Source organism: Malaya genurostris, chromosome 1 (genome assembly GCF_030247185.1).
Source record: "Malaya genurostris strain Urasoe2022 chromosome 1, Malgen_1.1, whole genome shotgun sequence".
In the NCBI taxonomy this organism is placed as follows: domain Eukaryota; kingdom Metazoa; phylum Arthropoda; class Insecta; order Diptera; family Culicidae; genus Malaya; species Malaya genurostris.
Genome location: NC_080570.1, coordinates 103513414 through 103801771, shown reverse-complemented (window position 1 = coordinate 103801771; position 288358 = coordinate 103513414). Strand labels below are relative to the sequence as shown.

At 36.5% G+C, this 288358-nt stretch overlaps 9 protein-coding genes and 1 non-coding gene across 27 annotated transcripts in view; 6 read left to right on the top strand and 4 right to left on the bottom strand.

The window, feature by feature from the left end:
• Positions 1 to 4049, bottom strand: part of LOC131425302 (uncharacterized) — a 4083-nt gene extending 34 nt beyond the window's left edge. The window contains exons 1-2 of the mRNA XM_058587089.1: positions 3033 to 4049; positions 1 to 94 (exon numbers count right to left, since the gene is read on the bottom strand). The exon at positions 1 to 94 is cut by the window's left edge and continues 34 nt beyond it. Coding sequence (XP_058443072.1) covers positions 48 to 94; positions 3033 to 4026 — 1041 coding nt within the window. The 5' untranslated portion in view covers positions 4027 to 4049 and the 3' untranslated portion in view covers positions 1 to 47. The remainder of the gene's footprint in view (positions 95 to 3032) is intronic.
• Positions 4050 to 5728: 1679 nt separating this feature from the next.
• LOC131425300 (putative uncharacterized protein DDB_G0286901) lies at positions 5729 to 83650 on the bottom strand. Of its 11 annotated transcripts, none has more exons than XM_058587077.1 (9): positions 82824 to 83650; positions 82373 to 82575; positions 67500 to 67717; positions 58116 to 58429; positions 34177 to 34466; positions 33812 to 33961; positions 33028 to 33682; positions 32428 to 32817; positions 7450 to 7582 (listed from the first exon to the last, which is right to left on the bottom strand). In XM_058587077.1, the coding sequence occupies exons 1-8, from the start codon at positions 82832 to 82834 to the stop codon at positions 32445 to 32447; spliced, it is 2214 nt and encodes a 737-aa protein (XP_058443060.1). In that variant the 5' UTR covers positions 82835 to 83650; the 3' UTR covers positions 7450 to 7582; positions 32428 to 32444. The 11 variants fall into 11 exon arrangements, with proteins under 11 accessions (XP_058443064.1, XP_058443060.1, XP_058443061.1 ...); XM_058587078.1 differs by having other exon boundaries at positions 82379 to 82575; XM_058587079.1 differs by lacking the exons at positions 82373 to 82575; positions 82824 to 83650 and adding exons at positions 78625 to 78821; positions 79071 to 79967.
• A 7318-nt stretch (positions 83651 to 90968) lies between these two features.
• Positions 90969 to 125893, top strand: LOC131425299 (transient receptor potential protein). Its single transcript, XM_058587075.1, has 16 exons — positions 90969 to 91030; positions 91335 to 91637; positions 111032 to 111176; positions 111308 to 111403; positions 111457 to 111599; positions 111914 to 112115; positions 115479 to 115652; positions 115711 to 115945; positions 116012 to 116164; positions 116220 to 116365; positions 116428 to 116988; positions 117053 to 117220; positions 117303 to 117528; positions 124292 to 124463; positions 124530 to 124881; positions 125065 to 125893. Exons 2-16 carry the CDS (start codon positions 91441 to 91443, stop codon positions 125665 to 125667), a joined length of 3573 nt encoding a protein of 1190 aa, XP_058443058.1. The 5' UTR covers positions 90969 to 91030; positions 91335 to 91440; the 3' UTR covers positions 125668 to 125893.
• Positions 98533 to 98604, top strand: Trnah-gug (transfer RNA histidin (anticodon GUG)). The gene has a single exon. It is a non-coding gene; the product is annotated as a tRNA-His (tRNA).
• A 5418-nt stretch (positions 125894 to 131311) lies between the features above and the next one.
• Positions 131312 to 153170, top strand: LOC131425298 (cardio acceleratory peptide 2b). 3 transcript variants are annotated; one of them, XM_058587072.1, is made up of 4 exons: positions 131312 to 131538; positions 151976 to 152119; positions 152193 to 152387; positions 152642 to 153170. In XM_058587072.1, exons 1-4 carry the CDS (start codon positions 131451 to 131453, stop codon positions 152752 to 152754), a joined length of 540 nt encoding a protein of 179 aa, XP_058443055.1. In that variant the 5' UTR covers positions 131312 to 131450; the 3' UTR covers positions 152755 to 153170. The 3 variants fall into 3 exon arrangements, with proteins under 3 accessions (XP_058443055.1, XP_058443054.1, XP_058443056.1); XM_058587071.1 differs by having other exon boundaries at positions 152190 to 152387; XM_058587073.1 differs by having other exon boundaries at positions 152190 to 152407.
• A 6984-nt stretch (positions 153171 to 160154) lies between these two features.
• On the top strand, positions 160155 to 236702 carry LOC131425295 (guanylate cyclase soluble subunit beta-1). 2 transcript variants are annotated; one of them, XM_058587068.1, is made up of 11 exons: positions 160155 to 161426; positions 162027 to 162100; positions 219109 to 219209; positions 219266 to 219758; positions 220065 to 220225; positions 232136 to 232247; positions 232317 to 232476; positions 232538 to 232620; positions 232683 to 233229; positions 233310 to 233467; positions 235722 to 236702. In XM_058587068.1, the coding sequence occupies exons 1-11, from the start codon at positions 161424 to 161426 to the stop codon at positions 235885 to 235887; spliced, it is 2058 nt and encodes a 685-aa protein (XP_058443051.1). In that variant the 5' UTR covers positions 160155 to 161423; the 3' UTR covers positions 235888 to 236702. The 2 variants fall into 2 exon arrangements, with proteins under 2 accessions (XP_058443051.1, XP_058443050.1); XM_058587067.1 differs by having other exon boundaries at positions 219266 to 219793; positions 219896 to 220225.
• Positions 233473 to 235234, bottom strand: LOC131425296 (uncharacterized). Of its 2 annotated transcripts, XM_058587070.1 has the most exons (5): positions 235080 to 235234; positions 234664 to 235002; positions 234386 to 234599; positions 233943 to 234038; positions 233473 to 233876 (listed from the first exon to the last, which is right to left on the bottom strand). In XM_058587070.1, the coding sequence occupies exons 2-5, from the start codon at positions 234983 to 234985 to the stop codon at positions 233492 to 233494; spliced, it is 1017 nt and encodes a 338-aa protein (XP_058443053.1). In that variant the 5' UTR covers positions 234986 to 235002; positions 235080 to 235234; the 3' UTR covers positions 233473 to 233491. The 2 variants fall into 2 exon arrangements, with proteins under 2 accessions (XP_058443053.1, XP_058443052.1); XM_058587069.1 differs by having other exon boundaries at positions 234664 to 235179.
• Positions 236703 to 255210: 18508 nt separating the features above from the next.
• LOC131425294 (protein mesh) lies at positions 255211 to 263930 on the top strand. Of its 2 annotated transcripts, XM_058587066.1 has the most exons (11): positions 255211 to 255730; positions 259306 to 259913; positions 259971 to 260108; positions 260165 to 260754; positions 260819 to 260995; positions 261057 to 262083; positions 262144 to 262273; positions 262334 to 262622; positions 262680 to 262867; positions 262941 to 263288; positions 263355 to 263930. In XM_058587066.1, the coding sequence occupies exons 1-11, from the start codon at positions 255376 to 255378 to the stop codon at positions 263681 to 263683; spliced, it is 4179 nt and encodes a 1392-aa protein (XP_058443049.1). In that variant the 5' UTR covers positions 255211 to 255375; the 3' UTR covers positions 263684 to 263930. The 2 variants fall into 2 exon arrangements, with proteins under 2 accessions (XP_058443049.1, XP_058443048.1); XM_058587065.1 differs by having other exon boundaries at positions 262941 to 263930.
• An 11471-nt stretch (positions 263931 to 275401) lies between these two features.
• LOC131425293 (probable 2-oxoglutarate dehydrogenase E1 component DHKTD1 homolog, mitochondrial) lies at positions 275402 to 278700 on the top strand. Of its 3 annotated transcripts, none has more exons than XM_058587063.1 (5): positions 275402 to 275655; positions 275886 to 276509; positions 276566 to 277816; positions 277882 to 278483; positions 278543 to 278700. In XM_058587063.1, exons 1-5 carry the CDS (start codon positions 275574 to 275576, stop codon positions 278642 to 278644), a joined length of 2661 nt encoding a protein of 886 aa, XP_058443046.1. In that variant the 5' UTR covers positions 275402 to 275573; the 3' UTR covers positions 278645 to 278700. The 3 variants fall into 3 exon arrangements, with proteins under 3 accessions (XP_058443046.1, XP_058443045.1, XP_058443047.1); XM_058587062.1 differs by having other exon boundaries at positions 275829 to 276509; XM_058587064.1 differs by having other exon boundaries at positions 275641 to 275761; positions 275829 to 276509.
• Positions 278701 to 285243: 6543 nt separating this feature from the next.
• LOC131425292 (protein zwilch) lies at positions 285244 to 287721 on the bottom strand. The gene is made up of 3 exons (XM_058587061.1): positions 286623 to 287721; positions 286491 to 286564; positions 285244 to 286434 (listed from the first exon to the last, which is right to left on the bottom strand). Exons 1-3 carry the CDS (start codon positions 287653 to 287655, stop codon positions 285643 to 285645), a joined length of 1899 nt encoding a protein of 632 aa, XP_058443044.1. The 5' UTR covers positions 287656 to 287721; the 3' UTR covers positions 285244 to 285642.
• Positions 287722 to 288358: the final 637 nt, after the last annotated feature.

The window sequence follows — 288358 nt, the reverse complement described above, 5'->3', positions numbered from 1 at the left end:
CAGGACAAAATATGTTCGGCCGGACCATTGAGTCCGAATTAGTCACTCTAAGCTGACTTCTGTGTGCGTTGACCCTTACGTTTCCAATTTCCACCTGTGAAATAGTTTTAGAAACTTGTCTTAGAAATGTTGCCTTAATCCATCGGGCGTGGTTATGAGGATTGTGGTTTTTGTACCACACCTCATCTCCAGCCATCAGATTATCCAAAGGACTTGCTACATGAATAGCAGAATTTTCCTTTGACATAACCACATCATTTGGTTTTTCCTGTGGTACATGCGATGTTAGTGTTGTTAAAAAGTTTTTATATGTTTTTCTCGGATGGATTAGATCAATTAGAGTTTTAGGCGTGAAAGAGAAAATTTTCTCTGATGGGAATCGCCCATCACTAGTCATGCAGTTACGAAAGTTAAATAGAAATAAATTTATCTGGTCTTCCAGATCCAACTCACTTATATCTGGTTCAAGCAAAAACTTTTTCAACACCTCTTTAACCGTCCTTACAAGTCTCTCGGCTCGACCATTACTTGCCGGGTTATACGGAGGACTCTTATATACTTTGATACCCTGCTTCTCAAGAAATTTTGTAAAAACTTGTGAGTTGAATGGAGGACCACCGTCTGAAACTAGAACATCAGGCAATCCATAGCGAGCAAAATATGCTACTATCTTTTTCAAAACCTGGCCTGTATCTGTGCCTCTCTTCATCCACTCAATTTCCACCCACTTTGAGAAACTATCCACCAAAAGTAGAAAGGTGTGATGTTGAAAATGAAAGAAATCTATGTGTATACGACTAAAAGGTCTAGTTGTAGGAATCCATTTGGATTGTATCTTTTGTTTTGGTATTATCGCCATGCCGTTGCATGCATCACAATTTGAGACAAACTTTTCAATGTCTCCATTTATACCAACCCAATAAATAAATCGTTTTGCAAGTTGCTTCATTTTAACTACACCCCCGTGGTTAGCATGTAATAGTTTTAAAAGCTCGCTTTGCAGCGATTGTGGCACCATTACCCTGTCTTGATAAAATAAGCACTCGTCAAACAATTCTAAATCATGCTGATTTGAAAATATGTTTGCAAAGCGCTTGTCAATTCGTTTTGGCCAACCACGTTTCATATAATCAATAATTTGTTGCAGAAATTTATCGTTCTTTGTCTGAGAAGCAATCTTGCTATGATCAATTGGCAATTCTTGCCCAAAATTAATACTTTTGATAATTTCTTTATCATAATCACTTGGAACCAATTGCTCTAATGGGAATCTGGAGCAAAAATCCGCGTTTCCCATTTGGGCAGAGGGTCTATATTTAATTTCAAAGTTATAAATGGAAAGTTCTAAAATGTATCTCTGTAATCTAGTAACATAAATTGAATGTTTACCTTCCTTCCCAAATATTCCTACTAAAGGCTTATGATCAGTATAAACATAAAAAAATTTCCCATAAAGGTATTTATGAAACTTTTTAATTGTGGACACCAAAGCTAAAGCTTCTAAATGTAAAATTGGATAGTTCTTTTGTGCTGAATTTAAAGAAAATGAAGTGAAACAAATCGGTTTCTCAACTTCGTCAATAATATGAGCAATTACTCCTCCTAAACCATACCCTGAAGCATCAGAAACTTCTGCTATGGGCTTCAAAGGGTCATAAAACTCCAAAATATTAGCCCTTAATAAAGACTGTTTACTTTCCTCAAAAGCTTTGTCACAATTACTATCCCAAATATATTTAACATTATTCTTCAAAAGATTGTATGGTACAGCTTTGAACACAGATGTGGAATAAATTTATTATAATGATTTATAAGTCCTAAAAAGGACTTTAATTCTGTAACATTCTTTGGAATTTTAGCCTTCTGTATAGTAGTAATCTTTTCCGGACAAGGCATTAACCCGTCTTTACTTATTATATGGCCTAGATATTGAAGTTCTGTAACAAAAAATTTACACTTTTCAAAATTAACTTTAATATTAGCTTCAGCAAGTCTTTTTAAAACAACGAAAAGTTTTTGTTTGCAATCTTCCACACTATCTCCTGCAATAAGCACATCGTCCAAATAACAAAAAACATATTCTAAACCCTTTAATACTTGGTCCATTACTTGCTGGAAGATGGACGCACTAGATGATGCCCCTTGTGGCAGTCTATTGTAAGAAAATAAACCCTTTATAGTATTTATTACCATGAATTTTCTTGATTTCTTAGAGAGTGATAACTGGGTATATGCGCCTTCTAAATCTAATGCGCAAAAAACCTTACAACCTGCTAAACCAGCAAATAAATCTTGAGCTGTAGGCAATGGGTAAGTATTTGGAATTATAACTTTATTAACAGATACCTTGCAATCTATTACAAGTCTGATTTCATTATTTTTCTTTGCTACCACTACCACTGGAGAAGCCCATTGACTGGTTTGGATAGGAGTAATTACTTTCTCTCTCTCCAGCTTATTTAAATACTCTAAAACTTTATCCCTTAAACGATAGGGAACGTCATATGCTTTTTTAAAAATTGGTATATCTGATTTCAGCTCCAAATCAGCTTCATAACCAAGAATTGGTAAAGAAAAATCTTTTTTAAATAAATTTCCAAACTTTTGTTTTATTTCAGAGACAATTGTGTCACTGCTAATTTCAGAAAGATTATTAATTTTTGAAAAATTTGAGAAAAATGTTCTCCAGTTTGGAATGAAGGCATCCAACCATGGTCTGCCAAAAAGAGGAATGAAACAATTTTTGCAATTTAGTACTAATAGTTTCAAATTCTCATGTTTTTCCCTAAAGTCAACTTTGACTTTAACCTCTCCAGCTATTATCAGCTTCGCGCCATTGACAACAATCAATTGTTTAGAGGATTTTTGTAGAGGTTTATGAAAAAGAGAAAAATACTGTGTTTTACTAATTACAGAAACGGAGGAACCACAGTCAACCTCCATTTCCAGTTGTTTATTCTCAACTTTCACCTTTACCAAACATGGTTCATTTATTTTGTTAATCGATGTCACATTCATGCATTCCAAATTACCTTCGTCTGAATCATCGTTGTCAGACTCCTCAGTCCTCATACGGTTCATCAATTCTGAAATATTCTGCGTGCTCGTACCTGACGTTCCGGGTTTCATTTGTTCCACCAGCTTAACGGCCTCTTTCTTCATATTTTTCAACCTAAAGCATCGTTTCTTCAAATGTCCTTTTACCCCACAAAAATCGCAAATTCTAGTTTCAAAGCTCTCTCGAAAGTCTGCCGGTTTAAAATTGCTATTTGGTTTCCAAGTATTTTTCTGTTGATATCTATTATATCCAAAATGCTTTTGATATCGAGGATTTCCATATGGCCTGAACCCTAGTCTATCTTTTACAGGTAATCTGCTATTTTGTTTCTGAGGAATTGGATTATTTGCAGCATTATATGCCGCTGCCAGTTTACCCATAGCTTTTCCCATTGTATTACCATTTGAAGCCATAGAAACGACATTGTGAATAGAAAATGGTTCAGAAGATAAAGTTTTAACATTGTTTTTTGCCGCTTCCCAGGTCTGTATAATTTTCTCAGCAGACTCAAGGGTTTGATCAGCTTCGCTTAGAATTCTCTGCTTAAGCATAACGTCTTTCAAACCAGCCAGCAAACGATCTCGTATTGCCGTGTCCTTAAACGCACCATAGGCACACAGCTCAGCCTGAAGTTTCAATGCTAATAAAAAATCTTCCGCCGACTCATCAGCGTTCTGAGTACGCTGGTTAAAAGAAATTCTTTGGCAAACACCAGAGGCAGTTTTGTCTAATCTCATTTTCAATTTTTCTATCATGGTAGCTAACGGTACAGCTGCCAAACTACCAGTCGGAAACAAAAGCTTGAGTTCCGAGTACACGTACGGTCCCACCAATGTAATAAAATGGGCCTTACGGTCATCTTCTGGAATCTTATTTGCAATGAATACAAATTCTAATCGTTCCACCCAATGAGTGAACGATGTACCTTTTCTAAAAGGTTCCATTGTGGAAGCAAAACCTTGAGACATCTTTTCAAAATTGAAGCGTAAGATCAAAAATTTATCACAGAAATATCCCCAAAAATTTAAAAAAATTCAATAAAAAACAACCGCTAGAAAAAATTGTAAAAATCCACAAGAAAAAAAATATTAGAACAAATTATTTTTTTTACCAAACAATTCACTAACCTCGAAATAAACTTTAAAAAGCAATTTTTCTGTTCACGTATTAATAACTTGCACTTTAATAAAACTTATATATTTGCACTACTTTCGGATCGTTTGTTGTAAATATAATGGGCAAAAATAAATAAAATTAAAAAAAAATATGTCAGCCCGGAATTGATATATAGTTTATGTAATTTTTTTTTTCAATAAAAGAAAAACAAAACGACTCACCGATTGATTGCAATCGAACCAGTAGATCTTTTCCCTAATAACTCCTTTGCCTTGATAATTCCTTTTCCTTGGTAATTCCTTTTCCTTGGTAATTCCTTTTCCTTGGTAATTCCTTTTCTTTGGTAATTCCTTTTCACTAGAAATAATGAATTTCCACAATTTTTTTTTGCGCGTGCCAAGATATAATTGGATGGTCGAATTACTCCAACCGAAGAGAAAGAAACTCAATTTTCAATTTCCCCGTAGCCGGTAGTATTGTTGAGAACAAAAAAACACCAGAAAATCTCCGCCGGAGACGTTTTACTGCTCCCGGAAATCCGTATTACACCGTGTCTTTAGCCACGCCGGTTCCAAATTATCCCTCGTCGCCACTTGTAAAATATTATTTTATATCACTTTCCCTACTGGCTATTTCGGATTGTTCTCACTAGCGAAACACACAGGTTGAAAGTTTATTACTGAAAGAGGACCTGCCTCTGTTTATTGGTGTTTTTATATTGTGTATTGATCGACTTTTCGATCAATACACACTAATCACAATACGTGCAATTAGATTAGATTTTTTCGAACATGTAATCAACAAGGTGGACACATTTAGAGAAGTGTTACATAACAAAAATGACGATGCAAAACTAGTACGCGACGGTACGTGCGGCTTTACCTCATTCACAGCGTGCTTTGTTCAATTTCGTATAGCGTGTAGGGTTGCCACATTAAAATTGATATTTTTCAGATGAAATAAATGTACATTTCTAATTCTTTTATTCAATTTGTATCTATTTGTTAGTGTTATTACACGATCATGATAACGATGCTTTTCTATAAAAGCACACTTTTTGCCTTTCTCATATAAAAAGAGAGGGCTAAGTGCTCTATATCATTCGACACAGTTCATCGATCTGAGCAATGTATGTGTCTGTGTGTGTGTTTATGTGTGAGAATGTGTCAAATATTGTATCTCATAAAATAAAAAATAGAAGTCCCACAGGTTTCTATTTAATTTCACACCGCCATTTATATCTGACACATGTTTAATGCATTCTGACAAATTTTTAAGTGTCGGAACAGAGTTACGAACTAGGTTCTTATGAATTGAGTCATATGTGAATTAGCATAACCTGAAAGTTTCATTACTTTTTGCTGTGTAACAAATATCCTGCTCCTTATGAAGTGCACAGTATATATGGTCTCTAGTAATATCAATTATTGGATTACCAGAAGAAACATATTGAAGGATAGTTACCTATTCCAAGTCGGATCATCTAGACAAATTGTACATTTTAGGCTGATCCCGTTCGGTAACGGAGTAGCAATAGGGGATCGCTCAAGCTCAAATATTATTATTAAATGATTGCATGGTCAAATCTTATCCCGCTAACCAGGGCATGGGTGTTATGTACTTACCTGAGTCTTATGTTAATTATGAAGGATTTTTGATCAAAAAGGTTATGAGCTCTTATCGTAAAACGATTTGTTTTCAACTAAACCTCTAATCGTCCTTTCAATCTAGTACTACTTACATATACAGCTCTAGTCTTTCGGAATAAATGAAAGCATTTGTTTTTATTTAAAAGCGTATTTAAATTCATACTCAGTTTCTTTACAAATATATTATTAACGTTCTTAGCAAAATATCTCTTACGTCAATCTCTGTTATCTATCATGTTCGGTTAGAATCATTTAGTTATCATTTGCAGCAGGGTGATATCGCCATAATTCTTAGTCTATTTTACGGTGCATTTACAGAAAGTTTAAAATCGTCTTAAAATTATTTACAAGATTTCAATAACACAAAACTTTAAAAAAAATAATAAATATAATAACATTACAACTTTACTAACGAAGTCACATGACCGTAATAATACACATATTTAAAAAAATGACTGCAGAATAACACATTTCTTAAGGACTACAAATAAATTGTGATGTTTAGTATCTGTCGGAATGCAGTTTTGAACCGGTAATGAAGAACTCTTGTTTAACTTACAAGTAAGCTTTTCCTCTCACATTTCATTGTGTTATGATCTTGAATGGTTAACTAAATGTCTTTGCTTCAATTTTTCAATATAATTCTTCTACCCGTACAGTTTAGATGGAATTCGTTTTGTTTGTGTTATTATGCCTGATGTGCTCAAATTTACTCTGCATCTGTATTTATAGAAATCACGCTATATCTGCCTCCTAGTTCTAAAAATTTAAAATCGACAGCTCTTATGTCGAAAGGACAAGTACATAGATTAATACCACCCGAAAAGGCTTTCATTTTTATTCTGGATTGATTATAGTTCCATCTTGTGCCTCAATGTTGAGAGTAAATTTGAGAAAACGATGACCTTTTCTTCGTATTATCCAATCTTCAGTTCGAGCATTAAAGTAAAGCTCAGTAAAAATAGTTCTCTTCAAATAAAATTGGACAAAATATTCCCAAACGTCTCAATTGGCTAATGCGTTTTCTTGACCAGCTTACGAAAACTTGTGTGCAAACTTGAATACGACAGTGAATTGTAATATATTTGCGTTCGAAACAACGTACTATTTTTTTAAATTTACTGTGATTTTAATGTACTTACTGTTGAGAACTGCGATTGAACTGTGTTTTATTTTACTTTATCTGGAACAAAGATATTCTCTAGAGTATTATTTTTGTAGTATAGAAATCATTCAGATGCGATTGAAAAATCTAGGCTATCAATTATGAACTCAAATGAAAATACATTCCATGTCCCTAGTATTGTTTCGGTTTCGTCATAAGATTTATTATTAGATCACTTACAAAATATGTTGAAAAACTTGTCAATGGTTTTGAGAATAAGACTTGTGTGCAGTTATTGGAACAAGAACAAATTTTTGGCATTTTATTACAATGCCTGCCTTATCTTTTTTCTTACCCGCGATTAGTTCAGTACATAAAGTTATTGCTTATTTTGGTTTAAACATACTTAAGTAGTTTTTGACTACCTTCCGGCAAATGTTCGCATTGGGTTAGGAAAATATTTTTCTCGCGTTGTCAAAGGTACAACGAATGTGAATCCACGAACGTTTAAATTGATAAAATAAATCGTTTTAAATATTTTTGATAAAGAACAACTCAATCCTTACACTTCTCGATGTATATCTCAATGGATAAATGGCAATGGCACATTTGGTTACTGTTTCCGATTTGCAACGAGCACATGTTAGAGTTAATCTAAAAAAGTAAAAAGGGTTTTGATGAGTGACTTTCTTGATTACAGCACTATTTCAAAGGCTACGGGAGAAAAGTAATACATTCGTTATTTCCATCAAACCAGTCAGATATGAAGGTGAAAACTATATAACTTAACTACTTAATGAATGTTTCGTTTTTTTTCGACAGCTGAACTCGACGTGTGGAACGAATCGTATCTGTCTAACTTGAACACAAGCCTCGAGTCTACTCGGTTGTACGTTTGAGATAGATAGATCCATACATTTGTCGATCTTTATGGACAATAGTCAAAAAATAAAGGTAATCGAGTAGTAAGTTGCAAGTTGTCTCAATTTTCCGAAAGAAGTTTCAACAGCAAAGCTTAAATTGATTACCATTGCGAGAAAATGAATCCGAATGCACAAGGAAGTGAGAATCTCAAAAAATGAATTTTTGAACTGACTATTTTATTATCCATCACTGACAACCTGAAACATACCGAGGGTACGAATGAAACAGCAAAAAAGTGTAAATTTGCAAAAAATTGATGCCGAGCGGATAAACTTGAACCTACAACCTTCTCCTTACCGTGAATATTCTTTACCAAGAAGAAGATTGTAGAGTGGAATCCTTTCTCTGAGTGATTTTTTTTCCAAAATGTCTTTTCATTCGGCGATAGAAAGTAAACTAAATACTTAAAAAGGCAATTAGGGAGCATCGGTTAGCTTGTAGTTTTGCGAAGAAACAGGCCAATATTTAGATGTAGAAGTTTCTACAATTACAGAACTAAAAACGTCTCATCACTATGGCCTTGAGCCACAAGCTTCATCGTTTTTTATTTGTCGACCTTTATAGAAGATAGTTACGCTGTTAATGAATACAATTTGAGAGGGAAGAGGGAGATCAACTAGAGGAAATTATGAGTCGTAACCCCACCTCCCTCTTAAAATATCCAGATGTACCTGTGAGGTGGTCTTAGAGGCTGGGTATAAACAGTATACGGACTCAGAATTATGTTATGCCTTAGCCATATCTCCTCATGATGCATAATAAAATTAGTGACCTTATATCGGTATTACTGCTTTCCAGGGCTTGTAAATTCAAGCAACGAATATTAACAAAAGAATTTCACCATCGGTGCTATTCACACACATTCGTATGTCGGGTAAAATTCACAGCGCAACCCAAGCAAGGAGAGCTGCTTCGTTTGTTCATTAGTTCATAAATATGTGCGCCAGCTGATGACTATGCTTCGTGAGGTTAGCATTTGATGAATGATTTTCATATTGAAGATGCGTATGAGAAAACTAGATTCACAACTTTGAGTTCCGATGAATATTAATTTAAAGAACATTGCTTTTAGTGTTTCTAGGATACGTACACAGTATAAACTCACAAAAAAAAAAACAAATTAATCGTTTTGAAAATGGGTTAAAATGCAAAATTTATGCTATACAATGTTTGAAATATTTTTGAATGTGAAATTGGGTTTCAAGTCCAAACATCCAAGTCCAAATACCGCTGTCAAGTTATAGAGATATTGGTTAAAATAGTTAAAGTTTCATGAAATAGTCAAGACCTAAGAGAAAAAATTTCGTGTCGGGGAGGGACAGCAGTATTACGGGCCCCCAATCAGGAGAAATACAAAACATTGTGAGCATGGGAATATCATTGAATAAAGAAACTTTCTTCTTTTAGTTCCCTAGTGAAATATCTCCTCCCGCCGCTCAAAAGGTTTTGGCATTTGTTGGAAGCGGTGGGATGCTGTAAAAATGTATAATATACGAATAGAATGTAATTGAATGAGCAACTAGAAAAATGCTTATCATTTTCATTAAAAAGTACAATATAATGTTGAAGCAGAAGTTTCTAACGTAAAAAATGAGCTTCACGTCTTGGGTCATAAGTTTTCTCAAAAAAAACCTTTTAAAACAGAATATCACAAAAGAAATTATAACAACTATGCCACTCAACTGGAAGCGAACTATGTCTTCAAATCTAGCGTTGGTCGAAGAGGCCTGCTCTCACAGCAAGTTTACTACATTTAAATGTACCCCACATACGACTCATTTAACTTCAGGATATTTCAGTTATGGAACTAAGCAAGAGCCTTGGCTTTTTGTCGTGAATACAACTTACTTTACTATGGGGTGCCTTTTCAAAATTTACCCTCTAAGAGAGTGATAAGTTTTTGATCGTTAATATCTCTTGTTGTATCTAACGAATCAACATAATTTTTGCTACACGGCATCGGAAATATGATCACAATTTTATAATAAAATTATCAGTTGTGTGACATAATCTCAAATAATTCAAAATTAAACTTTTCTGAAATGTTGGGTATAAACGAGTCGCAAAGGGGATAATCCATAAGACGCGTTTGCCATGCTCGTATTTTTAAAGTTCATAGCTCAGTGATCTGTGGAAGGATTTATATAATCTAACTACCAATAGAATCGAAAAGAAACTTAAACGTGTATAACAAAAGCATTGAAGTATTTCAATAGTACACTATTGAAAAACCTGTCTCATTTGACCCATGTCAACACCAGCCAATCAGAACGCGTTCTGAGGAAGAGAACAAAATATCTGCTGCTGTACAACAAATCGTTCGAGAAAAATGTTCCGAAAAGTGTTGAATATCGTCAATCAATTTAGTCCTTCTGAATGTTAGAAACAAATCCCTACAGCATATTGATAGTTTCTTTCAATAAATTATGTAAATCCGATATGAAATAATCGACATTAAAATTCTGTATGCGGCTATTTTTATAGCAGTTAGGACCGCCCAGTAGTGAAAAAGCTACAAATGAAATCACGTAGAAAGAAAGCTCCTAACAAAAATTGGATCAATTTGGATTCTATCGCCACTGCGAGCAGACGTATTTTGTGTCGCTTGCAAAGCTAGTTTCGCTTCCGACAAGAGCGATTACGTCATAGCTGCCAGTCATTTGCATTGTTAAAAAAACAACGGTGGAGAGCATTACACAAAATCAGCCGCTCTAATGGCTCAAAAGTTTTCTAATGAACTATTAGGATTTGTTATTCGCAAATCGAAGGTAAAAATCCTCAGTTTAGTGCAAACTTAGAACAGTTTGGTTTGATTTGTGCACTTTTCGCTGTGTGAAATTCACAGTAATCGAGATCAAGTGATGCCTTCTTTGTTTTTGCGAAAAATGTTTCAGAGTTTAATGTCGTAGAGAATTACGCAATTTGACCCTTCTGAATGCTAGAAACGAATCCCTACAGCATATTGATAGTTTCTTTCAATAAATAAGGCCTATTGTATAATTGATCAACCCAGCGAGTTAAGGTTTTCTTTATGGGAAGATTATAATCGGTTGTAAACGCTACACCTACACCAACCATATCAGTATCGCACCCACGTACAACGTTCAGCTTGGAATTAGATGACGGAAGTCAGCGGCATCCATCGGAATTCGAATTCATCTCATCACTCTCCATCACAAACGCTTTCATAAACGGTTCTTTTCAGAGCCACCATTATTTTATAATAAAGAACTATACTGGTTATTTCATAATATTTGTGTTTCACAATGTTAAATGTAACTAATCTGTACTTTAGTTTAGGTGCATCGTTTCAAAATCTACATACAATTTTATACAATTAATCAACTAATTGATATTCGGAAGTGTTAAGAAACATGTCAGTTGTTTTCGTATTCACGACATCCAGTTATGTCTCTGACAATACCCACCCGCCTTTTTTTGTAATTTTGTAATTGATTGTTCCCACGAAACGCTAAAATAATACAACGCACCCAAATCTGAAGACTAGTCATATGGGTAACAACATGGCCACCATACCATAACAGTTCGGCTGAAAAGTTCGTATCGTTTAATAGAAACACACATTTTTTTGCTAAACTTCGTTTTTATTATTGAACATAATTGCCATCAGAGGCGATACAGCGATTATAGCAATCTTCCAACTTTTCGATACCATTTTTGTAGTACGATTTGTCCTTTGCCTCAAAATAGGCCTCAGTTTCAGCGATTACCTCTTCATTGCTTCTAAATTTTTTACCAGCGAGCATTCTCTTGAGGTCTGAGAACAGGAAAAAGTCACTGGGGGCCAAATCTGGAGAATACGGTGGATGAGCGAGCAATTCGAAGCCCAATTCGTTCAATTTCAGCATGGTTTTTCGTTGTTGTTTTTGATCGATTGTGAGCTCACGCGGCACCCATTTTGCACAAAGCTTTCTCATATCCAAATATTCGTGAATAATATGTCCAACACGTTCCTTTGATATCTTTAGGGTGTCAGCTATCTCGATCAACTTCACTTTACGGTCATTGAAAATCATTTTGTGGATTTTTTTCACGTTTTCATCGGTAACAGCCTCTTTTGGACGTCCACTGCGTTCATCGTCTTCGGTGCTCATATGACCAGTACGAAATTTTGCAAACCTCTTACGAATTGTTGCTTCGCCCGGTGCAGAGTCTGGATAATACTCATCAAACCATTTTTTGGTATCGGCGGTACTTTTTTTTATCAAAAAGTAGTGTTTCATCAACACACGAAATTCCTTTTTTCCATTTTTTTCACAATAACAAAAGTAGCTTCACTCAAAATGCAATATCTCACAAACTAATAATCAGACAGCTGTCAAATCTATACACGTATCTTTTGAAGGTTGGTACCAACTGAAAATGGTATGGATTTAATTCTAGTGGCGCCCTCTCATACAAACGATACGAACTTTTCAGCCGATCTGTTAATGTTATCTCACAATAATTTATGCTGGGAATTCAGACCCCGAGCGGAATTGAACATCAGACGAAAGTTTTCAACGTCAATAGAAGAAATTATGAAAATAAACAGATTATCACTAGGCCACCCGCAGTCCCAAACAAAGAGTCAACCGATCGTGTAGACCAAATATGCGTCGCTAGCAGAAAGGACCGGTTGAACTTCCGACAGCGGCTACAGACCAGCACCAGAGAATTCATGAAAAATAATTGTAAGTGTCATTTAGACAAACAGTCCACAGCATCATAGAGTCGAGCGCAAATCGACGAATTAATCGTAACTCATATATATATATATATATATATATATATATATATATATATATATATATATATATATATATATATATATATATATATATGTATGTATATATATATATATATATATATATATATATATATATATATATATATATATATATATATATATATATATATATATATATATATATATATATATATATATATATATATATATATATATATATATATATATATATATATATATATATATATATATATATATATATATATATATATATATATATATATATATATATATATATATATATATATATATATATATATATATATATATATATATATATATATATATATATATATATATATATATATACACGGAACGGATTGCCACCAAACTTGGCACAGGTACTTCTAGAATTTCAGAGATGGTTTATGGTGTATATTTATAGGGAAGGGAGCGTAGCAAGTGTCATTAACAAGATGGGGTCATGAAAAAATTCATATGAGTTGACAAGAATCGATACGTTTTGAAGACCATAGACATTTTGCATACCTTGGATATGACTATAAGGGGGGTGCAAGTGCCTTCAAAAAGGAGGATGTGTTGTTTAAAGCGGCATAACCACAAACGAATTGCAGACATGACAGTCACGATCTTTTTTTGGCGCACATCTACGGTCCTCCGTGAAACTGGCACCAATGGTGATAAATTGGTTGCACTGCTGAGTTCCCATCATACATCCATAATGCAAATCGATAGTCCCATGACAAAAGGGCCTAACTGCAAATGAGAGCCTCTCTTTGTTTACTTTCTCTTTTGATTATTACGGAGCCGTTATTGCAAATTCTCTAAAGTTTCCAATATAAATCGAAAGATTGTAGTGTAACCTTGAAAGTTTTGCGAAGAGTAAAGCGTCAAATATAAAATCAGTTCGGTAAATCGTGAAAGAAAAAGTAAACAAAGAGAAACTGTCATTTGCAGTTAGGCCCTTTTGTCGTGGGACGGTCGAAATGTCAAACCGTGAGAACCCTTTCGATTCGGTAGCTCATTTGTATATACTGAAATTTTATGGCACACTTTGGTTGAAATGATAACAATGCAATTAATCTCGCGCTCCACCAAGCGGTGAGTGCGGTCATTTCAGAAGGTACCGGTAACCACATTTTTTAAAAATATTCACAAGCACGTACATGTCTTTATTATTTATCTTTGTATTTACTTCGCAGCAAAAAGATTCCGCCCGTACCTCTATGGTAGGCCTTTTACAATTTATACTGATCATGAGCCGCTAACAAAGAGCTTAAACTGACAGATGCTACTGGACGGGTTACACGCCTAGAGCAGTATGATTTTAAAATTATCTAGAAAAAAGGCAAACAGAATGTAGTAGCGGATGGACTATCTAGAACTCCATCGGCAGAACTAAATTTACCAGAACTTTCTAACGAATGCTTCCGAAATGACAAAATTTACGGCCCAGAAATAGTCAATAAGTTAAACAACCAAATAATAGTAAGAATCACAAATGAGACTCGGAAAAGTCCATACATTATGTGTAAAATATTCTCGAACCTAATTCGCCATGTGTTCCATAAAGCCAGTTATAATAAAGATGACTTAAAGAAGATTTTAAAGAAATACATTGACCCTACTAAAACCAATTGTATATTTGCCCAAACTGAGATAATCTGAATATGCGACGAAATTCTTTGAATTGGTTTTTAAGAAAAACATAGAATTCCAATTTTCTAATATTCTTTTGCCAGATATAATTTCAGGAATGGATCAGAAAGAATTCATACGGAGAGTTCACAACTTCAATCATCGAAATTATAATTTAACGTATGAAGAAGTCCGAAAATCTGCCTTCTTCCCCGGAATGTTGAGTAAAATTAAAACATTTATTAGGAACTGCGAAGAATGCAGATACGTCAAGTACAAACGTAAACCCTTCAAAATTCCGATTTCAAGAAGAATCTACGAAAAACCGCTTGAAAACGTTTATATATGTTAGATGTCTACGTGAAAGACCGACATAAATTCTTGACCATTGTAGACTCCTTCTCGAAATTCGCACGAATATTTCAAATTTCAAATGAAACGACAGAAGAAATGGCAAGTACTGTCAATACAGAGTTAGGTTTTACATAGTAAAAGATTTATGTGTTCCTGGAATCATTGGAGCAGAGTTTTTAAAGATATATACAATTTATGTCACTCAGAATTTCGAGTACATATGCCTAAGTGTACCAAACGAGCACAATAATGTAGCAAATATACCAGTAACAGGAAAAGAAAAGATACACGCAACTGAGCATTATGAGATGCGTGCTGCAGATAGGAATGGGTGTAACATTGAATTAGCCACCCACATAAATAATGAAAGAAATAAAGAAGTAAATGATTATAATGAGAAGCCAAAGATGTCTTCAAACAGTGCAACTAAAGCAAACAATAATTTTGAAATAAAAAAATCTCCAAGTAGAAATAGTACAACCGAAAAACATATTAAAACTGATGCAAAGAGTAGCAAAAATGAAGTAATTATCGTCAATGCTGAAGTCTTGGAGGGCAGTTTAGCAAAGCATAGTAAATATGAAGTGAATAAAAATGATAACATTAATGCATCGTATGACGAGGAAGACAAATGTTCCCTTGATTTAGATACAAATCAAGACGTAGTTCTTACGGAAAATAAACGATGCGGTCAAATAACTGGTCGAGACCGAACGGATAAATTATTAAAATCACTAAATAAAAAACACATTTGAAAAGAGCAAATTTAATGGGTATAGAGAAAATTATGGCATCATACAGCGATGTATTCTATTTGAGGGGGATAAATTAATTATTACCGATTCAGCGGTACATGAAATTGAAACTTCTACTTCAAACGTGCCTATCGATAAATGGCAATACAGATTTCCAGAAGCCACTAAAAGTCATATTAATGAAGAAATTGAAAAAATGCGTAGGCAAGGTATCACAAGGCCTAGTAAGAGTCCGTGGGATGCACCAGTCTTATGTGTTCCTAAGAAGGAAGATGAATTTGGCAACAAGAAATACAGAATTGTGGTTGACTTTAGGGATCTAAATTTAGTAACAAAGCCATTTGTATACCCAATTCCACTAATCGACGAGATTTTAGATAATCTCGGAAATATTTTTCCACTTTGGATTTAAAATCGGGATTTTACACCCATTAACCCAAAAGATGCTGCCAAGACAGCGTTTTCAACTCCAAAAGGCCACTTCGAGTTCACAAGAATGCCTATGGGTTTACGAAATAGTCCATCCACTTTCCAGCGATTAATGAATACAGTGTTGTATGTAATAAATGACGTGAAAGCTATAGTCTACTTGGACGACATAATTGTTTTTGGTTTAACTATTGAAGAACATAATGATAACTTGTGCAAAGTTTTAAGGGCATTGCGCCGACATAATTTAAAAGTCGAGCCAAGAAAATGTCAAATCTTGAAAACAGAAATAAAATACTTAGGTCATGTAATTGACAAGGAAGGCATCCGGCCTACGGAGGAAAACTTTAAGGCAATTAAAGAAATGGTGGCGCCCAGAACGGTTAAAGGAGTCCGCTCATTTTTAGGGACAGTAAATTTTCATGGAAAATTTATACCACATATAGCAGAGAAACGTAAACCACTGAACGATCTCTTGCGAAAGAATGTGAAGTTTGTTTGGACAAACGAGTGTCAAAAAGCCTTTGAGGAACTAACTTTTTAACTTCAGATACACTGTTGGTAAGACCAAATTACAAAGACAAGTTCGTAATCACAACAGACGCTAGTGAGTACGCCCTTGGAGCAGTACTTTCTAATGAAAAATCAGTTGAGAGACCAATAGCCTACGCAAGCAGGGGCCTGGTAGGTATCGAAAGAAGGTACCACACAATCGAAAAGGAACTATTGGCGATTGTATGGGCAGTAAACCGCTTCAGACATTATATTTACAAACAGAAATTTATTGTCTATACTGATCATAGACCTCTCATTTCAATATGGCACTTAAAAGAAACTTCGCCAACCCTCACGCGACTACGTCTAAAATTACAGGGACTCGAAATAGATATTCGCTACAAACAAGGAAAAGACAATGTTGTGGCAGATTTTTTGTCGAGACTACCCGAGCAGGCCGAGTCCTTACAGCCTATATCAGTAGTCACTAGACAACAGAAACGTCAACAGCAGCAAGCGGAGAACAATGAACTTGCGAAGCGGAAAGACGCGGAAAATAAAACAACTCCCTCAAAACAACTTAAAGACGAATCAAGCAGGTTTACGTTATTTAAAAATAAACAAAAAACAGAATGGAATCCGCACATGGACGGATTAGAAAACATCGATTTTGGATGGGACGGAAAAGAAGACTTAGGAACATCTTCTTATTTCGACGATTATGAAATATACATAAACAGCAATGGTATCAAATTTGATCTGCTAAAATTTTCAAAACATAAAAATAAAAAAGCGATTTTGATGGAACTTTTGTAATAATAAACAGTAGATCAGCATACAAAGAACTGGTAGATTTACCACACGGTTTAAAAGACTATTTGAATGGAAGAATATTCGCAATTCCAGAGCATAAAATATGGGGATTAGTTTTAAATGGATCAAGTTAATCACTAACCGACACAAAAATTCTATTAGATGGGTTAGTAGATGGTTTCAGTAATTGTCCCGAAGACATAAAAAAAAAATTCAAATAATTTCCTACCGAAATATGCAGAAATTTCCCGAATCAAATGTACGGTTCATCGCAGAAAAATTTGATAAAATTTTCACCCTATACGCACCAGAAAAAGACAGAATGTGGGTGCCAGAAAAAGATCGCGAAACTTTATTGAAAGAGTTCCACGATGCTCCTCAAAGTGGACATGTTGGAAGTAAACGAATGGCAGAGCGTATGAGTCCACTATTCCAATGGACTAATATGCGAAAAGATATCGAAAATTATGTAAGACAATGTGATTCTTATCAGAAGAATAAAATTGGCCGTTCAAATAAAATTCCAATGAAAATTACTACGACATCATTGGAACCATTCGAAAAGCTGTACATGGATATAGTAGTACTCCCAGAGTCTCACTGGGGTAACAAATATGGCCTTATTATACAAGACGATCTGACCACATATTTAGTTGTAGCACCGATGGAAAATCAAGAGAGTTCCACGGTTGCTCAAACTTTTGTTAATAACTATAAATGTAGATTTGGGACACCCGCTGAATTAGTAACGGATAATGGATCCAATTTTGTTAGTTCATTAATGAAAAATATCTGTAAAATTTTAAACATTATGAAAATTACTACTAGTACATAGCATCCGCAGAAAAACCTCGTCGAAAGATATGGGACGAACTTTTACCATTTTTTACATTTGAATGTAATACTACAATTAAGGCATCAACGGATTACACTCCGTTTGAGTTACTACATGGGAAACGAGCAAATATTCCTAATTCAATGTACAAATATAACAATGATGGAATGTACTATGAAATGCGATCATCATTCAAGCGATTGCATCATCAAGCACGAGAAAATTTAATTAAGTCAAAAGAAAAACGTAAGGAGCTGTATGATAAAAACTCGAACGAATGACAACCAATGTGGGGGGACTTAGTGTTAGTCAAAGCCAATCTCACAGGCGCAGGCCAAAAATTACAATGACTTTGGAGAGGACCATATGAAGTAGTCGCTCTACCTAGTGAACAGACAACTACAATTAAAAATGGAAACAGGCTTGAGAAGATAAGAATCGATTGAAAAGATATACCGAATGATCGATGAAAAAAAAAAACTCGTAATCACTCGAAATATTTAAAAAATAAATATAAATATAATTTTAACTGAGAAGATAACCTTTAATCCAGTATAACTGTATAAGAATAGTGATTACTGTATACAAACAAAGAACAAATAAACAATAAAAATTGGCATATTATAAGACAATATATAAATGGAAGCATGAAATAATAGGATAAAGATCGAATTGAAGTTTATTAGTCATGAAAAAGTATAACAAAAGAAAGACTTTTAAACCAAGTATGAGATTTTGGAACACAAAATCAATATGAAATTCAAGTTAACAAAATATGAAAATTATTAGCGAAAAATATATTCGACAAAGCGATGTTGTTTGAATATGCAACATAAAAGTGTAGATAAGTTGATGTAAAACCGGACAAAAGTTATTTAAAGGTGTACGACTAGTGAAACGAACAAAATATTAAAGAAATCGGGGTTAAAAGTATCAAAGGAGAAATAATATGTTTTGAAAAACTAGGATACGTAAAACAATATACAGGTATTTAGAAAAGAATGGGAAAACTCAAAGCTGCATTATGGCTATGTTATGTTACAAAAACAGAAAAAAAACTAAATTAAAACAAAACAAAATCAATGTTGTCAAGATGTTAACTTAGTATGCAATATGAAAACCAAATGGGAACGAAAAATCAACTCGGATGGATCTATGGATTACAAAAGAAGTTATGTGAAAAAAGAAACAATCCATGCATGAAAATCAATGGAATAACAATAAAAAGATAACAATAAAATATCACAAAAGAGTCGAATATTTCAAGACCTTTGGTATGCCAAAAATGATCACATGCGATCAGGCATCAGGGTTTAGAAATCCTCGATTTAGGGAATTCCTAAGCAAACAGGGCGTTTCGCTGCCTTTTGCTAGTACGAGTAATAGTAACGGTATAGTGGAGAGATTCCACCCTGTTGGAAATGTACCAACTGCACGACAAACTTAAAGCCGCGAGAAATTATATTCGGCACATGCGCTTCACTGAATCCAGTCGAAATTAATCTCTCTAGGCTCAAAAACATTCAAACGGCCAAAGACAACAGTCAATATATAGCAGACAAACACAATAACAGACTACCACTAATCTACAAGAATGACTATAAAATATTGACAAACCCAATTGTGGTGAAAGGAAAGGCCAAACCAAGCCCCTATGGCCAACTATATAGACCGGTAGAATTCGTAAATCAGACCGAAAAAACCACAACTGACTCACGTGATATTAAAATACTCAAGAAAGACGTAAAAAGGATATAAAACATTACTTCATTTCAGATTATGCCTACTGATAACGACAGCAAACGCAGATGTACGAATACACGATGTGGGTCAAAACCCACTAGTAATAATTCCGATAGGCATAGCTCGGATTAGCAATAGCTACCTGAGAATTGGTCATCATGTAAACCTTAGCTTACTCGCAGATACCATTCAGAACCTAAATAGCATAACTCAGAGTAAAATTTCGAATAATTACATTCTGAGTCCGATAATAAAAATAAAATCAAGAAAACTCCACTCCATGTTTGAAAGATTGAGACCATCTTGGGAAAAACGGCGAGAAAGCTTAGGACGCGCCTGGAAATACGTATCGGGTAGTCCAGATGCAGAGGATTTGAAGATAATAAAAAGTACAATGAACTCAATTATCGTTCAGAACAGTAATCAAGTCAAAATTAACAGTGCGCTTGATGTTAGACTAAGAAATATCGCTGCAACAATTGATTCTATAATTAGTATTCAAAATGATATTCAGAATAGAACACTTGAAGGTTTTGATTCAATCAATTTAATATTCAATTTAGATGAGTTGATAGATCAGCTAGACCCGACCCGACGTAATATCCCCAGCAGGCGCATCATTTCAACAGACGAAATCATCATAGCACAGAACTTCCTCAAGGAAAACGGTTTGGAAACAAATCTACTCGATGAAATACTAGAGATTTCCGGTGCCTATGTCCCACGGAGTTCAGTATCATTTGAACTACAACTTGAACTTGAGAAAACATCATATAGAGAATAGACAACGAAAACATCATAGTCAGCGCCGAAAACGTAATTTGTCGTCAACCAGTTCGGACGCGGACTCCAAGAGCCGCGGTTCGCTAGTTTATTTAATTTGCATTTCAATCAAAACAGTATTGTTTTTGTTTATTATTTACTATGACCTGCGAAATTTGTGCTTTGGATACCATCGTCGACTCGGTTATGTGGACATGTGTTGGATGTCCACGAAAATTTCACGCCTCCTATGTTGGAGTGTCTATTCAGCGGGGTTCACTGCGGAGAAAGGATAGAAGAGCTATTGACGTATGCTCTTATATATTACCGTGCTATGAGTCCTGTCAAGAGCTTCTGCACGCAAAAATCGACTTCGATAGACTAGTTGAACAACAAAAGCTTCTTGAACGTCAACTCCATTCAAACACGGGAGTTGTGCATAAAATTTCGATGCAACAAGAGAAGTCAAGCTTAGTTCATGAAGCTATTGATGCCCAAGAAACATTGCTTACGACTATAAAAAATGAATTGATTTCAATAAACAAAAATAGCAGCTTGATCGGCAGTGTTGTTGCCATAAAAACCATGTCACCTCATTGTTCGATACAGAAATGTCAACAATGAAGGAAAACGTGTACAATGACTTAAATAGAACTGACTTCCGAATTATCATCTGAGTTACGTGACATGAATAACGAGCTAAACCATATCAACCAGTTATCTCTTGATACTGCAACCAGCTGCACCATGAACGTAAGTTCGACATTGGCAATTGACATTCTTGGCGAAATCAAATCTTTGTCAGCACATTTGGAAACCTGAGCAAATACCAGTGTCCAATGCCTCAGGCCTCAGTTTGGCGGCAGAATTATGCAAAGTAGATAATTCTGGATGGCGCTTTCTGGGCACCATAAAGGTATGGAAATCGGACTGGAGTGACTACGATGCGCGAGAATCGAGAAGACTACATCAGCAAAAACAAGCTGCAAAAGCTAAAAGTCGCAAAAAGCAAACAAAGCTATTAACAGTTAACAAAGAATTTGAAAATGAACTAAAATGTTCAGAACAGCAACAACAATTTAAGAAACCATAGAAATTACAATGAGGATTACAATATTCGTGACACTTGTTGTCCTAATATATCCTAATATAATATCTTCTAATAAGAAGACAACCCAACAGCATCCTGCCACCAGGAAGAGTGCCAACCAACCATTCAATTCCAAAGAGGTGAGATACTGAATCCATATCCACCGAACGACTCACGACGATCGCCACTAAGAAGCAACCCGATGACTCCAGTGGGTGCGTCAGCTACTTTGTATGGCGCGCTCAATTCTCCACACTCTTGTTTTCGGCATCATTGACACACCACTTAGGAGAAGAAAACGACGACAACTCTATTGCATATAATGCTTATCATCCAAATGCTGCATAATTTAATAAGTCATCATTGAAGGTCATAGTTTATGGCCAGAATTTTAATAGAATGAAAAGTGCGTTGAAAATTATTGAAATTTGTAATAAAATATCAAGTAGTTCTTATGCAATAATCTTAGCTACAGAAACAAGCTAGGATGAAAATGTTAGGAGTGAAGAAGTTTTCGGCAATAATTACAATGTGTTCAGAGATGATCGCAATTTACAAACGTCTGATAAGAGATCGGGTGGTGGAGTGCTCATTGCTATTTCTACAAAATTTAATGCTGAGATCATAACCACTAGAAAAATTGAATAATTCGAGCACGTATTGTATTTTATTACGTATTGCAGAAGTATTTTCCCCCAAACAACACCCATAAAGCAATATATGAAAAGTTTTTCCAGATTGCTGAAGAAATCATAGCTAACCTTGCTTCCGAAGTGAAAGTACACATTCACGGTGACTTTAATCAACGTGACATTGACTTTTTCCCAGACTCTGGAAATGAGAGCATCCTACTACCAGTGGGGGGGGGGGGGGGAGAGAATGAAACCCAATAATATATAATTACGTGACACTCTCGACACCAGATCAGCTCATTATTCCTCGCATTAAACATCGAAGACAGCAAACTCAATCCATGCCCGAACATTATGGCCGGGTCAGCATAATATTCCATCAAAACCACCTCGGACCCATAGACAGGCGTTCAGAATCTTTGTAACAACGACCGTGGCCTCGCGGAGTGCTAGATTAAGTAAAGTTCATGTGAATAAACCTTTTTCAAAACTCCAACTATGGGACTTAATTCAAAATTGGCGCAGCCGTTTGGTTCCAGTAAAATAGTGAAAGTAGTGAGTGTAAAAAACAGTGTAAAAGTTAGGATTTGTAAATCCAACTAAAGTGAGTCCGCGAAACACTAACTAACGAACTTCAGTGAGTGCTAGCATCTTTGGAGAGTTGAGGCTCCACCGTGCACCCTACGCTATCACTGGAAGAACCTTGAACCCCACACAACACGATTGCTAAGGTGAGTTTATTTTTCTCTTTCATGTAAGTGTATAACAAGACCCACCGCTGGAAGTAAGAAGTGTTCTAAGCGAAATTCGACTTCCTTGAAAGTTCTGAGCGAAGCACAATTTCAGTAGCCCCACGAGTTCTAAGCGAACGTGTGCGCTCGAAATATTCTTTTGCAACACATGCCAAAAGAGAAAAAAATTATAATCGAATCCATCATTTGTGGGTTCAGATTAGAGACAGTGCGTGTGTTCATCAGATTCAGAAGAAAGCAGTGCCTCTTCTGACTCAGGAGATCTAGCACATACACCAGTAAAGGAAATTTCTTCCATAGAAAATCTTTCTCTAAATAGCAATATGGAACAAATAAACGCTCAATTGCAGGCGATGATGCAGATGATGGAGTCATTCTCCACAAAACAAACAGAACATGATAACATGTTCTCTCAACTTCAAACGAGGTTGGACACGAACACATTTCCTTCCTCAACAAGCACGCAATATGTAACTACCAATATTGATACCAACCTACGACGGCAATAGGAAACAGTTGAATTCTTGGCAAGAAACAGCGGAGGAAACTTTGAATGCTTTCGAACCGCATGTGTCTCCGCAACAGTTCAAAATGTACATAACAGCTATATCAAACAAAATTCAAGGAAAAGCTAAAGACGTCCTATGCCTGGCAGGCAACCCAGACAGTTTCGAAGAAATCAAATTGATTTTAATTAATGCACTGTTCGACCGCCAGGAACTGTCAACGTACAAATTCCAATTGTGGCAATGTCGGATGACCGACGGTATGACCATAACAAGATACTACCAAAAATCTAAAACACAGCTGGGACACAATAAACGAATTTATCGAAGAGGATGCCCTGGCAGCATTTATATCCGGCTTGACAGAGCCCTATTTCGGCTATGCACAGGCCGCCAGGCCTAAAGACATGGAGGACGCATACGCGTTCCTCTGCAAATTTAAATCTAAAGAAAATACAAGTACAATACAAGTACCAAGACAACGACCAGAAACCCGGAACAAACAAATTTAACCAGAACAAAAAACAAATTAAACAAGAAATTCAAATAAATGAATCGGAACCTATGGAAACCAGTTCCACTCTGAGCCGATTAACTGTTAATAAGAGAACCTTAAATAATCACGAGACGACAAAGAGCCCCCACCTGAACCAATTTCGGAATCGAAGTCTGAAGATGAAGGAGAACTGGACCTAAATTTTCACTCGGTCAACACAAATCACGAGAGAACCTGAATTATTTATCTTATTTAAAACTAATTCATCTAACTACAAGAGAACAAATTAAAATGTTAATAGACACAGGAGCAAACAAAAACACTATCGCAAATAATATTTTTTAAAACACCTAAATTACCCCAGACACAGAAATCAAAAATGTGTGTGGAACCAGTTACGTGACCAGGAAAAGTAAGATGGATTTCTTCAATGGTAGTTTCAAACACCTTTCATTTTACGTTAAAAAATTCCACCATTTCTTCTATGGTATAATAGGTTCGGAAACACTTGCCAAATTGAAATCACACATCGATTACGAAAACGAAACCATAAAATTACTCGATAAACAACTATCTTACTCGAAGTTCTATACAGCTAGACGACTCTATAACCACTGCGTAACCATAGAAACAACAAATAATGGCGACTGGTTTGTACCAACCTACCAAAAACTTTGCTACAAAGCATTCATTCACCGCGGTTTGTACAAAGTAGAAAACAGAGAATCAGTCATACACATAATTTCCTCATCCAAACAACCTGTAAAGTTACCAAAACTTCAACTAAAAGTTAACAACTTCGAAACGATTCCTCCTAACAGCATCGACCTTTCAAAAAACAACCAAGATACCGATATAGAGACTAGAATTAGAACAAGCCATCTTTCGAAACTAGAGAAGTCCGAATTGTTAAACGGTCTGAAAAAAACATGAACGTGTAATTCAAAGAAACGAGGAAAAATTAACGTCTTCTTCCGCAACCAAACATAAAATTCATACTACGAATAACTCTCCAATTTATACAAAAAATTATCGGTACCCTCACCCATTCAAACAGGATATCCATGAACAAATCCAGGAGATGCTAGACAACGGCATCATCCGGCCATCTATAAGCCCGTACTCATCTCCCATATGGGTAGACCCAAAAAAGAAAATGGACGCCTCAGAAAAAAGAAAAGTACGAGTCGTCATCGATTATAGGAAGCTTAATGAGCATACCATCGATGACAAATACCCAATGCCCCAAATCGAACGTGACACCCTAGACACCAGATCAGCACATTATTGCTCGCATCAAACATCGAAGACAGCAAACTCAATCCATGCCAGAACATTATAGCCGGGTCAGCATAATATTCCATCAAAACCACCTCGGACCCAGAGACAGGCGTTCAGTATCTTTGTGACAACGACCGTGGCCTCGCGAAGTGCTAGATTAAGTAAAGTTCATGTGAATAAACCTTTTTTAAAACTCCAGCTACGGGACTTAATTCAAAATTATATCTTTGATCAAGTTGCATGCTTAGGACTCAACCAAATTAATTACGTTAAAAATCAGCAAAACTGTTACTTAGATTCGCAAGAAGTCTTCTGTCTCACCGAATCCATAAACTCCATGGAAAAAATGAAAGATTTCACACAGCAATTGAGTTGTTCAAGTTACTAACCGACTAGCCATGATAGAGCAGCAAACCCAACAGTTTGAAAAAGCGCTGTCGCGTCTGGAAACCGGATCTAAGTAACCGAAAACGCATGCACCAACCTTGGATCGTCAAGGGAACCGTCGCTAGAAGAACCATTGGAGACATGGAAACTGCTGAGTAGCTGAGTAGGGATTAGGTAGAAAGTTAGATCAGTTAGAACCGCAGAACAAGACAGTTGAATTTTTGTGTCGAAATTATTTTTTAAAAACTCCTAAAGTAAACGTGAAAACGTAAGTGGCGCAGTTGGCGCGGATTACGATAAAGTTTTGAGTGCTCCCGCGAAAGCCTCTTCAACGGAATATTGGAGAGTTGAGGCAGTGCGAAAAGAAATTTTATTATCCGCAGAGCCAGTCCGACGGATTATCGGACAGATAACTCCCAGGAATCTCTTCCACCTACATGTTCTACATGGAGGGCACAGACCTGAGTTTTACTAATATTATAAAACATAAGATTGAAACGCAAGATGAATCTCCCCTGTACATGAAAAGTTACCTATACCCTTACTGTCATAAAGAGGAGGTACAACGTCAAATTTCCGAAATGTTGAAGCAAGGGATTATTCAACATGACTTGGAACCCTGCTTCCGATAAAATCTCGTTCAATTCCCGACATACGCAAAGCTCTCCTAAAATATATCTCTTTGTACGGTAAACCTAAGTTAATAGTCTCCGACAACGAACCATCTTTAAAATCAATTGAGGTACGAGGAATCCTGAACGACTCAAATATACAACAATATTTCATTGCTACCAATCATAGTGAATCCAACGGAATTCAGGTGCAACCGCCACAAATTTAAGGGACTTCCCACAAAGGAGATGGTCCTAATCGCCTGCACCTTATATAATAACAGTATTCATTCCGCCGCAAACTTAAAACCTCGTAAGGTCTTCTATGGAATCAGAGACGGCGAAGAGAGGCCTTTAAGCATGGACGAAATAATGGAGCACCGCAATATAATATACGACGATACAGTCCTAAAAATAACAGACACACAACAAAAACAAAACATATCGTTATGGACAAACCTAACACACGGATCAGATAGATCAGCAACTATTAACCATAAGGCTTTCACATGTTTCACACACCAAACCATATATTACATGCCTTCAACGAACACCGACTAGCAATAGGTATGCTGACGTAGCGGCGCGCATCCGGTCAACGAGAGTCATCGCCCCAGCCAGGTTGTACCACGCTGTAACGACGACTTCAACACGAATCAACAGGATAACCGCTAAGACAGCAGTTTAAGGCTCGGTAGTTAGGGCTCAAGTACAGATAGGGAATAAAGTTAGTTCAGTTCGATTTCAGGATCGCTAGCGTTAAGAAGCAGAGTGTAAATTATTTTTAAAAACGCAAAAATAAAAGTCGACACTTAATTGGCGCAGTCGTGCGGTCCACTCAACGGTGCGGTGACTTTGTCTAGTGATCCAGCGATAAAAGTTTAAAAATCGAGTGATAAAAAAATACACTGGTATCCAGCCCGTGACAACAGACGTGCCGGTAATTGAAATCAAGTGTTCTGGACTAGAGTGCTAGTTTAAAACCAGCAATCACACATTATCAAGACCCGTTCCTCGACCTGTATCCATAATCCATAGAAATAACACAGACCTAGACAAACTCATTCGAACTCAACACCTAAATCAAGAAGAAAAGTCTGCTCTAATGAAAACTATTTCCAAGAACTCTACAATTTTTCAAAACGAATTCGAACAGTTGTCCTGCACTACTACAATTCAGCATCGGATTAAAACCGTGGACGACATCCCGGTCCACACAAAAACTTATAGATACCCCCAAATCCACAAAACCGAAATTGAAAAACAAATTAACGAAATGCTGGCGGACGGTATCATTCAAAGTTCTATATCTCCTTAGACATCTCCAATTTGGATTGTCCCCAAAAAGGCTGACACAAGCGGAAAAAAATGGCGCGTGGTCATAGACTACCGCAAATTAAATGAAAAAACCGTGGATGATAAATTTCTCATCCCACTCTTTGAAGAAATCCTTGACAGACTTGGTCGTAGGCAACTATTTCACTATATTGGATCTGAAATCGGGATTCCACCAGATTCAGGTGCATCCAAAAGACAGGCAAAAAACCGCTTTTAGCACCGACAAAGGGCACTTTGAATTTGTTCGAATGCTTTTCGGACTCAAAAACGCGCCGGCAACATTTCAGCGCGTCATGAAAAATATCCTTGGAAACTTAATCGGACATTGCTGTTTAGTTTACTTGGATGATATAATTGTATTCGGAAACTCATTGCAACAGCACCTTGATAACTTACACAAAGTTCTCCAAAGAGAAAGGTCAAGCTAACTTAAAAATTCAAATCGACAAATGCAAATTCCTGCAAAAACAATGCGAATTTCTAGGCCATATTGTAACCCAAGACGATATACAACCTAATCCCAACAGAATTGAAAAAATTCTAAATTGGCCGATCCCGAAAATAACAACTCAAATTAAAGATTTTCTAGGACTATTAGGTTATTATAGGAAATTTATACGTGATTTCACAGAACTAACAAAACCTTTGACACAAATATTGAAAAAGGATACAATAATTGTTCATTCGATACAAAAATTGTTCATTCGATACAAAAATTGTTCACCGCTCCTCTTATCTTCCTATCTCTCAATCTCCGGCGAAGACTCAGCATCAACCACACGGGCCATCTGCGGGGGCTGGCTTCCCCCGAGATGTTTTCCGCGGCCACTCCTAAAACCACCAGCAACCCTAGCGGGCCATCTGCCGGGGGCCGACGCCCCCGGAGATTACTCCCGCGGCCCTGCACATCTGAAGGATGACAACCCAAGGACCGAACAAGGAACAGCGAGAGGCCGGCCGAACACGCCAACGGGAGACGAAACACATCGTCACACAAACACACTCACGATCAACACCCAAACCGGACACTTTCAACACCCTGCCAACACAGCCCCGGACATCGATAACTGCCGTCATCTCAGCCGTGGGCCGCCCGTCAGATGGACCCCCCTGGGGACGGCGTCCGTGGCCACACTATAATGGATACCGCGAACCAGCAACCAGGACCGTCCGCAGCAGACCCACACAGCGATTCAACTCAAGTCTAAGCTTCTTCTATCTTCACCCCTTCTACATCTCTCTCTCTCTCTCTCTCTCTCTCTCTCTCTGACTCTGTCTCTGTCTCACAAGAAACTAACAGTTAAATGTAGACCCCCCCTCCCCCCCTTTTTTTTCTCGATCCATCCCACTGATATCAAAAGAAATGTAACTATCTACAAATGCAATGTAATTTGAACGACACAAATGTGAAAATCTCCCCTCCTCTTCTCCAAACAACACCAAATCCCTCTCCCCCAAATCCCCCCTCAAACGATACAAACTCAGCGAACGACCGCGACTTGGTTAAAGCCGGGTATAAATAAACGACAATCAAAAAAATCTTTAACGTTAACAGAGGTACTACTTCTCCAGATACTTTTGATACATGCACGAATATACACACCGTCAGGAGAAACAGTAAACGGGGACCGGTATTGAATGGAGAATACGCATTCAGTAAACCAGTTATCAAAAGTGTGTGAAACAGTTACAAAAACCTTGAATACAAGTTCATGTGATGTTAGGTATGCTAGACAGAAAATTACGATAAATGGCGGCTTGATTAAAACGGCATATTCGCCAAGGAATCAAAAAAGTATATGAAGCGCAATAGGACTAATAGACTCTAACGGCAGTGATCGAAAGTATATGGCTAGGTGGACATGTTTTGGATGTCCACTAAAAATTTGCCGTCCCTGTTGCACTGTATATTAAGAAACAACAAATAAACGTCAACGGAAGTAATGTACCAACTTACAATTTAACAGGAAAAGCCAAACATAGTTTATACTCAAGAAATACTGCTTACAATCCGAAAATTATGCAATACACAATAAAATTATGCAATGAAAAAAGTTCTGGATGGCCTTCTCTTGGTACTATAAATGGAAATCGGACTGAAGTGAATACGATTCGTTGGAATCGAGAAAGGTCGTATACAGCAAAAAACCGAGACATTAATAACACTAATAACAACTACAATCATTATAGTAGTTAATGAAATCACAGTAATTGCAAGAAGGATTTCGACATTCGTGACACCCGTTATCCTTTTCCTTACAATGATGATCACACCGACGGTTAGGCAGAATACTATACCATCGAGTCGGTTCACATCGTATGATCTACCGAAGTTATCCGCACATGGAGTACGTTGAGGTAAAACCCGAAAATTGTTCGGTTTTTATATATTGATTATATGTTGAGTAGAACAGAATGTTGTGGAGAATATATACATTGTTTACACTTCGATGTAAACCAAAACTGTGCAGCCTTTATACATCGATTAAACACTGATGACAGCCAAGTGATAGTTTATTAATCGGTGGACTTAAGGGTGCTATCGACAGATGTCGGTAAGATCTTAGAAGTAGTAATATTCTCAAATTCATGTAGTGCAACACTCGAGTCACTGATTGAAAGTGCGTGTGGTAAATTAAATAGAACACTACACGAGGTAGATAGAGTTATACAGGACTTTGGAAACGTACTAAGCAATTCGTCTAGAAGAAGAAGAAGACGCAGAAACGTAATAGGAATCATGGGTTCGGGAGACAAAGAAAGGCTAGACGATGATTCAGATAGAGTACGCGGGAATGAAGAAAGGTTGAAAGGATTATCACATCAACAAACAGCGGTCATCGACTATATTTATGACTTAGTGGAAAAAGGTTGGAGAGTATTGGAAGTTATAACGGAGCTGACTGGAACGAACAATGTTTTAAAACGAATGGTAGGATATAAAAAAGATACCTCACATAGCAGCGCCGCTTTTACGTATTAATGGGCACGGAGGCAAGATTTATTTATGTGTAACTAACTGAATGACCTTTTTTGCCCGTGGGCCTAGAGGCACGTGCAGCAGCCCTAATTTACTCCATAGAAATCTATATCTTAGCTAGTACAGACAGTACACCAGTAAAGTTATTGCAATGCTCACGGCTGGCTATTTTAACATATTGCATCAGCCACAAAAAACTGTATCACCGATCGAATTAATTGATTATGTACATAAGCGACGCGATCGCAGTGAGTTCACGTATACCCATAGCTGGTAGTTATAGGTTATGTTATGGTAGCTTTTTGTTAGGTACATATATTTGAGTATAAAAGGGTCGGTTTTTGATTTTATCGGGGCTTCTTGGTTCAACTGTTGGACCCAGAACACTGGATCTCGTCGTTGGTTTTTCCACTTTGCATCCGTTGGTCGATCTACTTCCTTGTTTGTAACGCAGGCGGGGAATCAGATTAACCAGACGACCAGAATTAGTATCGGCTTGTAACGCAGGACGGTACTAACTGGACGAAGGACTCAACCCCAAAGTCTATAAGCGTGTAGCATTTGTTGCGCAGGTGCTGCAAACTATAGACGCCATCTAGGCTTGTGCCGCAGGACATCTCTAACTAGAACCTTGCTCGACCGTCGGTTAACCGGTAGAAGTGATTACCGTAGAAGTTAGGGCAGAAGTTAGGTCAGGCACAAAATTATGTGCTGTAGGATAGTTAGGGCATTAAAGTGTAAAAATTATTAGAAGAATAAAAAGGAAAGAAAGAATTTAAAGTGCGGTCTATAGGTGCATTGAAAGAAATACCCCTATCGCCACTCGGGACAGCGCACACGTACCCACCTGCCCCTCCGTAATAGCGGTCCTGTCACATACTGCTGATTTTCCCAGCACACAAAATGGATACATAAGTCTAAAGTCATGCAGGCAATCAAAGATCTGGGTTTAAAAAAGCAGAACCAATCTCCGGTAACACAAACTTGGACGATAGGCCAGTTATGCTACTGGTAATAACCGTTCACCCAAACGTAACTATCAATGCCTGTTGCGCTACCAGCAGGGCCTTTGCTGAAATTACAGGAATTTATCGGATTGCATTCCATAATTGCTCCAACATAATTCATTCCATGTTGAACCCCATTTGAATTCAGTGGTTAATTTTTGAAGTCGTTTGAAAGAACCTAACTCTTAAGTAATATACTCGAATAACATCTGGTACAACGATACAGTCAGATCAATCTTACAATAATACAGTCAGTTCCAACTGAAGCCCCGGGTTGGTGGTTCAATGCATAGGGCACTGGTCTTACAAACCAGTTGTCGTATGTTCGAGCCCCAACCTGGAAGGATTCGTAGTATCAGTAGAGTCGTAGCACTAGCCATGCAATGGTTCTGTACACTCTGAATCGGCTGCGAAGTCTATTGAAATAGAAGGTCAAATTCCACTACAGGAATGTAATACCAAGGCTTTGCTTTGCTTCCAACTGAAAATTTGTTTTTTTCACTAAATCGAAAAATTTTATAAGTGTATTTTTAGTAGTAAGAAATAATCCATATCCACAAATCAATATGCAAAACTTTTCTTCAATTAATAGATAAAACCTTTACAGAACAAATAAAAATCACAATATTAAAAATTGTCAGTATCTTATATATACAGAAAAAAGTATCCTGCATTGACTGTTAGTAAAAAAGATTTTTAACTCTTTGCGTTCTGCTACTGAAAACTGAATCATTCGCGTTCGACTGCATCGATTCAAGTCAATAAATTATTATACCGTATCCCATCTTTCCGAGACATCAGTCAATGTCAAAATTCAATACGTCCTAATGTCCAGATACAAATTGATACAAATATACAAGCCCTGCGTACTAAATGCAACTCATCAAAACCCTTCAATACCTTACAAATCGTATCCATTACAGATCTGTCACCGGTCCAGAAATGCTGATTCCACCGCCGGACAAATGTAAGTACGATGTGGCGAGACTCTGTACCTGTGCCGCCTTCTGTAGTTTCGGTGACGTGGCAGCTGGTGGTGGATGCTTGGGGTTTACAGCGATCGGTGACGAATTGTTGGTACCCCGGACATAGTACGTATTGACGTGCTGCTGGTTACTGCTACTCAAACTGCCGATGTTATCACTACTGTTATTGTTAGTCACCTGGGTTCCCGCTGGACTTGTCGAGTGTGGTCGACTGTGGACGATGGTTCCGAGATGTTGGTGAACGGTGGCCATCGTTGGTTCTGACGGGACCTGTTCTTTGAGAGTGCTTACAATATTTTCCAAACTGTTCATTTGCATGGATAATAATGGAGAAATTTCGAAATGGAGAAGTGCGTACAAGAAAAATGAATAGATATGTCGTGGTTAGAGCTACGGTAGGTTCTATATACAAGCACACACAATCACGCAGGTCAACAATGCCAGTAATATACTTGTAATATGCCAATGAAACAATCATGACTGGCATTGCCGACACCGCAAAAGTTAGGCTTACGCTGTAATCCGGTTTTCCGACTCCTGCTTAGAGGCCAACGCGTCTTGTAGCTCGCGCCTCAACTTTAATGCATCCTTCTCCAACAACAACACCTGATCATTTGAGGAATCATCATGCATTTCCTCACTAAAACCGCCACCATTTAACGTCGAGCCAAAATTATTCTCACCAAATTTTCGCATATTGCTTCCGTTGCTGTATCGTATGTCATTGCTTGCGTCGCTAAAATTATTGCTGTAGAAATCATCAGCATTGCTTATTCGTCCGTAGTTTAAATGCAAACTGTTGCGCCGCAGCTTACCAGCAGCTGATCCTGCCGCTGCATTACTCGTCAAACCTTGCCCGAAAGCGTCCCGTTCCCGAAAGACAATGTTCTGTTGTTGCTGCTGATGATTTAACTGTGCTTTTAGGTTTATTACTTCGTTTTCTAACTTTAGCATTCGATCTACTATTTGATTCATTTCCGATCGCACTGAATGGATAGATTTCTTCATTTCTTCCGATTCCTTCAGCAGCCGGAAGTTAGCTTCATTCAATGCCCAGGAGCGTTCCTCGATCATCGTTTTCATACGTTCCATCAACGCTTCTTCTCGAACGCGAGATACTTCCCGAATTTCACGAATTACATCCGTTACGATTCCTGGAGTGTAATTGCCTGAAAACAATTCATTATTATCTTCGTGGGTAATCTCAAGTGATAAACTCGACGTACACAATTCTAAATTTTCCCAAAGTTACTAAGCCTCTCCTACCAATAACACTAAACAGGAAAAAACGACTGTACCTTGCGAGTGATATGTCGGTGCAGGACTCTGCAGCCCAAAGCTATTGTAACGCATTCCTACTGGTTGACTATTGGTGCTCAGGCCACTTATGCTGTCTCTACGGTGACTGAGTCCCCAGTGTGGCGTATGTTTCAAAGCTTCCATTTCCACTATTTGGTGTATTGTGATAAAAAGCACAAAGAAAAGAGCCGATTGATAAGAAAGCCAATATTGTAGAGTGCAGTTCATGAAAATTGATGAATAAGAAAACCTACACTACCTCATCGAAATTTACAAGCAAAATCTTAATTATCTACTGTTTAGAAACACTACTTAAAAAAGATATGTTCAAAATACTAAAATAAAACATACAACATCTTCGTACCTTTCGTTTCATGCAAATTCCGACAGATCTTCTTGTTGGTATCATGCAATTTGCCGATCTCTTTCAACAACACCAGTACCAAATTGTTCTGGTTATTACTAGAATTCCCAGTCGATGGCCCCGTAAAACCCCCGTTATTTGGGCTGCCATCGCTGCCACTATTGTTTGTTGCATTGGCGTTCAGCAGGTTGAGGTCCGCCAGCAAAGCATCCGCCACTTCCTGTTTTGATTTGGCACAGCTGTTCTTCGATTCGTTATCCGACGAATCGTTGATATACGAGTCCGTCATTCTGAAAAAACAAAAACATTTAATTGTGTTGAGGTACCAGTGCTCCGTTGAAAAAAATAATAACATGCTTGTTGACGTAGATCAACGTATAAATTTTCTATGTGGGTTTTTTTGGATTTTAGCATTCATTGACTAGTTTGCAAAAAACATGTATATCAGCGCACCTACAAGGTGTCTATGAAATTCAAGAATTTATACAGTGGTATTTCAGCTCTCAACGAAGCTAAGCGCAACTTAGAATACAACCAAATTGAACAGGGCTTCCGCACATGTTCAACTTTGTACGGTCATCTGTTTTTTTTCACAGTCAGTATCCCGTCAGAAAACTTATATGCTATATATGAAGTTACCGATCAAATTTACTTTCTTTCCCCAGTTGGCCTGTGAGATAACAAAGTTTGTGTACCAAAAGCAAAAAATAGAGACACAATAAAAATACCACTAGACGAGACTCAGAACTGAACTATGTAGCGGTCGTACAAAGTTGGACATAAATGCTCTGTTCTTTGAGTTGTGTTTCATATTCCGAATAGTTAATTTGGCAAAACGACTTCTCCGAATAAAACAGTTCGAGTCTCGTCTCTGTTATAAATTTTGAAAAAAATTTCTTTTTTTTTTATTTTATTCATCAATCTTTTCCCAGTATGTTGTCTTGATTGATTGAAGTTCTCAGAAGTTTTGATGGATATATTTCTACGTCTGAATTTGAATATTTAAAGCCACGTATTTTCAATTATATATGATTGAAATTTTGATTAATAGCGAGCAGTGTCATATTTTGTCTGCAAAAATCTAAGATACTATGCTGGCTTACTGGATTTCCCTAACGGAGACGATGGTTTTGAAGGAATAAACGATGTATCAATTGGAAAGCATAGCTCTGATTGGTCAATCGATGAAAACGCGAAGCTGTAGGAAGCACGCGAATCTATAAATATAAGTGAAATTATAGTTAACGTCTTAGTCTTACGTGAAACATGTCAGATTAAGGTTGCTGCTCGTGCAATTGCGCATTCAAAAGTATGATGATTTATTGAACTGTTTGATTGAAAATATCGAACATTAGAAATTTTAGTTGCCTTGTTCCACATCAATAGCTCGAACAACCCCATGGGGCTGATCCTTGTAGTTTTTGAACACGTAATACATAAATATGAGGTAAATGTATCAAACATAACGTTCATTCGTTATCAAAGCTTTAAAGTTATCACTCTACATATCAACTCTAATCAAATTATGTCTTACTTTAAAATGGAGCACCCTGATTTGCGGTTCAATGCATAGGGTGCAGATCTTACAAACCAGTTGTAGTATGTTCGATCCCTGACCTAAAGGGATTCTTAGTGTCAGTAGGATCATAACACTAGCCGTGCGATGATTTTGTACGCTATGAATTGGCAGCAAATTTCGTTGAAGAGTTTGCTTTACAATGGAGCGCCTTTTGAAAATCGAATAAAAATCGCGTAATAAGTTTCGCGAATAGCTCGAGTTTTTCCATGATATCGAAAATATACTCAGCAATTTATGATAAAATTTTCAACAATAAGGCTATCAATAATCTACAAATATTTTTCCTTTTGGAATCTGCGAACATCATTGAAGAAATCTCATCACGCATTCTTACCTGTCTCGTATACGGACGACAGTTTTGATGTAGTCAGATACATATCAGACCTGTTCAAGTGGACGGGTATGATCGAAAAATTATAGTCGAGATTCAATCACTTCTTCAAGCGCTTTAAACAGAAAAGGACAAGCGGCTTTATACTATCGCTTAATCGCTAGCAGAGGTAGCAGCATTGCTATCTACCATGGCCTCTGGTACCTTATGAAATTTGAGTAATGAATCGGTTTTGTAAGCTTAAAAAAAGTCTCATATCTATTCAACAGCGATTGTGGCATACTAATCGATCTGCTTTTAATGTCGTGTACTCCGAACTAGTGACAATTATTCACAACTACTAATTCAGCTGCAGAAGTTGGGCAGGAAAATTCCCTCAAATATGTTTAAAATGAAAGAAATTAGACAATTAGGTTCTTCCGAGAACATGGAATTGATCCCAAAAAACTATTTACTATGATTTTTTATTGAATGGAGTAGGATTTCACTTTCGTTGGTTCCACCTTTTTACTGCAAACGTGAAATGACACAATATTAAAAGGGATCTTAGGGTCAGTTTTGATTTAGTTTGCCCCGTTCGCAGATATATGACCAGACAGTTCTATTGCCTTGCGTTCGCCAGATACCGACGAGAGAACCATTTGGCAGAATTTCTTTATGTTTCATTTGTAGAGAACCAGAGGGAATTATTTTCAACAATATCTAGCCACAGAAGCTTGCACTAATACTTACTCAACATGATAGAAAATTAAACACTTGGTTTTTCTTAGAACCCAAAATCGAGCGACTGGAGCAGATTTGTTCTAATTTTGATTCATTGAAAGTCGCACCATGGGCAGTTCTGCGATCAGGCATTTTCTATACACTTTTTTTTGTCGCATCGTGTTTACTTATATATTTAATTATATAATATTATAGAATATGTTTGACGTGAATAAACCATACTTCAATATAGAAGTACCGCCAAATTCTAGAAGTGAAGAAGTGAAAGCTTGAATCACACAATAAATCTTCCAATGAGAACGATTATCGATAATTTGAAGTGCTATAGAAGCGTATCAGTTTTATTCGCTTTCATGTCACCTAGCTTTGTCGCTAACAATAACTTATACGTAGTGAGAGAAAGGTTAAAAGTCGTTTCCCGATACTTTTAAATATGTGCTCGAGTTTCAACCACAAATAAATAAAAATTCACTGCAGAATAAACATTCCTGTGTATTTTGACAGCTTTATTCGAAAGCAGCATCGATTGTAGTACAGTGCTATCTACTTGTCGAACTGTCGTTGGTAGGCGATATGGGTAGGTATGAGCAAACCAAATGAATATAAGCTATCGGGATCGCATACACCACGGCAGAATACAATTGTTGTTGGCTTTAGACAGTACTAAATTCGACCCTCGACAGGAGAACTTGAAGGTTTGCTTAAGGAAAACCGGCATCTTGATCTTAAACGAGTGCATTTGCTTCAATTTAACATGACAAATAATGTTGCTCACATCCAGTTCTATAGAGAGGTGACAGCAATTCAATTCTCTACAGATAATACTGTGCACTTTGTGGAGCTTGAAAACATCAAGTTTCACATAACAGTTTACATGGAGAATAATACGGTAGAAGTGCGTCTTTCCTCAGGCGTTATTGACCAATTTGGGCGAAAAAGTATGTTCCAGTGCGGAGAGATTCTCTATATTGCAAAGAAAGTATGGAAGAACTCATTCCCAGGAATTCTGAATGGCGTACGTTTGCTACGCATGCGTTCAAAGAAGGCTGTACCTTCGTATTTGATTTTCAGTTAGGACACAAGGATTCCGAGTAAATCATTTGTTACCTACGATAATCAGATGATTACATGTCAACATTGCCGTTATGTACACCGATCCCAAATAATCCCAGTACTTCTGTGTACTCCACAACAACGCATTTATTACCTGGATAAATAAACTAAATAACGATTTTCTTGCTAAAAACAATGACTCCGAACCAATGAACGGGAGCGATCCACTGATCCACTGCTCCCCCTTCTTTACCTCTCCTCAAAGGAAAAAGATAACAATGAGATTATGCAATAAAATAATAATTTTTATTAATGCTCAACGGACAAGTTAACATTTGCTACTTAGCCATTGTAGAATAGCTGGCGCACCTTCTTGCGAACGTTCCTCATTAAATTCCGTACAGACTTCTTGGCGACAAGTTTTGACACTTTTTTCCAATCTTTTTCGAACTGTTGAATGGTTTCGGCTGCCGAGATATGTTTCCTAAGATGTGCCTTCGTTAATGCCCAAAATTCCTCAATTGGTCGAAGTTGTGGTGGGCAATTTGGTGGATTCATGTCTTTTGGGACGAAAGTGACATTTTTAGTAGTATACCATTCTACCGTTGATTTCGAGTAGTGGCAAGAAGTAAGATCTGGCAAAAAAACAAAAGGATCCTTGTGGCTTCGAATCATGGGTAGAAGTTATTTTTGTAAACATTCCTTGATTTATATTTCGCTGTTCATTGAAGCAGTGGCGATTAAGGGTTTCGAAATTTTACCGCAGCTACAAATTGCTTGCCAGACCATAGCTTTCTTACCAAACTTTTCGACTTCAATCGAAGTCTCGGACTGGTTTAACACTTGCCCTTCTCGCACCGTATAATATTGTGGTCCCGGCAAGGATTTTTAATCGAGTTTCACGTAGGTTTCGTCGAACATGATTATGCAGTTCAAATTTCCAGCAAGAATCGTAGTGTACAGCTTTCGAACCCTCGACCTGATCGATGCTTCTTGTTTCGGACTACGTTTTAGTTGACTTCGAAGTGCCCACTTTTTTGGCCACATCCCGAACTGAAACCTCCTTCTTTTGCCTTCAGTATACGTTTATCCAACTGAGGGTTAGCAGGACCTTTTTTTCGACCCGTTTTCGGTTTATCCTCAAAGGTGTTATCCTCTCCGAACTTCCTGATTGCATTTCGCACGGCTTTTTCAATTACTCCTTTCATTTTTGCGATCTTTCTCAGTGACAGTCCGCGTTCTGTGCACCATTTGTACACAATTTTTCGACGTTGTTCTGCTGGAAGTCGACGCATTTCGAAACAAACTAATGAAAACGAATAAACTAATGCACAAGTGATTAGAGAAGGGTGTAAACAACAGGACGCAGCCATAAAAATTTATAGATTCTGAACCATTGCGAAATAGCAGCGGTTTTTGGTTGCGTCCATACTTTCTGGGACAGTCTTTAGTATAAATTTCAGTCATGTATTCGCGCAACCTTATATGTTTCGGGCTCTTAGTAGTATTCGAGCGCACCACAAAACTCATGAACTTCCCGAGTGAACATTTCAACAATATCCGATATAAAAAACCCAGAAAATCTTGATTCACAGTTCTTGTTCGTGGAAACAGATTTGAAATTTCAAATTCTATCGTGGAACGAATAAAAACTTCCCTAAGTTTTTTCTAAATGAAATTGCCTGCTACAATATAAACGAGTGAATGGGATTTAGACAAAATAGTTGATTTATTGTAGTGACATATTGAAATCATCCGAAAGCTCTATTTAACAGATAATGTATGTGCATTAATTATTTTACATATAATTTATAAAAACATAAAATAAAAATATTTAAAATCTCCAAGAAAAGGTCAAGACTTTAAGCTCGTCTAGATTATTTACTATTTTCACTCTATATTTTAGCGCGAAAAATGGTTAATTAATTTATTTATTTATTTACTTCAGAGCTATCGGAGTTGAATAATATTTTCCTAATATTTATTTAACATTCTGATCAATGTTATTAAAAGAGTAGTATTAACGGATCTTCGCGATAGTTGATTTTTATCATTCAATTTATAATGTTTATGAACAAGCTATAACATGGAAGAGAGAAAAACGGACAAAATTAGGAATCTAGATGGAAATAGATGAAAGATCATATTGTCATAAAATGAGGAGAAAATATTTTCGAACAAAACCCTTTGTTGAATGAAGAGATAATATAGTAAACAGATGTGAAACGCAGAAAAAAACTGATAACTGAAGGAAAAAAGAAACTCCTGCAATTGTCGACTTTTACGACATGGAAGCAGGGCTGACATTATGCATCTCGAATTGAGTTGCTCGAAACGATTATTTTTGAAGTCGATTCGACTGAACTGTGGCATTACGTATCACTTTCGACAACTTGATCGAGATCCTTATAGGGTGGTACTAGATTTCGACTGGTGCGGTTCGAACTGTCAAATAAAAATAAACAAACCCAGCCGTTGCAATCACGAAAAAAATAAAACTGGATTTTTTAGATTACATTTATTCAGTTCAAGTACTGAAAAGAAGAAAAATGTTTGTAAAACGAAAACTTTTTTTTTAAATAATTTGACCACATTGTTGTAATTGAAATCAATTGAAACGCCGATGCTTGTACAACTTTTGAAATTATTGTTGCATAGTTGCATTGTCAAATACAATTTCCGTCGTCCATATGTGTAGTCCATATGTGTAGGCTTTTAGGTTCGGCAGCGTTCATTGTAGTATGCCAGGAGCAAACCATTTATTGTAGTATTTTTATCTTCTATTGAAGAGTCAAATTTACATGCTTATCATGAGATTACGAGACGGTGATGCTTTTGACATATTCCATATACATTGAAGGTGTTCGGGAAAAAAATTCAGTTTACGCGAGCTTAAACGAATACTAACAAATAAAAAAACGTTATTCACATATTGTCATCAAGCGTATTATTGAAAACGGCCTAATATATTTGAAAATTTCGAATCAAATTGTATATTATTGGTACAAATACAAATTTTATTTGAATGATACTACCTTGCAAACTGGCAAATGTGATCAATTTCGATCAAAATTTATCAAATAATCCTTAAATTTAACCATAAAAACTAAGAATTTTCCAGATGTGTAAGTAACACTCAATCTCATTTCTTCGAAATTCATATTTTATTTTAAGATTATTGATTGATTGATTAATATGAATCGAACATAGTGCAGAAAATCACAACACATTATAAGTAGTTCAGATAAGACTGAATTAAGTCTAAATTAAATAAAAAAAATTACCCACTCTCCTTCGCTTTTTCCCACAAACCGTTTGTGTAACGTTTTTCGTCCTCCGGTTTCAGAAGTTTGATTACAAACCACAGTTACTGGACATAGTTTAGTTTCGAATTGCTCTTGTCATATTAATTAAATACCATGCATCTTTCAATTGATATGACTTTTAAACAACTATTTCGAAAATTCAAAGTCGATAGCAGTAAAGCTTTCGACCATTTCTTATCGAGTTTAGTCGTTTACGAGCTGGATTGTTTTGGTTTCATAATGCCAAAACTTCTCGATAATCTAATACTTCTTCGAGTGAATTCGAACGAAGCTCGATGATCGAGTTCAAATCGAGAACCATAATACGAAACATGGTTGATTCGAAAAAAAATTAATCGAATCGAGATACAGGGTCCGGCACTCGAAGTGTAACCAATTAAAAAGGCCATAAATTTAGTTTGGAAAATTACTTTTACTTAATTCAAAGTACAAAATGTGTAAAAATAATACAAAATTCAGAATCAATTCACTTTTGCTCGATATGACCACCTTTTGCCTTGACTTGATGACTTGAGAGAGCGAAGGAGTTGCTTCGTTTGGCCGAAAGCGGTCAATTTCCGAACATTGTATTTTCTGACGAGAAAATTTTTCCAATTGAGCAATTCGTAAACTCTCAAAACGATAGGGTTTACTTGATCGACCGTTCATACGAGAATTTGAGTCATCGATTGGCCACCAGGAGGCAGCACCAGCAACAGATAATGGTTTGGGCCGCTGTAACCGCAGATGGGCGCTCTCCAATCGTTTTCATCGAGCCTGGCGTCAAGGTAAATGCGACATATTATCGGGAAAGCATTCTGGAAGTTGCTTTGAAGCCGTGGGCAGACAAACATTTTGGTGGCAGACCATGGACGTTTCAGCAGGACTCGGCACCGTCTCACAAAGCTCGAGTGAACCGAGAATGGCTGAAAAACAACGTTCCGAACTTCATCACGTCCACACAATGGCTCTCGAATTCACCAGATGCGAATCCAATAGATTATTTTCTTTGGGCCATTTTGGAGAGCAAAGTCCAAAACTGTTCGGCTTTTTGTTCCAAATGTAATGAATTGTACGAACTGCAAAAAATTCGGCCACACAGCTACTTACTGTAGTAATAAACCAAAATGTATTAAGTGTGAAGGGCCTCATAAAGATAATGATTGCAACAAGGAAATTGAAAAATGTATTTATTGTGGGAATAGTCCTCATGATGATATTTCAGTATGCACTGCATTTAAAGTGCACAAAGACAAAATTAAGATTTCTTTAAAAGCACGGTCTAAGCGCACATATGCAGAAATGCTTAAAACGGTCATTGATGTCCCTCCTTTGGAAACCGAAAACGGGTTTTCAAATCTAGAGGAACCAGAGGACTCTGACTCTGACGAAAATAGTGAAGGTAATTCGTTTATCACTACCCAAGGGTCAGTTAAGAGAAAGAAGTCTTCCTCCAAATTACCAAAAAAGACACCTAAAATTTCATCTTCAAAAAAAGATCCCCGTGTTAAACAAAAAAAGTCAAAACCAAAGACTGTGCCTCCTGGTTTGTCAAATTCACAAACCAATCCAGGATCTAGTACAGAAAAAGATAATAATCCAGTGGGCTCCATTTCACAGCCACCAACAGGATTACTGAAGTTTTCGGAAATTGTTGAATGGATTTTCTCAGCATTCAATATATCTGAACCCTTAAAGACCCTCATAATGGCATTCCTTCCAATAGCTAGAACCTTTTTGAAGCAGTTATCAGCTCAATGGCCAATTGTCTCAGGTTTTGTATCTTTTGATGGATAATTTATCACCCGTCGCAAATGATACAATCACTGTCCTGCAGTGGAATTGTCGAAGCATCATGCCAAAACTTGATTCATTTAAAATATTATTGCATAGTCAAAAATGTGATGTATTTGCTTTATGCGAAACATGGCTTACTTCAAACATAGCTTTAAATTTTAATGATTTTAACATTATACGTCTCGATAGAGACTCTCCGTATGGTGGAGTGCTTTTGGGAATTAAGAAATGCTATTCCTTTTATAGATTAAACATCCCTTCAACTTCTAGTATAGAAGTTGTTGCTTGCCAAATAAACATTAAAGGCAAAGATATTTGCATAGCTTCGGTTTATATTCCTCCAAAAGCACAAGTTGGACAGCAACAGCTTAATGAAATGGTTGAAGCCCTTCCTGCACCACGATTGATTCTGGGGGATTTAAATTCGCACGGTATTATGTGGGGTTCCGTTTACAATGATAGCAGATCATCTTTAATACAAAACATTTGTGACAATTTTAGCATGACGGTATTAAATATGGGTAGCATGACACGGATCCCAAGACCTCCGGCACGCCCAAGTGCATTAGATCTATCTCTTTGCTCAACATCAATTCGACTAGATTGCACCTGGAAAATACTGCCTGATTTACACGGTAGCGATCATTTACCAATCATCATCTCAATTAGCAGTAGCAATTGCATTGCTACTTCCGCTAGTATTCCATATGATTTGACAAAAAATATCGACTGGATTAAATACCAAAGTAGTATCTCTAGTATTTTGAATTCAATGGAAGAGCTCCCTCCACTTGAAGAATATGACTTCCTCATTTGTTCGATTCTGGAGGCAGCAGAACAATCCCAAACTAAACGCTTTCCTGGGCCAACGACTAACAGAAGGCCTCCCAACCCCTGGTGGGACAAAGAGTGCTCAGAGGCTAAACTCGCAAAACAAAATGCTTGCAAGACGTTTCTAAAACGGGGAGGAGGAACTCCTCAGAATTTTGAAAAACTTATGGTTTTAGAAACCAAGTACAAGAGCATACTTCGAGCCAAAAAATGTAGCTATTGGAGACATTTTGTCGAAGGTTTGTCAAGAGATACCTCAATGAGCACTCTTTGGAACACGGCCAGACGAATGAGGAATCGTAACGTGGGCAATGAGAGTGATGAATACTCGAACCGATGGATATTTGACTTTGCTAGGAAAGTTTGCCCAGATTCTGTTCCTACGCAGAGCATTATACGGGAATCTCCTCCAAATAATGGTTTTATTAATAACCCATTTTCAATGATGGAATTTTCTATAGCACTCTTGTCTTGTAACAATAACGCTCCAGGGTTGGACAGAATTAAATTCAACTTGGTGAAGAATAAGCCCAACCTCGCAAAAAGACGTTTGTTGGAATTGTTCAACAAGTTTCTTGAGCAAAATATTGTTCCACCTGACTGGAGACAAGTGAAAGTTATCGCCATTCAAAAACCGGGGAAACCAGCTTCCAATCACAACTCATATAGACCCATTGCGATGTTGTCCTGCATCAGAAAATTGTTCGAAAAAATTATTCTACGACGTCTCGACACTTGGGTCGAGACGAACGGTTTGTTGTCAGATACTCAGTTTGGCTTCCGTAGAAATAAAGGGACGAATGATTGCCTTGCATTACTTTCGTCTGACATCCAAATTGCCTTCGCTCAAAAGCAACAAATGGCATCTGTATTTTTAGACATTAAAGGAGCATTTGATTCAGTTTCCATTGATGTTCTTTCAGACAAGCTTCACCAAAATGGACTCCCAGCGGTTATAAATAATTATTTGCACAACCTTTTGTCAGAGAAACACATGCATTTTTCACATGGCGATTTGGCAACACTCAGAAATAGTTACATGGGTCTCCCGCAAGGCTCATGCCTCAGTCCGCTCCTCTATAATTTTTACGTAAATGACATTGACAGCTGTCTAGTAACCCCATGTACACTAAGACAATTGGCAGATGATGGCGTGGTTTCAGTTACTGGACCCAAAGCTATTGATCTGCATAAACCATTGCAAGATACCTTAGATAACTTGTCCGATTGGGCTGTTCATCTTGGTATCGAATTCTCTGCGGAGAAAACAGAGTTAGTCGTCTTTTCAAGAAAGCATGATCCCGCGCAGCTTCAGCTCCATATGATGGGAAGAATGATCCAACAGGTTTTAACTTTTAAATACCTCGGGGTGTGGTTCGATTCCAAATGCACGTGGGGAGGACACATTAGGTTTCTGATAACAAAATGCCAACAAAGAGTAAATTTTCTTCGAACAATAACAGGATCTTGGTGGGGTGCTCATCCGGAAGATCTAATAAAATTGTATCAGACAACGATACTTTCAGTGATGGAATATGGATGCGTTTGCTTTCGTTCCGCTGCAAACTCTCATATTATCAAACTGGAGCGAATTCAGTATCGTTGTTTGCGAATTGCTTTAGGGTGCATGCATTCGACACATACAATGAGTCTTGAAGTTCTGGCGGGAGTTCTTCCATTAAAAGATCGATTTTGGGAGCTTTCATCACGCCTGCTAATAAGATGTGAGGTGCTGAATCCCATGGTAATTAATAATTTCGAACGACTAGTCGAGCTTCGATCTCAAACAAAATTCATGACAGTATATTTTAACCATATGTCACAGGAAATCAACCCTTCAAGATATATTCCTATCCGTGTCAGCCTCCTAAATGTCCCTGACTCAACTTTATTTTTCGATACATCCATGCAGCGCGAAGTGCGTGGAATCCCGGATCATCTACGTTCGACGGAAATCCCAAAAATATTTTCAAGTAAGTTCAGGCATATTGACTCTGAGAAAATGTTTTACACGGACGGATCGCGAATTGAAGAAGCGACAGGGTTTGGTATGTTCAACAATAATGTTTCGGCCTCATTTAGGCTTGAAGAACCTGCATCTGTTTATATAGCAGAGTTAGCAGCAGTTCATTATAGTTTGAGTGTAATCGTCACATTATCTCCAAACCATTATTTCCTCTTCACAGATAGTCTGAGTGCAATTGAAGCCATTCGCTCAAACATGACTGGCAAGACTGAACCGTTTTTCCTGGGCAAAATAAAACAGTGCCTGAACGACATATTGAACAATAATTATCTAATCACTATAGTCTGGGTCCCGGCTCATTGCTCCATTCCTGGCAATGAAAGAGCCGATATTTTAGCCAAACGTGGTGCTATTGAGGGTGAAATTTATGAGAGACCAATTGCTTTCAACGAATTCTATAGCTCGTCTCGCCAAAGAACACTTGCCAGCTGGCAAGCTTCTTGGGATAAAGATGATCTGGGTCGGTGGATGCACTCAATTATTCCGAAAATATCGACAAAGGCATGGTTCAGGGGACTGGATGTGAGTAGAGATTTCATTCGTGTGATGTCCAGACTCATGTCCAATCACTACACGTTAGATGCACATCTCCTTCGAATTGGGCTCTCCGAGACTAATCATTGTGCTTGTGGCGAAGGTTATCGAGATATTGATCATGTCGTTTGGACATGCGTGGAGTATCGTGATGTCAGATCTCAACTAATAAATTCTTTGCGTACCCAAGGTAGACTATCCAATATCCCAGTTCGAGACATTCTTGCTTGTCGTGACCTTTCATACATGAAACTTATTTATCATTTCATAAAGAAAACTGGAGTTTCAATTTAATAAAGGCCCCTTTCAAGACTTAGTTCTGATCCCAGCTGCGTCCATGAGTTCAACCAATAGCTAAATTAGAATAAAAATAATGTAATGATACAAACAAACTCGAAACAGTTTATGAAATTATTAACAAAATGTCTGAAAATAACAGCTTATTTTATAATTTATAGAAGTTAATCGTTTGGTTCAAATAATATTTCCGAGTAGATTTCATAATTAATGACGAGTTACCTAAGATGATATTTAAGTAATAAGAGAATATGTTTTAATAAATGCAAAACGTTGTGACTATGTTAGAATTAAATTAGGATAAGAATATTATGTAAAAGTGATGCTACGGCGAAGAAAAACTTATGTAAACTGCCTTAAGAAATAAACGTATTTATGAAAAAAAAAAAAAAGTCCAAACTAAAAGATACACCAGTCTCGAGGCGCTGAAAAAAGTTATTGTCCGCGAGTGGGCCAAAATACCTGCAAGTCACATTCGGCCAAACGAAGCAACTCCTTCGCTCTCTCAAGTCATCAAGTCAAGGCAAAAGGTGGTCATATCGAGCAAAAGTGAATTGATTCTGAATTTTGTATTATTTTTACACATTTTGTACTTTGAATTAAGTAAAAGTAATTTTCCAAACTGAATTTATGGCCTTTTTAATTGGTTACACTTCGAGTGCCGGACCCTGTACATAATGCCACTCCAGGAACCCAGTGAATCTATGTCATATCGTAGAATCCACAGCTGATATAGATTTCTCACAATTACTTTTGACTAATTTAATAAATTGGTATCCCTAATTTAACAAATAATATACACAGAATAAGTTTGATTGCCTCCATCTCTTTTAGTCACAAAAATCTTCAGTCGAGTTCGAGTAAAATATTCACAAAATATTTTCCACCGCATATCGTCTGTATAGGATCTTGGTATTCTTCTAGATTCTAAGTTTAGCTTTAAGGGCCACATAATCTTCATTTATTATCTTCAAAACCTCTAAGCAAGTAGGACTTATTTTCCACGATGCTAAAGAATTCGCAGATGTACATTGTTTTAAAGCACTGTATTGCGCCATAGTGCACTCTACGCACGAATATGCTAATTTTGTACAGTCACTTTATTAACAAAACGATATCTAACGCGTTAAAGGTAGCAAACGCATTTTTTTTTATTCGCTCTTCATTGTCTTCCACGGATACCCTCCGAGCCTTCCGAGATGTGACTGACTGGTGCAAACTAGTTAACCTCGATATTCGTTATCTATCCGTCGTGATGTTTCCACGGTAACTTTTGGGCAGATATACTTCAATAACGGATTGAATAAAATTGTCTCCATTAGATATTGATCACCGTTACCCTCGAACTGTCGAAATACTGCTTCAATACATTTAATACAAGAAGTCGTGCCTTAGAGTGCTGTCTAAGTTACTGTAGAAGAACTAGTTTAGATAAGATTTGTTATTTAAATGATTGTAATCAATTGATACAAAAGATGAGTAGGTATTATATCTGTTAGAAAGTCAATTAGACAGAAACTAATTCCAAAGGACTTTTCACAGCTTTAAAATACAATGGATTGTTTCACGTTCTCTTAGTCGGAAAAACTGCAGCGAACTAGATCTCAAGACAATTTTTGTGCAACTTCATAGAAGCTATTGTGCTGCCCATCAGATCGTTGAATGAGAGGAGCCAGGTCTAATAATTAACGATAAATAATAAACAGAGACGAGTAGTCTTTGTCGTGTAATTGAAGATTAGCCAAATTGAACATAAGATTGTATTCTGGTTTTTTAAAAGCAACTAATGGTTCAGTTACTGTTAATAACCTTTGGTTTTACCCGTTTTCCCAAAATTCAATTGCATAAATAGACCACCAATCCATGCCATTAAATTCGCACGCATTTACTCATCTCTGTTGACAGTGTATTGGATTATGTTCACTTTCTAGTGTTGCACAGTGTGTGAATATTCGCATTACAATCCAATCATCTAAATAGAATAATAGAAGTAAGAGCCGATAACTGAAAATTGTTTACTCAGAAAATAATTAACGCTAATTTTCATACTCATCGAAGCTCTTCGATGAGAAGTTACATGAATATTAATGTGTTTGTTTGAATTACAATTACCGACTTGACTAATAGCCCTCATGAACTAATTAAATTTATGAACCATGTTAGTTTTCAATTGCATATCTGAATAAATTTGAGCTTTGGTTCACTAAAAGTAAACAAATTTATTCAATGAAGGCATTGATGCATACAGTCCCTGTGGTTCGTTGTATCCGAATGTTGTAGGTACGTTTGGAAAACTGCGTGTGGAATTTTCCGACTACCTTCAAATGTGTGCAGCCCAAGCAATCAAAGGTAACTCGACAGAACAGCACAGAAAGTGAATCTAACTCGAAAAAACTCGATCGCATACTTTCGACAATAGATGGTAGCTTAGACCGTTTACCCTAGGTATATCAGATGGAAAAAAGATCAGTGATATTAAGTTCATATTTTGACAATCCAATTTGAACTATTAGTGATTAAAATCATGCTCTATGCTCTTACACTACTATATCTCAAGTAACATTTGATGTTCTATTCGATTATTCAACATTTCAACAATTGAAAAATAAGCTGTTATTGGAATTGATAGTAAATGTACATATTGTGAAAGTTCTAAAACTTTTTTTAATTTAACTCAAGAAATCAAGAAAATTTCTTATTTTCAAAATTCTGTCTCCAATTCTATAGAAAGGTAATTGAATTGCTGGGAAAATCGACTTTCGAACAGAGCCTCGGAGATCCATAGTATGTTACATACCATTCGACTCAGCTCTACGAGATCGTAAAATTGAGCTATGGTTCGATTTCGAAGATCATATGACTGACACATCAAGTTTACGCTGCAGCATACTTTTGTGAACTACTATTCATTCGAGTAGTTGGTGTCAAAAATGAGCCCAAAATAGAGTCAGAAATTATCTTAACAAAACGACAATAAATATTTTAATGAGGCTGTTTCGATGAAAGACCACTAGGATTAAAATAGGTTTTAATAGCTATGGTTTTATTAAAATACCCGATTGGAATGTGAATCAGTAAAAGGAGTTGACGATGCAAACTTCTATTAGTTGCGTGAACGAAGGAGTAAATTAATGACATGATAAACAAAACACATTGATGAACGACGGAATGGCATTCCAACATTTTTCTATCAGCTATTTATTATTTATTGCCCTATGTCCAATATATTTACAAAGATAATTTGATTCGAAAACATTTGTTGTAACATGTAGCAAGTGATTCAATGAGAAAGGCTTTATTGCGCCATTAGATCCAGTGTGCGAAGCTAAGTTGTTTATTTGTTGTGGCTCATTACCTTCCGCGCATTTTCTTTAAACCATTTTTGAATTAATCGCATCTTTTCATGCTCAATTTTGATACGCTAGTGATTAAGCATAGTACATGGTAGTTCCCACCTCAGTCACTACTTTAAGTAGGTCTATCACCTGGACCACCAATTTTTACGTAAAAGCAGATATCAGACTGGCATTTATAATCGCATAGATCATTTATAATCGCATAGATCTTGCATCCATAAGAACAATAATAAAAAATGTTTTAATTCACCTAGTGGTGTCATGATGCCTTTTTCATATTCGTTATTTTAGCAAAATTGATACAGGATATATTTTAGAATTACTCCGGAATGGGTATAGCCAGAAGTGGAAATCGCCTAACAAGGAATTGAAAATTTTCTACTGAATGCATGCTAGATTTTCGTTGATTGTTTGGCGCGTATCGAATTGTGCAGTGCTTGCCCGCTGGAACACCAAAACTGTTTGGCTCCCTATATTATGGAACAATTCCATTTGAATTGAAAGAATGTTTGTTTTTTGGTTTATTTCGACTTAAATTTTGCATACGCATTACCACACTCGAAAAGTAAAATTTGCATCATCAGTTATAAACAATTTTAGCTTCTTGAGCTTCATTAGATATCAACCCAAACACAACTGTGTTACAAAAAATACAATCAATTGATGAATGAAAAAAGTTTAGAGTGAAATGTGAATAGATCCTGGTATATAAGATTATAGCCGCTGTTGATAGAAAGCAACAAATTCTTTCAAATATTGTTTCATTGGATCGACTTCTTTCGGGCAAATACATATTTGCTTAGGTTTTTATAAAATTATTGAGCAAAGTCGCGTTTTTGATCGTTTCTCACTGTGAGACGGTTTAAAATATTTACCATTCATCACCTTATAATATATCTCTGAGAAATCGGAATAAGTTCCATTTTAGAATTTCCGATCAATACCACTGGCACATTCAGAACCGAGAATTTAGTTATTTAATAGTCAACCAACGAGTTCTTCAAACAAGGTAAATGTATTAATCAATTTTAAGGAATTGTAATGTAATAAATGTAGGAATGTAGTTTCGGAATCTGAAATTTAGGATTATTTTGGATCCTAAGTACTTAGGTAATACAATTGTTGGATTACCTAGGTTCCAGTAGCAGAATACAAAACAATCTTCGGTAATTACGGTTTCCTGTTTCGGTTTCGGAAGCAGTAATAAAAAACCTGTTTTAATCCACCTAGTGGTGTAATGATGCCTTTCTCAAATATAATATTGTGATATTCTATTCCAAAGTCTGCAATATATGGCCCTTATTTCCGGTACTTCCGGAATCGGAAACCGGGAACCAGAACAGCCGGAATCGGTTTGTTTAGTTGCCTACACTACAGATGATGGCTATCGTTTTATGTAGTTTTGAGATCAGTTTAGACATTTTTTTTACGTTTTTTGTTTCGCCGGTTTCAGTGACGGTGTACAATATTTAACACACTTTACCCTATAACTCCTAAGCCGGAAGTCGGATCCGGATGAAATTCAGGAATTCCGTATGGAATCAGAAGACCTTTCATTTGAATCTAAGTTTGTCAAAGTCGGTTCAGCCATCTTCGACACACACACACACACACACACACACACACACACACACACACACACACACACACACACACACACACACACACACACACACACACACACACACACACACACACACACACACACACACACACACACACACACACACACACACACACACACACACACACACACACACACACACACACACACACACACACACACACACACACACACACACACACACACACACACACACACACACACACACACACACACACACACACACACACACACACACACACAGAGACATTGCTCAGCTTGATGAACTGAATCGAATGGTATAATGACACTTGGCCAATTATCACTAGTCGGTTTTTCAAGTGATTGCATAACCTTTCTTTATGAGAAAGGCAAAAATCAATATTACTTCGATATGGTTGAACCGATTGTAGATGAACTGAGCAAATGTCTGTGTGTGTGTCTGTGTACGTATTGGCTGGACCGAATTTGATTAAGAAGCAAGACACTTTGCAAGCGTATGACTAATGTCAAGAATGTGTGGGTAAAGACTAATTCCTGCGCTTTTTCCCTGACTTCAATCAATAAATTTTCCATATGGTTGAAAAATAAACAAATCGATATATTCTGCTTATAATAGAATGGCAATTCAAAAAATATGAAAATTTTAGTCTAAAACTCTTCCGTTTTTCTGAAAACTGCTCGAGAAAAATTATTTCAAATAAAGAGATGGCTTTTTGGTCAATTTGTTTCTCGTCAAAACATTTATTTTTCGTTAAAGGCCAACGTTTCGAAGGTTATACCTTCATCTTCAGGTATAACCTTCGAAACGTTGACCTTTAACGAAAAATAAATGTTTTGACGAGAAACAAATTGACCAAACAGCCTTTATCTCTTTATTTGAAACAACATTAATTGGTCGCACTCGCATCAAATAAACTCGAGAAAAATTATTTCAGTTTCAGCTTAATTCCACTAACACATTTGATTAGCAATTAACACATTCCTATATGGATTTTCTCTTGAAGAAATTATTGCGAAATAGAGAATCACGTACCTTCTATTAACACATGGATCAATAAGTCCCGAGACTAAAGCAGAGATGACGCTCGTAGTAAACCAGTAACCACGTCTTTCTAGAGTACTAACCTTTGCTTGAAACGGGTCAAAATTTTTAGTCGATCCGACCAGAAACAGCTGAGTTATCGAGGTTGGAGTAAAGTCATTTTGTAGTTTGTTTAAAAAATGGAAAAAACCGAGTTTCGTGTTTTGATAAAACATTGTTTTTTAATGGGTAAAAACACCGTGCAAGCGAAAAAATGGATTGAAAAATGTCATCCGAATTCTTGTCCATCCAAAGGAACGATTTGTCGGTGGTTCGCCGAGTTTAAACGTGGTCGTACCGACACAAATGACGTGGAACGCTCGGGTAGACCTGTGGAAGCCGTTACACCGGAAAATGTGAGTGAAGTGACAAAATTTATAATGATAGATCGTAAAGTGAAGCTCCGTGAGATTGCTGAGATGACACAGATATCATATGAAAGTGTATTTACTATCCTTCATGAAAAATTGAGCATAAAAAGGTTTTTTCCAAGTGGGTGTCGCGATTGCTTTCGATGGAACAAAATGCACCCTGCCACAAGTCGATGAAAACAATGGCGAAATTGAACGAATTGGGCTTTGATCTGCTTCCCCACCCCCCATACTCGCCAGATTTAGCCCCCAGTGACTACTGGCTCTTTGCTGATCTTAAAAAAATGCTCCAGGGAAAAAGATTTGGCTCAAATGAGGAGGTCATCGCTGAAACTGAAGCTTATTTTGAAGCGAAAGATAAATTTTTTTATAAACATGGTATTGAAAAATTGGAAAAACGTTGGAAACATTGTATCACCCTAAAAGATGATTATAGCTGCGTCCATGAGTTCAACCAATAGCTAAATTAGAATAAAAATAATGTAATGATACAAACAAACTCGAAACAGTTTATGAAATTATTAACAAAATGTCTGAAAATAACAGCTTATTTTATAATTTATAGAAGTTAATCGTTTGGTTCAAATAATATTTCCGAGTAGATTTCATAATTAATGACGAGTTACCTAAGATGATATTTAAGTAATAAGAGAATATGTTTTAATAAATGCAAAACGTTGTGACTATGTTAGAATTAAATTAGGATAAGAATATTATGTAAAAGTGATGCTACGGCGAAGAAAAACTTATGTAAACTGCCTTAAGAAATAAACGTATTTATGAAAAAAAAAAACAATTCTATGTAGAAGTGATGCTACGGCGTTGGAAAACTTATGTAAATTGCCTTAGAAAATAAACGTATTTATGAAAAAAAAAAAAAGATGATTATGTTGATGAATAAAAAAAAATTTTGCAAAAAAAAATGTTGTTTCCATTGTTAGTCTCGGGACTTATTGATTATTGAAATCTTGCTCCCAACAGATCATTGATACCATCTGTTGTCGTGTACACTAAGGTCTTTTTTAAGCGGTTCTTTTTTACACATATTTCCTAAGTTACGCGGTATTTTTTACGCGTATTTCTGAATTTATGCGGCTTTTATATAGAGAGGGGGGCAGAGAGTGCATTAGGATATCTTACAAGTAAATGACTGGATGATGGAGTGGATTGCCAACCTGAGTCACGTGGGGGAAGCTTTGTTTGTGTTTTTCCCTGAAGGTCCGGTATGAGTAAAACGCACTCTTCCAACAAACAAACCATCAGGCGGGTTTAAGCTGGTACAGCGAAATTCTTTATTATATGGCCGGATGTACTTGCTGGAAGGCGCCGGGTCCCTCAAATCCATTTTGGCCTTCTCAACAGCAATCATATGAAAGCTATCTGATAATCAAATTCGGATCTACTGTAAGTCTACCCGCATACACTGGTAATGCCTTGAACTGATGGTGGCTTCAAACATACATACACACACATACATGATTTCATGATAAGTTAAAACGATTGGTTTCATGATTTTCTAATCATGGCAGCAGTAACGGATTTCTTTCCGTGTGGATCGATTTTGATAAAACTAGTCGCAAATGAAAGGTTTTCAAATTGAATTGAATAGTTTTCAAATCGGATGTTTACTTTTTGAGTTATACAAAGTTTTATGTCAAACAGATTATGTTTTAGACTTAGATTCCGCACCGTAATAGCTATCCAACAAGCTATAGATTGTTAAAATCCGTCCATTTTTAACGGAGATATCGACATTTTTGTATAAGCGACTTTTCCCCCTATTCCAGTAGTAGGAGTTTTGAGCGCTGTATGACAAAGCAATGCTTGGGAGCAATGTGAAACACGATTTTTTATACTGTTACATACAATTGTTACTAAGTACCAAAAAGACTGTGCACAGCATTCTTTTCATGACATTTTGCCTCGGACCGATTTTAGCATGGTTCATGTAAACCAGATTATGGCAGCATTTCCAAGTTCAAAGTAATTCCATAATTATATTTATTTGAACTACTCAAAGCAATAAATACTGGAAGAACATAACACCCATATACCATTCGAATCAGTTCGTCGAGATCAGCACATACGTGTGTGATAAATAATTTCACTCAATTTTTTCAGAGATGGTTGAACCGTTTTCTATAAACTGAAATTCATATGAAAAGTCGTATACTCCCAAACAAGGTTCCTGGATTACGTTTGTATCCGACTTCTGAATGCGGAACCACAGGATGATACGTGAAACGAAATTAAAACAATGCAACTCATTTTTCTCGTAGATGACTGAACCGATCGAAGATTCAAATAAAAAGTCTTAAGATCCTATAAAACATCTTGCTTTTTATTCAGATCCAACTTCCGGTTTAGGAAATACAGGATGATTAGTATAAAAATGTCTATTTCACATAAATTTATCAGGTTTATCGGGTTGGCAGATATAGGTAGTCGATAACCAAATAAACTTATTTCAGTTTTAGTGGTATTCAGTTTTCGATTCGAAAGGTATTCAAAAATTTCATTCGCGCTACAATTTCTCAAATATATCTACACTGATTTTTAAACATTTTGAATCAAATGTAAACTATACAACTTCTCAGGTGAATTTAACTGACTTCGGTTACACCGATTTTCGAATTCTGGTTCCAGCATCGAATCGTTTCTCAAAGCTCAACCGTTTTCTCAAAAAAACGGCCAAATCAAATTTCAAAAACAAAAATTCAAATTAAAGAATTTATGATCCCATACAAAATTAATAAATTTTACCCTATTCTGAATTCCGATTCGGGAATAACAGGGTGATGAGTTTTTAAAATTCAAACCGATGTAGAAGATTATCATCCTAAAAAAGCTTCTAAGTTGGACTCAAAACTTTCATTCGTCATTATTAATTTACACGCCGAGTTCTTTCAGGTTATGCTGGTTCCTGAATACCGGTTCTACAAGTACCGTAAATAACCGTAAACTCAAAAGTGGAACTTACATCGATATCTCATAGAATGTTCAATCAATTGTCACACGTTTAAATTCAAATTCGATCCGATTTGTAGCTTCAACATTACACAGTAATGTCGAAATGACTGAAATCTCAAACTGCGTCTTAAAACGATGGTCATTAAAATAAAGTCATGAGAACTTAAACACCGAAGAATATTCATGCAAAAAACACATGCGGATGATAAAAAAGGTATCATCTCACTGCTAGGTGGATTAATCACACTTTTAAGCGAATTTTAAGTCCGGTTTTCTTGTTTTGTCTTAGAAATGCAAGAAACGTTGAGAGCTGGTGTAATCCCGATTTTGTTTTAAGTCAATTCTCTGACACTCGATTTCGGGAGTCCCTGCCGATTTTTTTTTTTTTTTGAGATTACATTATATCACAACGTTTCATGCATTCCTAAGACATTTGGTATATTTTTTTTTAATTTTGCGGTTTTTCTACGTGGATTTCCGAAGTTAGGCGGTCTCAAATTCTCGTCCCAAAGACGTTTTGTTTCCAAATTTTTTTTTTCGAGAGCGGTACTCTACGCGGATTCCCGAAGAATCTGGACGTTTTATGCATTCCTAAATATTTGGCATGAAACAATCTTTTTTATACGCTGATTTCCGAAGTTACGTGGATTTCCGATAGGATGGTTTACATGATGGTAAGTCGTTGATTTGAGGATAGACTTCGCATTCGCTGGGTGTGTATAATGCGTGCAATCGAGAAGAACGCGCGTATGAAGGGTATACCGAAGAACTGAAAAACGGCGTCTCAAGAATCAAGACTTACCGAAAAGTCAACAATTTATTTGATTATCTTTCATCGTGAAATCGATAAAAGAGATTAAAAAAAAGTTAGTTGGTTCGGTTTGACTTAATTAATCCAATTAACAATCAACGTTCTCTTCTGCAGACAGATTAGTTCACTGTGCTTTGATTTTGCACTGCTAATTCGTGTCCACGACCTTGCATAATAAAACTACAACTCATAGTTCAAACAACAAAATCAGCTCGATCACAATTGCACACAGTCATTGGTCATGAATCGGAATGATCACCCCACACAAATAGTGAAGGGAGCATTCTACTAAAGGGAACAATTCTTGATAATTAACGCTTACCGTATGTTTTTAATATGCCGTTTTACCATCACAAAACCACTCAAGCTCTCGAAAAAAAAACAACGTGTTATGCACAAAGAACCCCGCAACTGCGCAACCGAACGAGATTGACTAGCAAACCGAAAGCTCCTTGTTATTAACTTTACTGTTTCATAAGCTGAACCGAGCTTGGTCGCACCGCCGCTGATGTGTTGTTGTTTATTCGTTCTCGTTCGTACACAACTTTTGCATTATCTTACAAACACTTTCCGCCTGCTATTATGCACGCACCAATCAACGACGGATGATAACTTGTATCGGTCACGAATTATTGGATTTCACTGCGCATTTTTCTAAACACTGCGTAAGTCGTTGCTACTGATCAAACATACCCGCCTAACGAATTCCGGCAAAACGAAGAAAAACACTGCCGTTCGCATGCACTACCGCAATGGCAATGATCGATCGCAAAGCAGCGCAAGCGCCGGTTCAACGTTGGTACTGTTTTCCGATGGACTCGTAAACTTCTGCTATCATTCAATTTTCGGTGAGTTCATTTGCCACAGTTGGCTCACGTAAACGCAAGTTGCGTTCGCGTAAGCTTTATAATCGACGATTTCCATGTGTTTCATGATTTCATGCTGAGATATCCGTTATTTTCGGACTTTTCTTGGCCCCTGCGACAGAGTAGCAGTAGTGTTATTTGAGCCAGTTTTCAAACGAGTGCATAACAAAAAAATTGGAACTGCCACTATTATGACGACATTATTCCGGTGGATTTAGTTTTCCCTCCCGGAACTTTTGATTTTAACGCAGGGCTTGCTTTTTATGCAGCTTTTGCAACACTTTACTTCAAATACTGTACAACGGAAATTAACTTTTAAAAACGTGGTAACTTTTGGAGACATCTTCAATCACTCATGAACCAACTACGACTGGATGGGGATCTAAATCAAGTCATACTTACATACGCTGCGAGTTCGCAAAATCCTGAAACGACGAGCTAGATTTCTGCTGTTGTAATTGGAATCTTCGACTGAAATGGCTAGACGGCAGGGTCGGGTTGCTCTGGTTGTTTATTCTTGGCGGTAGACTAGCGAATTCACTCCCGTCGTTGGTAGCCGACACGAAATTGCCGCCAAAGCGATACTGATGTTGCAGGAATTGCTGCTGTTGGATAAAGGCCGGCACTGACGACGGTTGCTGCTGATACTGCAGTTGCTGAGTTGGCGAAAAAAGCCCCGATGCTGACGAGGATACGTTCACACTGTCGAGGTAGTTCTGTGAATAATTTGAAGAATATATTACATTGCGGTTTCGGTTGACGATGACATAAGTCGATGTTCGGTTAAAAAGGAGTGGAGTTGACTTGTGGGCGGATTCCGCGAGATTTTCGAAGCACGCTAAATGTATGCGATGATCTTGAAATAGCTATTCAAGTCCAAGTATTTTGCATTCCATCAGCATTTTCGATCAGGCATAAAATCAGGTCGCAATAGATCACCTTTGATTATGAAACTAATGTGAACCGGATATATTTATAATCATATTGCAAAACAGAACGACATTGTTGTGAGACATTTGAATTTGAAAATGTTCATCATTAATTCTTTAAAACCTATAAGTCCTTGAAGTGATTATATACTCATGAACTCTTTCTCTTCTTTTAAATAGCAAGCAATTAAAGATCGACTCGCCAGTAATCCATAATAAGAGGAGATTAAGATAATGAACATAACTTTGCATTAATTATATCGATCGCGATTCATGCAATTTGGTCTCTAAACTAGTGGAATGTGGATTTTCAGGAAAAACTTGTTCACCAGAAGACAAGTATTTATGTTTGAAAGATAAGCTTGTATAAAATTGCGTAGAACTTTTTGTTGCGTAGTCGGTCACTGGACTAAGCAATTTCTCCAGCAAAATTTGACATTCTGTTCAAGACTTCGCAGCCGATTCTTAGCATACAGAATCATTGCATGGCTGGTGCTACGTTCCTACCGACAGTAAAAATCCTTAAAGATCAGGGCACGAACAAGCGACAACTGGTCTGTAAGACCAGCTTTTTATTCATTGAACTGCGAACCCTATTTGACTACCCAGAAAACCATTTCGTACCTATATCGCAAGCTATGATCGCATTATGAGTTCCGTTATATGTTATAAATGAATCGCAGAACATACTGCAAATATGGCATAACACATGGATCAATAAGTCCCGAGACTAACAATGAAAACAACATTTTTTTTGCAATTTTTTTTATTCATCAACCTTTTAGGGTGATACAATGGTTCCAACGTTTTTCCAATTTTTCAATACCATGTTTATAAAAAAATTTATCTTTCGCTTCAAAATAAGCTTCAGGTTCAGCGATGACCTCCTCATTTGAGCCAAATCTTTTTCCCTGGAGCATTTTTTTAAGATCAGCAAAGAGCCAGTAGTCACTGGGGGCTCAATCTGGCGAGTATAGGGGGTGGGGAAGCAGATCAAAGCCCAATTCGTTCAAAATCTCATTGATTTCATCTACTTGTGGCAGGGTGCATTGCAGCAATCGCGGCACCCACTTGGAAAAAACCTTTTTCATGCTCAATTTTTCATGAAGGATAGTAAATACACTTCCATATGATATCTGTGTCATCTCAGCAATCTCACGGAGCTTCACTTTACGATCTTTCATTATAATTTTTGTCACTTCACTCACATTTTCCGGTGTAACGGCTTCCACAGGTCCACCCAAGCGTTCCGCGTCATTTGTGTCGGTACGACCACGTTTAAACTCTGCGAACCACCGACAAATCGTTGCTTTTGATGGACAAGAGTCCGGATAACATTTTTCAATTCATTGTTTCGCTTGCACGGTGTTTTTACCCATTAGAAAACAATGTTTTATCAAAACACGAAACTCGTTTTTTCCATTTTTTAAACAAACTACAAAACGACTTTACTCCAACCTCGATAACTCAGCTGTTTCTGGTCGGATCGACTTAAAATTTTGACCCGTTTCAAGCAAAGGTTAGTACTCTAGAAAGACGTGATTACTGGTTTACTACGAACGCCATCTCTGCTTTTGTCTCGGGACTTATTGATCCATGTGTTATGTAGTAAAGCATTTAATGTGATTCAGTTTATCAGCTTTAGTGATTTTTTTGCAATGTATTATTTTTTGAGAGTTTATTCAAGTGTCTATGCGATTCTAATCATACATCCTACTAATAAGCAAAAAATAACGACGAGTTTTTACAGATCGTGGCTCGAACCTGAAACTTATGGATCGTTGACCGAGTTTTTCTACTCTCAACCATATCTTAGCTGTTGTTAAACTCGATTTCAGACGAATGCATTCTTCTTTTATCGTACAGATGACTGAGTCACATCGCATATCCAAGCATATGTAAGATCTTACAGTGCGAAATACATAATTACGTTTAATGATGTAAACTATCATTCACATTCACACAAATGTGTTCATAGTATATCGTAGAAGAGAAGGTTTATAGAATTTCTTATTGCGAAGAACTTCGTATTATTTCACGAACAAGTCTGTTGTTTACAATAATACTCCGAGATACTGAGAATTTTTAATTAGGGTAAGGGCTCCCTATTTCATCTGAGCTCCTATTTCCATCTCATCCCTTCACCTCATTACTTTGAACATGAATAATATCTTACAACGTACCTGAATCAAACTGTGAAATGTTTCAAATTGAATATTTAAGCTATTGTCACACTTTTCCATTGGAGGAGATGGTATTAAATTCTTCGGTGATCGTTTTTTCATTTAAAACAAACTCACTTTTCGATTTAGGACACATTTTCGTCTTAAGATTTACAGTTCGTCATGTTTCTGAATATCTACTAAACGATTCGTCTCAAAACATGATCACTGTTTCGCACAATTACACTACTGTTGAATGCTGGATGACTTCATAATTAGTAATGTTCACTTGCCACTTAATTAATTAACGACTAAAAACTTCAAAAACTACCCGACAAGCAATAAAAGTCTTCAAAAATATGAGATGAAAGTTTTTCACTTAGTTCAATTGATTCCGCTTTGTTTTCATCTTATTTGGTTTTGCAAAGTTGCCAGGTTTTCCCATAATGTTACAAAACAAAATTGTTTTTCTTTTTCAAATTATCATCAACAAGTATTTTTTATGGTATCCGTGATATTAGTTTAATTATATTTGTGATATTAATATTTCAATAAAACTATTTCGGCTTCGAATATTACCAGAAAGAGTTTGTTAAATACTAATGAAATAACCATTGTGGCAAATCTAGTAGCACTGGTTTCCTTCCGCTGTAACAGTTCGGCTGAAAAGTTCGTATCGTTTAATAGAAACACACATTTTTTTGCCAAAATTCGTTTTTATTATTCAACATAATTGCCATCAGAGGCGATACAGCGATTATAGCGATCTTCCAACTTTTCGATACCATTTTTGTAGTACGATTTGTCTTTTGCCTCAAAATAGGCCTCAGTTTCAGCGATTACCTCTTCATTGCTTCTAAATTTTTTACCAGCGAGCATTCTCTTGAGGTCTGAGAACAGGAAAAAGTCACTGGGGGCCAAATCTGGAGAATACGGTGGATGAGCGAGCAATTCGAAGCCTAATTCGTTCAATTTCAGCATGGTTTTCATCGACTTGTGACACGGTGCATTGTCTTGATGAAACAAAACTTTTTTCTTCTTCAAATGAGGCCGTTTTTTGAAATTTCGTCCTTCAAACGCTCTAATAACGCTATATAATAGTCACTGTTGATAGGTTTTTCCCTTTTCAAGGTAGTCGAAAAAAGTCAGTATGAAAAAATTCCTTGTTTACGAAATTCGAAATATTACTACATTGAATGCCTCAGAATCTGAAGCTAATTCATGACAATACTTTAATGGTTTATTGGAGCCACCTAGAAAATAAATTTTCAATTTGTCTACCACAGTGGCGTCTCGTCCTCACCGAACTTGGATACGCACCTTCTAGAGAGGCTTCTGCGGCTTATGCTTATGGCAGTTGAAAACAAATTGCTGTCTTAGTTTAATAAAAAAATCCTATCTTTCATTTTAATGAAAAATACAAGCGAATCTTTAGCCTTTGCTTACAACGAACTATTCCATCTGATATCATACCACATGCTCAGTGCACAACCCGTAAATTTCGTCACGCGACGCCACTGGTCACAAGCAGTGTCAAAGACATCACACTCCAAAACAATTCTCGTTCCTGATTATAAGAGCTTAGAACTTCATATGCTCACTAGCGCTGCCTGAGATACAGCATGAGAAACAGTTTATCAATCATCTAATAGGTCTTAGTACTTCAATGTACTTTTCCAAAGAAACCGTCTTACTAAATCTGCATGATCTTAAGTCACAAGAATTTTTAATATTTTATTGCATTATTATCTCATCATTTTTGAGCTCCTGACAATTCTTTTCAAAATCACCGACGTTTTGAATCATCATGTTTCAGAGATATATCGTAATTTGTCTTCTATCAGAAACTCTCGAGCACTCTAGCACCGCTTGGCGAATGAGTTGTTGACACTCCAAATACCAAGCCTGGAAAAAAAGTTGGAACGGTAACTTCGAGCTGTCATAGTTCAGCTGTTTTTCAACGAATCTTAATAAATTTTGTGAAGTTCTTAGATTAATTCAAAAACTTTGTAGCAGACGATTGGTAAAGGAAAACCAATGAAAATTTGATTTTTCCCGTTCCAGGTTTTTTTCGCGCGCCCAATATGCCCTATCTGCTTTCCTATTTTCTTTTCTTTGGCATAAACGTCGTATAGAATATATTGAAACTTCAACTTTACCGAGTCATAACTTTGTTGTTAGTTAACCGTTTTTTTTAATTTGTTCACCATTGGAAAGGTACTACTTTCAGAAATAAAATACACTGATAACCCCGAAAAATAGGGTTGTTTACCCAAAGTTATAATAAAAAAAAATAGATAGATGACCTCAGAAAAGGTGAAACTTTTTACAGTAATCGTAAGTATCTCGAAATTCAAAGCGATGACCTATATATTTTTATACATCATTCGATTGCTAGTGATACCAGCTACAATTTCCGCCCAACTACCATTCTCGCAATATCAAAAGAAAACCTTAAAAAATAGATGAATTTATGAATATATACACGGAACGACCGAAATTAGCTCTGCGCCTAATTCGTATTACTGTTTTAGAATTAGTTGATTTTAACAACAAAATTTCCAAAATAACTATAAAATTAGTTAAAATTTAGAATTTACTGTGCTGAAAAAAACTCTTATTTTTAGAAAATGTGTTTAGTTGGCGAATATTCTGGACACAAACCAGCAATATTTCAATCCAACACGAAATTCTCATTGACAACTAATTTCGTTATTAAAATCAGAAACTTTGATTCTATTTATCTATCACCGTCATTACTGAAGGACAGCAGTGTGAAAGCAAAACAATCCAATTAAAAGCTAAAAGGGACAGTCTTGTTGAAACTGCTCGCAAATTGTTTAGATGTTTTTCGCATGTGTTACGATATATCCCTATATAAATTTCTAAACCGATATGTAAAAATGACGTAAAATCTTAGTAGAAAGTAGATTTATTCAGAATTTGTGCGCATTTGGAGCGATTGTGCGTAATAATGTTGTTACGCGGAACAGTGAAATGAGTTTCGAATGTTGCACTCTAATTGTACATGTCAAATGATGTTTTTTGTATCTTCCAACCTTCCGGGCCACGCCGTCCGGTGTACTACTAGTGTTCGGTTTTTGTTTTCCGAGTGCTCAAAGTTTTCAGTGAGAGAGTCGATTTCGCGAAGTCGAATGAAGAAAACAGCGATTTAGAAGTAAAATTTTTCAAAAAGAAGTTTATGTTTCGCTTATGTCTTTTTCTCCAATACAACATCGTATTTATACCTGCAAATATAGAAAAGATAACCGCTACTGAAATTTTTTTTCGGTAGTGGTGTGCCATCTAGTAGTCATTACGGTGTTAACGAGCGCCATATAGCTGCTAATTGCAGAAACCAACTAAACCATTTATGTTGGTTGAAAACAACGTTTTATTTATCTCATTCAACTAAAAAATTAGTTGAATGGATATGAAGCGTGCCTTAGCTAAGAAATGACAGCACGTTTAATTGGTGAATTCAACTAAAAAAAATAGCCATTTCAACAAATATTTTATTATTATTAGGAGAATTAGAATTAGAAAATCTAAATTAGCAAAAGTAAGATTTTTTTAGTTGTCTCAAAAAATAACTAACTAAAATCAGAAAATCAACTAATTTTTTCGCCAAAATGCTAATTTCGGTCTTTCCGTGTATGAATTTTTCATTTTTTTCACATGTTTGTATATAACTCAAAAATTGAAGCGAAGACATGTACATATTTCTTCACCAAAATGTTGCAATCATTACCAGAAACAATGTATTGATGAATAAAATTATTTATCCGTTCAAAGAATCTCAAGTTTGGTACATATACAGAGAATTTCTATTATTGGGAAAATTTTCACAAACAAAATCAAGTCTTCATGACATATATTTTTTTATCATACTAGTTGGAAATTTATTATGAACAAAATTTACAAAAAAAAACTGAATCTTGAATTCCTCTTAAAAATTTTGGTAAATATACCTAATAATATTTTTGTATTGGACAATACTTGTCCGTTTGGGCTGTTCATCTGGGTATCGAATTCTCTGCGAAGAAAACAAAGCTGGTCGTCTTGTCAAGAAAGCATGATCCGTTTTTCTTGAGCAAAATGAAACAATGCCTGAACGACATTTTGAATAATAATTATCAAATCACAATAGTTTGGGTCCCGGCTCATTGCTCCTTTCCAGGCAATGAAATAGCCGATATTTTAGTCAAACGTATTGAGGGTGAAATTCATGAGAGACCTATTGTTTTCAACGAATTCTATAGCGCGTCTCGTCAAAGAACACTTGCCAGCTGGCAAGCTTCTTGGGATAAAGATGATCTGGGTCGGTGGATGCACTCAATTATTCCTGAAATATCGACAAAGGCATGGTTCAGGGGACTTCAAAAAGTTTTGTTTCTACCAGCCACGAGCTCATGTTTGGCCTGATTTGGCCTCTTGTCACTATGCAAAATCCGTCCTGAAATGGTATACGGTACAAGAAGTAAAACTGATGCTAAAAACAATCTGTCCAGAATCTCACCCAATAGAGAAGTACTGGGCTCTAGTTAGGAGGAAACTAGCATCAGTTATGCAATTATTCAAAAATAACTACTCCACCATAAATTTCAGTTATCATATTAAAAATATTTGGTTTTACAAAAGCTTCGGTCCAAAAAGCAATATGAATTTTGTGAACTTAAAGCAGGAAAATTATCAATTCAAAACAGTCAAATGGATCTTTGAAATCATAGTTAAATTTAAACCTAAACTTGAAATGCTTTGAATAGAGACGAAGTCGAATTTTTTGGGAACAGCTTCTTTTGTAGGAAAATGTCAAATCAGGTTGAAAAAAATGTCATGAAGAATGTACCTGCCGTTTGTTGACTTCGTATTTAACTTCCAACTGGATCGTTGTTATCCAGGTGAACGAGCATTTCAATACTTTGTCACGCAGAACATTTCCAATCATTGGATGTTCAGTGTCCATCACAATTATAGCATGAACATGTATCTGTGGTTCCAATCTTTGGACGAACGTCATACGAAGGAATTACCACAATTTGAGCAGCATATATCTATATGACAATTTTTCGTTCCATGATCATGAGCCCTGGCAATGATAACATTGGATTAGGTTCACCATGTCATTATGCCGTTTATAATGTTCCCACAAAACCTTTACGTGGAACATGAAGCGTCCTTTTCTAGTATTTTCAAATTATTTACCTCCCTTCGATTGAAGAGCATCTGATTATGTTCTTGGACGATTCCTGAGCGTGGCTTATTATTGTCATTCTTGGGAAGATGTAAAGCCAAGAAATTCTATGAATGTAATGCTAATTTCATATGTACCTTGACCATTTGAAAAATTCATCAGGACAACCGTGAAAATGTTATTGGAACTAAAATGTATATAGCTTCTTGGATAATTTTTGAAAAAAGGCATTTGTGATCGACCATTATAATAATTCATTATCTAGCTAAGTTTCATCTTCTGGTAGACTTAAACAACAGGTTTATTTATGATCGCCTCAAGCTTTTCAATGATAGACAATAGTTAAATAGCAAATAAATTACAATTGATTTTAAATTTAATTGTGATTATTGATTAGTTGAGCTGATTAAATGAAATAAATAATGATGGGAAGTGTAAAATGAATAAATATTCTGAAAGCTATGATCACAACACATATCTTAGCTGGCTCCAAAAAAATAGTTCGATATTTTAACACAATCCTACATCGATTTCCTGCACAATATCTTCTCGAGAGTGTGGATTTAAATAACTACACTCAAAATAATAATCATATTATAGTTACGTGAAAAGTTATGTGAATATTTTCCACCCTACTTTTCACGTAGGTTTTAATGGACTGACATTTAAAAGCTGTTTAATGCATAATCCAGTAAAAGTTACGTGTTTCATAGGTAAAATGTAATGTACTGTTCATATCACATTTATCTACAATTTTATATATTGGTTGAAGTCGAAAGGGAGATTCCAGATTTTGATATAAATCTATGAAATGAAAAATGCCATGAAATATAAAACATTTATTTCAGAAAATTGTCATATAATTCCAATGCCTTAAAAAGCAACTAATAACGTCGTGGTATCTCAAATCGACAAGCCTCCAGAAATCGTTTATGTTGTCACTGCCATCCAACCGAAGCCGAAGTCGAGATCCAAGAACTCCCACAACACTACCGATGCAGGTTGAAGTCGCATTACATGGTTCCAGTGTCTCTAGCTTCATACCGACGGCCTGTTTGAAGCATTCGGCAGGAGCGGGTAAACTTCCGGACTCACGCAGGCACTCGGTCCAGTTGAACACATGGAAACTTTCATACTGGAATGGTCCGGTCGATGGAGTAAAAAATTGTAATTAAATAACTTTTCTCGCAAATATTTACACTACTTACACTTCGAGGGCCACTGCTCGCCATTTTTAAAATCGAGTTTTTCACACTGGAAATTCACGTAGATTGTTTGACGTTTGGTCAATTCACGTAAACCTTATGTGATGGCTATATTCATTTTAGGGGATGTTCGTATAACATTCATTTTCGTCACGTAAAATGATCAATTTGACATTTGAAACCATTCTACGTGATTTTTCAAGTGAATCGAACGTGAATTTTTATTTGAGTGTACTTTGCACTCAAAAGCATTGACGTGCTTCAATCAGAATTAGAACGATGAAAAAAAAACTTACCAAGTTGGGTGGTAACGAAAGCGGTTCGGTAAAACTCGTCTTCAGAGTGGGACTGTCCAGTTGTTCGGATGGATCCAAACTCGATCCACTTTCTAGACCGCGGATGGCGTTGGCCAGCCAAACATCCAGATGCTTGGAAGGATTGAACATAGGTTGCTGCTGATGGTGAGCTTGTTGCTGCTTCTTGGAGGACTTCTTCAGCCGATTTAAGTTATTCTCTGCGAACACCGATGAATGGAAGAGAAGAAAAACAAAACAAACAAATTAAAAATTCAGCAGGCGAACGGTAATGCGATTGCGGATCTCTTTGATACCCACAAACCTAAAGACACCCGCGCAAGTGGGGGTGAACTCGTATTGGTAAGTCGCTAGATTAGCGGCGCGATCGTTTTCCCTTGTAACGTATTCCGCACAAGGACGTTCGACGCGGTGGTTGATTTCAGTTGTACAGATTTTTCTACGTTGATTCACAGCACGCTATTCGCTCTGATTCTTCACTACTGCCGGTTGCTCTTTGGCTTGCACTAACCTGAACTTGCTCGCCCAAAAACAAATGGACAAATAAGCCAAAAGGAGCGGCGCTATAACTCGAAACTCGTGGCGGTGTGAGCTGCGCGCAATAAAATTCCGGCTCCATACATTTTAGTGTTTATAGCCAAAATTATTTGCATTTTAATATAACTTTTCTTACACATTCATACTCTAAACTTGTTTTTTTTTTTCAGTGGTAGGGGCTTTGGGTAGAGTTGAAAAAATGGAGACGATAGGCTGCAAATGATATTTTGAGATAAGGTGGCTGTTTACGGTTCATATCACAAAATTAGACATTTCTTCAACTTTCTTTGTTGGTCCGAAAATTGACCCGCGTACGTGGATAATGGTTTGTTTTTGAATTCGTGACCGACATGATACCGTCTGAATGTTATCTAACTGTGAACGTGATGAGCTTTTCTGGCAAAATTCATCCTACCAAAGAGAACAAAACGAGGTTTGCCTTTTGCCTTGAATATTTTATCACTTATTACTTTCATTCAGAGTATTTAATTTTGATTATTTTTTGACATTGTTGAAAGAAAGGCTTATATTAAAGAGAAACTGATTGTGTATATGTTAACTGAGCAGACCAGTACCGTAAATTGCCTGTGATCTCAGTCTCTGTCAACACATGAACTAAACAATTCTCGGGTAATTTTTCAAAAGGGCGTATAAGCAAGTGACAGTTTCTCTTGAATCACTCTCTCTTTCGATTATTGTGATGTGATTAAAACAGATTTTCTTTGATATCACTATTCTGTTTGAAAGTCGAAAGTTTCGGGTATCATTTCATGCAAAGAGTTGAGTGATAAACATGGAAACCGCTTGGTAATTAATATAAGAGAAAGTGGACAAAGAGAAACTGTCACTTGCTTATACGCCCTTTTGAAAAATTAACCGAGAATTTTACAATACAATGAAATGAAAGGTTCGGTCTCGTTAGTACTGTAGGGTTTTTTGACTCATATAGAAAGGTTATGCAATCACAGTGAAAACCGACTTTTGAACCGAGGCCCGTAGGATCGAGTGTCATATACCATTCGCTCAGTTCGTCGAGTACGCAAAATGTCTGTGTGATGTGCGTATGTGTGTATGTAACGTATTTTTGCACTAACATCTCCATATAGAATACAATCAGAATGCACATAGTTTCCTATCTTACTTATCTTTTGTTTCATGTTTTTGTTTAATAGATTGATATCGATGATCGAATTTTATAATATATATAAGAATATATCATAGAGGTGGAGTGCCGCAATAACAAAAGATACGTTTTCAAACATACCGAATGCATACAATGCAGAATATATATTGCTACACATAGCTATGATGTGCGCCCAGCTATAATTTGTTGCCATTGTCCTTGGAAACATGCAAGTTATGTGTGAAACTTTATGAATTTAGTCACATCGCTATTACAAACTGGTTCATCAAAGGAACTTTAACATTCGTCGTCGCCATGAATTCTGAATTAGATTTTGAGTAAGTACTAGCAATGCATTGACCTATACTGTTTGGTAAATATTATTTATTACAGGTCAAGTATGAAATCCGATCCTAAAGGGTGACGATTTGTATACCGTCGCATTCTAAAATGGTCTGATTTGAAAAGTTGAAGGAGGGCGAATAATTTTTAACTAATTAGTTCTTCTACCCTGTAGATCAAATAAGCTAATAATCAAATGAGCCAGCTACGGCTACACACTGGTCACCATTTTCCAGTAACAGAAATATCGGAAGTGGTGAACAAGAGTTTCAAATTGAAACTATTTATTTCTCAAAGACAATGACTATTGTTAAAAACGAAAACATTGTTAAAAAAATATCATAAAATCCCAATATTATCATCAAATACAATCATTTCTTTAAATGAAACTTATACATTCTTCATATTGCATAAAAATAATGATGATTATAATGAATCGCTTCACTACGCGGTATATTTATCGCTATTGATTTCAGGAATGTTGTTTCATATAGGTTATTCATTTCAAAATTGTTATTTAAATAATAATCTTTATTGTCGTTATCTTATGGTATATTCAGAAGAAACGATTTATCGCATGGCTTTTAATAGCGCATTGAATAATAAGTATAAATCGGTATCATACTACATGTGTCCGGTAGTCCACATGAATGTTATGTGTACGGCTAATGAAAAAGAATTGCTTTCTGGTTAAAACCGGGTATTAATAAACGATATAATAATAATAATAATAATTGCTTCCTTTTATTGCAGCAAATTATAGATGTTGACACATAACAAAAAAATGTATATTTTTTTGAGTGTAGGGTAAAGTGTGTTAAAAATTTTATATCATCACTGAAAAGGGCGAAAAACCGCAAAAAGTTTTCTAAATCGACCTCAAATCTTCTCTAATTGATAATTGATAGTTTTTATCAGTAGACGGTAAAACAAACCGATTTCGGTTATTCTTTTAAGAATCGAAGAAAATTATTGTGAAGAATACCACAGTATATATATAGATATATATGATAGTATAATTCATATGAAAAAGGCATCATTACACCACTAGGTGGATTAAAACAGGATTTTCAGTTCAGGATTATAGAAATCATCTTTGAACACAATAATTGCACTAATATAAATTTTGCATTTGATCCGATCTTTGAAACGATCATTCTGTTTCTTGAGAATTTACACTGTTTATATGCACTAGAAACTCTAAAAGCAATGTTCTCAAAATTGATATTCATCGAAGATAAACGTTATGAATCTAGTTCTCTCATGGGCATCTTAAACATAGAATCAATTGACAGATCCTCTTTGTTTACTTTTTCTTACATGAAAATAAAAGGAAAAGTAAACAACGAAAAACTCTCATTGGTTTATGTGACTTTATGGAACGTCGCATTCATCAAAGAAAGGGGGTCCTCTATAGAGGATGTCGGAGCGTCTGTACTCCATGTTAGGAGCGGCTTCAAACAGCGTCTGTTCTGGTATCCAGCGGCTGAGTATAAAATGCTGCATCCCGTCCAGCTAAATCCAAGGTGGCAACCCCACCAACGGGATCGTCCTAGTGCTAGTTGGGACGTTAAACAGAGCAAGGACGATGATCCTCCGGCGAGACAGGAGGTTCGCGTAGGCCTAATAAGCCACCCGTACAATATTTATTGCAACTAATACAGGAGAGAATACGACCCGGAAAAATCGGCATAGACCCATGCGACGAAACAAGGACTACGATTGGAAACTTGGAACAAAGAACTGCAAGTCGCTAGGTTTCGCAGGCTACGACAGGATAATATACGACGAACTAAATCCTCGCAGCTCCGACGTCGTAGCGCTGCAGGAGCTCTGTTGGATGGGACAGAAGGTATGGAAAAGCGGACATCGAGCGGCTACCATCTACCAAAGCTGTGGCACAACGAACGAGCTGGGAACTGGCTTTATAGTGCTGGGCAAGATGCGTCAGCGAGTGATTGGGTGGCAGCCGATCAACGCTAGGATGTGTAAGTTGAGAATTAAAGGCCGTTTTTTTTTTCAATTACAGCATCATTAACGTGCACTGGTCACATGAAGGGAGACCCGATAACGACAAAGTAGCGTTCTACGTGCAGCTGTAACAAGCCTATGGCGGCTGCCCACGCAGAGACGTAAAAATTGTCATCGGTGACATGAATGCCCAGGTAGGAAGGGAGGCAATGTACCGACCGGTAATCGGGCCGAACAGCCTGTATGCCGCATCGAATAATAACAACCAACGATGTGTCAACTTTGCGGCCTCCCGATGAATGGTAGTCAGAAGCACCTTCTTTCCCCGAAAGGATATCCACAAAGCTACCTGGAGATCACCTGACCAACAGACCGAAAACCAAATCAACCACGTTTTGATCGACGGAAAATATTTCTCGGACATCAACAACGTTCGCACCTACCGCAGTGCGAATATAGATTCAGACCACTACTTGGTTGCTGTATGCATGCTCTTAAAACTTTCGACGGTGGGTACCAAACGTCGAAACCGAACGTCGCGGTTTAACATCGCGCTGCTCCGGGAAGCTGGAGTAGCTCAAGATTACGCGCAGCAGTTGGCAGTGGCACTACCAACGGAAGAGCAGCTTGGTGCACCTACTCTTGAAGATGGCTGGAGAGACATCCGTTCTGCCATATGTAGCACTACATCAGCAATGCTAGGTACGGCGGCTCCGAACGTGAGGAACGACTGGTTCGACGACGAATGTGAACAGTTAGTGGCCGAGAAGAGTGCAACTTGGGCGAACAAGCTGCAACACCGGACGAGAGCAAACGAAGAGCGATACAAACAAGCGCGGACCAGACAGGTGCCACAGGCCGATATGTGCAAGGACACCAACGGGAATCTACTCACGAACGACTGTGAGGTGATCGAGAGGTGGCGGCAGTATTTCGACGAGCACCTCAATGGCGATGTGGCGGAATACGAAAGTGCCGGCGCGGTAACGAACTTGGGAACGCGTGCGGAGGTCGATAGACTGCCGGTCCCAGACCTTCAAGAAGTCGAGGAGGAGGTAAGCCGGTTGAAAAATAATAAGGCCGCTGGCGTTGACCAACTACTAAGCGAGCTACTAAAACACGGTGGTAATGCACTAGCACTGGGTCGTTACCAAGATCTGGGAGGACGAGATTTTACCGGAGGAATGGATGGAAGGAATCGTGTATCCCATCTACAAAAAGGGCGATAAGCTGGATTGCTGCAATTACCGCGCGATCACTCTGCTGAATGCCACCTACAAGGAACTCTCCCAAATCTTATGCTGTCGACTTTCACCGATTCAAATGGTTACGGTAAGGCTCTTTCGTGTCTGCTATTCGACATTGCTTTGGAGGGTGTGCTGATTACACCGGTTATCCTCTACGGGCACGAGTCCTAGACAATGCTTGTGGAGGATCAACGTGCAACATCAAGCAATCAAAACAGCCGCACTATTAGGATTTCTGACAGCTCACTTACAACCACAAATGCAAATGGATGAACGTTATTCGATTCAGACAATCAATCAACTTCGGTTGACGTCAAGATGAATTTATAAATTTTTTTAGTTGAACATTGCTCACGTGCCCGACGTTAAAATGTTCCGTGAACTTGACGTAATGTCCCTTCATATGAATTGCTTACAATTAATCGCCTGATGCTACGTTTGAATCGCTTTTACACATTGTTTTGTTTCCATCTGGAAACGTATTGGCCACCCATTTTTCAAGAGGGCCACCGTTCATTTTTTACCGGAGATAGAGCCTCAATGTTTCATTGATTTGCACCGCACGAAAAAAATGTACTTTCGGGACAATTCGCGGGCAACTATTTTTCACACGATTTTTTCCGAGCAGCAAGCGTGCAAATCAAACTTTACAAAACCGTTTCATTGATCGACTATCAGAGCAAAACACTGACACCGACGACACGACCAGGTCGACGACACGACCAGACACTCCGAAGAAAATTCAGCAATAAAACTGTTCGCTAACGATTCACCGCCAGTTACCACAAATCTAGCGACCTCTTGTAAATGATAAAAATAATCTTCTCGAGCAACACTGTTTAAGTTGCTATGGACTAGTTACCAAGGAACCCCAAAACAAATAAACATGTTTTGAAAGCGGTGGAATAGTTCTATTAGTGTTAAACTTTATCCAAATTAAGCAGAAATGCATTTAAATGAACTCGATTTTCAGAATTTAATCGAAACTATGGCTGAAATCAACGAACGAGGACTATGATCTGCTTCCAGCGATTCATCCGTACACTTCAACCGCTAGCTTTTCTGGGCAATAGGATTCGGTGTAATATGCCGGTGTCAAAATTGTTGATTGATTGCGCAGCAGTGGAAACAGTATTTCACCTTGTTGGCCACTATTCGAGGATTACTAGTGGAATTCCACAAAGAAATCATTTTACAGTACGTTATGCAGGTACCGCAGAGAACTAGCCTCGCTCAGCTCGTTGTCGGTCATTTCCATGTCTTCCTTCTCACACAACGGTTTCAAGTCAAGACCTGAATTTTGAACTTGGCTTTATAAAAGACATAACTCATACTCCTCAATTTTTACATTCCGCTCGAGTCAGGTAAATCCATTAAAATGTTCCGTAATATCATAACCGATCTGAAATTTATTTTGTTTACATTCATCTTGCCTTCGATATGCAGTAACCAAGGTTATGGTGACTGTTATTCAAAATCAATAAATATATCAACTTGTGCTGCCAGTTTAAAAAAATTCACTAGCGTTTTCGATTTGACATTTCCAGTTACTGAGGGGTAGTTAAATTTACGATACAGTTTTGATAGACGAGTGGCAGGTCGTGTCGTCGACCAGGTACTACGAAGAAAAATCTGAACAAAAAGTGTTCGTGAGTGATTTACCGCCAGTTACCATAAATATAGCGACCCCTCGATAATCATGAAAATAATCTTCTTGAGCAACACTGTTTAAGTTGCTATGAACTAGTTACCAAGGAGCACTATAATAAATAAACAAATCATTCGATAAAGTTGTGAAACTTTTCTATAAATTTAAATATTGTTACAACGTTCTTTTTAGATTTGCGTCGACTACAATAGTACAATAACCTCTGGTACTAGAAGTAGTGTTGCGACAGAAAGGCGTCATCCTATATCATCCACAGCTATCCATTAGCTCTATCTGCAGTGTAGTCATATAACTCATCCATGATGATGGTCTTTCTTTTTAGAAATATCCACTCGAGTTTCCGAAACACATTACTATTGCTTAATATACTGTCAACCAACCCGGAAGTTAGTACCAGTCTTCACGAAACGAAAATGAGACTTCATTGATAAATTGTATCCGACACTCTTCATATTCGACTACTTCAACAGGTTCCAGCCGCCTTACGGTAGATCGTAGTTACAGTCTATTTTCTGTTTGAGACACAAATAATCAAATTATTTGAAGGAGACCTGTTTTCACTGGAGGTCTTCGATGTCTTTCATATTCATCAAAGTATACAAGCACTTTGCGAAGACTTCAAATCACTGAGAGTAGAAGTAGAGAAGTTTCCAAAATATGACAGCGCATTGTTTCACAACATGTATGCTGATTAGCAACGAGGGTTGAAGGATTAGGAACAAGTGGCGAACTGGAATGGTTTTACTTTAGGAATTCATTCGAAAAGAATAAACTGATAAAAAGTTTCGCAATGACGGATTGAATGACTGCAAAACTTAACACCATTCAAAAACTCAATTACATAGCAGATAGTCATTACAGATCTAAGTATGGTTACGTCAAACTATTTAACAAACATCCATCAATATTGAATTGTCTGGAATTCATTTTTAATTTGTTCGAACACCAGCAAGCCTTAACGAAGATCTCTATACGATTAAACTAACTGATAATTTCACTCGAGGCAGTTTGTTTTGTTTACATTTCCCACTCTTTAATGTGCTGTAACCAAGGTTATGGCAACTGTTATTTAAAATCAATAATCTATTAACTTGTGTTGCCAGTTCCAATTGTTTTTCAGGCGATTTCGTTTTGACATTACCAGTTACTGAGGGGTAGTTAAATTTGCGATACAGTTTCGATAGACGAGTGGCAGGTCGTGTCGTCGCTGACACCATAAATCAAATAATTTATTTGATTTATGCTGACACCGAGCGAGTGGAATCAATGGAAAACGACAGAAAAAAAAGAAATTAGCACCTTGCCGCAAAACTCAATTACCAATAGCGACACCTGCATATGAAAAATGGAACCAAGAAAAGAAATTGCCATGTCGGAAGTTGTGATTGTTACGATTTTTCGTTTATTCAATAATACAGAAAGATATCAGCGATAAAGTTAAACGGAGGAGGGTAAGAAAATCGATTTGAAAGTGATTACTACTATTACGATTAAGCATGGAAATTATTCAGAAATGTGTAAAATTTGATTAGGTTAGTTTTTTACAGACGAACATTTTTTTAAACAGAAACCAGTTGACTTCTCGAGCAGTGGCAAATCACTGCTGCTGTTAAGAGAAATTCAGAAAAGGCCTAACTGCAAATGTTTATTTCTCTTTGTTTACTTTTTCTTTCACGATTTACCGCACTGATTTCATATTGCACGCCTTATCGTTCGCAAAATTTTCAAGGTAAAACCACAAGCTTCCCTTTTAGAAAAAAAAGTTCAACGGTGGTCCTCCGTTGGTCCAATACGTTGGATCATTGGTCCAATGAAAGTCCAATCAATCGTTCAACGGGAGGCCAACACGGGACCTTCGTTTGCCAATTTTGAAACAGACCGTTGAACCGCATGCCATTTTTTTCCGTTCAACAAACTCGGCAGACAGAGGTCCATTGTTGAACCATTTTTAATATAAGGAATTGGAGCCCCGTTGGACTAGTTTTACTGGAGAATTTATGAAGTTTTTTTCACTTATTTTTTTTAAATAACATTACATAACTGCACAATACTTCAACTTCACGTAGAATAACAACAAATTTTCTTTATATATGAAGGTTTTCACACTATTTTTGCAAGAGAAAAAACAACAACAAACCGTTCCAGGAAACTGACAAATATTTCGTGCAGTATGTCGTTCAACAAGCGCTCAACGACCAACAAAATAGAACCGCATGCTGCGAGGGTTTCGAGTAATGCTGGAAACTTTCGAGAAATTGCAGCTATGGCTCCGTAATAATCAAAAGAGAAAGTAAATAAAGAGAGGCTCTCATTTCACGCGTTTTTTTTTGAGAACGGCTAATAAGCCACCTGTCAACTTCCACTTTCGAAAGAAATTGCAAGCGAGCTATGAAAGATAGGGTATTAAATTTAACACCAGACAAAAAAACGTGTGATTTTCAGTTACGCCCTTTTGTCGTGGGACTATCGAATTATCTTTTTCTTAGTTTCATTTTCCAGATGTCGCTATCAATAATTGAGTTTTGCGGCAATACACCAATTGTGATTGAAAAAATAGACCTTTGAATCAGTTTTTTATAGCGCATTTAAAAAAAACCTGCACATTCCTCGTTCTAAATATGAGTGCACTCATCGGTATTTTCAGAATGCTACCATAAATTAAGTAATCCTCCATTTCTCCATACATCAAATACATCTAGATTCATAATAGTCCGGCCCTGTCAGCCTAGAAAGAAAGTTGTCTTCAGTTCAACTACGCCATCGCACGGCATCAAATTGAACATATGTCAATCGTATGGATGTGCAATACTTCCATTTTGGTTCGCGAATTTGACATTTATCTTCCCTACTAATACGAGATTTGATGCGGACTCGCTTGAGGGTGCTATGTTCACAAAAAAGTATGTTGCTTGCGATTGCTTCGTACAATATGAACTATAGTGTAATCGTAATGTAATTGCACGCAACCCACGTCAAGGCGAAAGAGTTGAATGTGACCAAATTAACTGTCATCAACACGTCAGCGTTCCGCCCAAGAAAGAAATATTGGATCATCGCGAAGCGAAATCTCAAGAATACGCGGGATAGCACAAAATTAACAGGTGTTCTACGAGCAGGAAAGTGACCAAAGAGGTTATGAAAATTTGGTAGGAACCAGAATCGGAGTATAACATTCCGCTAAACATTCCGCAGCGGAGCTAAATCCTTGGTTTTGACGGATTTCGCCGTCTATTCCTATTAGACAAGGGCTTGGTTAGGTACTACGATTCAAATCCTTTGCAAGTCGAGACCTTAGCTTTCGAGATCACCGCCTTACACTCTGAACCACGCGTTATTCAATCTACCTGACTCTTGGCTTAATCAAGTAGTTCAAAACAATAACATTTACATCGTGATTCTGAACCACACGTTATTGAATCTACCTGACTCTTGGCTTAATCAAGTAATTCAAAACAATAACATTTACATCGTGATTCATCTCTGGCAGCATTTATGTTATGATGATATGATCACTTGACATTCAATTTAAACATTCCATATTCTATTTGTACAAACTCAAGCAGTTGGCGATTCAAATTGGCACGAAATATTACCTTGTAACATAAATTATTTTTCGATAAACCCAACAATCACTTGAACTGTGTCTACAGTGGTCTTCGTTCTTCTATGCAAATTTAAACAAGATTATAAACCTCCTTGAATTATATTTGATCGTACACAAATCAATGAGCCATTCCATGTGAATTCCTTTATCAGATAACATTAAATAACACACAACGACGATGGACACAAATCACGCCAGTTGAATAAACTCACGCTGCCAGGGTTGTTACTGTTAACACTAGACACCTTCTCTACTGGCCGAATCATTACTGACACTATTGATAAATGGATAAACGACATACCACCATCAGAAACTTGCGAACGACTCACATGAGCAGGTATTTGTGCGCGGGTGGAACGAATAAAGTGATAAGCAGGCCTTGTCGTCGGTCGGTTGCGTCTTGCTTTCGACCGCTAAGACCATAAACTCTTCCCTGACCCAAAAGATGCAGTTCAAGATAGCACAATGGTCACAAGACCGCAAGTGAAGTAGCAGGCAGCAGGGGAAAAACTGTCGACCGCTGTAAATTTCATGCTCTATCACTCTCAGCACTGGTGTATGTGTGTTCAGAATGGTAATTCAATTAATTAACATAGCTATTTTCTCACCGTTACCGTTGCTACTGTTGCTGCGCGGCTGGCCGTTGTTGATCTGGTTGCTGTTGATTTGAGAGGTTTCCCGATGGAATGGTGACGATGATGACTGCTGCTGTGTTTGCTGTTGGTGCTCAAAGTCTGCTATCGCGACCCCTGCACCAGAGCCGTTGTCTAGCCGCACATCCGATAAACTGGAGACTGTTATTTCATCAAAACTGGAGGTAGGAGAAATGTAAACCAAATCACCCCAGGTGAGTAAAGTGAGAAAGAAATGAAAGAACGAAACAACGGTTGTGTACTAATCGCGGCGCGAAAAAAAAGGTATTAACTGTAGGAGTTATGCGTTTATGCCATCGTACAAATACGAATTAGAGTACTGCCTCAGCAGAAAACGCAATGCACAACACGCATATACACCTATGATACCTGTTACAGCACTTGGATGTTTACGAGAACCGAATTACCTTTTCTCCATGACGAATCGCTCTGTTGAGCAAGTTATTCAAGTTACTTGTATGTTGTACAATCAAATCTCTTAAGTTTTCCGATAGCACCTGCTTGAAAACTTCTCTTACAACTTGACATATAAACGCACCGGTCGATATAAAATAAGTTTTTTCAACGATGCCACAAACTGAAATTGTGATTATTGATCACACTAATTGCAAGTATTCAGCCAGACGTTCGTCTATATTGACTAACGAAGAACAACCAGTCGCTTTTCTCTCTAGCATTTTAAAACGGGTATCTTTTGCTCTAGCTTTACTATCGAGTTTTCAAATGTAACCGAGCAGTGGGTTCCCACAGTAATTTTCAACCGTACAAATACTATTCAAGCTTGTTTTGTTTTGTTGCTGAGGAATAGTCACCCTCGTACATATTACAGTTAATACACAGCACACACTACCACAAAAACAAACCCGTAATCCAAGAGGGGATCAAACGATCAGCAATTTCAAGTTATTATGCACCATTTAATGAATTCCAAATTATGCATTTAGGTGAGACGTAAAGGCACTTGGAATTGACAAAACTAATTGCTGCGACATAGTTATAATGGAAGTACAGACAAATTTCCTATCAGCAGCACCTTCACAACTGTCGCACAAATAACAGCACAATAAAAAAAATTCAACAACACACGGCAAGCAGCGAAGAATCATATCAACCAAACCGACGGATGGCTCACACAAAATATATCTCTTGACACCGTTTTCGGATTCCTCTTAGATTGCTGACAAATCCAACTTGTGTACACTTGCTCTCCCTTTTCATTGACAGCCCAAACCAGCTGACGGAATGACAGCCGACAACTGAACGTTTTACCGTCATTATTTATTCGCGATCCTACGTTGTATTTCACTGGTAGAGGGCGAACGAGTGGAAGAATAACAATGTATTCACGATTTAACATAGTCCCACATTATCGAAATGACGGAATGCGTAATGAATTCTTATTAATTCTTCAATGCTAGAAATTTCGCCTGAGTTGGTTGCTCGATCAACCTGATTGACAGTGAAATTATAAATGTCATTGAATATTCGCTCATTTTATGAATGTGTTAGTGTAAAATTTAGGCGACTTAAGCCATTTCATTACACTCCAGCTAGAGAAATGGATGATGCTGACTAAGATAGGCCGTTTTGTTAATTTCCAGCGAATTTCAACAGTTTATGTTGGAATTCTAAGAAGAACTGGTTATTTACTAGTTCTGTATATTCGAAAAACATGAAGATTTCAATGTGTATATTCAGTTATGTAATGTTTTCATTTAAAAATAAACTAAAAGTCAGCACAAAAACGTGCAAAATCGGGAAAGAAGAAGAAGAAGACAAATTGACAATTCAGTCCGCATCTTCTCACTCAATTCCGACTGATTTCCGAATCAATCGGTTGTACACTCAGGCAAAAAATATATGGAATTTCATAATGATTTCGTATGATTTTTAGCCACAAGAATATCGTAAGCGAATCATAAGATCGCCTTATGAAATCCCGAAAACAGGAATTCCAATAAAACGCCTTATGAAATTTATACGAAATTTTTAGGAACATTGTGCGAAAATTCTATGATAAACATAACTTCTCTCATATATTGTGAAGTTCATAAGTTGTTCGTATGAAAACTATAATAGTGATAGATAAGATGTACATTGCAGAGGTATATTTTTCATATTTATCTTATGAAATTTCGATTTTGGTGATTTTTGATGCATCATAAGATTTGCCTTATGATTTTCACTACTCAATTTGCCTGAGTGTAGGCGAAATTCATTCGGAATCGGTTGTTGCACTGGAGTTGGAATTGATTCGGAATTCATTATGATTTCCACATGAAATTCCGAATGAAAATTTCTCGCCGATTCGGAATTGATTCGGAATCCATTCGGATCTGATAATGTGGGGTAGAGAGCGCAAACATATGATCACAGACTAACAGACATGACAGTATGAGTAAATTCTTATAAAAATAATTTTTCGTGATGCACTAGTTCCACCTATATTGTACTGCGCGAACTATTTACTATCTGTACACCCCTTGTGTTATGTACAAGTTTTTTTACTAGTTGGATTCCCCTCGTTTGTCAACACCGATCAGCTGCTTGCAGGGATGCCTGATTTCATCAAAATATTTGAAAATGAATCGTCACAATAAATTATTGGATTACGTTGATAATATATTTAACTTTTTCGCGATGTTGGAACCATTTTTTTGACTCAACGTTGTTCATCTAGACTATTTTTTATTGTGTTGGTAGTTTTCACCCGAAAGTAAGTGGCGACAGACCAGGAGCAAGTAAATATTGTAACAAAACGGGTTCGATTTTGTATTGCGTTGGAGGATGAGAAGTAGGCACAATTATGTATATAGTTTTGGCAATATGTATTAAATCTGTATCCTGCATGAAATTCGCATGGACGTATACAAATCAATACATTGCAGGTAATTCTGTATGAATGGCAACTCTGTTGGTAAATGAAAAAAATAAACACAGTCTAGATGACAGACAGGATGTTTTTGATAGGGTAACGTGGCGCCATCATGACACATGTGAGTACTGTCCCAAATAAAGGAATATTCGAAATGACCGTTAAAATGATTGAAGAATCTAATTTGAGTGTCCTGTCTGTTAGTCTGTGATATTACCTTGTAACATAAATTATTTTTCGATAAACCCAACAATCACTTGAACTGTGTCTACAATGGTCTTCGTTCTTCTATGCAAATTTAAACAAGATTATAAACCTCCTTGAATTATATTTGATCGTACACAAATCAATGAGCCATTCCATGTGAATTCCTTTTTTATCAGATAACATTAAATAACACACAACGACGATGAACACAAATCACGCCAGTTGAATAAACTCACGCTGCCAGGTTTGTTACTGTTAACACTAGACACCTTCTCTACTGCCCGAATCATTACTGACACTTTTGATAAATGGATAAACGACATACCACCATCAGAAACCTGCGAACGACTCACATGAGCAGGTATTTGTGCGCGGGTGGAACGAATAAAATGATAAGCAGGCCGTCGGTCGGATGCGTCTTGCTTTCGACCGCTAAGACCATAAACTCTTCCCTGACCCAAAAGATGCAGTTCAAGATAGCACAATGGTCACAAGACCGCAAGTGAAGCAGCAAACAGCACGGGAAAAACTGTCGACCGCTGTAAATTTCATGCTCTATCACTCTCAGCACTGGTGTATGTGTGTTCAGAATGGTAATTCAATTAATTAACATAGCTATTTTCTCACCGTTACCGTTGTTACTGTTGCTGCGCGGCTGGTCGTTGTTGATCTGGTTGCTGTTGATTTGAGAGGTTTCCCGATGGAATGGTGACGATGATGACTGCTGCTGTGTTTGCTGTTGGTGCTCAAAGTCTGCTATCGCGACCCCTGCACCAGAGCCGTTGTCTAGCCGCACATCCGATAAACTGGAGACTGTTATTTCATCAAAACTGGAGGTAGGAGAAATGTAAACCAAATCACCCCAGGTGAGTAAAGTGAGAAAGAAATGAAAGAACGAAACAACGGTTATGTAGTAATCGCGGCGCGAAAAAAAGGTATTAACTGTAGGAGTTATGCGTTTATGCCATCGTACAAATACGAATTAGAGTACTGCCTCAGCAGAAAACGCAATGCACAACACGCATATACACCTATGATACCTGTTACAGCACTTGGATGTTTACGAGAACCGAATTACCTTTTCTCCATGACGAATCGCTCCGTTGAGCAAGTTATTCAAGTTACTTGTATGTTGTACAATCAAATCTCTTAGATTTTCCGATAGCACCTGCTTGAAAACTTCTCCTACAACTTGACATATAAACGCACCGGTCGATAAAAAAAAAGTTTTTTCAACGATGCCACAAACTGAAATTGTGATTATTGATCACACTAATTGCAAGTATTCAGCCAGACGTTCGTCTATATTGACTAACGAAGAACAACCAGTCGCTTTTCTCCCTAGCATTTTGAAACGGGTATCTTTTGTTCTAGCTTTACTATCGAGTTTTCAAATGTAACCGAGCAGTGGGTTCCCACAGTAATTTTCAACCGTACAAATACTATTCAAGCTTGTTTTGTTTTGTTGCTGAGGAATAGTCACCCTCGTACATATTACAGTTAATACACAGCACACACTACCACAAAAACAAACCCGTAATCCAAGAGGGGATCAAACGATCAGCAATTTCAAGTTATTATGCACCATTTAATGAATTCCAAATTATGCATTTAGGTGAGACGTAAAGGCACTTCGAATTGACAAAACTAATTGCTGCGACATAGTTATAATGAAAGTACAGACAAGTTTCCTATCAGCAGCACCTTCACAACTGTCGCACAAATAACAGCACAATAAAAAAAATTCAACAACACACGGCAAGCAGCGAAGAATCATATCAACCAAACCGACGGATGGCTCACACAAAATATATCTCTTTACACCGTTTTCGGATTCCTCTTAGATTGCTGACAAATCCAAATTGTGTACAGTTGCTCTCCCTTTTCATTGACAGCCCAAACCAGCTGGCGGAATGACAGCCGACAACTGAACGTTTTACCGTCATTATTTATTCGCGATCCTACGTTGTATTTCACTGGTAGAGGGCGAACGAGTGGAAGAATAGCAATGTATTCACGATTTAACATAGTCCACTATTATCGAAATGACGGAATGCGTAATGAATTCTTACTCGACTGCATGATTTTTCAGTGCTCGATCGGTTATGTGCTAGAATTTTCGCCTGAGTTGGCTGCTCGATCAACCTGATTGACAGTGACATTATAAATGTCATTGAATATTCGCCCATTTTATGAATGTGTTAGGAGACTTAAGCCATTTCATTACACTCCAGCTAGAGGAATGGATGATGCTGACTAAGGTAGGCCGTTGTGTTAATTTCCAGCGAATTTCAACAGTTTATGTTGGAATTCTAAGAAGAACTGGTTATTTACTAGTTCTGTATATTCGAAAAACATGAAGATTTCAATGTGTATATTCAGTTATGTAATGTTTTCATTTAAAAATAAACTAAAAGTCAGCACAAAAACGTGCAAAATCGGGAAAGAAGAAGAAGAAGACAAATTGACAATTCAGTCCGCATCTTCTCACTCAATTCCGACTGATTTCCGAATCAATCGGTTGTACACTCAGGCAAAAAATATATGGAATTTCATAATGATTTCGTATGATTTTTAGCCACAAGAATATCGTAAGCGAATCATAAGATCGCCTTATGAAATCCCGAAAACAGGAATTCCAATAAAACGCCTTATGAAATTTATACGAAATTTTTAGGAACATTGTGCGAAAATTCTATGATAAACATAACTTCTCTCATATATTGTGAAGTTCATAAGTTGTTCGTATGAAAACTATAATAGTGATAGATAAGATGTACATTGCAGAGGTATATTTTTCATATTTATCTTATGAAATTTCGATTTTGGTGATTTTTGATGCATCATAAGATTTGCCTTATGATTTTCACTACTCAATTTGCCTGAGTGTAGGCGAAATTCATTCGGAATCGGTTGTTGCACTGGAGTTGGAATTGATTCGGAATTCATTATGATTTCCACATGAAATTCCGAATGAAAATTTCTCGCCGATTCGGAATTGATTCGGAATCCATTCGGATCTGATAATGTGGGGTAGAGAGCGCAAACATATGATCACAGACTAACAGACATGACAGTATGAGTAAATTCTTATAAAAATAATTTTTCGTGATGCACTAGTTCCACCTATATTGTACTGCGCGAACTATTTACTATCTGTACACCCCTTGTGTTATGTACAAGTTTTTTTACTAGTTGGATTCCCCTCGTTTGTCAACACCGATCAGCTGCTTGCAGGGATGCCTGATTTCATCAAAATATTTGAAAATGAATCGTCACAATAAATTATTGGATTACGTTGATAATATATTTAACTTTTTCGCGATGTTGGAACCATTTTTTTGACTCAACGTTGTTCATCTAGACTATTTTTTATTGTGTTGGTAGTTTTCACCCGAAAGTAAGTGGCGACAGACCAGGAGCAAGTAAATATTGTAACAAAACGGGTTCGATTTTGTATTGCGTTGGAGGATGAGAAGTAGGCACAATTATGTATATAGTTTTGGCAATATGTATTAAATCTGTATCCTGCATGAAATTCGCATGGACGTATACAAATCAATACATTACAGATAATTCTGTATGAATGGCAACTCTGTTGGTAAATGAAAAAAATAAACACATTCTAGATGACAGAAAGGATGTTTTTGATAGAGTAATGTGGCGCCATGATGACACATGTGAGTACTGTCCCAAATAAAAGAAATTAAAATGATTGAAGAATCTAATTTGAGTGTCCTGTCTGTTAGTCTGTGATATGATCATGGTATTTGGTAGTTCATTTCAAAATTCACAATAATTTATAATTCGACTACCCTAATATTATTTCTACCTTAAACTATATTTTTGTGATTTCGTGATTTTATTTCTATCCGCGACATCAAGTTGAGTTAAAGATTTTTATTCACTTCAACCAAATCGGCCATCGGTAATCTAACGAAAAGCTAAATTTATCTGACGCGCCATCTAAGTTTTATTATTTGAACCTTTGTTAGGATGACGATTGAATTTACGCAGGCTGCTATGGAGAACTCATATAATTTCAATAATTTTGAAAAATTTTAGGACCTGTCTTAAGAACTGTTCCTTTTAAAATGTAAGAACATTTATTTTCTTTTGTTTGGTGTAATCATTTTTGTTTTTAAAAGATGATATGTTGACCAATATCGAGAGCCGGAATTAGTTCTGTTTGGTTGAGGTTATTTCGAACGTTAGAGAACGTTAACGTAAAAAAATTCGGTTAGGTTTGCGCAATTGTACGGTCTTTCAAGTAATATTTCATAAAAAACGCGTCGAATAAAATCATTTCAAAATGATCAACATAACATTTTATCGCATGCTAAAATCGGAACTGAAAAATATCAATGTTTAAAATAGAATCTGGGATACTACAAAAAAACAGAGGTAGAAAATTACTTTTCCCCCACTAAAATTACCTTTTCACTTTAACAAATGGTATTGTAAATAAGTTATAAATTATTTTACATGTAGAAACTTGTTTACCTTGTATTTTGACAGCCAAAATTGCAGCTACGTAGCGTTCTTAGTGCCGAGGAATACGCTGAAATGTGCAGTGATAATCTTCTCAAGAACGTATGTGAGGGTGATCGACAGGTGGACGCAGTATTACGATGCTCGTCGTAAAGTCTTGGTATAACATTCCTTTTGTGGAATTTGGCCTTTCTGTTTAAACAGGCTTCGCAGCCGATTGTTAATGTACAGAATCATTGCATGGCCAGTAGTACGATCCTATTGACACTATGAGTCCTTCCAGACCGGGGCTCGAACATATGATAACTGGCTTGTAAGACCGTATGCATTGAAATGCCAACCCGGGTTACGACGAGCATCTGAATGGCGAAACGCAAGATACAGAGATCGACACAGGCTTCAATCTGGGTGAACGGTCATCTGATGATAGATTCCTAGCACCAGATCTAACGGAACTATGCGAGGAGACACGAGTGGTACGATCTTACGAAAGTCCGCACAGCCTTTTTGCGCCACTGACGACGTTGAGATTGTGACACGAAGCATTGAGAAGATGATGGAAATTTATATCAGCCTGAAAACCAAAGCTAGGCATATTGAAATGACTATTAATGCGCCAAAACCAAAATACAAGAGAGGAAGAGACTCTGAAACAGTAACACTACACCATACATTGATAGACAGTAATGTTTTTTTTTATATCGTTTATTTATACCCGGCTTTAACCTAATTTTGGTCGTTCGCCGGACAGTAATGTTTCATTTTCAATGTTTTCATTTGTTGTTTTTGTACTCGGGTGTTCGAAACGCTCTTCGTCGCTCACATCTTCTCGATCCTCTGTGAACATTTTGTACGACCGACAAACGTTACTTTTGTCCACAGTAGCTTGACCTTAACTTAGCTTAACCTTAAGCTTAGCAACAGTAAACATTTTTTATGTATCCACGCACATTAAGTTGCTCTTCACACAAAATTTTATACAAATTCTTTGATCCAGACTCCAGACGTACACACGGACAAAAAGTAGATGTTAATAAATTCATAATTCATAAATTAAAAATTTAAACTCATCAAAAACCTCATGAATGGATTAGGAAATGTTTTCACTGATTCCATTGATTAAAATATAAAACACATTTAAATTAAAATCATGATCTCACTGATGCATTATATTTAAACGTTGCAGCACAGAAACATTTATTACTTCGAAAAGGAAAAGTTATGGAATTTGTTGTCGTGCTATCCAGAAAGGCTTTCGAGTGCTGCATATGATATTTTAAAAGAACATACCCAGGGACCTACCCAGAGAGGGGGTCCGAGACCTTAAGTGTTTGGACGCCGAAGAAAAGAATACTAGATTGTTGAAAAAAAAGTTTGGCGCGCAATGAGTTGTTTCATATGGATATTTCACATGCCACGTGCTTAATTGGGAATCAAAATGTAAACTAGAATTGAATTGATGTTTACAAAAAATAGCGAACACAATTTCTAATGAATAAGTTTCACATTTGATTTTCAAAACAACTGCTCGTAACACAAACATGGAACTCTAAAAATATTCTGCACATAAATAAATGGTAATACTACATATTGTAGAATTGATCTTTTATGTTTTAGTAAATAGAAAATCGACAACGAACTGCATTTTTATGGTGAAACATGGGTTCGTACGCCTGAAATTTTTAAGCGCTTTTGAATGTACGTGTTTTTATGATTGCACATCAATTTCTATGAAAATAACAATCTATTATATTCAATGAATATGATCGGGATAAAGTTTAAAATATGTATAAGAAAGCTATCAAACATTCATACACCTTTTCAGACGATTTTAATCATATTGATGGTTCAATTAATCAGAAAAATCTAGAAATGAATTTTTCTTCAATATTTTCCAATATGGCATCGAGGATAACAGTGTGTTGAAAAGAAAATGGTTCACCCAATGTAATGATTTATTTTACCTAAATAAATTGAATTACAAGTATATAAATAATGAAAGGAGAACTTTTGGTTTTTATTTTTTATCAAACTAGTTGACTTAAACAACAATACAGTTCAGTCATTCATCTTAGTGAACCCGACATTTATGATACGTACTGTAGGTATTATTTTGATGAGCCCATGTGCTTTAGTTGCAAAAACAAGTTGCTCAAGCGGTAATATATAACTATGAGAGTAACTATGATGAACTGACTTTTCGTTCAATATCTTTGAAAAGTGATGTCAGGTCTGTTAATTTATTCGCGAGATGAAAACCGAATACCAATTATCTGATTTGATTTTTATTTTCATTGCGTGTGTAATAATGTATTTCTGAAACATTTATGATAATATTCTCATGTCGGCAAGTTTTACGTTAATTTCAAGCAGATAAACCTGGTACAACTTATATGCAAGTTTCGAATTGTTTTTCTGAAAATGAAGACTACTACATACACTGACCTACAATTTCATGAGGCAGTCAAGACAATGCGGACTCGGCAGCAAAATAGTTTTTACTGTGAGGTTTTCAATTCGGCTTATCAGTTTTTGTCTTGCGGAGAGCATAATTTCACTATTTTTTCTTCACAAGAGATATACAGCCTTTTCGGCATATATTGAGTCCGATACAGTTATGACAGCCATTTGGAAAATTTCTGATAAGTTGAACAATTGTTTCAGTTACTTTGTTTTTACATGACGATGTGAAAATTTTAGTAGAGCTTCTATAACTACTAGTGCAACGTGGGCTAGTTGGTGATTTGCTGCATAATTGTTTTAGATATACTTAAAATTTTTCTATAGTGATTTTTTCGATATAATCGTGAAACTTAACAGGTATAACTTGCACAACCGGTTTTAATATATTTAAAAATCTTTTTGAACATATCTAACATAAAAAACAATTTTAGAACCTCTTGAAATTTCAATAAATTACATTTGCTACTTGGGATGGAAAATGTTATTGCCAATAACATTGCTTCTCACTACCAAACATACCCATATTTCAATCATAAGATTCGTTTTTTGTATGTACATGAGGGATTGACGAATACCAAATGAAGTCGAATAAAAAAAAAGAAAAAAGAAGGAAGAGGAGTAAACAAGACACGTGCGGCGAGATAATGACACAATTTCGCCTGGACAATTTTGACAGCAGCCGGAATGCAGCCAGCCTTCTGACGGCTGCCAGAATTCCTCACAAGCGGGGTTATTCATAAATTTCACGTCGTTGGTTTTGCCGAACATTCAGTAAAGGTTATACCGAACAAACAGTGAACTTTTTGCTGACAATTTCGGTAATAACTGACGTTAGCTAAATTTGAGATTACCAAGACTCCGCAGTTCATCTTTTGCCGAGATGACAGTGCAAATCTCGGCAATTATTTTGCCGAGGTTCAGCGAAAAAAATGTGTGTAGTATTATGAACACATGTGCTTTCTATTTTTTTACAACTGATTCGCTCAGGACCGAAGAGTAGGAAGTACTTCACAAAACCTGCCATACACGGAGAAGCCACATATCATCAAAGTTGAATATTGCAATTGCTTTTTTCTTGTCCAGGCTGTATCAACTAAAAAATCATTGATTCATCGAGTGATGTCATTAAACTAAGAAAGAAGACGGCTAAACGATAAACGTCAGAAATGCTTGATGTTGAACCATACAAGATAAGAATTGATTGTGAAGCGAGTTTGAATTGCACTGACTAGATATTTTTGCAACCAAACTAACTGATTGGAATCAATACTGCGAGTAGTGTATTTTAGAGAATGTAGAAAAGCTTTTCCTGCAAATCATTTTGCATGTCAAGTAAGATGCTCGATACACTAAATATAGTCTCTTTAGAAATAGAAAATCTTTATCTCGTTTTTGCAGTCAAAGTGTTTCACCTGACTGACGCAGCGGACGAAGCATGGTTTCCACGACGAACCTAGCACTATGATTTGTTTAACACATGGTTTGATTGTTTATTATAGGCGGTCTGATTTACGCTCTGTTCTGAAACAACAATAGAAATAAAATAAAACTTTGAATGCCTTCAAAATTTTTAAATGGATTAAACTCAATACTTGAACGGGGTTTTCAAACTAAGACGTACTCCGATTTTATGCATTCAGCCTCTTAGTTATGAACTCCAAAGAATATGTCTGTCACAGGAACGGCAGGTTGTACCTGCAGTCGAATTTAGTCAAGTCAAACTAGACTAACACATAAAGCAAAAATCAATACACATTGCTATCATCAATCAGTAGGAGACCTAAATCGGCGAACTGAATAAGCAACAAATTGACTAAGACAATTACGAGTGTAATTCCGACTAGTAAAAGTACGTAGACAATGATGGCCAGATGATATGTACTTGCTTGTAATCGAACACGTCGTGTCCTGCATTCAACCTTTGCTTGCAAAACATGGATGGGAAGCACACTTCGAACTAACGCATGTAGAATCAGAACCGTATAACAATCAGGGTGCCATAAGAACGGTGAGAAAACAGATTGGTTTTCAACAGCAGCAGACTTGCTAAACTCACTTTACATAATCCCTAGTACTCCAGACCGTACTATGGCCGTAGAGTCCCACAGGAATGTTGTATCTGCCAGCGGTATCGATTGGTAAGTACTTTAAGGTAGGATTCCTCGTTGTCGGTTGTCTATGCTTACATCACAAAGTGAAATTGACATAATTTGACTAATTAAATTAAAACGGCCCTTCGTCAGTTGGAGAACTGATTCCTAGGTATTCGTGTTTCGGTTGTCGGTCGGTATACTACAAGTTTTAGGACTGTAGCCTCATTCGATAGTTTTTGTAAGAATAATGTTGATCTAGTGGTGACTTATAGAAGACAGCATGTGCATTTCCTTTAATTTCCATAATGTATAACGCGATCCAATAAACTTTTGAATGGATTCTAGACAATGACAAGAGATACATCTATTGTACAATGACATTTTTGTCATAAAATACTCTTAAAAAATTTCTGTTAATTCTCTAAAAAACATTTCCGAATGAATCTTGATTATTACTAGTTTAAAAAATAGTGATTACTTGAAAAACTTTTTGGTGAACCTCCTTTGTCTAAAGCACTTATCTAATTAATTAATTACTTCAGGTATTTTAAATCTGCGCGAATGATGTAAAAATCAATCGCTTGTGATTGAACAGTGTTCTTGTGTGTGCGTGTTTGAGTTTCTCCGGAAAATTTAATTTGATTTGACATGACGAAAACTTCGGAGTCCAAGGAAAATCTTGTCGAAAATCATGGCAGGAAAGGTTCGGACGCAGAAGAAGACCGTCGATCGACAAAAAGTACGTTTTCGGAGTTCGATCGGGAGATTCCGGAAGTCATTCTTACAAAAACGGAAAAGCAGTTTCTGCTGAGTGCCGAACGGGGTGACTGTGCTACGGTGAGGAAGTAAGTAATTTGTGTAGCATGAAATGTAACCCATCTGAATGTTTGTGCACACTCCGTTCAAAAGGATTACGGGAGTAGTACGTAAATGATATAACTTTAAGGGGATAATTTAATACAGAAAACAGATACTGTAAAATTAATATAATATTGTCTAAAATTTACTCAATCTGCATGGCGAACACTTGCAGATGTCACCACGATCGATACAAGGTGCCACCACGATTCGGGTACCGCTTTCACATGAGACACAATTTTGGATGCAACATTCACTTCACGCTAAATTTTTGTTTTGCCGTTGGTTAAGGGGCGGGTAGGGTCTAACACTTTTGAAAAATCATTCTATTATTTTCTTTATATTTTTATTTGTAAAACAATTGAATATTCTGTGAAATTCTCAAGCCTATTGGAACGAAACTCTGAAAGTTATAGACCTTTATATATGGTTATCTCATTCTGCGAAGAAGCAAGAGCTCGGCGCACAAGCCCAAGATTTCCACTTCGACTGACTTCTAACTTGAAAAAAAACATTCTTGAAATGTTTCATTATAATAAATTATAAAAGACAAAACAGGATTTTTTGATAATGTTGGAGTAATAAACTGTTTCCATCGATTTTATAGACAAAAAACTTTAAACGCGTTTTTCTCTCGAAAGCAGTTTTTTTTTTGTTTCAATTATAGAGGCTTTAACATCTTAGATCATTCGCCTCTTCGGACCAGAAAATTTTTCTGACCCTATGTGCGGGGTTGGGAATCGAACCCAGGCGGGCTGCGTGAAAGGCATCGACTATCCCATCACGCTACACCCGTCCCCTAAAAGCAGGTTTTAAAAGTCTGTGTCCATCGTCATTCAAAAACTATTGCACCAATTTTTTTTAAATTTTGCACACATTTTCTACATATAAAAAACCAGACCCCAATCTTTTTCCTTTTTGTTGTTTGTTTTTTAGGGGAGGTTTTTTGTGAAAAATCGTAGTTTTCACTTTGAACAACCACCAAAAATTTAAAAAAATCGAACAGAATCGTTGGGGTTAACTTCTACTTCAACTATGCTGCGTTCAATTGTTCACTTCTGATTAGCTTTATTTTTTGCTAAGCTTTGGCATTGCAGAAGATATTTTTTTATCTTGTAATTAAATTTAATTTAAAGTCTATTCAAACATTTCCGATCCGGTTTAAGCCAATCCGACCGATCAGACTTATTCGGCATCGACTTTTTTTTTCTGGTTCGGCTATGGCTCAGCTGCACATGCTGCTGTATGCATGTGCAGTTTAGCCATAACCGATGCAGAAAAAAAATTGGTGCCGGATAGGTCGGGTCGGACTAATGCGGGTCAACCTTTATTGGCGGCACGGCACTGTGCTAAGAAGTTTTTTCAATGTTGTTCAAATTGGTTTTCTGTCGGTTATGACCCGGACTAGTGTGAATACACGTATTCAAACACATGAAAGAATATTGACGTTTGTGCATGGGATAAAGAGCAAAACCACTCAACTGTAGAGTAAATATAACGTACCATTGAGTAGATATAACTCATCTTTAAGTATTTTTTTTGCACGTGCCTTACGGAAACTACCTAGAGCCACATTACCTAAAATTAGGTTATTGAGTGGAACCCCCACATTTGGTGGAATGTAAAAGGTGATTTTTTTGAGGTTAGGATTTTCATGCATTAGTATTTGCTCAGATTTTTTGAGGTTATGATTTTCATGCATTATTATTTGCTCAGTATGCTTTGACATTTCATCATGAATAGACTTACTAACGAGCAACGCTTGCAAATCATTGAATTTTATTACCAAAATCAGTGTTCGGTTCGAAATGTGTCAAATTCGACAAATTTTGTTCAGCGATGAGGCTCATTTCTGGTTGAATGGCTACGTAAATAAGCAAAATTGCCGCATTTGGAGTGAAGAGCAACCAGAAGCCGTTCAAGAACTGCCCATGCATCCCGAAAAATGCACTGTTTGGTGTGGTTTGTACGCTGGTGGAATCATTGGACCGTATTTTTTCAAAGATGCTGTTGGACGCAACGTTACAGTGAATGGCGATCGCTATCGTTCGATGCTAACAAACTTTTTGTTGCCAAAAATGGAAGAACTGAACTTGGTTGACATGTGGTTTCAACAAGATGGCGCTACATGCCACACAGCTCGCGATTCTATGGCCATTTTGAGGGAAAACTTCGGAGAACAATTCATCTCAAGAAATGGACCGGTAAGTTGGCCACCAAGATCATGCGATTTGACGCCTTTAGACTATTTTTTGTGGGGCTACGTCAAGTCTAAAGTCTACAGAAATAAGTAAGTAACTATTCCAGCTTTGGAAGACAACATTTCCGAAGAAATTCGGGCTATTCCGGCCGAAATGCTCGAAAAAGTTGCCCAAAATTGGACTTTCCGAATGGACCACCTAAGACGCAGCCGCGGTCAACATTTAAATGAAATTATCTTCAAAAAGTAAATGTCATGTACCAATCTAACGTTTAAAATAAAGAACCGATGAGATTTTGCAAATTTTATGCGTTTTATTGTTTAAAAAAGTTCTCAAGCTCTTAAAAAATCACCCTTTACTTAAAATTAAGTTGTTTTGCGGTTCCGTGTAGCAACCAGCGAAATTACATGATGTTGAAATACTAGGTAATCACGTTCTGAGTAAATGCGAGTGTCACTTATTTTCGGAAGAATTGAAAGATATGCAAGTGCTATCGTAGCCAATATCTGGGGCATTTGGTGGGCAATCAGAGCGCTCAGAGTATGGTAAACAAACATTCGAGCATTTCAAATCAAGTAAAATCTTAATTTCCTTATCGTAGTGATGATATTCTGATCGATAATTTGCGGAGAAGTGCATTAAAGGGTACTGAATAAACAAGTAGTGTGTAATATCCAATTTTTTGTTAGCCATTCTTCTTCATTGTTTTGGTTTTTGCAGAATTATGCTGGCCACAGTTTCATGACGTCATAGCAGGGAGCTGGAAATGAATCATAAAACGTAAAAATGTGTCATTACAGGATCATCCGTTTAGTCACGTTCTATGTTAAACTTACGTTTACTAAGCAAAACGTTTTGTTTGATTTTTATAATGCTGGAAATATTTGACCACTTTTAAACTAAACCGAAATACCCGAGATCTTCACTTAGTAACTCGATTTTGAATTAAGAGCCTTGTTTTATTTTGACGTTTATATACGACGGGCCTGGGTGCTGTACTGCATTTCGTAGATTCAATAGAAGATTGCCTATATTCTGGTCGAATTCTACTTATAATACTATGTGATATTAGATCTAATGATACTGTATACGTGAGTCTGTGCAACTCTTTTATATTAAACCTGCGAGGCCGCTTTAAGATAACTTTAACAATTTTACTCTGCATCTTGAGCTTTGAGCTCAAGCAACCACCCTTGTTTGCTACTCCGTCACTGATCGGGATTAGCTAAAATTGTACAGAGAATTTCTAGATGGTCAGACCTGGGATTGGCAAATCATTTTTCAATGTACATCTTCTGGTAATCCCGGAATTCATTGATCACTACCGGCGCCGACCAGGCCCGAACATTGATCGACTGAGGAATGGGAAGGGATGTTAGTCCAACACTTGTAGTTAATACAGGTCGCATGTACAATTGTGCACTCCCCAAGTGTCACGGGAGCAGGATTTTTGTTAGTATTAAATCTGGTAGAAATGCTGTTGTCTGAGCGCAAGTTTGCAAGCTATGCCAGTAGCTGGCATGTTTGGACGCAACCCTAGAACGAATCCTGTGCTTTATCCATCTAGCTGACAGTGATAAAGCAAGACCTTTCATTCGTGGTGCCAGATCTAGCCAACTCGTTCGAGGTAGTTAATGACTGACCATTTCCAGCATCCCATTTGTCAACGGTGGGTGGAATCCCAACTGCATCATCAGCTTTTTGCTTTGCAGAACCAACAAACAACCCATAAACGTCAGTGCTCAAGATAATAAAGATTATGACACTTCGTTTGGCAGCGTGATGAACTAACACTATGAACAACTAAGTATTGTATGAAAACAAATAAATAGAAATGAATTTACTATTGATGACTTTGCCTCCAATGGAATTCATATGATATGAAGAACATGAAGTCATCGCTTAGCAAAGACCAGTTATACAGCAAATATGCCGACCTATAGACATATTTTCTGTCTATACCTTCAATTAGTCTAACTGTGACACGGAGTTTCGAGCTCCGCAAGGGCAGTCATTCTTCAAGGTTACTAGGGGCCGCATATACTACTGCGCACTCCACAAGTGTGACGAGAGCATAAAGTTCAGAAATACTAGAGAGTATAAAGTTCAGCAATACTAGTTTTCGCGCGCGACCTGGTGACATATTGAAATCATACGAAAGCTCTATTAAGTGTTCTATAGATTATACCAAACCATTTTAAATTGCCAAACAAAAGTCAACAGATTTCACGCGCGTCCTAGTTAACTATTTACACGAAAAAAACGGTTGGTTTATCTTTAAACTTTACTTTTCAATCAGGATTCTATAAAACATTGGAAAAGTTAGATAACTGAAGGAAAAAAGAAACTTCTGCAATTGTCGCCTTTTACAACTTGAAAGCAGAAACCCAGTGGATTTATTTTTGATTAAGTATTGTTCCCGTCGGCTACGTATCCGCGGCACGTACCCAGACGGAGGGCCAAGAGGCCCTAGCACCTCCCAAATTCGGACACCTGTATAGATGGCATTTTACATACTTTTACCTTTATGTAGATTCGAAAGTTTCGTGATGATCGAGCCCGCAGCGGTAGGGCTTCCGATGCGCTTACAAAGGACAGTGTCAAAATTGTATGAAATGATGCTGGACGACTGGAAAGGAAAGATCCGCATGCTAATAGATTCCCTTATACACCCTATTCACCCAATTTGGCATCCTCGAACTGTCACGATCTCTTTGCGCTTATTTGTTCCAAAATATTAAGATATATCGATATGAGTTTTATTTCGAAGGTTTCGACCGCTACTTCCGGAACTTGAAATCGGGAACCGCCGTTTTTCATTGAAAAACACTGGTGGCGTGGATTGCTCTGGTTTTGCACTTTCGAGCAGAAATGGCAATGAAACACCGTCAAAATATTGCATTTCTGCTCGAAAGTGCAAAACCAGAGCAATCCACGCCACCAGTGTTTTTCAATTAAAAACGGCATAAGTTTGTATGGCTATCAACTAATATGGCTTACAAATTGGAGTAACTCAATTTCATGCTATTCGTGAATGATCTTCGCAGTGAATTCTAAAAATATATCGCATCATCGCAATCCCTCGCGCAATCCTTGTAGTGGTCTTCAAAGGAACATTTGGAGGATTTTCTACATGTGTAAACGAAACAGTATCCAGATTGTTTTTGTTTTTGTTTATGCAGTTTTGGTACTCATACTACGCAACACTGAAGACTTAAATGAAGTGTATTTTCTCTAAAATGTTTATATTGCACTAATACGCAGTATTCTAGAGTATGGATCTACAATTTGCACCTTATATCACAATGTTCACAGCGATCGGATCGAAAGGGTATGAAAGTCAAAAGTTTTTCTCTTTGGTTACATTTCTGTATAATGTTACATGTTAAGTGATGTAGTGATACTTTTCATCTTTGAATTTACGGTATTTTTCTAGTTAATAAGTTTTGATTAGATTTCTTTTTAACATTTTAACTGAGACACAGTTTGATTTATAGAACTGGAAACTGTGACAGAGCTTAAATTTATAACTTCCGTTTTGTGAGAAGAATTCATACTGTGCGAAACGGAGCGAAGCTTTTTCAAGCTTGACGTAAACACTGATCAAGCCAGAACTGCTACTGAATGAAATTCGAGGTGTAAGGCAACAATTGAAACCGTCCGCCGTGCTATATAAATCAAATGGATGACATCATTATGGCATGCTGTGAATGGTTTGTGGAAACATAGGTCAATTCCAACTAATTTTTCAATGGTATGCTATTGAAATACTATAGCGGCATTGCCACACATGTTTAAGTAAAATGTTTCCGAATCGATTGGTCATTAAATTATATCAATCCATCAACAAATGACTGAGTCATTATCGCTCAAAACTATGACAGAAAAAGGTTACGATACTAGTTTTGCATTTTTTATTGACACCCGACCTGGTATAGTGAGTAGTTTCAATGCAAAATAAACAGATTCTTCCAAATTTGTACTCTGACAACGTACTTGTTCCTACGAACCCGTTTTTTCAATTACGCTGCTGATTCACCTAACAAGAACTAATATTTTGATTTCCTACCGTCAATTACACTTCACTGACGTTTTCGTTAACATATTTATGAAGAGTCGGACCGTTAAATGTGGTAACTTTGTTAATTATACCGTCCAATTATTTTGCCGAAAGAGTATTTATGATATCATGAATTTTGATAGTATGAATAAGTTTCGAGAAATATCAACACGTTAGTTAAGGCGTGAATTTGTGGGCTCTGTTAGCAAGAACATGTTTAAAATTCAAGCGCGGACAACACAACGCAAGTTGACGGTGCAGCTTAACGAGCCGTGGTATCTAATAAAAGCAATCTAAAAAAAAACTCGATACAGCTTTTGACTGCTTTACATATTCTTATCTAGTGGCAGGTGATAATCACAGAATGATGGCACCTATTTTCATTTTTGTTTTGTTTCAAAATAAGAAGAACAACAGTACATATCAAGCGTTAAATTCAAATAAAACGTTCGTTCATTCAAATAAAACAAAGGTCTACATTAGCTCAAATGAATTGTATCAATAGAAATGCTAGGATAAAAAATTGCGACGGATACCCAATTTATTACTTGTGAAATGAGACTTTTACTTTCTGTTGAATATGGCCGTTCATAGCGACGATTCGATGTATGTCTCTCGCTAGCCGTGATCGTCTAGTGGTTAGGACCCTACGTTGTGGCCGTAGTAACCCAGGTTCGAATCCTGGTCACGGCAATGAAAGTAATCATTGTCACGGGGAGAGGGACTTTTTTGCAAGTTAGACGTTGACAAATTGGCCGTAAAATTCGAAATGAGCTCAAATTTATCCACAGTATCAGTAACATCCTTCAAAAATGTTACTCAAAATCGATTATGTATCACTCCGGAAGTTTTCCTCACAAATTTGAATGAAATTGGGAAAGTTTTGCCAATAATACAAGGAACAAAATTTTAGAACTTTTACCTTACCTCTTTGACTTATCAGTTTATGTTGTAATAAACTGATCTGATGAGTCGAAGACGAAACCTGAAAGCTTTCTGAATGCATGATTATAAACGAAAAATTAATTGGGTTTTAAAATTCGTGGATCGTTTGAATTGTGTAAACAAGAAATTAACCAGCAGTTCTCGGAAAATTTCGCAAGTATTATCTGTGGTGAATTTTTAACCTCGCAGCAAAAAGAATTCACTGTATCAATGCTCCTGTTTATAATTACTCTATCGATTCTTATAATCTAAAATTTGTTTTAAACATCCTCTAGCTGGAAGTCATTATATATGATTTTGAAGTCAGTCAAAGGATCAATTTTAGATTAGAATAGACCAGCGCAACTTTTACAGGGAAACATCGGGGGCACGTGCCCCTAGCCCACGGTCTTAGGGAGCACTTGACGGGACTCAGCGAACAAAAAAGGTCGGGTTCATTAATACGTAAAAGTAAACACCGATAATAAATTTCGGTATATATTCGCCCAGAAACACATATTTTAAGAAAACGTCGTTCACAAGAGACGACTTTTCAATTTTATTATTTACTTTATTTAGTTATGGCCATTAAGAAATCATTTGCTTCTGCGATACTGTGATATTTGGTTGTAGGAAAATTTGTAAACCTACTTGTCTTTTGGTCACAGTTTTTGACTAGGAATGAGAAACACATATGAAGAAAGTATATCAAGCGTTAAAATTCAGTCGGTGTTGAACAGTCGTTCGCACCGCACGCGTATAGCTCTTGGCTCCTGGAATTTTTTTCTGGCTACCTAGAGTTTCATTGATTCAAGGCTTCAGTCTTTTTCAAGGCTACCTGAATCACTAACTAAGTGACTAAGTGATACAAAGAGTGATATTAGAGTGACTAAGTGATACAAAGAGTGATATTAGAGTGACTAAGAAATTAATCAGCCTTTTTTAAGGCTAGCTAGGAGTCTAATCGAAGACTAATTTAGCCTAGTTAATTTAATTTAAAATTTCATTAATTTCAAAAATGCCTGCGTCCAACCGGAAAGGCAACAAGCCTAAGGCTAAAAATAATTCAATACGGAATAAATCACAATCCGTTATTCAACATTTTTCTAATAACATTCACGATCTTATAGAATCTGAATGTAAAAATAAAAGACAACGGACGGATTTCCCTTCCGTTGATCCTATGCCGTCTAACAATATTTACGAGATTCTTCCTGAATCCGATTGTAGCGACATAGAAGAAAATTCTTCAAAAATTCCCAAAATGGACGCTTGTCGTTCTGGGAAGAAACATCAATCTATGCCACCAGTGACGGTGATGATTTCCGACTTCAAAGCATTCCGTACTGAGCTTTCTACTTTTCTCCCGGAAGTAAAAGTCTCATTTCAAATCGGACGAAGAGGAGAATGTCGAGTCTTGGTGGATGGATTGGAAGATTACGAACGTCTTATTCGATATTTGTCCGAAAAACTTCATAAATTTTATTCATATGATATAAAATCAGACAGACCCTTCAAGGCTGTCTTGAAAGGATTATCAAATGATCAAAGTATTGATGAAATTAAAAATGAAATAAAAGAATTGCTTGGTTTTGCCCCTTCCCAAGTAATACTTATGAAAAAAAGAGCGAATGGTACTTCTAAACCACGCTCTGGAATTTCCCATGAGCTTTACCTAATACACTTCAATCGAAGTGATGTAAACAATTTGAAAACTTTAGAAAAAGTACGTTTCATTTCCCACATTAAAATTCATTGGGAACATTATAAACGGCATAATCGTATTGCAAACTTAACGCAATGTCGTCGTTGCCAAGGCTTCGGCCATGGAACCAAAAATTGTCATATGGATATACGGTGTTTGAATTGTGGTAAATCGCATTCGAAAGACGTTTGTCCAATGAATGAAACCACTGATAAATTTTCATGTTCAAATTGCAATGGAAATCATAAATCCAATTATTTGAAATGTCCTGTCAGGGAAAAAATTTTAAACGCTCGTTCGCTTAGACAACAAGTCAAATCAACGACCTTAAATTTACAGAACATACCTGAAAATTCTTCTAAGGCACCTGCCAATTCGTCTTCTAACGAAAACAATTTATTGACAGGTAGATCGACCTCGTCATCATCTTCTTCTAATGTCAGTTATGCTGGTATATTAGGTAGAAATCTATCTCCTATTTCTTCTAATGTAAATAATCAAAACACAGGACCGCCTTGCAGTTCTTCTTCTAACGAAAACAATTTATTAATAGGTAGACCGGCCAAATCATCTTCTTCTAATGGCAGTCTACCTACAAATATTCCTTCAATGCCATTCGCTTCTTTAAATGAAGTCGATTTAGGCGATATAACTGAAAATAAAATGATCTACCTGCAAGATCCACTTTTTAAAATGATCATCCGAATGAATTCGACTTCATCACTTTTTGAAGCATTTCAAATCGGATGGAAATTTGCAAATAATATTATAATGAATTTAAAATTTAACAGTGATGTTAAATAATTATTTGAATATTTTAAATTGGAATGCTCGATCTTTGAAATCGAGTGAAGATGAATTTTATAATTTTCTCAAAGTTCACAAAATTCATATTGCCATTGTGACAGAAACTTTTCTTAAACCAAATGTAAAATTGAAAAGTAATCCACATTATGTGGTTCATCGATTTGACAGGTTTACTGGAATTGGTGGTGGAGTTGCCATTTTTGTCCAACGGCAAATTAAACATCGAATTTTACCTTCTTTCAATACTAAAGTTATTGAAAGCTTGGGAATCGAAGTTGAAACCATTCATGGAATTTATTTCATCGCTGGAGCATATTTGCCATTCCAATGCACCGGCGAACAATTAAATTTCTTTAAAGGCGATTTGCAAAAACTTACAAGATATCGATCGAAATTTTTCGTAATAGGGGACTTAAATGCTAAGCATGTCCAGTGGAATTGTAGGCAAAATAACAGTAATGGTAAAATACTTCATAATCAACTCTCAGCTGGTTACTTTACAGTTCTTCATCCCAGTAATCCTACTTGTTTCTCTTCCGTGAAAAACCCGTCTACAATTGATCTGGTTCTAACAGATCAAAGTCACATTTGTAGTGAACCGATTACTCATGCTGATTTTGACTCAGATCATCTTCCTGTAACATTCAGACTTTCCAACGAAGCTATAATTAATCCAATTAGTTCTATTTTCAACTATCATAGAGCTAATTGGTTGGATTACAGATCTCACATTGAAAATCATGTGGATCATGAAACTATTTTAGAAAATTCTGGGGACATCGACACAGCAATTGATAATTTGAATCATTATATTATCGAAGCTAGAAATCTTTCAGTTCCCAAAGCTCAAACTAAATTAAATTCTCCTATCATCGATGACAATCTTCAACTGCTCATTCGGTTGAAGAATGTACGTCGACGACAATATCAACGTTCTCGTGATCCTGCTATGAAAAACATAGTTAAGGATTTACAAAAAGAAATTAAACATAGATTTACTCTTTTGCGAAATGAAAATTTCGCTAAATAAGTTGAACAAATTAAACCATATTCTAAACCTTTCTGGAAACTTTCTAAGGTTCTTAAGAAACCTCAGAAACCAATTCCTGCTCTCAAGGAAGGAAATCAAATACTTCTTACAAATGGTGAAAAAGCTCAAAAGCTAGCTCAGCAGTTCGAGAGTGTCCACAATTTTAATTTAAACGTTGTGAGTCCTATTGAAAATGAAGTCTCACTGAAGTATGATCATATTTCAACCCAAGTGTTATCACACGATGACATTATTGAGACGAATTTTGATGAAATTAAATCAATTATTAGGAAACTCAAAAACATGAAGGCTCCTGGTAATGATGGAATTTTTAATATTCTTATTAAAAATCTTCCCGATGTTGCCTTGAGACTCCTGGTTAAAATTTTCAACAAGTGTTTTTCATTAGCTTACTTCCCAAAAAGATGGAAAAACGCTAAAGTAATTCCTATCCTAAAACCTGATAAAAACCCAGCAGAAACGTCAAGTTATCGCCCAATTAGCTTACTTTCTTCTATCAGTAAACTTTTTGAAAAAATTATCTTGTTAAGAATGATGACTCATATAAATGAGAATTCAATTTTTTTACCAGAGCAGTTTGGATTTCGTCATGAACATTCAACTACTCATCAACTTGTCAGAGTAACGAACATGATAAAATCAAATAAATCTTCTGGGTTATCCACTGGAGTTGCTCTTCTAGACATAGAAAAAGCATTCGACAGTGTTTGGCACAAAGGTTTAATAGCAAAAATGTCTGATTTCCAGTTTCCTATTTATTTGATCAAAATGATTCAAAATTATTTATCTGATCGTACTCTTCAGGTTAGCTATCAGAATTGTAAATCTGAATTGCTACCCGTACGAGCCGGTGTTCCGCAGGGTTCGAGTGTAGCTCCAATCTTGTATAATATTTTCACTTCTGATCTTCCAAATCTACCCGTTGGTTGTCAGAAATCGCTATTCTGTGACGACACAAGTCTGTTAGCCACGGGTAGAAATCTAAGAGTGATCTGCAGTCGCCTACAAAGAAGTTTAAATATTTTCAGTGATTATCTGTCAAAATGGAAAATTAAACCAAATGCAGCAAAAACGCAATTAATTATCTTTCCTCACAAGCCAAGAGCTTCTTTTCTTAAACCAAACAATAATCACATTCTCAAATTGAATGGCTTGGAATTGACATGGTCTGATCAAGCTAAATACTTAGGTTTAACGTATGACAAAAAACTCACTTTCAAGGATCACATTGAAGGAATCCAGGCAAAGTGTAATAAATATATTAAATGTTTATATCCTCTTATAAACAGAAATTCTAAGCTCTGTCTAAAAAACAAATTGTTAATTTATAAACAAATTTTCAGACCGGCCATGCTTTATGCGGTACCAATTTGGTCAAGCTGTTGTTCCACCAGGAAGAAAACGCTTCAAAGGATTCAGAATAAAATTCTGAAAATGATTCTGAAGCGTCCTCCCTGGTTTAGTACAAATGAGTTACACAGACTCACAAATATAGAACCATTAGATGTAATGTCACATAATATTATAAGCAAATTCCGACAAAAATCGATGCAATCTTCAATTGAATCGATTCGCTCTCTGTATTAGTTAGTAAGTTAGTATATAAGTTCCTTTTCCCCATTACACAATACAAGTAGGTTTAGAATTTTCCCTACACAAAAATCTCAGAATTGCGGAAGCAAATAATGTCCTCATGGTAATAACCAAATCATATATATATAACAGGGCTGAAAAGTCACCACTTGTGGCTGAACACCCAATTTAAATCTTAATAATTTAATTTTAACTCATATTCCAATAAATAGTTATTTAAAAAAAAAAAAAAAAAAAAAAAGCGTTAAAATTTATTCAAATAAAACGAAGATCTACATTAGCTCAAATGAATTGTTCCGATAGAAATGCTACGGTAAAAAATTACTACGGATACTCTATTTATTACTTTTGAAATGAGACTTTTACTTTCTGTTGAATGTGTCTGTTCATAGCGACGATTCGATATATGTCTCTCGCTAGCCGTGATCGTCTAGTGGTTAGGACCCTACGTTGTGGCCGTAGTAACCCAGGTTCAAATCCTGGTCACGTCACGGCAATGAAATAAATCATTGTCACGGGGAGAGCAACTTTTTTGCAAGTAATACGTTGACAAATTGGTCGTAAAATTCGAGATGAGCTCAAAAATATTTAGAATGATAATGTTACTCAAAATCGATGATGTATCATTCCGGAAGTTTTTCTCACAAATTTGAATGAAACTGAGAAAGTTTAGCCTCTAAAACAAGGCACAAAATTTTAGAATTTTAACTCTACCTCTTTGACTTATCAATTCATTATCTGTTCATGTTGTAATAAACTGAACTGATGAGTCGAAGATGAAAACCTGAAAGCTTTCTGAATGCATGGTTATAAACGAAATATGAATTTAGTTTACAAAATTGGTTTGGAACGTTTGAAACGTGTGAAAAAAAGATTAGCCAGCAATCCTCGGGAAATTTTGCAAGTATTGCTATGGTGAATTTTCATTCCCGCAGCACATAGAATGCACGGTATCAATGATCCTTTTGTTAATTTTTTGCTTTATCGATTCTCATTATGTAAATCTTTTATAACACATCCTCTAGCTGGAAGTAATTATATATGATTTTAAAGTCACTCAAAAGATCAATTTTAGATTAGAACAGTCTAAATATACCAATACATGAAAAAGGGAATCGATTTAATATTAAATACTAATAACGAATTTCGATATATATTCACCCTGAAAAACATATTAGGTCTTGCACGATGACGACACAAATGAACGGCCGATGAATCAAGTTAATCTTTGACAGTTGCCGTGTACTTGTTTTTGTTTTGCGACTGCAAGTTAAAAATTGAAAAATGACGAATAAGTGCGTGTTAAAAACGTATTCCACAGTGAAAATAACTGAAAAGATTGCTCTGTATGTGTTTCCAGCATCAAGGAGCGATACATGTATGAATCTGTTGAGTGTGAGGCGACTTGCAATTTTTACATTCGAACGATGAACTTCTGATGAACTTTTAACGTCATAAGGTTCGTTCACAAGCAGAGAAGCCAGATCTGCAGATTTGTCTGTAAATCTGCAGATTTCGTAAATAGTGCTGCAGACATTTTTTGTTGTGCAGACTTTTGCAGACTTTTGAAAATCGATGTTTTCGCAGACTTTCGTCAAAATTTACAAACTTTTGAAAGTGTCGTGACCTTTTTTTGCTCGCCAAATCAAACTAGCATATCATAATTTATAGAATTTATGCCTGCCAGAAAGACATACTTGCTGACTGCAGATTTTTTTTTCGGATTTACAGACATGGGGCTGGGCATAAAAGACGTCACGCCGCATGGGAGAGGGGGGTGTTTCATAAAACGTGACCTTTGGTGACAGGGGGAAGGGGGGAGGTTTTTGGAATGTGACGTCCAATATTTTCAATGAGCGCATTTTTTAAATATCTAATTAAATTACTGCTTTGCCCTATTTCCTGAAAAAATCTCCATAGTAAACGTTTACATTATACGTGTATTTATTGATGTAAAAGCTTCTTCTTGTAAATTCGGAAATGAATGATGCAGGAAATCATTTCTGTTGTGATCAGCAAAAGTGCACGGAGGAGCGAGTAAATTAGCGAAATTAATAAATTTGGCCTAATATGAGTAAAAAAGAGAAAGATGCCTTCAAACGGTTTAACTTAAGTTATGCACTGACATTTTTTTCAGTAATTTGATTTTCTATCATTGATAATAGTATATCATAAGAATTTCTCTTATCTGATTCTGATGCAGTTTATTCAATTGTACTCCATTTGAAAAAGGGCGGGAGATCAACGATTTCAGACGTAGATCATGTCATGTCTTATCTTGATCATATGTGATTTTCCTTTTCCAATATCAAAGCTTATCGAATCATCCAATGATCGAACTTACATAAATCAAGAATCATTTTAGCTCAAAATCACTACCCATTGTGTGACGGAAGATCAGTACCGATATTGATCGATGTGATTTAAATTTCACTGATCAACTGATAATGAAAAGATTCTCCGGCAGTGATCTCGTTTTGATGAGGTTTTGGTCTTTATTTTCTCAGCCCTGTATGCTACACTAAGGAAATATTATTCTTTACCTAAAACAATAATATATCTGTGTATCCCTAGGAGGAATAAAACAGATGATTTAAAGGTTTCATCAATTCCAACCAAATACTTTTGTAAAATTATATAATTTATTTAATTCCGATGATTTTGTAGTTTTAGGGATATTTTTTAATCTAATGACAGCGTGTAATAAATCGATTTTTCCCTCATATTTGTATGGTTTGTCATACATATTGAAAATGTATTGAGATGAATTTTATTTATTTTGAATTCGTGACATGTGACATAGGGGGTTTGGGAGGTCTTTGCTTCTGTGACAATTTGTGAAATGGCTTTGTGTCACGAGCCGAGATTAAATTTTTTGTCGTAACGTCACAAACAGTGATGGCCCAGCACACGAGCCAGCTCTCATACAGTCCGTGTGCAGTACCTTTTCAAAAACACGCACACGAAGTCTGAAGCACACGCTCGTGTGCCGTGTTGCTACTAGATCGAGAGTGGTATGCTTCGAAGAACCAGCTCGCGATGCTGGTTCATCTGCTGGCTCATGAGCTGGAATGGGGAGCTAGCTCGTGCGCTGACTCATATAATAGCTCACGTTCTGAGTTAAGTGTTTGTTTTTTTATTTAATAATATAATACAATTTTTAAGCACACAGTGTCCGCTCTTGTATTGTCTCTTGTCAGTAGGTGGACTACTCAAATAGCACACGCTCATGAGTCTGGTTTGAAAAAGCACAACACACGAGTTTAATAGGCACACACTGCAGGTATAGAGCAGCTCGTGTGCTGAGCTCGGACACCACTAGTCTCATCCTTGACATCCTTGACAGTCCATCGGTATTGTTCACAAACAAGATTTAAAAACAAACAAACAAAACTCTGTTAATAAACAGTATCACTGAACTGTCAAAATGTTTTCATCCGATTATGGTTAGCAGTGACGATAACAAACCTAATGTGCAGTACAATTGACACTCCAATGGTTGCGATATACAGTGACAATAACTGGAACTTATCTCACCATATCTGTCGAGTCAGCTCACCGGGAAAGCCCTAGTCATCCATTACATCTTCCAACATTTCTGCAGTACCTGACACAAGGTTAAAATTTATTCGGTTGTTGATCTTTCGTCAGCAGGTTGTTGTTGTCCTGTAAGAACATGAGACGTGAACAATGCTCGAGAACGAATTGTTCGTAGACACTCGAACCGTGTTTAGTGGAGAATCGACGAGAGTGAAAGAGAAGAATGAATCACGAGTTAACATATCTTCACTGTGAACATGACATCTTCATAGTGACAGCAGCTGGTCGAATACGGTGATCGGCAAACTTTTAGATTTTAAAAGAACTTTTGAGGCAATTGAAAAAGTGCGGTTGTTAAACGTTTTGTTCCAAATTCGGTTTTAACACCTTAATCACTATTCGATACAGAGTTATACATCTAATAGAAAGAAAGGGACTAAATTTGGAATTTCCTTTTCAAATCATCAATCAAACTATTTCAGTGTGCCTCAAGGAAGTTTGTTAGGTTCACTGTTGTTTATTGTATACATAAATGATACAAGAGATTGTCTGGGCAGGGCTAGGATGGAGCTCTTTGTCGAAAATATATTGGGAAAATGAGAGCATAAACGATACTATCGAGTGTGAAAGATCTGAATCGAGAATTTTCAAAGTATTTGGAAACAACGCCATATCTTAATTATGCCAAAACTAAATAGATAACTAGTGGACATCGTGAAGTTGAGGTGACAGCTTCATACAAAAACATAGCTAATATTTGTTTATTTATTCCCTGAATTTCCCAAACATGCTACTAAAAATGATTTTTTTGTGATCACTTTTCTCTATTCCATTTATTTTGAGTACAGCCAAAATAAATGCAATAGAGAAAAGTGATCACAAAAAAATCATTTTTAGTAGCATGTTTGGGAAATTCAAGGAATAAATAAACAAATATTAGCTACATTTTTGTAAAGTTTGTTTCATCAACCTCCTCTCCAAATGTAAATGGACATACATTAGACTTAGAACTATCCATCAAATACGGTGAAACACTTCTGTCATCTTTTTTACGTCATATTTTTTTCACTTTCATCTATTCTCTAGTTATCCCAAGGTTTCCCTTTATAATCACATAAAATTTTTCTATTGGGCGAAGACACTGTAGGCTTCGTACCACTTCATCAACGTCTCGGGGCTGTAAGAAGGGTAACAGGCGCTTCTGGAAACATTATTCCTCCCATATATTTGGCCATTGATGATGAGAGTCGTTATGTACGGCTTGCTGAATCTACCGCACCAACAGATCGCTTGCCACACCAAATTTATTGGAAAATTTTGCATTCTTCTTTTTCCAAAACATACACGGAACATCATGGCGGGACTTGTCGATGATCTGCTTGGTACGGAATTTGGCCATTGTATTCTGTTAGTTTTTTCGGTTACGCCTATTCATTACATGCTGGATAAACCAGCAGGAAGAATTGACAATTTAAACCTCGTTCGAATAAAAAAATTCAGATTGCGCTTTAAGTAATCTCTTTAAGTAACTTCCTTGCATTCACAAGGTTGCCATTCTGTGCTTTTGTTCCACTGCCAACTCGCTGTGCGGTCGTCTGAGGCTCCTTGAAAACCGACTTTTGAATGTCATATACCATTCGACTCAGCTGTATGTATGTATGTGTGTAAGTGATAAATAATGTCACTCCATTTTCTCAGAGATGACTGAACCGATTTTCATAAAATCAGATTCAAATGAAAGGTCTTATGATCCCATAGATAACTATTGAAGTTTATTCCGATTCGACTTCCAGTTACGGAATTACAGGTTGATATACACAAAAACAATGAAAAAATTATCACTCACTTTTCTCAGATGGCGTGTCCGATTTTCACAGACTTAGATTCAAATGAAAAGTCTTTTGATTAAATTTTATTTTTTTTCCAATTTCCGGTTTCGAAACTACAAAGCAATATGTGCAAATCTATGAGAAAATGCGTACTCAATTTTCTCGAAAATTCCTTAACCGATTTTTACAAACTAAGATTCAAATGAAAGGACTTAAAATTCTATAAAAAGTCCTCGAAAAGTTGATCCACATCCGACTTTCGGTTCCGGTTTTCAATTTCATGAGTATTTTTCCACAAGCGATGGTGAAATGAGGCGCACATTTTTATAAAACTTACTGCTAAATTCATCTAGTTGGCAGATCTTGCTAGTTAGTGGGTATATGAACCTATTGTGAGACTAGTAGTCCCCGGTTTCCGCTTCTGGAAGCACCGATAATAATGAAGAAATGCTCCAAAACCGGAACATCGATTTCTCAGCAAACAAATCATGATTCAAATTAAAGCTCTCGTTGTCTTAAAAGATACTGTACAATTTCATCCGGATCCGACTTCCGGTTCCAAAATCATAGGGCAATAAGTATCAATACTTTCAAACTGTTGCATAAAATGAGGTAAAATCAGTACGCATCGAAACGTGCTGTTAAGGAAGAAGAAAACGCCACCGCCTATCACACAGCGTGCTTAGTTCAATTTTCTATAGCGCGCCACATTTCAATCTACATTAACTTGACATAACTGTTTACAAATTGAAAAGGTGATGGTAGTTTATACCAGAGAAAGTTTTTGATTTTATTCAGGTTTGAAATAAAATCTTAACAGAATCTTCTAGTAATGTTTTTGAAAATATAATCAATATGAGAAAGGCATCATTACACCACTAAGTAGATAAAAAAAAGTTTTTTTTTCTGTTCAAGCACATGGAAGCCATCTCCATAATTGCTTGACATATTGTAAAATATCGGAGCAAGTATTGTGAAATGACCTATGCATCGCAACAATTGTTGATAAACTTAACATCTATCGCGATAACCTATGTTTTTTTTAATATTAAATCTTCCATATTGACACTAGTGATAAGTTAACAGATTTTTATTCGAAATTTGACTTCGAAGAAATCAAATATTTTCACAAAGTTACATGTAGTTCACTCCATTTCATTTATTTCTCAAGTTTGGAATTTTTTTAACGAATTTTTAACTTTTTTCTTTGAATAAACAATAAGGTTGTTTTTTGGAATCGGTTATTTGAAAATAGACATTTCATGTCTTAGACGAATTTTGGTATCTTCATTAGATTTCTCAGTAAAAGCGTAAAGTAAGTAAAGTAAAAGCTACGAAATTAGGCTCTGTTTGATGAACGCGGAACTTCAAAAAAATAATTTCTCAAAAATTCCACGTATCATACTGGAAAAAAAAATAGTATCAAATATTTTTGTTTGAACTATTTTGAACTATTTTTACTGCGGTATTGCTTCCTAGAGCCGAAGCAAGAACATTGTATCGGATTTTATCACAATTCGTTGATTTAAAGTTGAGTAATTTGCAAAATAACATGTCGACTCTACTAATGAGATGATAATTAGTACAAAAGCCCTAGTTGTATTTAATCGGTCTTTTTCTAATTTGTTTATATAGATACCGATAAATACATAAACTTTACTTGATTTACAGAATCATACATGACAACAAGGGCGACCCGGATGAGTTTGACATCAACTGCGTGGACCCGCTTAATCGTTCAGCGTTGATCGCGGCCATCGAGAACGAGAATATTGAACTGATAAGGTTGTTACTTTCTGAAGGTATTCAAGTACAGGTAGGTTGTTGAAAAAAAACTATTTGTTTTTTGTTCAGTTTTTAATTTAATTATTAAATTAGTCGCTAGGCTTCAATGTACAATTTTCCATAATGATGATAACTACCTTCTTGTGATTTATTTTAAAATAGGACGCCTTACTGCACGCCATTAAGGAAGAGTATGTAGAAGCGGTGGAAACACTACTGGTGTGGGAGGAACAAACGCACATTCCTGGTCAACCTTACGTATGTGTCATCTTTTTGTATAGTATTAGCACTCTATTTATTTTTATTTAAAGAGCTGGGAATCAGTGGATCGTTCATCATCCTCGTTCACGGCCGATATCACTCCACTTATTCTGGCAGCCCACAAAAACAACTATGAAATTCTCAAAATTTTACTAGATCGTGGGGCAACTCTTCCGATGCCACATGATGTTCGGTAAGTATTCAATTCTATCGAAGTTGAAAATTAAGAAACTGACGTACAAACAAAAACACGTAAATCGATTTATGAAATTGCCGCCTCTTCAAATAAGCACATTATTATCCAAACGTGTTACTTCATTCGAATTAGTAGACACATGTCGTCATTACGTGAATAGTTCAAGTTGCATTAAAATGCCAAGTCACGACTGGCAAGGATTACTGCATCTCGTACCTAACGCAACTTCCGAATTAATATTCTAATATGCATTCACAAATTGAGTTGTACCACCAGGAAAACTGAAATACATCCCTTATTACCATTTACAGCTGTGGATGCGACGAGTGCGTTACATCAAGCGAGCAGGATTCCCTCCGCCATTCCCAGTCACGTATCAACGCCTACCGGGCGTTATCTTCCAGCTCACTGATAGCGCTCAGCTCTAAGGATCCCATTAGCACTGCTTTTCACTTGTCGTGGGAATTGAAGCGGCTCACACGAACTGAGACAGAATTCCGGGCAGAGTACGCAGTAAGATTTAAATCTATACAGTTAGCACCGTATTGCGTAATAGTCCAGCATTATGATTAGAACTTGCCTAAATTATTTGAAATGCTTCTGCCTGACTGCATACGAGTATACCTATACTGTTGGCGTTTTAAAGCGAGACGTGACGATAAACGTAACAATTGGTTCATTTCATAAAAACTCGAGAGACTTGCTTTGCATTTTCTTTACGTGATTTTATTTCTGAGCCTGGAAAATAACTATCGAACTGTCAAAACCAAACATGCTCCCGAGCTAGGTTGGTTTTGAGAACGTGGAAAATAAAAGAAATTATTTTATCCAAAAATCAAATCACAGCATCAGAAACAGAATAATTTTCTGAAAACTAGATTATTCAAGTTAAAGCGTCCGAAAGGGTCAATATTCATTTTTGGAAATGAAGAGAAAAATGTGCTAGCATTTTGTTGTTATCATGATTTGCATGTAACTTCAGAAATATCGCAAAGAACAATTGAAGAATAATTGCTTTCCTTGATGCTGGCAGCAATGTTAAGTTTAAAAATAAAAAAATTAATTGATATAAATTGAACGATAAAACTACATAGATTAAGGGCTTCTTATAATCCAAAGCTGAATTCAGGTTCCAACTAGAACTAGATTCAAAAATTCAGTTTCATAATTAATGTATAGAGTTCTGTACCATTTCTAGAATACTGGTCTAGAATTTTGACAATGATACTGAATTCTGAACTTGAATCCAATAACTGAAACTAAAGTTCTAGACCCACAATTCAATTCTAGAATGCGGGACCAAAATCGAGGTCTACAATTCAGTTCAATTATAGAATTCAAATCCGTAATTCTGAAACAGAATTTCTAGAACGTCTTCTGGATTGATCTGGAACGCAATTCAAGTTTAGATCATAATCCAGGTCCGGAATTCAGGTCCAGGATTTAGTTTCAAAATTCTGGTCCGGAATTCAGGGTAGGATCTAGTTTTAGAATTTAGTTCCATAACCCAGATCAAGAATTCAGTTCCAGTTCCAAAATTCAATTTTTGGAATCTAGGTCAAAGATTTCGTTCCAAAACTCAAATTCCGTATTGTATTCCATTTTCATTCATTATTCTATTCAGTATTCTGTTCCATTTTAAACATTAGGGTTAAAAATACAGGTTCAGAATCCAATTCCTCAATTAAGATACATAATTCTGGAGCTGAAACTGAATTCTGGAATTTGTTCTTAAACTAAATTTTGGAACTTTTAAACTGAGTCTAATCACAGAAATTCTTATATCAAAATTCAGACACAGACCAGAATTGACATCCCGATTTCAGTTCCAGAATTCAAATCTAGAATTAAGTTTCAAAATTCAGTTCTAGGATCCAGGCACAAAAATCAGGGTCGAAATTTTAAATTGTTGAATCCAGGTCCGAAAGTGAAGTCTAGAATTGAGTATCAAAATTCGGTTTCAAAAGCCAGGTCCGGAAACCAGTTCCAGAATCCATGCGCGACAATCAGATTCGGAATTCAGTACCGGAAATACGTCCAGAATTTTGATCTAGAATTCAGTTTCAAAATTCTGGCAGCAGTTCAGACCAGGTGCAGAACTCCGATTAGGCATCCACTTTCAGAATTTAGTTTCATAATCTAGGTCAAGCAAGAATCAGTTCTTGTGATATGGGTAAAAAATTCAGTTCCCAAAATCAGGTGCAGAATCATGTTCCAGCTCCAAAATTCAGTTTCTAGAATCTAGGTTACAAATCGAGTATGAGTATTCTGTTCCATTTTCAAAATTTGGTTTCGAAAATCAGGTCCAAATTCGAGTTCCACAATTCAGGTCCAGCATTTCGAAGCTGAAACTGATTTTTGGAATTTCTAAACTATACAGGGTCCGGCACTCGAAGTGTAACCAACTTCAGACCTTCGAGCATGGCGTCAAGGTAAATGCGACATATTATCGGGAAAGTATTCTGGAGGTTACTTTGAAGCCGTGGGCAGACAAACATTTCGGTGGTAGACCATGGACGTTTCAGCAGGACTCGGCACCGTCTCACAAAGCTCGAGTGAACCAAGAATGGCTGAAAAACAACGTTCCGAACTTCATCACGTCCACACAATGGCTCTCGAATTCACCAGATGCGAATCCAATGGATTATTCTCTTTGGGCCATTTTGGAGAGCAAAGTCCGAACTAAAAGATACACCAGTCTCGAGGCGCTGAAAAAAGTTATTGTCCGCGAGTGGGCCAAAATACACCTGCAAGTCACATTCGGGCAGTTTGCGATTCGTTTTTTGACCGTCTCAAGGCCATAGTCAAGGCAAAAGGTGGTCATATCGAGCAAAAGTGAATTGATTCTGAATTTTGTATTATTTTTACACATTTTGTACTTTGAATTAAGTAAAAGTAATTTTTCAAACTGAATTTATGGCCTTTTTAATTGGTTACACTTCGAGTGTCGGACCCTTTATATTATATCTGAATTTTGGATCGAGATTCTGGATTTAATTTTCAAAACTGAATTCTAGACCGAAATTCTGGTACTAAAATTCAAGATCCAGAATTCAAGTCCGGAAAACAGTTTCTAAATTGAGTTCCAATAACCTGGACAGGAATTCAAGATCGGGTTTGAGTTGCAGAATCCAGGCCAAAATATCATATTAGAAATTCAGTTGCAGATTCTTCTTCTTCTTTTCTGAGATTTGATGGCACAGCAACTAAGGCTATATTGTCAGTTAATTTTCGTTTGTAGTCCAATGGACTTTCTTTTCACTGGACTACAAGCGAAAATTTCGCTGTGTGGCTGCGTCGAATCGTCAAAGTACTAACACGATGTAACGTGCTCACCCGTTGAGAGTTTCACCGGAAGTGAGTTGCAGACTCTAGATCCATAATTCAGTTTTAGTGCAAGTCTAGAATTTAGGCTAAAAATTCAGTTCTTGAACTCTGTTTCGACATCCAAGAATTCCAGAGTTCCAAATTCAGAACTCAGGTTCTGTTTCTTAATCCGTGAATCATGAACTGAAAAATTACAAAAAACTAGTACACTTAAGGCAAACCTCACCCATTATCACCCCATAGACATATACATTTAAGAAACTTTTTCTACCATCCACTGCGCAGTTGCCATGATGTGGTTTAAGCTAAAAAGTTATGCATAATTATACATAGATACGAAAGGTATTTTTCCTTTCCCCTGCGGCTAAGAATTTTGCCTAACGATTCCTTGCAATGATATACAACTGAACGTGATATTAAATTGCTAGGTATTTGCCTAATCCAATCCATCGTATCAACTATTAGCTAGTTCTGAAATTTGAACGATTCAGGCAAAGTGAATGTTCATACAGGTCAAATACTTTATCTATGCCAACTTAAAATTACCAGGCAATGCGTTCTACAGTGCAAGAATTCGCCATGTCCTTACTAGATCACGCTCGTACCTCCAACGAACTGGAAATCATGCTGAACTATAATGCCACTTCCCACGCTAACTGGGAGCCAGGAGAACGGCAAACCTTAGATCGGTTGAAGTTAGCGCTCAAATTCAAGCAAAAGTTGGTAAGTGATAATTATCTATGATTCGATCGCTACAATAACCATCACTTCCGTTCCATAGTTCGTAGCACATCCGAACGTTCAACAGTTGCTGGCTGCCATTTGGTACGAAGGTCTTCCAGGATTCCGTCGAAAGTCTCCGATTGGGCAGATGACTCAGGTCGCGAAATTGGGTTACATGTTTCCAGTTTACAGCATGATATACATGGTCGCACCCAACTCCGAAATGGGTCAATTCATGAAGAAGCCTTTCGTTAAGTTTATTGTACATTCCGCAAGTTATGCCTTCTTTTTGAGTATGTATTTTGCACAAACTTTCACATTATGAAAAGATTATGATGTTGATCGGTCTACGATTGTAGTGCTCTTGGGTGGTGCCTCGCAACGTGTTGAATACTTGGCTATCGAATGGTTCGGACCAGATTGGATGCAGGATATACTGAAAGAGTGGAAACGTAAGGAACGAGGATCATTACCCGGGCTGTTTGAATGCATGGTTATTCTTTATATAATAAGTATGAAAAATTCCATGTGAAATCGACTGTTTATTTGAATCACATCCAATTCTAGGTTTAATATGGCATGAGATGAAATCCTTATGGAATGACGGGATAGTCGAGTACATATCGGATCTTTGGAACATAGTTGATTTCATATCCAATTCGTTTTACATCGCTTGGATATGTTTACGCTTTACATCGTGGTTTACGGTCTGGGTATGTAGTGAATGTACATTTGCTGAAAAATTTACTTAAACTGGGTCTTCACCACCACACAGCGCGATGCAAATAGAGGTCTCAATCCATGGTACCCTCGAGAGCAGTGGGATCCGTACGATCCAATGCTGATATCAGAGGGTGCTTTCGCTGCAGGGATGATATTTTCTTTTCTTAAACTCGTCCACATATTCTCTATCAATCCACATCTGGGACCACTCCAAGTATCACTCGGTCGTATGATTATCGATATTATCAAGTTCTTTTTCATCTATACCTTAGTCCTGTTTGCATTCGGATGTGGTCTTAATCAGCTACTTTGGTATTACGCCGTGTTGGAGAAAAACAAGTGCTACCACCTACCATCTGGTCTCCCGGACTTCGACAATAACGAAAAAGCTTGTGGAATTTGGCGTCGGTTTTCCAATTTATTCGAAACATCACAGTCTCTATTCTGGGCATCATTTGGTTTGGTTGATCTAATGGCATTTGAACTCACTGGAATAAAAAGTTTCACTCGTTTCTGGGCTCTTCTAATGTTCGGATCGTACAGTGTGATCAACATTATTGTGCTGCTCAACATGTTAATTGCTATGATGAGTAACAGTTATCAGATTATTTCCGTAAGTTGAACCCTGCTTCTCTCTAGAAACCATCATATGTTAATATATGCTGTCTTACCCGCAGGAACGTTCGGATAGCGAATGGAAATTTGCTCGCTCTCGATTGTGGATGAGTTACTTCGAGGATGGAGACACCCTTCCGCCGCCATTCAATTTGGCACCCTCTATCAAAAACTTGTACAAACTTGGCGGTGGATGCGGTGAAAATAAACGTTCGACAACAAGCGTCATTGTGAGTTTTGCCTGCGGTGTTTCTGAAACCATCGAATTATTCACCTAACTATTTTTTTCATATTCCATGCATACTTTGCCAGAAGCGAAACAGGGATAAGGCAAAGAGGCGGCATGAAAATGTCATGAAACTTTTGGTACGAAGATATGTCACCGCCGAACAGCGGAAAAGGGATGACTTCGGTATAACGGAGGATGATGTGATGGAGATTCGTCAGGATATTAGTACCTTGAGATATGAGCTGATTGACATTTTCGCTAAGAACGGCATGAAGACACCCAACGTTGACAAATCAGACGGAGGTGGAAGTAAGTATATGTAATTGAAAAAGTGGTAATTGGATCGAAAGTATATTCATTCGAAAATTATGTGCGGTTGACAAAAAGCGAAGGTTTCTTGGTAAACTTTTCAAATTTCATCATTTCGTGGTTTGATTTATTTTGGATATTATAAGAAACAAATTTATTATTACATTTTTCTAGCCTGAAAATTTAGAATAAGTGGATAAAGTTCTTCATTGATGAAGAAACGAGATCTATTGATGCATTATTATCATGATGTGAGAACAGTTTCAATGATTTAAGAACAAAATCTCAAGTGCTTAATACTTGACACAGACTTACATGACAGAGTTAATACTGATTGCATGCAGTGAAAGAATTCTTAGCATTTTGGCGTCGGCATTTAATGGCAAGTTTTCTAATAGTTTAATTAAGGGTTTACTACAAATTAGGACATTATTCAATAATCCACATGAAACAGATCGCTCGGACCGGTAGGCCATATGATCTTCAACATGATACACAACCAAATATTTGTCTTGAAAGAGCCTAAACTTGATTAAATTGGCTTGGCCATATCAACGAAAATTTAACGAAGAGAAAAAGAAGTGAGTTTTGGAGGTTACGTCTTCTATACCACTATATCTCCGGAATCGAAAGTGACATCCATTTGATCTTCGAACTTAAATAATTCACTGATAGTAGCTTTCAAACAAGCCTAAGATTGCTGAAATCGGCTCAGTTATCTCCGAGAAAATCTTCGAAGTTGATTCATATTCCAAGACAAGCTTTCAAACGAGCCTAAGCTCGTGAAAATCGGTCAAATCATCTTCGGGACAATTGAGTATAGGGAAAAAGCAAGTTGATCTTCGAACTTGATTCTCAGTCCAAGTGCAGATTTCAAATGAGCCTTAGTTGAAATTGAGTCAGCCATTTCCGAGAAAATTGAGCGGTGGATTAAAACTGGTTTTCATATAAGAATAAACATAATTTAATTGCCTTTTCGTTACGTTTCCTTCTTTTACTCATTAGTGCATAACAGTTTATGTCGAACTGTTATGCCACCTAGTAGTCCAACATAAACCGCTAAACGTAAAGTTAATTTAATTTAAGTGCATCAAAAGACGGACACTAGTTTTTTTAATAAATCACCTATAAAACAAGTAAACAATACATTCGTGCAAGGATTTTTTAATATTTGATAAGATTGAAAAATTACACGCTCAAGAATACATGCAGGTAGAGTCCGTTCAAATTTTGTACGCGTTATTCTCAATAAAGTATATTTTTTTTAAGATTTCAAGGACCATTTTTAATAAGTTATTCTTCTTTTTCTAAATAACTATTTATTGGAATATGAGTTAAAATTAAATTATTAGGATTTAAATTGGGTGTTCAGCCACAAGTGGTGACTTTTCAGCCCTATTATATACATGATTTGGTTATTACCATGAGGACATCATTTGCTTCCGCAATTCTGAAATTTTTGTGTAGGGAAAATTCTAAACCTACTTGTATTGTGTAATGGGGAAAAGGAACTTATATACTAACTTACTAACTAATACAGAGAGCGAATCGATTCAATTGAAGATTGCATCGATTTTTGTCGGAATTTGCTTATAATATTATGTGACATTACATCTAATGGTTCTATATTTGTGAGCATGTGTAACTCATTTGTACTAAACCAGGGAGGACGCTTCAAAATCATTTTCAGAATTTTATTCTGAATCCTTTGAAGCGTTTTCTTCCTGGTGGAACAACAACTTGACCATAACACAGATAAAAATGCTTTGTGAATTTACATTTATTTTCATGCACATATTAGGAGCAGGTAATTGAATGGAAAGTTACATTACAGAACTAAGCGATTTGTAAATATACAGCCTTGTTCAATGAAAAAGTAAATGCATTTCAATGTAATTTTACATCAATCATGGTTTTAAATCAGATTTTCGTTTCAACCGACGTCTGTTTAATAGTACTATTGGTTTACATGTCGTGTAAGTTTCATCTTTTCTTTCTGTGAAAGCATGGCTGGTCTGAAAATTTGTTTATAAATTAACAATTTGTTTTTTACACAGAGCTTAGAATTTCTGTTTATAAGAGGATATAAACATTTAATATATTTATTACACTTTGCCTGGATTCCTTCAATGTGATCCTTGAAAGTCAGTTTTTTGTCATACGTTAAACCTAAGTATTTAGCTTGATCAGACCATGTCAATTCCAAGCCATTCAATTTGAGAATGTGATTATTGTTTGGTTTAAGAAAAGAAGCTCTTGGCATGTGAGGAAAGATAATTAATTGCGTTTTTGCTGCATTTGGTTTAATTTTCCATTTTGACAGATAATCACTGAAAATATTTAAACTTCTTTGTAGGCGACTGCAGATCACTCGTAGATTTCTACCTGTGGCTAACAGACTTGTGTCGTCACAGAATAGTGATTTCTGACAACCAACGGGTAGATTTGGAAGATCAGAAGTGAAAATATTATACAAGATTGGAGCTACGCTCGAACCAGCAAGCAATTCAGATTTACAATTCTGATAGTCAACCTAAAGAGTACGATCAGTTAAATAATTTTGAATCATTTTGATCAAATAAATAGGAAACTGGAAATCAGACATTTTTGCTATTAAACCTTTGTGCCAAACACTGTCGAATGCTTTTTCTATGTCTAGAAGAGTAACTCCAGTGGATAACCCAGAAGATTTATTTGCTTTTATCATGTTCGTTACTCTGACAAGTTGATGAGTAGTTGAATGTTCATGACGAAATCCAAACTGTTCTGGTAAAAAATTGAATTCTCATTTATATGAGACATCATTCTCAACAAGATAATTTTTTCAAAAAGTTTACTGATAGAAGAAAGTAAGCTAATTGGTCGATAACTTGATGTTTCTGCTGGATTTTTATCAGGTTTCAGGATAGGAATTACTTTAGCGTTTTTCCATCTTTTTGGGAAGTAAGCTAATGAAAAACACTTGTTGAAAATTTTAACCAGAAGTCTCAAGGCAACATCGGGAAGATTTTTAATAAGAATATTAAAAATTCCATCATTACAAGGAGCCTTCATGTTTTTGAGTTTCCTAATAATTGATTTAATTTCATCAAAATTCGTCTCAATAATGTCTTCTTGTGATAACACTTGGGTTGAAATATGATCATATTTCAGTGAGACTTCATTTTCAATAGGACCCACAACGTTCAAATTAAAATTGTGTACACTCTCGAACTGCTGAGAAAGTTTTTGAGCTTTTTCGCCATTTGTAAGAAGTATTTGATTTCCTTCCTTGAGAGCAGGAATTGGCTTCTGAGGTTTCTTAAGAACCTTAGAAAGTTTCCAGAAAGGCTTAGAATATGGTTTAATTTGTTCAACTTCTTTAGCGAAATTTTCATTTCGCAAAAGAGTAAATCTATGTTTAATTTCTTTTTGTAAATCCTTAACTATGTTTTTCATAGCAGGATCACGAGAACGTTGATATTGTCGTCGACGAACATTCTTCAACCGAATGAGCAGTTGAAGATTGTCATCGATGATAGGAGAATTTAATTTAGTTTGAGCTTTGGGAACTGAAAGATTTCTAGCTTCGATAATATAATGATTCATATTATCAATTGCTGTGTCGATGTCCGCAGAATTTTCTAAAATAGTTTCATGATTCACATGATTTTCAATGTGAGATCTGTAATCCAACCAATTAGCTCTATGATAGTTGAATATAGAACTAATTGGATTAATTGAAGCTTCGTTGGAAAGTCTGAATGTTACATGAAGATGATCTGAGTCAAAGTCAGCATGTGTAATCGGTTCACTACAAATGTGACTTTGATCCGTTAGAACCAGATCAATTGTAGACGGGTTTTTCACGGAAGAGAAACAAGTCGGATTACTGGGATGAAGAACTGTGAAGTAACCAGCTGAGAGTTGATTATGAAGTATTTTACCATTACTGTTATTTTGCCTACAATTCCACTGGACATGCTTTGAATTTAAGTCCCCTATTACGAAAAATTTCGGTCGATATCTTGTAAGTTTTTGCAAATCGCCTTTAAGGAAATTTAATTGTTCGCCGGTGCATTGGAATGGCAAATATGTTCTAGCGATGAAATAAATTCCATGAATGGTTTCCCAAGCTTTCAATAACTTTATTCTAACTTCGATTCCCAAGCTTTCAATAACTTTAGTGTTGAAAGAAGGTAAAATTCGATGTTTAATTTGCCGTTGGACAAAAATGGCAACTCCACCACCCATTCCAGTAAACCTGTCAAATCGATGAACCACATAATGTGGATTACTTTTCAATTTGACATTTGGTTTAAGAAAAGTTTCTGTCACAATGGCAATATGAATTTTGTGAACTTTGAGAAAATTATAAAATTCATCTTCACTCGATTTCAAAGATCGAGCATTTCAATTTAAAATATTCAAATAACTATATAACATCACTGCTACATTTTAAATTCATTAAAATATTATTTGCAAATTGCCATCCGATTTGAAATGCTTCAAAAAGTGATGAAGTCGAATTCATTCGGATGATCATTTTAAAAAGTGGATCTTGCAGGTAGATCATTTTATTTTCAGTTATATCGCCTAAATCAACTTCATTTAAAGAAGCGAATGGCATTGAAGCAATATTGGTAGGTAGACTGCCATTAGACCTGCCATTAGAAGAAGATGATATGGCCGATCTACCTACTAATGAAATGTTTTCGTTAGAAGATGAACTGCAAAGCGGTCCTGTGTTTTGATTATTTACATTAGAAGAATTAAGTGGTAGATTTCTACCTGTTATACTAGCATAACTGACATTAGAAGAAGATGATGACGAGGTCGATCTACCTGTCAATAAATTGTTTTTGTTAGAAGACGAATTGGGAGGCGTACCTGTTTTATGTTTTAAATTCGAAGAAATATGTGCCTTAGAAGAATTAGGCGTGGCATTTGTAACGGTTTTTTGATTTTCAGGTATGTTCTGTAAATTTAAGGTCGTTGATTTGACTTGTTGTCTAAGCGAACGAGCGTTTAAAATTTTTTCCCTGACAGGACATTTGAAATAATTGGATTTATGATTTCCATCGCAATTTGAACATGAAAATTTATTTGTGGTTTCATTCATTGGACAAACGTCTTTCGAATGCGATTTATCACAATTCAAACACCGTATATCCATATGACAATTTTTGGTTCCATGGCCGAAGCCTTGGCAACAACGACATTGCGTTAAGTTTGCAATATGATTATGCCGTTTATAATGTTCCCAATGAATTTTAATGTGGGAAATGAAACGTACTTTTTCTAAAGTTTTCAAATTGTTTACATAACTTCGATTGAAGTGTGTTAGGTAAAGTTCATGGGAGATTCTAGAGCGTGGTTTAGAAGTACCATTCGCTTTTTTCATAAGTATTACTTGGGAAGGGGTAAAACCAAGCAATTCTTTTAGTTCATTTATTAGTTTCATCAGTACTTTGATCATTTGATAAGCCTTTCAAAACAGCCTTGAAGTAACTGTCTGATTTTATATCATATGAATAAAATTTATGAAGTTTCTCGGACAAATATCAAATAAGACGTTCGTAATCTTCCAATCCATCAACCAAGATTCGACATTCTTCTCTTCGTCCGGTTTGAAATGAGACTTTTACTTCCGGGAGAAAAGTAGAAAGCTCAGTACGGAATGCCCGTGAATGTTATTAGAAAAATGTTGAATAACGGATTGGGATTTATTCCGTATTGAATTATTTTTAGCCTTAGGCTTGTTGCCTTTCCGGTTGGACGCAGGCATTTTTGAAATGAATGAAATTTTAAATTAAATTAACTAGGCTAAATTAGTCTTCGATTAGACTCCTAGTTTGGAAATGTCTTGATAAAGACTGATTTTGTGGTAGTCTTAATAAAGACTGATTAGTTCGAAGAATAGTTCTTTGAATTGCTAGCTTTAAAAAAGGCTGATTAATTTCTTAGTCACTCTAATATCACTCTTTGTATAGCCTTGAGGAAGGCTGACTAATTGTTAGTCTTTAAAAAGACTGTTAGTGCTTCAGGTAGTCTTGAAAAAGACTGAAGCCTTGAATCAATGAAACTCTAGGTAGCCAGAAAAAAATTCCAGGAGCCAAGGGCTATACGCGTGCGAACGACTGTTCAACCTTAATATGTTATTCGATTGAAATAAGTTGAGTCTACACCAGAATAATCAATGAAAAAATCTTATTCGTTGAAGTTCAGCTCAGGCTGTATTCATTCGTGCTCACGTCAACCAGTTATGTCTCTGACATTACTCATCCAGTGTCAGTGTACAACAGTCAATTTTGCACTGCTATGCCTTTTAGCAGATAAACACGAATCGCTATAAATAATCAAAACGCAAAGCTTAAACTCTACATGGGCATCAACAATTTGTGCTGAGGCGTAATGTTTTCATGGACTTGTCGAACGGAAATTTAGTGTAAGGATTAAGTGCTGTATGTTTTTAGAATACTTTCCATCAGTTCATGCAGCTGGCGCACAACTTTTAAAGTAAACACTTTGAGAAGGTGAGCAGCTATTGAGCAAAGCAATGTAAACAAATAAATATACCGCAAGTTTCGGGATTATTTTAGTCATTCAGTAAAATTGTATTTTTAAGTCTTGTTTATGCAAGAAGACATGTTGTGTATGAAAATTAATAAATGTTAATTAATTTTCATACGTAACATGTTTTCTTAGGTACAAACACGATGTATATGTTTTTTTTTACAAAAACCGTTATTTCATCACCATCTTTAAATTTACTTGTTCACAGTCGCTGGCAAGAAAGGTCGTGTGATGGAGCGTCGCATTCTTAAGGACTTCCAGATTGGATTCGTCGAAGGCATACTGAATGAAACGTTCCGCGACACGAAGGATAAATCTGCTCAGGATGTGTTCACCACAATTGCCAAAGCGATCGGTGGACGCCAGAGTGCCAAAAAGAAGTTTGTTTCCTTTCGCCATATGGCGCTCTATTGTCAAACTAATTTTAATTTAACATTATTTCCTAGGAAACCTGAGGACTGGAACGCACTGGTGCGTAAGAACACTATGGTGGGTGATCCTATCGGCAATTCAATGGAAGTGCAAAATCGCCGCAGCCGGCAAAGTTTGCGTAAGCAAATTCTCGATAGTTCTCAACAAGGTCTGGAAATGAACACGGAAAATGTGGTCGAGTACAATCCGAAACTGTCCGAAGTAACGCCGGTAACGCGTGTTGCTTACGTGAAATTCATGACCAAGAAGCTTAAGAAGGATATGCAAGAGGGTGGAACGGATGAAGCCAATATCGAAAATGAGCGTAAGCCGTCGATTAAACGAAAATCATTGAAAAATTTGGTCGAAATGAAGGACAAAATCAACGTGAGTTGGTTGCATCATATGTTCGAAGGAATCTTTGGTTCTTCAGTAGAAATTGTTGTGTTTCTTACAAACAAACTAGAGTTAGTTAGCTTATGTATTGCTATGATCAATCGCTTGATAATATTTATATATATGTAGTTGATTTTTGCTGCGTGTTGAAAAATACAAATGATTATATTGCAGGCTGCAGAGGACAAATCATCTCCAGGTGAAAAAAGTGATGAGATTCCTCTGAAAGAGGCATCAACTAGTTCAGCTTCAACTGCAGTATCTGATACTCCTGCAGTAGTTGCAACACCTGCAACAACAGCAACAACAACAGTAAAAGATGATAATAGAATCGATCTCACAAAAGTGCGAGTTCGCTCGCCGATTATCGAAGATGACGAGGTGATGAGTGAGAATGGGGACCGTTCCCTATCACCGAAACCAGTCCAAGATCGTCCTGACACACCCATTCCAGCTAGTAGCTCACCGATGGAAAGAAAACCGGGCGATGGTAAGCCTAGCTCTTCTGCCGTTAGCTCGACAGGTTCGGTTAAAGGTGATGACTCCAAGGAAACCACACCGCCTAGGTCAACCGGAAGTTTGGAAAAAGATACTCTTTCGCCAACCGCTTCGTCAAAGTCAAAGTCACCCTCTCCTTCTCCAAGTTCCAGCGAACCAATGAAGCATCTGGAAAAACCTTCGCCTTCCCCGGCGCCAATTTCCCGCACTCCCTCACCAGCTGTCTCCGACAGAGGAAAATCAAAGATCACCGGTAAAACAATCAGTGGTTGGATGTGAAAGTCCCCACTTCCAATAAATATCGTTTATCTTGTCTTGAATGCTTAATTATTTTCGTTCGCGAGGCTCTTTGCGTTTATTTGTTGGTTAATTAGGAAAGCAAATCGTCTGTCATCAATCAACTTCATTGCAGTTTAAGTGTATATTATTTTGATCCTATAGAAAAGCATAATAAAGTTATTAAATGGAGTTTTGTTTGAATGCCGGAATAAACTTGTCCAATGTTTTTGATGGATACAATTATTGTATAGATGAAGCGCCTTATGATACTGTCGTCCAAAAATCCAGCACATACACATGCTCATTCTCTTTCCGTTTTAATCTTCACCGAGGAAGTTTTGTATCCCTTCGTGCCTACTGTATAGTAGTTTTATCAATCGCCAAAGGTAAAATATATCAGGCAACTTGAAGGTTTTACCCTTGAAATAGAATTTGTTTTCTTTGCAGACATTAAATTTGTCTGTATAGTGAAACAAAAAAAACAATAGTGGGAGGTTAAGATTTCATTGAAGTAGGCAGCGACTGATTGATTTGATTCAACCTACGTTTAGATAGAATGTCAAACACTAAACGAAAATAAATCGTTGATTATTTGTTTCAATAAAATGTTTCTTCCTCCTCTACCTCCTATACCGATGTCCGCGGGAAAACAGCATTTTTTAATGTTATAGCCGTATCAAAGCAAAAATATCTGCATTGAAAAATGTTAGTGGAAAAAACCGAAAGCAAATTTTAGGAAATAGAGTAAGCGTGCTCATAACCTTTCCTTTGTTCCACCATTTGAGCTTTTTTGATAGAATGTGATCTGCTCTCTGTCTCAACTCGACGAATTATTTTGAATAAAACTATGAAACACGAGGTGTTTGATTCTAACTTTTGCTTCAATGAAACAAATCTATATATGATATGAAATTTATTTTAATAGCAAGGGTGACATCGATGATGAAATGCGAAACAAAAGTCAACTCAAATTTTACAATCTATTAAACATGTCTATCAAATTCAAGGGGAGCTAATCCAAAGTAATTGACAGAACCCGACAATCCAATCCAACACAAGAAATTTAAACCGACATGGCTCAGCAAACCCAGTTGCACTGTTATGAAAAGCCAGAAGAAATGAGAAACCCTCTGCCTGGAACACTATCGATGGATGTGGATAATTCAATTTTCCATCACATTTGGCACCATCAAACTTGAAAATATAAGGATTATATAGCCATCAGAAGTATTAAGCCTAGTCATTTTTTTTGCGGAGTTTTGAATCCTGCCAGCGTGTTCCATTTTCGATATAAAAAAAACCTAAAATTTTAGATTTAAAAAAACCTTAAAATTTTCACAATTCCAAAGAGGATGAAAAATAAACATGTTTGAAAACATCATACTATCAAGATATTAGCATAACAGCAGGTGAGAAACAAGTCAAACTCGTACGCGGGAAAATAACAATGCTGTTTACTCATAGATTTGACGTATTAATTGTTAAATGTTATACCGTGCGGAGGCATTGCGAAACTGAGAATTGATTGTAAACATTATGGTTGTGTAAAGTATTGTTATTTACACAACCATAATATTGTTCTTATTTTTTTCTTAATAAAATAGAATTGGAGACAATTTTTGCTAGTCATTTTTGTGCTAAATTTTTACATTTATTATATTCGAGACGATACACACATGTAAATATGCCCATTAAACATATTTTTCATTTAGATTAGTTTTGACAAAAAAATCAGGATGATCAAATTATACGATTATATCTGCAGAATCGAAAGTCTACACTAAGAGTTATTTTCACTTATTAAGCAATCCAAATGTAGCTTTCTGAGCTAATCAACGAACGCCACGTAAAATATAATATCCCCAGAACCGGAAGTGTTCGTCATGAGACTTCCAAACTTAACCATTGGCCTAAGAGAAGAGCAGCTTCCACACAATCCTAAGATTGATGAAATCGATCGATTAATCCATGAAACGGTTAATACGCATAATACACACTAAGATATTTGCCCATCTCGTCGAACTGAGATGAACAGTTTAAAACAGTATGAATCTGCGAGCCTCTGATCAAAAATCGGGTTTTCAATAATTCTATATCCTTTCTATAGAGAAAGACAAAAAGTATAGAATTCATTCGAACTTTGTTAGAATTTCTTTTACACCGAACTGCCATGTTTGTACTGAAGTGTTGAAAAATCTTAACTTAGAAACGACTTTCTGGCCGCCAACAGATAACAGTTATATAATACCAGGTTCCACCTAACAATTTTCAATAAATCGAAATAAGATTTCCCCATTAATTGCTAGAAAATACTCTTAGACATGATATACAATTAGTCTCAAGAATACACGCGACCGAGAAAGTGGTAATAAAAAAGAAAGCCGCGAGGGAAGTCGCGAATAAAAACTTTGTTCAGCTTTTTCTTGAAACCACAATTTTTCAACTGGGTTTCGCTCCCAAACAGCATTTTACTAGTTAGATGTATCTCTATGGTCGAAGCCACAACCAAAAATATTCATTGTAATTTAAAATAGTTTTTAACAATTCAAAGTACAAAAGCGAGTCAAAAATAGAACGATGTCTGCCATTTTGTTTTTTCTCGGTGGAAATTTTAAATTCAGGTTCTGACCGTAGCCAAATCGATACAGAATATAAAAAAATCGAACGAGTATGAGCAGCTGTTGCTTTATGATGCTTAATATGTGTACTTTTATCGGTAAAAAGTATAATTTTGAAATATTGTCTACACGTTTTTTGTGGGAACCTGGTCTTAGGTATAGCTAGAGTGTAATCTACACATTAGTTCCAATCCATTATTTCATCGTTTAACCTAATAGTTTGAGCATAATTGAAGATATTCGCTCGTAAATGATTGAGAAGATTGAATTGTTTTTTTTCTGGGCATTCTTTTTTCCCGAACCTTGGAAAAATCCTTACGTTTTTCCCGTTTATAAGAAAAGCGATAAATCTCTTATTTCAAACTATCGAGAAATTGCCGCATTATGTTCAGTTTCTAAACTATTTGAAATAATAATCCTGGACGTCATAACTCACAATTCCTCCAGTTACATATCTGATACTCACTACGGTTTCATGCCTAAACATCGTACCATTACGTGAAACCGGTAATCTGCCCATACTCGCATATCAGTCCCATATCGTTTTTCGCCAATTTTGAGTTAGCTTGAGGAATAAAATCTATCCTCAATATACTATCAGAAATTGCAATAAAAGTTAAGGGTTTGTTCAGTAAAACGTGAAAAAAATATCAACTCATGTCTGTCCCATATGCAAAGTACTCTCATATGAGTTCGATTAATTGCAAATTTCAATCATTTCATTTGTTGCAATATTGGAATAGCAAAGGTTTATTACCGATTTTTCATGTAATAATATCATAATTTAGCATTAGGTAGCACAATAAATCAAAAAATTCGGAAATAAAATTTTGATCGTCTTTTTCTCAACATGCCGATTTGCCATATGGGACTGATATGCAAGTATGGGCAGTAATGGAGTGGTACAAATTCAACGATTTTGTTTATTTTTTTGTTTATTTTTTGGGAGCAGGGAAAAGCCCGATGGAGATGAAATTTGGCAATCTCTCTCTCCAGCAGGCATAAAACCTCATCCTCATCTTTCGTATCAACAGTGTTTATAGTGACGAAGGAAGCAAATCTATCAAACTCGTCAGAGCTTCGTCCAAGTTTCTGAGCGATTATGAAACACGTGTTTTGAAAAACAGAAAAGGTGTCCAAAAGCGAAAATTATTCGGTTGACAAGTTGATGAAAGTGTGTAAGTAAGATGCCGCAAGTGCTGCATAGGATTTGATGAATAACGTTAAGTACAAGGTGCGAGCCTAGGAGAGGAGGTTTAATAACTAACTTTGCAAAAGTATGGATAATACTGTCTGTTGTATTTTTTTCGAGTGAATACTTTCGTTTGGTTTTAAGCGCTTTGCTCCGTTCCAGTCCGTTTTGCCAAGTGTAGTGCTCATTGTTTTGAATACATTTTATGGCCTCCATTATTCCTGAAAGCTCGACAAAGGCATAGTTAAGGAAATTGGATATGAGTAGAAATCCGTTTAATGTCAAGACTCATGTCTAGTCAAGAAACGTTCATCGCATATCTTCATCGTGTTGGACTTTCCGAGAGTAATCATAGTGCGGGAGGCGGAAAGAATCGTGATATTGGTCATGTCGTTGGGACATGCGTCGAATATTGTGATGTAAGGGCTCAGCCGATGAAGTCTTTGCGTATCTGAGAAAGACTACCCATGCATGACATAGCTATATTCTGAAGATTGTCATTCACTTCTATGAGTGCAACCAATAGTAAGCCATTTTACATTGAATTAAAAAATGTAAATGTTCAATATAATTATGCTTTTTATATAATTTACAGTAGCCAGTAGCTCAAGATAAACAAGAACTAGGTGATTTCTATTGTCTTTTGATTTGAATGAATGAAAAATAGAAACAGAAATTAATGAATGAAAAATGGAGACAGAAATTAATATGTTATTCAAGACTGGCTGCTAAGAATATAATATAATATTTGTCACATACATACATTTTGTGATCTTGACGAACTGTGTCAAATGGTATTTGACACTTGGCCCTCCGTTCAAATTTCAGTTTTCACAGTAATTGTACTGCCTTTCTATATGAGCGAAGTAAAAATTCAAAATTGCGGTAATTGTTTAAAACAAGAAAGAAAATGATTGAAGTTCGCATCGAAATATTTGATTTGGCAGGCTCATTTGCACAGGTGAAATCAAGGTGATTTTGGAATATCACGATGAACAGACACTATTTAGCTGGATTTAATTTTTCGATTTATACACAATTTTGTATCGTGCAATAATTTCATATTCGTCCTGTTTGTATCGTTTGAAGATTAACTAATTATTTACATCGGTATCTTTTTACATACAGAAGCAATTATAGCATAGCAATTCATCGTAATGAGACCATTTGCAACTTAATTTTTTTTTGTGTTACTACAAATGAAAATATTGAAGAATGGATTCACGTTTTCCTACATATTTAAGAGTTTTGATCGGATACAAAATGGTCATTTAAAGCGATTCAATAACTTATAGTGATAATATATGATGAAATGTTGATGCACGTCGTGTGCGTCACAAGTAAAATCATTTTAAATTTCTAAAGTATTATTTAATCGGACCAATCTAAGCGATTCTAGAACTCTGTTCAACTCTGATTGATGATTAATTTTTAGCTCGAATAATCCCCTTTTAATTCTTCCAATACCAATATCGTGCCTATATCCCAGAGCTATCGATATGTCTGCTCGAAACAGCAAGATAACATTATTAGCATCATCAATGTTACGAAATCCTCATCACCTGTTTGGTCATTGCTGTTACTGAGATTGGTTGCCTTTTCCGTAACCATTAACCAGTAGGTGAGCCAGCATGCCGCCCACTATAACAGCGTCACGCCAAGGAATAGCTTGACAGAGGATCTTCCTGACCAGCAGCATTCCCGGTGAATACACGTTCGAATCGAACTTTAAGGAGCGGACATGCGCTTGCTTGTACTGTATTGATGCTTTTCATGACCTACGCTTCATATAAAAGGTGCAAAGATACAGCAAATCGTTATCATTCGATTTCAAGTCCGCACCTTTGCTGACCAACTGCCAGATCTCGATAGCCAGTTGCTGGACCGTTTGAATCCAAACCCAGCGTCTTTTTTCGTTTGAGTTTCTATTCTCGCACGCTAATAGTTCGTTTGCATATAAAACTTAGAATAGGATGCTACCAGTTTCTCAGTTGAAAATGATCGTGTACATTTCCTTAGCGCTAATTGTACTTTCAACGGCCAAACTGTGCCATGCGGATGGTGAGTGGTGTGCTGCATAAAACGTGCGATAATTGTTGGTGAAAAAAACATAGAGTGTAAAAGACAGTTACTAATCGATGTGGAAATAAGTTTCGAATATAATCCTTACAGTTAGTCAATAATGCAGTCAATTATAACCTTGAGATTGTAGTAACTAATATAAGGCGGATTTCACTAAACAGCTTGAGTGTTCATTCGTGTGTGATTTGTTGTTACAAAATATTTATATATCGCAACAATATTATTATTTTAACAGAAACCATCCGTAATGTTTTTATATTGAAAGTAAGAAGAAATATTTTCTTTCTCGGTTTTTTTCTAGTAAACTTTCTTAAATGTAGCAACATGCACTCGTTATTAGGTTGTTTCGAAATTTGACCATCCAAAGTCTCATCGCCGATTTTAAGCTGCCCAATCCCAATTTCAAAAACTTATAGGATTTTTTTACTTTTGATCCGAGGGACGAGTGTCATATACTATTCGATTCAGTTCGTCGAGATCACAAAATGTCTGTGAGTTTATGGGTATGAAACGAAAATGATTTTCTCGGAGATGGCTGAACCAATTTTCATGAACTTAGATTTGAACGTAAATTCTCGTGATTCCATAGAGTGCTCTTGAATTTTGTCCAGAACCGATTTTTAGTTCCAGGGTGACATGTGCAGAATGTCACAAAAATGTGCACTTACTTTTCTCAGAGATGGCTAGACCGATTTCGACAAACGTAGATTCCGATTGTATTCAGATCTAACTTCCGTTTACGGGATCATAGGGTGATATGTACAAAAATGTATCATGCTCTCAATTTTCCGATTTTCCCAAACTCAAGCAACCGATTTTCCCAAACTCAGAATGAAATGGTAAATGTTATGGTTTCAAACAATACTATTAAAATTCATCAGGATCTGACCATTAGTTCCGGAATTAGAGGATGATGAGTGTGAACATTTTTCAATTCAAGGGTGAGTTTTGCCATATGGAAAGTGGCAAGTTCTTTGAAAAAAAGTTATAAATCCTTCTAATTTACAGAAGTTAGTTGTTTACCAAACAAACTCTCTTTAGATATACTGGTCGCTGGATTTTTTCGGAATCAGTTTAGTTGATTTAGTTTAAAAAAGTTACAAAATTTATATCGATTCATCAGATACGTCATTACCGATTTTCACAAAATCAAAGGTCTTTTGATCTATTAAATGGATATTGAATTTTATCAAGAACCAATTTCGGTTCGGAAATTAAAGTATAATTAGTATTGAACATTTCATGCCGTTATTTTGGTGGCGACGCAATGACAGCTATTGTTAGTTGATGTCCGAAAAAATTACTTCGGTTATATTGAATCTCAGTTTCGGAAGCTGGATTCTGGACCTAGATTTTGGAACCGTGTTCTAGAACTAAGTTTTAGATCAGTATTATGAAACTAAATAACTAGTATATCTTCAAACTGAATTGTTAACCTGAATTCTGAGTCTAAATTATGAAAATGAACTCTGGTACTGAGTTCTAAGCATATATTCTGGACTTGGATCCGGAAGCTAAATTCTGGATCTGAGTCTAGTTCTGGACCGGGTTTATAAACTTGAACCTATATCAACTGTAAAAACGTAGCTACGATGCACTGGTCAAAAAGTCAATAAAAAATTTCGGATGAATGGAAATGATCAGGCTTTTGCAGCTTTCAAATATTATTCAAGGCAGCCTGTTTAGCTCTTCACAAAACAAAGGATTTGCTATCACTGGGCAACACGATTTTTTAGCAGAGTCCTGAAAGTATGTCGAGATCACAAAACGTCTCAATGTGTATGACACAAAATTTACTCAATTTGCACTAAGATGGTTGAACCAATTTTCATAAGTCTAGAATAAAAAAAACATCATCTGATTTCATAAAAACTTCCTCAAATCGACTCTCGGTTCCGGAATTGAAGGTTGAAATGAAAATAATGCTACTCACTTTCCTCGAAGATGGCTTAATTGATTTTTATAAAATACGATTAAGGGAAATGCCTTATGATCTCTTATAAAGAATCTGGATTTTATTACGGTTCCAAAAATACTCAGTTTTCCAAAAGATGATTGACCCAAATTTCACAAACTAAATTGAATTAAAACTAAATTTAAGAAAATCCGATATGTGGTTCCGGAAGTACTGGAAACAGTGATCACCCTCTAAAAGTTACCATTAAAATTCATCCGGATCCGACTTCCGGTTCAGAAATTACAGGGTGATGAAGGTTTTAAATTTAAAACCGTCATTTAGTGCGATGATGCAAATTACATTAATATACTTCTAAATTTCTACTTTAGTTGCTGGTCACACGAACTAATTTCGGTCCACATTTTTTTATATCCGGGAGCAGTGCCGTAGTTGTTCAAATTTCATTGGTTAGTCGTTGACTTTGTTGATGGGGCGCCTGGATTTCCGCAGTACAGGGGCGCATTGCAATTGACTGAAGTTAGATTTTTTTAACAGGGTTTGTTGTTTCTTCATCTTCGTATTTTTGTATACAACAGTTATATAGTTCTAGTATCAGACTTATTTGTTGCGAGCGAGGCGCCGTATTTTCCTCAACAACTCATTTTTAACTCTTTTGTAAGTTTCCTGAAGCTCTACAATTTCCACACAAATCAACCATGAAGACTCATTTGCAACATACATAAGTGTTATCATTATCTGTATATTAATATTTCTAAGTACCCAGGTGTTGAGATTTCCACTTTCTGTATTCATTATTCTTTCAAATAACAGTTCCGATTGTGTGATTTTGAAATAGAGGTCAAAATCTACTTCTTCAAAACTACACAGAAAGAAATTATGAATTTTACAGATGACATAATTCTTACTAATTTACAGCCAAGCAGATATGTGCTTCTGTTGCTCAGTCGACTATCTGGTGTGTTTTGTGATCTGTTTTTCGATTCAAGTCATGTTGTTGCTCTCGATCTTTAGATTTTTGTTATTCCATTCGTTATAAAGCCATGTAATTTCCAAATCACACAATTTTTCAAGTTCTTGAATATAAATTTTTGTAAAATATGACGCTCCATTTATGTGCATCTGATAAGATGTAAATTCACAAGCATTTTTCGAACTGTGTGAGTCTTTTTATATATCCATGGAAAGCCTGCAGGCTTTTGGTTACACTGAAAACATCTTGCTGCGCAAGTTGCGAAATTTCTATTGATGATTTCCATATAGAAGAGAAAAAGTATCTGGTCACGATCAGTTTCAGTTTGTGTCATGTGTGCCACCACACACCGTGCGTTTGAGATATTCATGTTATTTCAATGTAACTTAATTTAGTTAACCGCGCGTGTTTGCCGTGAATCATCAAAATCCAGTTGAAATTGCATATTGCACCAAATGCATGATACTTGAAAATATTAGATCATGCTTAACGTGCAACCTAAACTGATTTAGAACATGAAATAATCGATAATGTAAAAGGCTCCGTGTGTAGTGGAGGATGTACTGAAACCAATTGCCAATTGCGCTAAACCTGTGCTAAATTTTTTGCACCGATACCACCTCGCAGTTTGGAAGAAACCTGTAAAATTGAATTGAATCAGATGTAACGAAAAGTATCCATCAGAAATTACAAAAATTTACGTGTGATTTGAAAAAAATAATGCATAAAATTATCGAAATAAAAAAGATAAGTTCGATTGATAACAACTGAATTTCAACCAAGAACCATTTGATTACAAAGCGTCCGTCTATTCATTTAGCCACAGAAGCACGTATCTGCTAGTCAGGTAAATCGTATACATATATAAATTCATACAGTCGTACTAGTTACTCGTGTGGAAGCGTTAAGTGAGATTTACGCGCTAAACATGGTAATTTCAATCAATCATTGTGGAAAATACAACTGATAGAAAGAAAAATGAGAATTATCTATTTTAAAGTTTACTCTGCATAAAAAATTGAACGGCAATAAATTTAATATTCGTATTTACTTCATCCAGTTATGTCTGACATTACCCACCAATTTTTTCTGCTAAAAATCAAAGACACTATTCTGGATTACTGACTTTCCCCTAACGGAGACGATGATTTTAAAAGAACGGGGGATATATAAGCTGGGAAGACTTGGTCAAACAATGCAGAAGCGAAACTGTGGAGGCTGTGATCAATTGTTATTAACTCGATGAAACTTTTTGCTATGTCGTTTTCGCCTAAGATATCTGCTACTACCCCAGATAAATCTTGCGTGCTTAAGAATTATTTCTAATTTAAATAAGATGATCTTGGTTAACCTGACATAACTGTTTACAAATTGAAATGGTGATGGTAGTTTATATCGAAGAAAGTTTTTGATTTTATTCAAGTTTGAAAAAAAGAAACTTAACAGAATCTTCTAGTCATGTTTTTGAAAATATAAGTAATATGAAAAGGCATCATTACACCACTAGGTTTTTCTTTAATTTTCACATATTACCCTGTAACACCGAAATTCGGTTCCTGATGAAATTCAATAGCAAGCTATGGTAACATATGACTTTTCATTTGAATCTAAGTTGGTGAAAATCGTTTCGGCCACCTCTGAAAAAGTGATTGCGGTGATGGCGATACCAAAACCCTGTTTTAATCCACCTACTGGTGTAATTATGCCTTTCTCATACCAATCATACTATCATATATAATACTGTAGTATTCGTCAAAATAATTTTTTTCGATTCTTGAAAGAATAACTAAAAACGGTTTGTTTGACCGTCTACTGATAAAAACTATCAATCGGAGAAAATTTGAGGTGGAATTAGAAAGTTTTTACGGGTTTTCGCCCTTTTTTAGTGATGGTGTACAAATTTTTAACCCACTTTACCCTATATTTCCGGATCCGGAAGTCTTCTTGGTTAGGAAATTTATCAGAAATAAAAGAATATAGAACGCTACAGCTGTTCCAACGAATTTTTGCACTGTCACTTTCAAATAAAATATTCGTGGAAATTGAAATATTTATCACTTATCACCCTAATTATCCCGGAATCCGTTGTTAGATTCAGATAAAATTCAATTGAAATTTCAGTTAAACTGTTATAATACTTTTCGTTGAATTGAAATGTATGCAAATTAGCCAAGCAATTATTGTGAAAAATTTGTCAAATATTTTGACACAAACCTACACGAACATTTTGCCATCTAGACTAATTCAAATGATATAGGGCAGTTGAACCAAAAGTCGTCTAATTAGTCAGGACATCACAGTATTTATCCGATTACTAGGTCTTCAGCACACATATAATGCATTCGGAGGCAATATCTTCGCCAATGCAGCCCTAACAATCAAAATTAGTGTGAAAATGAACTATACTTCTGTTATGAAAACGTGAAAATCGGAGCAGAATGCATATATTTTCTTCTTATTCTTTGAACCAATGCACAGTAGAGAAAAATGGATCAAAAACGCTACGACTTTTTGGAGGCAGATGACCACAAAGCATTTTTTGGTGTGAAATGGTCAGTAAAATCAATTCTACGTACTTAGAAGGAACGCACTAAATGCTATCATGTTCATTTTACCTCAAGGTCCCTTTTGTCGTGAATACTTTACTATGAGGCGCCTTTTACAAATTTCCCCTCTGAGAGAGTAATAAGTTTTTGATCGTGAATATCTGTTATTGTATCTAACGTATCGACATAATTTTTACTACATGCCATCAGAAATATCATCATCAATTTATGATAACATTTTCAGTTGTATGACATAATCACAAATAATTCAAAATTAAAGTGTTCTGAAATTTTTGGTATAAACGGAAGAAAAGTCATGACGTCTTTCTCGTACCTGGGTAGATATAAACGTTAATACTTGATATATTTCGTTCAGCTCAGGTTCATGTATCAAGAATTCATTTCGATATTTCATCAATTGCGTTCAGTATTTAATCCCTTCAAAGCAGATGGATTGCGTCATCCTGCTGCTTGTCGTTTGTATTCTAACAAAATAAGTGAAAAAAGATGGGGAACATTACGAAAAACCAGCCCTTCTTAAATATTATCTAAAGAACTATTAGAAATACTTATCTGGTGAAATACCTACACGCTCGCTCAACGTTACTCTATTGTAAGTAATTCGTACTCACTTTTGCTTATTTTGTATAAATGTCAAAAAGTGAGTAAGATTGATTTAGAAAACTGAGTAGATTCTACTCTGTTTCCAAATTAACAACAATTTTCACTCACCGCTTTGAAAATTTTTGCTTATTTCCGCATTTTGATTGAAAACGTATTTGAACGAAAATGGAGCAGGTTGGAGCCGCGGTAGACGAAGACGTCTATCGAAAATTAAAAGGTGAGATAATTATATTTTCTAATATGAATAATTTGTGCAGCCTTTTACGATTGAAAATTTTCGCTGCCACATATGTGCAACCTTCGTTTCGGGATACGTGGAAGAGGTAAAAGCTCATTTTAAACAAATTAAACACGAGTAAAAATGAAGAACTGCCGTTCAAATGTTCGGAGAGCCACCGTGAATAGTCTTGCGGCATCGTTCAAAGAAGCTTCCAGTGCAGAAGACTTCGAATTGCCTTAAGTTCAAGTTTCGTTCATTTCTGGTGGAGCTGATAGCATTGAGGTTTATATTCTCGATTTGAATGAATTTTTGTAATGTAATGTTATTTTTACTTTTTATTGCAAAAGTAACCACATAATGTAATCTATTCCTAAAAAAAATAATAAAAAGATTATGTTGTTTTAAATCTACACGCATTTCTGTACATAACGAACGATTCCTTGGACAATTCAAATGAAACTGAGTAGCATTTACTCATTCGAGCTAATTTTTCCATTACTAGCACTGAGTAAATGTTACTCAGAATTTGACAAATTTCATCTTTACTCAAAAGTAAGTAAATATAACTTTACTCACTAGAGAGTAGTTCCACTTTTAGCGAAAGTGAATGAAATTCTACTCACTTTTGAGTAGCATTGAGCGAGCGTGTATGCAAATCAGAAGTGAATATAATAAGTTTAGTGAAGGTATACAGTTTAATTGATTCTAATTGAAAAATTTTCGCATTTTTTCCCGCCTTTTTTAATTGGATTTTGGTAGTGTCAGATGTTTTAATGTTCATTATATTTGCATTAATATAAATTTCAAAATTTTTCGTATTGAATAAAAAAGTTGAACGTATACGTCCTCCTTTTTTATCATGAAGAACTATATAAATTATTTCATAATATTGAACTGTATGTCAGAACGTTTGATGTAACTAATCCGTACTTGAGTGCAGTGCATTTGTTCAAACTCTAGCAAAGAAGGGGAAAGCTTTCTCAATTCACATATTCGATTCACTAACTGAAGTGTACCAGTTTAATTCCTATTCAAGTCATCCAGTTATGTCTCTGACATTACCCACCCTTATTTTGTACTGGATTGTAATAAAGTTTAACTATATAACATATCACAGAAGAAGTTTCAGAAGACCGAATAGAATGTTTCTGATGTAAAAAGGTCTGACAAATCATTGGCATATAGTTTTAATGACAGCAGGAAACTCGTTGTACCGTTTTTAATCTACAATCCAGAAGCAGATCCAATACGATCTATCAATATTGGTTCACATTACGTAGGAAACTGCAGAAATCCAAGTACATACAATAGGATTGGTAGTACTAGCCCTTTTAATCCGTTTTACACCAATTTATTTCATAAATCGTATCATTGGTTAAAATTTCTATCGCATTCCGAAAGGAGATTTATTGCGGTTGATTAAAATTATATCAGTCAAAAAAAAAGAAGAACTAGAAAGAACTAAAGATTAAACATTTTTCAGGGTTTTACTGTTAGTGAGGTAGGAAAAAAGAAAAATTTGGAGCAAAACAGCCATGATAGTGAATTTTGCGGCTATTCTAATTGTCATCAATCGATTCTACGGTCAATTCTACATAAGATAAACCTACTTTGAAAATATTTTCAAAGATTTCTATGAAATTATTGAGTTAAGTCGCGTTTTTCTTCCTTTTTCCCCACAGTGCAATGTATTAATCAAAGACAGCAGATATCATTATTAGTAATGATCCTAAAATGTTAAATTAGTGGTCAACCTGAGATGATCTAGGGTACAGATACCCTATGAAACTCAAGCTCGTTTTAAAAGATGGTTGATGCAATTATTGCATACTTTTCAAAACGAGAAAAACAAAAAGCACGTCTCACTATCCATGAAATACAGTATCTATTCATACCCTAATGGCAACGACAAATGGAGCTCATGCCGGTAGAATCTATCTACAGATAAATTTATTCATAAAAATGTCATTTAATACATGCTGGGTACAGCTAACGTATACGCGGCACAATATTATTATCCAGTCTACTCTAGTTCATTATCAATATTTTGGCGATTGATTATTTTCCATTTTAGTAAAATTGCCTAAATGTATGCAATTTCGTACTACGCGTCTTGTACACAAACGAGTATACATTGACAGAAAATACCAGCAAACAGCTTTTCGAATTAATACAGTTTGTCATATCATTGAAAAAAATCATAATGTCTTCAAATGGCTATCATAGTCTATAGCGTTAAAAGTGTTAGATATTCTGAAATCAGGAGATCGAAGTTCGAAACCGGTTATGAATAAAACCATCATAGAATTTTTTTTTGTTGTTGCCTATAAAATCACTAAAATCAGTGTTGGTGATTGCCGAAAATTTCACAGAAGCTGCTATATTGCTATCTATATTGTAGACAACATTTTCAATCCGGTAGAAGATGCTACAAGAACTCGAGTCTCTCAATGCATGAACCGCGAGAGAATTTTTCTACATTCCTTCGCTCCACTTCATACTCTGAGTATTTCTCGGCCCTTAAAAAAATTGCAGTCTGATAATGATCGCCGCTGTGTGGAATTTACCAAGAGAGAATCGCAAGTTGACAATTATCGCAGAAAATCGAATCGATGATTCGACTTGATGATTCTCATACTAGGTTGCAATATTTCATAACCCTTGTGTGGAGCATTCACATACATTTTCATAGACACAACTTATACAAAGATTATATGCACATAGTTAGAATAAGCGGCAATAGTAAAATGATTCTATCGCAATTATCAACTGCCTGTATAGAATCGGATCGCGAAACGAGAATAAGCAACCGTTTGTTGCTTCAGAGAGGATCCCCACAGTAGCGTGCTAACCTTTGATTCTCAGAAATGTCATCGAGAGAAATTCGCTCTCGCACTGGTGTCGATTCTATGTTAAATGAGCCATGCCGGGTTTTTGATACGATAAAAGCCATCCTTGACTAAAATGTAAATTCCCGATGATGTTTTGCCCATTCTACTTTTAGCCTTTGTTCGCGGTGTTTTCAGTAATGTCAGATCAGATCAGTAACTGATTATGCTTTTCAATTTTGTTTTCGTTATTTGGGAATGAAATTAAACTGAGAATAACTTTTGTTATCAGCTAGAGAAATTCCATATCTCTTTTCAATTTCAGTATGTTTTTCGATATTATAGGAATATTTATCTGCTTCCGATTTTGATTTTTTAACTTTTAAGGCGACCAATACTAAGCAAATTGAGTAACCGATAAATACGAATATCACATCAAATTCAGAAGAAAATGTTTATTTGAGCGCTTAGTGGATAGATTTTTAAGAAAATAAATTCCATTTATTTCCACAATATTTAAAATTTACTAACCACTAATGTCACGAAATAGTAACAGACACAGATACTAATAGTGGGAGGAAAGTGCGGTGCTATCTCTGTTGTACTAGTACAGGTGAATCATTTTACATCTTACAGATTACTCATTTTGCTAAGTTACATTTAAATAAATGGTATATTGGAATGTTTATATTTACATATATTCCTAAACTTTTCGCTACGTTTAGTTTCCATCGGTTAGATATTTAACATAAAATTTTAATGTGATTCGTTGTAAGCTCATAATTTTCTAAGCATGTTCAGCTATTTTTGACTTGGAATGATAACCTTATCTAATTTCTCCGAAGTGCACTTTGTCTATATGATCCAGATTTTTTTCAAAGTGTCTCTATGGTCTTATGTAGATCCTAGTATTATTCATACGGAATACCAAATCTAGACCAGAACTTTTTAGTTTTGTTTTGGGCAGATGTGTAATATCATGGCTGAAATCTATAAGAACTATTTTTAATTTTTCTGATGGTTGGGTTGAAGTAGTAAGTGATTGTTTTTCAACAGTTTTTCTTTTTATCAAAAATTGTTTGAATTAATTGCTCCGAATATATGTTGAGCTTTCAAATATCAAGAATGTATTTTTTTTCATTTCTTACCGCATTTTCTCCATGAGCTAGGTTATGCATTCAATAAATCATATGGTTAAAAGCTGCCATTTTATGCTGATGAAAATGATTAGAAGTATATCGTATAATATTTTCCGTATTAGTTAGCTTTCTATATATCAAAAAGAATAAGTTTTCCGTCTTCCTCGTGATGAAAATGTCTAAGAAGTCTGCCGTTATTTGCTTCTTCACAAGTGAATTAAATGCTTTTGTTCATGTTATCGAATGGTGAACTACCTCACTATGTATTGAGTAGCTATTTAATCAAAATGATAAAATTGCATAAAGTCTCATCTCAGAAGACATAAGAAATTGGAAAATACCAATGAAATCCCCATCAGTTGAATTCATGTGGTAATTAATTCTACTATACCGACCTTCCACTATACAAGGCCGAGTTTAAAGAAAAGATGCCAGTATTTATAATAATTCATATCGTACAAAATTATTGAAATTCATCATTTCTTATTCAAAACCTCATTATTGTCCAATTTTTCAATAAAGACAACTTAAAACTATTAAAAGCTGTTAATAAAAAATACAAACAGTTATAAACGCTAGTATATTTTATGTTTGAATATAATAACTGTTAGAAAAATTGTTGTCAAGGTAGCACTGCTCAAAGCTGACTTGTGCATTGCTTCCTCCCGAGATTCTATTTATATAACTCACAAACAAAGAAATAATTTGCGCTCCATTTATGCTTTCGAAAGCTTTGTAGTATTAGGTAAAAAAATTCGTTCTGCACCCAGATGTCAATTATAAGGCATTCCTTACTTATGCTATTTATTTAGCTTGAAAATAAATAATGATTTGCGCCTCAGTAGAATTATGAACAGTATTTAAAAAGATTTCCACCATACGCCTGGAATAAATTTTAAGAGCACCCTTTTCAATTCTCCTACCGTGATTCTTCGCCCTTAAAACATTTCTAAGGCATTCTTCCAAATTAGGCGTACAAGATTTCTTTGCTTGAAAATAGATAGTGATTTGCGCCCTCAGTTGGATCATTTGATGTATTTTAAAATACTTCCACCCAGCGCCCTGGAATCATTCCTAAAGCGTCCTTCCAAATTATCTTCACAAGATGTTATTTATTTGGCGTGAAAACATATAAAAACTTGCGCCCTCACTAGGATTATTTAATATATTTAAAAATACTTTCATCCTTCACTCCTTCATTTCCCTGTCGTGATTTTGCACCTTGGAATAATTCCTGAGTTGCCCTTCAAATTATCTTTACAAGATGTTATGTATTAAGCTTGAAAAAAGTTGGATCAATTAATGTATTTAAAAATACTTTCATTCTGCGCCCTGAAATCTATTGTATGGGTCGCCCTTTTCCATTTTCCTGCGCCCTGGAACTATTACTAAGGCAACCTTCCAAATTATCCTTACAACGTGTTATTTTTTAGCTTGAAAATAAGTAATAATTTGTACCCTTTTCTTACGATTATTTGATGTATTCAAAATACTTTCATCCTGCGCCATGAAATTAATTATATGGGCGCCCTTCTCAATTCTCTTACCGTGATTCTGCGCCCTAGAATCATTTCTAGTGCGCCCTTCCAAATTGTCCTTACAAGATGTTTTTTATTAAGCTTGAAAACAAATGAAATCTTGCGCCCTCACTGGGATTATTTTATGTATTCAAAATACTTTCATCCTTCGAACTGGAATTAATTATATGGACGCCATTTTCAATTCTCTTACCGTGATTCTGCGCCCTAGAATCATTCCTATTGCGCCCTTCCAAATTATCCTTACAAGATGTTATTTATTTGGATTGAAAATAAATAATTATTTGCGCCCTCTGAAGGATATTTTACAATTCAAGATTGCGTTCATCCTGCGCCCTGAGAGCAATCTTCTGGGCGCCTTTTTCGATTCTCCTATCGTGAGTCGGCGCCCTGGAATCATTTCCAAAGCGCCCTTACAAATTATCCATACAAGATGTTATTTTGATAGATTGAAAATAAATAATGATGCGCCCCCTTAGAAGGATATTTTACTAAAATCAAGATTACTTTCATCCTGCGCCCTGGAATTAATTATTTGGGCGCCCTTTTCAATTCTCTTACCGTGATTCTGCGCCCTAGAATCATTCCTATTGCGCGCTTCCAAATTATCCTTACAAGATGTTATTTATTTGGATTGAATATAAATAATTATTTGCGCCATCAGCAGTCTATTTTACTATAATCAAGATTACTGTAATCCTGCGCCCTGAAAGCAATTATGTGGGCGCCTTTTTCAATTTCCCTACCGTGAGTCTGCGCCCTGGAATCATTTCCAAAGCGCCCTTCCAAATTATCCATACAAGATGTTATTTATTTAGATTGAGAATAAATAATGATTTGCGCCCTCAGAAGGATATTTTACTATTCAAGATTGCGTTCATCCTGCGCCCTGAGAGCAATCTTCTGGGCGCCTTTTTCAATTCTCCTATCGTGAGTCGGCGCCCTGGAATCATTTCCAAAGCGCCCTTACAAATTATCCTTACAAGATGTTATTTTGTTAGATTGAAAATAAATAATGATGCGCCCCCTTAGATGGATATTTTACTATAATCAAGAATGCTTTCATCCTGCGCCCTGGAATTAATTATTCGGGCGCCCTTTTCAATTCTCTTAACGTGATTCTGCGCCCTAGAATCATTCCTATTGCGCCCTTCCAAATTATCCTTGCAAGATGTTATTTATTTAGATTCAAAATAAATAATGATTTGCGCCCTCAGAAGGATGTTTTACTATAATCAAGATTACTTTCATCCTGCGCCCTGAGAGCAATTATGTGGGCGCCTTTTTCAATTCTCCTACCGTGAGTCTGCGCCCTGGAATCATTTCCAAGGCGCCCTTCCAAATAATCCATATGAGATGTTATTTTTTTAAATTGAAAATAAATAATGATTTGCGCCCTCGGAAGGATATTTTACTATTCAAGATTGAGTTCATCCTTCGCCCTGGGAGCAGTTATGTGGGAGCCTTTTTTAATTCTCCTACCGTGAGTCTGCACCTTGGAATCATTTCCAAAGCGCCCTTCCAAATTTTCACATGCAAAATGTTATTTTGTTAGATTGAAAATAAATAATGATGCGCCCCCTTAGAAGGATATTTTACTATAATCAAGATTACTTTCATCCTGCGCCCTGGAATAATTTATTTGGGCGCTTTTTTCAATTCTCCAACCGTGAGTCTGCACCCTGGAATCATTTCCAAGGCGCCCTTCCGAATTATCCATACAAGATGTTATTTTGTTAGATTGAAAATAAATAATGATTTGCGCCCTCAGAAGGATATTTCACTATAATCAAGATTACTTTCACCCTGCGCCCTGAGCAATTATACGGGCACCTTTTTCAATTGTATTATTATTTTTTTTGCACCCTTCAGGTTACTTGAATCAGTCATCATCAAAATTTCCAAAAAAAAAATTTTTCGGTTGCAGTTTCAAGAGCTGGTTAGTCACTGACTAACTGTGACTAACCGCAACTACAGCACTGTCCGGGAGTACCGTAAATATAGATCAATAGTTCCTAATTTTAACTCATTTCAGAATATTAGAGAATGTCTGTCATTTAAACTTTGGTTCAAAAATGTTCCAATTTGTAGTTTACCGATCCCCAGCTCCCGGTTCCAAGAGCACTGGGAAAATCGATCGAAAGTTTTAAAATGGAATTCACTTCTTTTTCTCATAGATGACTGAATCGATGTTCACAAACTTAGATCCAAAGCAGGGCCTTATGAAACGTAAGAATCTTTAAAACTGATTTCAAAATTATTGAAATTTAAAGGTCTTTTAAGTTAATGTTCAAACAAACTTCCTAGTTTCTAATTAAACATCGAAGAAAAGTATTCAGATGCATCCTACATTAATATACGTGAGAATATGAATAATATGAGAGAAACATCATTTTAAAGATCCTCATTGCTTTCGGAATTGTATTGCTTTCCTGTTAAGCCTATTCTTGCGAACGCTTCAATAGTTTGATTACCGTATCAACTCTCGTGTAGCATGCGAATAGAACGAGTTCAAGGTTTGTTCCAAATATATTGTATATCAATATGGATCACTTTTAGAAATTCAATACAAATCGAAAAAGACATCAAAGTAACACCATCTCGTGACGGAAAAGGCTATTAGTTCAGTCATGTTCAATAGTCTGCGTTTAGCGTGCACCTAGGAGTGAAATGTCAAAAATAATTGAGCATGATGCCTACAGAGGTGTGAACATTTTCATATTTAAATGTGTTCTTTTCTGACGAAAGTAAATATCGCCTATAAAAAATGTAGAATTACGCTCTTTAAGACCTATCGTCTTCACTTTCAAGAGTTATGAAGTAGTATTTAATTGCTCATGAATGTTATGAATAGTGCTGAAAAGATGAATCCTATAGGCTTTGAAGGCAATGTTTGGCAGATCACTTCTGATATGTAGAACAAAATTAAAATGAAATGAACGGTGTATTGCAATTTGCAAGTTACTTTGATTGCGATATTTTTTCATTGCGTTCATGACATTAAAATTAAATTAGCTGCACATTATCTTTTCTGTCAGGGAAAACTAGAATGTAAAAGAAAATTGTCATTTTTATATATTGTCGATGATTTAAAAGTGCATATACTAGGTGATCTGTCACTTGCTGTTACAAAGACTAGTTTAACATTTAGTTAAAATTTGAAATTTCGATATTTAATTTCTAAAAAGTAACTGAATTCCATTCAACAGATTCGGCAAATAGAAAGTTTGTTAAGCACTGAAAAAAATGTTAATAAATAGTATGATAAGTGTAACAGAGTAAGCAAAAGATCAAGTTGTACTTATTACTTTTACTTCAATTGATAGCTCTCGTTGGAGCGAATTACGGTTTATTCATATACGAAATTGTTTTGTTTTAAAGCATTTATTTATTTATTAAACAAACTGATATTGTATATTTCTATCATCGTAACCGTAATTTTTCAAATCAAGAAATTTAGTCAAGGTTGGTTTTTATCGTATCAGTGAACGCTCACTCAGCATTCTTCATAGTATAAAATAATTCACACACTTAGAAAATGTTGATCAAATCATTTACCGAAAACGGGCAGAAAATAACGAACCCCGAATGAACATAAATTTAATCTGAACGTACCCTGATTTCAGAAATCTTCATCAATGTTTTCATGTGTTATAAACGTCAATACACATGAATTTGATTCAGTTGTTCATTATCGTTTTGTGATCCGATTGAGTGTGAGAGTTAAAACGAGGGATTGAATCACTTTATGATAAAGTTTCGTTGTGATCGAAAAAAAATGAATCGATAAACAAAAACCCAAAAAGAAAAAATCTTGCAAGCGGTTGAAAAATTGCAGGATGGTGAAACATTAGTTTTTCACTGTGCCGTTGACATCGACAATAAATGCTTCTATGAGCAGAAAAACAATTTCATAGCAGGCAACTTTAAACGCCATTTCCAGAACGTTCATCCAAACGTCCTGAAAGAACTAGAACTGGATCAAAACGTTGAAGGAGAGCCTTCCTTCAAAAAGCAAAAAGCCTCGAAGCTAGTAGTTGAACTGGCAAAAAATGACGTAATTTTAGGACTCCTTCAATACGTGACGGTCAATAACTTGCCATTTAACTTTGTCGAATGGTCCGGTTCTAAAACATTGCTGCATCCATTACTAAGAGCATGCATTCTAGAAATGTCTCGTAAAGGTCTTACGGATTTTGTAAAAGTCGCAGCTTCAATAATGCGCGACATTCTTCGCTCGGAACTCTGCAATAGAATTGTAAATATAAAAATTGATTCCGCATCAAGAAGAAGCCGATTAATGTGCAATATGCCGGTAAAATGATAACATTGTTATTAGACACCTAGGTAAGTCATGCTACAAGCTGATCTCCACTTGCTTATAAACATATTAACAAAATGCTTCGCATTAGCTGTACACGAGATGTTTGAACGACAAACTACCGAAAATTTGACAAAGGTTATTGAAAACGAGTTAGAAGGGTTTTTTCTAAATATTCGTCAAATTTTTGCCGTTACGCATGACAACGGAGCCAACATGTGTGCGACTGTTCGTTTGCTAAAAAGGCTTTTAGAATCATTCACCGAAGAAGAAGTACCGTTATCCAGTGTTATGTTACAAGAGTACAATCTTTTAGACGGGTACCATCGAAAAGACATTCCCGAAAACAGTTCTGATGAAAAAACAGACATTGAAGACGACAGCGAAACCCGACAGCGAAAGTGAAACCCGAATAACAAATATGGATTGTTCATCAATGAAATTTCCAACATTTCTGAAATAAAATTCCTGAAGATAATATGCGAAATGATATCAATCAGCGATCGTCTTCGGATAATATCGGCTAACGATTCTTCTGTTGAATGATTCCACACAAGCTCAATCGTTAAACAATTAATTGGCGATAGGTGGAGTGGTTCTCCACTCAGTATTCGTAATTGAATGAACCAGTCCACCAAACGTCAAAATTCATTCATTTATTGAGGGGTAATCCAAGTGAATTTCCAGTGATGCGTTAGTATACATGTTAGCCCAGACACAGATAAATATCGTTTACGTTCACGGAATTTCTCACGAATCACCAACACTGATTGTAGTACATAATTCGGAAATGTTGGTAAAATTCTGGAACTAACATTAAGATTAATTTGTTTAGTTCTGCGGGCACATTTCACACATATTTATATAAGTAGGGATTTTTATAAAAACAAAATGTTCTCATCCGATTTAGTATCAGACTGCGATTCTAAACCGTATTTACAGTTTATTTTTTCGTGCAGTGTATATCGAGAAATATTCCATATATTCATATAGTTGTTTGGTTCAGTGTACTGATTGAGAAAGCTTTCATATTGAGATGTCTATGCCCGATGAAAAATGAACGGTGGCCCTACTGAAAAATGGGTGGCCAGCACGTTTCCTGATGAAAACAAAACAATATGTAAAAGCGATTCACACGCAGCATCAAGTGACTATCACCTGCATGGAACGATTACGGAACAACAACATTAATTGTAAGCAATTCATATGAAAGGACACTACGTCAAGTACACGGAACATTTTAACGTCGGATACGTGAGCAATATTCGGCTAAAAAAATTAATAAAAATAATCTGGACGTCGACGGAAGTTGATTGATCGTCTGAACCGTGTTTAATGCATGCGTTTCCTGATGAAAACAAACCAATCTCATTTGCATTTGTGGTTGTAAGTGAGCTGTCAAAGAGCCTAATGTGCATTAAAAATTTGTAGTGTATTAGTAACCTTTTTGCCACCGCACTTTACTGTGATGTCCCTCGTGAATCGCAGGAGTGATCCATATTGATATATATTATATTTGTTGGTTCGTTTAGCATTACCGTGGAGAGATTCTTCGAATTTGTTACCGTATCCGGAAAGATAGCTATTAATTGGAATTGAATCGCTGCAACGTCGCCATAAAATACAACAGCGAAACTGACTAACGTTTTAGATATAACAAACCAATAGCCGATTGAAAAATTACCACTGTGGAGGATCTCATCGAGTTGGGATGGTCGATTACGCCAACTCGATAAGATCCTCGACAGTCGCTTCGGAAGCAAAGTTAAATGATTTGCTTTGTATTATTACACATAAACGTAAATTAGTGATTATTAGAAGATAGTGGTTTTTGCATCCGTTTGAGAATAACAAATATTATGTTTAACTCAAAGGACTTTTTTAAACCCATGTCCATGTAGTTTTCGTATCCGATGGATATTACAATAATAATAATAATAATGGTAAAAATAATAATAATAATAATAATTGTTATTATTATTATTATTATTATTATTATTATTTTTATTATTATTATTATTATTATTATTATTATTATTATTATTATTATTATTATCATAATCATAATAATAATAGTAATAATAATAAATGAATAAAATAATGGTAATAAATTACACTAAGAGATAGATTAACGGACTATTTTTAATTATATACGCTTAGATTTCAACCATTACTCCGTTCGAGCCAAGTCGATGCCGTTCTGTTGACCATTTGTCATCCACATGAAAAAGCATGAAATAGGAATTTGGGAGTACTGTTTTATCTCACTATTTAACCTTTCGGTAATTTGAATTACTATACTTAAAAGCTCGGAACTTAGAAAAATTGACATTTCTTATGATAAACACGCAGAATCATTCTAATTGTACCGATTCCTGGCCCAAACCACAATCTTTCAAGAGGAATCCGAACAGTTCTGAAAGAGATGTGACGGAAGCATTGCATTTGTGAAAAGCTTTCGTGTAAGGTGCGAAAAAAACGTGAAGTACTACACACTTACAAAGTTCAAAAGCACCGAATCGCAATGAAAGACAGAGTATAGTGGTAAAATCACATGCACGGAGGCTCTACTTAAAGAAGATTCCCGGCAGCTTCCGGTACTCCTGTTTTGTTGTTAGAAAGAAGATGTCAAAAATTTTTCTTATTCGGAATGCAGAGTACTCCGTTTGTGACAACCGGTACGATCAATAGGCACGTATTCGCATGAAGGAATGCCTCCAAAAGCATCTACTTTCACTTCTAAGAACACACAAGGGTCTTATAGCCTGTTCGCACTATACCGAGACGACCGGGACGGGACCATCTGGGACTATCCGGGACGTTTTTTATCTCATCGGCGATGATTGAGCTGCCGGCGTTTTTTCCAGCGCCGACGGTGCGAAAAACTCGGCGAGGAATATCAACGGCAACCAAATGGATTTTATCCCGGATTCGGGATTCCAATACATACGCACGCCGGCAACTCAGTCATCGCCGATGAGGAAAAAAACGTCCCGGATAGTCCCGGATGGTCCCGTCCCGGTCGTCCCGGTATAGTGCGAACAGGCTTTTACACTTTTCTATCAACTTCACCATTTAGCCACATAACAAGATTGATGAATACATCAATTGATGCACAACAGATGCGTTTTCTGAAATTGGACGAACGAGTGATCAGTATATGTTAATGCTTTTAAACGGTACATGTCAGTGAAATTCTTTGCAACTTTCGATATGAAACCCAATTGTCGATTAACTTTTTCGGTAATGGCCGTGCGATTGTAGTTGAAAGTGAGAGATCACTGATCAGGTCCGCTCTTGTCAATATTTGAAAAACAGTTTCTCAAGAAAACTAACTAATTAGTAAGTTAGTTGAAGATCTTGAAAATTATTTTTTAGCAAAACAAACTAACTCGTAAGGGTAAGTTATTGGGCCATATGAATAAAAAGTAGTATGCTTGAATTTCGGTAGTAACTGCTACATGTGGTTCACGTTCCTGTCAAAAGTACTTTACTACACAGCAACTTTAGAACATGTAGTATTTACTACAATTTTTCGGTAGATAGCTCCAAAGGTTGCTACTCGTGTGTTTGCTGATAAAGTGAAGTAGAAAAATTGAATAAAGTGGCATTTTTGCAGCAATTTCTTGCTTTGTGCATACTTGTTCCAGCTTTTCCGGCTCCGAGTCGATACGGTATGCAATAAATGCTCAAATTCGAAGGTAGCATTAACTACATGTTCGAGCTTGTTTTTTTTTATTCATACCAAACGCGTTTTACTCTGTGGACTATGTTTTTGAGAAGATACTACAAACAATAGACTTTACTACATTTTATTCATACGGCCCAATGTATTGACCAGGGAAAGACAACAACCCCATTGAATGATTCTTCAAATTTTAAAATTCATAATTAAAGCAAGTGAAGCAATATATTTTTCCATGCACACATCAGCAGCAAGCAGAAATGAGGTGTCCGCAAATAACCGCTGTGATAGCAATTAATGAAATTTTGAAAACGTCTTCTAAGTAAGATGTCTGTAATTGGTTCCGCAAAAATCAGCGTAGTTTAAACCTGTTGGTTCCTATAGTCACACGAATCAGCTTGTAGCCTGCAGTATGAATAAAAAATAAACCGACACTGAGTCGCTATCAATTATTTCGCATTATTTTTTATGCAGTCAGGATGAGCTAAATCTAGCGAAATTCCCCTGCGGACGCGTCCGTCCAAACAAGGATGCGGTTTAATTATTCTGTTTTCTTTTCATTGACACATCGATGGTACTGTTCTATTTTCGGGATTTCCCACCACCTACTGAACAACGTGCTTGCAGCTGAAGTCGATTCCTCCGGCGATGTACGGCACAAACGGGGACCTACGGTGGGACTGTTTGCATTTCCGCGTGTCGGCCGTTCTGATCCAGACCTGGCGGAATGGGGAAACTCTGCACTTCCAGCTGAACTAGCGGATGATTATGGTAGGACGAACGCAATTGTTAACTCGTTTGTGGATTTTTATGAGTGAATGAATTACTGTTCTACTTCCAGAAGACTATCCTATCCGAGAGTTTAAACGACAGGGAATGGTCGCGTATCCTCGAGTTGGACGCTCGGGGCCGACTATGGTTCGCTACTGGCCTAAGTCGATGCAACAGAAACGTGCCGGGAACTCAGGCGCCAACGGTGGTATGTGGTTTGGTCCCCGGCTAGGTAAACGTGCCAACTCGGCTATCAGCGAGATCAAAGGTGAACAATTTTAAATACAGGTGAATTACTGTTCAGTGTTGGATGATGCTATTAATTCATTTGTTTGTTTCGATCTTTTTTCCACACACATCTTCATGTTACTGGGATTATTCAATGAATTTGTGGAACTCTGAACGTTGCTTACGATTCAATGTGCATGGGATCAAGCACGATAATTCCGAATGTTCTACTTCATATTATTTGCCATAATCATAATAAGCCATAAACAACTATTTCTTCTTGATTCTTCAAAGGTAACGAAGTCTACACACCACGTCTTGGCCGAGATTCAACAGGAAGCTCCTACTTCAACAGGCTGCTCGGCTATAAAATATTTTTCCGAACCTCGCGCTCGCAGAAAAACTGAATTGGAAACGATGACTCTTTTCACCATGGAAATTTATAATTTACCTATCGTTGAAGATCAGACAATGTGTTTTCAAATGATTATTGAATATTAAATTGACCGCTGAAGATTCACTCTGGATATACAATCTAAAAAAAAGGCTGGGGAAAGCTTGTTTAGAATGTACAGGGAAGAGTTCTTGTAAACAAGCTTTCTAATAAACAATCGGAGCGGAACTATAGCTAGCAATTTGATGTCTTTTGAACATGTAATTTATAAGAGATTTTATTCACGAATGGAATGTCACATAGCACAATTTGCTCTCTATATGAAAACATACATAAGACTCTCACAGTAGCATTTAATATTAGCAATCGTTCATGTAAGAAAGTTATACAAGATTGTAAATAAAGAGCACAGTATATTCGCATTTGTAATTTGAAAAAAATAATCATTATTCAATCACAATTACATTGAGTATGACAAAAAAGCCCTGAACACATAAATTCAAACTTCAAACCTACAAGTTAGATTCACATGGGACGTCGGTGACGTTTAGTCGTATGTGAACAACTTATTAGACTGGACTCTTCATGAACTTGAATCAATGCTTTTGATTGAAGGGTTAAAGGCATTCAGGCTTCTTCAAATTGAGTGATCACCATGACCATACGCTGTTTTCATTCCTGAAATTGCGAATATTAGAAAAACTTGTTTTAGAAACGTTGGAAGTATGAAATTCTGCCTGGCTTTTAACTCCTTCGCATTCATAATTAAGCTTTGGAAATGAATCAATCCATATTTCGAAAATTTTTATTTTCTGCTATGAGTTTCCCGTAGCATAAGTTTTAATCAGTTTAAGGTAGTACAAAGAAGCAGAAAATAAACATTCTTGAAATATGGAGTGATTCATTTACAACGAATTTAAAAATAAATATTTTACAGATCTTTGCCAGGTGTCAAGATGTAGTGAAAACAATGGATGGCTACATCATTTCAATGATAAACTATGAAAATTACGGAAAGTAGTCCCAAGTGTGCATTTCAATGTATGCGTTCGAGTCTCTACTTAGGAGTTTTGTTAGATTGATAGAGTCAATCTGATCATAGGGAATGATTTTAATAAAAGTATATGCGAAACGAAATGGCCAATCGTAAAAAATACAAAAGGTTTACATTTTCCATTACGCATATTCACGAGTATCTGAACATAGAGGCAGAATATTCTTCAATAACTGATTAAAATGCATTAAAACAATGTGCAAAACGCACGATAAAAATGTGGTAATATTCATTCCAATAAGCGTTTTCTTTGAAACGGAAGATATTCCAGATGTTAGATTGTACACAGTTATTAACAAATTTGATAACTTGTGCATAAATTCTGAAAGTGCAAGCATCAAATACGTACGTATTTTTGGTTGTTTGCGCTACAAAATGCTTAATTTGTTCTATAAAATATTGCAAAAGCAAAACCACGGTACTACAACATTCCTTTTGTGGAATTTGACTTCTTGGTTCTACAGACTTCGCAGCCGATTTATAGCGCACAGAATCATTGCATGGCTAGTTCTTGAAGCTTGCTTCAGATAGAATTGGAACAAAGACAATTGCCTGTATTTCAGTTATTTATTATTGAATTTAAGATCTTTTTTTATACGAATGTAGCGTTTTCTTCATACTTTTAACAAAAAATACGGATAAAGTTATTCGTCACGGTTTCGAAGGAATTCTCGAATTTTTCCTATAACACGGCTCATAAGGCGGCGCACGCCTTCTTCGTCCATCGTTTTAGCTATCTTATTCCACCAGATCGTCATCTGATTGAAGTCTTTGACAACCTTTCCCTTTGCCTTGTGTCTCCTCTTCATGATTGCCCAGTATTTTTCAATAGGGCAGAACTGGGGGCAGTTGGGTGGGTTAAGGTTTTTCGAAACAAACTGGACCCCTTTCTCTGCGTACCATTCTTGAACGACTTTGCTGTAATGACAGCTTGCCAAATCTGGCCAAAACATTACGAGATGGTCGTGGGATCGAATAAACGGCAAAAATCTTTTTTGGAGACACTCTTTTTAGTATAACTCCGATGTCATTGTCTTATTTGTAACGAAAACTTTCATTTTTTTTGCCACAGCTGCAAATGCGCTGCCAAATCATAAATGTTATTGCAAGTTTGTCGGCAAAAACAACTTTAAATTTGGCTGGAACATCCTCCCGAGCCGTTGCCAAGTAAAATTTTTGACCTGGGATTTGCCCGAAGTCAGCCTTGACATAGGTTTCATCGTCCATCAGAAGACACCCGTCGAACTTTGTCAACACCTAGTTATATAGATTCCGAGCACGGATTTTGACAACAGTATTCTGTTTTATGGTCCGATTTGGCTGTTTGCTAGCTCGATACGACTTGATTCCTTCCCGGAGTCGAGTTCTCCTCACGGTACTATGGGCAGCACCGAATTTTCTGGCCAAATTACGGTCCGACAGATTAGGATTCCTCTTAATCGTCTTCAAAATCTTCAAAATCTTACCACGCAGTTTCCGGTCGACAGTTCCACCCCGACGATTGGCTTGAGGCTTCCGAATCGTCGTCAATGTTTCCTTATGCCGTTTGATAACCCGCCATACGGTATTTCTGGGCAATTTCAGCTGTTTAGCTAGCCTAAATGCAGACCACAATGGATTTACCAAATAACTGTGCACAATTTGTTCCCTTCCTTCTGCTTCCATGTTGATTGTTTACAAAGTATGTTACAGTCGATTAGCGGAATGTAAAAAAAAAACATACGTGAAGCTGACAAAATTCCCGACACGGAGGCGCCTTTCAAATCCGTCCATCAGGAGCGCCACAATATGAGCAAAAGTTTGTTCCAATTCTAAATGAAGCAAGCTAAATGCATTGAACTGGTATTATTGCACATTATTATTGGCAATACACCACTAATAATTCAATATTGCGATATAATAATTTAATGAAACTTTCTCTAAATGAAACTGTTATGCGGAAACTTTGCGTATGGGACAGACAAGAGATGGTATTTTTTCCACATTTTAATGAGCGAACACACAGTTTTACCGCAATTCCTGAATGCATATCAAGGATAGATTTCAACCATCGAACTAATTGCGAAAATCGTCATAGGACTGATATGCGGGTACGGGCAGTGTTTCAAAGAGTGGAGCTCTTGTGTTTCTTCGAATAGTTTCGAACATTTTGAATAAACAGAATTGCAATATTTGTAAATAAATGAAAAAAGTGGGAATAGCAAAGAATTGTATTTATTTTTTTTAACATTTTTTCGTAAATCAACGATTGAATTGAAAATAAAAACCTGTTTTAATCCACCTAGTTCACTATAATATGCACTTCCGGCACCGGAACCCAAGAACCGGTATAATCGAAGTCGGTTCGTACGACCACCAACTAACATGACGTACAAACTCTACTAGTTTTTATTCAAATTTTGAAGATTTTATACAATTTTGCCATCGCACTCTAAATGACGATTTAAGTGTTTGTTCTATCCAAAAGTATGAAGTAATTTTTGGTAGGACCAAGGTCTGATAGATGATCATTTGAGCCTAAGATTGGGAATAACGGTTTTGAGTCCAGTTTACTCCTTTTATATCAAAGAAGATTATAAGGTTATTTTTAGGGAGAACGCGTGTAACAAGTGCCCCAGATGGGAATGTACACGGACAAAATTCCGATTCTAGAAATGAGCAAAACGAGTCATGATTTGGGGAAAATAATATATTTTCATGTTATGATAATACACCATGATTAAAACTTCTTGGATCATGATCCATTAAGACTGATGCTGAAATTTAAACGTAACGCATTTAACGTTGTTGGGTATAACTTCAGGCGTGTTTCTGCTATGATGATAATTTTTGCGACATTAATTCAGGCGTTATGTGTGATTTTTGCAACGATGTTAAGTTTTGCAACATAAATTCAGTGAAAAGCATGACGAACTTCTTTGAATCAGAATCATTAACAATTAAAATATTATGTTTTTGAAAAACTACGACGCCTAAAATAACGTGTATACTTGCGTTCATTGCCTAAGTTTTGATTTTGTGTTTCAGCATCTAAACGAACTGCATGAAAAAACACGTGTTAATCAAATCTCTTAAAAAAACTCTATGTCGAATTTTTTCCAAAAAAATTGTCTTATTTATAATATTTAGGTGAATCAATACAGCTTGCGTTGTTATATCTATGAACAAAATATCTTTCTGATTTTCGTTAGATGGTGTTACAAATTCACAATCGAATTTATTTTTTGGCTTACGCTAGCTTTCGGAATATTATTCTAGCAACAACGGTCACATCTAATATGTAAGAATGTATTCAAACAAAATGTAATATTTTTTTTTTCAAATAAAAAGCGTAGCTGTGCTTAGTCTCTTATGATGTCAATTTTCGGTTCATTATCTTTATTTTTATGTTTCGTTTAATTCTCTCTCAACCGGTGGGTAAAAGAACAAGATTATTAAATGAATATGCTTCAGGATCAATTAAACATTTTCAGTAAGTCTTGCTTTTCAATGTCTGCTTTTTGCTTTACCATTAATCAATTAAGCAACCTATCACATCACTCGAGGCAGAGGGTTCAAAGTGATATCCGGGTAGAAAATTTGAGTTAAGAGCTTTGAAAGAAATGCATTCTTCAAGTAACGAACCATGATTAATTTTCATGGGAGAAGAGTTATTGCTCATGGTTTCATGAAAAGTTAAACTGATTGGTTTCATGATTTTCTAATCATGACACCAGTAACGGATTTCTTTCCATGTAAGGTAAAATTAACCGGATTATACGAAAAACATAACAACATGAAACTGACCCGATTTGACGAAAATGAAAATTATTATCATGGGAAAGTATTATAAAGCGCCCCTGCAGGCCTAAAGGCCCTCTTTCCTTTTTTAAGTAGATTTTTCTAAAAAAAGGTTTTATCACTAACACTATTTTTTTTTTATTTAAAAGATTTTTTTTTCAGGCCTATTTGCGTATAAGCTTACGTGAGATTGAGCTGATTTTTTGAATAATTTTTTTTTTGTGTTTGATCTCGTTGTCATCCTTTTTCTAGAGCATCCAATTTCCTCCTGAGAGGTTTGAGGGGCACTTTGTTCGTGGTTCGTCTCGTCATCCATTGCCGCATCGGTGGTATTGTTGTTGATTTCCGTCTTCTTTTCGTTTTCCTTATTGTTCGCAGTCTTGAGTTCGTTGCTAGTTGCTGTAGATGTGCTTTGTTGTATATTGGTTGCACTGGTGTACTTTGTTCTATAGGGGATACTGATGGATTCGTTAAAGGATATGCTTCATTGGGGTTGGTGTGAAGGAAGCACCGTTGTCCTTTGGTGTAGTTGTCTCCTTGTCCAGTTTATCATATTGCTTACCGTAGTGAACAGCTTTTTGGCAATATTGACATGTGGCCATCTGATTGCCATAGGTAACAAGTGATTTGCACAGGATTCTTGTATCCTGACCGAAAGTCACATAAGAAGGTATAGGCCTCTTCAAGCGCATGCGTAACAAACGTACGCCATTTAGATTACCGGAGAAAAGTTCTTCTACTTTTCTTTTTTGATAGAGAGAATCTCTCCGTATTGGGACATAGTTTTGCGAATATAAGGATCGATGACGCTTGAGGGAAGATCATGCACACGCACTTCTACAGCACTAATGTACATTGTTATTGTCTTTGCGATGAAAAAAATCATAATTTTTGCGATTTTTTTTCCAGAACTATCGTTTCACAAAATAAATTCAAATGTTTTGCTTGATAAAAAGCATCATTCGAACAACATTTTGTAATTTTTTCGTGGAAAAATATTGAGAAATAAGTCGGTGAAGAGGTATTTTTGATAACGCTTCTTAAAAATCATGATTTGCGGTGTCCACTGTATCTCAGCGCAGATTAATCAGAAGTGAACAAATAAACGCAGCATAGTTAGAGTAGATGTTTTTCTAGACCCCAACGTTTCTGTTTGATTTTTTTTTTAATTTTTTTAATTTTTGGTGATTGTTCAAAGTTAAAACTACGACTTTTCACGAAAAAACTCGCCATTTTGTAGCTGTAAAATCTCCCTAAAGTAACAAACAAAGAAAAGGAAAAGGTTGGGGTCTGGCTTTTTATATGTAGAAAGTGTGTGCAAAATTTGAACAACACACGGAGTTTCAAAACCTGCTTTCGAGGAAAACGCGTTCAAAGTTTTTTGTCTATAAAATCAATGGAAACAAGTCTAACATTTTCAAAAAATCATATTTTTCATTTTATTATTTATTATAACGGAACATTTCAAGAATGTTTTGTCAAGTTTTGAAGTCAATCGAAGTAGAAATCTTAAGCCTGTGTACCGAGCTCTTGATTCTACGTGAATTAGATAGCCATAGATAAAGGTCCATAACTTCCAGAGTTTCGTTCCAATAGGCTTGAAAATTTCACAGAAAATTCTTGAAATGTTTTACTATAAAAAATATAAAGAAAATAATAATGATTTTTCAGAAGTGTTAGACCCTACCCGCCCCTTAATTGATTATGCAATTGATTTCTGATACAAAGAATATCTTCTTTATCTGCTTTTCTTCTATATCGAGATTTTAAGGGACATATTGCATCATTGTAGTGGGGAGTAACATATTGTCTCTTGTTGTGTGGCATACCACTGATTTGTTGTGTGGCATGATATACGGTTGCTGGGGCATAACGCCAACGGCAAGCGAAAAAACTAAAAATGTGGTCGTTTTGGAAGATGTGTTTGTATCAATCAATCCTCATCACTTTTACCAAAATCATTGACAATTGTGTTCCTCAGGCGTATTGCAAAGACATACCTACATTCTCGAAACAAAAATATCAGTTCGAAAAAAATTGTATCTTCTCGTTTTTGGCATGCAATAAGATCATTTATATGGTATGTATCAAATTAATACATTGGAAACTTTTCGTTTTCGTTATACATATTGAGAGCCGAATTTCAGTTGAATGCCTTTTATAATATTGAAAGAAAGTAATCTACGAGATTTGCTTAGAGACAGTTCTCAACAATTAAAAATCACACAGTTGATAAAATAAGTACGAAACTAGCAGCCCTCTTTTGGTGGTTTCTCGAACATCACCAACAGATCTGTTTATCAATAAATACTAGATAAAAGCTGTGTAACGCAATATCCCAGAGCATGAACCATCTGCTATCTCTAATATCCAGTTTTTCACAACAACCAACCTTCGTCGATTCTATTGTAACGGTATCTCAACTCTCATTTTCTTTTATCCAAACTTTTACTATAGCCTACTCTCCCTGTTGCTCGTCATACTCCTGTGAACAAATTAAATTTTCTCTGGTGGTTGCGAGCAGCATCTAACCGAAGACGATAACATTTTCCTCGCCACGAATCAGTCTTCGTCGGGATCTTTAGCAAAGCGGAAGTGCGGCGCGTAGTGTTAGATATACACAACAACAAAAAATAACAATCCACCCCATGCACCATAATCTACCCCGAGGAGCAGCTGTGCAACGCGCGTTCTAGTGAGAAAGTCAGCCTGCGAGTGAGGGTGGTTAACGCTGCGGAGTAAAAGCTCATCATCTAGGATTTGCTAGGATCGGTCGAACGGCGACGGTGGGACGGGGGCTGATTTAATCCTGAACCCATCCCTTTTTGAACCAGTTTGTGCTGTTAGTGAACTGGAGTCAGGAAGCTCTAGCAGATCCGGAAGAGAAAGTGCATACATACATGTGTGTGCTGTCGGTTCGCTTGTTCGAGGAAGTTGAAGATGGATGCGTTCATCCAGAGGCACGGTGATAAGAACGGCTCGATTCGGTTGTAATCCGTTCGGCGAAAGTGCTTCTGTTCCAAGAGGATAGTAATATTGAATTCTATTCTCGAACCAAGCACTTCTCTCGTGTTGTTTGCTGTCAATGCTAATGGTTCGATGCGTGGAATGGATGGTAGAAGGATAACTGCGTTGACACAGAAAATCGGATAAAAGAGGGTGGTTTTATGATCCTTGCTGCGAAAATCAGATACACCATAGTGATAGAAATATTTCGGGCTTCGTCAATCTTAGTAGCTACAAAGCAAAGATTAATGAGTTGTTTGATGCAATTGAATTCGATAAATTTCTAGACTTCAAAAGCTTCTTACAAATCACGCTACAAATGTTGTTTGCGCATTTTGTACAACCACAACGCATAGTGAAAAGTATCCTCGTAGGCCGCCCCGTAGAGTAACGGAAAACGTTCAGTTTACTAAATATAGTCAAGTACAATCATAGCAACAATGATGGATCGATTGTATTAGTGTGGTTTCTCGCCCTTCGAGGGTTGTCCTGACTACTCGCTTATTGAAAACGCATGAAGGTTTCCTCGTTTATTCGTTCTCCGGAGCTCCACTGCTTCCTACACTTCTGGTAAACGAGAACTTAGTATCGTAAAAGGAAAAGTGTGAAAAGTAGCTGCTTGTTGCTTTTTCGACCAGCTGTACAATAAATTTAAAAAATTCATAGAACTAGATTCATAGTGGTCAGCATCGTTTACTGGTGATAGCAAACAGAAGCAGAAATGAAAATCAATATCGTTATACAATCGTAAAGTGATAATTAAATCTAATATTTCTCACCACAATTTCGCATGTTCGCGTAGTTCATTCCGATAAATCTCGATAGATTAACCAAACCGCAAAATGGTAAGCTATGTTACCTATCTATAGCTTGTAAGCCAATTGCACTGATAAGAGTTTTTTTTGTTAGTTATGTCGTTTTCGCTTGATACCAAACCTAACCCAGTTTCCACCCTAACTGCTGTCAAACCGTTTGTTTGAAGCTAGTTTCGAACCTAGTTTTAACGTTGTTGAACTGAAAATCGAGTCAGTTTCGAACCTGGTTGTTATATCAGGTTTGCTCAAACCGCCGTTGCTAAGCGCGAAAACAACACAGTTTCGTGAAAAGTGTTTGTTTGAAGAAACTACCCTGGGTCAGTTTCAGTGTTCTCAAGCGAAAACGACATTAGTCAGTAGCAATAAATTCAATCTTTCAGAGTTATAATGAAAAACTCGTGTAAAGAAAACCATCCATTTCAAATTGTTCAAATAATGTTCAGATTATGTCCCTTCAGTGCCCCCACACAATGTCAAAGTGATATCTACTTGCTCAAGTTCGCGACGGAATACGATTGCTCATGAAATCTTTTTATTTCCTTTTCCCTTTATCGCCGTGCCTCGCCATAAAAAATAATGGAATATGTGTTGAAATCTGTTCCTGCTGAAACCTTCCCGATGGCGCTGCAGTACGGATTCGTGAACTATGCGCTGGAGCTGCTAGTACTGAAAAACTTTGGATTAAACACATGGGATCAAATAAAGTAAGTTTTTGCTTTCGTCAACCATTTTTTCTATGCCTAGCAGCTTCGCTTGTGTGAATACACATCAGACATCAAACAACAAAGTTGTTTTTGAAGTGACAGGCTGTTCTCGCCGTACATCCCACTGGCCCCAAACATTTCGTTGCCCTTTGAACCAGCTTCAAACGCTGAATGTATGAATCGAACAATGATGTGTGTTCCGTAGAGTTTTGTACATGTTTTTCAAGTTATCTGATTATCTTCTCTACAAAATAACTTGATAGTGATGAGTTTTACTCAACGAGTTATGTTCTTATTCTGAAAATTAAAGTGACTATTTTGATGCCATAATGTGCTGCACTGATCGTTCCAAAACTATGAGAGACAGCCCTAGGTGGTTGTTCGAACTGTTGACATAGGACTACACAACTACTATCGAAATAAATAACAGAACGCCTGTCACCGATATACGTGGTTTCTTCAACATGATTGGAAACACATGCTCATGTGTTCTCCGTGCCGATAGACATCGGCCAAAGCACACTGTGTGCATTGTGTAAAGCGTTGTGTTATTTTTCTTCCGTACCAATACGTACCGGTGCGTACCGATTTTGCATCGTCATTTTATATGACGGTTTAAAAGTTATCGTCCTGTAGTCTGATCTGGTCAGACTAGTAGTACCAAAGTATGATTATATATTCATAAACTAACAGTATCTGCAAACTAGAAGAATTTACCTGTCAGTTTTATAAAAATTTGAACCTCTTTTCGCCATCGCTTGTGAAAAATACTCATGAAAATGAAAACTGAAAGTCATACATCACAAGTCGTCTTTCACAGCGATTGCATGTCCTATCTATATTAGAAAGGCAAAACCCTCTCGGATGAAAATGATTACCTCTAGTGCGAGGTGAACGGCGCACAAAATAAATTTCACTAATGATCCATTTACTGACATGTATTGCAACCTTCCACATGGTGTAAACGAACCGCACGAAGTATAAATCTGTTTAATTCCTACTAATGGTGGTTGTGTGAAGGGACTCTGTTTCAACAGCAGCGTGTTTATTTTGTCGTCTCTGTTAGGGGAAGCCATGAAAATGGCTTCAAGAAAAAGGAAAAATTAGACATTGTTTGTTTTTTATAAATTTCGACGTGAATATGTCTCACTTTACTATTGGGCAAAATTTCAAAATTTACCCTATTGTAAAGGGATAAGTTTTTGATCGTGAATATCTCTTGTTGTACCTAACGTATCCATATAGTTTTTACTACATGCCCTCAGAAAAATGTTCATCAATTTATGGTAAAATGTTTCAGTTGTATGACATAATCACAAATAATTCAAAATTGAAGTTTTCTAGAATGTTTGGCATCAACGAGTACCCGAGCCGCAGTAATATAAAGTAAAGCAAGCACAACATTAGCACTTCATTGAGGTTTGTTCAGGTCCAAAGTTTTGATCCAGTTCCCAGTATCAAGAATTCAGTTCCTGAATTAAGTGTTATTTTTAGAATTCAATTCCATATACAGAATCTATTTCAAAAATCAAGTATTCAGTTCCAGATTTCAGTTGCGAATGGAGTAGGAATATTCTGCTGTTATTTTCGATAGCGCTTGCGATATTACGAAACACTATTTTTATTATATTATGTTATATTAAACTTATGATTATTATAAAACTTTACCCAAATTTTTAACCTGTATTTGTCATACGTTGAAGTATTTTTTATTAATAAATATTTATTGAAATATGAGTTAAAATTAAATTATTAAGATTTAAATTGGGTGTTCAGTCACAATTGGTAACTTTTCAGCCCCGTGATTTTTGTGTACGGAAAATTGTAAACCTACTTGTATTGTTAAAGAGGAAAAGGAACTTATATACTAACTTACTAACTATTACAGAGAGCGAATCGATTCAATTTAAGATTGCATCGATTTTTGTCGAAATTCGCTTATAATATTACGTGACATTACATCTAATGATTCTATATTTGTGAGTCTGTGTAACTCATTTGTACTAAACCAGGGAGGACGCTTCAAAATCATTTTCAGAATTTTATTCTGAATGCTTTGAAGCGTTTTCTTCCTGGTGGAACAACAACTTGACCAAATTGTTACTGCATAAAGCATGGCTGGTCGGAAATTTTGTTTATAAATTAATAATTTGCTCTTTAGACAGAGCTTAGCATTTCTGTTTATAAGAGGATATAAACATTTAATATTTAAATACTTCGTTTAAATGCATTTGCTAACGATTTTCATCCTATCAAAACTACCAATGACGATATATTCCTGCAATCACAATTAGACATTTTTACAAATAGGTGCAAAGTAAATAGAATGACTATAAACGCCTCGAAATGACCAATTGTTTCGTTCACACGAAAACACTCAGAACTTGAATTCGACTACTCTATCTCCCAAACCGTTCTTAAAAGTAAGTCGTTCGACGAAGACTTAGGAGTTATCCTGGATTCAAAAATGAATTCCAAGCAGCATGTGGATTATACAATCAACAAAGCCAACAAAGTTATTCGGATTTATTTTTCGTGTTACGAAATGTTTCGAGAATATACATTGTCTATAAGCTTTATATTGTGCCCTGGTTTGCTCTACACTCGAATATGCAGCTGTTGTTTGGTCACCTTATTATCAAAACGATATTCAGTCTATAGAAGCCATCCAACATAAATTCATTCGTTTCGCGCTACGTAAACTTCCTTGGAGAGATCCTCTAAATCATCCGACTTACCCAGATCGTTGCAAGCTCATAGGTCTTGATCTATTGTCTGTTCGTAGAGACGTGTTTAAGGTAACTTTCGTCGCAGATCTGCTCCAATCTTGAATCGATTGCTCTGAACTCTTACGCTCACTAGACTGTGATATTCGCCATCGGGTTCTTCGAACTCATACTTTTCTCCGTCATCCTTTCGCTAGAACCCATTACGGTCAGAACGAGCCTTTCGTTAGTATGTGCCGTCTATTTAATCGTTGCTCAAATGCATTCGATTTTCACTTAACTCATAACACCGTTTGTTTCTAAGATTTTTGTCACTCTGGGTACTAGTATTATATTAGTATTAGTATTAGAGACAAGAATGGTTCTGTGTGGAGTAGTAACCAATGTAATTTAAGGAAATTTATCATTTGGATAATTATAATCTGTTGCTACAAAAAATGAGAGGTTTTATGCCTTCTGGAGAGAGCTAAAAAGTTGGTGATGCTTAGCTCCAGTGGGCTTTTCCAAGCTCCAAATAAACAAATATATTTCTTACACTTTGTCTGGATTCCTTCAATGTGATCCTTGAAGGTGAGGTCTTTGTCGTAGGTTAAACTTAAGTATTTTATTCTATCAGACCATGTCAACTCCAAGTCATTCAATTTGATAATGTGATTATTGTTTGGTTTAAGAAAAAAAGCTATTGGCTTATGAGGAAAGATAATTAATTGTGTTTTTGCTGAATTTGGTTTAATTTTCCATTTTGACAGATAATAACTGAAAATATTTAAGCTTCTTTGTAGGCGACTGCAGATCACTCTGAGATTTCTACCTGTGGCTAACAGACTTGTGTCATCACAGAATAGTGATTTCAGTCAACCAACGGGTAGATTTGGAAGATCAGAAGTGAAAATATTATACAAGATTGGAGCTACGCTCGAACCCTGCGAAACACCTGCTCGTACGGGTAGCAATTCAGATTTACAATTCTGATAGCTAACCTGAAGAGTGCGGTCAGTTAAATAATTTTGATCAAATAAATAGGAAACTGGAAATCAGACATTTTTGCTATTAAAACTTTGTGCCAAACACTGTCGAATGATTTTTCTATGTCTAGAAGAGCAACTTCAGTGGATAACCCAGAAGATTTATTAGCTTTTATCATGTTCGTTACTCTTACAAGTTGATGAGTAGTTGAATGTTCATGACGAAACCCAAACTACTCTGGTAAAAAATTGAATTCTCATTTATATGAGAGATCTTTCTCAACAAAATATTTTTTTCAAAAAGTTTACTGGTAGAAGAAAGTAAACTAATTGGTCGATAATTTGATGTTTCTGTTGGGTTTTTATCAGCTTTGAGGATGAGAATTACTTTAGTGTTTTCCGTCTTTTAGGGAAGTAAGCTAATGAAAAACATTTGTTGAACATTTTAACCAGGAGTCTCAAGGCAACACCGGTAAGATTTTTGATAATATTAAAGATTCCATCATTACCAGAAGTCTTCATGTTTTAAGTCTCCTAATAATTGACTTAATTTCATCAAAATTCGTCTCAGTAATGTCATCTTGTAACAATACTTGAGTTGAAATATGATCATATTTCAGTGAGACTTCATTTTCAGTAGGACTCAACATTCAAATTAAAAATTCTGGACACTTATAAAGTTTTTGAGCTTTTTCGCCATTTGTAAGAAGTATTTGATTTCCTTCCTTGAGAGCAGGAATTGGTTTCTGATCTTTTTTAAGAGCCTTAGAAAGTTTCCAGAAAGGCTTAGAATATGGTTTAATTTGTTCAACTTCTCTAGCGAAATTTTCATTTCGCAAAAGAGTAAATCTATGTTTAATTTCTTTTTGTAAAACCTTCACTATGTTTTTTATAGCAGGATCACGAGAACGTTGATATTGTCGTCGACGAACATTCTTCAAGCGGATGAGCAGTTGAAGATTGTCATCGATGATAGGAGAATTTAATTTGGTTTGAGCTTTGGGAACTGAAAGATTTCTAGCATCGATAATGTAATGATTCAAATTATCTATTGGTGTGTCGATGTCCGCCGAATTTTCTAAAATAATTTCATGATCCACATGATTTTGTTCGCCGGAGTTGATGTCGTGCTTTTCAAGGGCACAGCTTGATGATCAGCGAACCAAAGTTATTCGTATTCATGACAATCCGGTTATGCCTCTGACATTACCAAATGGCACTTTGCCAGATCCACCAAAACAGAATGTCACCGTCGTAGGACCGTATGACGTTGTTCTTCTATTTGACCTTTGATGATCCCGGTCATGATATGCGTTTCACTGAATTTTCCGCACTCACAGATCGCCTGCAACACCAAATATTTTTATTCAATTTGTCGACCTTCTTTTTTTGGAACATTTGGGTGGGTCCTAACGATGCAAAATTCCAGGCCGGGGATCAGTGGGCATCAACCACTTGCGTTACAGTGTCCTGGCGCAGAATTTGGTCACCGTATTCAGTTCATCGGCGCCCTTCTTTAGAATGAAGACCTTCATTTTCTGCTGAACGAACCAGACTAGACATGTGCGCCGTGACGCCATTTCCTGAAAATATCGACGGAGGTGGCGGCGCGATTCGGCGTAATTAATTATAAACATATTATTAATTTTAATATTGATTCACACAGAACACCTTAACTAACCTAACCTTCCCCAATTTCACACATTTCTGAAGATTATCCAAGTTTAATCGTAGTTTACACAAAAAAAGTAGTAGTAAACACTTTGAAATAGATTTTCTTCTACTCCGAGGTTTACTTTTATTGCTGATAACTATTAGGTGTACAACTTTGCTTCCGCCGTTTTTTTCCAAAATTTAAACTTTATTGCGAAAAAGATGTATTATTCAAAGTATTGTCCGTCGCCAGCGACAACTTTCTCCCACCTTTCCGGAAATTTTCGGATCCCGGCTCGAAAAAAGGAGTCCTTTTATGACGCTATCCTTGAAGCAATCCATTTTTGCAACTCTTCGAAGGATTGAAAATGTTGATCTGCCAGGCCGTGTGCCATCGAACGGAATAGGTGGAAGTCAGAAGGGGCGACATCTGAGGAATACGGCGGGTGTGGCAAGACTTCCCAATTCAGCGTTTCCAGGTACTTTTTGACCACTTTTGCGACGTGATGCCGAGCATTGTCGTGTTGGAGGATGACTTTGCCATGTCTCTCCTGATACTGTGGCCGCTTTTCTTTTAGCGCGCGACTAAGGCGCATCAGTTGCGTTCGGTAGCGATCTCCTGTGATGGTTTCACCCGGTTTTAAGAGCTCGTAGTAAATTGTTATTCATCTTTGAAGGTTTTTTCTCTTCCATCATCATGTTTGTCTTCGACATCGAAATCACCATTTTTAAAACGTTGAAACCACTCCCGACACGTTCTTTTACTCAGAGTAGCATCACCATAAGTTTCTGAAAGCATTCAATGCGCTTCAGTTGCATTTTTTTCGAATTGTAACAGAAAAGTAAAACTTCCAGCAAATGGCGAGAATTAGGCACATAAACAGACATTTTCGAGCGTGAATAATACGAAAACAAGAACAACTGTCACTGAAACGGCGATGACAATTCGTTAAGTACTGTACACACTCACTTTGAAGGCATTATCATCTATGTATTTTAACCAGCCTCAGCCGGTACAGCCACCTATCGGAAAACGGCGGAAGCAAAGTTGTACACCTGATATTTGTACTATTTACACTTAAGGTAGCGCTTCGCCTTGGTCAGGTCGAAGCGAGACAACTCACTGCTTTCTCTTGCTTTGTCGCCGAAATTTCACCCTAAATTGCGAATTTCTCCAATACTATCCCGATTCACGAAAAATCAAAAACATACGATTGTAGGTAAACGATTTTACTATGCATTTGGCGAAAAATATCAGTTAGAAAGCTTTTCTTTCGCGAGATTTCGTGCGAGTTTTGTAAAACGTTTTGTTTTCTTTTTTCCTTTTCTCGCTATAAGCAACTCGCATAAGTAGGGATGTGCTACGTTTTCAACAAAGCATCAAAGCTAGTAGCGATGAAAATCATTACTGATTTTTGGTTCTACTGAAACATGAATAGAAATTATTTTACAAAGTAGTAACACTTACTTACATTTTCTACTCATCTATGTTCAACGTTCACGCAGAGAGAACGGACAACGAAAACAAAAGAAATGTTGTTAGCGTCTACCGCATGTGGCATTTGGAACACCCCAATGCATGCGTTGACATTGTGTGCGTGCGAAAGAATAAGGAAAAACTCATTTATTTTTATAACTCGCACGAAATCTTTCGATAAAAACGTTATCAGGCACAATTTATATACGAATCGATAGAAAAATTAATTATCTAGAATCGTATGTTCTTGGAATTTCCGTTTTCTTCCACGTTTTCTCACAATTTTGGGTGAATTGCGTGAAACCCCGGGATAGGCAGCGAACTCCCGTGACCACGGCGAAGCGCTACCTTAAATTGGTTTACCGATGTCAGCTGTTCCATCCTCGTGCCAATTGGCTTTCAAACCCAAAACTCAAATCAACTTGGCGCCTTCTATGTTTCACTTTATGGACCAAGAAAACGATGATGTTATCAAATTATCACATAGAGCAATATAGGAATCGAGTATTAAATGCGGAAATAGTTACTAACATATTTTCCCTAATTACAAGAGAATATTCTTTGATTATTCGGATTTCAACCACAAATAAATATAAATTCACTGGAGAATAAACATTCCTATGTATTTTGACAGCTTCATTCAAAAACATCATCATACAACAGCACCATCTACATGTCGAACTATCGTTAGAAGGCCAATAGCTCAAAACCTTTGAAATAAACATAAAAAAAAGATTTTGAATCCAATGGCATTGGCTTCGGTTGACGTCGGTAGTACTGATTTTCAATATAAGTTGTGCTTTAGTGATTCGACTGATGTAATATAATCGGTGGCATGATTAAAATGATAGCGCTGATAATCTTTTTCTTAACTTGGTGGCGTGTCGAAATTATCGGTGACGGCAGCGTGGCGCGGCGGCGCACAGGTCTAAACCAAACAGAAGAATTTACCGTTGTCCATCTTCCTTACGGGTTACAATATTTCCACTGTCAGTTTACCGCTTAAACGATTCTACCACATGGAACATTGTCAAATTGTTAATTTTCAACTATTTTGAGATCCATTTGTGGGACTGACCTGTATTTCTCAAAACCTCGCCCATAATGTTTTATCGAAGCACCTCTTGCTATGAAGCCATCTCGTTAATCACTTGACATACAGTACATTTAGACATTAAACTCTAAGCTAGTTATATTCAAAATGCGAATGTTCACCCATGCAGTGAGAAGTTATACTGTAAAGTGTTGTATTTTATCGAGTACAGTCTGTACTTTTTACCCTACTACGTCTGGCTTCCATTGTACAAACCACCTTGAGCATTTCGAACAAGCTCGGTTCTAAATAATCATTACAATCAAAACAACAACAGCAACGTCCGCACCTTCGCCTTTGTGCTTTTTAACGTTTGCCAGAATAATCCCAAATCTAATCACAAACACCTTTGCAATTACGTTAACGAACGAACAGAAGATAAAATATTCGCAATTTACTTCTCAAGCATTTTTGTACTGGTTGCATAGGAGAAATTCAAGCAAAACAAACGTCTTTTTCGTCAGTCAGCACTGCCCCTGCTCATTATTTAAACCTGACTCCACGAATGCTGTGCGATCTGCATGTTTTAGGTAAAACCGCTCATCCGCAGTGAAACCACTGAACCAGTTGGAATTCTATCTATGGTGATAAAAAAGAATTCTAACAGTATGTTGATTTAACTATCCAGTGTACGAAGCAGTCCAATTCACGAATGACTGTGTTGGGGTGGTTTTTTTCTAAGGTTGGAGAGATTGACCAAGATAATGAAAAAAACGAAACATCAAATCAGAAACCTGTGTGCTGTTTGTCATGCTACTTTTTTGTGGAACACTTCGTCATCCGTCCTGATCCGTGAAAGAAATTCAAAAAATGCCGAGATTAAAATTTATTTCACAATAAACTTGTCTGCGGTTTACACTCTTTTATATAGATATACGAGTATCTGTTCAATCTGTACACATTGCAGAAGGAAGTGTGCATTGCAAGGACACTAAATAGTTGAACATCTTTTCACGTGTGGAATCATTTTCTAGAATATATAAAAATTCGTGTATGACATACACGTCACTATTCGCTACTTTCTTTTTGTCGTGACGTGAAATAATTTGTGCAATACCTACACCGAATCATCCACGATCGCCATTAAACGAAACGAAGAAGGATAAACCGATTTCAACAAACTTAGGCTCGTTTGAAAGCTACTGTCCTTCCATTGATCAAGCTCGAAGATCAAATGGCTGTGACTTCTGGTTCCGGAAATATGATGGTAAAAGTGACGTAACCGACAAAACGCGTTGTTTTCTTACCGCTCAATTTTCTCAAAGGTGGCTGAACCGATTTTAACAAACTTGGGCTTATACGAAATTCACTATTGGACCATTGAATGTGTTCGCAGAGCAAATCGCTATCACTTTTAGTTCCGGACATATGATGGTATGAGTGACCGACACGATGCGTTGGTTTTCACCGTTCGATTTTCTCCGAGGTGGCTGAACCAATTTTAACAAACTTAGATTCGTTTAAAACCTACTATTGGATAATTGATTAAGTTCGAAGATCAACTAACTATCATTCCCGGTTCCGGAGATATAATGGCATGAGTGACATAATAAGTCCAGGGTTGGCGGTTCAATGCATGAGCGCTGGTCTTACAACCCAGTTGTCGTATGTTCGAGCCCCGACCTGGAAGGATTCGTAGTGTCAGTAGAATCGTAGTACCAGCCATGCAATGGTTCTGTACAATCTGAATCGGCTGCGAAGTCTGTTGAAACAGAAGGTCAAATTCCACTACAGGAATGGCTTTGGCTTTGGCTTTGACGTAATAAGTGAATTTTTTCTCATTGCCTCAATCTTCTCGAAGAGAATCAACGAATTTCGATAAACTTAAGCTTGGGTTGGTTTCTACCCAAAATTAGGTAGCGGCTGGTAAGAGTGTATGGTTGAATATGTCAATTGTTTAACTACAAATGACGTTTCTATGCAAATACTCCTTACTTTAGTATGTGGCGCAATTTCAATTTTTGCCTTTCTCATATAGAAAGGCTATGCAATTTCTGTGAAAAGTAAAGGTACATATTTTTGGCGACTTCAATCAACGTAATGCGGACTTCATTTCTGACATTGAAAATGAATCAATCTTACTCCCAGTCGTTGGAGAAAACGAAACATTGCACTACTTTTTCGACAAAATTTCTAATTTTAGCCTACATCAAGTAAACTCCGTAAAAAATCAACAAAATGCATATTTAGACCTTCTTTTCACAAATTGCACAGAAGACTTTTGTGTGAACGCATCAAACCTGCCATTATGGAAAAATGAAGCATTTCACACCGCAATTGAATATTCATTATTTACACACAATGCATCCCTTCCCTACGACTTGGAATATGAGGAAGTGCCGGAATACAATAAAATTTACAATAAAAAAAAAACAATAAAATTGACTTTGAAGAAGTCAAGTGTAGACTAAGTATAATAAACTGGAGGAACATACTGAGCACAGAAGGAAATGTCGACGTCGAAGTAAACAAATTCTATCACATTATAAACAAAATATTATCCGAAACTTTGCCCATGAAAAGAAGAAGAAAAAATCATAACAGCAAATTACCTGTATGGTTCAATTCACAACTAAAACATTTGAAAAATAGGAAACAAAAAGCACACAAAACTTACAAACAAGAAAAAAGTGACGCTCATCTTCAAAATTACTTAAATCTATGCAATCAACTCAAAATAGCCATTAACACAGCACACGAAGAATACAACCGCAAAATTGAAAACGAAATAAAGACTTGCCCTAAGAACTTTTTTAACTACACAAAAACTAAACTAAAAAGCAACAATTTTCCATCTCAAATGCACCTCGACGAACATGTAGGGAAAAATAGTACAGAAATCTGCAATCAATTTGCAAATTTTTTCCAGGAAGTATATACATCTTATTCAGAAACTGACCGTGACCGTGAATACTTCTCTTACATACCTGCATTTTCTAGCTCCATCTCTGTAAACTATCTATCAGAACATGACATTTCGAGAGCACTGAAAAACTTAGACGCCTCAAAAGGGCCTGGACCTGACAGTATACCACCAATATTTTTAAAAAATCTTGCTGAAGAACTTACACTACCACTACAACTAATTTTTAACTTATCACTTAATAAATGTACTTTTCCCAAAGCATGGAAATCTTCCTTTCTTGTACCAATATTTAAATCTGGTGCAAAATCTAACATTCGGAACTACCGTGGAATAGCCATTATCTCATGCATTCCAAAATTATTTGAAAAAATTGTAAACGAAAAACTTTTTCATCAACTTAAAAATGTAATAACAAACAAACAACATGGCTTTTTTAAAGGCCGCTCAACTACAACAAATCTTTTAGAATTTATGACATTCACTCTGAATGCAATGGACGCCGGCAACTACGTAGAAACTCTTTACACTGACTTTAGCAAAGCCTTCGACCGTATTGACATACCTTTACTTCTACACAAACTACAAAAATATGGCATAAAACATACTCTTCTGGAATGGCTCAAATCATACTTAACGAATCGTGTACAGGTAGTCCGCTTCCAAAACATTCTGTCTGAACCAATTAATGTAACATCTGGCGTACCTCAGGGTTCTCACTTAGGGCCTCTCCTTTTCATTTTACATATAAACGACATTTCCTTCATACTCAAAAATCTGAAAGTGCTTATATATGCAGACGACATGAAACTCTTCATGGAAATTAAAAATATCAACGACGCTGTAATATTCCAGAACGAAATCAATCTATTCCACATTTGGTGCTGCAAAAGTCTACTCCAACTCAATGTAAAAAAATGTAACTCAATAACTTTCAGTAGGAAAAATGAAACTATACCCACAAACATACATCTAGGAAATCAGCTTGTAGAAAAATGTAAAATTGTAAGAGATTTAGGCGTAATCTTAGACTCCAAGCTCACTTTTGTGGAACACTACAATACCATAATCAATAAAGCAAATAGCATGCTGGGCTTTATTAAACGCTTCAGTCATAACTTTCTGGACCCATACACAATAAAATTATTATACACTACATATGTCAGACCTATTTTGGAATATTGCAGCCTAGTATGGAATCCATATAATATTATTCACGAAGAACGCATCGAATCTATTCAAAAACAATTTCTTTTATATGCACTTCGTAAATTAAACTGGACAGCATTTCCTCTACCATCATATGAAGCACGCTGCATGCTCATCAATATACAAACACTTAAAGAACGCCGCGACCTTGCAATGCTTTATTTTATCAGCGACATTATTTCTCAACGCATTCAATCACCTTCTTTATTATCGCAACTAAATTTTTATACACCTAGCCGTCAATTACGAACCAGGAAATTATTTTCAGAAAGAAACACTAGAACAAATTATGCAAAATACAGTCCAGTCAATCGAATAATGCGCCATTACAATCAATACTGCGAACATCTTGACCTTACTATGTCAAAAAATCAAATCAAATCTCAGCTTTGTCGTAGAAATAATGCGTAGTATGTAAGTGAACATTGTAAACAATTTATATGTAGTCTACATTTGCATGACGAAATAAATAAATTCAATAAATTCAGAAAACCGACTTTACAACCGAGGCCCGGAGAGCTGAGTGTCATATACCTTTCATTTATGACTTCTGGTCAGTCAGTAATTTTTACTTTTTTCGGTATTTTAACGATATCAAACTAACTAGAGATTATAAGAGGAGAAATAATATGAAATCATAGAGCCATAGTACTCAAGGAAGAGCAAGGATGTGAAGAATAAAGTGCGGAAAAGTGAAACGTGACAAGGGCCATTTAAGTAAGCAGAAGGCTTCTCGTATCTAAACTTTTACCTTCTACCAGAGGAGTCGAACTTAGGCATCTTAAAGATACGAGTCATCCGAGTCTCTGATATGTCAGAAAGTAAAGGCAAAGGTCGTTTGCCATTTACTGTCCGAACCGGCAAAAGTAAAGTTACGAGAAGTTGTCACATTCTGCCCACGACGGTTTCTCACACAACGTGTTTCATTGTGTTGATATTTTCTCATCTCTATACAGTTAGTTATAACACCGAAATGGAAGATTTGTCCGAAACTATTGCTTGAGTGCCTGGAGTTGTAGCGTATGGCTATGCGTCCCAGGGTGCAAGCGGCGCACGGACAGCGCTCCATTCATCGCTGTGTGTGATGGAATCCCATCAAATTTTTTTTTTACTTTTTACTTTTTTTACCATTCGACTCAGTTCGTCAATATCACAAAATGTCTGTGTGTATTTATGTATGTGTGTATGTGACAACTAATGTCACTCAATTTTCTCAGAGATTACTAAACCGATTTTCACAAACTCAGATTCAAATGAAAGGTGTCATGGTTCTCGACCCGACTTCCGGTTCCGGAATTACACGGTGATATGTACCAAAAAAGGAAAAAAATAGTCACACATTTCTTAGAGAAGGCTGAACCGACTTTCACACACTTAGATTCAAATAAAACGTCTTATGGCCTCATACAATTTTCTTGAATTTCATTTCGATCCGACTTCTGGTTCCGGAATTACAAGGAAATATGTGCAAATTTATAGCAAAAAGCGCACTCCATTGTTCGGAAATTTCTTAACCAATTAACACAAACTAAGAAGCAAATAAAAGGTCTCAAAATTCTTTAACAAGTCTCCGAAATGTTGATTCACTTCTGGTTCCGGTATTACAGTGGGATTAGTAAAATTTTTTAATTTCATGAGTATTTTTTCAGAAGCGATGGTGAAACAAGGGGCCGTATGAATAAAATGTAGTAAAGTCTGTTGTTTGTAGTATCTTCTCAAAAACAAAGTCCACAGAGTATAACGAGGTTTGGTATGAATAAGAAACAAGTTCGAACATGTAGTTAATGCTACTTCCGAATTTGAGCATTTACTGCATACCGTATCGACCCAGAGCCGGAAAAGCTGACATAAGCATGCACAAAGCAAGAAACGTACTTACATCTGTAAAAATGCCACTTTTTTAATTTATGTACTTCACTTTATCAGCAAACACAGCACCTACCGAAAACTTGTAGTAAATACTACAGTTTGTAGCATGTTTTGACAGAAACGTAATCCACACGTAGCATTTACTACCGAAATTCAAGCATGCTACGTTTTATTCATACGGCCCAAGGTGTCATTTTCATAAAACTTACTGCTAAATTCATCTAGTTTGCAGATATTGTTAGTTAGTGATTATAGAAAAATAACTTGGGACTACTAGTCCCCGGTTTCCGCTTCCGGAAGCACTGATAATAGTGTATGTAGAATGTGTAAAACGGGCCCTTATTACGAGTATCACTACACGGTGAAAACCAAGTGAAGTGATTTTTACCTTATTATCGGTGTCACTTCACGGTGAAAACGAAGTGAAGTGAATGTAGGTCTTTATCACGAAAGTCGCTTCAGAGAAAAAAGTAATTACTTAGATGAGCTTGTTGTTATTACGAACATCAAACCACCAAAATTTTGTTGGAAAAAATAATATTTTTCACGGCAGTGATTAATTCACTGAGCGTGATACCGGTAATATGTGAAATCAAGTGAAGTGATATGTGAGTGAAGTGTAAGTGGAAGTGGAAGTGAAAACGGTAATAAGGGCCACGGAACTGACTTCGATTTCTCAGCAACGGTTAAGCCAATTTTCACGAATCATGATTCAAATTAAAACTCTTATTGTTTTTCAATATACTGTGTAATTTCATCCAGATCCGACTTCCGGTTCCGAAATTATAGGGCGATGACTGTCAAAACATTAAAATCGTTATTCAAAATGACGATGCAAAACCGGTACACGTCCATACGTGCTGGTACTAAAGAAGAAGAAAACACCACCGGCTTTGATGTGTTCGCAGCGCGCTTTGTTCAATCTCATTAGAATCTATATTTTTCAGGTGAAAAAAATGTAAATTATGTAAACTTGCAAATATTTTATTCAATTTGTACCTACTTGTTAGTGTTATTACAAAATCATCGATTTCCAGAAACAGGCTAAAATAAAAGTTCCTATAGACTCATAGGTTGCTATTTAATTTCATCCTGGTCCGACTTCCGATTCCAGATCTATAGAGTAAAGTGTGTTTAATCATTTAGTGCGACGATGCAAAATAAAGAAAAAATCTTATTAACTTGACATAACTGTTTACAAATTGAAAAAGTTATGTCGGTATTCACTAAAATTCTTATTAAGTTTCTTATCTAAAAAACATTCTTCGCAGAATCTTCTAATGATATTTTTTTATATATAAGTATTATGAGAAAGCCATCGGTGGATTAAAAAAGCCTTTTCTCTAGCAAAGGTTTTCATCGTGAATATCAACTGATGTACTAAACATAATAACATTAATAGCATTGATATTCACCAAACACCAAGAAAGAAAAACTCATGATGCGTGATGGCTTTTCTCGTGCTCTGACAGCGGTTGAGATGTAGTGAACGACATATCAGTCTTGTTGTTCAACTGAATGGGTATAAAAGATGAAACATGGTCACAGTTCAATGCCTCAGACCGAACAGGACGTTACGAATCTGGTCTTATGCAACTAGTTACTAATTAGATAAAGTGAAACCGACATCAACTCTCGTGAGCTATGTAGTATCTCTGTTAAATTTCGAATCCTTTTCCGTAAGAATCATCTTACTAAACGAAAGGCCATCTCTACCCAACCCCACCCGTTTAACTACGAGACAGTTCGATCTGAAGGTATAAAATTATTGATCAAAATCTTTCTGTAACAGTCTCTTTTAAAGATTACTGTCTAGCGACAAATTCAAAGGTTTTGCGATGTTGAACTTCATTTCATTCAAATAATCTACAGTAATCTTATTGATTTCTGTTCCATGGTTAACTCAAAATTCATTCCCACCTAAATCTGTTAATGGTAATGATAATCGCTTTCTAACAAGTTACCCGTCTCTGTTTGGAACGAAGGATATGTATCTCTGGTTGAACTCTTCAACCTTCAGTGCGTACTGAATGATTTTTAAACTGACTCTAGTACTGCTGTTTGAAAAGTTTTAAACACTCTCCGGAGAAATAAACATTCAGCGCATCAAGTTTTTGTCTATTTGTTTTCGTCTGAATACTCAATTGCACAACAAACCAGCACACACTGAAGAGTGGAGAAGAATACCATCATGCACGTGCATATCTTCTGTTGAGATCTACTGTGAATGATTTGAATAAGAGGATAAAACGATTGCTCTGAATACTTTGCGATAATGTAAAGATGAGCTTCCATAGGTTGTAAATATTTATTTTAAAGGGAGAAGAAAGCATATCACTTCCGTCAATATTATTTCACCTAATTAAGAACGATTTATCATAGCTCTCTTAGAAACGTTACGTGGAAATCTGAAACGTTTTGCAGAAAAAAAATTACATTGAATATTATACAGTTTGACACGGGGGCAGAATGTGCCTCATCAAATATCAACTCATCCTCGAAGAACTATTTTCATTGAGCTGTCGTGTGGCTGGCATCTCAATAAGATACCCAGCTCATTCTCTGAACCCCGTTTTCGATGCATCTCAGTAACTTTCCTTTTGACGACATCATGGGCGGAGATTTGGAAGTATGATCTAATCTTTTGAATAAAAGAGTAATCAAATCTATAGTCTGAGTATTACTCCGAAATCAAATGTAGAGTCTTTTTATTCCCACAAAAATCACGGTAATTTTACTCTGAACAAAAATCAATTTAATTGCGAATATCACACCTATTTAAGTGACAGTATGAATAAAGTATGAATGACACTATATAGATAATAACAATTGTTTTCATATCCTCCAAAAATCGCGTGGAAGGAACGCTGAAAAATGACATGGTAATTGTATTTTTTTTAATTTTTTGTGTTGATGGATACGTTTTGTTCATATTTATCAGTTTTACTCCATATGGCGTGAATCTACAGATACTTGCTATTTTTTTCTGGGAAAGTACACTCAAAATCAGTTTACGGATATGAATATATTTCATGTATGCTTGCATTCTACTGCAGCAGTCGACATGTAAAATCAGATACAAATATTTGCTCATCAACTTTTAATTCGGTTAAATTAGAAGCCCCATAGATAGTTGAATTCGCGATAAACTGTACGGCTGTTAGTTCAACATTTGAAGAATAAATAAGTCAGTGATTTGCATCCTGTTTAGGTGAGTTTTGATGGTAAGAATTTTTTACTAAATTCCTAAAAGTATTTTTTTTTTTTGGGGCTTATATCTTGCAATTAATCCAGGAAAGGCAAGAATGGTTTTAATTCGAAAAATAAACCCTTCTCAATCAACCTAGTGGTGTTATAAAGTCTTTCTCTTACCATTTAAATTGTCTTATACCAAAAATTAATTAAATAGAATAGAATCGGCTGTTACTATTGTGAGTATATCGAATAAGCTAATTGTAGCCTAAGTATTACAAAATCTCCGAGAAATTTTTGCGAATTAGAAAACACTGGGATTTGTCGGTTATGTCATATATAAGAGTACATTTGCTAAACCAGCCTAAATTTATTGAAATTCGTTGAGCCCTCTTTGAAAAAAAATTACTTTCGAAAAATGGTCAAATTATACCTTTATATCTCCGAAACCGGAAGGGATAACCGTTTATTCTTTGAGTTTGAGCAATTACTCAATAACATCTCTTAAACTAGCCTAAGCATGTAGAAATCGGTTTTTACATTTTCAAAAAATTTATACAGATGAGAAAAAAGTGTGTTTTTTCGGTTAGACCACTTATACCTTCGTATCTCTGGAACCGGAAGTGACAGGATATTCGAACATGATCAATGCCTCAGTAGTAGCTATCAACCGAACCTAGGCCTGTTAAAATTGGCTAAGCCATCTCTGAGAAAATTGAGAAGGAAAAACAACGCGTTTTGTTGGTTTCTTACCTTACCTAACAGCTATAGGCCTGGGATGTCCTTTGCTGTATCAAGCATACGTCTCCACATAACTCGGTCCATGGCTGCTCGTCACCAGCCACTCAAGGCACGGATGCTTCTGAGATCACCCTCCACTTGATCGATCCACCTTGCTCGCTGCGCTCCTCTTCTTCTTGTACCAGTCGGATTAGATTCAAGAACCATTTTCACTGGGCTGTCGTCCGACATCCTTATGACATGCCCAGCGTAGTGTTTCTTCTCTAGAGCCTCTTCCTCTCATGTATTTGTTTTTGATGCATTTATGGCCAGTCCGATACGCCTAGCTTCAGCTTTCAGTCCAATGTAGGTTTCCGTCATCTTCTCAAGGTTACGTGTCACAATATCAATATCGTCAGCGAAACCAAAAAGTTGTACGGACTTTCGGAAGATCGTGCCACTCGTGTCGGTCCTCGCTCTTCGAATCACACCTATATATTGCAATATTGAACAAGATACAAGAAAGTCCATCACCTTGACGTAGCCTTCTCCGAGATTCGAAGGGACTCGAGAGCGTCCCAGATACTCGGACGTAGCACATCACTCTATCCATCGTTGCTTTGACCAATCGCGTCAGTTTATCCGGGAAACCGCATTCGTGCATTATCTGCCATAGCTGTTCTCGATCGATTGTGTCGTATGCCGCATTGAAGTCAATGAATAGGTGATGCGTGGGTACGTTGTATTCACGACACTTCTGGAGTACTTGTCCTATCGCGAATATGTGATCCGTAGTGGCGCGGGTTCCAGTAAATCCCGCTTGATACGGCCCTACGAATTCCTTAGCTATTGGTGATAGACGACGGCAAAGGATTTGGGAGAGTACCTTGTAGGCGGCGTTCAGCAAAGTGATTGCGCGGTAATTGCAACAGTCGAGCTTATCGCCCTTTTTGTAGACGGGACATACCACTCCATCCATCCATTCCTGCGGTAGAATCTCCTCCTCCCAAATCCTAGAAATCATCCAGTGCAGCACTCTAGCCAGTGCCTCTCCTCCATGTTTGAGCAGCTCGCCTTGCAACTGGGCATTGCCCGCGGCTTTGTTGTTCCTCAGCTTGCCGATCTCCTCACTTATCTCCGACAGATCGGGGGCTGGGAATCTTTCGTCGGCTGTGCGTGCACTCAGATTGATTCCTGTACCGATCTCTGTATCTTGTGCTTCGCCATTAAGATGCTCGCCATAGTACTGCTTCCACCTGTCAATCACCTCACGTTCGTTCGTGAGAAGGTTACCACTGGTATCTCTGCACATTTCGGCCTGTGGCGTGTAGCCTCTACGTGAGCGGTTCACCTTCTCATAGAACTTTCGTGTGTCATTTGCGCGGTACAGCTGTTCCATCGCTTCGCGATCTTGGTCTTCTTGGTGGCGCTTTTTCTTCCGGAAACCGTGTTCTGTCTGTTCCGCGCCTGTCTATATCGTTCCTCGTTCGCTCTAGTGCGGTGTTGCAGCATCCTCGCCCTTACTGCATTCTTCTCTTCGACCAACTGCTGACATTCGCCGTCAAACCAGTCATTTCCTCGATTCGATAACCTCGTACCTAGAACGGCTGTAGCTGTGCTACTCACGGCGGACCTTATATTCCTCCAGCCGTCTTCAAGAGTCGCCGCGCCAAGCTGCTCTTCCGTTGGTAGCACTAGCTCCAGTTGTTGCGCGTATTCCTCTGCAGTACGAATGCTACGTAGCTGCTCGAGATTGAGTCCCGGCGTTCCTGTGCGACGAGTATTGTGCACCGTCGATAGTTTTGAGCGCATACAAACCGCGAGAAGGTAGTGGTCAGAATCAATATTGGCACTGCGGTAGGTGCGGACTTTGATGACGTCAGAGATGAATCGCCCGTCGATGAGAACGTGGTTGATTTGATTTTCCGTATGTTGATCGGGTGATCTCCAGGTGGCTTTGTGGATATCTTTGCGGGGGAAGAAGTTGCTTCGAACTACCATTCCTCGGGAGGCTGCAAAGTTTACGCATCGTTGACCATTGTCGTTTGTTACCGCGTGTAGGCTCTTCAGCCCGATCACGGGTCTGTACATTGCCTCCCAGTCTACCTGAGCATTCATGTCGCCGATGACGAGTTTTACATTCCGCCGTGGGCAGCTGTCGTATGTTTGTTCCAGCTGCGCGTACAATACTTCCTTCTCGTCATCGGGTCTCGTCTCATGTGGGCAGTGCACGTATGATGCTGTAATTGAAGAAACGGCTGATGATGCTGTAATTGAAGAAACGGCCCTTGATCTTCAATACGCACATTCTATCACTGATTGGCTGCCACCCAATCACGCGCTGGCGCATCTTGCCCAACACTACATATCCCGTTCCTAGAACGTTGGTTGTCCCACAGCTCTGGTAGAAGGTAGCCGCTCGATGCCCACTTTTCCACACCTTCTGTTCCGTCCAACAAAGTTTCTGCAGTGCTACGACATCGAAGTCGCGGATTTGAAGCTCATCATGCAGCATTCGGTCGTATCCTGGGAAGCCAAGCGATTTGCAGTTCCATGTGCCAAGCTTTCAATCGTAGTCCTTATTTCGTCGCGTAGGTCTTTGCCAATTATTCCGAGTCGTGTTTATATCCTGATTATTCATAACAAGTGTTTTCCGGGCGGCTTGTTAGGCCTGCACCTGTCTCGCCGGAGGGCCATCGTTTCAGCATTGTTTAGAGTCCCACACTGACACAAGGACGGTAATCAGCCGCTCCTAACATGGAGAACAGACGCTGTTTCGAGCCGCCCCAACATGGGGAACAGACGCTCGGGTAGGCTCGCTCTCTGTGAAGAGAAGGCAAGCCCCCCCCCCCCTTCCCTGTCAGCATACGACCAAGGTCCCACCGGGGTTGGTTACTCGATCTTTCCTATGGTTTCTCGTACCCCAGCCGGCACCGCGGGAAGGTAGGGATAGGAGTTACTGGACAAGAGACTAAGAACCACATTGGGGCCTGAATTGCGCATTGTCCAGTCGTTTACCAACCAGCGTTTTCTTCATACTTTTAAGAAAAAATACGGATAAAATTATTCGTCACGGTTTCGAAGGAATTATCGATTTTTTCCTGTAACACGGCTCATTAGGCGGCGCACACCTTCTTCTTCCATCGTTTTAGCTATCTTATTCCACCAGGTCGTCATCTGATTGAAGTCTTCGACAACCTTTCCCTTTGCCTTGAGTTTCCTCTTCATGATTGCCCAGTATTTCTCAATAGGGCGGAACTGGGGGCAGCTGGGTGGGTTAAGGTTTTTCGGAACAAACTGGACCCCTTTCTCTGCATACCATTGTTGAACGACTTTACTGTAATGTCAGCTTGCCAAATCTGGTCAAAACATTACAGGATGGTCGTGGGATTAGAATTCCTCTTAATCGTCTTCAAAATCTTACCACGCAGTTTCCGGTCGACGGTTCCACTCCGGCGATTGGCTTGAGGCTTCCGAATCGTCGTCAATGTTTCCTTACACCTTTTGATTTCTGGTATTTTTGGGCAATTTCAGCTGTTTAGCTAGCCTAGATGTAGACCACAATGGATTTTCCAAATAACTGTGCACAATTTTTTCCTTACTTTTGGCTTCCATGTTGATTGTTTACAAAGTACAGTCGATTTGCGGAATGTCAAAAATCATACGTGAAACTGACAAAATTTCCGATACGTGGCCGCCAAGAACTTCCAAATCCGTCCACCAGGAGCGCCACAATATGAGCAAAAGTTTGTTCCAATTTTAAATGAAGCAAGCTTTATACACCTTAATTCTGAATAACTACGCATTCATATTTCGATCGAATCCTAGCAACCTAGGTAGTGTTATTATTAATACCGTTTTCGTTTTTGAACCTAGACGCGGGCGACTCTGACTCCGAGTAAAACGAAGCGCCCTAAACAACAACTCATGAAAAAAGAAAAAAATAAACAAACTTGCATGGATGCGTGGTGCGATCCGAGAAAATTTTCAGAGCGAAACTACGCGATTGGAGTCCGATCTAGAGCGACCGCAGGTTGCTAAAACAAACATATCAAACGTTGTTTGGGCGACTCTGGCTCAGCTTTCGGGCTGCTCTGATCAATAAACGAAAACGGTATAACACAAATGAAATACAATCGAATAATCGTGATAATCGCATAAGTGACATAAAGGACAAATCGTATTTTTGTTTCTTCCCGTACAATTTTTCAGAAAGTGACCTATGATCAAGTTCAAATGCATTATTGCTGATACTTTTGGTTTCGGGATGTTGTCGAATAAGCGACATAAGCGCTGAAGCACACTGTTATGAACTACTCTAATCAGTCTGAATGAATTTGTTCCCAAAATCAGCCCAAATTTTTGTTAGAAAATATCTTAATGAAAAAAGAAAGAAAGGTATTATCACACCACTAAATGAATTAGGAAAAGTTTTTCTTTCTTTTTGGTTTACTACTCGTCTAGAGATAAATTACAAAAATGTTTACGCAATGGAGTTTTTCGCTTGAGAACGCTACACCAAAGTAACACCGACTAGTGTTATTACAGTTTGGGTATAATTAGAGTATCTGTCATTCTGTCCTACATGGCTGAGGCACCAGAGAAAGATGAAAATACTATGCGATAAATTTGTTACCTATCATCGGGAGCAGCATTTTTTTCTGCAAGGAATTTATCCAAAAAGAAATCGGTACACTTGAACAGGTTAATGAATCACTAGTAGCGATATATTTTTCGCTTGCTTTCCATGAATTGTGCAGGGTAAGGAATTTACCGCAACAGCTTGCAGTCAGGGCAAGTACGCTAGAGGGCACTGTGTGAGTTTGCAAGCAGACAATTTAGCAAAGCAATAGTGAAAGGGCAAAGTTCACTAAACTCTGAGGCGGAACTTGAACTTCTGTTTCGATAAACCTAGGTGTTTATAAAGTCTGTACTTATTTTCGGTGATAGAGGCAAAAATATCAAGATCTGCTCAGACCAAGTTTTATTCAAAAAATGAAATTCTTGGTTCAAACACCAACAAGTCAGTTGGTTTTAGATGATGGATTATGTTGCATTTCACTGAGTAGCTACAGAAAAATATAGCTTATTGATGCTGGAAAATTGAAGATTGTATCAATTTCAAGCAAAACCCGAAACTCTAATGAGAGGACGCTAAACGCAAAAACTGCTCGGTTGTGAGGACAAAATATTTCCTAGATTCATTGTTGGATTTACCAGCGAATCTGTCACGTCTCTGGTATCCATTACATTTTCTAATTCAATATTCCTTTCAAATGCAAATTACTCGTAATTAATGCAAATGGGGGTTTTTAATGCTTCGTTGACGTCAACGTCGGAAGCTCACGAGGAGACACTACGTATTAGCACATCGGGTAATCACGCTGCTCTTTGTTGTGATAAGGTTAGATTAGCAGATTATTTAAATTATGGTATAGTTTACCTTCTTTCTTATCCCTTCTTTATGACTTCTATAATTAAATTCAAACGAAATCATTAATACCAATAGCGCTTAAAACGGTGATTGTTCGTTACTGACAGTCCGATAAACCAGTAAAAGAATTAAACAAAGAATGTAAGAAGATATCCACGAATGTCACATTGATTGGTATTGCGTTACACTTGCAATGAACTTGACTACAGTTACCGGTTTGAAGTTATGTATTAAACAGTCTAGTATTGTCGAATTGGTCTACATTTTCTCCATATAATTAAATAATCAGCCTAGAAGTAAGTCTCTAGTTTAAAATTTATGAATCATAAAATTTATCTCACCAAAGGAAACATGTTCCTGAGGGGCGGAACGTGATGATTAGGCTTATGTTTAATGCATCCCAAATGGGCACACAAAGTCTACCAGTGTTAAAAATGTTTTTCCTTTTACTATGTAGCTACTCTCAACTCAAAATAATGTGGTAAACCTTTTTCCGATTCCCCAAAGGCGTTTGATATTCCTGTGAGGTGATCCTGAAGACGAAAAGTGTTTTCTTTGTTTGACCAACGTCTCACTTTAGCACAAGATGTTGCACACATCCCTGACTTTTTCAATGAAGTTGTTTATGTAGGAATTTGGGCATCAATGATTTGTAAAGAAATGACATAACAGGCATTTAACCCTGTTTCTTCCTTTAAAGTTACATGTTCGGTATTTACTTCAGAAACAATAATGTGTAATTCAAGTCTTCATTAAGTAATTCAATTCCTTTGGAAACTGTCCGAGTTGCCGGTTCATTGCATAGGACGCTGGTCTCACAAGTTGTCGTAGTCCCGACCAGGAAGGATTCTTAGTGCCAGTAGGATCGTAGTTCTAGCCATGCAATACGCTAAGAATCGGTTGCGAAGTCTTTTGAAATAGAAAGGCCAAATTCTACAAAAGGAATGTAATGCCAAGAATTTTATTTTAGAAACCGGGAATTTGTAGTCATTGTTTAGCCATCATTGAACATGACCTACAAATTTCAGATTTCAGCTCAATTTTAAAGATTGTTTTACGATTTCTACACTGTTTCTTTCAAAGACCGTTTGAAATTTTTAACATATCCGTGTCACTCCGGAACCAGAAGTCGAATCCGAATAAAGTTCAATGGAACCTATAGGACCAAAGCAGCTTTTATTAGGGTGAAAATTTATTAAAATTGGTATAGTAATCTCTAAGAAAAACAAGACATTATTTGTAGCAACACACACAGATATTGTTCAATTCAACGAACTGATTCGTATGATTTATAACGCTGTATTTAAAACGTATTTTCAATAGTCGAATTTTCAAGTCATTGCATAACCTTCCTATTTGAGAAAGAAAACAAATTGTAAAAATCGTACAAAAATTGCTATCCCGATCTTGATAACAGAAACCGAGAGTAAGTGAAATAAAAAAATTCTACAAGTTTTTGTCTGATGTAAAAACATGTAGAAAAACCTGTTTTAATCCACCTAGTTGTGTAATGATGCCTTTCTCATACCTCTCATATTCTCATATATAAATGTGTGGATTTTCGCAAAATATATTTGTCTTTTTTTTAAACAAAAAGGTCCATCAACTAGTACAACCTACAGAGTAAAACAGCTCTCAGATCTGTAAGATCATCTCTTACTAAACGAAGTGCGTTCCACTGTTGCAGGTACTTCCGAAAATTATGAACGGTATGATGGCAATGCGAACCCAACACAATATCTACATTGCCAGGCCTTCGACCATGGTACAACAAATTGTCATATAAATATATATTGTTTATATTGTGCTAATTCGCTTGCAAGCACATCTGTTCAATGAAACCCTCCGATGAATTATCATGTTTTGATTGTTATGGAAATCATAAAATCGATTATTCACGATGTCCTATCAAACCAAAAAATTAAATTATCATACAACAGAATTCAATTTAAACCCATTAGATGTACCCAAAAATTAGCAAAACCTATTGGTAGCAAATAAGCAAATAAATCAAAGGATTAAAAGCATCTCTCGTGGAATAATCAGAAAAAAAATCAGAAAGTACGATGATAATGATTCTTTATGATGAACTCTCCGCTGGTTTCTAACCAGTTTTATTTCCAAATAGCCCAACTAGTTTATTTCTATGAGAAGTCCTTCTACACTTGATCTAGCTCCAGAAGATCAATAACGCATTTGTAGTGAACTGACTTTGATTTAGATCATCTACCAATAACATTCAGGATTTCAAATCAAACAATGATTAGTTTAATTATTTATATATTCTACCACCTTAGAACTAATCGGCTAGGATACAGATCTCATTTCGAAGGCAATGTGAACCATGCAATAGTTTTGGGAATTATCCAACAGAAGCATCCAAGCTATGCTTATTTTTCAAGATTAACTTTCATTGTGCTGTTCTTGTTAACAGTTAAGAAAGTTCTAAGGCTTTCTAATTGATTTAAAACTGCTGTTAAACTCTTAAAATCGTTTAACGAGAGACATGGGGTGTTGGCCCAATTTCCAATGGGTTGTTCAACATAGAACCAGCATGAGTCAATAAGTTGAAAATCTCGCTCAAACGCAAAATAGGGTATTGTTTCCTACTTTTTACTTGTTGAATAAAAAAATCATTATGTTAACAATTGTTACTTATATTGGGGCTAGTAATATTTTTCCAGGGTTTTCACTCAAATTCCCTACTATTTCTCGATTTTCCTAGAAAATTCCGAAATAAACTCAATAGCGGTGAACATAGTATGAGACTGATTGATTCTTTTTATAACTATTGCATCTTATGCGCACTAAAAACGAATGACTAATTTTTTTCATAATGAAATTAACAGGAAGATCTTTTATATGTAGCATTTGCTTGAGCGGCCACTCCTGGTTCCTATTTCATTATTGATAGGGATCAGCTGATATTGCACAGAGAAAATCTAGTAGATCAAACCTGGGAATGGCAAATCAACCTTCAATGTGCAACTTTTGATAACCACAGAGTTCATTGATCAGTAGCGGCGCCGGCCAGGTCCGGTTGTAGGTCCGCTTATGGATAGGAAGGCATGTTAGTCCAACACTTGTTGTTACTAGAGGCCGTATATACTACTGCGAACTCCAAAAGTGTCACGGGAAAAGGATATTAATAGAAAATTGTAAATACATAAATGGTGTCATAGGAGCCCAGATCGACAAGATAATTTAAATTAGTTAATACGATAGGTAATAGTTAATGTTTATACGCAATTAGTGTGTGAGAAATACTTCGCCCTATGAAAATAGGAAGGCTCTGGGATGGTTTCCCTTTGAAAAAAAAACTTCGTACGCGATCATTAGAATTAACCACAAAAATTAATCCTTGTATGTTTTGGAAATAATGACGCAGCAAAAGCCGAATTTTATCCTGACCGACTACATCCCAGACGGTAAAGCAAATATTCTTATTCTCTACTGTTTCCACATTGGAACCGATCGTACGAGAATAGTTGTCACGTCTTCGCCTAGTTTATACAGGATAGTCGTTTTACAAGCCGCATCTAATCCAACTGCCAACAATACATGCAATTACATAGAAAACATTTACTTGCAAACTAATGATAGTTTTAAAACAATCAAACAAACCAATTTAATAATAATGATATTACTGTATCCTATTTGAGTGCAGAAAAAAATCTCATCTGTTTTTTTCGTTTTTTGCTAAATCGCTAGAAATTGTAAGATCGATTCTAAAAAACTTCAAAATTCTACCCGTCAAATTATATAAGTATGGTATGCAAAATGCTAATTTATGAATGATGCAAACGGCTTTCATGAAATACTTGACCTATTTGAAGGATTTTCAATAATTTTTGCGTTTCAAATGCATTATTACTTACAAACCAATTCGCACCTTCTCATGCTGCTACTAACGCACAAGGCGATAGCACCAAGTCGACGCCGTTCTATTGACCAAATGTCATCATAGACACACGGGGAGGCATGAGATAGGAACTTGTGAGCACTTAGTTATCTCACCTTTTGCCGACCTTAACAGGAAGATCTCTTATATGTAAGTACCAAATTGCTCACAATTTTAGTCACAAACTAGTCACCGCTACATAATTAGCTGCCAGGGATGGTTTACTAACTCATTTAGTTAGTAAAGCATTTTTTTGTCTAAAAAAACCGGTCAACAAAACAAAGTTTGTTTGTTTTTTGGGTGACAACGAGACGTTAAAAATTGTTGCTCTCTGACAGTACCAGTATCATAACTAGACAGCAGTTGTCTTTATTTAAACTGAACGTATTTGTGATATCCACACCAGCGGCAACATGTCAGAAAACGTTACTATAGTTATAGCTCACTGGGTTTATTTAACCGGTTAGGTTTAATCGATGGTTGTCAAACTTTTACAGTTAGGTTCTTCTATGACGAACTTTTGGATGGATGAAAACTTCTCCAGAAATTTTTAGCATGTGATACGTTTTGCCATGGGTGGAACGAATCAGTCCATTTACTTTTATATTTAATTCACTAGGTAGCTATATGTATCGTTCTTGCTAGTAGGGAACGTGGAAAACAGCAACGTTCGATAAAATGGAACGAATGGTGCTAATGATTCAGACAGGCATCTGTGCTCCCACGTGGGGCGAAATCGTTACGGATGTTCGCTCTCAATGACACACGGTCGAGTGCATGACAGAACGGAAAAAAAGAAACCCAATACCAATCAACCAGAACGATTTTCTCTCCAACATTTTTTTAATGGACTCTTGAAGACTACAAATGGTACAAATGAGGCCGGAGAGGTTCATAAACATAGGGATGAGTGTTTTTAAGATATTGATATTAGGTTAGGCTGAATGTGAAGCCAATGTCGACCATCATCTATATCAGCCTAAATGTCATTGTGCTACTCTTGGTGACAAATGCTGCTATCTGAACCGTTAGATAGGAATAGTAGTTTGAAACCATTTTCATTCTTAGTGTTGACATAAACATCGAGATGATTAGATTCCAGTTGTGGTTTGGTTACTTGTATTATCTTCTAGATCTGAGTTTATTTGCACATAACATTTAACATTCGGAGCTGCGAACTGAAAATATATCGTCTCCACTTACGACTCACGAAGGCTGCTCAATAAGTTTTGATATGTGGTTGGCAATAAAATCTGAACAGATTGAATTTAGAATAATACAAATTTGCTGTTTGTTCTCTGACAATCGATTTAGCTGCTTTTGTCAAAGTTCTCGAAATTTTTCTAGATTGTTGTTTATATTGAGTTCTGTCTTCACGAGAGCCCAATCTTGCTCGATAGGCCGCAACTTCAGGTAGTTAGGTGTATTCGCTCTTTCAGTTCAACATGGACTCCACTCGCTGTATAACGTTCCAGAACATCTTTGGCGTAGTGACAAAACGTTAAATCAGTCCAGAATAGCGAAGGAGCATCATGAATGCGTAGAAATGGTAACAATCGCTTCTTTGGACATTCTTCACGGTATTGTTTACTGTTCCGGTAGTTATGAAACTATCGCTTGCTCGACCACAGCTGCACACTGCCTGCCAAACTAAATATTTTTCTTCTGTTTGTATATATCGACTGATTTGGAGTTTTATCGGAAAAAATGTGGCTTTCTCAGTCAAATGGATATAGGCAAACGATTTGTTTATGAAATTGCCCAATTGTATAAACAAATCGTTTGCCTATATCCATTCGACTGGAGAAAGCCGCATTTTTGTCCGATAAATATTTTTCTTTGACACGAAATACCGTCCTCTACGCCGTTCCGTTGCATGACAGTAAAAAAATAAATTCCGAGAAGCTGCTTAAAGTCTCCCAGCACTTAAACACCATATCATAATATTATCAGGCAGAAAAATTTCGTCAAATATTCGTGATACAACTTGCGAGACCGGGTTTTAGCCGTCACATTCTTTCTGGTGGTTCATGAGCTTCCTTTTTATTTCTGCTCCCAGCCATCCTACCTATTGTCCAATGTGTATCGAAAGATTTTAGAACTTTATGGACAGTACTTGTAGGAAAACCAAGCTATTTTGCAAGTTTTCTTACTGTCAGATCCGGATTTTCATTGCGACTGTATTAAAACAAGTGTTAAGGCTTGTTCGAGACAAAATCCGGACACCCCTAAATAAGTATATTTCTGAAATTACTTCCTCAACGTGTAAGTTATTTCGCAGACAGATGTCTGTTCATTATGCAAAATTTGATGAAAGTAAACAATTATGGATCTATGCATATGAGTCCGATACTAAACACAACTTCAGTGCATAGAAGTTGAACCAAATCTTGCAAAAGTTGTTCGTGGCCGAAGTACTGAAGCAGTGATCGCCTATTTTAGCGGAAAACCAAAATGTTGCCTCAGTTCCATTAGAGATACCTAGTACCATCAACTGAACGGATGAGATACCAAAAATCGGATAAATGCAACATAAATCGAAAAGCCTGTTTAAGTAATTTTAAATGCAAAAACCTGTTAAAAACATCGTTCGCCTGACACCAAACTGAATGCAAAAACTGGATAAAGACATAACCGGCTCTTTCACTCCAAGTTAATCGTTTTTAGACTGTCGACTGTTGTTGTGGAACTCAGCATGGGTTAGGGCGTCCGTAACAAACAACTTTTTGTATTGCTAAATCCGTATGCGGTTTTTGCACTCAATATTTTTATCCGTTTTATCCGAAGTTTTCAGAAAAATGTGGAACACGTAAACATTTAAAGAGTGTTTAACGTATTTCTATGTCTGAAGAAACAGTTGATGCGTCAAATGCGTCAAATGAAAGGTTTAGGAATACTTTCTTCGAAGTGAGAAAGGTAGTTCAGAAAATCGTTCATTCCCATACACGCCCGAAAGACACTTTGAAATATAAAAGCTATTTATGATAGAACCTCTTTGTTTTCAACTGTTTATCTCAAAACTTCTTTAGCGCCCCACGACACGCTCACCAAGTGGAATTTTTCAAAATAATTTTCTTCGATTCTTGAAAGAATAACCGAAATCGATTTGTTTGATCATCTACTGATAAAAACTATCAATTGGAAAAGATTTGAGGTCAATTTAGAAAACTTTTTATGGTTTTTCGCCCTTTTCAGTGATGGTATACAATTTTTAACACACTTTATCCTATTTTTCCGGATCCGGAATAGTTCAGAAATTACGTATAGGACCACAAGTCCTTTCATTTGAACCTAAGTTTTTAAAAATCGGTCGCGCCATCTATGAGAAAAGTTAGAACGCATATTTTCTTTTTTTGCACATTTTACCCCATAACTCCGGAACCGGAGGTCGGATCCAAATAATATTCAGGATTTTTTATGGAATCATAAAACCTTTCAAGTTTGTGAAAATCGGTTCAGCCATCTCCGAGAAAAGTTAGTGCAAAAAAACGTTACATACGCACACACACATACATACACAGACATTTTGCGTACTCGACGAACTGAGTCGAATGGCATAGGACACTCGGCCCTCCGGACTTCGGTTTTCACAGTGATTGCATAACCTTTCTATATGAGAAAGGCAAAACAAATATCCAAAAAATAAAAATATCTTCTAATGGAGCCTGTGTGAATAAATTTGCTTCATTTAATAAAATCTTAAGAAATTCGTTCCTTCTCATGCAAAAGTGTTTTGGATAAGTGCATGAAATTGCAAGGATAAGCGCAAGCCAGGAAAAAATAAAAGCTGTTTATCGTAACAACACTTTGATTTCAATTGTTTATTTCAAAACTTATTAAGCGTCCCACGTAGCGGCGTCAGAGTTTGTTTTGAAACTAGACGTGTTTCAGTGATGAGAGAATGATATCTAAAGTTGTATTGAATCTGAGCAAAATTGGAAATAATGGGACAGAAGACGAAAAAGGATGCCGATGTGATATCGGATATATCTCAGAAATTAAGAGAATTTCCGTTCCTGCTGAAAATTACCGCAATAACTGAGATACTGGCCCTTATTTCCGTTCTCACTTCTACTTTCACATTCACTTCACTTACATGTCACTTCATTTGATTTTCCCTATTACCAGTATCACGTATAGTGAAGTGATCACTGTAGTGGAAAAAACTCATTTTTTCAACGAAATGTTTATGGCGTGATGTTCATAATGACATCAAGTTCATCCAAATAATTACTTTTGTCTTTGAAGCGACCGGTAATAAGGGCCACTGTGATTCGGTTCTGTAATGTGCAAAAGTATGACATGACATTATGATAAGATGGATGACAATTAACCCATAGAAAGTTTACAAAAAACGAAAGGTGGGAAAACTCAAGACGATACACATATTCAAATTCTTCCATCGCATAGCCATCGAAACGAAAAATGGATCTAAAATCTTCCCAGACTATAGAATATAAGTACTCAATTGAGTTTCTATGTTATTGGACTGTATAGATGACGGTTGACTAGAAATTGAACAACAAAAGATATATCGGAGTTTTCATCATTTGTGTAAATAGATTATAATAAACTCCCCTATTTAACCAATTCATATTACACACTGAAGAGTTCCAGTTCAAACAGAAAACACAAATGCAATTTCAGAAAATGTAAAAATCCCTCTCAAAGCACTTGATTTACTATACATAATTGCTTCAATTAATCAATCACTCAATTTAATAAATCTGATTCATGGTTCCAGAACCTACGAAAGCATCAGCAGCTACAAATTGCTTGCGCAACGAAATTTTTCTTTGGTAATTTCATTTTATTTCATTTTACTGTCTTTTCAGGAGCTTAGTCAAAAATTATGGATTATTCAGGCTAAAATCTAACAACAACAAAATCATAGTAAAACACAGAAAAATTACATCTCGGTTGAAGATCGTTTTTATTCCAGTACCTTTGATACTGACAATAATGTTTTAATGAGTTAACTATTATGACAATTTGTTCTAACTGACAAACCTTCAGACATTGATTATTTGTTGGATATTCGCTGTGAGGAAAAGAAAGTCATCGTGAATTGTCAACTAAGTCATAATATTATTGAAAAGCATCAAGTTTTCTATAAGCACTATCGACAAAGCAATGTCTCTGTATTATCTTACATTCCATGCAATTTGACCATTCTGTTTCAACACACTTCTCAGTTGATTCTAAGCGTACATAACCAACTCGGCAGCCCTGTGATGTTCCATAGACTCGAGCCCTGTGAAATGAGCCCGCTCAATCGTAGTACTTTTATATTGAGTTTTAAATTAGTATCTATTAAGCGTATCGATGATTTAGTTTTTGCCTTTCTCATATAGAAAGGTTATGCAATCAGTGTGAAACCCGATTTTTGAACTGAAGCCCGGAGGGCCGAGTGTCATATACCATTCGACACGGAATGTCGAGTACGCAAATGTCTGTATGTGCATGTGTGTGTATGCATGAAACATTTTTTTGCAGTCACTTCATCTTTTTTCATTAACTTACCACCGATTTTCATGAACTTGGATTTAAATGAAAGGTCTTGTAATTCCATACAAAATTCCTGATTTCTATTCGTATCCAACTTCCGCTTCCGGAATTATAGGGTGATATGTGTACAAAATGTACAAATGAAAATAAGTGCACTAACATTTATCAGAGATGGCGATTCTCACAAACTGAAACTGAAATGAAAGGTATATAATTGTCTCATACAAAGCTCGTGATTTCTATTTGGATCTGACTTCCGGTTCCGGAATTAGTAGGTAATACGTGCAAATTTATAATAAAATGCGCACTCAATTTTCTCTGAAATTTCTTAACCGATTTTCACAAACTAAGATGTAAATAGAAGGTCCTGAAATTTTTAAAAAATCTCCAAAAAGTCGATCCGGATCTGACTTCCGGTATCACAGTGCGATAAGTGAAAAATTTTCAATTTCATGAATATTTTCTCTCAAATGATGGCGATACGAGGTGCGCATTTTTATAAAACTTACTACTAAATCCTTCTAGTTGGCAGATCTTGTTAGTATTCACCAAACATATAAACATATTTGGAGCTAGTAATCCCCGGTTTCCGGTTCCAAAAGCACCGATAATAGTGAAGAGAATCTCCAAAAACGGAACTCCCTTCGATTTTTAAGTTTAGGTTTAATAATTTTTAAACCTGATACGCAGATGTTTTTTTTTGTTTCAATTATAGAGGCTTTAACATCATTCGCCTCTTCGGACCAGAAAATCTTTCTGACCCTATGTGCGGGGTTGGGAATCGAACCCAGGCGGGCTGCGTGAAAGGCATCGACTATCCTATCACGCTATACCCGTCCCCTACGCTGATGATGAATACATAAAGTATTCGAAATACGTATCTGTGATGTAACGTTTAATATACATGTGTTTTGAGATACATAGTAAATAAGTGATATAAAGTAGGGTTGAATGGTGGTAAAATATTATCCCAGTGAAGATTTTATTGTTTCTTTCACTTGTATAACAATGTGTACCAAACAATACAATTCCACTCACCCATGCAAAAACCGCGAGAAACAGATGCATTTTTATCACTTGTCAAGCTTTCCACGAGATGGTTAGTTGAAGAAGAGTGCATCAATTATTGTACAACTGTTGGAGAGAAATGTATCAGTAGCGAAAGACTAACACTTTTCCTCCTTGACTTCAATTAGCACTCCACTTAATTGTCCAATTGTAACCTCGATAATACCCTGATGCGATTTCATATCGTGTATATAATTTAGATTAGATATAATATAATATAAAAGAATATAAAGTAATATGAAATCATATATACTATAAATGTAATGAAAAATAAATTAAAAAACAAATAAAATACCAAAACATATATAACCATATAACATATAAAAGGTAATGTTTAATGGTTTTAATAGAGATGCAAATTCTTTGCACATTTTTCTCAATAAAACATAATATTCTATACAGCTTAACAAATAATTTGACTGCCACAGTCAATTAGAAGGAGTCGCAACAGATGAAGATAATCTCTTGATTTCGAGATTTTTCTGAACTCCGACGAAACGAAATTTTCCACTAATGTGCGCGTCATTATACGAAATATGTAGCCATTTTCTACAGCTCATTTTCGATTCACCACAACAAAATTACAGACAAAAAAGCTTTTTCGCAAATAAAATGAAATGGAAAATTTCTTTACGAAGCAACAACTATTGAAATGCACTCAAAATTTACAACCTAGATAAAAATTTTATCGAGTCTCGCAAACCATTCTTATGATTAAGCTTCATTCACTTTTTTTTAAATATCGCATTCAGGATGTAACATCCAAACCCATTACGCTGTCAGTGAACAGAACCCATCCATGTTGCTTCCGGGCGGGCGAAACCCAAAATTAAGGACAGCGCTCTAGTCCCAAGAACGTGTCCGGTTCTACTTGGTATTATTTTGCATTCACCTCACGTGCGGTGAAGACCATCTATTTATTTCCATCTATGTGTTCACTCCTCATTCGAAGCCATTTCGCCCTTTCCATCAACGACATCGGATGTCAAATATCCTACCTGAATCAATCGGAATGGATTTTGTGGTTACAGCAGTATATGTGCGAGGGTAACATCGAAAAGGATTGGAAATGTTTATGTTAATGGACAAACGTAAATAAACAATTCGCTTGGAACACATTTCAGAGTTTGATCAAACACTACACATGTGCGCCTGAAATTAGGTTTTGTTGTTTTAGGTTCGTATCGGAAAAATCTCGAACTCTAATGAGTGGGGGATTACTGAAAGGATAATAGTAAACAAACAGAAATGTCAATTTACGAAAGAGCCCTTCTTTGTTGTATGCACGTGGTGTTGTATAATTGTAAAGTACACAGCGTGTCATTTGTCCGCGGACCTTGCTACTCCGGATTAAAAATGTAGATGTTACACAGTTGCTTCGTGGGTGTCTGAATTTTTGGTACGTTATCCGGGCGTAAGTAAAATATGGCTTACACGGTTTGCTGAGATGCGTGTGCTGCCAAAATTTTGCTTCCGTTGGTTTCGAATGTCGTTTTCGCTTGATGCCAAACCTAACCTAGTTTTCACCCTAACTGCAGTCAAACCATTTGGTTTGAAGCCAGTTTTGAACTTAGTTTTAACGTTATAGAACTGAAAATCGAGTCAGTTTTAAATCTGTTTTTTATATCGGGTTTTTGCTCACTCCCCTTGTTACTAAGTGTGAACCGTACACAGTTTCGGGAAAAGTGTCAGTTCCAGTTTTATCAACCGAAAACGACTAATGTAAATGTACCTTATTAAGGTGGATGTGTCTAACTAAAGTAAATACACTTAGTTTTAGGTAGACCCGGTATACGAGGCGGCCACCGATTTTGTAGATACACGGGTAATCATGTCTATCATGAATAATAAATCATGGTTTCATGAACAAAATGATTGATATCATGAATAATAACACTTCTTTCATGAAAATTTTCAAGATATCAATTTTTTTTGCTCATGAAATTTTATGAGAAGGCATGGTTCCATGATTAAAAAATCATGGTACCGGTAATAGATTTTTATCCGTGTATTCATCAATGTGACGCAGTCACATAGCCGATGCCAAGATGTCGCACTCTTTTATGCTTTGTGTGAGTTATGTGCATCATTGTGCATTCCGATCTCAACAATTTGTGTTCTGAATAAAATACATGAATTTACTACGGCATTTGAAACAATGTTCATAAAAATGAGTCCTGATGACAACGAAATATATGCCATAACATTTACAATTAGCATGATTCAATCATAAATTGAATGCATCTGTTTGGAGTGGTTTAAATTTATTCATAATATGTAGATTTATAAAACGACAGTCAACTCAATTGAAAGGAAAAATATGTGATGCAATCCGAGATAATCAACTGGAAAAGCTTTTTCAGTTCGATAACTTTTTACTCCATAACCATTTTTGTCGAGTATTCCATAACAACATTATGTTTTGCCTGACTAAAAGAGATAGGATTTCAACCCGCCCCAAACTTAGTTCCCTTCCAGTTTGTTATCTGCTGGAATTCCTGTTAGATGTAAAATTGCTTCGTCTATAATAGGATTTATTTTTGTCCACTGCCGGAACCCCCTGCAGATGATCACATTGTTATTTGAATTCACATCCAAAGTCAAACTGGCAATAACCAGCGGCTGAGCCGGAGTCATTCTTTAATTTCTCCGTACTCGGAAGGGATCCGTGACCGAGCCTAAAAAATTATTCGCATTCGATGGGATGGTTGGAGCGCCCAAATCTAATTTGCAAAACAGCCTATATCTCATCCGACACTTGGCTTGGCTGTAGCAATTGAAGTGTGGAGTGTACAAATTGGATTATTGGGGATCAGCTATCAGCCGCCGTCTGTGTGTTTATCCTGATTTTAACAGGATCACATTCTCATCGATTCGCGATGCCTTTGAGAACTTTTTTTCTTCTTCTGGGGAGGATGTACAGCATGCTACGAAAAACGGAAGTAAATAATTCTACTGGTGAGTGGTGAAGCACAATGAACAGAGAAATGCAATGAACTGGAATGTGGCGTAAAAATTGATTCCTATAGAGTATTGTATGTTTCAAGTGGTGCCAATAGATTTCAGGGTACGCGTCATATGATATTGGATCCGATGTGTAAAATGTTGAGGGATATAGAAGTATATATAAGGTAGTGATAGAAAGGTCAAAAGCGATGGAAAATTCTGAATTATTTCCGGTAGTGCAGAAACAATCCAGGGATAAATTTATTGATTTTGTGTTAAGACTTAGGACTGTTAGTGTGCCTATTCACATCCTTCCGCAACTGTTCATGAAAAGTGAGGCAACCTATGTTTATTCAGTCAATGACTGGGAGAGTTGGATGTAATCAATCGCATAGTGCTTGCTGCATTTCTTCATAAGCAATATGAAAAAATAACCGCTATGATGATGATAACGATAACTTGGGAAACTACAAAAAGTACACGGATAAATTCCTTCCATCTGTAGAAACCAAGCATTTACGCTACATATCATCAATTGCATGTTATTGTGCTTTATTCGAGTAATGTGATTAATCCGTTATCAACAATTTGCTATGATAAAATTCACAAAACACCATTGTGCATTGTTCAGCATGCCAATTGGAAGATATCAAGAATACATAAAATCGTTTCGAATATTAAAACTAGACGATTGATTACCAATCAAAGTTTAACTAATCACGATGATTTCTTATATGCGGTACCCGAAGCTATGGTCATATTGGCCAGAAAGTTAAAACCAGGATTTCTGTTTCAACAGACTTTGCAGGCGATTCTTAGCATACAGAATCATTGCAACCTACTGACGCTAATGATATTTTTTTGTAAACATAATCGAATCGAATAAACGTCATCTACATACTAACGAGTGAAGCCAGTATGTGTAAAGAATTTGATAGTAAATCTTCCTGTTTCTTAAATTTTAGTTGTCTTAGAGTCGATACACAGAAATTGATTTCACTTATGGATCTTTATTATCGTTAGTTTTCGTAGCTTGTTCACTGCGCTTGTTTGGTGATGATCAGCGAATTTCATTGGTAACTTGAGTCCAGCCCAAAGACTAAACAAGAAGGTATAACACATGGGCTGAAAAGTCCCGGGCCTGACACAGAGATGGCGCTAGTTTTATTGCAGTCACCTTTTTCTTAGTTAATACTAACTTTTAAAAGACAGCTGTAAAAAGCTTATCACTTCACACCGGAATTAAAACGATCGTCAACTGAGTGGACAGCAAGTGGTGAATCTCATCTAAAGCGCAAAACAATCGGCTGGAAAGGTTATGGCCTCGGTATTTTGGGATCTGCGTTGGGTAATACGGGTGGATACGAATATAACTGAAACGCTTTCTTCTTACATTCCAATATCAATTGATTGGTCACTTGTATTAATTATGCCAGCTTTCCCCTTTTTCACTACTAAAATTAGAAACGATGCACCCCAACTGAGTCGGTGCTATGCATTTTATATAGCAAATTAATAGAAAGTTCCTACAACAACTGGTTAAAAAAAGACCGTATAAAGTACAGTAAAGCAAAATTTCGCATAGTTCTTTGGGAATATTTTGACGGTTTCAGAAAGAACCGATTCGAAGAATTCAGGAACTAGGGACTGGACCTGAGTTCAAAAACTAAATTCAGAACTTAGACCAGGGTCAGATCTCAATTACAATTTAGTTTTTGAACTAGTTTCGAAACCAAATTCAGTTCCGGAATCCAGTTCCAACATGCAGGTTCTGAATTCTAAACCTGTATTGTGGAACTAAGTTCCTGAAACAAGTCCAAATAAAAACCCGACCTAAGCGTTTGAGGTTTTTTACCACGCAAAAAGTCTGCGCTCATTACTGGCAACTGCTGCTAAAGAACGATTTTCAATCAAAGTTTACCTTTTATACTCATCCAGTAGATAATCTTTACTACCTTAAAACCGTCGTCCGGGTGCGAAAAAGGCAAGGAAGCGTGATGAATTTTCCTCATTACTTCCAAAGGTTTTAGACAACTTTGTTTTTCAATTATTTATGGTTATCTCACGTTGAAAATTAAATCACAATTTCCGTTAGCTTGTAGAAAAAATTATGTTGTTGGGTTAAGTACTTCAAGAGATATCAAAACAATGACAAAACTACATGAATTGAACTTCGAATTTCTCCCACATCCACCGTATTCGCTAAATTTGGCTCCCAGCGACTAATGGCTGTTCGTTGACCTGGAAAAATGCTCACCGGTAAGAAATTTCGAAACAAATGAAGAGATTATCGCTGAAACTGAGACCTATTCTAAGGTAAAAGATGTTAGAGCTGCGCTGGAATGATTGCGTTGTTCTTTATGGAGATTACGTTGATGAATAAAGTTAGTTTTGAACCAATAAATCGTGTTCTCTTTGTTAGGCCCGGAACTTTTTAGCCCATGTGTTAGTCCTCTTCCCGTGCGTACGTATCAATAGTACGTTATTCCGGATGACAGGGGAAAAACTTCCTCCATATTTCGTTTTTGATAAAGAGGATTTCACCGTATTGCGTTATGAATTTTCGAACACAGTCATAGTCAGCAGAGGATACTCATGTGATGCGCATGATACTGCCCTTCCTATGCCGTTCTTGTATTATCATTTTTTAAATCAACTAGATACTTATTAGTCGAACGTTTTCACTAAACGACTAGAAAACGAATGCGTCGAAATAAATTTGAAAACCTTCATGACGGTTCCCGGGTTCTGGCTATTCATCAAAAATTTTTACAATATTTTGACAACAAGCTAGACGAGTAGGTGTCGCTAATTATTCTAGGAAGTTCTTTCAAAATCTTAGTTGGTAATTTCTAATTTCTGGATAACTTTTTATTTTCAATAAAAAAATTATTTTTATTCGTTAGGCGTTGAACAAACTTGTGAAACTTCCAAATTGGAAATGTAAATCCATCTTTCAAACGAGTCAATGCTTGTTGAAATCGATTAAGCCATCTCCGAATAAATTGAGCGGAGAGAATAAAAATGTGTTTTGTTGGTACACATTAGAGATGGTCGGGTAAACATTTTTTCAAACCCGAACCCGATCCGTACACGATCGAAAATAAAAACCTTTTACCCGTACCCACCCCAAACTCGAGATAAATTTTCCTTCCAAACCCGAACCTGACCCGTGCCTAATAAAAAAATGAAAATCTTAACCCATACCCGACCCGAACCCGAAAAAAGTACAAACCCGAAAAAAAAATTCTAACCCGAAGCCAACCCGTACCCACCGAAAATTTAAAAAATCGGTAACCGTACCCGACCCGAACCCGACAAACATATTTTTTTCGACCCAAACCCAATCAATACCAGTCGGGTATGAATACCCGAAACCCGACAATGTCTGGTACGCATAACTATTTTCTTATTTTTCAATGGAAAAGTCTGCGATTCAGAACCGGACAACAATCATGACATAAAATCTTGTTGGCGTTTCACTCATCATAAAAAAAATTAAAGTTTTTATCCGATTATTATAAAATTTTCAAGTAGTAAAAAGAAATGTACACACTTAGTAAATTTCGCAGTATTCGGTAATTTTTTACCGAATTTTCAACAGCTGAACGTTCGGTAATCAGTTCGGTAATTGAATTCATTACCGATCGTTCGGTAATTGCTGAACTGTCAAACAACTACCGTAAACTGTAAACCAAATGGATATAACAGATTGTTCGGTAATTTTTGTTTGTTTGTTTTCCTTTGGTTAAAATTCTGGATTTTCGAATTTCAAAAAACAACACAAATTCACAAAAACGAATGAAGAAAATGGTTTTATTCCACGAGAAATTTAAAAAGTGTCAGATGTTCCGACTGACCGGAATTTTGAGCGCCTTCCAAAACACTGCACAATCCGTCGAGTCCAACCAAAGTTACCCTTGAACGATTTGTGTTGGTAGCAAGTGGACAAGTGATACACAACTATTTTTTTGCTTACAAGTAAACAAAAAGCTGTTAGTGGCTCTAATGTCTTAAAAACTTTTATCACCTGTACCTCAATCCATTCGATGAAACCTTCAACATTTTTTTCGTTTGGTTAATAAAAAGACACTCACTGAATATTTTAATAACAGTTTGACAGTTAGTTTCATGACAATCAGTTTTCACAGAAGTTCGGTTATTGGAAGATAACTTTACCAAACGGACAGTATGGTTTTTACCGTATTCGGCGACTATTTAGGTTTACCGTATAAATTGTATATCTAATACAGAATTCTGTAATGAAAATTTACGTTAAACTGATCTTTTGGTGAAAATTTTGCAGTTCTCGCCAAAATTATTACCGCCAAAATTATTACCGAACAAAGGAATTAAATCTTACTGTGTACCCAAGCTTTCTCATTTTGTTCTGCATTTTTCATTATTTTACGTTATTTTAGAAGGTGCTCCTGCATAATGACCCTGTAATTTTTTATTGAACGCTGTTCCAGAGTGTTTGGAGGGTATAAATCTTTCAACACAAAATCGCCTTAAACCACTCTAGCACGTTCTTCGTGTAGCGGCATGATGCCAAATCCGACCAGAAGATTGTCGTGAGCTTTTCAAGACACTTTCAAATACACCTGTTCATTCATGGTTCTTGTGATAACGGCAGGTGTATTCCGTTTTCCGCAAGGACAACTCGCTTGCCAAATTAAGAACTTCTTGGCGAACTTTGACATCTTCTGTATCCCGAGATTCTCGGGAACATTACACTTACTTACACTAACTTCTGGTCGTGAAACTTCCGTGCATGCCTTTTTTAGGCCGTATTCTGTTTCTCATCACGGTTTCGGAAATTGGGAATCTTAAACGTACGTAGTCCAGCTCATGTTTTCATATTATGCCGGAAAGTTTGACTTACATGCAACTTTTTAGTCACACAACGAACTGAGGCATTCGGTTTCCGTTTGTAGGTCAAAACCACGCGTTTGTGATCGTTCTCGTTGACCTGACGCATTTTTTTTCGAATCTTTGCTTTTAATCAACAGTCAGACGTTCTTCAAACCGATTTGTGATACCAGAAACCGTGTAATTCGCGATTCCCTACTTTTTTTTTCGATGGCGTGATGCGACAGATTTTCCAAGTACCCGTGCAAAACTTATGCGCACCGGATGAAATCAACTCACAAAGTGTAAGCAGTACATATTAAACTATACCTACGAAAAATTTCAGTAAATTTTCAGCAAATGATTCACAGTTAGATCATTTTAAGGGTATGCAGATTTTAAACGGTAAAGCCTTCAATGTATGTTGATACACAGTTCAAAAGAAACCTGTAAATTTTCGTTTTTTTTTTACTGTAACTGAGTTTAAAAATCACACGGTTTGATAAAAATAAAAATTAAGAAACCTGTAGCGACTGGACTCGAACTGTGAATCAAGAGATTGCAACGACCGTCCGTTTACCAAGTGAGCCACAGCAGCAGATGCACAGACAAAAATTTGATGTAAATTTACATCTTTTTTTCATGCAAATATTTGAAACACAAAAAAGTATATGAAATACTTTATAGTTCATTTGTCAGCAGTTTATGTTTTGTGTCACTCGTTCGGACTTAAGTGCTTTGTCTATACTGACATCTGAGACGATTAGTTCAAGACCCGATTTGGCGATTCAATGCATAGGATGCTGGTCTTTCAAGCCACAATTTCAGTACGTTCGTGCCCTGACATAGAAAGATTTGCAGTGTTAGTACAGTCTTAGCATTAGTCATTCAATGGTTCTGTAAACTAATATCTGTCTTCGAAACAACATGATCGAATTCCAGCAGAAGAAATATAAGTTCAATACTTTGCTTTCCTTTGCTTATGTATTTTAAAGTTAATTATGCATGTAGTTAACTTATGTCTCCACTTTGTAAGACAACATAGAAAATCCATTTTTTACTTTTCTGAGCCAGACATTTATGTGCGTACCAGATGATATATTTTTCGTTTACCTTATCGTATGGTTTATGCATTCTGATATATTACAAATGATGAAAAATGCAATTTCGCGTTGTTTGTTTGTTGCAGAGTGCGACGAACATTTCTAATTAGGATTCGAACGGAAATGATGTCGATTTTCTTCAGCTTTCGCTTGGTGTGAGAAATCATTCGATGCTCGTTTCGAACCTCTCAGGCTTTGTAGTACGCCATAAGTTTAAGAACAGACCAGAAATTTTCGATTAAACGAGATTGAGGCACATTTGGAGGATTGTTCTTTCTCGAAACAAATGGTATTTTTGCCCATTGCCAATTCATCATTTTTTGTTTTGATACCTTTCAATGAACTTTTTTAATTTCGGTAAATGTTCCTTAATATAAACATCAGCATTGACCGCTTTAACTTTGTTTGGACGGATCAAAGGATCTAAAACATCCTTCACAGAAATGGCAGCCCACACCAATAAACAAATAAATATCCATTGCCGGTACCATGATTGAGAAATTATAAAAATCATTAATAATCTATTATTAACGATGTTATGAGCAAAACGATTTAAATCATGAAAATATTTATGGAATTTACTCACAAAATCATCACTAATAAGCATGGTCTCACGAGAAGTATAGTTTCATGATTTTCATAATTTCTTAATCACAGTACCGGCAATGGATTTGTATACGTGTATCATCGAATCGAATTTCGTATTTCCGGCATATTCACCATCCTCTGGTGTTTCTTCGATGTTATCGGTGTAATATCCATCGTTTCCACTTAACTCAAGTTGCGTAAACATAAAGTACGATTCATTGTAAAAAATGATGAATTTTCCATTCACAAAGTGTTTACGGCAACGAGAAGGGCTGCGAGTTGGTATTTTTTGGAGTTGTTTCGCGATATATTTTGGAGCTCGCTAACGAAATAGTTTATCGCTTCAACCGAAATAGCAGAATGGTATAGAAATTTAACGCTACAAAAATCACTGCTTGCATACAAAACTTGAACACAAGCTTGACAAAGAGAAGCTTTAAAATCTAAATCCGTATCGCAGGTATGTACAAAGATACATACATTAGGGATATTGGTGTAATTTCGTCGGCTATAAAACAAACAATGTTCGGTGTTGATTCCTAATCAAGATAAATCTAGACAGACTCTCGTGCAATAGCGGATTCAAAAGTGTGACGATTGATTGAACTGTTTGATTGTAGATCATTAGAAATTTTGGTTGCCTTGTTCCACATCAATGGCTCGAACAACCACATGGGGCTGATCCTTGGAGTTTTTCTTCAAAATACAGTGGACAGTTGAGCTTGAAATACAAAATTTTCCAACCTTGTTTTTGACATTTTACAGCAAATTTTCCATCCAGCTTATACGGCATGTTGTTTGTAAACAACTGCGCAATTTTAAGTTAACGATGCAGTATGAGTACAGTTGTTTTTGTAACAAGTGCATTGATTGACTAGTGTGCGTGTGTTTATGCAGTAGAATGAATAGCTGAATTAAGTCCAAGAACTTCCCGAGCAATCAAAGTGAAAAGATTCCGAAATCTTTTTGCTGATGTTGTAACGATTATTTCTAAAAATGAATAAGTTATTTCAGAGGCTCAAAGAAACAAATACACCTAAGGCTAAGGCGACTGATGGGTGTAGTGAAGTCAGATAGCACTAAAAAGCACTGATGGTGAAAGAAGAGCAACAAAAAAATGAAATTTGGATGAACTTATATACAGATGACATTGGAGATTCGTTTGAATAGACAGATGAAATTGCTTTGTCTCTGTTTTATTGTTTTGAGTATGTCGAGGCAGTCTTGAATGCGACCGTAAAACGGTGAAAGGATATAGAAGTGTGTATTTCAGGCACTGAAACCAATGGAAAGTTTATATTTTTTTATTGTACGTTAGTTCAGGCATAGCCATTACCAGTTTTATTTACATTTCAAATCTTAAATGTATTTGCATTTATTAATATTTTCATTTAAATAGCATTGATTTTTCGGGATGTACTATCAATTATATGATGAATTGATAATAATTTAAACCTTTTATTGTACACCGAATAATAAAAAAAGTTGTATTGTTTTTCATATAATACAGCAGAGTAGATGTACCCACCCTTGAATGAAAAAGGAAAACTTAGCGAGAGCGATGAAACAGAAGGAGATTTTCCATGAAGCCTCTTCTTTTACCAGGCTCATTGTTTCTCATGTACTGACCCCAGCTTGAGTTTACCTTCAGCCTACTTCAGTTCAACGGTGAGAATGTACTTGCACAGCTGACCTGAAAATAACCGTTGACAGTAGAAAACATATCAAACCACTGTGATGGATGATGATGGAAGTTGAAGTTTACGCTAGGTTCTAGAATGAGAGAACTGTAATAAAAACACGTTATAGTTGGCTGATGAGACAAAAACACATTTTTTCATGCATAATTTTTTATCCCTAAGCTCTTTTATAAAATGCTCTCCAGAAAATAAAACATGTTCTGTGGATGCTGTGTGAGTAGTGTATAAATAAGAATGGACAATGAGTTGCCCTATGTTGGCCTTGCTTACCGAGTTTTTGTTGGGTATGTTGATTACTATTTCCTAAACAAGACTTGTAGGATATTTACATTCAAAGCTACGATTGTAAATATATTTCTGTTTGTCTATTTGTCATATAGTATTGTTAGGATGTGTTTACATGAACCATCTATCAACTTTCAACCAGGTGAGTCGTTCGTAAAACTCATATAAAAAGATCTGACTGCAAAATTGGTTGAAAGAAACGCTGGTAAAAATACCGTTGCGCAGATACCTCCACTGATTGTTGTATCAAATTACAAAGAAATAAAGCAGTTTATACCTTGATAGCAATATTGTCATCCTGTTAGAGTTCCCTGAGAGTGTTGAATATCAGGCCCACGTGACAAGATCTCAGGCAAAAACAAATTAATATTACTGGGAAATTAATGAACAACTCGAATGAGGCGGCCGCGTGGAAAACTAGAAGTCAATAAAAAAATCCTGTTTTAATCCGCAAAGTGGTGTGACGATGCCTTTCTCATATAACTCATAAAATCTTCATAAATATTACTAAGAGATTCTCTAAAAAAAACTTTTCTTTGAATTTATATTTTTTTATAAACAGTTTTGAGTCAAGTTTAAAGGAATTCATACACACTTCACCCTGTATTACCGGAATCGGAGACCAGATCTGAAGAAAATTCAACATACACTTATGGAAGCATGATACTTTTACTTTGAATCCAAGATAATCGGTCCAGCCATTTCTGAGAAATGGGAGTGATTTCCCGTTTGAAGTATACAATATTTTTTTCTGGTATTTCCGGAATCGGAAACGAAGATCCGGTATGCCCAAAATTAATGTATTTGGTCATAAACTAACAAGGACTGTCCAATTGAAGAATTTTATGGCTAGTATTTTTGCCTTTCTAGTATAAAAAGGCAATGCAATCGCTGTGAAAACCGACTTTTTAATCGAGACACGGAGGGCCGAATGTCATATACCATTCGACTCAGCTCGACGAACTGAGCAAATGTATGTGTGTGTTTGTGTGTACGTATGAAACAAAAATATGCACTCACTTTTCTCGGAGATGGTTGAATCGATTTCCACAAACTTAAATTCCAATGAAAGGTCTCATGGTACCATAGCCTGCTATTGAATTTCATCTCGATCCGTCTTCCGGCTGCAGAGATACAGGGTGACATGCACAAAAAAAATGGAAAAAACTGCACTAACTTTTCTCGGAGATGGTTAAATCGATTTCCACATACTTAAATTCAAATTAAAGGTCTTATTGTCCTATAGCCTGTTATCGTTTGGATCCGATTTCCAGATCCGGAGTTACAGTGTAATATGTGAAAATTGGAGAAAATATGTGCACTCAATTTTCTCGATGGTCAAAACAGGTACAAATCCCATAAAACTGTCTGCTAAATTCTTGCGATGAATTCAAAGTTTTCAAACCGCCATATAGAATGAGAATATGTACAACACCGGTACGTGCAACGTGGAAGAAGAAAACACAAAACGAACGATGCGCAAGGGGAGGACACTTAGAACAATGTGCCAATCACACATTAACACAATGCGTTGGCGCATTTAGCAATATTGGCACTTTCGTTTTCATACAGTTGCACAGTTGCGGCACACAAAGGGCTCAGTTTTGACAAGTAGCTGTTTCATGGGGAACAGCGTGGCACACTTATACCGTTTTCGTTTTTGAACCTAGACACGGGCGAGTCTGACTCCGAGTAAAACGAACACGTGGTACGCGCCCTAAACAACAACTAATGAAAAAAAGAAAAAATAAACAAACTGGCAGGGATGCGTGGTGCGACCCGAGAAAATTGCCAGAGCGAAACTACGCGATTGGAGTCCGATCTAGAGCGACCTCAGGTTGCTAAAACAAACATATCAAACGTTGTTTGGGCGACTCTGGGTCAGCTTTCGGGCTGCTCTGATCAATAAACGAAAACGGTATTAGACTCACAGTATATCACGTGTTTTTTAGAGGCACAATATAGTTTGTGTTAAGCGACTTAACGATTTTATTTGAAAAATAAGCATACATTGGAATTTCAAGCTTCGCGATGCAAATGCAATTTGCACAGCCGGTAGTGCAGTAATGTCGTGTAGGGATATCAATTATAACAATCATTATTATAACCGGATTATTATTATCCTACTACATGTTTTATGCTGCTTATTCATGCTATTAAGTAACAGAAATGCAGGTTCGCTTTGTTTGTTAGATTTCGTTTAATTGGTTTAATCGAATTAGAGCGTGAGATCGTAAGTCTAGGTTTAACTAGGTTCAAAAGGTACAAATTGTAGGTCATATTTTTTGCTTCCAATTTGTAGGTCATATTGGTTGCTGGCAAACGAACCAACTTCGGCTGTTCCGGTCATCTGAATCCGGGTTCGGAAGTGAATAGTGAAATAGTGGAAATAGTGATCAAAATCTGCAAAAAAGATCTCACTCACTCTTCTTCAAGGTGGCCAAATCGTTTTTCACATACTTATAGATGCAAAAAAAGTCTTACAGTTTCATAGGAAATTTCTGAATTCTTCTTTCCGAATTTCTGAATTCTTTTTGCCGGTTCCGGAACTACAGGATAAACAAGATTTGTAGATTTTGTTAGATTAAGTCCGAACAAACATCCGTATCTAATTCAAATTTGATAGGTTTGTATGTGATTGTAAGATCTTCAATATGAATCTAAGTTTGGAAACAAAGTGGTCGAACAATTTCAAAGAAAATCGTATGCACTTTTTTACGCATTGTGTAAACACACACACACACAGACACACACACACACACACACACACACACACACACACACACACACACACACACACACACACACACACACACACACACACACACACACACACACACACACACACACACACACACACACACACACACACACACACACACACACACACACACACACACACACACACACACACACACACACACACACACACACACACACACACACACACACACACACACACACACACACACACAGACACACACACAGACACATTTTGCGTACTGGACGAATTGAGTCGAATGGTACATAAATCTTTGCCCTTCGGACCTTGGTTCAAAAGTTGGTTGTCACAGTGGTTGAATAACCAAAACAAAAGTTTGATTCCATGTAGAATAACTAATTAAAACCGAAACGCTGAATAAAAATAGTAAAAAGAAATACTTTATCACATAAACCTCAAGTTTTATTTTTAAAAAATCGGCTTTGCAGTTCCAACGCTTCCAGCGATCAAATGAGAGGGTTTGGGACAGTACCTGAAAGCTGATAAAACTTCCGGAACTAACTGTACTTCCTGCAAGCGTCATATATTTTTCAACTCCGTTGCCAGATTATGATATTGTCATTTCGTTCTCGTTTTATTCTTTTGTCGTAGACCATGATATCAGAACGGTTGGCGTTGCACTTCATGCAATATATATATCCTCGTGCAATATGCACTACTGGTAGTTTTCAGTCGCAATTTTTCTGCGTTGGATGGCTACCGTGGGGCCCTCTTTGATATGGCTATTTCCGAACTCTGCACCAACCATTTGTTCGACATGTTCAAGCTTGTTTTTCCACGAAGTAACTCCGCTGCTCATGGGTATAGAATGTGCATAATTCTGGAATATCACTAACACTTTCTCCTTCTACACCACATTGGAACGTAATTCTTTTTGTGGACGATATTTGGGTGGCAAATTCGATGTTTAGTGAACGCTACTTGCACTACTCTTGTCACTGCCACCCAATCAATTTTCGTCCACTTTGAAACGTTTAGGAAGAGTTTTGCGGGCTTAGAAACTTTAGAAAAGTTTAACAGGGATTTAGGTTTGGAAAGGATCGTGCGGGATTAGGTGAGATTATTTTGAATTAGATGATTTTATACATCTGAGTTAGCCAAGAGTTTAGAGTGATTTTCTCTTAGAATAATACATTCTTCAACAATGTTTTAGAATAATCTATTCTAAAAAACTTGAGGTTTCTATGCCCCGTGAAAAATGGTTTCCTGATGAAAACAAAACAATATGTAAAAGTGATTCACACGTGGCCACCGGCATGGAACGGTTACGGAACAGTTTAACGACGGGTACGTGAGCAATATTCGTCTAAAAAATATTAAATTAATCTTGACGACGACCTAAGTTGATTAATCGTTTGAATCGTATTTAATGCATGTGTTTCCTGATGAAAACAAATCAATTTCATTTGCATTTGTGGTTGTAAGTTGGCTGTCAGAAAACCTATTTGGTGGAAGGTGTTCAAACTGCATCACAAGCCGTTCTCATTTTAGAACATTCCATAAAAGAATTACAAAGAACATGAGGTCGGAACTTTACTGTTTCAGATATATTTAAATTAAAAAACCTAATGATTTTTAACTCAACCTAAAATTGTTGACATATTTTCTAAAATCTTCAATTATAAAATTGAGCGTTACCCGAAGTGATTCTAATCGAAATGCAATAAATTAAGTCTTCAAGATTATAATTATTCTATGCTAAGAAGAAGTGAATTTTTATTTGTTTTTTTTTTAATATTCGACACGTAAGTTGAATTTTCGACACATGAATTTTTTTAAATTTCGCTTTTAGAAAAAAGAGCCTTTTTTCGACATCCTATACTGTAAGATAAAAAAAATTGCCCAAGACATGAAATGTACGTCTTTTCCTTAGCTTTTAAATGAGTGAATCCAAAAAAAAAACAACCTTTAAAACTAATTCAATGAAAAAAGTTACAAATTAATAAACAAATTAAAAAATTCAAGCTTGGGCCTAATTTTTTTTTCTAGTTGAAAAAAGAAGCCTTAGGGGCTTAACTAATGTTGGCAATGTTTCAGAGTGGGAAGATTAGCAGTGAATTTTTCAATAACGATCCACACGCGCGGAGCGTACAGCAGCGCAACTCGCTCGAATACGGGCTTAACTTACCGACACATGTCGTGCCACTGATCGAATCCCAACTTTGACAGTTTATTATACGCGAAACTTCAAAAAATCATACCTCGAAATTTCCACGTACCATATTGAAATAAAAAAATATTTGTCGAATATTTTCGAGTTTTTTACCGAAAAAAATAGTTAGATGAAAAACAAAATTTTGGGTGGCTGATTTTACGTGGAATGCCCCATATAAACCCAAAGGCCCGAGTGTTATAGTAGCGTAATAGAGCGAACAGTGCACATCGTCTGGTGAAAAATGAATGCATAAATTGTTCCTAAAATGTATGTACAAAGTTGCCAGCGCATTTCACACAATACACAGTACACCAGTTTCTCTCGCATAGCGCTGTTAGTGTCTCCGTACAGTGATAAATCTAGGTTTGCTTGATTTTTTCTTGGAGTAAATCCTAGACCTCATACCTACCTAAATCTCCAACATCGCGACACAAATGAAAAAGAGTGATGAATTGCGGTATTGTCGGAAAATAGATATAGCGTTAACATTTTCTCTCCTTCTTCATCCTTGATTGATGAAGATGGGGGCGACCGGCAATGATGACTATCATGCTTTTGAGATGTTCAGGTAGAGTTGAAATGGTATCAATTCCCAATACTATTTTCCAAGCACTCTTATTAGTCAATCTGCAGAAAACATGATAATATTAGTGTGCAATCTACCAAGACCATCGTCACAACGCCTTGCAACTCCACGTAAAACAGGGCCATTTCGTTTAACAAATAAAATGCAATAGATCGTGCAAATAGTGCAAAACAGATAAATTTACACATTCAACGCATAGTAAGAAATTTTAAATTATGTTTATTCGATTTATTTATATACTTATTCACGCTTATCCATGAAACAACAGAACTTTCTTGTTTCCGTACTTTTACTTATAGCTACTTCAGTATCCAAGTAAAAATCACTTTCTTAATGTTTAACAATACACAACCTTCTCGCTTCTCAAAATCTGAACAATGTTCTTCAAAAGCAACCTAAACGCTACGTCGTTCAGTTACGTCGTGTGAAAAATTACTCCACAAATTAGCTATTCCTGAATATCCTAAGCTGCTTAAGCCAAATCATTGCTTTCTATCCGAACTTTTGATTACTTAGTTTGAGAAGTGAAGCTTGCATTTGTCAAACTAACGGTTTTGAACCAAGAGGGTACGCCATATCTCCGCATTTATCTCATTGATTGGAGCCACACACTGTTTTTCGGATTATTTGATGGGTAATAAAAGTTGTAATCAGTATCTAATACTATAAGAAATAAGTTGGCTAAAAGAGCGCAAAATTTATTTTATAATTATGTAAAATTTAAAAAAAAATCGCATCAGAGGCATTTCAGCTGTTTTTCGTTTAATTTTTTTATTTACACTATTACACACTTTAAAGATTAAAACTTCTGTATTTAGGGGGAAAATAACCACTTTTGGTTTCAATCAAAAACATTGCAGAAAATAACACTTTCACTCGGAATTTCTAATTCATTTGTACCTCACAAATACTTCAATAATAACTTTACTTAATTTTTTATGTAAAAGAAAACGAAAGCGACCCAACAATTTTTGACCATCGAAATAATTCCGAACTGGTTTTAAAAATATCGTGTGTTGCCTTACAGTTGGCATTAAGCCCCCCTTAAGCAGAATTCTGACATTTTGAACCCGAGAGTGTATATTGTAGTTTTCACTTTGAACAACCACCAAAAATTAAAGGAATTAAAAACAAATCTAACAAAAACGTTGGGGTCTAGGAAAACTTCTACTCTAACTATGCTGCGTTCATACGTTCACTTCTGATTAGTCTGTGCTGGGATATAATAGACACCGCAAATCATGATTTTTAAGAAGCGTCCTCAAAAATACCTCTTCACCGACTTATTTCTCAATATTTTTTAACGAAAGAATCACAAAATGTTGTTCGAATCATGCTTTTTATCATGCAAAACATTGAAATTTATTTTGTTGTTGCTCGAATAATTTCGAGCGGTCAATTTCTTCCCAGCTTCCCCTATAGATATAAATCTTTGATCTTCTGATCTAGACACACGAGCCTTAAAATACATATATTTTCACAGATATAAAAAGTGCTACTGAAAGCAGCAAAGTTTTTATTTCAGAACCGCATTATTCATTTAGTTACGTTATAAGCAAATTGAACAATCTCTGGTTTGGCATGTTTTGTGCACGAGCATTTGGAAGATTATTTAAAAAAGATGCAACCCACTGAATTGATAATTCAACCCACAGTTTCTATCCTTCTGCACATTTATTGTGCTGTTATTCACAATTTGCACATTCATTGATCTATTATTCACAATTTGCAGTGACTTGCTTTCCTTTAATTTCTATTACCGTGCCTTCAGCAACCTTTCAACAAATAAGCCATGCCGATGCCACAAACTACGGATAATGCCTTCAGGAATGGCAGTCAGCAAATGTCAAGCCGCCAACAGTCTGGCATCTCATTTGCTGCATTATTTCCGGTTACCTCCCAGTCCCAAGGCTGCTGTGCATTGAAATCCCCTGCTCTTAGCGTAAACAGCAGCAATATAAATGGCAGGAAATTCATTAGCATTATCGCACCGACAGACGAGAAGGCGACCTATATTTTCAGACTCTGTTCTCGCTCAGTATGATGTTCCATGGGAAATTTAAATAAAGGATGAATTTTTTATTAAACATTTTCATCTCTTCTTGCGCAAACGAATGCTGTTTTGGTCCATGCAGCCATTTGAGCAGAGTGCATCGTTCTACTCTATACCCATAATTCGATACAAACTATCATAAATCCTCATATTGTGTGTCGTTTCAGGCACCAATTTACTACCAACAGTAATGAATTTACAATATGGTAAAGCTCTGATGCAAAACCTGCCAAACCAATGTGGTACTCCATTCCAAAGCAAACCTCTGTTTTTGTAGAGTTTGTAGCCGATTCTTAGCGACGCACTGAATGGTGGTTTGTGCTACGAACCTATTGACATTTTTAATTCATACATGTCAATTCTCGAACTACTGACTGTGAATCCAGAACCTACAGTATTTACCGCCAAAATTATAATAAACAGTGTACGAAAAAGATCATAATTTCATCGAAAAAAAATCAACCAAACTTAATTGGTGTTGTACTAGGTGGAGTGACAGGTAACCTCTTTGGATATGGAAAAAGTATTATTTATTCCATGAAGTTCTCGAAGTGCGTCGGCGGCGACGAATCGGCTAAATTCGGCTTTGGTTATTATTACCAACCCATATAACCGTTCCCACTTCCACTTCCGCTTTCATTTTTGCTCACCATAAAATCTTAAAGAAGAGGTTTTGATAATCGGTTCTACCAACTCCAAGAAAATCAAATGCATTTTTTTCACATACACACGCACACACACAAACACCGATATTTTGCGATCCCGACTAGCTGAGTCGAATGGTATATGACACTCAACCTCTGAGCCTCGGTTCCAAAGTAGGTTTTCACAGTGATTGCAGTGATCCCTTTCTTTATGAAAAAGGCAAAAAGGGCCATTTTGACTCAAGCCTTGCTTTTGAGAAAAGCCAAAGCATAATTTCATTGAAAGTTTTCGAAAAGAATACAATTCAAAGCCGATTTGTCAGATTAAGATTTCAAGACGTATTTTGGTTTATGCGTCAAATTATATATGGATAGGAAGTCAAGGCGAAATACTTCAGCTACTTGATGACCTTCAATAATTTTTGCGTTTCAAATGAACTATCACATACACACCTATTCACACCCTCTCATCCAGCGACCAACGCAAAAGGCGACAGCACTCAGTCGACGCCGTTTTAGTGACCAGCTGTCATCACAGACACACGGGGAGGCATGAGATCCCAGTACCCAGCCATCTCACCCTTTGAAGACCATGTACCGGGAAAGTGCTCAAAACCGGAAATCACTCCAATTTTTCAGAAACGACCAGACCAATCTTCGCAAACTCAGATTTGAATGAAAAGTATTATATTTCCATTAGTTGATGCAGAATTCCATCCGGATCTGGATTCCGGTTCCGGAAATACAGTGAAGTAACTTGCCATATAAAACAATAATGCAAAAAACGTAAAAATTCTTCAAAATTTTGTTCAAAACTGTTTCAATATAGGTTATGATAGTTGCTGGCCAAACGAACCGATTTCAGCTATACCGGTTTCCAGCTCCTGGTACCGAAAATTATGACAGTTGCTTGCTGGTTAAAAATTTCAAAACGGAACTCACTTGATTTTATCAGAGATGGTTCAACCGATTTTCACAAACTTGAGCTCGAATAAAAGGTTATGGTTTTTCCCATAAGCTGCTATTGATTTCTTTCGGATCCAATTCGTGGTTCCGGAACTAGAGAGTAAAGTGTGCTGAAAATTTCAAACCGTCACTTATAGCTTCAAAAAGCGGGAAAATTCTTCTTAATTTTGGATGATTGTTTACAAATTGAAAGGTTATGTTGGTTTTTACCCAGATAAACTTTCTAGTTTTTATTCAAGTTTCAAATAATTTTTTTTTAGAAGAATGATTCCTTTCACAGTTTGTCAAAATCGACTCAGCTGTTTCTAAGAAAATGAAGATAGTTCCGTTTTTGAGTTTTCGACTACTATTTTCGGTACCAGAAGCTGGAAACCGGTATAGCTGAAATCGATTCGTTTGGCCAGCTATTCATGAAAATATAAGTAATATGAGAAAGGCATCTTTACACCACTAGGTGGGTTGAAAAACACGTGAATAAGATAAAAGAGTTCCTCGCCAGCCTGAACGTTTTTGTTTTTGAATATTTTGAAATCGTATGTTTACGTTTTGTCAAAATTTTCAATTTTTGCCTTTCTCATATAGAAAGGTTATGCAATCAATGCAACTTAGATTCAAATGAAAGGTCTTGTCGTCCCATACAAAATTCCTGAATATTATTTGGATCCGACTTCCGGCTCCGGAGTTATGGGGCAAAATGTGCAAACAAATGAAAATATGTGTTCTAACTTTTCTCATAGAATCGCAAATGACTGAGTAAAACATGCACAGAGAAAAAAATTCCGTACTGGATAATTCGTTGCTAACCGTACCCGCGGACCATCACGGCCCAAACAATGCGGCCAACATTCAATTCACCGGCCACTGCCGATTTTCACAAACTTAGGTTCAAATGAATGGTCCTGTGGTCCCATACGGAATTCTTGAATTTCATCCGAATCCCACTTCCGGATCCGGAAATATAGGGTAGAGTGTGTTGAAAATTTTATACCATCACTGAAATGGACGAAAAACCGTAAAAAAATTCAAAATCGACCTCGAATCTTCTGCAATTGATAGATTTTATCATTTCGGCTATTCTTTCAAGAAAAAAACATAGTATATTAGTGTACAATAAACAATAAGACCCTCAAAGATCACATCCATGAACAAAATGTATAGCAAATCGATAGAAAAAGCGGGAGAGTTAGCTGAGTGCAATGAATAATGTGAAGCACATGCAGTAGAAGACTTCATATATTCATGATATCACGCGTTTTTTGATAACGGCAAATAAGCCATCCATCAACATTCACATTGAAGAGTAATTTCGAATGACTCGGCACTCGGTGAGAGTAAGTCATAATAGTAAACGACAGAGAAAAGTTTTCTCTTTCGTCTGGTGTTAAATTTAATACTCTATTTTTCATAATTCGCCTGCAATTTCATTCGAAAGTGGAAGTTGACAGGTGGCTTATTGGCCGCTATAAAAAAACGCGTGATTTGAAAAGAAATAGGAGGTTCAAGAATGATAGACCCGATGAAACTTCATGCATTGCTATGCTTCAAAGCAATTGTTTTGGAGCTACAGAACGATGATTTTTCATACAAATGAAGTCGCAATCGAAACAATAAAAGGGAGGGCAGACAGAAAAACACAGAAATATATTTCCTCTATATACAGGGATTGTCAGAGACAGATTGCGACAATAATGCCTATGTTTTGTATGTAGCAGATTTGTCTACTTTAGATAAATAATGAAATGCTCCGAAATTGCTTTTTCCTAAGAAACGGTACAACAACCCAACTTGAGTGATATATGTGAAACAATTTTGTTTGATCTAAACGAAATTTTGAATCCACTCCCCACTTTTTGATTATAGGCAGCAGTATGTACGGAACAAAAATAACAGTAGGAGATTGAAAAACCCGGAATCTATATTACGGAAACATAATTTTGGACTATTGCACATGGCGTTCATTGTTTTGGTTGTATTAATCGAGCTTCCGGTATAATAATTGCGTGCTGCTTAGCCCAGCTATGTTGTATATAGAACTAAGATAGAGCTTAGAGAATACCGTGTCGGTTCGGCAATGATAGCAACACGCTTTGGATTAGCGAAGGTTATGGAAAACGCAACCGAAAACAATTTCTTTTTGATTTTTTTTTCACCGCAAACAGCATGACAAACGGACCAAGAAGAACCCTAATGAGATTAGGATGTTTTTTCCTCTTCAACATCCCTCTCCAGTGTGGAGTAAAAAGAACCGGCCGAGGTTCTATTATGCAATCTACTTCCGCGAATAGAAACTCTACGACTGCTACCATGGTACGAATAAAAATTCTGGATAACAGATAATTGTGAAATCATGATGTATTCGACGCATTAGAGCAGCTTAATTAGATCAAAATTAGTACCGTGGAGTTTTTCCCATTTTCTCATTTCATGGTTGACGTCATGCTGAAAAATAAGTTTTTACTAAATTATGGATCATCCTTATGAAATATGCCTGTCGTCTTTAGGGCTTGTTCCACTTTGCTCGAGCTCTACTGAAAAACATTGGCCGAGAGTAAAATGGCATCTGCTAATGCGCAATTGTTTTAAGAAGAAAAAAAATCATAACAATAGCAGTTGATTTAGGTTGACAATTTTCATGACTAATTATTATATTGTTCAATTTTGATTTTCACAGGAAAAAGGCTCAGGTCAACATGGAAGGCCAATTTCTCGTTCGCCAAATTTACGAAGACGACATCACGTACAATTTGATAGAAGCCGCAGTAGACATCCTAAGTAAGAATGTTTGTGTTGTCTCTTGAAACTTTTGATTTTATTTCATTTCATTTCAGACATACCCGCTGGAGACATTTTAGAGTTATTTGGTAAAACATTTTTCGAGTTTTGTCAGGATTCCGGCTACGACAAGATTTTGCAAGTACTTGGGGCTACACCCCGAGATTTTCTTCAGAATCTCGATGCCCTACATGACCACCTTGGCACACTGTACCCGGGAATGCGTGCTCCCTCCTTTCGCTGTACTGAAACGGACGGTCAGCTGGTCTTGCACTACTATTCCGAACGTCCCGGTCTAGAACATATAGTAATAGGAATAGTGAAAGCCGTTGCATCCAAACTACATGGTGTTGATGTAGAGTGTAAAATTATCAGACGAAAAGGTGATATTATCGAGGCGACAGCACCAAAGACGGATGACAAAACCAAACCTGTTCCATTCCCGGCCACGAAAGTTGATAAATCAGTTCCTGTTATCACGTCAGCCGAGCTTGCTGTGCCTGAATTAGCAAATCTAGGTTTATGCAAACGAATATTGATGTCTAAAACGTATGGAGAATCTTATCTATCGAATAGACTGAATAGTATGTTGGACCCTACCGTATTCCGCTATCCGACAGTAGTTCTAATGCGTAGTATTTTTTGTCTCCTCTTGTATTTTTTTATTCACTTCCTCATACCGGTAGATTTAGCAACCTCTAGAAGCTCGACAACGCTTGCAAACCGATCCGAAACTACGTTTTGCAATGGCAATAAACCTAGCTTAAGTAGTAGTCAGAACGGAAGCAATAGTAGACTATATTTCGAAGATAGCCAAAAGACCACTAGTAGTAACGATATTAATAATTGTGATAGCAATCAGTCCCAGACGACAAAAAGGAATCCCGATAGCACTAGGCATGTGGAACGGTCCGATCACATACAATTTCTGATCACAGAAATTTCGGGACCCAAGACACCAACGCGAAGAAGTGAAGAAAAGGAGCAACAGACAGATTTCCAGTTGGTGGCGAAAGGTGAGTAATTTAGTACTATAAGACGCAAACGCACAAGCTGCGGAAATCAAGAATGAATGAAGAATCACTCCAATTGCTCAGAAACGGGTAAACCGATCCTCGTAAGCACATATTCAAATAAAAAGTATTATGTTTCCATAAGTTAATGTAGAATTTTATCCAGATCCGGCGTCCGGTTGCGGAAATGCAATACAATTTCACCTACATGTTCTTGATTATAAATTTGTATGAAATACGATGTTCCATTTATGTGCATTTTATAAGATGTAAAATCACAAGATATTTTCGAACTGTGTCTTATAAATTGAGTATAGTATAGAACCGTACGGTCTTCGAAAAGTTCGTTGTGTTTGTGGACACTAAAAGTGATTTTTTATTTACAATTAGTTGAGAACTGTCTCACCAAAACCGCATTTAATACCATAAAATTGAATTACGATTTTTATTATTTGGAAAAGTGGTGGTCATGAACCAGTTCCTGTGTAAAACATAACTTACGCGCAAAACAATAATGTATTTAAAAGTAATCACTCTGCCAGGTGGAGCTTGTGTGCCGTAATGTTTACAGTATCTATCCAAATACTCATTTCGTTTACACGAAAGTGTTTTAGTATAAAATTTGTTCTCTCCCCATAGCATATGCGCTAGTGCTCAATACAGCGTAGATTACCACATATCATAAATGTGTGATAATTTAGGAGCTATACCTTATGATAAAAAATGAACCGGAATTTTATGAAAAAACGCAAAATTTCAATTTTTAATAAATTTCTTTATTATCGCCTTCAAAGTACTCTCCTCCTGCGGCAATACATGCATGCCAACGCTTGATCCAATTTTCCATACAAGTTTTATAGGCCGCCGAAGGTATGGCCTTTAGTTCACGCAGCGAATTCTCTTTTATGGTCTCTATGGTCTCAAAACGCGTTCCCCACAATGGCAATTTGAGTCTGGGGAAGAGGAAAAAGTCACACGGGGCCATATCTGGAGAGTACGGTGCTTGGTTGATGATATTGGTTCAGTTTTTGGCCAAAAACTGCGACACAACCAACGCTGTGTGAGCCGGCGCATTATCGTGGTGTAAAATTCATGAGTTTTTTTGGCACCAGCCGAGAAGCGACGCGTTTCAAACCCAAAACATCAGTTAAAATGTGTTCGGCTGATCCATAAGAGATGCCCAAAAACACAGCAATCTCTCTAATCGATACAGAACGATTTTGCAACACGATTTACTTCGCCGATTCAATGTTTTCTTCAGTAACAGATGTTGTTGGGCGGCCAGGGATCTCATCATGATCCAAGCTTGTACGACCACCTTTGAAGCGTTTATACCACTCGTATGCCTTTTTTTCTAGACAGGATTCACCAAAGGCCTTTTCTAACATTTCGGAACACTTAAATCCATTTGCAACACAAATTTTGATGCACGCACGTTGTTCAAAATTTTCATCCATAATAAAAATCGCCACACGAAAATTTTTCAACTTCTTTGTATAGACGCCAAACAAAAACTAATCGTACGATATGCGTCAAAATTTGACAGAATGTGTATAAAAGTGTTGCCAACGTTGAGAGAATAGTTTACCGATTGGACAAACGCGGGAAATTTAAAATGAAAATTCCGGTTCTGTTTTGATCATAAGGTATGTTGTAAGCTGATTCGCGCAATTCTTGAAAATGGTGCTGTCGTTTGGGTTCCATATTGTTAACTCAACATCCAACGCGTGGAAGCTATTCAGAATGAACTCTTTGTAGTCTCCTTTGGAAGGATCCCTACAATTTTTCCAGCCATCAGGAGCGTTATAAATATATCGATTTGCAATTTTTATCCGTTCGCCCAAATGTCTCTTAGGCCGTTTGCCGTTTCGTTTCTAAATTACGATTTAAATGTTTGTTGCATCCGAAAATATTTTAAGTGACGGTGTACAATATTGAACACACTTTACCCTATAACTTCGGAACCGGAAGGGGGATCCGGATGAAATTCAGGAATTCCATATGGGACCGGAAGACCTTTCATTTGAATCTAAGTTTGTGGAAATCGGTCAAACCATCGCTGAGAAAAGTGAGTGAGATCCATTTTGGTATATATGATTACTACTTCCGATACTTCCGGAACCGGATACCGGGAACCAGGATAGCCGAAATCGATTTGTTTAGTTGCTTACTAATAATGACTACCGATTTGTGTAGTTTTGAGACCAGTTTAGAATTTTTTTACGTTTTTTGTTTCGCCGGTTTAAGTGACGGTGTACAAGATTGAACACACTTTACCCTATAACTCGGGAACCGGAAGCCGGGTCCGGATGAAATTCAGGAATTCCGTATGGGACCGGAAGATCTTTCATTTGAATCTAAGTTTTTTTTTTAAATCGGTGCAGCCATCTCCGAGAAAACCTAGTGAGATTATTTGACACGCACACACACACACACACACACACACACACACACACACACACACACACACACACACACACACACACACCCACACACACACACACACACACACACACACACACACACACACACACACACACACACACACACACACACACACACACACACACACACACACACACACACACACACACACACACACACACACACACACACACACACACACACACACACACACACACACACACACACACACACACACACACACACACACACACACACACACACACACACACACACACACACACACACACACACACACACACACACACACACACACACACACACACACACACAGACATTGCTTAGCTCGATGAACTGAGTCGAATGGTATATGACACTTGGCCCTCCTCCCGACTTTTCACTAGTCGGTTTTTCAAGTGATTGCATAACCTTATAACCTTTCTATATGAGAAAGACAAAAATTAAAATAAATTAAATAAAATGAGCAATACATGTCACGATTTTTATACTTTAATTTATATTTCACTATGTGAATAGTCAAAACCTCAGAATACTCCAGGTGCTTACTAGCGCCTTCTAGTAAAACAGTTTTCAATTTGTCTATCCTACACTTTAAAAACTGATTGATAACATCACTCTCGTAAACAATTCTGATTGTTAGTTACATAAGACCACCTTGTAGATATAACAGAAACTCATCCATTTAATGGTTATCGAAACGTTATCGAAACCCTAAAACACCCTCTCGAAGAAATCATTTTAATAAGTCAACATGTTCTTGAGCTGCAGTAATATCCAGCCCTGAATGGCACATTAGGGTTACCAATGAGAGAAATTTTAACTATTTTATCTGTGCTGAATTCTGGAACATTCTTTCCGAAAACACGAACATTCTATCTCATCAAATTGTAAAGATATAATAGAATCAATTTTCTTTGGCAAAACTGTGATCCCACTAGCGCTACTGGGTGGGTGAGTTTCTAATTAATATAATTTTCATAATGTAGACCGCTACATTCCGAACACTTTTGTAGAAGACAAAGTTGCTCTAAATCTTTAGGTTTCCGAACTAGAGCATAATTTTGATATCGAAAGTTGTACCATAGCAAGCACACTAATTCCATCTGATGGAGTGATTCCGAAATATACTTTTAACTTGTCAACAAACTTTGAGTCTCTCGAAAGTTGTTTGAAGATTTCAGATGCTAAAATACTTGCGATATTTCATCTTCAAACTGTTTTTACTATTATAAGCATATGAATTATTCCATGCTCTTTTCGAAGCACGGAGAAGTTCCAGACTAATTGTCTGTAAAACTACACTGAATTGTTGGTCTAAGTATCTACAACAAGTTTGCCTAAGATCATATAGCTCTATCTGTCGACCGAAACTAGATAACCGTTGACAGCTCCAATCAGTCGAAATCCCATAATATGTAATGTTTAATATCGGTATATCCGAAATTTATTAAAAACTGATTTACGCATACCCTTGGGTTAACTTAACAAATGTTTCCTTACTTTACCACTAGTAATTGCAATAATAGTTGGATGTTTGTTCTAAAAAATGGGGAAATATAAACACTTGTCTGTCCCATATGCGAAGTACCTGCAGTGCAAATTCCACTGAAGAGAAATTTTAGAAATAAGCTACCTCATTTTTAGCAAGGTGAATCAATCATGTTTCATGGATAGAGAGACCGATTAGACTCAAGATTAATTTTTAAAACGGCCATAAACTTTATTACAAGCGTTTTCTTCAAATCGCTGTTACTCAGGAAGTATTCCTTGTATGAAATTAATTGATAACTGCTCATAATAACCTTTCCTCTAAATGAAACCTTTCTCGAGATATTTAGACATTTGAAAACTCGAATATTTGATTCGTACCATTTTTCATTATTCGTTGTAGTTCTCAGAAATGGTGTTCAAAATTAGGATTTAGGAAATTGAATGTACATTAAGTGGTCGGCAACCTGCGGCTCACGATCCACATACAGCTCTTTGGGTGTGAAGCTGCGACTCTACAGTTCGATACGTTGTATAACCATGTGTACATGCATTTCACCGAACCGCGTCGTCAACGTCGTTATTTCCAGTCGAAATAACAAAGGCCATCTTTCACAATAAAGTGGTCAATACTATTTTCATTTCTCAATGAAATGAAATAGTATTAACCACCCTAAAGAGAATGAAGAATGGCTGCAAAAAAACGATTATTTATTTTGAAAAAATTCCAGGATTCGGCGAATATTTACCGAGTTTCCAACAGCTTACTATTTGTTTTTTAGTTCGAAAATTGAATTTATTACAATGCATTTTGTAATCAAATTTTCGATCTGAATCAAATAGATCGAAAACTCAAAGAGTGTTCGATTTTATATTATAAATTACAATACAAAAATATGTGAGATGAATAAAATTGTAAATAGAATTCATACCGTCGTACCATATTTGGAAGGTGATGAAAATTTTTTCCAAAAGTTCAACCATTTAACTGTCATATTTACGGAGCTACTAGAGTGGTTGTATCGATTATCATTTTATTTGACTTTTGAAGCTCCATCGACAAATTCGATAAAAGACAGAGATGTTCCCGACATTGTCATGAAGGTTCACATTTTTTTAAAGATATATTTCTTACATTAAAAATACTTCAAAATTTCGAAATATATTTTTTTACACGTACACGATTTTTGTACCACTTAAAATTTTCTAGTAACAACAGGTAAACAAGTATGAATAGAGCGTACAAATGTATACAAATGTGTCAATAATGCACATTTGGTGTGAAAGAGCCTCAATTTTTTTTGTTTAGTTTATATGACATCTCATAAACATGTTTAATACTCATGAAGTCATTGAACAAACAAGACTATCGTTTTTCATCGTGCTAAAAATGTCGAACTTTTTACCAGGAAGTGATTATTTACGAAAAGCATTAGTTTATTCTTTATTATTATTTGACGAAAAGTACTGATGAGTCGCAACAAATGCTTCTTGATGTATATGTTGATCATACTCTATTAAGAGCAACATGCGAAAGATGGTTTAAACATTCAAAGCTAATGATTTTGATGTGAGAAAAGAGGAACGTGGAAGACCATCAAAAAACTTTGAAGACGCCGAGCTGTAATCAATATCTGATGATCTAGTCAAAAACAAAGGGCAGCCATATTGACAATTTCTGCCCGTTTAAAAGCTATGGAAAAAGTCCATAAGTGTGGAAAAATGGGAGCCACATGAATGGAATGAAAGACATATGGAAAACGAAAATAACTCTAAAGTTATATCAGAAGTAAACGCATGGTGCATAACTACTAGAACTAAGCATCATGCGTGTCCTTCGACTTCAATAGAAACGCATTGTTGATTGTTAATTTATTTTAGAAAAAATGAAATATTGTTGTCATCCACATTTGAAAAAAATGAAACCGAAGCACTTTAATGCATTCAAAAATTATTTGTTTAATTCTAAAAAAATTCAGAACCGTACAAAACATCAGAAGTGTGTGAAAACATGTTCTTCAAAATATTTGAAAAATTTGTAAACCTTCCCTACAACATCCCTGATTTTGTTCAAATTTTTCGGTAAATACCTCCAGTCGGTAAAATTATCTCCAGTCCAAGAGCTTTCAAATGTGTTATAGCAATATGAATTCTAAATTCTTGCTCACACGTTTAGAGCCTTCACAAAGTGATCGCAGTTTGACTTTCAGACTGCATTTTTACCACATTTGCTGACTATCCTGATACATCGTGCAACTTGAAAATTATGTCAAAAAATTCTCTCAAACAACGTGTGATCAACTGATCGGTCTGTAAAAACTCGCATAATATTTGCCAGACTAAATTTAATGAGTTGAATCAAATAGCATTTTCGCTTGAAGATAACTGAAACTACCCCAGCATCAATCCCATTCGACTGCAGTTGCACTCAGAACTGAGAGGGATTTGCTTCAAGCGAAGTCACAATAAAACTGTAAGGACAGCAAACCCAGCAAGTGCTTTGGCAGAAGCATTGGTTTGCTACGAAGAAAAATTCAGAATTTAGAGCGATGAATTTGTTTATAAAGCAATATTTCGTTAAAAAAATAGAAGAATTTAGAGCGATGAATTTGTGTATAAAGCAATATTGCGTTAAAATCAGTGCCTCAGTTGACACGGATTATTTCAGTCACTTTAACATTTATAGTAAATCCTGGTTACTCAAAGAATAACGTCATCCATTAAAGTAAATTAGTTTTTTTCATAAAAATAACTATGCTCATTCCAGTACTGTTTATTGTAGTTAAGAAAATATGAAAATTCTGGAAATAATAACCACTCGACGCATACGATCAAAGAACACATCTTACGATGCCTGCAGGTGCTCTTGTGGTATTTATCTCAAACTGTCACCATATGTGCCTTCATGACTCCCACACCAGAACATACTTCGATCTTGAACATACTCCAATCAGTACAGTCCATAGGATTCAAGACCGACGAACTCTCCGGCCACTCAAAGAATGTTCCGCAATGCTGGGTTTTGTTTCCTTCGATTCGTTCTTTCGAAATCCGGCTATCACGGGTAATGCTGACCTCGATGCTGGTTTCTGTCGCCGACGATCCATCAGAACAACTGAGTAGGTTATTGTTGTTTCTGGCAACCAGCCTCTGTCGTTCTGCTAAGCCCACTGGAGTTGAGACAAACTCCCGTAAGGTGTAAACCAAAGCCTTGGTTTTACATTCCTTTTGTGAACTTTTACCTTTTGCTTCAACAGACTCCGCAGCCGATTCATAGCGTACACAATCATTGCATGGCTGGTGCTACGACCCTACTTACACTAAAAATCTTTCCAATATCCTCTCCAAAAGCGCCTTCCCTGTTTTCCTCCTTCATTGGTTTTGCCTCTCCGAAAGGCTTTGAACATTCTAGATCTTGTAGTGCTTGGTCTTAAGTTTATCTTTCAGGATCTGACGAACACTTCGATCCGATACGTTGAGATTTCATGCTAATTAACTCGCACTAAATTGAGGATGTCTCTTGCGACGCTTTTAGGCGATCTTCATCTTGACAGGTGACACAGTAGTAGCTCGTCAGTATCACTATTATTGAAACACTCTCTCGAACTCTCAATCACTACATTTTTTTCTCATTATTCCAAACAAAATAAGAGTAAAATCTTTTGTTTGTTAGTAACAAAAAATAGAGATCTCAGTAATTTTTATCGATATGATCAGTATCTAACGGGGAAGCAGATTGGAAAATTGACATGCGAAGGCAATTATGTAACGAAAACCGCGAAAATGGTACCGCAGAGACCAACTAAACTATCCTGCATATGAATACACATGAAGAGAAAGTCCAATGGACCAGACGGAAACCACACTCAGAAAAATCCTCACTTCAATGCTACGTGAAAACGTATGTGATTTTTATCCATAGAACTTTTCTTGTAATACTTATGTGAAGTATAGATAGCACAGAATGAACTCATGAACGCTTAGTCCACATTTGTATCACGTAATATCTACGTCACTTTTTTCGTAGATTCTATAGAATACTTTTGTGAAATTTATACAAAGTTCATTTAAATTGTGCTGTAAAATTTATTTCATTTGACCAGAATTTTACTTAATAGTCACATTATTTCCATGTAATTGTTACTATAAAGTTCTATATTGAATCTTAATATTGGTATATTGGTATTAAAAACTAATAGATTACATAGTCTGTTGGACATAACATTGCGATAAATTTTGTTCGCACGCAGATATTCTGAAAATTTTACTTTTAAATTCGTTTCTGTAGAATCACTTGCGAAAAATATCAAAAATACAGAATGCATTGTTCTAAATCCTTTCCCCGGAGCAGCTAAACTGAAGCAAACATTGTTCCCTTTAAGGAATGCATTTAGCTGGAACTAGTAGTTCAAAATGTGCTTGATGTGCTGGAACACAATCTAGAAGTTTTGCCTTTTGAGCTCCGCTGTAGAAAAAAAAACAAAATTGAATTGTGTTTCAGTTTCGTATTTTTAGAGCACAGAATTCGCGTAATGCCAATTGGTCATGCAAATAAGTTGTACTAAACTCACTAAATGGTACATTCGCTTAAAAATTATACTTCTGTTTGGTACTAATATTAGATCTGAAAGTATAATAAAAATTAGCTAGACTTCATAATTGTCGATAAAATCAATGAGCAATTATTTACTCTAAAACCACTGTGATAAATACCGTAGAAGGGTCGAAAGGGATTTGGCCTATGTTGTTTGTTATAGGTTTTTCAACTGACGCCATATTGCGAGCACAAAATGAACATGACAAAATGAATTCAAGTAAGTGCGTGACACATAAAATATATGTGACAACAGCAATAATTCTGACATATGGTTCATTTCATATTCAATCATGATCCGTTGGTTGTTAAGAAGATCACGTAAACTCCGATGACAAAGCCATTTTTGGAATCTACGTGTTTTTTCACATAAGGTTAACGTGAGGATTTTTTTGAGTGCAGGCATGCTTCGCTGTACCTGATCACTACGGTCACTCGAGTTCCGTCTCTGCGGTAACATTTTTGCGGCTTTCATTACATAATTGCATTCGCATGTCAATTTCCTAATCTTATTCCCCGTTAGATATTGATCATATTAAAAACTAGCTTAAGATGTCTCTACGTCTTAACAAAGACTATAACACAAATCGTTGAATTTTTGTCTAATTTGTGATATTCTCAACAGTTTTATATTTTGCCGTGGCATTTACTGAGTACATTGAATCTACCATCCACCTTGAATTTTTTTTTCGATTTAATACTTTTATCCTGCACACGTAGAAAAAAATGTGTAAATTTACGTCTTTGTAGATGCACATAAAAGTAGCATCGTAATTCACTTACACTTCAAAGCACGTAGAGATAAATCATATCTTTAATTACACAGTTAATTTCACTGAAGTTTACTTCATTTTTACATGGTAAAATATGTAATATTGCGTCATCATCCAAAAATTACGGCATGCTTGAATTTACGTGAAGCGTAAATTTATTTTTTTTAAGGATTGTGGCATTTGTTGAAGAGCAGCTTTGACGTATGTTTCAATATCTACCACACAGTTGTATAAGATCCAAATATCCGTGTAATGGGTTTTGATTACCGATTGATTCATCGCGATTCGAGAAGTTTTGACTTTTGCATGAATCTATTTAGGTCTTATCTTGATCATCACGTGTGGAGATGTTAGCATTTCACGTGATCTTGTGATTCAAAGTCAACCGTTCCTTGAATCTGTTTAGTACGTACTACGTCGCTCAAAAACACACAACTACACAGTTCATAGGACGTAAATAACATTGGAATTGAAAGAAATTTGGTTGATTTATGTCTAAAATGAAAAACTACAAGGATCAGCCCCATGGAGTTTTTCGAGCCATTGATGTGGAACAAGGCTACCAAAATTTCTAATGATCTACAATCAAAAAGTTCAATCAATCGTCACACTTTTGAATCTGCAATTGCATAAAAGTCTGCTTAGATTGATCTTGATTAGGAACCAACGCCGAACATCGTTTGTCTTGATTTGTATTTATTTTATAGTCGACAAAATTACACCAATATCCCAAATGTATGCCATTATATCTTTGTACATATTTGCGATTTCGATATTTAGGCTCTTCGTTAAGTTTGCGATTTCGATATTTTAGCTCTTCGCCAAGTTTGCGTTCAATTTTTGTATGCAAGCAGTTATTTTTATAGAGTACTACCATTCTGCGATTTCGGTTGAAACGATCAAATTTTTCTCATTATCAATCGAGTTCATCTTATATAAATAAAAAATAATCTTAAACACTCAATATTTATCCTGAGGTAGTTGTCAATTACTCAGGCGAAACGACATACCATGGAATTTCATCCGAGCTTGCATGACACAAGATCAGAGCATACCAATTAAAGCTTCAAATCATTTTGTGGCACTTTTTGTCTTGCTGTCTAGCATGCTACGCGTAGAACTGAAACGTTAGCTATAATTTCGCTTCTATTTATAGATTCGCGTGCTTCCAACAGCTTCGCTTTTGCATCTATTGACCAATCAGAGCAATGCTTTCCCTTTTATATATCGCTTACTCCTTCAAAAACCGTCGTTTATGGCAGGGAAATCCGATATGCCGAAGATTTTTAGCAGACAAAATAGGACACTGCTCGCTACTAATCAAGATTTCAATCATATATAATTAAAAATACGTGGCTTGATACATTCAAATCGAAACTTAGAAATATTTACAATCAAATAATGAAATAATATTAATAATTGATACAAAATAATCAGAGATGTCTCCTCTGTGTGACGAAGAGCAAGCAAAATTTCTCCCCTCGCACTGAAAACTTCAACGAGAGCTCTTCTCTTTCACATTTATACACCACTGTTGTGTAAGTGTGCACGCATCAAGAGTGCGTTTGTTTATTTCCTTTTACCTCTTCCACTGAATCGCACCAAAGTGCTAGAGCATTAGCTAATAAATTCTCTGAGGTGGATGCAGATACTTTCACAGAGATGTACACGCCGGTGAGCACTCTGCTGTGTGGTTTTCGTAGATGAAACGTGGACACGCAAAATCAGCAAAATAAAACAATTTATCGTAAAATTTTTTGTTTTCCTTGCAAATTTTTCATAGCAAGCCAGATCTACTCTCTATTAATTGAAGTTCACAGAAGTGTTCGCTCACAATCACGCGCCAGTGGTCACTTGGGTGTATTTAGACGAGAGCGCGTGTGAGCGATTCATGCGAAGAGAATGTGTTTCACTCGCGCCAGCTGCTTTAACCACAAGCACACACTCAAATGCTGTCTATTCGACACTGAGAAGAAGTGCGCTTTCCTCTTTGTGCGGTGCTTCGTTTTTTTCATCCTCGGTGTGGCAGAAATCTGACTCTAGCGTTTATCACTCTGGTGAAATGCCATCTCTGCAAAATATACTGAGCTGTAAGTGTTTAAAACCTGACCTCATTTCCACGTGTATTTTTCCTTGAGTTTCTGATTGGCACCCCTATATAGAAAATAAAGATGTGTTCCACATCAAAAAAGTTTAAGCCTGTTGTAGTTGTTGAAATAATTTCGTGTTCCTTAATCCTCCAAGTGTTTCCTTATGGTGAGGTCTCTAGGTTTACTTGCTTTATTAAATTGCACTGATTTGTTGATTCATTTCGGTGGGAATTCAAAAAACCTTAGTTTTTTATTTTTGTACAGCATAACGTTTCGGCTTACTGTTCCTCAGCCATCGTCGGACGCATTTACTAAAAAATCACACTACTCATTTATTCTATCGATATGAAATTACTTGCTTTATGTTCCAATGGAAACAGCTCAGGCAACAACCTAAATATAATGGACTAAACTTTTCAGTAAAAAATCAAAACACGCCGAGTACCTTTTTTTTTTTTAAATAAAACCACTCAAATTATACAGTTTACTCCAAAAAAATCCTCTTCCAATTCGTCCATTTCAGAACCAATGATCTCTCCAACGACGTTCTGCAAGGCATTTCCATTTCACCTTATGTTTAACCGGGACCTAATAATCGTACAAGCGGGTAAATCGGTGTCCCGAGTGATACCGAAGTAAGTATGATGAATGATGTACTATTCCTCAACATATAATCGTTGGCTCACTAAAATTATCATTCATAGAATCTCAGAAACAAACTGCCCTTTGCTGACGATTTTCGAGGCAATTCGACCCCATCTGCAATTGAGTTTTGGGAATATTCTGGCACACATTAATACTATATACGTACTCAAAACCAAAGCAGGTGTAATGTCTATCAGTGAGCGATATCTGAGATTAAAGGTTAGTTGCAACCTTCATCGGATGTTTATAATCTTGTTCTGGAAATATTATTACCTTTCAGGGGCAAATGATGTACATCCCGGAATCGGATCTCATCCTGTTCCAATGTTACCCCAGTGTAATGAATCTAGATGATCTGACCAAGTATAATAATCTTTTAGATGATTAGGTAACCTTTGTTATAATTGTCATTTTGAAATCAACAGAAAAGGACTGCACATCTCGGACATTCCCCTGCACGACGCCTCGCGCGATTTAGTACTGCTGTCCGAAAAATTTGAAGCTGAATATAAACTTACGACCAACCTGGAGATCCTTACGGATCGACTTCAACAGACATACCGCGACTTGGAGAGCGAAAAACAAAAAACGGATCGGCTTTTGTATTCGGTTCTACCCAAAACAGTAGCCAACGAGTTGCGACACCAACGGCCGGTTCCACCGAAACGATACGACAGCGTAACGCTGATGTTCTCCGGTGTCGTGGGTTTCGGTCAGTACTGTGCCGCCAATACGGACGCCGAGGGTGCTATGAAGATTGTCAAGATGCTCAATGAACTGTACACTATATTCGACGAGTTGACGGATTCGAAGAGTAACTCAAACATCTACAAAGTGGAAACGGTGGGCGATAAATATATGGCAGTCTCGGGACTTCCAGATGAGTGTGAGAACCATGCCAAATGTATAGCGCGACTTGCGTTGGATATGATGGATATGGCGAGAAATGTGAAGATGGGATCCGAATCACTGGTGAGTTTAGACTGTAACATTTCTTTTCAAAGCTTACCTACTGTTTTCTGATTGTTTGGCTCATTATTTTCAAATTTCAGAAAATTACTATTGGAATTCACTCAGGTGAAGTAGTGACGGGTGTAATTGGTAATCGAATGCCTCGCTTCTGCTTATTCGGTAATACGGTAAACCTAACGAGTCGAACGGAAACAACAGGCGTTCACGGACGGATCAACATTAGTGATTCAACATACAAGTAAGTTGGTTTACATACCGACAATCAGTCCAGTAAATCTATATATTTCTTTATTTTTCGTGGAACGAGAAGCTTATTTATACCACGCGGCAGTTGAAAATTATTCCTCAGATTATTTCGTACGTGGCAACGAGCGATGCTTTTTAACGAAGGAACGCCAAAAGCTTGATCTGGAGGAATAATTTTGTCTGCCAGTAACGTAGCGTACTTGGTCTCGAACATCTCCTTGCGTATATGAAACAAATGGGGTTTGTAGGGGAGATCGATCATAATAGTACAGCGGAGAAGCAATCCCAGGGAAGAAACTAGCTGATACGGATAAACACGATTTTCGTTATCAAGCAGCTTATCGAAGATACTGATGATTGGAGATGCTCCTCCGTCGTCTGGATCAGGATTAGCTCCGTGACTTCAACGAAAAATTATAATAAGGTTATCTAGTTCATTCAACAGCAAATGCAGGGAAGCAATTTACCGTAGCAGTATCATGAGAACATCTGGTGCAGATGCTTGTACGGCCACCCGCAGCGGGGATGCTTTTCCACATGACTCGATTGGAATGTCAATGAACCTGCGGAGAAAATATATAAGCTGATACATCCAAGAAAAATAGTGCACATACCGTTCAAATACATGATTTTCGTCAATAGTATAGTAATATTGACAAAATTACTGCTAATGTGTATGAAACAAAATACCTATTCACTACCTTAAACAATGTCTAAATTAGTTGTGATATTTTTTACAACTTTGTTTACTTTGTTAAGTAATCTAATAATTATTCCAAAATGAAACATGACATGACAGAATTTTGTTTTGTGATCTCATTTTCGAAACAGCAATTCAAAACATTTAAACAAATTCACTTTAGAATAATTTATTAAGAACAGACCAGTGGATAGGGTAATAAACACTCACTTAGTTAGCCTTATGTCACGATAAATGTAAGAATAACTCAGTACATTCAACCTAGTTTGACAGGCGTGATGCAAGAAGAACACCAAGGCACGAAGATTCTCATCCTGATCTATAAAATCACTCTTCCATCCCGCTATGAAATGAGGCGCATTCGATCCAAACAGCGCTCCGAGGAAAATTCGTTCGAAAGTTTGCTCACACATATAGATTTCTTCTATAAAACATAACAAAAGCAACATTTCGGTTTCCTGATATAACTTTCAAGTACGTGTGATTACCTAGCAAAGTTTTGATAATCTCCGAATCCTCTAAGCTCCAGTCCCAGGCAACTCTCAGTGCAATATACAGTACATTGTGATACTTACCCATCATACAAACTTTAAAATTGTCACTCCTCATCTTCCGATGATAATCGATTGCCGATTTAACGGCTAGACCAACCGCCAACTGAACACTGGCTGTCTCTCGACCTTGAATGCAGCCAGAAATAACCGAATTCAAATGGTCAATTACATTCCTTCGACCGGTCCGCGACTTGAGACCACTGCGCTCCATCACCAGGAAAGATTCCTCGAAAAACACATCGAAAACGTATTCCATTCTCCTAGCTGTTTATCCTAGTGACATTTGGTAGAAGGAGAAACTTTTCCAATATTGCTGTTATTACAGTTTGCGAATCTCACTCCATTCCCACCTTCGTTGCTACCGGATGTAGGATGGTCCGGTGAGATACCGACCACTGGCTGAACTGACTGTCTTAAAACAACGACAAAAAGGTGACTGTCACAGGAAAATAGAACTGCAACTTTAATTACCGTTTCCTAAAACATTGTTACTATACAGACGAAATCCAATAGGTGGATAGTAATCTTTATTGAAAATGTATATTAGAATGAATCAAGAAAGTGCCCATTCTTTCTCAACTAAACTATTTCAGCAGCATTTGAGTGATTTCGAATTTTGGAAAACTTTTTGATGTTTCTAATATTTCCGTTCGATTTGTCAATATAAGTTAAAAAATCCCAACTAAAAACACTAAAATTAAAAAAAACATCACTTAACATTTGAGCTATTCTAATATGCCCATGGAAAAAGAATGAATGTAAGAATAGCTTTTAAACATGAACAAAAGAAAATTGATGAAGAAACGAACGCGTAACGTACGTTCTGTACGGCTTCTCTGCTAACGACTTCGCCATAGAACAACGAATGAAAACTGATACAATCACATAATCCTGAAGGGAATCCCGAGCGCACCAGCAACCATGGGAATATTTACCGTTTGCTTCATCGACTCCATTCCAGTCTATATTTAAGTCTTTCTATCTATTTTCAGACTACTTTGCGAGCCGGTCAACCAGGATCCATCCTTTCATTTGGAATATCGTGGTCCAGTCGTAATGAAGGGAAAACCGGAACCGATGGATTGCTGGTTCCTCAATAGGAAAAAAACTGACAGCAATGGTCAGCCACCACCTGCGGCGGCAATTGCTAAGAAATAAGGATTTGATAAGCCCAAACGCTCGCAAGCACTTGGTTATCCAGATTAACTTATGACAGTGATTTGGCATAATATCTGCTACAATATTCTAATACACTAATCATACACACAACATAACTAAGCAAGTTAAATAGGCAAAGTTATCAATACTCGCTTCCACAAGAAAAAAACACTTGTAGATGAAATCAAAAATAGATTCTGTAGAGTAGATCAATACTAGCTAAATGATAACAAAAAAAAACTAGCGAATATTTGTACAAAGCTGAAATGGTAACTGTACAAAACTAACAGAATCACAAAAAATATTTATCGTATAACAGATAACAATACGAAATCACGATTGTCTAAAGACCAAAGTCGTCAACCTAACGCTTCATAATATTGAATAGATGTTGCAACTTCATAAAAAAAAACTATAAATACGGAGGCTTTAGAATAACATTCAGTGCAATCATGTAGATCAAATCTTGAAATCAGATTTAAGCATACTCTCAAAGGGGCTGTTTTTTATTATCATGTAGAATAAATACAATGTTGGTTTTCTTGAATATTATTTTTGGATGTATCTGTTGTATTGTTGTATATTCGACTTTGTAAAACTCATTCAGATGAATATTGTGAGACCACACCTTTCATTCTCCGGTGAGCTATGATTTCATACAAAACATTTGAACCTGAGCATCTGGAACAACTACCGCCAAAAACTATGGAAAATAATAATTTTGTGTGTTCTGGTAAAAATGAATGACAAACTGAAGCCAACTCAAGTTGAATACAAAAGCCAAATAGGAATACACTAGCGAGCTAAAACATAAATTTGTTTACTTTTTATATCTTCGAAACAACCAGCTATCACGTGGCCTCCAGAGTTTCATTCGCAATCCTGCACATGTGATTAAAAACAATACACATCTAAAGCGTATCGTCTGAGTTCCGGTAGGCATTACTAAAACAATTTGTAACGGTGACCTTATTACCGTGCTCACTTCCACTTTTACGTAACTTGCATACCACTTCACTTGATTTTACCTATTAACAGTATCACGCACAGTGCTGTGATAGTTGTAGTTAAAAAATATCATTTTTTCAACTAAATGTTGGTGATGTGATGTTCATATTAATACCAAGTAATTACTTTTCGGTATTAAAAATGCTTTAGGTTGATGTCAGAGTGACTGCGGAACGCGATGCGAAGCGAAGCGGTTCTATGCAATGTACTGTTATCGCATCGCGTTCACTCTGACAGTTTTGTTTTGATCAAATGCGACTAGCTCGCTCGCGTACCTAGACGCTTCGCGTTACGCTTTTACTCTGACAGCAACCTTACTCTTCACTATACGAGGCCGGGTGTAAATTAAAAGTTTCGAAAATAGCTGCGTAACCTTTTCCTGTCATAATTTTTAACGTTAATTACTCAGTCATTTGTTGATGGATTGATATAATTTAACAATCAATTGATTCGGAAACTTTTAACTTACAATCTGTGACATAAGCGCGTGGTCACTATTGTGAGAAAATGAAAAGACTCAACATGAAAATACTTTTGAACATTGTTTTATTAGATCAAAAACTTGCATGCTAATAAAGGGTGATTTTTTAAGAGCTTGAGAACTTTTTTAAACAATAAAACGCATAAAATTTGCAAAATCTCATCGGTTCTTTATTTTAAACGTTAGATTGGTACATGACATTTACTTTTTGAAGATAATTTCATTTAAATGTTGACCGCGGCTGCGTCTTAGGTGGTCCATTCGGAAAGTCCAATTTTGGGCAACTTTTTCGAGCATTTCGGCCGGAATAGCCCGAATTTCTTCGGAAATGTTGTCTTCCAAAGCTGGAATAGTTACTGGCTTATTTCTGTAGACTTTAGACTTGACGTAGCCCCACAAAAAATAGTCTAAAGGCGTCAAATCGCATGATCTTGGTGGCCAACTTACCGGTCCATTTCTTGAGATGAATTGTTCTCCGAAGTTTTCCCTCAAAATGGCCATAGAATCGCGAGCTGTGTGGCATGTAGCGCCATCTTGTTGAAACCACATGTCAACCAAGTTCAGTTCTTCCATTTTTGGCAACAAAAAGTTTGTTAGCATCGAACGATAGCGATCGCCATTCACTGTAACGTTGCGTCCAACAGCATCTTTGAAAAAATACGGTCCAATGATTCCACCAGCGTACAAACCACACCAAACAGTGCATTTTTCGGGATGCATGGGCAGTTCTTGAACGGCTTCTGGTTGCTCTTCACTCCAAATGCGGCAATTTTGCTTATTTACGTAGCCATTCAACCAGAAATGAGCCTCATCGCTGAACAAAATTTGTCGATAAAAAAGCGGATTTTCCGAATGGACCACCTAAGACGCAGCCGCGGTCAACATTTAAATGAAATTATCTTCAAAAAGTAAATGTCATGTACCAATCTAACGTTTAAAATAAAGAACCGATGAGATTTTGCAAATTTTATGCGTTTTATTGTTTAAAAAAGTTCTCAAGCTCTTAAAAAATCACCCTGTACATTGATAGCAAGTCCAATCCCCTTCAGCGTTAATAATGGCTTAACAACTTCGAGGGATACTTTGAGCGAGATTTTGCGCGTATTCGTCTGAAAACGACCTACAAAGGCTATAGCAGGATAAGCATGTGAAATCTGCCCCCAAAGGGAATTCATATTGTTATACCACATTCGAAATGTCATAGACTGGAAACAATTTTCTCAAAGTTTCAACCCTTTAACTGCCATATTGACGGAGCTTGGGTGGTTCTATTGATTTTTATTTTATTTGATTTTTGAAGGAACTGCTTCTCCGAAAAATTTGAAAAAAATCAGGCATGTTTAAGGCATTATGGGGATGCTTCACAATTTTTTTCAAAATTTTTGAAGATGTATTTCTTTTATTAAAAAATACTAGAAAATTTTTAAACATATTTTTTCCCTCTTCCAATTTTTGCACCACCCTGGATTTTTTAGTGATAAATAAAGAATTTTTGGACATGTTAAAATGGTATGTTTTCACGTTTTTTAAAAATGTGGACGACCAAAATATTAAATTTTTTCTAAAAAATCAATAACAGTCGACCATGCGCTCCCATCAAATTCTGAGAGAAGGAAACGCATGGTGCTTTATCTTAGCAGTTTCTAGTAGTAGTCGACCATGCATTCCCATAAAGTTCTCTTAAAACGGAAACGCATGGTGCTTTGTTCTAGTAGTTTATGATGCAACTCAAGCGCAGGGCTTAGAAATCAAAGCAACGAAAAGAAGGAAATGAGTATCAAACTTTGCATAATACATACACGATCATACTTCGGGTACAACCTAGAAAGCTACAAAGCGAGAACTTACTGGTATGTGGTTTATATATGAATGGTAGTAATATATGAACGTTGCGAGTATCAAACATATGCAGTTCGGTTACGGCAGTCAAGAACTAGAGCGAGTGACTGTATATAATTCGATGATTCGATAGTGTTTCATGAAATGGTCAAATCGTTTTGCACTGTTGGGTCTCGTACAACGCGGTTTTCTTTTTGCCAGCTCTATACATTTCACTAAATACATAGCGAGTTGAAACAGCAGTGAATTTAATTTTTTATTTTTTATATTGGTGTCAAACAAAAGTGGCCACTGATGAAGGATGGAATCGATTTCTTAGAATTGTTTTTCCATAAATACGTTTATTTCTTAAGGCAATTTACATAAGTTGTTCTTCGCCGTAGCATCACTTTTACATAGAATTCTTATCCTAATATAATACTAATATAGTCACATCAATTTGAGTTTAATAAAGCATATTCCTCTTATTTTTTTAATATCATATTATTTAAACCAAACGATGAACTGCTATAAATTTTAAAATAAGCTGAAATTTTTATACATTTTGTGGTTGATTTCATAACCCACTTGGAGTTTTTTTTTATCAGCACATCAGCTATTGGATGAACTAATGGACGCAGTAGGAGTAAGAACTAAGACTCAAAAGGGTCAATTATTAAATTGAAACTTCAATTGTTTTTATGAAATGAATAAGTAGTTTCATGTAAGAAAGGTCACGAAAAAATTTCTGAAAATTATTGACTGAATTTTTCATTTAAATAGGAAATGGGATAAAAATGTTATAAAAATACATTGCAGTTTCAATGCACACATTTTCTCTCTGATTCTTTTCGTTCACTCTATAGAATTATCATCGTCACTTGGTAGCTGTTCTGATTTAAGCATTTCTGACAATATTTTCGCCGGTCTCACAATTCTGGATAAAAACCGAGCATAAGGAAAGGTAGTGAATAATGGCGGCCTCGTGTGAACAGCAACCAACAGTTCTATTGCCAATAACGCATTCACAGCAACGGCGCTGGATTCCCAAATATCCAGTCGAATTTGTTATGTACTCGATATAGTACTTGTAAGCTTTTAAAAATGAGACTTATTACCGGCCCGAATAGCTTTTTTGTGATCTGTGTGTCTCAATTGGGTCATCTCGTGATAAAGCTTTAAATCCAAAATTACTTGGCAGAACATCCTTTTCAAAAGCTTCTGTTCCAGAGCTACTATATTCCGATACTTGTTGCACTCGTTCCAATCCAATGATTGATAATATTATCTTATTAAAACTTCCCGTTCGCAATTTGAACAAAAATACAAATAAATCTTTCTCATTTACACCAGCATATCACGAAGCTCAATGATATTTGACCATATTAAACCTGTAAAAACCTGGAAGTGTTCCTCTGAGAGTGAAAATCACTTACTGAGTTAATTATGTATTCTCAGATATTTTCTGGAAAATATGGAGCTTTCTACACAATATACCCAAAAATTAAAGAGATCGATTCAGCGAATCAATTTTTCTAATAGACATGGTCGATAAATGCTTGATTTAAAATTATGCAAAGGTTATAACTCAAAAATGAAAAATAACGCATCACTATTTTTTTTATATCTGTTGTTGTTTCAAATTTTAGAATAAATAAAAAAATATACAGCGCTCTCAGTCTACAAACCATGAAAACCATCATAAAGATATTCGATTGAAGTTTTCAAACACAAAACTCCAACTTTATCTTTATTATACATTTTTCCAGAAAACTGTACACATCCCTCGATAACATATCTTTATGATAACTTTTGACACTGTAATGAAATTTTCATTCTTTCTTTCATTATTCTTTCTTTACATCCATCAGCAACACGTAAAAAACTGACACTCGCTCTAGTTCTTGACTGCCACAACCGAATTTCATATGTGTGATACTCGCGACGTTCATGTATTACTACCATTCATATATAAACCACATACCAGTAAGTTCTCGCTTTGTAGCTTTCTAGGTTGTACCCGAAGTATGATCGTGTATGTATTATGCAAAGGTTGATACTCATTTCCTTCTTTTCGTTACTTTGATTTCCAAGCCTTGCGCTTGAGTTGCATCATAAACTACTAGAACAAAGCACCATGCGTTTCCCTTTTAAGAGAACTTTATGGGAACGCTTGGTCGACTACTACTAGAAACTGCTAAGATAAAGCACCATGCGTTTCCTTCTCTCAGAATTCGATGGGGACGCATGGTCGACTGTTATTAATTTTTTAGAAAAAATCAAATATTTTGGTCGTCCACATTTTTAAAAAATATGGAAACATACCACTTTAACATGTCCAAAAATTCTTTATTTATCACTAAAAAATCCAGGGTGGTGCAAAAATTGGAAGAGGGAAAAAATATGTTTCAAAATTTTCTAGTATTTTTTAATAAAAGAAATACATCTTCAAAAATTTTGAAACAAATTGTAAAGCATCCCCATAATGCCTTAAACATGCCTGATTTTTTTCAAATTTTTCGGAGAAGCAGTTTCTTCAAAAATCAAATAAAATAAAAATCAATAGAACCACCCTAGTTCCGTCAATATGGCAGTTAAAGGGTTGAAACTTTGAGAAAATAGTTTACAGTCTATGACCTTTCGAATGTGGTATAACAATATGAATTCCCTTTGGGGACAGATTTTACATGCTTATCCTGCTATAGCCTTTGTGAATTCGGCAAACAAGATGTTTCAGATTTATTTGAACCTAAACGTTGTCAATTGGACTGGCATCGGGCGACTGAGAGGGCCACCCGTAAGAAAATAGACCATTGATTTTACAGCATAAACAATTGATTCACAATTAGATATATGGGTTACAATACATTTTATTGTATCTTGACAAGATTTTGTCGTGTATACGACTTACTTTACTATGGGGTTCCTTTTCAAAATTTACCCTCTGAGAGAGCGATAAGTTTTTGATCGTGAATATTTCTTGTTGTATCTAACGAATCAACATAATTTTTGATACACGCCATCGGAAATATGATCACAATTTTATGATAAAATTATCAGTTGTGTGACATAATCTCAAATAATTCAAAATTAAACTTTTCTGAAATGTTTGGTATAAACAAGTATCAAAGGGGATAATCCATAAGGCGCGTTTGCCTTGCTCGTATTTATAAAGCTCATAGCTCAGTGATATGTGAAAGGATTTACCTTATGATTGAAAAAGAACCGGAATTTTCATTTTAAAATTCCCGCGCTTGTCCAATCGGCAAACTTTTATTCTCTCAACGTGGGCAACACTTTTATACACATTCTGTCAAATTTTGACTCATATCGTACGATTAGTTTTTTTTTGGCGTCTATACAAAGAAGTTGAAAAAAGTATCGCACTCACGTACAACAGTTCAGAATTAGATGACGGACATGCGGCATCCATCGGAATTCGAATTTAACTCATCACTCTCCATCACAAACGCTTTCATAAAAGGAGCCACCATTATTTTATTATAAAGAACTATACTGGTTATTTCATAATATTTGTGTTTCAGAATGTTAAATGTAAAATCTGTACTTTAGTTTAGGTGCATCGTTTCAAATTCTACATGCAATTTCATACAATTGATCAACTAATTGATATTCGGAAGTGTTAAGGAACATGTCAGTTGTTTTCGTATTCACGACATCCAGTTATGTCTCTGACATTACCCACTCGCCTTTTTTCATTTCCAACGATTCAATATATTGTTCCTACGATTCTACAATTGAATTTATTGTACACGTGGTATTTCAAACAATATGCAAACTGTACATTTTATTGTTTTCCAAGAAAACATGTATGAGAAAACTTTATGATTTGAATTGGTACGATACTTGACAACCTATACATTCTATTGTAAGAAGCATTTTCACAATTGATTGAATAGTGTATAACAATACATTAAAATATTTTTCAATGGTCTAAGCAAAATTGTGGCAGGTTTTGTAACATAAAATCGTATTGTTTTTCTGCAATATTTTTTATTCGGGCAATCCAAGGTCACGACACCATTTTGCTCCTTTGCCCATTCAAGACTTTTTTGCACATGTTATTCACTCAACATCGGTTTTTGCAAAGTACTTCAATACTTAATAGTTCAAATTTCAAATTATTTGCGATCAAATGTCTGTGAACAGTTCCGTACGATATATTTAAACCTTTTTTGGTCAATTTTGAAGTACCTTCGCGTAAAGTTAATGTCGGATTCATAAAAACCAGGTCACAAATCATTTTTTCGTCTTTTTCTGACAATACACCGACAGAACCGTGATTTGGAAACTTTTCACCACTTTAAAATGATTAACCCACTTACTCACAAGCTGTTTCGACTTTTTCATGTATTTCGCCGCGGCAGCTTGGGTCCTTTTTTGACCTTTCGGGTTCGAGCACAAAAAAACTGCTTCGAAGCGCGGTACTCATTTTGGAAAAATGCTGAAATCAAATTGTAAACAATAGTCAGCTGATTTATTCTCGCATTGCATCAAGGACACTACTGCCCTCTGTGTTAAAAAAATATATCACACTATTCCACTATTATGTAACAGACTGTATATATGGCAACGTCGCTTAAATATTTCAATAGCATACTATTGAAAAATGGGTTAGAATCGACCTATGTTTTCATCCACCAATCCCAGCTGACCAAAATAATGTCATTCTCGTGATTTTTCGTGCACGGTCGACGGTTTTGATCGTTGGTCTACACGTATAAATTATTCATACAGCAGAAGATCTGCTTCGTTCGGCATAGGAGACTTTGCGTTATGCATAAAAACACCGCATCGTACTGCGTAGTCTGAAGCTTAGCACAAATAGGAATCTATAAATATACGCTGCATCAGTGTTGGTGATTGCCGAAAATTTCACAGAAGCTGCTATATTGCTATCTATATTGTACACAACATTTTCAATCCGGTAGAAGATGCTACAAGAACTCGAGTCTCTCAATGCATGAACCGCGAGAGAATTTTTCTACATTCCTTCGCTCCACTTCATACTCTGAGTATTTCTCGGCCCTTAAAAAAAATTACAGTCTGATAATGATCGTTGCTGTGTGGAATTTCCCAAGAGAGAATCGCAAGTTGACAATTATCGCAGAAAATCGAATCGATGATTCGACTTGATGATTCTTATACTAGGTTGCAATATTTCAAAACCCTTGTGTGGAGCATTCACATACATTTTCATAGACACAACTTATACAAAGATTATATGCACATAGTTAGAATAAGCAGCAATAGTAAAATGATTCTATCGCAATTATCTACTGCCCATACAGAATCGGATCGCGAAACGAGAATAAGTGACCGTTTGTTGCTTCAGAAAAGATCCCCACAGCGGCGTGCAAACATTTGATTCTCAGAAATGTCATCGAGAGAAATTCGCTCTCGCACTGGTGTCGATTCTATGTTAAATGAGCCATGCCGGGTTTTTGTTGTTGCGATGATTTCGAACTCTCTTTTATGGCACTGATTCAATCGTTGAAGAGCTGCCAAAGAACGTTCTTTGATACGATAAAAGCCATCCTTGCGCTGCATAACATTTTTTTGCCTAGTTGATGTTTGACTGTGAATGAAACAAGTAGATCGTCCAGTGAGGTGATGACTGGATTGTATATGCGTTCGCTCGCTGGATTGTCGCTTTTGTACTGTGCATTGGTGCAATTTCCTGCTGTCTGTGGCACACCGTGTTCGCTTGAGTATCTTATATATCATCCAGCTATTGAAGAACAAAATCAGCGTTTGAAATATTCCATGTATTAGCAAATTTTTGGTAGATTTTTCAATTTACTTGAGTTTGAACGAAAGTAGGTAATGGATATATGGATAATAAAAAGATTACCCATTATTATTCATTAAACGTATGATTTAAAACTGTCCTATATACTCGGATGAAAAGGAGAGGGGTGTTAGTGAGTTCTCCCTCTGACTGTAGCCACATTCCAAATTAGGTGAGAAAGGATAGAATATCCTTAAATTTTAGCTGAGTGTCTGTGGGTGTCCTCAAGGTGGTGTACTATCCCCACTTTTATGGAACCTAGTCGCTGATAGTTTGTTAAGGAAACTTAATAACCTTGGATTTCCGACTTATGGTTTTGCCGACGATTATCATATATTGATGACCGGTATAAGCATTAACACTCTCTTTGATTTAATGCAGCAAGCCCTGCGATCTGTTGAACAATGGTGTTGTCAGGTTTGGATTATCTGTAAATCCGGGCAAAACATCAATGGTGCTTTTCACTCATCGTAGGATAATTACAGGAGCTCGTCCGTTGCAGTTCTTTGGTTCAGGGGTCACTGTGGTCGATCAAGTTAAATACGTCGGGGTTATTCTTGACTCAAAACTGAATTGGTCTGCTCACATTGATTTCAGGATTAAAAGAGCTTGCATGGCTTTCGGCCAATGCAGACGAGCTTTTGGAAAATCATGGGGACTCAAACCCAGATATATTCATTGGATCTACACAACTATCGTTAGACCAATTTTAGCATATGGATGTCTTGTATGGTGGCAGAAAGGAGAAGTCGCGACAGTTCAGTCAAAGCTAAATCATCTCCAAAGGATTGTCCTAATGGCGATGACAGGAGCATTCACGACAACTCCTACTGCTGCTCTAGAGGCGCTACTGTGCATTAAACCACTACATGTGTTCCTAAAACAAGAAGCATTATCTTGTGCATACCGTCTTAGGGTTACAGGGCTTTGGAACAGTAACCCATTAGAATATGCTACCAGTCACACTCGCTTGTGGTCTCAAATGGTTACGTGGGATGAGTATTTACTCGCTCCTAGTGACCTAACTCTCACATGCAGTTTTCCTTTTAAAACATTCAATGTGAGCTATCCTCTTCGTTAGGAATGATTGTCTGGTTGTCTGGAACGACAACTTGATGAACACATAGTTTGTTTTACGGACGGTTCTCTGTTGAATGGTCGTGCTGGTGCTGGTATCTACTGTCGTCAAATAGGCTGGAGCAGTCTCATTCACTTGGTAGATACTGTACTGTGTTCCAAGCAGAAATCTACGCAATTCTGTGTGGAGTACAATCGGCACTTCAGCAGAGGATCTGTGGTAAACGTATTTATTTTTGTTCCGACAGTCAGGCAGCCTTAAAAGCACTCAGTTCGAATGACTCACGGTCGAATCTAGTGATCGCATGTCGAACTCAAATTGAAGACCTCAGCATTTCAAATGCTGTTTACTTCTTATGGGTACCCGGCCATTCTGGTATTACTGGAAATGAATGGGCTGATGAGTTGGCTAGAGCTGGTGCAATGAATGATTTCGTTGGTCCTGAACTAGCTTTACCACTTTCAACTAGTTGGATAAAGCACAAGATACGCTCTTGGGCTGCATCCAAACATGCCAGCTACTGGCGCAGCTTGCAAACTTGCGCTCAGACAAAGCATTTCTACCAGATTTAGATCTGAAAATGTCAAAGTGTCTACTGCATTTCTCCAAGTATCATTGAAGTGTTCTGGTCAGAGCTCTGACTGGACATTGCAAACTCAATTATCACATGGCTACTATTCAACGTGCTGAGTATTATTCGTGTGATTTGTGTGAATGCGATTATGGTACTTCATATCATCTGATATGTAACTGTCCCGCATTGACGCAGCTACGTATCCGGGTTTTTGGTTCTCCATACATGGTTGAGTCTGTGTATGCGGAGCTAAAATTGAAGGATATTCTCTCGTTTCTCACCCAATGTGGTAAGGAGCTATAGTCAGAAGGGTTCATCGTTCTTCCTGGAGTGAATGAATCCCTTCTGTATTAACCTTAAATAGGGTTTGGCAGATTGTTTGGCATCCTCTGGGGGGTACCGAATTTACTTCTGCTCGTACATACTGCGAGTCGTTCTGCATTCTTCCGGGAGTGCAGAATGGTGTCGCTTTTGTAAGATTTCTAAATCCTCTCGGGGGTTGGAGGTTTTATTAACAGCAGACTGTTCGGGACCTCGTAGAGGTTCAGAATTTCCTTCTGCTTCCACTAAATGTGATCCTCAGCAGATTGTTCAGCATCCCTTAGGGGTGCAGAATTTACTTCTGCTTTTATGTGTTTTTGTGTCGTCAATTTTTCCCATCCTCCTAGTCCAACCCTTACCATTTCCTTTCAATCCTTCCCTCTTATATATCGCGAAAATGATGCTAAAAACAAATTGATGGCAAGGCACAAATCTCCAAATATCAAGGGGAACGTGCCATTTGAGCCAATTTGTTCTGATTCCTGATAGTGAGTTCTCCCTCTGACTGTAGCCACATTCCAAATTAGGTGAGAAAAGATAGAATATCCTTAAATTTTAGCTCTCCATGCACAGATTCAATAATGTTTGGATAACCCGGATACGTAGATGTGTCAATGAGGAACAGTTATATACAAGATGATACGAAGTATCGTAATCGTATTCACACAAATCAACTCAACACACTGAATAGTACTCATGCGCATGTAAGGTTTGCTATACCAGGTCAGAGCTCTGACCAGATTACTGTAACGATGTTTGAAAAAATGAGGATATTTTTCAGATTCAAATCGGGTAAAAATGTTTTTATCAGAGCGCTGGTTTGCCAAATAAATAATGCGCATTATCCAACTAGTTGACAGAGATTTCATTCATGGCACCAGCAGCCCATTACTTTCCTGTAGTACTAAAATGGCTGGGTAACTTTTTGTCACCCGAGATAGTTGATGATTGAAATCCGAATTTTCTACGGCCGGTGGAATCACATCTGCTTCATCCATCTTATGAGGTTCTGTCTCGTAGGATGTATATGCAATAGTTACATCTTCTTGCATTTGAGTCTCGGATACTTGGGTAAATAATGCAGTCATCTCAACAGGTTTTACTAAAAGCGAATTGTGTTGCACAACCGATAAACGACTTGTAATCGTCAGTTTTCAAAAAAGAAATCAAAAATTATGTCTGATATCACACTACGGTTTGCCATGTTTTATAAGCCTTTCAATGTCCGCATCTTTGTATACTTGATACAGCTCATGATTCATGCGTCTGCACCATTCTCCATTCTCTTTTTTGCCGCCGAATATTGAGCGCAGAATTTTACTTTCAAAGACGCCGAGTACTCGAACATCTGTTTCCTTCAACGACCATGCTTCGTGGCCATATAAGACAACAGGTAGTATCAACGACTTGTATAAAGCAAGTTTTGTGCGGTGGGTTCAACGGTTTCAAGAGTCAAAAACTGTCGATGAACTTCCAAATCTTGGTACGGTAGGAGAAGTGACCAACAAGGATGAAAACGAATCGTGGCTATATTATTGCGCAATACGTGCTTATTCTTACGTCAAGGACACAATTTTTGCAATTTGTTTAGACCTATCGTTCAAAAACTTAAACTCAAATGTTTTGCAGAATACAAAGTATAATTCAAGCAACGTTTTGTAATATTTTCGTGGAAAAAATAGTTTTTTTGAGGACGCTTCTTAGAAATCATGTTTTACGGTGTCCACTGTATCTCAGCGCAGACTAATCAGAAGTCAGCAAATCAAAGCAGCATAGTTACATAATGTGCAAAATTGAAAAAAAAAATTGGTGACATAGTTTTCGAATGACAATGGACACGGACTTACGAAATCGAGAAAAATGCGTTTAAAGTTTAAAATCGAAGTAAACAATTTCATTTTCTATGTCGGAGGCACGTAGGAGCTAACACTTTCGAAAAATCATATTTTATCTTCGCATTTTGTCAGAATAAAGCATTTCAAGAATGTGGTTGTCAAATGGTGAGATAACTAAGTCCTCACAAGTCCCTATCTCATGCCTCCCCGAGCGTCTATGATGACATTTGGTCAATAGAACGGCGTCGACTGGGTGCTATCGCCTTCTGCGTTAGTAGCAGAATGAGAGGGTGCGAAATGGCTTGTAGGTGGAAGCCCATCCTAAAGTGCAGTGTTTATCATAGTATATTACAACATATAATTCTGTTGTTTATTACATCATATATTATTATTATTATTATTATTATTATTATTATTATTATTATTATTATTATTATTATTGTTATTATTATTATTATTATTATTATTATTATTATTATTATTATTATTATTATTATTATTATTATTATTATTATTATTATTATTATTATTATTATTATTATTATTAGAGCGTACCTTACACTGCGACATTAACTGTTATATTGTATCATAGCATATTATTTCACATATTATCGTCTTACACTATTTTATGTTATTATATACTATGTTGTATGGTATTATACTGCATTGCATTATATCATATTATATTGTATTATATTATATTATATTATATTTTATTATATTATATTGTATTCTATTATATTATGTTATATTGTATTCATTATGTTGTATTATATTATATTATATTTTATTATATGCTTTATTATGAGTAGTACTACGTACCTCTGCGCAAAATATAAATTTGTTTTCCTTATAAGTTATCATTTTTAAAGTAAATTTTAACTAAATATCAAGGTCGTCACAAGGTGAGCTTGGTCCTCACTGGTTCCTGTTTCATGCCTACACGTGTGTCTGTGGTGACAATTGGTCGATGGAATGCGTTGATGGCAGAATGAGAGGATGAGAAATGACATATAAATTCAAATAATATAATATCATAGCATATCGCAACATATCATTTTATTCATTCTATTATTTATTATATAATTCATTGTACTATATTATGTTGTTTTTTATTATTATTTTCATTATTATATTTATTGTTATTATTATTAATTCGTCATCAATAATAATAACATATATTATTTTTATAGATGTGGATATTATTATTGTTATTAGAAGAGAAATATTCTACTTCCTGCAGTATTGCGAAGATAGAAGAGCATAACTGACACTCTACATTAACTGTTATTTTATATATTGATTTATAATATATTATATTGTATGACATTGTATTATATTATATTAAATTAAAATATATTATACTATATTATGTTATATTATACAATTTTGTAGTATTTAAGTATTATTATTATTATTATTATTATTATTAGTATTTCTATTGTTTCTATTAGTATTGTTTTTATGATTATTATTATTATTATTATTACTATCGTTACCATTATTATAATCTTTATCATTATCAGCTACATTTTCATTTCCATACTACAAATTTCACTTTACACATATATTATTAAATTGTATCATATTATATTACGTCATATTTTGTGGTATTATATTATATTACATTGTACTATATTACACTATATTATGGTACAATGTTTGGTATTGTTTTATATAGTATTGTAATGCATTTTTTAATACACAATTATAAGTGTGTTATATTGCATTGTGATGTATTACATTTTTATATTTTATGCATAATAATATTTTATTATATTCAGTGTCGTATAGTGACCAAACTATATTATAATACATTATGGTATATTTTACTATATTATGTCACATAACATTATGATACTATTATATTCATCATAAAATATTATAGTAGACTATAATACACTGTACCATACGATTTTGCATCGTTTTATACTATATTATGTTTTATTGTATTATACTGCCGGAAATTATATTCAAGTGTATTATGTTACATTATATAATACTATGCTCAAGTACATTGTGAGGGAAGAGGGATGGGAGTGCATCAGGGTATCTTACAAGTGAATGACTGGATGAAGGAGTGAAATGTCAACCCGATTCACAGGGGAAAGCTGTGTGTTTTCCCCAGAAGGTCTGAAATGAGTAAGACGCACCCTTCTAACAAACAAACCATCAGGCAGGTTTAAGCTGGTACAGCGAATTCTTTTATTATATGGCCGGATGTTATTGCTGGAAGGCGCCGGGTCCTCAAAGCCCATTTTGGCCTTCTTAACAACAGTAATATGAAAGTTATCTGATAATCAAATTCGGATCTACTGTAAGTCTACCTGTATCCACTGGTAATGCCTTGAACTGATGGTGGCTTCACACATACATACATACATACATACATAAAGCATTTCAAGAATGTTTTGTCAATGTCGCAGTATGATAAGTGAAGATAAAGACCCATAACCTCCAGAGTTTTGTTCCGATAGGTTTGAGAATTTTACCGAATATGTTGAAATGTTTTACCATAAGAAAATACGAAGAAAAAATATAAAGGATTCTTCAAATGTGAAAATGAAAACTTTTTTTTTCAATTCATGATTAAAAAAGTTCACAAAAACGTACAGTCTAATAAAATAATAGATGCTCAGGAACGCGTCTAAGATTTTCGAAATCGGTACGACAATTTCGAGAAAATATAATGTATTTAAAAAAGATGCTATTTGTCTGTTACATAATTTATATGAAGCTGGAAATATTCACCTAATTTGATCAATTGTAGTTTTTATATAAGCCTATCTTTATCGAATTTCGTTCAGCTATCTCCGAGAACACTGAACGCAGAGAAAAAAGCGGGTGGGTAATGTCAGAGACATAACTGGATGTCGTGAATACGAAAACAACTGACATGTTCCTTAACACTTTCGAATATCAATTAGTTGAACAATTGTATGAATTATGCAAGCATTCCTTTTTCCACATTACTGTGATTACTGTGAATTTCACACAGCAAAAAGTGCACAAATCTAACCAAACTGTTCTAGATTTGCACTAAACTGAGGATATTTTCTTTCGATTTGCGAACAACAAATCCTAATAGTTCTTTAGAAAACTTTTAGAGCCATTAGAACGGCTGATTTTGTGTAATGCTCTCCAGCGTTGCTTTTTCACCAATGCAAATGACTGGCAGCTGTGACGTAATCGCTCTTGTCGGAGGCGAAACTAGCTTTGCAAACGACACAAAATACATCTGGTCGCAGTGGCGATAGAATCCAAACTGATCCAATTTTTGTTGAGAGGCTTGTTTTTACCTGATTTCGTTTGTAGCTTTTTCACTAATGGGCGGTCCTAACGGCTCAAAAAATAGCAGCATATAGAATTTTAATTTCGATATTTCATTTCGGATTTGCATTTCATTGAAAAAAACTATCCGGATGCTGTACGGGATTCATTCCTGCCTTTCAGAAGGACCAAATTGTGGAACTCACTACGATATTAAACACTGTTCGGAACATTTTCTCGAACGATTTGTTGTACAGCAGCAGATATTTTGTTCTCTTCCTCAGAACGCGTTCTGATTGGCTGGTGTTGACATGGGTCAAATGAGACAGGTTTTTCAATAGTGTACTATTGAAATACTTCAATGCTTTTTCTTTACACGCTTAGGTTGAAAAATTTTGTTTCTATTGGTAGTTAGATTATATAAATTCTTTCACAAATCACTGAGCTATGAGCTTTAAAAATACGAGAAAGGCAAACGAATGCCTTATGAATTATCCTCTTTGATACTCGTTTATACCAAACATTTCAGAAAAGTTTAATTTTGAATTATTTGAGATTATGTCACACAACTGAAAATTTTATCATAAAATTGTGATCATATTCCCGATGGCATGTAGCAAAAATTATCTTGATTCGCTAGATACAACAAGAGATATTCACGATCAAAAACTTATCACTCTCTCAGAGGGTAAATTTTGAAAAGACACCCCATAGTAAAGTAAGTCGTATTCACGACAAAAAATGATTTTTTTCGGTTACGTCACTTATACCATTATAACATCTGGACCAGAATGGACCGCCATTTCATCTTTACACTGGATCCACAACCAAACAGTAGCTTCCAAACAAGCTAGGCTTGTTGAAATCGTTTTATCTAACTGCGAGAAAACAGAGTATAGCAAAAAGTACGTTCTGTTGGTTACGTCATTTGTACCATTATAACTACGGATTAAAGAACCAATAGTAATAATCAAACTAGCGTAAGATTTTTGATACATGCCCACACAGAAATTTTCCGATCACTATATAACATTGGAGATCTCGAGAAATAAATAGATAAATAGCAACAAATAGAAATAAATCTAGCATAGGGCCTTGAACTACAACTTAAAGACAACTGCGTCATTTTAAATTTCCAATGAATGAAGGCTCAACATTTTTCGATTTAGGTAAAGCTTTCATACATTTCGTTAGGCACAATCCGAACGTTGCTCGAATCATATCCCGTTGTGACCCTTTTCCGTAATGGTAAGATGCCAAATTCTACTAAAAAGATGGGCATCAGGAAAGACATTACTGCTTAAATCGCTCTTCAAACCACAGCAACAGAAGGCCTCTACACGAGATATTTTTTCAAATTTTGACAGCTTAATGAGTATAAAAATCTATACCTTTTTTATTTTCTTCTAGTTACCAAACATATTTCCGGTCAGGAGGTTGTTACTTCATCCTATACCCCGTAATTAAGCTTCGTTCGCATCTCTATATGAACAGCTTTCCTGATCGGACTCTAGTCGACTTCATTTGCTTATAGTCACGATTTTTATCTCGACTTTTTTGCATCTATATTCATTTATGTAGATAGTATCGTATCAAATGTATTTTAATGAGCTTTTCATAATTTAATACATTAAATTTCTAGTTACCAAAATCAGACAATATCGACAACAAAAACAGGTTGTATGTATAGAAAAAATTAATAATTTGTGCAATTATGTGTATTATCGTGTGAATGCTTGATTAACATAAAATGTAGTCCTATTTGACATCTGAGTAAAATAATTGTCGCAGAATCAAAAAGTAAATTGCTAAATATGCAAATTTTTCGAAATTTTGAGCTTTTACATAGGAGCAGTGGGGACACGTGCCGCCGGGCCCCTTCACAGGAATAACCGAGCAAAAAAAAGGTCATTCAATTAGTTAGGGGCACACAAATAAATTCTGCCCCGGGCCCATTAACACGTAAAAGCGGCGATGAGTACCACACGATTTTATCTCTGAATTGTGAACTTCAATCGATTGACGTATAAAACTTGTAGGCCACCAATTTTAGACAAGTTTTTGGATAGCGTGGGTGAATATAATTTTCAGATAGAAAAATTGATAATAAAAATTGTTTTACAAACACTAAAAGGCATGTATTACGTGATGCTTTTTGATTTATCGCAATAAAATAATTTTTGTATCTCCTGGATTAATCTAAAGATATGGACTTCTTTTCTCATGTTGGAAGGTTGCATAATTCTAAAGTAAATACAAATTATGTTCAGGTTTGAATCACAGCCGTGCAGAGCTTCTGCGTTTCATAAATATGAGTGTATTTTCATTAGCTCATATACATACGGCATTGTAAAATCATTCAGAAGCTACACTAACATAGAATTGCTAAAGAATATACACTGAGGTATTTTTTTTATGCGGTCTTTTTTAATGCGTTTTTTTCAACGCGACTTTTTTTATGCGAATTTTCAGAGTTATGCGGTTTTTTTTATGCGAAGTTTCAGAGTTATGCGGTTTTTTTTATGCGAATTTTCAGAGCTATGCGGTTTTTTTATGCGAATTTTCAGAGTTATGCGGTTTTTTTTATGCGGTACGTAAATTCGCATAAAAAAAGACTTCAGTGTATCATGATAATCAACCATGATACCATACTCTACTAAATGAATCAGCACAAACCTGATGAATTTCACAAAACTTTGCTTTCCGGGCGCTTGCCATTTTCGGAACAAAGTCATGATTCACCGTGCATTATCAGAAAGTTATCAATGAAGCCGTCATTAGTATGAGTTGAGCGGCACCTGATATTGTCAATATTCAGTATTGTCATTTGAATGCACACAGTCATTCCAAGTATTGTCACTTTCTGAGTATTGTCAATAAAATTGATTCGTGCAAGACCCGCTTTAACTCTTCGATATAATCAAAACAATTTCAACTCCGTTGCAAACGGACAAGCTGTTGTCGGTAACCTGTCATCATAGATCGGTTAGTACGAACCACGAAATTGCACCTGTACTAAAAACCGATCGCTTATCTTATCATGGCGCGAATCGGCCCAATTCAGCGATCCGGTGAAACTCAATGGGAGACATGGTTGGATTCGAACATTCAGTCTAAAACCAGACAACGCCCCGACCGGTCCGAATCGGAACGGAACTCTGTGCATCGTTGACCAGAATGTTAGAGATAAGATAAAAAGGAGTGACTAAATTTTTATGATTTTTTGCTGTTAACAATTTTTTGAAATACACATCCTAGATTTAGTGGAAAACGAATTGAAAAGTGAAAAACATGCGCTGGAAACAACTACTGCTTCTGGCGTGTGCCGTAGCAGTGCTCGAGAGGACGGTTCTAGTGAGAGCAGATGATGATGATGACGTCATCGTTCAGGATAATGACACAGTTATCTCAAATGGAAGTGAAAATGTGCCTGATGAAACAGAAACTACTGTTCCGGAGGTAACTGATAAAGAAGACTCGGAAGATACAAGTGAGAACGAGGATACCAAGGTGGACGAAGATGCTGTTGAGGTAGAAGTTGATCCGAAAGGATCCGATCAACCAGAAGGAAGAAAGGGAAAATACTACAACTATGACGATTTCCTATCCAACCTGGATTCCTATGATTCGTCCTATGACTGGAGCGGTAAGAACTCTATGAATTTTTGTCAATAATTATTTCTCCAAAATTAGACATTTGCGATTTTCAACTAAGGTGTAGTTGCTTCTACGATGAGCTGCGTGTTATCTTATCAAAAAAATATACGAGATACGCTTCAACTATGCCCTGAATATGCACCTGTCGCAATCGAGCATGGATGGCAGGTTTATTTCGTATATGTTGATAAGATTGTTAGTTGGAGGGCTATGGGTGAAGCCGGCTTTATTTGTATCGTGATATCATACCGAAGGAACACTGATATGTTTTCCGTTTACCTCGAAGTGTTTGGCAATGTTTGATAAATGATACCACCGCAGTACAGACGAAGCAAAAGGGGTTCAAATAAGGCATACTGATCAAGTGATTCATGAGAACTTTAGATGAGCCAATACTCAATATGGTGAAATTTGTTTGGATTTGATTTAAATAAACTGTTTACAAATGACCAATAAGATTAGGAAGATGGCATCAGATAATCATTGGTAGAAGTAGTGGGATTTTGTTGGATTATTCGCATATTAGTCTCTGTCAAATTCAGGCACGTAAATTTTATTTGCGAAGCACACATTATTTTTAAAATGTCTATCTATATGGTAACCAAGAAATTTCCGTGATTGATCAAAAACATTTAAAATTGAAGCTATATTTGCAACTTGATGACGAAGCATGCATTATCTATAATAGACAAAACTGAAGCTCGCCACCACCGTATGATTGAAAATCTGTTATTAATTCTGAATTCAAACAATTGTTTACCCTTAAGGTTTTAGAGAAACATTTTACAATATTGGGAAAACGTTGAGTTGAAATTTCATAGTCAGTTTATCTAGCACTTGATGATAGAATGATGGTTTTTAGTAAAAATTTCCTATGCGATAACGAAAAATTTGTGTTTGTGTTTTTCAACAATGACTGTTTTGCTTTTGATTCTAAATTGCACCTTAAGGGGCGGGTAGGGTCTAACATATTATCTAAATCATTTATAATTTTCTTCATATTTTCTTATACTAAAACATTTCAAGAATTTTCTGTGAAATTTTCAAGCCTATTGGAACGAAACTCTGGAAGTTATTGACCTTTATCTATGGCTATCTCATTCTACGAAGAAGCAAGAGCTCGGCGCACAGGCCCACTTGACAAAACATTCTTGAAATGTTTCATTATAATAAATTATAAAAGACAAAATAAGCTTTTTTGAAAATATTAGACCCTACGGACTCCCTTGAGTAGTAAATTGTTTCCATTGATTTTATAGACTTTAAACGCGTTTTCCTCGAAAGCTGGTTTTGAAAGTCCGTGTCCATCGTCATTAAAAAACTACTGCACCATTTTTTTCAAATTTTGCATAAAACCACCCCCCCCCCCCCCCCCTTCCCCCCTATTAATTCATGGAACGCAATTTATAATTGAACTTAACCAAATCTGAAGATTTTCTTTTTAACGATAAAATTCATGTAGACACTTGATGACATAAATTTGTTGGTTAATTGTATCTGTGGTAAGAAAAATTTTGCTCTTCAAACTACAACTACAAATAGCCTGTCACATCATGTACTTTTCGAGAATTTCGACAACTTTTTGGCCTTAAAATTATCGTCGAACTTGTCACATTGTAATGCAGTATAGAACTCAAGGCCACGGAGCTTCTTGAAGTCTGATTTGATACTTGTTTCATCTTTCATAACAACAGCATAGTATTCAAATTTGATTAGCAAATTTATCGTACAGCTTGCGCGCTATTGTCTTAGAACTTATTGGGGTTTGGCAATTTATTTTCTTTAACGATCTACATTCTACCACTGTCTATACTTTGGTGAACGAAAGAACGAATTTAGCATAATCAGCCTAAGCACTGCATTTGAGCCTTGACCTGGAGGGACTCTTAGTGTCTGTACGATTGTAGCACCAGTCAGTCAATGGTTTTGTACGCTGTGAATCGGCTACGAAATCTGTTTAAACAGAAAGTAAAATTCCACAAAAGGAACTTTGCTTTGGAGGCTTAGCTTTTTTACTACGTTCCGCTGGGATTTAAAGTTGTTCGCCAGCTTTTGGTTCCCGATCGAGAGCATACCGATCCCGGAATCACTATTTGCTGTCAGACAAGGAGTGATTTTTCAACATTATGATGCGTAATACGTCATACGGATTATTCATACTATTGTGCAACATTTTTCTACGCACTTGTTGTTCTTCAACAGCTTTGAAACTAGGTTAGCCGCTTTTAACTTGAACCTTAGCAGAGTAGTTTAATAGACAAAACGACTTTCCCGGTTCTGCATTTATTGCATTAACACTAGCATGTATGTAACCAGTGGAAGTATGCGATTTTCCAAGCAGACGTCATGAATGAACTCGCGATGAATAAATCGCAATCCGACAATAATTTGTTTTCAATTTCAACTACATGCATTTAAATTGGAATGAACATGTATACAAATCACTGAGACTTGACGAGCATAGTAAAAATAATTTTGTAAATTAAAAAGCAACTTTTAGTCTGCATATTTTTAAAGTACATAAATGATTAAAAAATCAGTACGTAATATGCAGATAAATTTTTCTGATGCTTCTTAAATCAGTTTCATACTAACAGGTACATCGAGAGAAAATTGGGGCCCCGGAGGAACTTCAGTACTACCCTCTTTCAGATGACTTTCAATCAAATTCTCGTCTCCAGATATGTATAAGAAGTCAAATTAAGTGTCATGAAAATAACAGATAAAGAAGATATATATGAAACCGTACGAGTAGTGAAGACCTTCACAATTTTCTTTAAAAAGTTTATTGAGAAAAACAAAAAAAGGAACTTGATTTTTAGGTCCAATTATTATAATATATAAGAAAATAATCACAAGGTTCCATAGTATTTGATGCTAGTAACAGTAGTTAAGTCTTAAGATGTAATTGTATCCCAATACTCGAATTTTATCCTAAATGAAACGCAACTTCTATGCCGTTTCCCGACTTGATTTCGCTCCAAGCTGGCAGGGCCTGACAGAAATCAGCCTTCAGTTCAGCCACGCCATCGCACGGCATCACATTGAACATATCATATCTATTGTATGGGTTCGCAGTGCTACTATTTTGGTGCGCACGTTTTTGACATTTGTCTCACCTACTTCTACGTACTAGATTCGATACGGACTCGCCTGGGAACGCCATGCTCGCAAAAAAGTATGTTGCTTACGATTTGTTCGTAAAATGTGAGAGCTGGATATCTTGATAATACGATGTCTTTGCTCGTACCGTACAGTGAAATCGTTTCTGATGTTTAGGCTCTAAATAAATAGCAATTGATTTTAAGAAAAGCATCCGACAGTTTCTTTAAAAATTACTTATGATAATATGAATATAAATGACGAAAAAAACACACAATGCCTGTATCTCAACATCATATTTGTATTATGTGAAGTATTATCATTACTCGTGAGTAACGATATTCCTAGAAACACTTCACAGACACAAATGAATCATAACATTTATAACAGATGATAAGATAAAATTCCAAGAACAGTACACTCAATAGCACAGTGTTAATCATAATCATCTTTTCGAATCAGATCCCATCAATCGTGTGCAACCGAAGGACCCACCGAACTTTCAAAATGATGGTTCTGCGTACACGATTACTGCCGCCCGTCTTGCAGAAATTCGTCGACAATTCCTTTACCCATTCTACGACCGCGGAGGCCCAGAAAACATTGGCGATCTACAGCGGGACATTCACGCATCAATGCCACAAGTTCACAAGAACTTCAACTTCCAGCTACCATTTTATGGGTTCCGTTTCAACTACACCCGTGTATCGATGAACGGTTTCCTGGAATTCTCCGATCCTCCGGAGCACTACACCTATCCACTGTCATTTCCAATTAAGGATTGGCCCCGTCGAAACGATCCATCCTTTATTGGTATTTTCTTTTCCAAATGTCGTATCGGTCGAATCTATGATACGGACATTGACCAGCGCTCTCCGGGTGTATATTTCCGTATGGAACGTGATTTGCAGACCAGAACCGATCGACCAGGAGTAGAGATGCGAGAGCGCGTTATGTGGGATATCCGCGAAGGAGTGGTGGGTTCAGATACATTCATTCCGAAGCATGTCATTATTACGACGTGGAAAAATATGAGCTTCGCCGGTGGAATTGATAATTCTCTTTTCAAGGTACAAACACATTCACTAACTCTTTAAGAATGGTAAAAACATTTTGAGCCTTTTCAGACCAACAGTTTCCAAATGGTCTTGGCAACTGATGAAGTGTACACTTATGCTATTTTCAATTACGGAATCATTAACTGGTCCTCACATACTGAAGCAGGCGGAGATACCACTGGTGGAGAAGGAGGAGTTCCTGCCTTTGTGAGTAATACAGAGATATGATTTCTATGTCCTTACTAATTACCCATCTACCACAGATCGGATTCAATGCAGGAAATGGAACGCAAGCATACGAGTATAAGCCATACAGTCAAGCCTCAGTACTACGTGATTTGACAGGTCGTGGGTGGGCAAATGGTTTTCCTGGGCGACATATTTTCCGCCTCGACGAACGAATTATGCTCGGCACGTGTAATAAAGATATAGACGCTGCTCATTTACCACTTGTCTTTGCTCCCGAGTCTGGAAACATGCTCGGAGGAACTGTTGTAAACATCACAGGCCCTTGTTTCATGCCAAATGATCGTGTAGCCTGCCGTTTCGATACAGACGAAGTCATTGGAACGGTGATAGATACAAACCGCGCCATCTGCGTACAACCATTCCTGAAAGCCCAAGGCTACATTCGATTCGAGATATCGATTGGTACGGAACGGTTCAAGTGGAGAGGCCGCTACTTTGTGGAAACTCCCGCCACTGCAACGGATAGAATTTTCTTCGAATCGGATGATGTTCACCGCAGAAGCCCCTCAGAGATTCGGATTTCTTGGAATCGATACAATTTGACAACCAACTTGAATGCTAACATCCAGATCTCTCTTTGGGGCTACCGAGAAGCCACCATTCGGTAAGCGTTTTCAATTTCCATGGCGAGTATATGAACATGTTCAACTTGTTCTTTTATTTCACAGTCCGGAGTTGGAATACATTGACATGATTGAACCACAGTTAACCAACACGGGAGCGTATACAATTTCCCCAGCAAACTATAGACTCCGTGATAATCCCCGACATGTAGACATGCAGTTTGGATTTATTCAAATCAATCTTACCAATCCAGAACAGTTCAACGGCCTAGCTATATCCCCGTAAGTCAAATTATCATAATTAAAAAATTTAATATCTATATGATGTTTCATAAAATTTCAGAGTGCTTTGGTCGAAACCAATTCCTCTCGCTTGGTACTTTGGTTCACAGTGGGAGCGCATCCATGGAAGAAATTGGCCCAGGGCATTGTGTGATAACTGGCTGATGACAGATCGATTCCTTCGAAACTTTGCCCACGAGCTTCCAATTTGTCCTTGTACACTGGAGCACGCAATGTACGACAAGGGACGCTATCTTCCGGATCAGGATTGTGACCGCGACGCAAATCCAACATGTCTCCATCATAGGGGAGGTATCCATTGTGTTAGATCGGGTCAACCATCTGCTCAAGGTTCTGAACAACAATGCTGCTACGATCGTAACGGGTATCTGATGTTGTCCTACGATCAAATGTGGGGATCACGACCACGTCGCAACCACAACATTGGACAAATGCCATGGAACGAAGCCAACAAAGTTCCAACACTTTCTACCTGGTTCCATGACGTTCGTCCATACTATTCATGTTGTATGTGGCAGGATGAACAGGCCGTTGGTTGTGAAACATTCCGCTTCGAACGACGTCCATCTCAGGACTGTATCGCTTATCAATCACCTGCGGTTGGTGCGGTATTTGGTGATCCCCACGTAGTTACCTTCGACGGTATGCAGTATACCTTCAACGGAATGGGTGAGTTTGTTCTTCTACGCGGCAATAACGGCCGTGAACGAGTCGATGTGCAGGGTCGCTTCGAGCAAGTTGCACGTAACATCCACGGACCAGTTATGGCTACCCAGTTGACTTCCGTGGCTGCCCGCGGTAATACTTCTACAATTATCGAAGTCCGTCTTCGACCCCGAGAAGCCCAGTGGAGATATCGGTTGGATGTATTCGCAGACCAACGTAGAATCTATTTTGATCGACAGAGTTTGAAATTTCAACATTTCCATGGAGTTACTGTTTACACACCGTCGTACATTTTGAACCAATCGGAAGTTGTCATCATGTTCTCATCTGGTGTTGGGGTTGAAGTCGTCGAGAATAATGGATTCATGACGGCCAGAGTATACACTCCCTGGAGTTTCATAGTACGTAAATTAGCAACTTCTTCATAGTGTACCATTTGAATAGCGATTATACCTTTTCAGAACAAAACACGTGGTCTTTTTGGAAACTGGAGTTGGAATATGGCAGATGATTTGACCCGACCTGACGGCACTGTTATAGCACCTAATCTGAACCATTTTGGGGATATACACAACAACTTCGCTATGCATTGTAATTTGAAACAACTATTTTCGAAAAAAATGAGATTAACATCGAATAATTATTCCACAGGGATGTTGTCCGATCGAGAAGTAGAAGGTGTTGGTCAAGCATTGTTTACACGGGAGTTTGGACGAACGTCAAGTTACTACGCAAATGCGTCGTTCGTTCCGGAATTCCGTCGCGAACCGAGAGATTTCCTACCACCTAATAGAACACATGATATAGAACGAGCTACAGAACTTTGCGGGGAAAGTTATCAATGTCGGTACGATTACGGTATGACGTTAAATCGTGAGATGGCTCACTTTACCAAAAACTACCACGCAAGTGCCATCAACATACAAACAATCAATAGCGAGTGAGTATGAAAGCAGTAATTTGAACAGTTACGAATAATTGATTAACGTGTTTCCAGGCGAACCATATCATGTGGAATTCTAGAAACTCCGCGATTTGGACGAAAATCCAACTTTATGTTCACGCCAGGATCCCGAGTATCATTTGAATGCAATGAAGGTTTCTTCTTGATAGGAGATAGTCGACGCATTTGTCGAGAAAACGGCCAATGGGATGTCCCAGAATACGGTTTTACCGAATGCCTCCGTAAGTATCAATTTTCGCTTTAGGTTTGACGATGTAAATGCATATCTAACCAATGGTTTCTCTGACCATTTAGGCAAAGTATATTACACTCGTCGCACTGCTTGGATCACAACGGGCATTGTTCTAGCTGTAATGTTACCGTTGATTATGTGTATAGTTTGCGGAGTATATTGTTTCCGTAAACGCAAACTCAAAGAAGATCCCGATTGGCGTATGCCTCTTCCATCTAGGTCAGGTTCGCGTGCTACGTTGCGCAATCTGAACAACGATGGCAGTGAATATGATGACAATACGATAAGGAAAGTACGCCGCTATGACGCTACTTACAACACACATGAACCGCTACCTGGTAAACCGGACATTCAGTTTGAACCGAAGAAAATGGACCTGGATGAAGAAGACATCACATCCTCGGAAGGAGGTGAATATAGAGATAAAGTTGCTAATGAATTCCAATATAAGAACATGGCTGATCAAAAACAACTAGGTCGTCGAAGAATGACTGCCAATGAGAACGGAACTGGGGCCGGGCCGTCGATGTTCAGCGAGGACGAAGAAAACAACTATCCGCCACCACCTAACGAGTCTCCAACGCAAACTTACGGCGCTTACAGCCCAACATTCAGCGGAATTGATCGCAACAGCAGTTTCGCCACCGAGGAAGCATCTCCGATCAATCAAAGACGACCCGGAGCCTTCCCAACCACTGCACAACCAAATACCAGCACATTTTACGGTGGGGAACGCAGCGCACAACCGCTGGTTCAAAATGTAGGTCTGCCGGTGAGACTGGACAGTCGATCAACCGAAGTTTAAACTAACAATTTCCTTGACAAAACAAAATCTATTCCACAACCTCCGAGAATTGACAGGTATTTTATGAAATCACAAATCCGTCGTCGCCATATTTTTTTGTTGGTGTATTATTCCTACTAAGCTCAAGTAGATAACAAACATTTTACAAACGATAAGGTTAAATGTGTACTTAGTGATAAGAGAGAAACAAGAAATCAATAAAGATAACGTAATGTTTTTGACAGTATTCCAGTAAATAAGGAAACAATTTAAATAAACCTATTGAATAAGGTTACATTTTAGCAAAGACAATGCCCGTTGGCCAGCTGGAGAAATCAATCGGTTATCAAATTTTGTAACACAACTTTTACTTTTCACTCAGGTGAGCAGGAGTACACCGCTCGTACGGCAGGTTTGACGGTAACATTTATCATCGTGCTGATAATTCCGTTAGCGTTGGTTGGACTGCTTATCGTTCGCAGTGTTCTCAAAAACAAAATGGAACAACAAAACAACCTGAATACTAAAGATCAGTATTAGTCGTTGTTTTGCAGCGTTTACTGAGAGAGTTAGTAATGCCCGCAGGCAGAGATTTTATAATATAATTCACAACATTGTAAATACACATATTTTAACAATTACATAAAACCAAAAAAGTTTTTAATTTTTCCTTGTGTTACTGATGTTGAAAAGAACATATTGTGTCATGACCCGGTATAAGAAAGGTCATAAATATCGCTACTTAACGCATCAATATAATTCTTGCTCCATGACATCAGAAATATGGTCAGCAATTTATGATTAAATTTTCAACAGTGTGAGGTTAATTTATTAATTACTAAAAAATTTAAGTTTTTTCAAGCTTAACTTTCTCGTACCTGCGACGACGGTTTTGAGGTAGTCAGGCACATATCAGTCTCAAAATTTAACTGAACGATTATAAAAGGTAAATCATGGTTGATAATCGATCATTTTTTGTTGTGCTTAAAAAGAACTAGATGTCGTGGTGATGTTCTTCCATCAACTGCAGAAACCAAAGACTTTATGTGCGGTATAAAACCTCAAAAGCTCAGGTCGTGTTCTAATTTGCTTTTCTGACATCGTGGCAAGCAGTCGTCTGCAACCGGCAGCAGCAACAATAATATCTTCATTGCCAGGGCTTCGGCCATGGTACAACAAATTGTTATATGGACATACGCTGTTTAAATTGTGGTAATTCGCTTGCAATCACGTCTGTTCAATGAATATATCGTAAATCTCTGATTGTGATGGAAAGCATAAAACCAATTATTAACAATGTCCTATCAGATCAAAAGTTTCAAATTTGCATGTAAGAAAATTCAATTTAAAATCATTAGATATACATATACTTAAGATTTAATAAAACCGTTCGGCTGCCATAACTTGTTCTAAAACACGATTTTTTTCCAATGTATCTGTTAGTCAATAAATAATAGGTACATCAGTCATGTCATCCCATTTTTGAAATGCAACATGTTTACGAATTCAATGCGTTGATGAACAAATAAACCAAATGATAGCTGTAAAAACGAACAAGATATCGATCTCTTTTTTCCTAACAGGATCCTAAATGCTCGTGGAGTAATCAGAAAAATAATCAAAAAGTACAAGTTCTTCATGATGAACTCTCCACTGGTTTAAAAAAAAAGCAATGTCTTGGCATTACATTCCTGCCGTGGAATTTGGCCTTTCTGTTTCAACAGACTTCGCAGCCGATTCTTAGCGTACAGAATCATTGCATGGCTAGTACTATGGATCCTACTAACACTACTCCTTCCAGGTCGGAGCTCGAACATACGACAGCTGTTTGTAAGACCAGCGTCCTATGCATTGAACCGTCAACCCGCTGGTTTTAAGTCAGTTTTATTTTCAATAGCTTAACTAATTTATCTTCTACGAGAAATCTTTCTACAAATGATCTGATTCTAACAGATTAATGTAATATTTGTAGTAAACTGACTTTAATTCAGATCATCTACCAATAACATTTAGGGTTTCAAATTAAGCAAGGATTAGTTCAATTAGTACTACCACCTTAGAACTAATCGACTAGAATACAGATCTCATATCGAAAGCAATGTAAACCCAGAAATTGTTTTGGGAAATATCAATACAGCCAAACATAATTTAAATCATTGCATTATTGAAGTTAGAAGTCTATCAGTTCTAAAAGCCCAAACTAAGTTCAATTCTCCTTTATCTACCTCAGTATCAACGTTCTTGTGATCCTACTATGGAATAGTTGAGGACCTTTAAATGAAAACTAAACATAGATTCACTGAACAAATCAATCTATATTCTAATTCTTTCTTAGATTCTATACTGGTCCTCAGAAACCAGTTTCAGCTCTCAAAGGAGGAACTCAAATACTCCCTGCAAACGGTGGATAAGATCCAATTCGACAACTCTTCCAATTTTGTGAGTCCTATGACAATATGACTGAGTCAAATTATGTTTAAACAAGGACAATCACGAAGACTCCGAAAGTATAATAATTTTAGTAAAAAATTTTCCTATGTTACCTCGAGACTTAGTCAACAATTTTGCAAGTAATAAAAAGAACATCCATAATTTATTAAAAATCCAACAGAAGCATCCAAATTATCCTAATTTTTTAAAATGAGCTTCATTGTGCTGTTAAAGATTACAACTAAAAAAACTCTGATGCTTCCTGATGAATTCAAAATTGCCTGCAAGCCCTTAAAAATCCTTGGACGAGACATAGTCACTTGTTGAAAAAAATCAGTATGCTAACAACTGTTACTCATATTTGAGCTAGTAATATTTTTCTCGGTTTTTCACTAAAACTCCCGACTTTTTCTCGGTTTTTCCCGTTGAAACCAAATTCCCGACTTTTTCCCGATTTTCCCGATATTCCCGGTCACTTGCCGCCTGTAATTCTGAATTCTGGAACTAGATTTTGGTAACTTGTTTTTTAATTAGATTTTGGAACCAGATTGCTTGGAATTCGAATTCAGAATTCTGATTCAGAAATACAAATTCAAATTTCTGGAATAAAGTTCATAATATAACTGTTACATCTGAACCTTAATTTTGGAACTGACCTCTCAACCACCATTTAATTCCTGAATTCTGGTTTAGAATTTACTTCCTGCAATTTTGAAATTTGCACTTCGGAGTTTGAAGTTAGATTGAAATTAGATTTTGTAACTGTTTTAAGGCTCGGAATTCAAGTTTTAGAATTAAGTTCATTTATTTTTCTCCGAGATGGCTGCACCGATTTCCACAAACTTAGACTCAAATAAAAGATCTTATGGTCTCATTGGCTGCTTTTGAATTTCATCACTTCCAGTTCCGGAACTACAGAGCGAAGTGTGTTTAAAATTTCAAACCATCGTTTAGAGCGACGTTGTAAAAATTCTTCTAAATTAAGTTTAAACAGCATCAAGTTGAAGTTTATGTTAGTTACTGGTAAAACAAATAAATTTTAGTTCAATCGGCTCCGGACATACAAACGGTTAAAATGAGACTCAATTGAAATGTCTTATTGTTTAAAATACTGCTATTGAATTTTGTGCGGATCCGACTTCCGGTTCCGGAGCTCCAGAGTGCAGTGTGTTGAATATTTCAATTCGTCACTAAATTTAACTAATAACTGTTTGCAAATTGATTGTTAGTTTATTATAAAAAAAAACAGGTGTTGATATTATGAATCGTGTAAAAAATGTATTGATGGTAGTGAGACAAAATTGTTGGGAAAAGTGGAGAATTAGGAAGCACACTTTGATTCACCAGAATATCGTATTTTTTTTCTAAATTGAAGAAATAAAGTTTCACGCAACATGGCATTATGTTTAAGGATTTGCCGAATTTTACGATTGGTCAGGTTTTTGCAACGAAACGCGGCGTATTGGCGATAAACTCTTAACCGGAAGGCCGGATTTCCTAAAAAAGTCAAGATAACATAAGATCTCGATGTGTCATGCATTTGTAAAACATTTGAAATTCTAGACTTCCAATTCTAAATTTAATCATATTTCAGTTTAAAAATTCAATTGCAGTTAAAACATGGAACTGAATCCAGGAATAGAATTTCGGATTAAGACCTGGAGCCTGATCTGAAGCAGAATTTGTTCTAGCATTCAGTTTCAGTTCCATAATTCCGAACCTGAGTTCAGGACCGTAATTCTAGAACAGTATTTTAGTAAGTTTAAAACTGAAATACAGAATTAAGTTCCAATATCCAAGTTCAGAATTCAGTTCTTGAATCCAGGACTAGAATTGGATTCTGGACCTGAACTAACCAAAATGGTTTTCTCATTGTACACTGGCTATAGCACCCTGCTCAGTCAATTGTGCAGGCTAGAATGAATTACAATATTGCATAATATTTGTTTATAAATCTTGTAGGCGAATGTTCGGTTCCCGGCAGTGTTCGGTTGCCGGAACCCCACCTTAACTTTTGACAGCGTCATTCCGACAAATGTCATGTGTGTGTAATAGCAGCACGTTCTTTTTGTGCCGAATACCAAAGCAAACAGACGCTTGTACTTTTTGCTGCGCTCAAAACTAATTTTAAGTGCGTGAAAATCAACACAAAAGTTCTTTATGACTTTTTTATAGCATCATAAATTGAAATGCATCAATCGAAAAGGTGAGTGGATTGAATACTTGAATATCGACCTATTTCGTGATTTATGGTGAAATGTAGCGGAATGCGAAAATCGCGATTTTAATCAATTATTCAAAAACTAGACCGATTTTCGAAAAAGCAAAAACACTTAAGTTTTCGAAATCAAATTTATCATAACTAAGTATTCCAGTCTTTTTTACAAGCCAATATAACGAGAGGTAAGCCCACTGCGCTCAATCATTGAAAAAAGTTCTCGTTTCTATGTGTCCGCTTTGTGCGACGGTTCGTTCAACTGAAGCGGATAAAATTTTGCGCGCATTTTATGACGCTACATTTCACCTTAATACCGGATGCTATCAAAATTTTCGCAACCAACGTTTTTTTTTGTTATTTCCAAAATGTCTACCGATTTCGGTTACCGACACGCCATATTTTTTCGACAAATCGCGAAAAATGGTCAGTGATATGCAGAGATGCCAAGTCTGCAAATTTGTCTGTAAATTATCAAATGTAAACCTTTCGACTAAAGACTTTTTACACTCTTCTAAAACTTCGATTGTTTGCAGACATCAGAAATTAAAGCCTTTTGAAAATTGGCGCGATATTTTCGTTTTTGCTAGTTAAACTTATTGTATTACCTGGCATTTCTGGTGATATGCTAAACATGGACAACTTGACGGCTTCAATACATCCGTCATATAAGTAAAAACTTTGGTTCTCTTGTTCTGTCTGGTTCGTCAAGGAAAATTTGTTTAATGCTCTGATTTTTACCATTAAACGTTGCTTAGTGGATAAGAAGCCAATAAATTCGGCTGGCGCCACCATCCAAATCATTGATCAAGAAAGCCAAGGCGAAGTTATCATCAGACAATAAAGACTTTTGTCCAAAACGCCTCCGAAAAGAATAAATTCCGTTTTTTCTTTGAATAATTGCAGTCTTTACTTATATTTTTCCATTTTTAGCGAAATTTTTTGGGGTACCGGTAACCGAACACCATTTCTGAAATGACCAAAATTTATCACTTTACTAAAATAATAATAAGACATTTTCATTCGATTGAATCAACTTGGTTTATTATTCGATTGTTAGCTAAGGACTTTAGCTTTCTATTGATGTATATATACCTGCATAATGTGAACCGAACACTCTCCCCTATTTGTGTTTCACATCAGTACTTCATATTACTAGTGTTTTGACCCTTTAGCCTTTCATCTTGGTTGCTATTTCGATTTCTTGTTTATTGTTTATTGTATGTTGTATTTACTCTTTTTTACATACTAATGTTAAATGATAATATTGATTCAATTAATAGGAACACTATTCTGTTTAACGCAGCAACATATTTTTTTGACCTTACTTTTGAAAAATTGGTTTCGATCGACCTATGTTTTCACGAGACAACCAAAGAATCATGATTGCTCGCACGACCGACGGTTTCGATCGTTGCTTTACATCTCGGATTTCATTTAGTAGCAATTCTGCTTCGATATGTATAAGGAGGATTCACGTCACGCAAGAAAAAGTATCGCTCTCTTCTGCATCGTATGAACCTTCGCACAAAAGGGAATCTAAAAATATGTCATTTTACAATTTTAACTTTAATCGTTGGCTGCCGTTCAAAGAAGAAGTATGTGAATGCTTTTTTCCGTCTGCTATTCACCGTGTTCGCCTGAGTATATTGAATACCGATCAGCTGTAGATTCTATGGCAACTAACAGGACAATTTAGAACTATCGGCGATAGATTTTTCGGACCTAATTTGAAGGGCTTTCATCTCTGTGATTTGTTGATCGATTTGTCATATTTGACTTGATTCGAAAGGATTGCTTCAATATTGTAAGTTTAAAAATGGATTGATTTGTCGACGGGGTCGTGTGCATACTGGAATCCCCATTTACGAGCGAAAGGATGGTTTGTAAATGGATTCAGTTCAAAGTTGTGTCATAAAAATAATCATAGATATATATTTGTTTCATTAAATGTGGCTAAACACAAATATTGGTATTAAACATGTATGAAATCGGTCTTGCCATCTGTTCGACGAGTAGTCTTCTTTCTGTGGCGACTTTCTGTGTTGTCAAGTACAATTTGATAATTGAGGTTTTAAGCTACTTTAAAAATCTAGATGGTGATTTCCGGCTTGTCGATATTCAAAAATTTTACATTTGGTTTTGCCCCAATATTGTTTATCCACGTCAACACTGTACTACTGTTTCTGACACTACCCACCATTAGTTTTACTATCAAAAGTCAGAATGAAACGTCTTATTATATCGTTCGTTCAAACCATTTAGAGTAGCTTATACGTCACTTTTTACTTCGAATATACTACAGCACCAGTGATTCCCATACCTTATGATCAAAAAAGAACCGGAATTTTATCAAAAAACACAAAATTTTGATTAAATTTCTTTCTTATCGCCTTCAAAGTACTCTCCTCCTGTGGCAATACATGCATGCCAACGCTTGATCGAATTTTCCATACAAGTTTTATAGGCCGCCGAAGGTATGGCCTTTAGTTCACGCAGCGAATTCTCTTTTATGGTCTCTATGGTCTCAAAACGCGTTCCCCGCAATGGCAATTTCAGTCTGGGGAAGAGGAAAATTCACACGGGGCCTTGGTTGATGATATTGGTTGAGTTTTTGGCCAAAAACTGCGACACAACCAACGCTGTGTGAGCCGGCGTATTATCGTGGTGTAAGCTTTTGTCAATTGTCTAACATATCTAACAAAAATAACCGATCTGAAGCAATTGTGAAACATGCCAATCATAACAAATTTTAATTGCTATTTGGGTGGTGTCAATTTGGTTGTTGATTTATGATAAGGAAAACAGAGATTTTTTTTTGCATTCAAGAATTATATGATATAACAATCTTAATTTCAATAAGAAATAAACCAAAATACATAAGTTCTAAGAAGTAGATCTGAAAAGAAACACCAATTTGTTGTGGACTTCACATACAACCATTATTCAACGTTACCCAATAACATGCATCAAACATAGTAAACATGTCACCGGTTGCGCTTGTCGTGAACAGATATCTCTATTTTAAGTTTGCAAAAAAAAATTTTGTTATCAATATTATTATAAATACTTCTTGAACGCAGTTGACAATGATATATTAGTAACTTAAAGTTCTAACTATTTTCAACCCTCAGGGTACGGACTATAAAAAAGTTACGTTCAGTACGGACAGGGTTAGCCTAACCCAGCGACTTTGATTGGGTGTATATCGAGCTGTACTTTGTCAATTTGAATAATTTTTTTTTATTTTGTGTGAAATTGTCTCAAAAATATAATAGAGTTGTCAGATTAATCATTTAACTGATTGAAAAAAAAATTATAATGAAAAATGTGAACGACTTCTCTTCGCATGGCGCTTCTTTCAAATTTCGCTCGGGTTACGGTAACCCAGTCCGTACCCTGAGGGTTAAATTACCTGTTGATGAGTGTTTTAAAATTGCATTCTTAATGTCATTATGATCGGTCGCGCAACCCTGCATTTTTTTGAGTGTACACTCTTAGAAAAAATGAAATTTACGTTTGACGGAAATTCAAGCATGCCGTAATTTCTTCGGCGATGGCACAATATTACATCTCCTAACATGTAAAAATAAAATTTGCGTCTGTATCGATGTAAGCTGCAGCTACATTAACTGTGAAGTTACTGATATGACTCATCTTTACATGCGTTGAATTGTGCATCTATAAAGATGTAAATTTTTCTTAGTATGTGCACACCAAGAAAATATCGTGTAAATTTACGTCTTCTAAGACCGACATATACGAGCGTCAAAAATGACTTTTTTTTACTGTAGATCTTACACATATTTAATGCATTCTGACATATTTCTAAGCGTTTAGGCATGTAAATTTACTCGTCTGCTGTAAAAGTAGTGTATGTTCGACATATATGTAAATCATTCTTGTTAAATTCAGTTATTTTACGAACTACGTTCTTATGATTTGAGTCATATGCGGATTTACGTCATCGGTAAATCTCATTATTTTTTGCTGTGTAGTAAAAGGCTTGTTGTTTTTCTGGCAAGCATTCGAATATATGCGCGGTTTCAAGTCTTTACGTATCAAATTTCACCATATCCATTAAGTATTTTATGGAAATTATACGATGAGTAAACATGCTTTATTTTATACTAAATGCATGATTTTACCAATGTAATCAATATGTAGACTTTCGAAAATATGACAAGATTGCAAGAAAAATGCAACATATTTTTCGCAGATACTACTAACCGGACTGCTATCTTCAGTGCTTTTTTTTATTTTGCACTTTTAAAATTTTATTCATCGACTTGAATGAAATAGATCTTTAGTATGATATTTTTTATAATGTAGCATTCGTCACTTCTTCGATGCTTGGAATCTTTCTAAGAAACACATTCGGGTGAAAACAAGAATGACTTGTTCGTATTCGTTCGAAAGTAAACCTACTTGTATTGTATACACTAACTTACTTATATACTAACTTACTAATACAGAGAGCGAATCGATGCAATTCAAGATTGCATCGATTTTTGTCGGAATTTGCTTCTAATATTATGTGACATTACATCCAATGGTTCTATATTTGTAAGTCTGTGTAACTCATTTGTACTAAACCAGGGAGGACGCTTCAAAATCATTTTCAGAATTTTATTCTGAATCCTTTGAAGCGTTTTCTTCCTGGTGGAACAACAACCTGACCAAATTGGTACTGCATAAAGCATGGCTGGTCTGAAAATTTGTTTATAAATTAACCATTTGTTTTTTAGACAGAGCCTAGACCCCCGTTTATACGAGGATATATACATCAATTGTATTTATTGCACTTTGCCTGGATTCCCTCAATGTGATCCTTGAAAGTTAAACTCAAGTATTTTGCTCGACCAGACCATGTCAATTCCAAGCCGTTCAATTTGATAATATGATTATTGTTTGGTTTAAGGAAAGAAGCTTTTGGCTTATGAGGAAAGATAATTAATTGCGGTTTGGTTGCATTTGGTGAAACTTTCCATTTTGACAGATTATCACTGAAAATATTTAAGCTTGTTTGTAGGTGACTGCAGATCCCTCTTAGATTTCTACCTGTGGCTAACAGACTTGTGTCGTCACAGAATAGCGATTTCTGACAACCAACAGGTAGATTTGGAAGATCAGAAGTGAAAATATACAAGATTGGAGCTACGCTCGAACCAGCAAGCAATTCAGATTTACAATTCTGATAGCTAACCTGAAGAGTACGATCAGTTAAATAATTTTGAATCATTTTGATCAAACAAATAGGAAACTGGAAATCAGACATTTTTGCTATTTGCTTTGTGCTAAACCTGTCGAATGATTTTTCTATGTCTAGAAGAGCAACTTCAGTGGATAACCCAGAAGATTTATTAGCTTTTATCATGTTATTTACTCTTACAAGTTGATGAGTAGTTGAATGTTCATGACGAAATCCAAACTGTTCTGGTAAAAACAATTGAATTCTTATTTATATGAGACATCATTCTCAACAAGATAATTTTTTCAAAAAGTTTACTGATGATACTGAAAGTAAGCTAATTGGTCGATAACTTGATGTTTCTGCTGGGTTTTTATCAGGTTTGAGGATAGGAATTACTTTAGCATTTTTCCATCTTTTCGGGAAGTAAACTAATAAAAAACACTTGTTGAAAATTTTAACCAAGATTCTTAAGGCAACATCGGAAAGATTTTTAATAAGAATATTAGAGATTCCATCATTACCAGGAGCCTTCATGTTTTTAGTTTCCTAATAATTGACTTAATTTCATCAAAATTTGTCTCAGTAATGTTATCTTGTAATAACACTTGAATGGAAATATTTCAGTGATACTTCATTTTCAAGTTAAAATTGTGGACACTCTGGAATTGCTGAGCAAGTTTTTGAGCCTTTTCGCCATTTGTAAGTATTTGATTTTCTTTCTTGAATTGGTTTCTGATGTTTCTTAAGAACCTTAAAAAGTTTCCAGAAAGGTTTAGACTATGGTTTAATTTGTTCAAATTCTTAAGCGAAATTTTTATTTCGCAAAAGAGTATATTTATGTTTAATTTCGTTGAATATTTTAGCCGACGAACATTCTTCAACAGAATGAGCAGTTGAATATTGTCATCAATATAGGAGAATTAAATTTAGTTTGAGCTTTGGGAACTGGAAGATTTCAAGTTTCGATAATGTAATGATTCAAATTATCTATTACTGTGTCGATGTCCACAGAATTTTCTAAAATAATTTCATGATCCACATGATTTTCAATATGAGATCTGTATTCAAACCAATTAGCTCTATGATAGTTGAATATAGAACTAATTGGACTAATTATAGCTTTGTCGGGTATGTCACTTATACCATAATATCTCCGGAACCAGCAATGACAGCCATTTGATATCCAAACTTGATCAATGACCCAATAGTAGCTTTCAAACGAGCCTAAATTTGTAAAACTCGATTTAGCCATCTCCGAGAAAATTGTGCGGTTAATTAATACATACACACACATACACATACACATACATTTTCCGATTTCATCGAGCTAAGCAGAATCGTATAAAACACTAGGGGTCTCCGGAGCTCCGATCAAAAGTCGATGCTCCAACAATTCTATTACCTTTCTACCTTACTTCTGCATTTCCTTCGCATTCGTTTAAACAAATTTATTCATTTTTCGCATTCGTTTGTTAAAAGCGTAAAAATTTCAAACAAACGATCGAAAAAGAACATGTGGTCCAATAACCCGACCAAACACTCGTCGAACTGTCTCTTAAAGAAGAAAAAAATAACGAAACGTGACGATCGGCCACGCATTTACGAAGTTATCAGTATTCAAACACAAACATTCTATGCTCGGTTGCAAAAAAAATCTTAGATTAAAATGAGGGCTGGTCACTATAATAGGCTACCAATACATATTCAGTTAAATCCTCTGTGCCACAATTTTCCCTTGGCGAATAGTTCAAATCAGGTAAAGTGTTTCATCCTCAATCGTTTCGGTGTGTATCTGAATGCTGTGAGCAGACCCAAGGAGAAAGATAAGCGACCCCACATGAATTAAAAACGAGAGATCAACAACATTCCTTGTGACTCTCAGTTTCTTTGCAACTCTCGAACTGTACTAGTCGATCACATCGCCGCACTGCGAAAGCAGATAGGCGAGAAAAATAGAATCATAACATCCACGTTGTTCCTTTTGCTACTTGAGCACCGGGAAGGTCGAATTTAAAAGAAAGTGGTACATTGAAATACAACTATCTTGAGCATATTTGTTGCGGAACGGAGCCATGTATAGACTAATCAGCAGGAAGTATCACAGCACTGCAGGTGTCTTTGGATTCATGCCAAAACCACGAATAAAATTCCAGCGTAAGTTCAATCTTTGAAGCTTGCATGTTAACTCACATTAAATCACCTGTTTGTTGAGCATCGTTTGTTGAGTTCGTCTATATCTTATCATCGAGCAGACAGTATCGTTGAGTATTTTGATTGTATTTTCAAAAAAAAAATAATGTCGTGTTAAAATTGTAATGAAATTTCAGTGGACAATCGAACTATTGATGCTCGAGTTAAAAATAGCAATTTGTTTCGTTGGGTAGAGGCTTACCGAAACCATGGCCACCGGATGGCATCCATCGATCCGGTCTGTTTCCGGCAACCGACAGAAAACAGTATAGCCGAACTAGACCGCGGACGTTACGGTTTATCTGGAAACGAACAAGTCGATCAGTTCGGTATTGTTAATTCGAACGTATCCTCCGCAATTACTACAAACCAATTAGAAGATTTGCTGAAACAAATTTATTGCGGATCATCCAGCATTGAGTTGTCGTTCATAGAAAATGAGCAAGAACGCGAATGGTTGATAGAAAACTATGAACGAGTATTTCACTCGGCGTTGACAGCTGATGACAAACGTGAAATCGCTGAACTACTTTTGAAATCGCAAATTTTCGATAACTTCCTGGCGTCCAAGTTTCCCACGGTCAAACGTTATGGTGGTGAAGGAGCGGAATCCATAATGGCCTTCTATCGACAATTGTTCATCAGTGCGGCCGATGCAGATCTGAAAAACATCGTCGTAGGTATGCCACACCGGGGGAAATTGAACGTCCTGACGACACTGTTCGACACTCGTCCTGCTAAAATATTTCGAAAATTTAAAGGACTTCCTGAATTTCCACCAGATGTGAAGGCAATGTGCGATATTGCCAGTCACTTTCGTAAGTTCTACTCATACTCATAATGAAATGTACTGTTCATCGGTTCCTCTTTCCAGATGTAGCAACGAATCTGCAGATTCGTGATAAAACAATACACCTCAACATGCTTCACAATCCATCGCACTTGGAAGCTGTAAATCCAGTATCCATGGGCAAAACACGTGCGAAGCAGCTTACGCAACGAGACGGTCCTTACGACGATCGTAGCCCACCAGCATCCTCCAAGATACTGAACGTTCAACTGCATGGGGATGCTGCCTTCACTGGTCAAGGTATTAACCAGGAATGTTTGATGATGGCTGCTGTGCCAAACTTTGATGTGGGTGGTTCCATCCATATGATTGTAAATAACCAAGTAGGATTCACAACACCAGGTGATCGTGGACGAGGCACACGTTACGCCTCAGATTTAGCTAAAAGTATTATGGCACCCGTACTTCATGTTAACGGAGATGATCCAGAAGCTGTGTCGAAAGTTACCCAGTTAGCTTTTGACTATCAGCAAAAGTTTAGTAAAGATATTTTCATCGATTTGAACTGCTTTCGAAGGTGGGGTCATAACGAGTTGGATGATCCAACGTTCACGAATCCATTACTATACAATGTAATCCACAACAGAAGCTCAGTGCCCGACCTGTACGTTCGTAAATTGCTCGATGCAGAAGAATTGACTCAGAGTGATGTTGACAGCACAATCAAACGGCACACAGAATATCTTAACGCAGAATTACAAAGTGTGAATGAGTTTCAACCAGAAAAAAGTTATTTTGAGCAGCAGTGGAATGGAATACAGCAAGCAAGTAACGACATCACCACTTGGGATACAGGTGTCGCCTATAGTTTGCTAAGGATGATAGGTACAACAAGCGTGTCATATCCGGCGGAATTCACTTTACATCCTCACCTCAGAAAACACCACGTGGATGCAAGATTGAAGAAAATTTCGGAAGGAATGCGTATAGATTGGGCTACCGCAGAAGCCATGGCCATCGGAAGTTTAATGTATCAGGGGTTCAACGTGCGCATCAGTGGTGAAGATGTCGGAAGAGGTACATTCTCACAGCGTCATGCGATGTTTGTGGACCAAAACACGAACGAAATTTTTATTCCGTTGAACGAATTGGAAGGCGGATCAGGAGGTAAACTTGAATTGGCGAATAGCATACTGTCTGAAGAAGCAGTACTTGGGTTCGAGTACGGAATGGCTATCGATAATCCGAATAATTTAATCATATGGGAATCTCAATTCGGAGATTTTTTCAACGGAGCTCAAATTATAATTGATACATTTTTAGTGAGTGGCGAAAGTAAGTATTTCAAAAGTTTAATTGTGTAGTTATCGTTGTTTTAAAACAGCTCAACTTTTAACTAGCAAAATGGATGATTTGTAACGGATTGGTCGTGCTACTACCGCATGGTTTTGACGGTGCTGCTTCCGAACACAGTTCTTGTCGCATGGAACGCTTTCTTCAGATGACTGATTCTAAGGAATGTATCCCGGATGGCGATGATGTTAACATTCAAATCATCAATCCGTCAACGCCAGCTCAGTATTTTCATGCACTGCGTCGTCAAATGATACGGAATTTTCGCAAACCTTTGGTAGTTGTAGCACCAAAAACGTTGCTTCGTCTATCAGAGTGTGTCTCTACCCATGCTGATATGGCCCCCGGGACATTTTTCCAGCCTGTTATTGGGGATCATCTAATAACGGATCCCAAAAAGGTCAAGCGTGTTATCCTATGCAGCGGAAAACATTACTACAATTTAAACAACGAACGTTTGGAAACCAAAAACAGTGACGTAGCAATAGTACGAGTAGAGTCACTGTGTCCCTTCCCCGTGCAGAATATCCTCGATGAGTTGCAGAAATACACTAATGCCCGGGAGTTCATCTGGAGTCAAGAAGAACATCGTAATATGGGTGCGTGGAGCTTTATCCATCCAAGGTTTGAAAACATGTGCGGGAGAAGGGTAAACAATTTCGAACATAAACTGCTAGATACTCTAAATAACTGCATTTCGTTCCCTAGATCCACTACAGAGGACGCTATGAAGGAGCCACAATTGCGGTTGGAGTAAGCTCATGGCACGCAAAAGAAGCAGAACAAGTAATTAAATCGGCGTTCCAGTAAAAAGACAATTTTCAAATTTCATACATCTTCAATAAAAACCTCAGATATCAAAATTAGATTAGACGTTTATTTTGAGTATAGAAAAAAAACATTTAGAAATTGTGCTCGGGTCTAGAATGAATCGAAAGTCATAACTCCAGCAAACAGGATCAGGAATTGTTTCAAACTCGGAAGATCGAAAGTATATCTGTTCAAGAACACACGATACGATACGTCAACGAGATTAGCCTAGGGCTAAAAAGACCTAAAGGTTACAAATAACACCTCTTCTTGAGAAGTGAAGCTACTTCGTGAATTAGTAAAAATCTACCCGTGTGAGTGTTAGGTTGTTCTACAAGCTGTTGTTATACCTATTGGTACCTACGCCGCCCCCAAGTTCGTTTTTACATTTCAACTTCGTCGTAAATAATAAATCTTTCGTTCGAAAGCACTAAGGGCGCGTTGGTATTCTGGTAAAAAAAAGTCATGACCTTCCTAAAGCTAACTAAGAAGTTAAAAAACAAGATAAATTCTTTGCGTGAATCCAGGAAAAGACGAGACACTTAATGAACTAAATTGTTTAACGTAATGATTAGATGACGATTGTATAGATAAGGTTAAATCCAACGAATAACAGTCTCACCATTCAACTCGATTCATGGGTGTTTGCAGCCTCGATAGCAGCAAAGAATCCTTAGGTCATCCTCATTTTGATCGAACCCTCTAACCTGCTGCGTGCCTCTTCTAGTACCGATCGAATGATTTTCGAGGTCCATTTCAACCGTGTTGTTTTCGGACATTATAGCAACATACCAACTCACCGTAGCCGCGCCACCCCGGGTATTTTGGACGGTGTACGGTCACTTCACCGACGGTCAATTACCATAAAGACATTTTTCATAAACTCTATTTGGCATAATCCGGTGATTTGGTATAAATGTGTTTTTGTTTGGTCTACCCCCGTATGCGAAATGACCGTATGCCAAAAGACCTCAATAACCTTTATGCCAATGAATCCTCGAATAGCAAACACTATAAGCCATCGTAGGCAGGTTGTCCAGAAATCCGTAGCCGTGCATGATCTTTTATAACTGATCCCGTTCGATTATGTAGTAGGATGATTGGAAATCCATGGACAGGCCTTTGTATTCGCATCACACCTGGTGGATAGCGAACACGTGTAGTCTTTGGTAACATCCCAAGTAATAATTTTTGTTACGCTAGCTTGTTTGTGACTAGTTTGCAACCAGATATTTAAGTGATTGTTACTAACATCTAACCACTTGCATGACTCAAAAAGCGCAGTTTCTACTAGTTGTTAAGTCGGTTAAAAATATGTTATCGTTACGTTGTAATGCCATAATGAAATAACTTATCTTTTCATAACATGAACTTGTTTTCAAGTAAACTAGTTGAAACTTAGTCATCATCGACATTATAAACATTGAATGAATCCAGAATACTTTTCTATCATCAATAAAAAAGCAGAAGAGTACTTTAAGTCACAAACTTGATACAAGGTACAAATTTCACAACGATCCAAAAACTGTCGAGTGGAATTCAATTTTACTTTAATGTTTTTATGCGCCTTCAATCAAAATCTGTTTATTAAGATATAAAAAATAAACAACAAAATAACCCTATGTTCAGAATGCTCAAAATTATTCCAAGTAGAGTGATTTCTCATCATTTTAAATTCATATATCATGAGAACTATAATATTATCACAATCGTTGTTCAATCCCTATATTATTTTCTTCGTGTTTATGAGAGTGCATAGAACAAAAATGACTATTCTGCCTTTCACTATTTTCGGCAAAAAGTAGTTTTGAAAAAAGTAATATCCTAGTTTTATTTACGTTTCATACACCTCTTGAGACTCCATATTGTGTTCACCATATTCAAGATAAAAAAGGTTGTTTTGTTTGCATTTTAGTTGTCATAACGTTGGGAAAACTTACCGATAACTATCTGAATTAATGAAAAAATTATATGTTATAATCTTATAATATTCAAGTTATTGCTATATCAATTCATAGTAACGATTCACACATACGTTAACGTATTTACAATGGTTTCGCAACGGAAAATAAACCTTTTTTCAACTAGTAGCTTAAAACATAGCTGTGATTAAAGATATTTCAGAATCAAGTAACGATAACTTACAAATGATAGTTAGTTTAATGTTTACGTTATAAAGAAACACCACTGTCACCTTGTTTTAACCAGTATAACATAAAAAACATGTTCGTGCTCTTGTTGCAACACAATTGAATTAAGTGGTATCAAAACTAGTTATGGGTTGCTAGTATTGAAGTCAAATAAACCTATTTTCAACTAGTGACTAAAAGCATTGTTGTGATTAAAAATATGTTTGGATTAAGTAACGATAGCTTATAAATTATATTAAATTCAATATGACACAAAGATGTTATGATTGGAAACCTGAATAACTATTTCGTAACTAGTTATGTTATGATAAAACATTGCTGTCACCATGTTTTAACCAGTATAACATAAAACACATACTCGTGCTCTTGTTGCAACATAGTTTGGACTTTGTCGTATCAGAACTAGTTGCGGAATGCTACTTAGGATGAGTCTTACCTGATGTTGTCACACAGATCCGTTTACAATCGGTGAAAGTCGACCTTTTTTTTCTAAATGAAACATACGATTCACTCCATCGATTCCTGCGGTAAAATATCGTTCTCAGATCTTGCTAATGATTTAGTGCAGTGACCCGCAGGACCGATACCATGGATGAAGTCTTGATCGTAACACTCTTATACGTTTGCAGCATAAAATGACAGACATTTCCGGGTGGATTCTTTATTCCTTGTCTCACACTTGGCACGTTCCAAGCTGACGTCACAACCATGAATGATGGGCAAAATCTATACATTTCTATACTGACGTTATTTAATGTGATAAACAGTCCATCGCATAGATTAGTTGGTACAAAAGCACACCCGGTATCCATCAATGACAAACTGTTACAAATACACCAAACGAGCCTCCCTCGAAAGGTACTCATAACTTTAGAGAAATGCCCCACTACGTGCAGATAAATGAATTGTACAAGAAAGCCGTCAATCGCTGTTATGCAAACTACTAGAACAGGGTGAACGTAAACTGAAATTAATCCAGTCTTCCTTATTCCTAAAGTTTCCTTATATAACATTTTGGTGAGGAAGGGGTTCCAGTCAGCTTTGTAGCCCTACCCAAAATGCTTTCCATCTCCGTCACCATCTCTTTCAATATAAGGAAACTATGTATAATAACCAAACATTTTTGATTATTTATTTATGTTGATTTTCTTACATTTGGTCATAGTATATATCTTATTTGATCTTAATTCCAGTGGTTCTATTTAACCGTGTTTCGTATGTGTCTTTTGTTGTCATTCTACTTTATTTCCTTGAAAATAATAGTTGTATTCTGATCTATATTCCATTCGTGTCTGCCATCAGAGAACCATTTTTTCCAAAAATTTCCGTATAAAGGAAAGCATAGCAATCGGCCGATACGAATTGTGAATGAAAGTTGTCGAATTCTGTCAAATTTCTCAGATACGCGGTCGCATAGCTATTCCAATCAATTTTTGTGTGAGGTCATACAAAACATTGATTGTCTCCGATATTCTTAATCTGCAGGCGATTGAAATTAAGATAGGTAGATGATCGCTACCATGGGGATCAGAAACTACCTTCCACGTGCAATCAAGCCGTAAGGGTTAAATGGATCGTAGCATAGATCTGTTATCGTCGTGATGCAATCCCATCCCGTAGCATATAAGTTAAAATCTCCTAAATCCAACGTCGGTGCGGGAAGGAGCTCTATGATATCACTGAGCCGCCGATGCCCAGCCGAGACTCTTAAGGAAATATAGATGGAAGCAATGCAAAAGACATGCGGCGGTTTCAATACATGGTATCGAAAGGAGGTTAATTCGATAAAACCAATAAAACTTGGCTAGGAAGCAGAACTAATTGCCACTTGAGCCAATTAGTTCTGAGTCCTTACCAAGTGTCACACAATGCAGATGCGTCACATTTCAGGTGGCTTACTAGAAATTTGAAAGGATCAATTTTTGGGATGGTACTTCTACAATTCCACTGTGATTGTATCCGTTATCTTGGTGAGTGGCTTAGCCATCGAATTATACGATCGCTGAAAGAAGGAGCCATTTCGCAGTCAACTGCTTCAAAAATGTTTCAACTGTGGGTATGATAGCCATTAACAGCCATTAGAAGTTTTGAAGGTAGACATGATATTCAGAGTGATTTTCGGGGGTTTTGAAGTGTTGGAAAGTCTTTCTCAGAAATTAATTTTTCAAGACCTGGAGTTTTTCCTCCAGTTTTTCGCCATCACTTCCAGCCCTTACTAGGGAGCTTATGAGAAGACACAGTTCATATCTTTCTGAAGCTATGAGGGACCGCCGGAGATGGATCATCAGCCTCACTCTTGTCAGCGAAAAGATTTTCTGGAGGCGTAGCACTCTTCAACATTTCAGCAAACAGCGCTTGGAATGTTGCTTGAGGGCCAATGCCAATTTCAATGTCACCACCGCAGAAGTTATCCGCAAGACTTTCTCTACAGTTGATAAAACGATATCTTTGGCAACAATGGGATTCGGTGTGCCTCGATTTTTGAAATTGGTGCAATTCATTACCCGCGGCACAAAAAGACGAACATTTAAACGAACTCGATCCAGAATACGAGTATGATGGGGTATATGACTTAGTGTCATCCCCAGTGATCGATACTGAACGCAATTGCTTGCAATCCAGTATCTTTACATTCTTTAGTAGGGGGGTTTTAAAACCGCCTACCCCATGTCAAGAACGTCCACGCAAGTCAGACTCGGATCTGTAATCACGCCGTCTATCTCGACTTCATGAGCTGGTACGCAATACTCCCGCGTGAAAAGCTTATATTGAACGATCTCGTTAGTAAGTTTAGCACTGGTTTACAAGACCTTAAGCTTGTCTGGGTGTACTTTTTCGATTCAAGGTCAGGTCTTTCGATAATCTAAGAGGGTTCATTTTTTTCCGTTTGATTTGGTCCGGTCCGGCCGGGAGTGCAAGCCCATCAGAATAATTTTTAATGCGAGATTTATTGCCATCAGAAGCTTCCATTTTATCATCTGGAGGAGGGTCAGGTAAATCTAAACCTTTTGTCTTGAACTATGTCCGTGTATGAACGAAAAAAATGAAGTAGAGAAATAAAACACTACTTATCTTAGAGTTAATAGTCGATAAACGGCCGCCAAAGCTTGGCCTTGGTCGATCGGTGAATCTTCGATCCGTACAAAAGAACCTCCTGTAGTAAAAGGCACTAGATTTGCTGTATTAGCTAACAATTAACCTAGATAGCGGATTTATACGGATTATCAGTCATCACTCGACTGCATTTATACAAACATAACGGAACTTCAACTGAATATAACTAATAATACTGTATAAATTCAATTCCATGAGGAACTGAAAGCAATCAAATTTGTTTACACCAATCAAAAATATAACATAAAGAACTGCATAACATGGATTGCGTCAAAAATCACGATAATCTGTAAGGATTCGAAATCAACGTGTACACTGAGGTCTTTTTTATGCGGTTTTTTTACTCGACTTTTTTATGCGAATTTTCAGAGTTATGCGGTCTTTTTGTGCGAAGTTTCAGAGTTATGCGGTTTTTTTATGCGAATTTTCAGAGTTATGCGGTTTCCCTTCTGCGGTCTTTTTTTATGCGAAGTTTCAGAGTTATGCGGTTTTTTTTATGCGAATTTTCAGAGTTATGCGGTTTCCCTTCTGCGGTCTTTTTTATGCGAAGTTTCAGAGTTATGCGAATTTTCAGAGTTATGCGGTTTTTTTATGCGGTCTTTTTTATGCGAAGTTTCAGAGTTATGCGGTTTTTTTTATGCGAATTTTCAGAGTTATGCGGTTTCCCTTCTGCGGTCTTCTTTATGCGAAGTTTCAGAGTTATGCGGTTTTTTTTATGCGAAGTTTCAGAGTTATGCGGTTTTTTATGCGAATTTTCAGAGTTATGCGGTTTTTTTATGTGGTACGTAAATTCGCATAAAAAATGATTTCAGTGTATATGAAAAAATAAGGTAATAAATATATCACAGGAACATCACAACGGCGAACGACATTTGGTAGAACCTTAGCTCTTAACTGTCATTTACAAGGACATAAGCCTAAACACACTGGTGAACGACCATTTATACCATAGATTCTTCCTAAAGTTGTAATGTTCATTACTCGATTGTGGAGCATTGGATTCAAGTACAATGTAAATAATTTTTTAGGTTCGTTTTCCATCTACGAACTCGTATCAATTATTGTGGACATGGAAGTTACAGAGTGACTGTCGTACGATATGACCCAATCATGTGTTGATACCGATTTGTCCCTAAAGCTTATGGTCGGCACAATCCTCTTCTGGAGCATATGCGCTCTCATGTATTGGGTTCCCTGGTTAAATGTGATATATATGATAGTAAATTTGAAACAAATCTATTATGTATTATTAATTGTTAAAAAAGCGTGGTAGAAATAAAAACAATGTAGAATTTGCGTCAAAAATGTCGTAGATTTGGATATCTCAATGTACATCAAAGAAATCACAACGCGAAAAAAGAAGAAAGCTAAACTTAAGAAGTAACAAAAAAAGTAATCAATATTCCCTTTAACATGCTGATTTTTTCTTATTCAGTATTTCAAACTAAAGTTACCCTTTTTAATGATAATTAATAGTTTTGAAATCGTAAACCAAATTTCTTTCGCAAAAAAAAATGAGCTTCTATAAGAGCCAAGAAACCGAGATAACTGTTTCAAATTCCTATATTACAATTTCAAGATATCGGTAAAATAATTTGTGCCAAAGTAAAACATAAGTTTTAATATTACCGATAATGAGTATTCCTCTTCCTTTAAGATCCACTTGACGCTTCATTGTGTGAACTAGTTCCGTTGCTTTCGATTTTTTCACAATGATTTCACGGTTGAATTAACTCACATATTAGTTATTTTAGTGTACTCCAGACACCAATAGGAATTTTTCATTTCACCTGACACAGCCTTTAATTGAGTAAACAAATTCGTTGGCAAAATTGGATCTGTGCTTTGATAGAATGTGCTTTGCACTGATCGGAACTTATTTCGACTAGTCATTCGTACTTTTCTAATATAGGGAACAGAGTTTTCCACTAGTTCGATGATCTTATTATTCATAATGGGAATTTCCAAGTGATCGGTTTTACGAGACTGCAACTCTTCAAAACTGACTGTAGCCCGAGAAAAGTATTCCTCAGCGACTTGAGCATAAATACTGTTGAGTTTTAGATGAGTTTCGATCGACAGCAAATGCTCTAATAATAAATGAACTTGTGCCAATTTTCCTATTTTAAAATTAGCATCGTTTGCATTGAAATAACTATTTCGAATTGCTCCAGCATCTTCATCTAAATCTGTGCTTCCGGTTCCAGAGAGGAGTGCCGTCTTCCGGGTTTGAGACAATTTCGTCGACGTTGGTTGTACGGATTCGTACATTGATTTGCGTATACTGGACGCTCGTAAATTACTTTTTGAACCATTGGATGTTTCATTTCTACCAACATTTGCTAAATCCAAATTACATATTTTGCTCTCGTGAAAAATGATTTGATAATCATTGAATATTTTCTCTAAACCAATTTCCAACAGCAGTTCTAGTGGTTCCGCTCCGCTTAGCATAGGAATGGCTAGTCGTCCTTGAGCTATAGATTTTATAAGTTGCGCCAATCGATTATTGTTACTTGGAATGTTCTAAAAATAAAAGAAACAACATTATAGTGTACAGAAAACGAAACTCGAAAACTAACCGCGAGGTTGCTTTTAGAAGACGCCTTGAAAATATATGTTAGAACATCCTTCAGATCTTCATATCCCGAGCAATCTGTAACAAAGCAATATAAAAATGATTCCTCGATTTTAAAATACCATTCTGAACTAACATTTTAGCACACTCCACAACCTATCAGTGACATCAGTTGCAGTTCTATTTTTGACACGTTCAACTATCGATCCTATCTGAGCTAACTTGTAGTCTGTTGACTCAACCATACAAAATTCAGTCAAAATCTTGTGAACTTTTTCTTTGATCAAATCCACATCAAGTGATCCGGCAAAAGATTCGTTCCCAAAGTTCAATCTGCCTTCACTGTGAATATGCAGAATTTTTTCCTTAATTTGATCCAGCAAATGTATTTGACTCCAAAAATACTCAGCGACTGAATGTGTGTCATTAACTCGAATTGTCTGCCGTAGTAATATATCGGCCTTCTTGTTAATGCAAAACGAAGGTTGCTTGGCGTGGCTTGTCCAATGTAATTTGATACTTATATGAGATTGGATTTTATGCCACAAATCGATGTTTGTTTCCAGTTCTTTAGTTGTCCCGTGAGCATTGGTCTCGTGACATCGCTGTAGTTTGACCATTGTAATCTGATCATCCGGAAAGCAGCCTAAGAGCTTGACGACCCCTCTTGTGAACTTATTCGATCCGTTAATTTCAGCTTGAAGCAGAACAGTTTGATCCATATCGCGTCCATCGCACAATGCCCACAGGCTTCCGGAACCGAGAGTTTTGTTAGATAGCACTTCTTGCAAAACTGCTCGTGCCTTCTCTGCTGGGATGGGTGTATAGCATTCTTCTTTCTCCAACCATGGATTATCCAAACAGATCATTAATCCCTGCTCATCCGAAATGTTGAGATCCTCCAGTTTCACATCATCTTTGAGTGGCGATCCGGTTAAATCTAAATTTTGCTGAGACGTGTTACTTGTTTTAGGACTATATACGTTTCCATCGGTGAGCATTACTCTACTTCGCATCTCATCATATTTGTAAACGAAAACAATTTTGGAATCTGTTTCCGTCAAAGATTGGATGTAGGTTGGAGCGGGTGCCAAAAGAAAATCTATAGAATCGTAGGCATTTTTCAAAAATGCATAGACGTTCGCGAGACTAATTACTTCTGCAGGCATACTTAGCTTACTTGAAACAAAATTTTAAAATAACATAAACCGCTTTATTATTCGAATTTGACAAGTTCCGCTATTTTATACACTTTAATTCGAAATTATTAAAAATAATTAGTAAGCTTTAAAAGAAATTACATCTCCTAAGCGCCTGGGTCGCCACCTATGATCGAATAGCAACTAGACAGTACACACAGAAAAATGTAAGGAAAAAACGTACAAATTGGTTGGACCGTCTTTCGTTTGCCGATTTTGAAACGGACCATTGGATTGCGTGCCACATACTTTTCATTAAACGAGCTCAGCAGACAGAGTTCCATTGTTAAGCCATCTTTGATATGATAAGTCTTAGAGGACTTTTTTTACTAGAGAATTTTGGAAATTACTATCGACCTATTTTCAGACCCTGTCAATCTTCAGTTCAGCAACGCCATCGTCAATCAACATATCATGTCAATTGTATTGGTGCGCAGTGCTGCTATTGTGGCGCATGAATTTGAATTTTCTCTCGCTATTGTACGAGATTCGATGGTTGCGATGGTTCAATATAAACCTAATCCAAACAAGATAATGTTCATTAAGTTAAGAATATTTTAGAAAGTATCATCTACTCATTTTTTTTTCAAAAAACGTTTCAAGTCGTTTTATGAAAAGCACAAACAAGGTTAATCCGACGACACGACCAGGCACTCCGAAGAAATAATAGAAT

Bases quoted from the DNA above. Each gene is read 5' to 3' on its own strand.
- LOC131425300 (XM_058587077.1), bottom strand. The intron at 58,430-67,499 runs GTAAGTTTTTTT...AATTATTCACAG, and splicing joins TTTCGTTACCACCCAACTTG to AACTACCTCGACAGTGTGAA. The intron at 33,683-33,811 runs GTACAGTCGTTT...AATTGTTTTCAG, and splicing joins ACCGACATATCACTCGCAAG to GCAATTACACTCCAGGAATC.
- LOC131425299 (XM_058587075.1), top strand. From the start codon at position 91,441: ATGACGAAAACTTCGGAGTCCAAGGAAAATCTTGTCGAAAATCATGGC. The intron at 116,366-116,427 runs GTATGTAGTGAA...ACCACCACACAG, and splicing joins CATCGTGGTTTACGGTCTGG to CGCGATGCAAATAGAGGTCT. The intron at 116,989-117,052 runs GTAAGTTGAACC...TCTTACCCGCAG, and splicing joins ACAGTTATCAGATTATTTCC to GAACGTTCGGATAGCGAATG.
- LOC131425298 (XM_058587071.1), top strand. From the start codon at position 131,451: ATGCTACCAGTTTCTCAGTTGAAAATGATCGTGTACATTTCCTTAGCG. The intron at 152,120-152,189 runs GTAGGACGAACG...TTCTACTTCCAG, and splicing joins TGAACTAGCGGATGATTATG to AAGACTATCCTATCCGAGAG. The intron at 152,388-152,641 runs GTGAACAATTTT...GATTCTTCAAAG, and splicing joins GGCTATCAGCGAGATCAAAG to GTAACGAAGTCTACACACCA.
- LOC131425295 (XM_058587067.1), top strand. The intron at 162,101-219,108 runs GTAAGTTTTTGC...TGATTTTCACAG, and splicing joins AACACATGGGATCAAATAAA to GAAAAAGGCTCAGGTCAACA. The intron at 232,477-232,537 runs GTTAGTTGCAAC...ATTACCTTTCAG, and splicing joins AGCGATATCTGAGATTAAAG to GGGCAAATGATGTACATCCC.
- LOC131425296 (XM_058587070.1), bottom strand. From the start codon at position 234,985: ATGGAATACGTTTTCGATGTGTTTTTCGAGGAATCTTTCCTGGTGATG. The intron at 234,600-234,663 runs GTAATCACACGT...TATGTTTTATAG, and splicing joins GATTATCAAAACTTTGCTAG to AAGAAATCTATATGTGTGAG. The intron at 234,039-234,385 runs GTGAGTGTTTAT...TTTTCTCCGCAG, and splicing joins CGTGACATAAGGCTAACTAA to GTTCATTGACATTCCAATCG.
- LOC131425294 (XM_058587065.1), top strand. From the start codon at position 255,376: ATGCGCTGGAAACAACTACTGCTTCTGGCGTGTGCCGTAGCAGTGCTC. The intron at 262,084-262,143 runs GTACGTAAATTA...ATACCTTTTCAG, and splicing joins ACACTCCCTGGAGTTTCATA to AACAAAACACGTGGTCTTTT. The intron at 262,868-262,940 runs GTAAGTATCAAT...CTGACCATTTAG, and splicing joins CGGTTTTACCGAATGCCTCC to GCAAAGTATATTACACTCGT.
- LOC131425293 (XM_058587062.1), top strand. From the start codon at position 275,574: ATGTATAGACTAATCAGCAGGAAGTATCACAGCACTGCAGGTGTCTTT. The intron at 277,817-277,881 runs GTAAGTATTTCA...ACTTTTAACTAG, and splicing joins ATTTTTAGTGAGTGGCGAAA to CAAAATGGATGATTTGTAAC. The intron at 278,484-278,542 runs GTAAACAATTTC...TTCGTTCCCTAG, and splicing joins AAAACATGTGCGGGAGAAGG to ATCCACTACAGAGGACGCTA.
- LOC131425292 (XM_058587061.1), bottom strand. From the start codon at position 287,655: ATGCCTGCAGAAGTAATTAGTCTCGCGAACGTCTATGCATTTTTGAAA. The intron at 286,565-286,622 runs GTTAGTTCAGAA...GCTTTGTTACAG, and splicing joins GTTGTGGAGTGTGCTAAAAT to ATTGCTCGGGATATGAAGAT. The intron at 286,435-286,490 runs GTTAGTTTTCGA...TTTTATTTTTAG, and splicing joins CTTCTAAAAGCAACCTCGCG to AACATTCCAAGTAACAATAA.